Here is a 288,358-nt window from a genome sequence, read left to right on the forward strand (position 1 = left end):
CAGGTGGAGTCTTTACCAGCTGAGCCACCAGGGAGGGCATGAAAATCAGTTTGATGTTGGACAAGTCAGTCCTAAGGTTTTCATGGGACACTCAGCTGCGTCTGTCTCACTGATGGTTGGAAATGATGGTTGGACACTTGAATGAGGTAGAAAAGGAGAGTTCCATGAGCACACCAGTCATTTGTTAATAGAGAATCAGTGACATGTTCACAGTGGGAAACTGATGATGGGGGTGAAGCCAGGATTCTCAGATGGTGAAAGGAGTAGAATCAGAGGCAAATCTATTGGATCCCAGATGTTGAAGGGGTGGAAAGAGACAGGAAAGGGTGTCAGTGGCCAGAAAAGTCAGAGAAAACCTGTATTTCCCTCTACTGAGTCAACAGACTGTGTTTTAAAAATCTCAGATGAAGTTTCCTAGGGAGGAGAGAGAAAGAACTGGCAAATAGGTCAAAGAAGCGAAACAGGGAAAAGACTAAAATAAACAGCAGTCTTGGGAGTAAGGAAATGACTTGAAGCAATTTCTGTAATGCATTAGACATGGAAGCCAGACTGCAGCTAAGTAGAGTTAAAAAAGTTAATGTTTTAAATAGACATTTTATGAAAGAGGAGTTTTAGGTCCACAGCAAAATTGACTAAGAGGTACGGAGATTTCCCGTATGCTCTACGTAGGTCTCTGCTTGTGTGCTGGGTCAGGTGGGGAGGACGTGTTGGTGTGCAAGAGGACAGAGGGATCCGGCCCCCGTCCACAGGCTCCCCCCCAGGCCCCGCTTCTCCCTCATCCCCGCGCCACCCAGATCCAGCCTCACAGTCCTGCACAGACCTCACTCGGTGCAGGAATGTGCTGGTCACGGCCACACACAGCCATGCCCACAGGCTGCTGACCAGGGGGCGGCCCCCCTGCAAGCTCTGTGCTGGGAGGAGCTGGTTAAGGCCACAGACTCTGGAACCAAATGGCCTTGGATTGAATCCCAGCTTTGACTTTTCACTTGTGTGTCATTGCTGAAAGAGAAGGTAGAACAACAGTACCTACCTCTTATAGAGATTAAATTCGTCACAACACAGAAAATACTTAGATAGTGCCTGCCCAATGGCAAGTGCTAACAGTGCTTATTAAGTGGGTGGGAAAGTTGAGTGAGTCTGACCCTGGGCTGACGTTTTTGTCTCAGAGTGAGGTGGATTGTCCATTTAGTGAGTTTTCTCAGACCCTCTGTGGGAACCTGGCCTCCAGATTCTCCCCTAATATTATAGGGGCAGGAGGAGGCTGGCTGATAGCTCAAAGGAACCCTGAGAAGCCTTGGGTGGGTCTGCAACAACCCGATAATTCAAGTTATTACACACTGTTTTAATGGATACATTAAAATGCAAAGGTAGGAAGTCAAGAAACACCTAGAGTAACAGGCAAATTTGGCCTTGGAGTACAGAATGAAGCAGGGCAAAGGCTAATAGAGTTTTGCCACTGGTCATAGCAAACACCCTCTTCCAACAACACAAGAGAAGACTCTACACATGGACATCACCAGATGGTCAACACGGAAATCAGATTGATTATATTCTTTGCAGCCAAAGATGGAGAAGCTCTATATAGTCAGCAAAAACAAGACCGGGAGCTGACTGTGGCTCAGATCATGAACTCCTTATTGCCAAATTCAGACTTAAATTGAAGAAAGTAGGGAAAACCACTAGACCATTCAGATATGACCTAAATCAAATCCCTTATGATTATACAGTGGAAGTGAGAAATAGATTTAAGGGACTAGATCTGATAGAGTGCCTGATGAACTATGGACGGAGGTTCATGACATTGTACGGGAGACAGGTATCAAGACCATCCCCATGGAAAAGAAATGCAAAAAAGCAAAATGGCTGTCTGAGGAGGACTTACAGATAGCTGTGTGTTGGGGTCCTTTAATGGACTGGGACCTGGTGTTCTGGAGGTGACTATAAGAAAGTGAAAGAAAGAAGCTGATACTCTCTGGTTTATGCAGAAAACCAATAAAGTCCTTGGCACAGGACTTGCATCTCTCACGAAGGCACCAGGCACCTTCTTGAGGAGGTGAAGGCACAGGGCGCCTTCCTGAGAGGGTCTTAGAAGCCTGGACAGGAGAGTGAGCAAGACGGGTCTCTGCGCTCCAGAGTGCCAGCCGAGGAGAGAGAGAAAGACATGGGGACCCAAGCTCTGATGGAGCAAAGGTGCTTACATGATTTTTCTGTGAGTATATATAGAATGTAGCACAAGACGTTTCTCTCAGCAGTGGTAAAGATCAGAAAACCAAACGCACAGCAGCCGTCACCAAGGGAATGAGGGACGACGCTGTCACAAGGCCAGGGGACAGTCCGTACCTCAGGGGAGGGGCGAGACTGAGTGGTTCTGTGTAAAGAGAGTGTCCACTGAAGGGGACCCAAGCCCGTCTCACACAACGACCTCAGTTCCTGGGAGCAGCCTGCTGGTCCACTTTAAAAGAAACAGAGGACTTGTGAGAAATGGCACCCTGGAATCCTCCCGTTAAACATTCCCCAACAGCTGTGAAAAGAGGGAAGTGAAAAGCAACGGAGAAAAGGAAAGATATAAGCATCTGAATGCAGAGTTCTAAAGAATAGCAAGGAGAGATAAGAAAGCCTCCCTCAGTGATCAGTACAAAGAAATAGAGGAAAACAATAGAATGGGAAAGACTAGAGATCTCTTCAAGAAAATGAGATATACCAAGGGAACATTTCGTGCAAAGATGGGCTCAATAAAGGACAGAAGTAGTATGGACCTAACAGAAGCAGAAGACGTTAAGAGGAGGTGGCAAGAATACACAGAAGAACTGTACAAAAAAGATCTTCACGACCCAGATAATCACAATGGCGTGATCACTCCACCTGGAGCCAGACATCTTGGAATGTGAAGTCAAGTGGGCCTTAGAGAGCATCACTACGAACAAAGCTAGTGTGGAGGTGATGGAATTCCAGTTGAGCTATTTCAAATCCTGAAAGATGATGCTGTGAAAGTGCTGCACTCAATATGCCAGAAAATTTGGAAAACTCGGCAGTGGCCACAGGACTGGAAAAGGTCAGTCTTCATTCCAATCCCAAAGAAAGGCAATGCCAAAGAATGCTCAAACTACCGCACAATTGCACTCATCTCACACGCTAGTAAAGTCATGCTCAAAATTCTCCAAGCCAGGCTTCAGCAATATGTGAACTGTGAACTTCCAGATGTTCAAGCTGGTATTAAAAAAAGCAAAGGAACCAGAGATCAAATTGCCAACATCCTCTGAATCATTGAAAAAGCAAGAGGGTTCCAGAAAAACATCTATTTCTGCTTTACTGACTATGCCAAAGCCTTTGACTGTGTGGATCACAATAAACTGTGGAACATTCTGAAAGAGATGGGAATACCAGACCACCTGACCTGCCTCTTGAGAAGTCTGTATGCAGGTCAGGAAGAACTGACATGGAACAACAGACTGGTTCCAAATAGGAAAAGGAATACGTCAAGGCTGTATATTGTCACCCTGCTTATATGCAGAGTACATCATGAGGAACGCTGGACTGGAAGAAGCACAAGCTGGAATCAAGATTGCTGGGAGAAATATCAATAACCTCAGATATGCAGATGACACCACCCTTATGGCAGAAAGTGAAGAGGAACTAGAGCCTCTTGATGAAAGTGAAAGAGGAGAGTGAAAAAGTTGGCTTGAAGCTCAACATTCAGAAAACATCCGGTCCCATCACTTCATGGCAAATAGATGGGGCAACAGTGGAAACAGTGGCTGATGTGGATCTAGGCAAAGGGAGACACAGAGGCTCTTAAACTTAGGGTAGGTTTCTGTGTTCCAGCCCAGGACACTGGGATGCTCTGTAGTAAAGTCTGAGCCTCAAGCTCTGTTCTAACCAAGTTGTTTCTGGTCTCCGTTCCCCACTGTCCCTCATGCAAGGGGGAGGAGGGATGGGTGTGTCAAGGTAGGATGCAGGTATCTATGGTCTCTGACCATAATATCATCTAATAGTGCCCCAGGGCCATCATCCTTAGCTCTGTTTTAAAAGGCTGTGTCCATTTTCCCACTAGGGAAAATTCTGTAAGAGGTAGATTACAACTTTATATTTTTTCTTAGTGGTGCGGAGAGGTCCTTCAAGTTAGGAGCAAGATGGCTGGGCATAATGGGGAGTGATGCTGGCATCCAGAAAATACTGATCTCATTCTCAGAGTCAAATATTTTGGGCTTTAGAGTGTGAACCAGCATTTCTTTCCTTTCAGGAAATCACTTGCACATCCATTCTGAAAACCTGGTAAACAGTGAAGGATTCGGTGTTTTATGAGTGTCTAGTTTTCATTTCAGGACATCCAATTTGCACTGGATGCCGTTCCTTGCTAAAGGGTTCCTTCCAGTGGAAACCAGACAGGAAATGTTCCCAGAGCCTGGCCGCTTGGGTGTGGAGACAGCAAGTCCAGGGGACAGTCTGATGTTTTTGAAAGACCCACATTCACCACGCCTGCTTCCTTCTGTGATTTATTTCGGCGCAAAGCAACCAGGCCATCCTCCAAAATATATACCAGATAGCTGGAATTGTTGTTGAAAAACCCAGTACTTGCCTTGAGTATCCCTCATTGGAAATAAAGGAGCAAATAGTCTCTGGCTTGGGTCTATTCACAGTAGTTTAGAAGGAGTAAACAAAACAATTTTTTCTAATGCCCCAAATTAAAAGAGGATTATTCAAAGAGGGATTAGTCTATTGGACTGTTAAAGCATCATTAAAATTCTACTGTAAAAGAATATTGATCAACATGGAAAATTCCTATATTTCTGAAAGGGAAAAGGCAGTTATAAAACAGAACTTACAGGCACTGTAATTTGGGTGATTTGTTATTTAACAACACGTGTATGTCTTGTTGTTAGGGGAAGCACACTGATTGAAACCACCCACCCTGGCCAGACACCATAGTAACCATTTGCATGAGTTGTTTTATGACAGGAGATCCTGATAAGGAATATGGAACTAATAAGCCACCACCAACCGGAAGAGTTCGGGAAAGGTCGAAAGGACACCGCGTTTCTGTCCACTTCCCAGAATCCCTCTTGCTAGCATCCATCTTGGCTCAGCGATGCGTGCGCCACCAGGAAAGACTCTGAATTAAAATGATTGGCCAAAGACCACCCGGAAACTAATCCCATCACCATAAAATCCAAGACTGCGAGCCACGCGGCAGAGCTATTCTGCTGGGTTCCCTCACCCTCCTGCTCTCCTCCCGCGTGCCCTTCCAAGTGAAGTCTCTTGATTTGCCGGCACGCGTCTCCTCAGACAGTTCTTTTCCAAGTGTTAGACAAGAGCCCAGTTTCGGGCCCTGGAAGGGTCCCCTTTCCTGCAACATTGTTAGATTGCACATCTCCTGGTTTGTACTCAAGGATGTAGGTTCTGGAATAAGTGATCCACGAAGTTCATTCTCACGCCTCCTCACTCTCTCTTGTTTCTATCTTTCTTTCTTTCTTTTTTTTTTTTCTATTTCTGATCAATAGAAATCACTGTAAGAAGTAAGATTATTTTCCAGTTTTCCCCTGACTTTTATTTGTAAATCTGTCCCAGAGATGTTCAATTGACTTGTTGGGCATAACCGCTTAATGAACCAAGATGTTGGATATTTAGCAAGTGGAATGTTCCGCTATGAATGATAAATCCCATGACAGGGGAATTGTGCTTCTCCTTTCTTTTATTTAACTGACAGGGCTTGATTAAATATTAATTGACTCTCCTGGAAACAGGGCCAGAGTTTAGTGCTGTAATTGAGGCTCATCTTCATGACTTAGGATTCATGCTTCTCTGCTTCCTCCGGGATGATAATCCCATTGCCCCAAGGCTTGTCACGTCAGGGAGGACAGAGCAGCGGGAGGAAGGTGACAGGCGTCACACTGGCTGGCTGGGGCCACTGATTGGTTTTGACTGGAATGCGGCGCCGGTGTGCATACCTCCTTCAGACTTGTCCATTTGTTAAGTATCAGTCGAATCCTTGCAGGAGGGGTTCTAGGTACAAGGATACAAGAGGAAATACACAGACGAAACCTCTGCCCATGGAGAACTTAAATTCCAATGTTTCCTGATGCTGGCTATTTTGAGAATTATTTTGTGTTTTCTCAGTTAAATGCTCACAATTACTAAAGAAAAATTTTAAATATGCTAGTTAGCAGCTGGCTAAATAGGATTAGTCTTCTAATCTTGGCCTCCTTCATCCTCTTGTCCTAACAGTGGTCCAGGGGCAGCTTAATATAACAGAAAGCAATGGGATTTGGAATCGGTGGGAACCTGGATTGGGGGTCCCGCCTTATCACCGATGAGCTATGTGACCCTGGAGGATTAACCTGTTGAATCCAGTTCCCTCATCTGCAAGATGGAGATTATGCTTGCACTGTGTTGTGTGATGATCAAAGGCAATAACGGATTTGAAGGGAGTTTATAAATGGTAAAGTACCACATAAACAATGGTCATCATCACACGGAAAATTGGACAAGAGCCTAGTGATCTAAAAGTGTTTTCAACTCAGTGTGTGTATGTGTGTACATAAGAAATAAATATCTGTGAAGCTTAAAAAAATATATTCACAATGAGGGAGCCCATCCTAGGCTTTTAGAATCTGAAACTCCATGATTGAGCCTCTCCCTGGACAGGTGAAGGCTTCCCTGGTGGCTCAGATGGTAAAGAATCCCCTTGCAATGCAGGAGACCTGGGTTCCATCCCTGGGTTGGGAAGATTCCTTGAAGAAGGAAATGGCTACCCACTCCAGTTTGCTGGCCTGGAGAATTTCATGGACAGAGGAGTCTTCAGGCAACAGTCCATGGGGTCACAAAGAGTCGGACACGACTGAGTGACTTCCACTTTCACCGGACATGTGTAGTGTCAAAAGGCCCCGTAGGTGTTTCTGATGTATATATACCCCGTTTCATGTGGAGTAAGGAATGTTTCAGATGAGGTATAAGAGGAGTTGACATGGGTTCTTGTGTAAGTCACTCCCCTGCTCTGGGACCTCGGTTCCGTCACTGGGAATGACCTAAGAAAAGGATTGCTAAGGTTCCTTCCAGCTCTACAAGACAGCCCAGCAAAGCCTTAGAATCACTGTAGGAACCTGACCATGATGCTGGAACAGTGGATCAGAGCCAAGTGGAGGGTGAGACAGAGTGTTCGCATGTCTCTGACGGACCACTAGGTGGCAGGAGCATCAAGGGCAAGTCCAAGCCCGTGCCCACTGTTCTGGGGAGGGGCCGGGCAGGAGTGGGGCTGGGGCGGGGCTTGGGGGCTGCCTGGGAGGTTTACTTGACCAGCCTTGAATGTCCTTCCACACTAAAGCTTGTTATGGGGTAGTGGGTGGGGAGAAAAGGAGGAGGCCTCTTTCACAAAAGGTCTTGCACTTAGACTTTTCACCTTATCTTCAAATGCACATATTTCCACTGTCATGGAAATTCATAGATAGGATTGGGGGAAATTCATAGATGCAACTACAGATCTGGAGAAGGGTCTTGAGAGTCCCTTGGACAGCATGGAGATCAAACCAGTCAATCCTAAAGGAAATCAACCCTGAATATTCATTAGGAGGACTGATGCTGAAGCTGAAACTCCCATACTCTGGCCACCTGATGTGAAGAACTGACTCACTGGAAAAGACCCTGATGCTGGGAAAAGTTCAGGGCAGGAGGAGAAGGGGGTGACAGAGGATGAGATGGTTGGATGGCATCACCGACTCAATGGACATGAGTTTGAGCAAACTCTGGGAGATGGTGAAGGACAGGGAAGCCTGGCATGCTGCAGTCCATGGGGTTGCAAACAGGAGTGGCAAACTTTTCTTTCTCTCTTCCTACACTCTCCCCAAACCACTGCACTTGAGAGATCCCGCGCCCCTGACCTGCAGAGCCAGGTGTGAACTGGGCTTCCTGGGGGTAAGATGACACTGGACGTTCCAGCCTCAGGGCTTGCTTCCATTGCAGGAGGAGCACTATTTGGTAACACTGAATTTCAGCCCCTTCAGGGTACTTGGGCTATTTGGGGAGCCATTTGAAGGCTTCTGTCTCCATCTTGGGTCTGCAGGTGCTAGGAAGGGGCTGTCGGGGTGGCTGACAGATGGTCTCTATTTCCATCTGAGTGTTCTGGTGTGGAGGAAACAAAACTTCTGTTGATGAGTCACTGCTGAAGCCAGCCGTAGCCAGCATTTAAGTAGGAACAGCTGGCTGTAGAAAATATTGTCACCACCTAGAAGTGAGATCTGGTTCAAAACTGTTGTGAGCAAAGTGGATTTCTCTCAGGCAACACCAGGGTGTCCAGTTACATGCACTGGCCCGTCTTCTCATTCAAGCGCTTGCAGGAAAGTCAGACCGCCCCAGTGTCCAGCCCTCAAGGTCTCCAGCAGCCAGGCAGATCAAAGCTTCTACAAACCTTGTTTGTGGACAGCAGGCTTCCCTGAAGTTTGGTGTGCATAGCACTGGGGTGCATACATTAAAGAATGTCGGATGACACAGTGAGACGACCGTTCCCCTTGCCAGCTCCCTTCAGTCTTGATGATGGTGTCCAGCAGACAGTCTAAATCTCATGTCAGTCTGGCTTATAATTCTTCTAAGACTTGCTAATCTCTTTTTTATTAACCAGGCACTGGCCTCAAGTTCAGAGACTTAAATGGACTATAGTTTTTTTCTTTCTTTCTTTCTTTTTTGACAGCAAGGCATGTGGAATCTTAGTTCCCTGACCAGGGATCAAACCTGTGTTTGATCCCTGCAGTGGAAGTGCAGAGTCTTCAACACTGAACTGCCAGGGAAGTCCCATATGGACAACAGTTTTTAACGAGACTCTACTCTAGTATATATTATTATATTAATCTTGTATTATTATTTGGGTCAGTTTTTATTTTTGTATAATTTCCAACTTAGAGAAAAGTTGCAAAAATAGTGTGAGGAACTCCTTTCTACCTGTGACCCAGTTTCACGTACTAGTTACATTTTGTCCCACTGTCTTTGTAATTTTCTTTTCTCAGGATATTGTTTTGAAATTTTAGAGACATCATTCCCTTTTACACCCAAGTCTTTAAGTGCGTGTTTCCTAAGAGCCAGGACACTCTCTAACATAGACACAATACAACTGTCAAAACCAGGCAGTGTGCTAATGATGCGATGTTATTATCTAACCTGCAGTTCACAGTTGGTTTCATCGACTGTCCCAATAGTGTCCCTTTATGGCTCTCGCACTGCCACCCAGTCCAGAGTCCAGTACAGGGTCACCCACCAGCCTTAGCTGTTCTATTTGTTATCTCCTTAGTCTCTCAGTTTGGAATAGTTCTTTAACCTTTCTTTGACTCTCTGGACCGTTACTGAAGAATGCAGGACACTTCTTTCTTTTCTTAGAACATTCTTCAGTTTGGGGTTGTCTGCTATCTCCTGAGTAAATTCAGTCTGCATATTTTGGCAGGAATATCATAGAAGTGATCCTGTGTCCTTCTCAGTCCATCCTACTAGGAAGCATCTGTTGTCAATTGTTCCCTTTGGATGAGAATGCCTTTGATCACTTGGTTAAGGTTATTGCCTGCCAGGTTTCTCAATGACAAGGTTATCACTTTTTCCCTCATTTGGGGGCAAAATATTTTGAGACCAGGTAAATAAACTGTTTCTCATCAAATTTTCACCAAGTAGCTAATTTTCTAACTCTATCATTTGCATTCATTTATTGGCATTTTATTGTAGTCAGCACATTGTTTATTGATGGACTCACAGATTTTAATTTTATTCATGGCTTAAATTGAATTACTATCATTTATTTTGAGGTTCAAATTATTTGATGTTTGGGCAGTGCGAGTTCGTAATCTGGCTTCATGTATTAATGCTTATGATTGCTCTCTCTTTTCTATTCTTGGCAAGCAGTATTGATTTTCCATTTATGGTAGGAAGGGAATTTTAAAATACACATGTTAAATCATCAAAAGGTTGGTATGTAAATAGCTGAAATTTGGGAGATACTGCTCTTATATTAGGAGGTATGTTGGCTCTATTTTTTTTTTAATTTTGTACTTCAAATATTTGGTAATTGTGTCCCAGTTAAGAGCTTGGAACATTTCCCAAGTGCCTACATTTGGACATATACACTTTGTCCCTTATTGTTTATCCCCAAGTTCATCTTATCATTTTTCTTTTACAGAGGGGGCAACAGAGGCCTAGAGATGATTGCCTGTTCGAGGTCATGCAACTCTAAGAGTCAGGATCCTAACTCAGGGCGTCTGTCTTCAGAGTCCCTGCCTTTGGCCATCAAGATACAAGTAGGGTGGAGTCAGTTCTTGACAGGCAAAGCCTAGAGTGTCCCTTTACTTTCACTCCATGGAGACTGTCTTATCCCCAGGACAGATGCCACCTTTCTCAGTTCCATACCATGCAGTCCCCTGCATCCCTTCCTTCTGGGCCACTAGCCTTTCTTGGTCATTGCTGTCCCTCTCTCACTCCGCGAGCTCTTTGCCTGGCAGTGGCCAGGCTGTATTTACCTCTGAATCCTTCAGAACACATAGTACAGGGCCATGCACTTAGGCAAAGCTTAGTAAATATTTGTAGAATTTAATTGAGTCACCTTAGTAATTTTTACCTTTGCAGAGTTAGTTTGATAGATAGAGATAGAGATCCTGAGTAAGAATGGGCATTCTGATGTACTCCTTTAAAAAAAATTTTTTTTATTGTGGTAAAAGTCACATAAAACATACTATTTTAATCATATTTAATTGTACAGTTCAGTGGTACTAAGTGCATTCACGTGTGTGTGTGTGTGCATTCTAAGTCGCTTCAGTTGTGTCCGACTCTTTGCAACCCCATGGACTGTAGCCTGTCAGGCTCCTCTGTTCGTGGGATTCTCTAGGCAAGAATACTGGAGGGGGTTGCCATGCCCTCCTCCAGGGGATCTTCCGGACCCAGGGGTCAAACCTGGGTCTCCTCTATCTCCCGGCGGCACTCGTGGTAAAGCACACTCACACTGTTGTACAAAGCTGTTAATGACTAAAAACTCAGTGTTGACTAGATGGTGCACTGACTTCCGGCCTTGCTAGCTGACTAATCTCAAAGAATCTTTGGAAATTTTCTGACTTCTGCCCCTAAAACAATGGACAAACCAGCTCTTAACATCCGTAGTCAACCTGATCCTGAGCCTTGGCTCAGAAAATAGTGTTTGTGCTTGTTTTTGTGAAGGATGAAGAGATCAGCTTGACTGCCATTGTGGGATGGTCTTTCCCCTGCTTCACAACACAGCCCTTTAACCCCTCAGGGTGGTTGGGCACCATCCTTCCGACTGTGGATAGAATGCCCCAGAGTCAGGGAAATAGCACTAATCCCTTCTTACTCCCTGAGCAGGTTTTTGAAAAGCTAAGGAGGGTTGGCCCCCAAAGGCTCTCTAATTGTCACTAGCTGTGCTTTGAAATAATTGTCTCCAACTTGTTAAGTGATACTGTGCATTTTCAATGACTTGAGCCTTAGAGAGAGCTTAGCTTAATTTCTGGTCCAAATTCTGGAAAGTCAGTTGCTATGTGTAGTTTGGGGCCCTTTGTTTCACTTCTCTGGCTTCATATATGCATGCGTGTGTATTTATTTATCTGTTTATTTTGTGATGCCATGCAGCTTATGGGATCTCACTTCTCTGACGAGGGATTGAATCTCAACTGGACCACCAGGGTATTTCCTGGCTTCATTTTCTCGTCAGTAAGGTGGGGATAGTGTCACTAACTTAGGGTTGTTATGAGTTTTTGCCCAAGTTATTAAGTGCAAAATGCTATTTTATTTGCATTCCCCCAAAGTAGCCCTTTGCTCCAAAGAATAGCAAGGAGAGATAAGAAAGCCTTCCTATGTGAACAACGCAGAGAGGAAAACAATAGAATGGGAAAGACTAGAGATCTTGTCAAGAAAATTAGAGATACCCAGGGAACAGTTTATGCAAAGATGGGCACAATAAAGGACAGAAATTGTATGGACCTATCAGAAGCAGAAGATATTAAGAAGATATGGCAAGAATACACAGAAGAATTATACAAAAAAGATCTTAATGACTCAGATAACCATGATGGTTATCTAGATGATCACTCACCTAGAGCCAGATATCCTGGAGTGTGAAGTCAAATGGGCTTTATGAATCATCACTACAAACAAAGCTAGTGGAGGTGATAGAATTCCATTGAGCTATTTCTAATCCTAAAAGATGATGTTATGAAAGTGCTACACTCAATATGCCCGCAAATATGAAAAACCCAGCAGTGGCCACAGGACTGGAAAAGATCAGTTTTCATTCAAATTCCAAAGAAGGGCAATGCCAAAGAATGCTCAAACTTCCACACAATTGCATTCATCTCACACGCTAGCAAAGTAGTGCTCAAAATTCTCCAAGCCAGGCTTCAGCAGTACGTGAACTGAGAGCTTCCAGATGTTCAAGCTGGATTGAGAAAAGGCAGAGGAACCAGAGATCAAATTGCCAACATCCACTGGATCACAGAAAAAGCAAGAGAATTCCAGAAAAATGTCTATTTTTGCTTCATTGACTATGTTAAAGCCTTTGGCTGTGTGGATCACAACAAACTGTGGGACAATCTTAAAGAGATGGGAATATCAGACCACCTGACCTGCCTCCCGAGAAACCTGTATGCAGGTCAAGAACAGTTAGAACAATACATGGAACAATGAGCTGGCTCCAAATTGGGAAAGAAGTACTTAAGGCTATATATTGTCACCCTGCTTATTTAATGTATATGCAGAGAACATAATGCAGAATGCCAGACTGGATGAAGTACAAGCTGGAATCAAGATTTCAGGGAGAAATATCAATAACCTCAGATATGCAGATAACATTACCTGTATAACTTGTATATACAGATGACATCACCCTCGCAGAATGCGAAGAAGAACTAAAAAGCCTCTTGATGAAAGTGAAAGAGGAGAGTGAAAAAGTTGGCTTAAAGCTCAACATTCAAAAAATGAAGATCATGGCATCTGGTCCTATCACTTCATGGCAAATAGATAGGGAAACAGTGGTAACAGTGACAGACTTTATTTTCTTGGACTCCAAAATCACTGCAGATGGCAATTGCAGTCAGGAAATTAAAATACACTTGCTTCTTGGAAGAAAAGCTATGACAAACCTAGACAGCATATTAAAAAGCAGAGATATTGCTTTGCTGACAAAGGTCCTATGTATCATCAAAGCTATGGTTTTTCCAGTAGTCATATATGGATCTGAGAGTTGGACCACAAAGAAGGCTGAATGCCGAATTAATGCTTTTGATCTGTGGTGTTGGAGAAGACTCTTCAGGGTTCCTTGGACTGCAAGGAGATCCAACCAGTCAATCCTAAAGGAAATCAGTACTGAATATACATTAGAAGGACTGATGCTGAAGCTGAAGTTCCAATACTTTGGCCACCTGATGTGAAGAGCTGACTCATTGGAAAAGACGCTGATGCTGGGAAAGACTGAAGGCAGGAGGAAAAGAGGACGACAGAGGATGAGTTGGTTGGATGGCATCACTGACTTGATGGACATGAGTTTGAGCAAGCTCTGGGAGATGGTGAAGGGCAGGAAAGCCCGGCGTGCTTCCGTTCATGGGGTCACAGAGAGTTGGACACGACTGAGCGACTGAACAAGAAAAGTAGCTCCCCAGGTGAGGACTCAGGTGCAGCTTATTTGGTGATCTCAAGAAGCAGGAGTGGGGAGTGTAGGGAGAAGGAGATAAGGAAGGAAGAAAAGCCAGTGCACTTGCTCATGAGTAAGTCACAGTTGTGAGCAACTTGGGGTTGGCCCCCACAAAGGGACCCTTCAGACACCGTGTGGAACATGGAAAGGGAATCTGAGCACTGATCTACTGGCTACCATTCTCCGTGGCTGAGGCTGCCCCTGGGGGTGTGACCCGCCTTCCCCCAGTCCCCACCACAGTAATTCCGGCTTACCTTGGTGCACTTGTGCCCTGTGGCACTGGAGTGGAAAGAAAGCATAAAGAAGAAAGACCAAGGCAGGTGCTTGAGTGATCCGCTTGCTAGGAACTGTCCACAGGCATAGTGGACTCTGGTGTCAAGTGAACCAAGAATACAGTGGGGAGGTGTCAGTGGTGGTTCCCACAGGGGCTTGAAACAAAGCCCAGAAAATAAAACAGTAAAACACCAACACAGACAAACAAAACACCAGTGTCTGGTATACAATAAATGTTCAATAGACTAGAGCTACAGTAGACCCAGTTTTAACTGCCCAGCCTCCTATCCCATGAGGATCTAACTCTCTGTGACTTGAGGTGGTTCTGGTAGGACTGTCAGTCGGGTTGTCTGCACCTACCATGCCCAGGTACAGGGGTGGTCACATGACCCAGACTGAGCAATCAGAATAGCCATCCCTCTGCTTCAATGATTGGTTGATGGATGGGCATGTGACCCAAGCTGACTATTCAGAACCTTCCTGAGAGTACTTTGGTTCACACCAGAGCTAATGGAGAGGAAGTTGTCCTTAGGAGGGGGCGGTGCGGGGAGTGTGGAGGAGAATGTGCAGCGGGGGAAGGACCACCTCCCCAGGAGGCTGTTAGGTTGGAACTGCTAATCCCCATCTTCCCTAGTTTCTGGGAAGAAACCTTTCTATTATATGGAGTCCTGGACACTAGACAGAACTTTACTCTGTGGCTGAGTGAACATGAGCAAGCTACCTCTCTGGAATTTTAATGTCCTTGATCTGTAAGCAGGAACAATATCTATTTTTTGAGGTAATGTTTTGATTCAGTGAGAGCATGTGTGAAATGCCTGGCAAAGAGCAAATCCTCGGCAAATGTTTGTTTCACTTTCATGCTTTGCCTTGATTTGACTTCACCCTATGAAAATCTCCAAACTCTAAGGTGGAATAGTATTTTTAAATGATTCCAAGCTTTATGCCCATGAGCATTTGTAAGTATGCCACCTGGGTCATTGTCCTATGTTGGTTTTGAATCCCAGCTCCAGTAGTGATTTACATTTGGGGGAGCACCTCTGGACAAGTGGCCCCCCATCTTAAGGAAGAGCTTACATCACCAGCCCCTCTTTGTTTCACTCCTGAAAGGAAGAGATGTTTCCCCCCTCCCCACGTTCATGTCAGTTTAGTGCTGCTGAAATTCATGACCGAATGTGTTACGAATGGACTCTGGTGGGGCGGGACTTGCCAAAGAATCATGATTCTGATATGACCCCTGCAATCTGATCTGCCTCCCAAAGCTAGAAGAAGCTCTCTGCATGCATGCTCAGTCGTGTCCGACTCTTTGTGACCCCGTGGACTGTAGCCCACCAGGCTCCTCTGTCCATGGAATGCTCCAGGCAAGAATACTGGAGTGGGTTGCCATTCCTTCAGGGGATCTTCCCGACCCAGGGATTGAACCCGTGTCCCTTGTATCTCCTGCATTGGCAGGTAGATTCTTTACCACTTGAACCACCTGGACCATACAAATAATGGTGTTCATCTGGGGAAATTTCTCATAGCCTCTTACTTGAGAACATTCTCCATTAATCCCTGGGTTAATCCCTTTGCTTTTAGTACAAAATCCAGAAACTTTGAAAGGATATTAAAGTATTTCTATAATTCAGCCATATTAATCATTTGTCTTTTCTCCTGATGCATGCAGTAGCTAAATGGACCATTCCATGAACTTGGCCTGCACTTTCCCACTAATGTGCCTAAAGATAGTTCCTTCTCCTGGACCACTCTCTTCCCCTGTTCCTGATGAACATGGTTCACCAAATATAGCACTGTTGACTGCTCAGACTACACCACCTCTCTGTACCAAGGCAGGCTCTACAAATAGATTGCTGTTTGCACTAATGAGAAGACTTATTTGTTGTTACATCATTCAACTGTAAACTCCTGAAGGGCTGGAAGAGACTATGTACTTCTTATTTTTCCTGCTAAAATACTAAAAATACTGTGCTGAGAACATGTTTGTTGAATGAACAAAGAAAAAAAAACCCTTATTTTGAAAGCATCTGCCATCTGATTTCCAGATTGGAACATGTGGGTCATGGTTTCAATCTGGTTATAAAAACACTTTACATTTCATCTTCATAACAATTCTAGGACATAGACCATATGATCACCTTCATTTCAGTAGGGGAAAGTTCAAATGCCAAGCATTTTACCCAAATTTGATTCTTGATTTGCAAGATTCCAAGGCGTATGCGCTCAGTCACTGCACATGTGGGAGCATATGTATGTGGTGTGTTTGTGTTCTTGCTCCTAACTGAGTCACTCCTTTGTTTGGGTGTTTGGGAGCCAATTTGAATAACTCAAATTTCCTGGCATATTTGATTGGCTCATAATAAGAGCATTGCTCATTCTGCTCAAGACAGAGAAAGTAAAACATTTACGCCTTAGAGAATTCGAGCTGCTGTAGCAAAATATCATAGACTGGGTAGCCTCTAAACAACAAAACTGCATTTTTCTGGGTGCCAGCATGGTCAAGTTTTTGAGAGAGAGTGCTCTTCTGGGTTGAGGACTACCAGTAAATGAGGGAGCGGGGGAAACAAATTTTCTCATGACTGTTTTATCTATCTGTGTTAGTTTTCAGTCGTGTCCGCTTCTTTGCAACCCCATGGACTGGAGCCTGCTAGGCTCCTCTGTCCACGGAATTCTCCAGAAAAGAATACTGGAGTGAGTAGCTATTTTCTTCTCCAGAGGATCTTCCCAACCCAGGGACTGAATCCTTTTCTCCTGCATTGCCGGCAGATTCTTTACTGTCTGAGCCACCAGGGAAGCCCCTCATGACCCTTATTAGGGCACTAATCCCATTCATGAGGTCCACCCTCAGTTCAGTTCAGTTCAGTTCAGTTGCTCAGTCGTGTCCGACTCTCCGCGACCCCATGAATCACAGCACGCCAGGCCTCCCTGTCCATCACCAACTCCCGGAGTTCACTCAAACTCATGTCCACAGAGTCGGTGATGCCATCCAGCCATCTCATTCTCGGTCGTCCCCTTCTCCTCCCGCCCCCAACCTTTCCCAGCATCAGAGTCTTTTCCAGTGAGTCAACTCATCGCACGAGGTGGCCAAAGTATTGTAGTTTCAGCTTTAGCATCAGTCCTTCCAATGAACACCCAGGATTGATCTCCTTCAGAATGGACTGGTTGGATCTCCTTGCGGTACAAGGGACTCTCCAGAGTCTTCTCCAGCACCACAGTTCAAAAGCATCAATTCTTCGGCAATCAGCTTTCTTCACAGTCCAACTCTCACATCCATACATGACCACGGGAAAAGCCATAGCCTTGACTAGATGGACCTTTGTTGGCAAAGTAATGTCTCTGCTTTTTAATATGCTATCTAGGTTGGTCATAACTTTCCTTCCAAGGAGTAAGCGTCTTTTAATTTCACAGCATCTGCAGTGATTTTGGAGCCCCAAAAAATAAAGTCTGACACTGTTTCCACTGTTTTTCCATCTATTTCCCATGAAGTGATGGGACCAGATGCCATGATCTTTGTTTTCTGAATGTTGAGCTTCAAGCCAACCTTTTCACTCTCCTCTTTCACTTTCATCAAGAGGCTTTTGAGTTCCTCTTCACTTTCTGCCATAAGGGTAGTGTCATCTGCATATCTGAGGTTATTGATATTTCTCCCAGCAATCTTGATTCCAGCTTGTGCTTCTTCCAGCCCAGCGTTCCTCATGATGTACTCTGCATATAAGTTAAATAAGCAAGGTGACAATATACAGCCTTGATGTACTCCTTTTCCTATTTGGAACCAGTCTGTTGTTCCACGTCCAGTTCTGACTGCCTCACCTAATCCTGATTACCTCCCCAAAGCCCACCTCCTAATACTATCATATGGGGAAAGGGATGGATTGCAAACTATGAATTTTGGAGGGACACACTGAGTCTGGAACAACTTCTTTGTTTTCCCACAAGCAAATCTGGAAGTGAAATAGTGAGATCTATGTATTACATGTTGTTTAAGAAAAGGAAGCTACTGAGTATTTCCTAATCACCCCATTTCCCCAGCCCTTGTCATGCTCACTAGGTATGCTTACTCCTTGGATGGAAAGTTGTGACCAACCTGCTGCTGCTGCTAAGTCACTTCAGTCATGTCCGACTCTGTGTGACCCCATAGACGGCAGCCCACCAGGCTTCCCCGTCCCTGGGATTCTCCAGGCAAGAGTACTGGAGTGGCTTGCCATTGCCTTCTCTGGTGACCAACCTAGACAGCATATTAAAAAGCAGGGATATTACTTTGCCAACAAAGGTCCATCTAGTCAAGCTATGGTTTTTCCAGTGGTCATGTATGGATGTGAGAGTTGGACTGTGGAGAAAGCTGATCGCCGAAGAATTGATGCTTTTGAACTGTGGTGTTGGAGAAGACTCTGGAGAGTCCCTTGTACTGCAAGGAAATCCAACCAGTCCATTCTAAAGGAGATCAATCCTGGGTGGTCATTGGAAGGACTGATGCTGAAGCTGAAACTACAATACTTTGGCCACCTCATGCGACGAGTTGACTCACTGGAAAAGAGTCTGATGCTGGGAAAGATTGAAGGCAGGAGGAGAAGGGGAAGACAGAGGATGAGATGTTTGGATGGCATCACTGACTCTATGGACATGAGTTTGAGTGAACTCCGGGAGTTGGTGATGGACAGGGAGGCCTGGTGTGCTGTGATTCATGGGGTCACAAAGAGTCAGACACGACTGAGCGACTGAACTGAACTGAACTGAAGGTACCAAGCTCTATGCCATGTGCTTTTATACTCATGAACAACACTAAGTCAGCTTAAAAGACTGCACTCAGGACTTCCCTGGTGGTCCAGTGGTTAAGACTTTACATTGTAAATGCAGAGGGCATGGGTCTGATCCCAGATCAAGGAACTAAGATCCCATGTTCCTTGGTACTGTCAAAAAAAGAGAGAAAGAGAGAGACTGCACTCAGCCATCACCTCCTCCATGTGCACTTTCCTCAACATCGTCTTCCTTCAGAGTCGGACCCTCTACTTTGCACCACCCTCTGCCCCCTAACATTATGTATCTTGGTGTAACATTTCTTTTTTAATTATTTACTTGGTTGCACTGGGTCCTAGCTGTGGCACGTGGGATCTTCAGTTGCTGCCGGGGGGTCTAGTACCCTGACCAAGGGTTGAATGCAGGTCCTCTGCATTGGGAGGATGGAGTCTTAGGCACCGGGCCACCAGGGAAATCCCTTGGTGTCCACTTCTGCCCTTCCTCTAGACCTGTTGTCCAAGATGGAAGAGCATCAGGGAATCAACACACTTGTTAGGAGTTGCTCTCATCCAGTGATACTTGGAAGTTAATGGAGAAATACATCCTCTTCCCCAGGTGAGTTAGCTGTAGGTCTCCTCCAGTAGTCACTTGCTCACAGCCGCACCTGGAGTGGCTTCTCCTCTTCCAGTCTTATATCCTGTCTCCCCCATCTGTGCTTCTTGGGGTCACCTCCCAGTACTGCTGAATTTCAAATCCTTGCTTCAGTGTCTGATTCTGGAGGACCCAAACCAGGGCAAGGAAATCAAGGGGCCTGCTCTCTACCTCTGGATCGCCTTTAGGCTTATCTCCTCCCCCTCCTCCCACTGAGCCCCACACTTACCCTTTGTAATCGCCTCCCACACCCCCAGGCTTTCATGTCACCCCACTGCACACCCTTGTTCCCTCCCCTGGAAATCCAGGATCATTCATTTGGCATTCAAAGACCTCTGTGCCCTGTTTGGACTTCGCCTCATGCCTTTCTCCAGCCCCACACAGGGGAGCGTGTATTTCAGCTGCAGGGTTCTGTTCCCCATCCTGCCAAAATGCCCTTCAGTGATCCCACCTCCTTGCTTTTACACAGATGTTTTCCTCTGCCCCAGATGGCATGTGAAAGTTTTGCCTCCATCTCTGATCTACCTTTGTCCACGTGGCTGAGAAGAGTTTTGTTCCCAGCTACAGGTCCTGCTCCCCACTCTCAGATTTGCATTGAAGACACGGGTTCTCATGTATGTTGCAGCTTTTTGCTGAACTGTGTTTGCATGGGACAGCACACCAGCACTGGCTCTGTGCGGTCACGAGCCTTACACGGAGGACAGGAGCATTAAGTGAGAGCAGAATGAGGAAGTCCTGTGCACACTGATCCTGTAAGACTTCCACGCACGATGTGACTAACTTTTCTGCCTTGTTAACTCAAGTTTATGTATGTGGCATTTTATTAACATGCGACCTAGCTCTAATATTTTGGGCTTCCTACCGAGAAGGAAGAAGCCTCCCTAATCATGAATTCCTCCTTCACAAAACCTTTTCCCTTGGAGATTCACTTCTGTGCATCTCTTTGATAACCTTGAGGATATTGATTTGATCATGAAAATGAAAATGGTTGAGATGTGTGAGGTTTAAAATAGCACTTCACTGTACACTTTGGCTGGACCAAAAAAAAGTGCTTCTTGATGTGCATATTATTTGCTGCAAAACAAAACAAACTGCCAAATGTATCCTTGAAATCAGAGGAAAGGGAATCCCTGAAGATTTTCTAGTGAGAAGGGATGGTAACTTGAAGTGCATTGTATGTTACCCCTTATTTAAGCCAAGAAGCATATGGGGCAGGTAAGGGCAAGGATTCTACTGTGGCTTTAGATCCTGGCTCCACCACTTCCTAGCTGTGTGATCTTAGTGCAAAACCTGTCAGTTTTTTCACCTGTGAAATGGGCATAACGATGGACCCCACTTCTGAAGGTTGCTGGGAGGGTAAGAGAGTGCATTTATATATACACATGTATACAAGTTGTGTGTGTGAGCGCGTGCATGTGCACGTGTGTATGTATATATATTCAGCTCGAGGAAAGCTAAATGTCTTTTTTCAAAGCTTGTGCTGTCGCTCAGGTGCTCAGTCGTGTCTGACTTTTTGCAACTCTGTGGACTGGATTCTCCAGGAAAGAATACTGGAATGGGTTGCCATTCCCTTCTCCAGGGGATCTTTCTGACCCAGGGGTCGAACCCCAGTCTCCTGCATTGCAGGTAGATTCTATACCATCTGAGCCACTAGAGAAGCCCCTTTAAAGGCTTGTCTCATCTCAACTCCTATTTTTTCTATGTAGCCTTTAGTTCTCTCATCAGAGGATTCTTCTTGGACATGTTTTTTTAATATTTTCTTTTTTAGCCACCCGTGCCTTGTGTTTTAATAGCGGGACTGTTTTTGCAACAACTACGTATGTAGAATAACTGATGCCAGGGAAGGTTATGCTATGCTGAATACTTTTATTTATATTTTTTAATGTAAACATACTTTGCTTTGTAGGCACAATATAACAAAAGCTCTAAAGCCACAAATACATTAGACAATGTTTCAGTTCCCTCCAATCAAGCTTAAATTACGGAGAAGCCTTCACAGTTCCTTTAAGGCAACCTGAGACATTCTGTACACTTCTTTCAGGAAAGCAACCACGTGACGGCAAAGATGCTTCACACAAGAGCGTTAAATGGTTAATTTGGGTACTTTAATCCACCCCCCACCCGGCCGGTCTCCACGGCATTAGTTGATCTTATTGGTCAAACACTAGTCTTCTCTTCTGATTCTGTATTTCAAGGAGACAAAAGGGTTTTCTTTAACTCTCCAGCACAATTTGTGATTAAAGTTGAAAAAACAGACTTGGGGAAGAAGGTCTTTTCATGCTAATCCGCTGGACATAACAAAGGGCATTTGGCTTCTGAATGAACAGTTCTGTCTCCCCAGCCAGAGAAGAGACCTGGGATGCTCACGGCCCCTGCTCCCCCAACCCAAGAAAATGCTATTTCTGTCTAGCTCACCAGGAATGTCGCTGGGGTAGCGGCTCTTCTTAAGACCTCATGGAACACTTGGCTGTGGGAGAAACATGACCAGTAGCACAGCATTTAGCAATAGTGTTGGGAGAGGGGGAAATACAACCCCTATGTTATCTTTCTAAAGTGGCCAAGACCTGGAATACTGGCATGTCCTGGGGTAGGAAGAGAAGTTGATGTTGGCGTCTTCTTTTGAGATACGCATGTCCCTTTGCTCATCAGATGGCATCACCCTTTCTCATCTTCATAGCTTACGTGTACATACAATGAGGAGACACTTCTTTCAGATAAATATTTGGCATAAATAAATCATCATCACAAGCTTAAGATAGGGGGGAAAAAGCACATGTTCAGGGAGGTGACATTTGTTACAAAGGGACTTAGGGAATAAAACAGGTAATTTGCTGAGATGTGTTCATTGTCATCACTTGGGGAAAGAGGGGGTTCTACCCTAAGGCTCAGTGGCGGAGAGATTGGGCAATGTGGGAGCCCTCTGGTGTCTTGCAGAATGCAAGTGAGTTGGGTGCTAACCATGTGGGCTCCTGTGTCTCCAGCTTGGTTTGCTAGTGATGGAATCGACCCCTTAGGACAACAGGGCTGGGAGAAGGTGATGAGGAACCCTCCCCCCATCTCCGTGGATTCACTGAATCTCTTTCTCTTCCTCCAGAGGAAATGTTCGCCTCAAGCCATGTCAAGTGGGGTGGGGCTAGGGGTGGGCTCCTTAGGAATTTAGGAGCTGGAAAGTTCATCAAGGGTGTCCGATCAAGTAGTTTGATCCCTGATTTCTAAAAAGCAGGGTCTTGCAAAGAGTCTGCACCATGATTTTTTATTTCAGAGGAGAGGAACGCACATTTGGCATCAGATAATAAACATCAACCTTTAGTATCACTAGAGTTTGTTACATGTACGAACATGCTTTGGCAAGAAAAAAGATACTCATTGATTTTTCCCCCAAAATAGGGCTCAAAAAGGGGGTCTTCCCTGGGGGAGGAGGGGATCTACGGTAAAGGTGGTTATTCAGTACCTGGAAATGAAAATAGCAAGAAGGGTAATGCCACGGCAAGTGTGCAAACAGAGGCAGGTCTCAGGAATGACTTTGAAATAGTCCTACACCTGGTGCATTTTCTTAAAATGAAATCTGTACAGAGGGAGAGGATTCTGCTCTCGTGATGTGGTTTCAGAGGAGGAGTTCCTGTGGCTGGTCCTCACACTCTGCTGTTGGCCCATCTTCTGTCCTGAAAAATGCACATATCTTCCCCTGCGTTTGTGGTTAAGAACCGGTGAAGGGATGGAGCGTCAGAGGGTGGGAGGAGGGTCTTCCAACCTTTTGACCATTCAACACCTGAATGAAGGTGACGAGGTTGCCTCTTCAGTGGGAGGAAGGAGAGTACGACTTGGGGAGACCCTACAGTTAATGGGCTCGTGAAAACATCTCCCGGCCTACCCTCTCTCTGCCGGCCACACCGGCAAGCGCTCCTGTCAGAAGCATGGGCGGCTGGCAGCAAAAAGGATCACTGGCCCGAAGAATTCTCAGATCTGGACCGTGCTCTGTGATGACACCTTTCAACCCAAACTCTTCTTTGCCCACATCTGGCCTCCTAAGCGACGGACCTGTGGGCTGGTATCGATTTGCAAGGCTGTTCTAGAACTGTCGAGAAGGACCCAAAGATGGGTGGTTTTGAAACAGAGAAGAGGGCAGAGTGTAAAATACACAATGACAATGGGGGAGGGACGTAATACCGTGTGACATGGGCTTGGCACTTAATTCCAAAAACAACAGTGATCAACAGCTTTTTTTTTTTTAGCTCATCTGACAGAGGACAAACACAACACGCAGTGGACTACAGCATCTGTTCACAGGGCGCAGGAGAGTCTTCCCGGCTGGAGCCTCCCCTCCCAAGCAGCCCCGCGTGCTCGCGCCGGGCGGCGGGTTACTGGATGAAGGGCGTCCGCTCCTTGTTCTCGCTGTCTCCCTCGTGGTCCTCCTCCTCTTCTCCCGCCTCGCTGGTCTCGGTGCTGTCGTTGGCCATCTGCAATCCAACAGACACAGGGACCGGCCCGTGACGCGCCGCACCACCCCGTCCCTCCTGGTCGAACCCGGAGCTGGACTTCCTCTCTCGGCCACCGACAAACGCAGGGCCTTCTTCCTGGAGCTCCACCGCCCACCCTTCTGCTTGCTCAATGCCTGCTTCTCCTTTAGCACGCAGCCCGCCCCCTCAAGGAAGCCTTCCAGACTTCTCTAATGGGGACAGTCGCCCTATTGTGAGCGCTCCTCTGTGGCCCGGATCCATGGCTACAGTGTCCCGTTTATACACATGGCTGTGGACAGCTGACACCCTGCCCCACTGTGGGAACTGTGGCTACAGTGTCCCGTTTATACACACGGCTGTGGACAGCTGACACCCTGCCCCACTGTGGGAACTGTGGCTACAGTGTCCCGTTTATACACACGGCTGTGGACAGCTGACACCCTGCCCCACTGTGGGAACTGTGGCTACAGTGTCCCGTTTATACACACGGCTGTGGACAGCTGACACCCTGCCCCACTGTGGGAACTGTGGCTACAGTGTCCCGTTTATATACACGGCTGTGGACAGCTGACACCCTGCCCCACTGTGGGAACTGTGGCTACAGTGTCCCGTTTATATACACGGCTGTGGACAGCTGACACCCTGCCCCACTGTGGGAACTGTGGCTACAGTGTCCCGTTTATACACACGGCTGTGGACAGCTGACACCCTGCCCCACTGTGGGAACTGCAGGCAACAGTGTCCCGTTTATACACACGGCTGTGGACAGCTGACACCCTGCCCCACTGTGGGAACTGCAGGCGACAGGGCAGATGACCCACTCTCCTGCCTTCTTCGGTTTCATCTTCTGCAGCTAGCACACCGCCTGACACACGTAGGAAGGCAATGCATGTTTCAGAACAGCGAACACATAATGGTGAGAGTTCTTCCTTATTAGAACATATCCCATATTCACCACCATGCCAGGGACCTCATGTCCATCACCCCCCCCTTTTTCTCTTTTCAACAGCCACGAAGTAATAGCCATAGCAATAACTATTGCTGTCAGCTGTTTTGCAGCGGGTGCAAAGGGAGACTCAGAGGTGACGTGTAAGCGGGAAGTCGTGAGGCAGCGGAGGTCAGCAGGCTGCAGAGAAGGTCGCCAGCCCTCTCTGGGGCTGGGCAGACGCCAGGCCCGGGGCGGGGGCGCCGTCTGACACCGCGGGGAGTGCAGGCAGCAGCCGTGTCTCGGCTCTGACCCACGCGCGTCGTCAGGTGAGCCCCGCTGCGCTCGTCGGTCCCCATCAGGAGAAGGCCCCGCAGAACAGAGGCTCCCGGGGCTTGTCGGCACGTCTGCTTCTGGACCTTCGGCCAGCCTGCTGCCCCCACGCCTTGTAGCCCAGACGGTTTCGAGTGGCGGGTGTGCGCCCCGCAGCGGGTTCAGGGGGGCAGACTCGGGGCCCTTGACGCCGCCTGAGCTCTGACGGTGGCCGTTCCGCCAGGAGAACGTGCCCCTGGGAGCCCCTCGCTGCTGCCCCCCGACACACGTGCTGCAGGGCAGTGACACGGCCCCACAGAGCCCGGACGCTGTGCTGTTTGCTCTCCCTAGAAGTACCCTCACTGCTGGCTGCCTCTCCTTCAGGTCTCCTCTCCATCCAGGAGGGACGGGCCCCTCCTGCCAGGAGATGCTCCCTGTGCCGCAGGTCTGAGCTGGCCCATCTGCCAGCCGCTCAGGTCCCAGGGGTGAAAGCCCTCCTGAGCTCCAGCAACGAGGACAGCAACACCTGCCACTGCAGGGCCTGGGCTTTCACTTGGAAAGGTGGCTTTGCAGCTTCTGCCCTATTGAGAATCCACCTGTGGTCAAGCAGGCCTTCCTACCAGCCCCACCACCCAGAAGGACCTCAGGTGTAATGGTTGGGCAGGAAGCCAGGAACAACTCCGGTGCTTAAGAGCAAAAAGTGGTCTAGCTGGGCTCTAGACCCCCTCCTCTTGTGGGGCTGAAATAGACTCAGTCATGGGTTTAAAAAACAGAAAGACCTGCGATTCTAGCCTAACCTTGACCACTTATCTGCCTCCAAACACTTGCTGGCCCAGTCCTGGGACTTAGAAAGCATTTTAAAAAATATCCAGATTGTTATCAGTCAGTTCCACGTTGTAAAATATCCTCTCACTGAACTGTCCTTCACTGTGTGAAATGGCCATCATACCCAAACCACATTCTGGTTAGAAAAGCCAAGGAAACATTTTTTAAAGTGCACACGTTGGACTGAAACATGCCAGGATTTTAGTTCTTCCTCTCTTATCAACCACTGATGCAGCTCCAAAGCTAAACCTGAGAGAAAACAAACCACAAAACTTCCCGAGTGTTTTCTTGGTTAAATCCTTCCTAGAACTTAGTTTGTATGAGATGAAGTTTTACACATGTCATTGTAACTGAATTATGAGGGCGTATTCAGCTCCAGTTTACAGACGGTGGAGCTAAAGCCAGAGTGACAGCGACTGCCCAGGTCACGCAGGGTTTCAGAGCTGGGCTCAGGATCCATGCAGTCTGGGGCAGTCTGCGTGTTGACCACCACACTGCAGAGCTCCTCAAGGGACCCTTGCAAGAGGGTCTGGGATGTGCGTGTGACATGCTTCACTCCTGAGGGACAGGGTGTGTGTGGGGGTTCTCGGAAGTAAGGGTGTGGTCCTGGTAAGAGAAAAGCCTTGGGGCCAGCAGGAGGCAGCTCGGAGGCAGGTGGCATCACTCTGCTGGGGATCTGAATGTGAGTCTGTGAACCTTTACCAGGAATCCCTCCCACTTGGAGCCAAGCGTGAGCTCGGGTAACAGGCACGGGCTGCGGTTTACGTCCTCTCCCGTCTGCCCCGATGGCTCTGGAAATCTTCTCGCCGAAGCCTTTCCCTTTCCTTACTGGCCTTCATCCCATCTGTGGCTAATCCCTCACTCGATTACCTGCGGTCTCCCCCGCCGGCCCCAGCAGAGAGCAGAGAGCTCTCCTCCACCGCGCGTGTGCCTGCCTCTGAAACCCCCTCTTTGGCTCACCAGTGGAGTCGGGGTCTTCTCTACGTCCAGAATCAACTTGCCGATGTTCCCTCACTCGATTACCTGCGGTCTCCCCCACCGGCCCCAGCAGAGAGCAGAGAGCTCTCCTCCACCGCGCGTGTGCCTGCCTCTGAAACCCCCTCTTTGGCTCACCAGTGGAGTTGGGGTCTTCTCTACGTCCAGAATCAACTTGCCGATGTTCCCTCGGTCGTGGATTCGCTGCATGGCCTCCTTCACCTGGGAGACAGGGAGACAAAGCGTTGGGGAGGTGAGACGTCACCCAGGTGACAGGTTCAGTTCAGTTCAGTCGCTCAGTCGCGTCCGACTCTTTGCCACCCCATGGACTGCAGCACGCCAGGCCTCCCTGTCCATCACCAGCTCCCGGGGTTTACTCAGACTCATGCCCATGGAGTCGGTGATGCCATCCAGGTGACAAGAGGACCCGAATAAGCCAAACCACTCGCTGTCCACCAGGGGGAGCTGCAGGCCAGGTTTAGCAGCTAAACCGGCGCTGGTTCCCAACAGCGCGCACTTAAATTCTGGTTGTCACTCACACTCTGTTCTTATGCAAGCAGCTTGGTTTCCTGGGTCTAAAAAATGAGAGTGATAGCTCCAGAAATGAAAAGAGGAACGTTTCTTAAAAAAAAAAAAAAAGAACTGGGGGAGGAAAGGCCTGTGGAGTTCCAAGCGTTACATACTGCAGAAAGTGTCAGGGCCCATTAACCAGAGCAAATTTTGACCAATAAAATTATAAAATTATTTTTCTAGGGTCATTTGTGCCCGGCTTACTCAAATGTTACATAATCTGATTCGTAGTTTGGCTAAAATGGCCCATGACCCATGTTGAACTACATTCAGGAACATTTCCCCACCCGAGTGGAGGCTTTTCCAGAACTAGCATTTTCCCCAGTGACGGGGCTTCCTGTTTCTCCTCAAGTGGCGGGGGCTTGTCAGACAAGCACACAAACGCCTCCTGGGGCCCCCTTGCAAAGGCAGGTGTGCGATGGAGTGTGATGGAGGTTTCCAGCATTTCATTGTTGCTGTATGGAAAATGGACACTAGGGGGTGCTGTGGGGATTAAATAAAAGAAGGAAATGGTAACAACGCCAAGCTTGGCATGGATAAATCCTCCACATCTCTTAGTAAAATCTAAATGGGAATGCAACATCTCTTGATTTTTTTTTTTTAAAAGAAACAACTGATCTAGTTAAAGTATTTTTCCTGAAGTTTCAGTTTTAAGCATCTTTGTTCATGCATTCATTCAATCCACAAATATTCACTAATTGTTGCTTATAGACTAGGTGCCATATCTTTAAAAAAAATTTTTTTTTAAAGTAAACTAGGGTGTCTGCGTTTGAGGAACTCAATCTGGGGTTTATGGAGCAGTGTTTGCTTATAGAAAAACCAAAGCCAGTTTCCCATTTGAATGAAAACTTGACAGAGCCTTTAAAAGGTGCATATTCTAATTGCTTTTCTGGGACTTTTGTCCTAAAGACACAATTCAAATTATGGGGGGAAAATTACCACACAAAAGATACTCAATTGCTTTCAATAGCAAAACATTGGAGCAACTTATATGTCACAGAATAAGGTCAAGTAAATCGAAGTTCTGACATATATCTACTGATTGGAAATGTTTTGTGGCTGTTAAAGTGCTAATTATAAAGGCTGTGCAGTAGGATTAAATGCCTTTATAATATAGTTAAATGAGAAAATCGAGGTGCATATCTTTACATCTCCATAAAAACATGGGCATCCTACAATAACTAGAAACAGATTTAAATATATGATAAAAACACTATGTAGGGGAAATAGGTGCCTCTCAATTCTAATGTCCAAACATTGTTATCTGGTAATCTGTTGTCAAACCAGTGTTCGTTATAAATTCAGTATATATTTAAATGCGTTCTTTGGATAAGGCAGTGTTGGTTTTGTAGACTGATAGCATCATGTGATTGTTGAGTTCCCTGCCCCTGATACATAATCCAGGAGGTTTCTCCTATTTCTGTGATGAACATTGCTTTCCAAGTGCTTTCGTATTTCGGTGCTGACAACTACTGTTTACTAAGAATCTTTAAATATTGTGGCAGGCAGCTTCTAAAACTGCTCCAACCCCCTCCTGGGACTCACCTCCATGTGTATTCCGCACCCCCTCCCCCAACCATTAAATGTGAGCTAGACCCAGCAACCTGCTTCTAACAAACTGAATATAGCAAAAGTGATGGGAATGTCCCTTCCTGATTAGGTTATAAAAGACTGACTTCTGTCTTGCAGTCTGTCTCTTTCTCTGACTCTTCTTGCTTTCTTGTTCTGATGATGCAAATTGCCATGTTGTGAGCTGCCCTATGGAGAGGTACCCCCTCACCGTGGTAAGGAACGGAGGGAGAACTCTAGCCAACAGCCAATGAGAGGCTGATCCACTCCATTCAAAAGCCCTCAGGCTTTGGATCCTGCCGACAGCCAATGAGAGGGCTTGGAAGCAGATCCTCCCTCAGTCAAGCCTTGAAATGAGGCCACAGCCTTGGATGACAATTTGACTACAGCCAGAGGACCCAGCTAAGCCCTGCCCAGAGTCCTCACCCACAGGAAAGGAGATCATGAAGTTATTTTAAGTCAGTAAGTTTCAGGGATAATTTGTCATGCAGCCACAGATAATTAATACATTGTTACCTCGAATGTATAATTCTTCCCTTGCAAGATACATATTATTGCATTCTACAGATCAGTACCTTGGTGCTCAAAGACATAAGCAATTTGTCCAAAGGTTACAGCCACAGATAATTAATACATTGTTACCTTGAATGTATAATTCTTCCCTTGCAAGATACATATTATCCCATTCTACAGATCAGTACCTTGGTGCTCAAAGACATAAGCAATTTGTCCAAAGGTTACATGGCTATGGATGACAGAATCATGTTTCCGACTCAGATTTGTTAGACTTCAAAAACCAATGCTTTTCCCCAGTTCTGCCCAGAACATGCTGCTTCCTTTGATGCTCACATAATGGTTTCCCAGAATTCAGTTGTTTATTACCCAGGCAAGTTATTAAACACCTGGAAACTCCTTGGAGATTAGGAACAGTTTTTAAACTGCTTCTCCAATAAGGTAGCGCCCAGGGAAACAGAAAAGCTGATTGTGGTGCTGCTAGGAAAAGAGCTCCCTGCCGGGCTGGCTCTAATCTGCATATTTTTTGTACATTTCTTTCTGAAATGAACTGACTCCTTGAAGTTCCATACATGGGGGATGGAGAAAGGATTAGGAATCTGATCCCCAGTCACGCTGTTTGAGTTTACAGTCCTTCTGGGCTGCTCCTGGGGGTGGGAAGAATCTTTTATGACAGCTCTCAGAGGGAAAGAAACTCGATACTGTTTTTTGATCAATTCTTTATGAAGCACAGCGTGAGGCATTTTACACATGTTGCTTCATTTTATCTGCACCTCAAGCCTCTTAGGTGACCATAGGCAGGCATCAGAGTTTCAACAGAGGAGAAACCCGAAGATGAAAAATCGAAGGGGTCTGTGGCAAGTCATCATCTGACTGGTGTGGGAACCAAGTGGGAATTCAGAGCGCAGCTTGCCCTCTCTAGGACTCTGGGAAAACCAGAGCAGATGGGTCTCTGCTGTGTGCACCCCAAAGCTTCCCTCCAATGACATCATCAAAAGATAAAATCTGCAAAGAGAGATTTTGCTCCCAAGTTGCCAGTTTATGAACTGAAGCACCTGCATGGGTGACAGTGCCCAGAAGATGAAAGTGACAGCATTCAGAAAGCTGCTGATCTCCCTTGTGGCTGCCAGGGAGATTTTTCTAAAGCGCTCCTCTGCTTAGGCCCTCTCCCCACTGCATTCAGGAGGAAAGTCCAGCTGATGTGGTATAGCCTGTCACAGTGACCACTAGCTGCATGTGACACTGAGCACTTGAACCATGGCCGGCCCCAGCTGTGAAGTGCTGGGGGTGTGAAATACACAGCACCCTTCAATGATTTAATCATAATGAAAAGGAGTACAAACTACCTGCTTCATGCCAGGAGATGACTGTGCATGTTCAATGCATGGAGCAGGGCACCGAAAGCCAGTGCTCTGGGACAACCCAGAAGGATGGGGTGGGGAGGGAGGTGGGGGGGTTCAGGATGGGGGGACACAAGTGTGCCCATGGCTGATTCGTGTCAATGTATGACAAAAACCCACCACAATATTGTAAAGTAATTGTCCTCCAATTAAAATAAATTAATTAAAAAATATAGAAACAATAGCATTTTAAATATCCTGGGTAAAGGAAAACATATGATTAAAATGAATTTCACCTATTTCTACATTTCTGCCTGTGAAAGTGAAAATGTTAGTTGCTCAGTCGTGTCTAACTCTTTGTGATCCTATGGACTGGCTCCTCTGTCTGTGGGATTCTCCAGGTAAGAATAGTGGAGTGGATTGCCATGTCCTCCAGGGGATCTTCCTGACCCAGGGATCGAGCCCACATCTCTTATGTCTCCTGTTTTTTTTGGCAGGAGGTTTTTTGGGTTTTGTTGGGTTCTTTACCACTAGCCCCAATTAGACCCAATAAGAAGTGTAAAAAGAAGCTGAGATTCATTTTAATAATATATTTTCTTTAACCAGATTATTATCTATTATCTTGCTGCTGCTGCTGATAAGTCACTTCAGTCATGTCCGACTCTGTGTGACCCCATAGATGGAAGCCCACCAGGCTCCCCCATCCTTGGGATTCTCCAGGCAAGAACACTGGAGTGGGTTGCCATTTCCTTCTCCAATGTGTGAAAGTGAAAAGTGAAAGTGAAGTCGCTCAGTCGTGTCCGACCCTTAGCGACCCCACGGACTGCAGCCTACCAGGCTCCTCCATCCATGGGATTTTCTAGGCAAGAGTACTGGAGTGGCTTGCCATTGCCTCCTCCGATTTATTATCTTATATACCTTGTATCTATAATCTTATTATCTTATCTATTATCTGTCTGAAATATTATCATTTCAATGTGTGCGCAATATAATAAAAGCTATGGATGAAATATTAGGTGTTTGGAATCCTAGGTGTATTTTACTCTTAGAGCATGTCTCAGTTCAGACCAGCTACACTTCAGTTGCTCACGTCTGCCGTACTGGAGAGTGCAGCCTTAATGGCAGGACAATGGCAGCAGCCTCAGGGATCCCATGCAAAGGAGCGTCTGGAACATGACAGCTTCCAGAACGTATGAATGACTGAACAAGGGAGTCGATCTGTAGGGAGAGTAAGACAGCACATGGCTGAGCCGGCCCAGAGGTTTCTGTCTGGTCCACGCCACGTCCCAGAGCCCCCGGCCCAGGCGGCCTGCTTGGTGCTGCCAGGGTGGCCCAGTGCAGTCTGCTCCTCGTCAGGGCATGGCCCCGCACCCAGTCTGAGACACCCCCCCCAGCTGCGGGAGAGATGGACTGACTGCAGCCGGGATCCCAGCTGTGGGGCTGGCCAGAGCTGGTCTCAGCAGCTGGATTCTCCAGCCCAAGTGGCTGGTGGCAAAGGCAGGGGTGATATCCCCACTTCCCAGGCTCTGCTTTGACTCAGCAACATCATTCCAGCAAGTTGCTTCACCTCTCTGCTCCCCATCTTCTTGATATGTTAAATGATAAGTGTTATTCTGTCCACCTGTTCATTTGGTCTGTCACTCAACCAACAGTGTCAAAGTCCTTTTCCAGGAGCTGTGTGCAGAATAGTGGTCAAAACAGACACACCCTCTCTGTCCAGAAGGAATCACAGTTTCACTTACTAAACAGGCTAATCATCATAAGAAGTTTCATGATCTAAAAACTGTTTATTTCACCCCAATGGGTGACAACCCATCAGAGTTGATTGTGTACCCTTAGTTTGTGTTTCAACCAAGTCCTGTAGCATTCAAGTTGGTGTTCACACATGACCCCTGGGGAAAATGTGATTGGCTCAGACTATGTTCACAGAGGAACACTAGCTGTGGTCATTCTTATTTCCTCCTGCAACGGATCTAGAAGTGGTTTTCTGGAAGTTGCGGAAAATGATGATGAGCAAACCTACAAGATCCCAGCCATTATGAAGCTCATGGTCTTACAGAGACACAGACTTAATGAAAATGACTCAAATAAATGTAGGCTTTCCACTGGGTAATTCTAAGATGGTGTTAATAGAACATGGATAGGGGAACTGACCTGGTTGGGAAGATCATGGAAAACTCCTGTGAAGAAGTGACAGTTGAGCTGGGTTGTAAAGGATGAGTAGAACATGCCTAGGAAGAGAAGGGAGAGGGGACCTTCACAAGAAGACGTGGCCAAGCATGAAAGGAGAGACCGCAAAGAGGTTAGCGGACGTGGGGACAGAGAACAAAAGTGAACATGGGCACGACGCTGGGCAAGTTGGCTGGGGATGTTGGCGCTACATTCCAGAGTCGGCCAGGGTGCAGCTGTCCAGTGCAGATCGTACAACTCTACACCCTCCAGGCATTTTCAGAGTGGTCAGTTCCTTCATGCTTGAGCAATGAGGGTTAATGATGCTCCATCTTTGTTTGGGGTTTCATTTAATGTTTCACAATATTTCATTTCCTTTTCAATGTTGTGAAAGGCACAAATTCATTAGGGTACAAATGATACCACTTAATAACCAAAGCGTTTGGCTTGTGCTGTGAATAGTAATAAGCCTAGCCATCTAAAAGAGGAAAAAAATGAAGATGGATTATTCCATGGATCACTGTGTCTATTAGATGATAAATTAAAAGCTTTGAAAAAGAAGAAATGAGTAATACTCTAATTAAGAAGCACATCGACTCAATTCGTATTTTGAAGATGACTCATATTAATGACATTCATCTTTGGGGGTAATGGATGATTCCTTAAAATCCAAAGTGAGTGTGGAAAAGCAACACATTCTTTGCAGGCAGACTTGAAATCTGGGGTTTATCTTCTGTTGAGAAGCTGTGAGAATCTAAAGTGAGTGAGCCCTGAGATTTTGACCTACATGGAAGAGTGACTGAAAAAGTAAAATGTTCAGAATCATGGACTGACCCACTGGGAAGGTGGAGAAAAAATTCAAACACAATTCATGTTTGGATTAGATGCAAATGGGTCTGCTCAGTGATGCAAGGCATGGGTTAGGGTGGGGCATTTAAGGGGGTGCTCACTCCCAGGGTCATTTGAGTGGTGGTTTGCCACCCAAGAGTGAGTGCTTCCTTAGATTTTGCACCCTAGTCACCTACCTCGCCCCACTGTAGTTCTGGCACTGCATGGAAGCCAGATATTGCTAAAAGAAGGACACAGTAAGTTGTCATTTTAAAAGAAGTGTCTGCTTGGCCACAAAATAGTGTGGGTAGTCCAAGAAGATTTTTAAAGGGCCACTGGTAGGAGCAGCGGCTTAGAAGAGGGACAGGATATTTGGAGAGCGAGGAAGAGGGAAGGCAAAGCAGCAAGCCAGTGGAGTCAGATGAGGCGACTGGTCCTTTTCCCTCGGGAGCCTAGGTGATGCTGACGGATGATCAAGTGTGCGCTGTGGTCACGAGAAGTTCAAATGAAGTAACCGTTGAGTTAGAAGCCAGAACTGTTCTGCAGAAATCTACAACCCATAATCAAGACGCACTGTATATTCCAGTCCAGTTGTATTTTGAACTAAAGCAAAAGATGAAAAAAAAAAATCTAGAGAATTGCCTCCAACATTTCTTTGAATTTCTTTAACAATGCTCCCCAGTGTCAAATTTGGATGGTGGAGTAGAATTAAACTGGACACTTCAAGGATGCTTATTCCAACATACAAGTGAAGTCTGGGGGGAGGATTAAAAGAAATGTGTGAAATGATTACTGTTCCCTGCAGAAAAAATATCTGCAGTACGATCTGTAAGAGAGATGTTTGAAGTGTGACGGGCACAGAACAGGAAGCAATTGGGGTTAGGAGAAGGATGAAAATCAGGGGAGAACTCTTGGCAGGAATGAGCTTACAGACTCAGACTTGAAGGTCAAGTAGAAGTTTATCACCCAGCCAAGGAGAAGGACATAGAAACATTAAGAGTTTAAGGAAATATCGCCCTGCTCCAAGAATGAGTCATTGACAGCCACCAGAACTCTGAGGGCGATGCTAGTGATGACGCTTTGAAAATCCTCCTGAATTAAGATTCTCAAGTCTGCTGCAAATGGGTTGCATCATCGCTTGAGCTCCTGCCACTCCTGAAATCCCACACGACAGTGGTAGAACTTACAGAATATCGTGTCAACTGATTCTTGCTTCAAATCCTTTAGCAAAATCCTCCAGCCAGGGAAAGAAACTCTTATTCCTGCTTGGAGGACTCTAGTTCCTCACTAATAATGTCATCTGCTTGCCTCCAGATAATACTAGTTTTATTCATTTCCTGATGGATAATGTCACCTGAACGTTTTCCGTTCCACGACACCTGAAGGATTTCCCCGGGAACAGTGAAATGTGGACGTTATGGAAAAAGGTTAGAACTACAAGGAGGCTAAAGACCCTGCAAAATCTTGAAAGTTCTCGTCTTTCCAAAGGGGCAATGGCCAGAGCTGCTGGCATTTAGGAAACTGCAGTTTAGAAGGCAGGGGTGACCTTTTCTTAGACTTCCAGAGAAAGGGCTTGTTTGCAGGCTGTTTGGGGAGCATTTTTGTACCTAAGGGAATTGAGATAACATTGACTGTGTCATCTAGACGTGGCTGTCATTTAGATAAGGGTTAGGATGTCCAGGGTGCAGAATGAGAGGTGGCCAACAGAGGCAGATATGCCTGCGACAACTTGTCTGGTTACTGTAGGATTCAAGGAGTAGAAATAAAAGAGTAATTGTGTTTGTATAAGAGGCATTTGCGAGCAAAGCACTCCAGTAGAAAGCTGATCCTCCACTACTTTGAAGGGGACCTTGTGGATCCTCCACAAGGAGGATAAGACAGGAAGGAAAAGAAGGTTTTAGGCTCTGGACTGCAGTAATATAACCTGCCCTCAGGTTACATTAGGAGAAGGTAAGAGTCTCAGGGAAAGAGCCAAATCTGAAACTCAGGTACCTGTAAATGACAAGGCAGTGGCGGTGCATCCCTCTGGGGCTGTGGGGGACGATGCTCGCTCTCATCAGAGCAGCCGACACGTGACAAATGCTCAGCAGGTGCTTCACCAAGCAAAGTGCTTTCCACACCTGATCTCTGCGAGGTGAGCGGGAGCTTGTCAGACTGTCAATCAAGGGTACATACAAATAGCCTCTCTTTTTTTTCTGGAGCCCCTGTTGCTTGCAGAGGAGAGCTGAGATCACACTGAGGTTTGGCAAGGTGACGTGGCTTGTCCCAAGTCAAGCTGTGGGATGTGAAGATGTCAGCTTCAAGCTGAGCCCTGTCGACCCCCAGGGCTTGGCGCACTGCTGCCAGGTGTGTGGAGCCGGGGAGGAGGCGGGAGGTGGAGCGGAGGGGTGGTGGGCACTGGGCGCTGCCTTGGGGAGCCCTGCAGGATGTGCCGTTTCTTCTGCACTTCCACGCGCACCCTGTTGCTCCTGGCTTGTAACACTTAATTCCACTCTCTCCTGAAGAGTTTCTCAGCCTGGGAAGCACTGACTGTTGGAGAGTTCTTGGTCGCAGGGGCTGTCCTGTGCATCACAGGACATTTAGCAGGTCCCTGAGCTCTGCTCACTAGAGGCCAGTAGCACCGCCAGTGCGACAAAGGAAATGTCCCCAGGCATTTGCCAAATGTCCCCTGGAGGGAAAGAAGCAGCTCTAGCTGGGACGGTGTGAGCTCTCAGTCTGCTCTCCACACCTCCCTTTCAAGGGCAGACGCCTGCCTCCCCACACTACACACAGCACACCTTGGCCAGGGACTCGCCCCGAGAGACGGGTTTCCGCTCCATCCTCAGGATGAGGAAGAGAATGCGGTACACGGCGGGTACTGAGTGGTCTCTGACCGCAAACCACTCGTTGGTTAGGTCAGGTTTTTGTAAAATGTGGACGGAAGACAGCCCGCATCAGTGGGGTCACCACTGATGAACCTCTTTGCAGGGCAGGAAGGAGAGGCAGACATAGAGGACAGACTTGTGGACACACTGGGGGCAGGAGTGGGTGCAAACTGAGAGAGCAGCATGGAAACACACACTTCACCATGTGCAGAAAAGATGACTCAGGGGGCTCAAACCCCATGCTCTGTGACAGCCTAGAGGGGTGGGATGGGGTGGGAGGTATGAGGGAGGTTCCAGAGGGAGGAGGGGACATGCGTATACCCATGGCTGGTTTATGTTGATGTACGGCAGAAACCAACACGATATTGTAAAGCAATTATCCTCCAATTAAAAACATTTTTAGAACAGTGTTGTGTTGGCTTCAGCTTAGACCTGTTTGTTGAGAATGCAGAAGCATGCCACTCCGGGCGATCCTGGGGCTCTGATGTTTTAGACTCTTGACCTAAAGGGTGCTTCATGTAACAAATATCCACTGCCAACACCATAAGTGAGGCTGTGGGCTTGACTGACTCACAGCAAGAAACAAGAAAGATCAGTCCCTCCCCAGGAGTGGTAAGATCTTTCAGCGAGGGGTGGGGTCTGGTGTACCATGTTTTAATATCTGGATAGGACCTATTTGGCTTAGGCACTTGGCTTAAATATTACTGCATGTAGGAAAGTAGCAGAGAGTCACAGTTACAGCCCTTCTCATTCTAGAGCAACTGAGAATGAATTATCTCAGCTTTGATTCTGCACACCTGTGTGGACATCGAACAACTTTCTTTCTGCTCACTGCATGAAGAAAGCTTCAGGAAAGCTAAAGGCCTGAAATCAAGGTGTCAGAAGGATGGCTTCCTAGCAAAGTCTCCAAGGAAGAATCTTTCTCCAGCTTCTCTCCCAGCTTCTGGGGGTTGCTGACAATGCTTGCTGTCCTTGGCTTGCAGCCACAGCATTCCGATCTCTGCCTCCGTCATCACGTGCCCTTCTTTTCTGTGTTTCTGTGTCTCTCCTGTTCTTATAAGGACAGCTCATATTAGATTAAGGGCTTATCCTATTTCAGGATGACTCATCGGAACTCAACCCTCTGCAGCTCAGCTGTGTTGAAATACATCTGCAGCGAGTGTAGTTCCAGAGTCACGTTCTAAGGTTCAGGGAAGGACATGAATTGAAGGACACACCTTTCCAAACTGAGACAGGTAGTAACACCTTTAAGCTTTACTTTTAAAGCTTTTTAAAAAATTATAAAATAAAACACATACACAGACAGCCACACATGTATAGTTTGTAAGCACACAGGTAAAGAAACAGAACGTTGCTGGACGTCCCCAAAGCCTCTCCGTGTGTTCTGTCACAGTCTCAACTCCTTCCCCTTCTCCAGATATTACCACTGCATCCAAACTTTTAGAGCGATCTCTTCCTCGTATTTCTTTTGTTTTTCACCTAACTGTACATCTCTTGATGAAAGTGAGAGAGGAGAGTGAAAAGGTTGGCTTGAAGCTCAACATTCAGAAAACAAATATCATGGCATCTGGTCCCATCACTTCATGGGAAATAGATGGGGAAACAGTGGAAACAGTGTCAAACTTTATTTTTGGGGGCTCCAAAATCACTGCAGATGCTGATTGCAGCCATGAAATTAAAAGATGCTTACTCCTTGGAAGGAAACTTATGACCAACCTAGACAGCTTATTAAAAAGCAGAGACATGACTTTGCCAACCAAGGTCTATCTAATCAAGGCTATGGTTTTTCCCATGGCCATGTATGGATGTGAGAGTTGGACTGTGAAGAAAGCTGATCGCCGAAGAAATGATGCTTTTGAACTGTGGTGCTGGAGAAGACTCTTGAGAGTCCCTTGGACTGCAAGGAGATCCAGTCCATTCTAAAGGAGATCAGTCCTGGGTGTTCACTGGAAGGACTGATGCTAAAGCTGAAACTCCAATACTTTGGCCACCTCATGTGACGAGTTGACTCACTGGAAAAGACTCTGATGCTGGGAGGGACTGGGGGCGGGAGGAGAAGGGGATGACAGAGAATGAGATGGCTGGATGGCATCACTGACTCGACGGACATGAGTTTGAGTGAACTCCGGGGGTTGGTGATGGACAGGGAGGCCTGGTGTGCTGTGATTCATGGGGTCGCAAAGAGTCACACACGACTGAGAGACTGAACTGAACTGAACTGAACTGTACATCCCTAGGCACCAGCGATTGGTCTTGTGCCATTTGAAAAAACATATACCTTCAGGTCCTTTTAAATCTAAAGGCTCTCCTATTTCATTATTGCTGCTGTCGTTCCTTGCAAGTTGAAAAGTCTGGGTGGCTTGGTGGTGGCTTCCTTCCCACTGTCTGCATTCTGTGAATTGCAGACAACCAGTCCTGTCCAGCAGGGCCCCCTGTGCTCTGTATTTCCTTCAGGTTGGTAGGAGGTTTGATCAGACTGAGACCATAGGCACTGTTGTGTCCTCTGGGAGACACACGTGGCTGGTTGGCCCTCTCTTCCTGATGTTCAGTGCCCAGACCCGTTAATTTAGTGGGGGCTGTGAAATTCTGATTCCAAGATTCTGTGTTCATTTATTACCTGCCTTCATTTTATAAGGAGCCACGCCCCTTCATCTATTAGTTGACTATGAGTGGTGGACAGCTCCCTCCCCTCCCCCTCGCCCTGGGAGGATAGATGCTTGATTCTTTCCTTGGGTTTACTGGGAGCAGCAGCCTTTTCAAAGAAGCAAAATTAACAAACTTGAGAATAGCTTTATGCGTAAAACATTCACTAACTGAATATTAATAAATTCTTATTTGATATTTAAAAGGAAAAAATTGGAAGCAAAACATGACTATCGATGTCTATCAGGATGGTTATTGCAGGATAACCCTGAAAGATCACCTCATCGCATTTCTTTCTGACATGCTAAGGAGAAAGAGTAATTATATCTTCAATGTGGTCATACCTTCACAGAATACATATTAATATAAAGAATAAATGAGAGCTTATTACAACAGACTGGTTCCAAATAGGAAAAGGTGTACGTCAAGGTTGTATATTGTCACCTTGCTTATTTAACTTATATGCAGAGTACATCATGAGGAACGCTGGGCTGGAAGAAGCACAAGCTGGAATCAAGATTGCTGGGAGAAATATCAATAACCTCAGATATGCAGATGACACTACCCTTATGGCAGAAAGAGGAACTCAAAAGCCTCTTGATGAAAGTGAAAGAGGAGAGTGAAAAGGTTGGCTTGAAGCTCAACATTCAGAAAACAAAGATCATGGCATCTGGTCCCATCACTTCATGGGAAATAGATGGAAAAACAGTGGAAACAGTGTCAGACTTTATCTTTTGGGGCTCCAAAATCACTGCAGATGCTGATTGCAGCCATGAAATTAAAAGACGCTTGTTCCTTGGGAGGAAAGTTATGACCAACCTTGATAGTATATTAAAAAGCAGAGACATTACTTTGCCAACCAAGGTCCGTCTAGTCAAGGCAATGGTTTTTCCCGTGGTCAGGTAAGGATGTGAGAGTTGGACTGTGAAGAAGGCTGATCGCCGAAGAATCGATACTTTTGAACTGCGGTGTTGGAGAAGACTCTTGAGAGTCCCTTGTACTGCAAGGAGATCCAACCAGTCCATTCTAAAGGAGATCAATCCTGGGTGTTCATTGGAAGGACTGATGCTAAAGCTGAAACTGCAAAACTTTGGCCACCTCATGCGACGAGTTGACTCACTGGAAAAGACTCTGATGCTGGGAAAGGTTGGGAGCAGGAGGAGAAGGGGACGACCGAGAATGAGATGGCTGGATGGCATCACCGACTCTGTGGACATGAGTTTGAGTGAACTCCGGGAGTTGGTGATGGATAGGGAGGCCCGGTGTGCTGTGATTCATGGGGTCGCGGAGAGTCGGACACGACTGAGCAACTGAACTGAACTGAACTATATCAACCAACTACCCTGGGTATATCTGTAGTAGGATTATGGCTAGTTTTTATTTTCTCCATTATACTTTTCCTGTTTTACATATATATATATATTTTTCCAGTTACAATGGAGTTTATGCTGAGATAGGAAGAACGCAGATACAGTGTAAAAGCTACAGATCTAGCTGAAGGTAGGTTAGAGATTTGCTGTAACCACCAGAGAAGTGCCAAGAAAGAGGCCACGGGGTCGGGGTGTGGGGTGAGAAGGGGTCAGAGTAACTGGGGAAGGCTTCGTGGCTGGAGGAAGACACCGGAAGACACGTCCTACTTGGACGGGCAAGAAAGGACCCCAGAGGCGGCGGCGTGATCGGAGGCCGGGAAGCAGGAATGAAGACGGTGTGAGGCAGCGCCCCGGCCTAGAGACGCCTCGAGCTGCAGGGCCTGGGACGCGGCAGCGGCGGCCCAGAGCCTGGCTGCTTTTCTCCCGCGCGGGCCGCGCTTGCTGACGCCGGCCAAGCTGCCGTGGCACTTGCAGGCTTTCCCACGCACCTTCCGCCCATCAGCAGGCAGCAGAGCAGCAAGCCTCTGAGGGCACAGGGGCCAGGCGGGCCCGCGGAGGGCCTCGCTCAGACCTGCCCCAGCTTTGACCCAGGGCTTTCAGAGTGTGTCAGGCCTCCAGTCTGAATCCCCATCTGCTATTTCCAGGCGGCATGAAGTTCGACAGATGGAAAGAATGTGGGAAGATCCTCCCATGTAACTCAAAGCTACTTCGGCACCAGAGGAGCCCCACGGGAGAAGCCCTTCAAGTGGAAAGAGCGTGGCAAAGCTTTCGAGTCCAGCTACGGCTGTATCGGCCTTCCCTGGTGGCTCAGACGGTAAAGAACTGCCTTCGATGCAGGAGACCCCGGGTCAGTCCCCAGGTTGGGAAGATCCCCTGGAGGAGGAAATGGAAACCCACTCCAGTATTCTTGCTTGGGAAATTCCATGGGCAGGGGAGCCTGGTGGGCTACAGTCCATGGGGTCACCAAGAGTCGACAAGACTGAGCTACTTCACTTTCACTTTTACGACTGTATCATACACAAGAAAAATTCCCAGGGTTTCTCCCAGGCGTGGATGCGCCGCTGGACGATAAAAAAGTGACCTACTCCCGAAACCTTTCCAGCACTCCTCCCATTTATTTTCTCCCCTGTGCGATCCTCTCCACATTCCTACAGGCACAGGGCTTCTCCCCGCTGCGGATCCTCTCCACACTCCTTGCTCGCACAGGGCTTCTCCCCGCTGCGGATCCTCTCCACACTCCTACAGGCACAGGGCTTCTCCCCGCTGCGGATCCTCTCCACACTCCTTGCACGCACAGGGCTTCTCCCCGCTGCGGATCCTCTCCACACTCCTTGCACGCACAGGGCTTCTACCCCCTGCGGATCCTCTCCACACTCCTACAGGCACAGGGCTTCTCCCCCCTACGGATCCTCTCCACACTCCTACAGGCACAGGGCTTCTCCCCTCTGCGGATCCTCTCCACACTCCTACAGGCACAGGGCTTCTCCCCTCTGCGGATCCTCTCCACACTCCTTGCACGCACAGGGCTTCTCCCCGCTGCGGATCCTTTCCACACTCCTTGCACGCACAGGGCTTCTCCATGCTACGGATCCTCTCCACACTCCTTGCACGCACAGGGCTTCTCCCTGCTGCAGATCCTCTCCACACTCCTTGCACGCACAGGGCTTCTCCCCGCTGTGGATCCTCTCCACACTCCTACAGGCACAGGGCTTCTCCCCGCTGTGGATCCTCTCCACACTCCTTGCACGCACAGGGCTGGGCTTCTCCTCCCTGCGGATCCTCTCCACACTCCTACAGGCACAGGGCTTCTCCCCGCTGTGGATCCTCTCCACACTCCTTGCACGCACAGGGCTTCTCCCCCCTGCAGATCCTCTCCACACTCCTTGCACGCAGAGGGCTGGGCTTCTCCCTGCGGATCCTCTCCACACTCCTACAGGCACAGGGCTTCTCCCCCCTGCGGATCCTCTCCACACTCCTTGCACGCACAGGGCTTCTCCCCCCTGCGGATCCTCTCCACACTCCTTGCACGCACAGGGCTTCTCCCCCCTGCGGATCCTCTCCACACCCCTACAGGCACAGGGCTTCTCCCCCCTGCGGATCCTCTCCACACCCCTACAGGCACAGGGCTTCTCCCCCCTGCGGATCCTCTCCACACTCCTTGCACGCACAGGGCTTCTCCCCGCTGTGGATCCTCTCCACACTCCTACAGGCACAGGGCTTCTCCCCCCTGCGGATCCTCTCCACACTCCTTGCACGCACAGGGCTTCTCCCCCCTGCGGATCCTCTCCACACCCCTACAGGCACAGGGCTTCTCCCCCCTGCGGATCCTCTCCACACTCCTACAGGCACAGGGCTTCTCCCCCCTGCAGATCCTCTCCACACTCCTTGCACGCAGAGGGCTGGGCTTCTCCTCCCTGCGGATCCTCTCCACACTCCTACAGGCACAGGGCTTCTCCCCGCTGCGGATCCTCTCCACACTCCTTGCACGCACAGGGCTTCTCCCCCCTGCAGATCCTCTCCACACTCCTTGCACGCAGAGGGCTGGGCTTCTCCCTGCGGATCCTCTCCACACTCCTACAGGCACAGGGCTTCTCCCCCCTGCGGATCCTCTCCACACCCCTACAGGCACAGGGCTTCTCCCCCCTGCGGATCCTCTCCACACCCCTACAGGCACAGGGCTTCTCCCCCCTGCGGATCCTCTCCACACCCCTACAGGCACAGGGCTTCTCCCCGCTGCGGATCCTCTGATGCTGGGTCAGGGTGGTGTTGGAACGCAGACCTTCGCCACACCATCTCCTCTGTCTTGATGCGGGACTTGCCACCTAGACAGATGCCTCTCAAAACCTCTTCTTCCCAGGGATTGGGGTCCCCTGGAGCTTCCCCTCTCTCCATCTGGGAGACCAGATCAGGTCTGGGGGATGGAGACACCAGGGAAGCCACATTTGTGTAATTCTCCAGCGTCACCTCCCTGCACAGGGCCCTCTGTGCAGAGTCCAGACTGGCCCACTGGTTCCGAGTGAATCACTCAGCCATGTCCTCAGAGCTCACTGGCTCCTGAGGCCAAGTGGTTTGGAGCATGGCTGATATCCATGGCTCTGGGCACTCTTCCCGGTTTGACAAAGCAGGAACCTTAAACGCCTCTTCCCCTCTGAACCCTAAGAAGCAGGTCTCTCAAAGATCATGCAGATCCGAGTGCTGGGGCCCAGAGCACACCTCGGTCTGTCTTTTTATCTTTATTTTTTCAACCACGCATTAAAGTATAATTGCCATATAAAAGGGAGAAGGTAATGGGACCCCACTCCAGTCCTCTTGCCTGGAAAATCCCATGGATGGAGGAACCTGGTAGGCTGCAGTCCATGGGGTCGCGAAAAGTCGGACACGACTGAGTGATTTCACTTTCACTTTTCCTTTTATGCATTGGAGAAGGAAATGGCAACCCACTCCAGTGTTCTTGCCTGGAGAATCCCAGGGACGGTGGAGCCTGGTGGGCTGCCGTCTATGGGGTCTCACAGAGTCGGACACGACTGAAGTGACTTAGCAGCAGCAGCAGCCATATAAAAAGCTATATATAGTTAACGTTACAACTCAATGCACTTAAGGTTAAGTGTATACCTGTGAAACCATCGCTGCCATCATGGCCATAAACACATCCATCACTCCGCAAAGTTTCTTCTCACCCTTTTTATCACAGTTATTATTTGGGGGTTAGAACAATTAGGAGATGCTGAGGATGAGGGTTCAATCCCTGAGTTGAGACGATCCCTTGGAGAAGGAAATGGTAACCCAGTCCAGTATTCTTGCCTGGGAAATTCCATGGACAGAGGAGCCTGGTGGACTTCAGTCCATGGGGTCACAGGGAGTCAGACATGACTGGGCAACTGAGCACACAGACACAAGAACAATTAATACAGGCTCTAGCCTCGTAGCAGATGTTAGGTCCACTGTACAGTATTGTTACTATGGGCTCTACGCCACATAGCAGATCTCCAAAACTTACTTATCCTGCATAAAACTTTGTTCCCTTTGGCCACCACCTGTCCTCCCCTCCCCCCAAACCCCTGGCACACACCCTTCTACTCTCTGCTTCTGTGATTTTGCCAGTTTAGATTCCACATACAAGTGAGATCATATTTTTTTGTGTCTTTTTAAAAAGGTCCATGGTGAGCATGTATTCATGGAGAATAAGTTTTAAAAGTGGTGGTGGGTAAAGCACCAACTCCACTATGATTATCAGGACAGTGAAGGGAAGTTGCAGAGCAGGGGGAAGGGGGAAGGAAGTTCACGGGGTCCTGGAGCCTTTCGCAGAGATGTATGCTGCTGCTGCTGCTGCTAAGTCACTTCAGTCATGTCTGACTCTGCGTGACCCCATAGACGGAAGCCCACCAGGCTCCTCCGTCCCTGGGATTCTCCAGGCAAGAACACTGGAGTGGGTTGCCATTTCCTTCTTCAATGTGTGAAAGTGAAAAGTGAAAGTGAAGTCGCTCAGTCGTGTCCGACCCTTAGCGACCCCACGGACTGCAGCCTACTAGGCTCCTCCATCCATAGGATTTTCTAGGCAAGAGTACTGGAGTGGCTTGCCATTGCCTTCTCCGCGCAGAGATGTATAAGTGGCTTCAAAGTAAAACGAACCACCAGCTGTATAAGGGAGGCCACGTGCTGCCGTAATCATCAGCCTCACGTGTCACGTGCCTTTCCCAGGATGTCCATCAATCAGTGCAGCAAAGACAAAGGCTCTCAGAGGAAACTTCATCATCTCACCCCCTCTCCCCTCCCCTAGCTGACTCTCTCCAGTCCACCGATACCTACACTCGCCCTTAGTTGCAGCAAGCACCCCCCGGAGGTCTTTGCTCTCATCTCCCTGTGTGTTCTCTCCACCTCCGTCTGTCTAGTTCGAGGCCCCATCACCTCCCTCCACCAGCCTCCTATTTGATCTCTGAGGCTCCAGTGTCTCCACGTTCCAATCTGTTCTCCTTCAACTGCCGGAGCTACGATTAGTGGCCGATACCTTTGTGTATCTCTTGTGTCCCAAATGCTTGGGACTGGGCCGTAGATTCCGTAAGGATGATGGTAGTGATGGTGATTTTGATGGCCACCACCAACCACTTAGCACATAAACTGGGCAAATGCCAAGCATCAAGTGTCTTTTTGCAGAATAGTCCATTTGCTCCTCGTTATAATCCTATGATGGATGTGCCATGATTATTCTCACATTACATACACAGAGCAGGAGGATCAGGGAGGTTACTTAATCTGCCCAAGGTCACAGAGAGTGTAGGCGGAAGGGGAAGGGTTTTCACCCAGACAGATGATTAAATATCGTTAGATGAAATGACGTCATGTCTGGGATTTGCCTTAAAATACTCCAGAAAAGCCATGGGGGAGGGGAGGCAGCAAAGGAAACAAACTGGCCAGGTGTTCATCACTGTGGAGGCTGCCTCCATGGGTACGCGGCAGGTGGGGGCAGAGGTGGGTCAGGATTTGCTACTTGTTTGAAATTTTCCAAGAAAGGTTCTAAAATATGAACTTTGAGTTCCGTTGCCCAAACAACAACTCTATCAACAGATTCGGCACCCAAATGCTCAACTGTGTGTGTTGGATGCTGATGTTATGAGTGAGGTGTTTGGGCTGGAGAAGGTGGAGGTCTTCACCCATTTCCCCAGATAGAATAACGTTATTCTTTGCAGCAAATAACCCAGCTTTGTGAGGGTAATAGATTCCAGTATCGGATACCTACCCCGCGCCAGGCAGCACTCAGAGAGATGGACACACAGGCAGCCCCTTCCCCAGACAACACCCCCGGCCCCCAGCCCCCCGGCTGCCACGGTGGGGGCTCCACCCACACACTCCACCCAGGAGAACTTGGGGAGAGCTACATTCTGGGCCTGAATGAAGAGCCCACGGGGGTGGGAAATGACACCACTTAGAGAAAAACGGCATTTTCCTGGGGTTTGCAAGGGTGGGAGGCATTTTCCTGGGAGAGAAAATGCATGCACAGTCCTGAAAGGGGAAGATGGCTCGTGCGGGGACCCAAGAGGCGGTGACGGGGCCGCTGTGCTTAGCTGTGTTGGCGGGGCTGTCTCCGGTCGGGGCTGGGGGGCTCGGACCTGACTGGAGGTGAGTCTTGAGAAGACAGCCTGGGAGGGATGCCCGCAGGCAGGGCAGGGGATGAGGAGAGAGGGGGAGACCCGTGGGACCTGGGAGTCAGGGCGCCTGTGAGGTGGAACTTGGAAGTCATCTAATTCCCCAAAGGGAAGAAGAGCCTCTAAAAAGACTTATGCTTGGAAAGGTTCTCCATCAAAGCAGAGAGAAGACCTGAGGTCATCTGATTTATCTTTGTCCATTTTAATCAGTGTTGGAAACAGATGACTCTGCTAAGGCCTTGAACCTTCTTTCTGTTGGAGTCTGCGTGCCCCTAAAGTCGAATTTTTAATTATATCTGCCGCTTTGCCGAGGCGTGGAGGGGCATCTGGGGCTAACCTGTTCTTTCCTGCATTGTCCTGGCTTGTCTGTCAGCTGAGTTTTTCCTCTAAGCACCAAGGAGTATCTATCAGCCTGAGGTTGCATTGCTATGGCAACGAGACAGAAAACAGGCTCAATACACTGGGGGAAACAAGTCAAGGGCTGCGGGCGGTTTTGTCTTCCAGACACTTTCCTTGCCCGCTCAGCGGCCCACTGTCTCAGCTGACAGGGCTGTGCCTTGGGCCCGGGAGACCAGGCTACTCTGAATTCACAGGTGGTCACAGGAACTGAAACCCAGGGGACAGCTTTAGGACAACAGTCAGACCCTTGGGAATCATGGGATGAGGGTGGATCTGGGAAGGTCCCACAGCTAAGAGTTGGGTAGAGGTTGGGAAGGTGGGTGGCAGTTCACCCACATTTATACAAAACTGAAGTCATATCCACACCAAGCAGCGTAGGAAATGCTTGCAGAGTCTTTACACAGTCTTTAAACCACCTTGTAAAGCATTTAAAATTCTCTGACCTAACAATTCCACTTTTGAGAATATATCTTAAGGAAGTAATCCTACATTTGGAATAATAAGAGAAAAAACTTTATATCCAAAATACTTATTGCAGCTATAACAATAAAAATAAAAGTAACCTGGATGTCCAGGAGTGGGGAGGGCAGTTGAATAAACCCTGACATAAACATTTGTTGGAATAATATGTGACCATGAGTTTGAGGAAACTCAGGGAGATAGTGAAGGACAGGGAAGCCTGGCATGCTGTAGCCATGGGGTCGCAAAGAGCCAGACATGATTTAGCAACTGAACAGCAATAAAGGTTAAAAATGCTGAAAGAGTCTATTAGAGGGGGAAAAAAGCAGTCTGTAAAAATTTTTACAGTGTGATTATCATTTCTAAAAAATGTCAGCCCCCTGAACAGAAGAAAATCAAAACAAACCCCCAAATGCACAAAAGAAAAATACTGGAAGGAAAAAAATAAGGTTATTTTGGATGATGGGAATTAGACAGTTTTGTCAGCTTTTCTTTTCTTTTCTTTGAAGGGGTATATTTTTAAACATCTCCATTGAGTATGACATTTTTCCTATTGGGAGAAAACAGTTCTTCAATGGTTTTAGTGCTTTTCTTTTTTTAACTTATTTTTTACTGACGTATAGTTGATTTACCACGGCGTGTTCGTTTTTAGTGTACAGCAGTCTGATTCAGTTATATATATATATAGACAGAGAGAGTTTATTACAGGGTATCAAATAGAGCCCCTGCGCCATCTGTGGGCCCCTGTGCTTATCTATTTTATATATTACAGCATATGTCTGTTGGCCCCAAGCTCCTAGTTTATTCCCCCTTTCCTCGCCCCTGGCAGCCTCAGGTCTGTTCTGCGTCTGTCAGTCTGCTTCTGTTTTGTAGATAAGTGCATGCATGTCAGACTGTAGATTCCACAGGAGGCCTGGCGTGCTGTGATTCATGGGGTCGCGGAGAGTCAGACACGACTGAGCGACTGAACTGAACTGAACTGATGTGGTATTTGCCGCTCTCTTTCTGGCTCACCTCATTTCGCAGGAACAGCTCTAGGTCCTTCCCTGTAGCTGCAGACGGCACTGTGTCACTGTTTTCATGGCTGAGCAGCAGTCCAGTGAGCATACGTGCCGTGCCTTCTTTATTCATTCCCTCTCAGTGAACACTGGGGTTGTTTCCATGGCGTGGCTACGGTAAATGGTGCTGCTGTGAACTTTGGGGCGCACGCATTTCTTCCACTTACAGTTTTGTCTAGATATACTCCCGGGGGAGGGGATTGCTGGAGTTTTTTAGTTTTTTAAGGAACATCCACACTGCTCTTCATAGCTGCCACTGCTGCTGCTGCTAAGTCGCGTCAGTCGTGTCCGACTCTGTGCGACCCCATAGATGCAGCCCACCAGGCTCCCCCGTCCCTGGGATTCTCCAGGCAAGCACACTGGAGTGGGTCGCCATTTCCTCCTCCATAGCAGCCGTAGCAATTTACATTCCAACCAACAGAGTCGGAGCGTTCACTTTCCTCCACACCCTCTGCAGTATTTGTTACTTTTGCAGGCTTTTTAGTAACGGCCATTCTGACTGATGTGTGGACACTGTCGTTTTGATTCGCACTTCTCTAATAATTAGTGAATTAGAGCATCTTTTCATGTGCCCACTGGCCATCTGTATGTGGAAGAAAATAACTTTTTAAAAAAGTTCTACCGTCTGGAATTGGTCATGCTTCCAAGTGAATGAGTCAATAGTCCCACTGTGGACAGATCCCAGAAGCCACTTATTACACTATTTTTTAGATGCTTCTATTGTCAGTGCAATCCTAGGCGTTGCTGCAAAACCAAATGATGCAGTATTTTGGCCCCCATGGACTTGACGGAGTAGCTCTATCTACTTCCTGATGTTCTGTAATCGAGCACTCCGAACAGACCCTGATCCAACCCAGATCACCTGTACGAACCAGGGCAGACAGGCCTGTGTACAATGTGGAGTCTATGTAGTCAGGCTCGTCAGTTTTCATTGCTTGGGATTCCTCACAGGTTTTAAGGAAATCATTGCACGGAGGAAGAGAGCTTGGGAGAGGGCTCAGTTCATGACTGCGTGTATGCAGGTAGGACTGTGAGCAAACCGCCCCGCGGAGGACCCGTCAGCCTGGGTTGCATTCCCGTCCTGCTGCTCATCAGGGTACAGTCTTGGCACAAAGAAGAAGCAGGCATACGTGCCTCTCAGCCACCCACGGCTGTTTAAAACACTGAAACAGATCTAGAATAATGTGGATGAAAATAGCTACTTCAACTCTGATTATTGCAGGCAATATAATAGTAATAGATAGTCATGATTATAATGGTTATGTCTATTGAGTGCTTACAACATGCCAGCAGTAACACGCTAACTGGCTTGCAGGCATCATCTCCCTTAATGTCCACATCGACTCTGTATGTGGCGGGTCATTATTTCTACTTTACAGAGGACAAAACTGAGAACCCTAGAACTTATATGCTCAAGGTGACACAGCTAAAAAAAAAAAGTAGAAGACCTAGGCTATAAAGATGGGAACTGCTGCTGCTACTGCTGCTAAGTCACTTCAGTCGTGTCCGACTCTGTGTGACCCCATCGACAGAAGCCCAACCAGGCTCCCCCGTCCCTGGGATTCTCCAGGCAAGAACACTGGAGTGGGATGCCATTTCCTTCTCCAATGTGTCAAAGTGGAAAGTGAAAAGTGAAAGTGAAGTCACTCAGTCGAGGACTTCAAATCCGTTCTGTGATGACCATTTAGTCATTCAGCTTCTAACAAGTCTGGAAATGATGCAGCACTGACATTTTAAGGGATGAGAAAACCAAAGCTAAGAGAGGTTGAGTAACTTTCCCAGCTTCGCACAGCTAGAAGGCAGCACAGGAGGGATTCGAACCGAGCTGGCGTCTCTACAGTCCGCTTCCTTCCCCACGGTCACTGCACTGTGGCCCTGTCCCCTAACGTGACACATAATGTCAGGCAAATATTTCATTTCTAACACTTAGCATCAGACGTGGTACAGAGCAGATGCTTACAAAGGTCTGTGGAAAGGATGAATAATGGACATGTGAGTGTCGAGACACTGAAAACAAGACAAGGCGCCTCTACCCATCTCAGAGCAAACAATCAACTGGCAGTCCCACATCTTGGAATCACTGTTGAAGCAGTGGGCACATCGAAGTGTCCATCCACACCCATGACTGCAGACTCATGTCACCCCCTGAGTGAAACTGGGTGCTGCTCCATGAGGTTGCCTTGCTGGGAGGTGTCTCTGAATGTCAGATGGGAAGCAGTCACCAGGTAGGAGAAAGTGAGGTGGGAGATACAGTGGAAAGATGAAGGACGCCCCCTTGAGACCCCAAGTAGAGGGTCCCCGACCCTCCCGAGGGAGCCTGAGATTTATTTCCAACGCCCGGAGGCTGTGCTGGGCATTGCTTTTCAGGATGGAAGCTGAAGGGGTTTCTCTAAGATTACAGTAGAATAAATTCAGCCTCCTGAGTGGCCCAGCTCTCTAACTCCTTACAGGGGAGTTTTCAACCTTGACATTAGTGACATTCCGGGCTGGATGACTCTCTGTTGCATGTGGGGTCATCCTGCCTATTGAGGGATGTTTAGCACCGTTCCTGCCCTCTGCTCATTAGACACCAGCAGTGTCCTCCCAGGCATGAGGACCCAGAGTGCCTCCAGACCTTTCCAGTAGTACCTGGAGGACAGAATCTCTCCCAGATGGGAACTGCTGCCTTGCAAGTAGGCGTTAGAAACTAGAAGCTGGAGGGGAGCCTTTCAGTCATCCTGGGCCCCACCTTTAACTTGATCCTTCTAAGCCAGGAGGTCACTAAGTGGAGAAGAGGAGGGAGAAGGCTGTGGATGCAAGGCTTCTCTTCCCCCAAAGAGTTATCTCTCCTTCAAAGACTTCAAACTCCCAGATGGCTCAGTGGTAAAGAATCCACCTGCCAACGTAGGTGACGCAGGAGACAAGGGTTCAATTTCTGGGTTGGGAGGATCCCCTGGAAAAGGAAATGGAAACCAGCTCCAATATTCTTGCCTGGAGAATCCCGTGGACAGAGGAGCCTGGCGGCCTACAGTCCATGGGGTCGCAGAGTCGGACACTATTGAAGTGACTAAACACACACAGATTTCACAGGTCACCGCTGTCATTGCCACTCTGACCTCTAGACGGCGCTGGTGTCCTTCGCTGTCTGCTGTAAGCCTGGCGCTGTTCAGTTCAGTTCAGTCAATTCAGTAGCTCAGTCGTGTCACTGCAGCACTCCAGGCTTCCCTGTCCTCCATTATCTTCTGGAACTTACTCAAACTCATGTCAATGGAGTCGGTGATGCCATCCAACCACCTCATCATCTGTCACCCCCTTCTCCTTTGGCTTTCAATCTTTCCCAGCATCAGGTGGCCAAAGTACTGGAGTTTCAGCTTCAACATCGGTCCTTCCAAAAAATATTCATGGTTGATTTCCTTTAGGATGGACTGGTTTGATCTCCTTGCAGTCCAAGGGACTCTCAAGAGTCTTCTCCAACACCACAGTTCAAAAGCGTCAATTCTTCAGCTCTCAGCCTTCTTTATAGTTCAACTCTCACATCCATACATGACTACTGGAAAAACCATAGATTTGACTAGACGGACTTTCATCGGCAAAGTAATGTCTCTGCTTTTTAATATGCTGTCTAGGTTGGTCAGTGCTTCGCCGGTGGCTGAGCGGTAAGGAATCCGCCTGTAATGCAGGAGACTCACATTCGATCCCTATCAGGAAGATCCCCTGGAGGAGGGCATGGCAACCCACTGCAGTACTCTTGCCTGGAGAATCCCATGGACTGAAGAGCCTAGAGGGCTACAGTCCATGGGGTTGCAAAGAGTTGGACACATCTGAAGCGACTGAGCACACACATATGCATACACTAGGTTTGTCATAGCTTTCCTTCCAAGGAGCAAGTATCTTTTAATTTCACGGCTGCAATCCGAGTGCTGACTGACACCTGGGTTTAAATCCCAGCTCCATCACTCACCAGCTTTATAACCTTGGGGGTGTTCTGTAATCTCTCTGCCCCAAAGCTGCTTATCTGCAGAACAGTGATAATTGTTACCAGCAACTATAGCCTTGGGGGCCAGCATGAGCTGGCATGAGAAAGTATCTTGCCTGGAAAGCATCTTTGCGACCCCAGGGACTGTAGCCCACCAGGCTCCTCTGTCAGGGGGATTCTCCAGGCCAGAATACTGGAGTGGGTTACCATGCCCTCCTCCAGGGGATCTTCCCAACCCAGGGATTGATCCCAGGTCTCCCACATTGCAGGTGGATTCTTTACCGTCTGAGCCACCAGGGAAGCCCTTCTTGCCTGGTGCCTTCGACATAATCCCATAGCAACTGTAAGCAGTGGCCACATCCAGCGTGTGCTGGAGCCACTCCTCCTAGTCCAGGGAAGTAAATGCACACATTCCTCACCCAATCCCAGTTCAGTGAAGTTGTGTCTGATGCTTGAAATCAGCCATGGTGGGAATATTTACACCAGAGAAACAGGCAAACAGTGACAATCAGCGTGTGATAGCACATACAGCTTGAGCCCCAATCTGTGTGATTTAGGCAAAGGGGGGCAGGTGCTCCTGCAGACAGAGAGGAACTTCTGAGGCACCCAAGCTGCCTCTGGCCCGTTCTGCCCCAGAGGGCCCAGCAAGCAGACCCCACGAAAGGCCAGGTCTCATCATCAAGGTCAACAGCCAATGACTTTTGCTTCATCCAGGTACCTCCTCCTAAGCACAGGGAGCATATTTAATAACACATTGAAAAGAAAACTCTGTGCTACTTCCATAAATGGGTGGGGGTAAAGATCGGTACTGTTTGCCATTAAAAGCCAAACAGGTGGCGCAGATTCTTTACTGTCTGAGCCACCAGTGAATCCCTAAAGAGGTTTAAACAAGCTCAAAATAGCATGGAAAGTGTCAAGGAAGCCAGCTGCCAATGCAGGAGACACAAGAGATGCAGGTTCCATCCCTGGGTTGGGAAGAGCCCCTGGAGAAGACAATGGCCACCCACTCCAGTATTCCATGCCTGGAGAACTCCATGGACGGAGGAGCCTGGTTGGTGGGTTACAGTCCATGGGGTCACCAAACACTCGGACACAACTGAGTGACTGAGCACACGTGCACACACTCATGAAAGTCAAACATAATGAGTAAGACAAAGGAACACATTTTTATCACATTCTCGCTTGGTGCCGTTGCCTCCCTGAAGGTGAGAACCCGAGGTCTGTTCTCTCTTGGTTCAAAAAGGAGAGGACACGTGTTCTAGAGTTGTGGAAGCACAACGGGCTCTCTGCTGACAGTTCTCCTGGTGTAATCAGAGGATCGAGAGAGGAAATGCAAAGGTCATATTCTCATTACATGATTCAGTGTGAAGCTGCTGCTGCTAAGTCGCGTCAGTCGTGTCCGACTCTGTGCAACCCACCAGGCTCCACCATCCCTGGAATTCTCCAGGCAAGAACACTGGAGTGGGTTGTCTTTGCCTTCTCCACAATGTTAGGCTGCTGTTGCTGCTGCTAAGTCACTTCAGTCATGTCCGACTCTGTGTGACCCCATAGATGGAAGCCCACCAGGCTCCTCCATCCCTGGGATTCTCCAGGCAAGAACATTGGAGTGGGTTGCCATTTCCTTCTCCAATGTGTGAAAGTGAAAAGTGAAAGTGAAGTCGCTCAGTCATGTCCAACCCATAGCGACCCCACGGACTGCAGCCTACCAGGCTCCTCCATCCATGGGATTTTCTAGGCAAGAGTATTGGAGTGGCTTGCCATTGCCTTCTCCGACAATGTGAGGCTAGTCTACATCAAAGCCCTACTCCACATCATGACAAGTGAAAGGAGAGCTTTCTTGGGGAAACACTGTGTTAGATGATGCTAGAAGATTTGAAGACAGAAAAAAATGATCATTTTGAAAAAATAAAGCATCATTGAGCTGAATGCAAAATTCGTATTAACTTTAAAGTTAACGTCAGTGGCTTGTTGAAGCCGGCTTGTACTGGCTTATGGCGCTCAATGGTTAAATTTTCAGGGATTTAGATAATCGGTTGACAGCACATCTGTTGCTTGGAATTGGCCAGGGGGGAGCTTTTACACGACGGAAATTGACAAAGGCTACAAATCAGAGCTTCCCACAATCCAAAGATCTGATTATGAAAACATTCACAAGTGTGCTACTAGCTAATGCTTTCCATGCTATTTTGAACTTGTTTAAACCTCTTTAAGGCTTCCCAGTGGCTCAGACAGTAAAGAATCTGCCTGCAATGCAGAAGACCATCTGCAGGAGACATGGGTTCAATCCCTGGGTTTTGAAGATCCCCCTGGAGGAGGGCATGGCAACCCACTAACCCACTCCAGCATTCTTGCCTGGAGAATCCCATGGACAGAGAAGCCTAGTGGGCCACAGTCCATAGGGTCTCAAAGAGGCGGACACAACTGAGTGACTAACACATAGGCACACACACACACCTCTTTAGGCTATGGCCTTAGACAGCCAGGAACATCCATTCCTTCTCTCACCTCAGAGAGTTTGTGTGCAGAGTAACAAACATCCTTAAAGTCTGATGAGCTCATTTCCATTACAGCGTCTTAAAGAAGAGTGATAGAAACCACTGCTGAGAAATTGCCGTAATTGATTATCGTATATAAAGTACACTGACAATCCTTCTTTCCAACCCACACTCTTTAATGAGCTATCTTAGTGCTGGTTCTGCTAAATGCTTGGAATTTATAATGCCCTGGAAACTCAGCAATTTCTAAGGGTGCAATCAATGACTGACTATTAGGGGAAAAGCACCAACAACAAACATGCAAGACACAAGACGATAAATTGAGTGCAGAAAGCTTTCGCCTCTGGTAACCCCTCATGTCACTACTATATGTTTTATTACAAGCCTTTCTGCGTATGTTTTGGCCCAGAACCTCAACTCCTCTGGTCTTTACTTGTGTGTATGTGTGTGTGTGTGTGTGTGTGTGTGTGTGTGTGTGTGTGTGTGTTCTCAGCCATGTCTGACTCTTTGCAACCATGTGGACTGAAGCCCACCAGCTTCCTCTTACCATGGGATTTCCCAGGCAAGGATACTGGAGTGGGTTGCCATTTCCTACTCCAGAGGATCTTCCTGACCTGGGTATCTCCTGAGTCCTTGAGATCTAGAGATCTCTTGAGTCTCTTGAGTCCTCATTGGCAGGCGGGTTCTTTACCACCGTGCCACCTGGGAAGCCCTGATCTTTATTTACCCAGAAAGCAAAAGGGAGACACACCCTGGTCACTTGATGTTGGGGGAAATGGCTGGGCTCTGGAATTTAGCTTCTATGTGACTCTATCTCCTTTGTAGTATTACTGCGATGGTAAATGTACAGCAGCGCTTTTGTTATGGATCTCACAGGTGGGGAGTGGGCGCCCTGCTGATTTCTGGTGGAACTGCTCCCAACACAGCTGATTTGAATCTACTGGGCACCATCACGGGGGCAGAGCTGGAAGCCCTCAGGAGCTGGCGCACACAGGCTTCAGCACTCACCGCCGCTGAGAGCAGCTCTGAGAAATCTCCGGTCCTTCCAAGGTTTCGGAGACCCGGTAGGTAGGTGCTCTTTCCTTCAGAGAGCTGTAGACGGTGTCAACCTCGGAAATAAACCAGCCAGTTGTTTCACCAGCAAAATGTGTTTATTCAGGAATAGCAGGGAACTGCAATGGGACGGGACAGGTGGGCTACAGTGAAATTTGCAGGCGAGCTGGGAGAGACAAAGAGAAGGTCGGCTTTTCTCTGGCTTTAGGAGGAAACTGGGGAGTGTTTTGAAGGAAATGTTCACTGGAGAAGAAGAGTTGGAGGCTGTGGCAGTTTCTCACTGGCTCCAAGTGGTTATTAGAGCGTTGCTGCTGGGGGCAGGGAGGGAACTTCCTTTTTCTTACAAGCAGGGGATAAGATTCCATGGGTGAGAAATGTCCTTCCTTGTCAAAAGAATTCCAATCTTCCTTTTCCCTGCCGGTGGGGCTGGCTGAGTGGCACTCGTGTGGGAAAAACCCCTTCAGGGCTTTCTGACTCCATTTAAATTGAGTTTTCCTTCATTTTCACAAAGGGTAGTTCGCCATTTATAAGCTTGGAAAGGTGATGGCAACCAGCATGGACGGGTTACTCCACTGTCCGGGGTTTATTGTTCATTATGTTTCTCTCCACTCACTCACTCACCTCCCTCCTCCCCCACACTCAGTAGAATGTAAGCGCTGAAGATTTTTTTTTTTGGGGGGGGGTCCATTTTGTTTACACGTAGCCAAAGTGCCTAAAACAGCCTGACAAATCAATGGAATTTCAATAAATATCTGTCAAATTAATATCCAGTAGGCAAAGACATAAGACAGAGCTTAGAGCAGCTTCCCAACTTGCAGTGGGCTTTAGGGTCACTGGGAAGCATAATAAAATGGAAGACCCCAGGCCTATCTCTAGTCTCTGCTGACTCACTGGGGTTGGAGGCGGGGCTCGGAAATTGGCCCAAGGAGTGCACACCTTGAAAAACCCTGCCTGTCCAAGGGAGCGACTGTGGCCATTGCTTATAGGAGAAGGGCTTCTGCCCGTCATTTCAGAGTCATCCTTCCCAGGCGGTGGCTCCAAGCCGGGTGGACCCACCAGTAGGTGCCTGGGCAGAGGGGAAGGAGCCAAACTGTGTGGTCTCTCTGGGTGGGTTCAGACCCACTTCAGTATCGGGGTTTTCCAGTGCATGGCTTCAGCATCCAGTAGGCTTGGTGATGAAATCAGCACCCACCCCACCTGCTGAGAGCAATGCTGATGTTTGGAATTGCATGTTTTCCCAGTCCCTAGACTTTCAGTGGCTTAGCATCATCCTTCATGAGACTGCAGTTCTGTCTCACATCTCCAGGCACATTTTCTCAGGTGATTGTCGACTCTGTACCATGGGCTTAACCGCCTCTTTTGAATTTTCACCTGGTAGGGGCGTCAGCTTGTCTCCTCAATTTGTGTGAATCCAGAGACCCAACTCGCCTGGTCTGAGAGGCTTTCTCCTGGTGTCAGAACCTGGCTCCTTCCCTTTGCTGTTGGCTTTTACCTGAAGCTGTGGGGGAAGGTGTGATGTGGCATAAAGAGCTGCTTGTGTGGTGATTTGGGAAGGTTCAGGCTCCTCTCACTGGACTTTGTAATCCCGGGCATATCAAGAAGCCACTCTGAGCCTCTGTCTCTTCAGCTTGAACATGGGCAGTATATTGCTTCAGAGGTACAGAGGGAATTTGGCTATAGAAGAACAAGTGTTCTTTAGCCTTAAGGCTCAGGATATTACAATAACCAGGAGGATCCCGAGTTTGGAAGCACCTACTGTACCGTGAGGTCTTCCCCCATCAGTCTAGGGAATTTGTAAGATAAGTCATTGGTGCTACGATCTCTCTCCTGCCTTATCTTGCCTCCCACCTTCTTCCCACCTGCTTCTCCCCAGACCCCAGACATATGCCACTGACCTTTGGAGGAGGAAGTTGCGAGGTGTCAACAAGAAGAGAGGGAGGCAGGATGCTCTGGAGAATGAAATGATTATTCATTAAGTGACTAGTATGCTTTAGTCAGTGCAGAGCACTCTAGATAAACCATCACACCACAAGTCTCACAGCCCTGCAAACAGATGTGATCACTTCACTCTGATGGATGGAAATGCTGACGCTCAGAGGGAGTGGACATCTCATCCAGGGTCCCACAGGTAGTTTATGCCAGAGAGGGGCTTCAAATTCTGGTCAGCTTAACCTTCTGACCAAGTATTGATTTTACTGAGCAATTCTGTCTCTGGCAATAATGGCTGGAGACACAAGCCAGGAAGTCTAAACCTCTTTCTCATGCTTTCCACTTTTCCTTTTTTTTTAAAAAAAAAAAAAAACTTTTAAATAATCTTATTGATTTATTTCTTTTGGTTGTGCTGGGTTTTTGTTGCTCCTGCTTGGGCTTTTCTCTAGTTGCGACGAGCGGGGGCTTCTCATTGCAGGGGCTTCTTGAGGGCACTCAGACTTCCGCAGCTATGGCTCCCAAGCTGTGGAGTGCGGGCTCAGTAGCTGTGGCTCATGGGTTTAGTTGCTCCAGGGCATGTGGGATCCTCCCAGACCAGGCATCGAACCCATGTCTTCTGCATTGGAGGGGGAACTCTTTACCACCGAGCCACCAGGGAAGCGCTTTTCTTTGTTATAAGTGATTTTATTTACTGATTTTCATTTCATTTGTTAATTTTTAAATTGAAGTGTAGTTGGTTTACAATGTTGAGTAAGTTTCAGGTGGGCAGCACAGTGGTGTATACACACACACATATTGTGTTTTTCAGATTCTTTTCCCTTACAGGTTATTATTGAGTATAGTTCTCTTGTGCTACACAGTAGGTCCTTGCTGTTTAGTTTACATACTGTAGAGCATATATGTTAACCTCAAACTTCTAATTTACCCCTCCCCCAGCCCTCTTTGGTAACCATAAGTGTGTTTCCTATGTCTGTGGGTCTATTTCTATTTTGTAAATAAGTTCATTTGTATTATTTCCCACTTCCCTTTCTGATCTTCCTTCTCCCCCCACCCCTTCTCATTCTCTCTCTCTCTGAGATTTGGGGTAAGGTGAAGGTTTTCTCTTAAACATTACTGAATGGTCAGTGAGGAAGGATGGGGACAAGGTTTCTTCTGATTGGGAAGAGTTAAAAAATTCCTGATGCCCTGAAGAGATGGCTTTCCCCTGATTTCCCAAAGAGCTGTAATTCTGTAGAATATCAGTTCTGTTACCTGCACTGCCAATTTATTTCATTATCTGTAATAAGCAGTAATGACATTTCTTAATTGCATTCCATAAAAATCTCAATTATCACTTTAGAATTACATCAGATTAGATGAAGCGACATCTCCCGCAACCAGAAAGAAATTTCACTCTTCAAATGAAACTTTGATTATTTTTTTCAGAGATGCCCTATGCTCTAGAATCAGTTGGCTGGTTTCAATTGAAAGGAAGAACCAAGTGAAATAAACTACTTTTGGTGAGGCAAAAGTAAGAGAGAAAATGAAACTTGCCTGAAGAAATGTTCTCTGGGACCATTAGGAAACAGAGCATCTTGATGCATTTTTCTCTCACTCAGAAATGAGGATTAGATCAGAGTCCCTTTTGCTGGTAGTGAGAGAGGCAGGTCCATTAAGCTTCCATGAAATTGCTCCCCAGCTGGTGTTTCTCCACGAGACCTGGCCCTGCTTCCTTACACTTCCATCGCCTTATGCAGGACTTGCCATAATTTGCACCTCCTGGTTGACTTTGAAGCTCTAAGACAGCACCCAGCTGAGTGCTGTTCATCTTACAATTGAACCATAAACCACCCGGTCTCTCTCTGTCCTCTGTGCTGTTATTCCTAGTTTTTCATGGAGGTTATTGTTCAGTGTTTTTCAAAAGACTGTTCCACATACCATCTTGGTTACTTTTGTTGCTATAACCAATTACCACAAATTTAGTGGCCGAAATCAATACAGACTTATTATTTTACGGTTCTGGAAGTCCATAATGGCTTTCACTGGGGTAAAATCACGGTGTCAGCAGGGCTGTGTTCCTTCCGGATGATCTAGGACAATCTGTTTCTTTGGATTCCACCTGCATCCCTTGGCTTATGGCCCCTTCCTCTATCTTCAAAGCCAGCAACATTTTCAAAGCTCTCTGACCCTTATGCTCCGTCTTCCAAGTACCCTTGTGATTACAACAGACCACCCTGGACAATCCAGGAAAATCTCCCCGTCTCAAGATTTACCTGAGTCACCTCTGTAAAGTCCCTCCTGTCACATAACATACTCACAAGTTCCAGGGGTTAGGATGTGGACGTACTTGGGGGCCATTATTCTACCTACGGGGCTTCCCTGGTGGCTCAGTGGTAAAGACGCTGCCTGTGATACAGGAGACACAGAAGAGGTGGGTTCAGTCCCTGAGCTACAGTTTCCCCACTAAAAGAGGAGCCGAGATGTATTGCAGGTGTGTTATCAGTTCAGATGAGACAGTCATGAAACCACAGGATGTGATACCTGAAGTGAGCTATCAGGTGAATCTCCACTTCTTCTTCTGCCTACTGAAATCAGCAAGAATTTAGGGGCTTGAGGTAGGGACATTTGTGCTATCCACATCTGGTTTCCCTCTCCTTCCTGGATGCCCAGGAAAACTACATTTCCCAGCCTCCTTGCAGTGAGGGGGACCACATGACCAGGTTTAGCCAATGAGATCTGCATGGACTCACATCTGGTTTCCCTCTCCTTCCAGGACACCCAGGAAAAATTACATTTCCCAGCCTCCTTGCAGTGAGGGGGACCACATGACCAGGTTTAGCCAATGAGGTTTGCATGGACCCACATCTGTTTTCCCTCTCCTTCCTGGATGCCCAGGAAAACTACATTTCCCAGCCTCCTTGCAGTGAGGGGACCACATGACCAGGTTTAGCCAATGAGGTTTGCACGGGAGGAGTGCCTCAAGTCCTTGGACTCTCACTGCCTCATCAACCACGAGGAGACTTAGCAGGCGCCCATCCTAACATTCTTTTTCCTGCGTGCCAGCTCAGCATTCCTGGTAAAGAAAGGCCCCCTTTGTCTTTCCCCTTTGGATTTCTGTGAATTCACGGAGGCAAATGAGAATGCAGGTTTGTGGGCAGAGCAAAGAGACGAGCCTGGGGGTTCACAGGCCATGAGCCATGGCGTCTCAGCCGTTGCTTCACTGGTAGGAGACCCTGTCCTTCTCCCTGACACTCTGTTTCTACCGTGGGTCCCAAATGACGAAGAACCGTCCTGTTCTTCCCCTCGAGTCGGAATCATTGCATCACTAGGATCTGACAGTCTGGTGGCAGAGACCGAGCTATCTGTTTGTAAAGAAATTAGTTTTCCACGCTGTGTTCCAGGGAACACGTGTGCCTCAGGAAATTGCATTAAGTGAGCTCCAAAGAAAAAGGCTTCCACAGTCAAATAAGGACAGTGGAGTACATTCTCTGATCAAGGAGTCCTGTGGGAAAGAAATCTGCTGAACTTTGTTTCACCTAGCATTTCTTAAACTTTGTTTCAAACTCACAGGATACATTCCCTGATTTCTCCTCCCTACCTTGCAACAAAAGAATAAAAATCCCAAAATTGCCTTGCACTCTATGTCCAGGTATGGATGAATAATGAGAACCCAAGGCAAAATAATATATTGGTAACTCCATTAGTGGTGAAACAGGTGGCCTAAAAACATGACAGTTATGATACATTCCGCATCCCATCCCCCCCAACACATTCAATCAGAAATTTTCTTATCAAAAATAGCAAGTTAAAATCAACATAGCAGCTTAAGTGTAGAAGTTGGGTTTGCTCCCTATATTTTAAATTTAAACATACGACTACTAAGCCTGCCAGGTGCCAGCATTCACATAGCTATGTGATTTCCATGCCCCTCAGGGCTCTGTAAGGTGTAACTACATAGCTAGACTTTGCAATTTCCAACTAGGATTCCACTATACAAATAGTGGAATGTATAGCTTTTTTGCATGTATAATTTTTATCCCTCTGTGAAGTCACTTTCTAAAAAGTATAGTTAAAACTGTGATTTTGCACAAAATTTATGGCATTGCATAGCAGTTCAGTTGCTCAGATGTGTCTGACTCTTTGCATCCCCATGGACACGAGACCAGGCCTCCCTGTCCATCACCAACTCCCAGAGCTTGTTCAAACTCATGTCCATCGATTCGGTGATGCCATCCAACCATCTCATCCTTTGTCATCCCCTTCCCCTCCTTCCCTCACTCTTTCCCAGCATCAGGGTCTTTTCCAATGAGTTGGCTCTTCCCATGAGGTGGCCAAAGTATTGGAACTTTAGCTTCATTATTAGTCCTTCCAAAGAATATTCAGGACTGATCTCCTTTATGATGGACTGGTTGGATCTCCTTGCAGTCCAAGGGACTCTCAAGAGTCTTCTCTAACACCACAGTTCAAAAGCATTAATTCTTCGGTGCTCAGCTTTCTTTATGGTCCAACTCTCACATCCACACATGACCACTGGAAAAACCACAGCTTTGACTTTGGCGTCTCTGGCGGAGGCGTGGGTCGGCGGTGGTCTGCTGCAGGGCTGGGGGCACTGAGTGCAGCAGTGCGGGCACAGGACCCTCTGCAGGAGGTCACCACGAGCCTCACTACCTCCGCCATAGTTTGGTCTCAGGTCAGACCACAGAGGGAACACAGTCCCGCCCATCAACAGAAAACTGGGTTGAAGATTTATCGAGCATGGCCCCACCCATCAGAACAAGACACAATTTTCCATTCAGTCAGTCTCTCCCATCAGGAAGCTTCCATAAGCCCCTTAACCTTCTCCATCAGAGGGTAGACAGAATGAAAATCACAACCACAGAAAACTAATCAAACTGATCACATGGACCACAGCCTTGTCTAACTCAATGAAACCATGAGCCCTGCTGTGTAGGGCCACCCAAGAAGCATGGGTCATGGTGGAGAGTTCTCACAAAACATGGTTCACCGGAGAAGGGGCAAACCGCTTCGGTATTGTTGCCTTGAGAACCTCATGAACATTTTAAAATGGCATTTCATAGGTCTCATATAACTAACTGGTGAATTTTGCACAACAGCAAATATAGTATTTGACCCCAGAACCCTTTTCTTTCCCTCCGCTGAGTTACTTTTTAACATTACCCAGGCCGTACTCTTCCATGGAACGCACCTCAGAAAATCTGATGTAAAAGTTAATTCTATTGTCAATTGTTTCACAGACAGAAAATGTGTGACTTTGGCAAAATTACTTCCTATCTCTGGGCCTCAGTTAGCTTCTCTATAAAAAAGGTAGCTATAGAAAGAGTTAAAGCCCAGAATTTTCCAACATCCTGTCATCAGAGTACAACAATGTCATTTTATATGCAGCTAAGGCCAAATTCAGACTTGAAGAAAGTAGGGAAAACCACTAGACCATTCAGATATGACATAAATCAAATACCTTATGATTATACAGTGCAAGTGAGGAATAGATTTAAGGGACTAGATCTGATAGATAGAGTGCCTGATGAACTATTGATGGAGGTTCGTGACATTGTACAGGAGACAAGGACCAAGACCATCCCCAGGGAAAAGAAATGCAAAAAAGCAAAATGGCTGTCTGAGGAGGCCTTACAAATAGCTGTGAAAAGAAGAGAAGCGAAAAGCAAAGGAGAAAAGGAAAGATATAAGCATCTGAATGCAGAGTCCAAAGAATCACAAGGAGAGATAAGAAAGCCTTCCTCAGTGATCAATGCAAAGAAATAGAGGAAAACAACAGAATAGGAAAAACAAGAGATCTCTTCAAGAAAAGTAGAGATTCCAAGGGAACATTTCATGCAAAGATGGGCTCAATAAAGGACAGAAATGGTATGGACCTAACAGAAGCAGAAGATATTAAGAAGAGGTGGCAAGAATACACAGAAGAACTGTACAAAAAAGATCTTCATGACCAAGGTAGTCACGATAACATGATCACTGACCTAGAGCCAGACATCTTGGAATGTGAAGTCAAGTGGGCCTTAGAGAGCATCACTACGAACAAAGCTAGTGGAGGTGATGGAATTCCAGTTGAGCTATTTCAAATCTTGAAAGATGATGCTGTGAAAGTGCTGTACTCAATATGCCAGCAAATTTGGAAAACTCAGCAGTGGCCACAGGACTGGAAAAGGTCAGTCTTCATTCCAATCCCAAAGAAAGGCAATGCCAAAGAATGCTTAAACTACTGCACAATTGCACTCATCTCACACGCTAGTAAAGTCATGCTCAAAATTCTCCAAGCCAGGCTTCAGCAATATGTGAACCGTGAACTCCCAGATGTTCAAGCAGGTTTTAGAAAAGGCAGAGGCACCAGAGATCAAATTGCCAACATCCACTGGATCATGGAGAAAGCAAGAGAGTTTCAGAAGAGCATCTATTTCTGCTTCATTGACTATGCCAAAGCCTTTGACTGTGTGGATGACAATAAACTGTGGAACATTCTGAAAGAGATGGGAATCCCAGACCACCTGACCTGCCTCTTGAGAAACCTGTATGCAGGTCAGGAAGCAAGAGTCAGAACTGTACATGGGACAACAGACTGGTTCCAAATAGGAAAAGGTGTACGTCAAGGTTGTATATTGTCACCTTGCTTATTTAACTTCTATGCAGAGTACATCATGAGGAATGCTGGGCTGGAAGAAGCACAAGCTGGAATCAAGATTGCTGGGAGAAATATCAATAACCTCAGATATGCAGATGACACCACCCTTATGGCAGAAAGTGAAGGGGAACTCAAAAGCCTCTTGATGAAAGTGAAAGAGGAGAGTGAAAAGGTTGGCTTGAAGCTCAACATTCAGAAAACAAAGATCATGGCATCTGGTCCCATCACTTCATGGGAAATAGATGGGGAAACAGTGGAAACAGTGTCAGATTTTATTTTGGGGGGCTCCAAAATCACTGCAGATGCTGATTGCAGCCAGGAAATTAAAAGACGCTTATTCCTTGGAAGGAAAGTTATGACCAACCTAGATATCATATTAAAAAGCAGAAACATTACTTTGCCAACCAAAGTCCGTCTAGTCAAGGCTATGGTTTTTCCCGTGGTCATGTATGGATGTGAGAGTTGGACTGTGAAGAAAGCTGATCACCGAAGAATTGATGCTTTTGAACTGTGGTGCTGGAGAAGACTCTTGAGAGTCCAACCAGTCCATTCTAAAGGAGATCAATCCTGGGTGTTCATTGGAAGGACTGATGCTAAAGCTGAAACTGCAATACTTTGGCCACCTCATGCGACGAGTTGACTCACTGGAAAAGAGTCTGATGCTAGGAGGGTTTGTGGGTGGGAGGAGACGGGGACGGCAGAGAATGAGATGGCTGAATGGCATCACCGACTCTGTGGACATGAGTTTGGATGAACTCCGGGAATTGGTGATGGACAGGGAGGCCTGGCGTGCTGTGATTCATGGGGTCACAAAGAGTCGGACACGACTGAGTGACTGAACTGAACTGAACTGAAGCTGCTGAATGTAGGCTTCCCTTGTGGCGCAGTGGTAGAGAACCCACCTACCAATGCAGGAGACGTGGGTTCGATCCCTGGGTCGAGAAGATCCCCTAGAGAAGGAAATGGCAACCCACTCCAGTATTCTTGCCTGGGAACTTCCAGGGACAGAGGAACCTGGTGGGTAGAGTCGGACACAACTTAGCGGCTGAACAACAACTGGACATGATTCATCAAGGTGTCATCCCCGAACCTGTCTCAAAGGCCATGGCAGAGAGTCATTCAAAGGACAAGGTCAGACTCAAGTCCTGCTGGTCCTCCGCGCTGTGACAAGAGACGGGCCAGTGGAGGGGCAGGAGGAGGTGGCCCTTGTGCAGGGAAGCGCTGACCCCAACATCCCTAAGAACACCAGTGCTGGTAATGGTGGGGAATACCTAGTGGCTGCCACTGAACAGGAAGCAGAAAGAATACAGGCTGGGGGTCGAATGTGGTGGCTCATCCCAAGAATGATGAGTATGGGCATGGCGGTGGCTGAGTGATTCACCCCAGGAAGTATGAGGAATACGGGCTGGGGTACTGGTGATCCATGCCAGCATGATCAGAAATTGGGCTTGTGGGTGGAGGTGTTGGTGGCTCCTGCCAAGAAGGATAAGGGGTGTGGGTTGGAGGAGGCGCTGGGTTGGTGGTGCATTCCGGAAAGGGTAAAGAGCATTGGCTCTGGATGTGGGTTGGAGGTTCATTTGGAAATATGGGGCTTTTTTTCTGGAAGGACATGTAGGAAGCAGAGTGCATTGTGCTGGGTGGGGCAGTGGCTTGAAGGGCAGGTTTTGGATTCATTCTGCTGGCTTCAAGTCCCAAACCTATCACTTACCAGCTGAGTCTTCTCGGATAATTTGCATAACCTCTAAGTATTTCCTCAACTATACTGTGGCAGTAATTACAGCCCCCTACCCTTCATCATCTTATGAGGACGAAAGCTCTTGGGAGGGATGAGGGTGGCCTTGGCGTCATTCTGTTAGGGGTCTCCATCCCACCTTAATCTGCCACCCTCCCCACTCTGCAGACGTCAGTGGTTTGAGATAATGCTGACTACTTGGGAAAATGGGCTCTTTTCTTCCATTTGAAATTTACTTTTATATTTTAAATATTCTCTGGAACACATCCATGATCTGCTAGAGCTGAGAATTGCTGCCAAGGCTTTATTTATGAAATATTAAACACCGAAAGAAATTCAGCATGCCTTGAAGCTCCTTAGGGAATAATACAAATAGATGGCTTTAAAAACACATGCACGGAGTGATCATACAACTCCGTTTCTATCAAAGCAGAAAAAAATGTTGCTGATCCTTCCCTCACTAATGAACCCCATCTGGAAGACAGTGCCCCACTGCTGAGGTGGCCCTGAGTCTAGCAAATGATTATTGACGGAGAGTGAGGAGGATTTCTGGAAACAGAAGGATGTAATATTCCATCCATCCAGAGAAATCAGAGCTCAAATAAGGAGCAGAGTATGTCAGTACCATGCAGCTTAAAAGTAACAAGGGTATCCTGGTACAACAACCAGGAACGTTGCAGACACTCATTTAAAAAGAAAAACAAACTTACATTTCTGACTCCACTATTAATCAACTCCTCCTAATCAAGATAAGATGTTTTGTGCAACTGGTTTTATAACTGATTTTGGTGAGTAATATCAAACGAGTCATTCAAGGAGCACTTGCTTTCACATCTTATTTCCTTGACCGCAACTGTTTTTTTTTTTTTTCACATGTCACTGTGGTGGAGAGACTGAGGGACAGATGATTTAAGGGGAAAAGGTTGGATGTAAAACCCAACATTTTCCAGGTTTCTGAGATGTCAGCGACGGAACATTTGTACGTGACTTTTGTCTCACACATTACGTGGTGTTATAAAGGCTCAACACTTGATGGATGAGCTTTCAGAAGCTGAGGGACAACCTCCCTCCATTTCTGAGTCCTGCCCCATTCATGTTGTAATGATTGTTGCTGTTCGGTCACAAAATTGTGTCTGACTCTTTGTGACCCCATGGACTGCAGCACACCAGCCTCCTCTGTCCTTCACTATCTCCCAGAGTTTGCTCAACTTCATGTCCATTGAGTTAGGGATACCATCCAACCATCTCATCCTCTGTCACCCCCTTCTCCTTTCGCCCTCAATTTTTCCCAGCATCAGGGTCTTTTCCAATGAGTTCAAATAATAGTAAGAGAGAAATACTAGCAGTAGCAAGAGTGGAATGAGTGAACAATGAATGTTTTCATAAATGCTCGACACTGTGCTAGGTGATTATGTAGCTTTTCTCACTGAAAATTATCTGACGCTCATTTGTCAGAAAGGAAGCTGGTGATTAGAGAAATGATGATTTCCCTGGCATCTTAAAGGTAACAAATGGTCCACAGTCAGGTCTCACTGTCCTCACAGTTCAGTTCAGTTCAGTCGCTCAGTCGTGTCCAACTCTTTGCGACCCCGTGGACTGTAGCCTACCAGGCTTCTCCGTCCATGGGATTCTCCAGGCAAGAATACTCGAGTGGGTTACCATTTCCTTCTCCAGGGGATCTTCCCGACCCAGGGATCGAACCCGGGTCTCCCACATTGGAGGCAGACGCTTTAACCTCTGAGCCACCAGGGAAGCCCTTCACAGAGGGAGACCAACTCTGGGGTCTTTGATTGGACTCAACATTAAAATGGCTTTGCCAATAAGTCCTGCTGTGACAATGTTCTGCTTGAGCCAAACAGACACCAAAGATATGAAATTTTGCTCTATTATTCTGACAGTGCAAAGAGGAGGCATCTCATTGTAAAGGGAAGGATTGAACTGGAGGTCAAAGGACTTGATTTTCACGAACAAAAAGGATCAGAACCAGGGGTCAGAAATGCCAAGAATTTGAAAAGAATTTTGAAAACTTGATGGCTATGGCAATTTTATTTTCTAAACTGCAGATCAGGACAGCTAGCCTGATGCCAATTAGTGGGCAACCAGAGGGAGACAGCACAGATTTGTGGCTGAGAGTGCAGCCTCTGGAGATGGACTCACTGGTTTTGATCCTGGTTCTACCTCTTACTAGCTGTTCAGCCTCCATCATATTACTGATACTTGCTAAACCTCAGTTTCTCTATCTGTAAAACGGGCACAATAGCAAAACTTACTATATGCAAAGCCCACTAAACCATGTAATGGGTACTAAGTTCTGCTCTCAATAAATAAATAAGACATTCCTAACTAAGCAGACATGGTCTCCCTGGTGGCTCAGTGGTAAAGAACCCACCAGCCAATGCAGGAGACTCGAGTTCAATCCCTGAGTTGGGAAGATCCCCTGGAGAAGGAAATGGCAACCCACTCCAGTATTCTTGCCCGGGAACTTCCATGAACAGAGGAGCCTGGCAGGCTACAGTCCATGGAGTTGCAAAAGCCTCAGACATGACTTAGTAACTGAACACTAGTGAACTAGGCAGACAGCTGAAATATGGAAATGTGTAGAGGGCTTTAAAGCTCCAGAGGAAGTGGTTGGTTGGTCTCCAGGGGCAGCCAGGTTGGAGTGACCCACGGAGACAGAGTCCCTTTCCAGGTTACATGGAGAGGGAGAGGTACCCCTGCACAAGAGACTTCAGGAAGAACGAGACGGGGTCGAGTCTCTGGGCCAAAAGCAAAGGCTCAGTCAGAGCTGTAGGTTGGGAAATTGCTCAGTCAGAAAAGCCACTGGGCGTGGGAGGAGGAGGGGCTGCGGAGAGCTGTGGAGCCAACTTTATTTTTATTCTGAGATACATAAGAAAAAATCTGGCTGCATTTCCATGCGCTTAATCAACCACCGCATCTCTGAGTGTTCTATTTTTTTTCCATTATTTTTAATGATGAATCATTGGCAGGAAAGGATCAAATGAACACGTACCATTGATCATCAAAGGACCAAATAAAGCATCTAGTCAATTTCATGGTCAAGGACTTTCAAAGCAAGAGGTGGGGGAGGGAATTAAAGAAAGATGATGCTTCCGGCGTTTTATGTTGTTTTAAAGATTTCTCAAAGGGCACCCGTCTTGTGATCTAGCAATGACTCCCTAAGTCCATGATCTATTTTATTCTTTCAATTTCCTTTAGTCTCCCCTCTAGATTTTACATTATTTGCAATGCTGGGGAAAAAGCAAAATTGATTTCAGGAAGGGAAACTGTGACAAATGGTATGGGTTAGTCTCATCTCCTGCTGAGTTCATTTTATTAAACGAAGCAGAAAAGACACCAGAGCCTGGGAAGCTGAAATGGTCCCTTTTTCTTAGATTAGTTCTGGGCAGAGACAAGCAGCATTTACTGAATGAATAATTCTTCATCTATAGACCCCTTTCATCCCCTCAACAAGCCTTTACCTTAAGGGGGGTCTGAGCCTGATTTTCTAAAGAGTTCAAGCAACTTGATCGAGTTCAAATAGTAACTATTTGGTTAAGTTGAGATCAGATTCAAATCAACATAAGAGACAGAGAATGCTGTAACCAGGGCTAGAACCTGGACGAGGCAAGATGTAAGGAGGCTCTCAGAGGCTCAAGGCTGTACCTGAACCCGGTGTGCTCCACAGCGCCAGCCCAGTCCGTCCATCCACGCTGCTCACCCATCCACCCAGCTGTCAGCACTGATTGATGGTGGGGGGCGGGGGAGGGCAAATGAGCCTGCTGGGAGCGGGACACTGCTGGGGGCGGGACACCGCTGGGGGCGGGACACCGCTGGGAGCTTCATGCACACGAAGGACCGCCCATCCTCTTACACGCCTTACCTGCAATGTACACAAGCTTGTGAAAAAGTGCAAATGTTAGTCGCTCAGTTGTATTTGACTCTGTGCAACCCCGTGGACTGTAGCCCACCAGGCTCTTCCGTCCATGGGACTCTCCTGGCAAGAATCCTGGAGTGGGTAGCCATTCCCTTCTCCAGGGGAATCTTCCTGAATCAGGGGTTGAACCCCGGTCTCCTGCATTGCAGGCGGATTCTTGACTGTCTGAACCACCTGGGAAGCATGCTTAGATAGAAACAATTGTATGCACCAGAATGGCTCTTCCAGCAAGAGGGCCATATATTTGTAAAGAAATCCTTTAATTAAAAGAAACAGGACAGAGAATGAGCTGGCCTTCTCCTTGGTCCAGAGCTTAGGTATTTGCTAAGATCAAGTCCAAAGGGAAAAAAAGAAATTACTCTGCCAGCCAGAGGGAAATGAATGTCATATTCTGGGAGGCAGGTTGACAGGAGATAGAAGAGGGATAGGGTGGTAGCTCAAAGATTGGGGGTTCTTGCCCCTTGATGGGACCCCTATCCCCATCGTCAAATGCTCCTGAATTGCCAGCAAATTTACTAAGCTTCAAAATGTGTGTGTGTGTGCGCAGTGGGGGCGGGGTGGCAGGTGTATTACGGGACTCGGTGAAGGTGTTGCATTGGTGCCTGTGTGATCCCAGGTGAAACGGAGACCCTGCCCAAAGACACAGGGAAGACCACCAGATCCTAAGCCCCAGGAAACAGCACATATGGAAGGAAGAGTTTCAGGCTGCATCAATATGGCTCTTTAAGGGGAAGTGGGGACCCTCGACAGACATCTGAATTATGTAGAAATGGAGACAGGGAGCTTCAGAGAGGCTGAGTCAAGTGCTCAATACCCCAGAGCAAGTCGGAGGTGGGTTGCAGCCTCCGGTGTGTCTGTTTCACAGCTGCAGAGACGGGCATCGTCACCCATGCTGGGCAAAGGGCAAGCGGGGCCGGGGCCCAAACCTGGAGGGGGACGGCAGGGCTGGTGGCGAGGGGCCAGGCTGACACACAAGCCCAGTGTGGGCCAGTGTGTGCCTGGGAAGTTCACAGCAGCTGCCCTGGCCGGCTTTCTCCACGGTCACTTTTTTTTCAGTGAAGACCGTGTGTTTTCAGAAGCTGCACCCCCAACTTGGGTAGAATCTTTGGGCCAAAATGAGGCCTTGGTAGGTGTCCTGGCCCGTCTGCTTTGTTTTACACGTCGAGAAATCAAGGCCCAGAGCAGGAAGCCCCGTGCCCAGGTGGGAGGCTGGCTTCTGAAAAATGCCAAAGGGATTCTACAGAACAGACCAGAAAAAGCCCGGCAAGTGAGGAAGTCTGCTTAACCTGATAAAATTAACCCCCCAGGGACAGGAATTTGAAGACCTGATTCCAGGCCCCTGGAGTCGCTCCTTTGGGTGGGTGCTCCTTTGGGTGGGTGCTCTTGGCTGCCCAGAAAGTCCCCAACTGTTGCTGTATCCTGCTGCCTGTGAACTGCCCCCTGGCCATTGCGCTGCCTCCTGGAAGCTGAAGACCTCGGGGTCTTCAGGCCCCGCTGTGTCAGAGGGCATGGTGAGCTCAGGGAACTTTCCAAAGCCCACCTCTGTGACAGGACAGTGCTGCCTTTGAGAGGCCACCAGGGCTGGTGCGGGGTTCTCAGGATGGAGCGCGTGTAGAGACTGCCCAAGATTCTGAATTGAACAGATCTAGGCGGGGCCCCCCAGATCTGCATTAGAAAGCTTCCAGAAATGCCCCCTTGGGTGGTTCACAGACCACACGTGGAAGGGCCCTGGGGCAGGGCAAGCGGGAGGCTGGCAGCTTCGGGCTGCCTGGCTGTGGGGAAGGGGCTGGTCCCCCTGGCTCAGTGCAGCATCTCCCGCAGCTGATGCTGTGTCTTCCTCCTCTGCTCCCTCCTCTCCCCTCCTCCTCCTGATCCTCCCCTTCTCCACCTTTATGATCCAACTGGAAGGCCAAAATTCATTAACAGAATTTCTACTACAAAAAATAAAAGGCTGCTGATTGCGCTTAAGCTTCCTCTCACACACAATTGTTTCAGGAAGTCGAATGAAACTTCAGGAAAAGTGCCCAATAGGGCCTGGCACACAGTGGGGAGGCACTTGGAAACACATAGAACCTTCTCCCTCTTGGCCCCTATTTTAGAGCTGAATCCTTTCCTGCTTCTCCCACGTATGACCCTTCCCTGCCAGCAAAGGCCACGTCTTTCCATGGCGTTCCAGCGGTGATGAGCCGCCAGCAACCACCTGTCTTTTCATTCTAAGGAATGAATCGCCTCTCCTTTTGAGGCTGAGGCGGAAGAACGTTCACTTGCAGCCATCAGTAGGCAGTGCATTTCTAACAATGGTCCAGGCTCTCTTTGTTCAGTTGAAACCTGTCTTAGCTCAGCTGCCTTGAAGGAACTGGCCTTGGTAATTACTGTAATTCTGTGGCTCTGAGCAGCTCAGCTTGAAGACGATGCCTTTTAATTCCCAGACATTTTAAGAGCCACATATATTTCATACACACACACACACACACACACACACGAGTTATTCTTTTTAGCAAATGCAATGTTCCAATGCTTGAATTTTCCAGGTAGTCACGACTTGTCTCAATAGATGCTAATCTGAAAAAAGTTTCTTTAAAGTGTCCACAATTCCCTAATTGTTATTTATTTCATTAGGATTTGGGGGAGACTGAAAAATGCATATGCCCAAAAGTCTCAAAATGATCACATTAGGACAAAGGAGCGATAATAGAGAAATAAAATTAAGTCAGGGTAGCATGGGCAGGTAAAACACACAGAACAGGCCCTGCGCAGGCTCACAGGGCAGCCACATCCAGGTCTCGCCAGTACTGTGAGAGGGGGACACAACGATCACAGGACTCGGGGTCCCCCGATGACCGGCGCCAACCAGCCTCAAGAGAAACACAGTTCCGTCTCCCGCTTGATGATTTTCTCCCATATGTCCTCAAAAGTGGGAATCTCTAGAATGGACAAGTCCTTAACACCCCTAGGAGATACACAATGGAATTTCTTCTTATTGCTATACCTCTGGCTACAAGATAGGAAAAGTGTCAGCACAGCTGAGTAAGAGCAGTTCCAGGAGGACTCGGAGCAGGAGGGTTTCGATTTATGACAGTGTTCTTGGGCTCTGCCGTGCTCACCAGGAAAGAGTAGAAAGACTGCCACCACTCGCTTCCCTCCCAAGTCCCATGACACATGGCACCACCTCTAAGAAGGGGCCTTTTTTCCTTCTAAGGTAAGTTTTGGCCTCAGAATCCTTCCTAGCAGATTTTCAGGTAGCTACTGGCAACCTACTGACACTGGTATATGAGATAAAATTTATTTGCTACTACTGGTCTAGAAGGATGGATATTTGTGTTAACTTATGATGGATTCACTCTGTGTGTGTGTATATACACATTATATATATGTATATCCATATATACACATATTATATACGTATAATACATAAACAGGCTTTCCAGGTGGCTCAGTGGGAAAGAATCTGCCTACCAAGCAGGAGATTCAGGTTTGATCCCTGGGCTGGGAAGATCCCCTGAAGAAGGAAATGGCAACCCACTCCAGCATTCTTGCCTGGAAAATCCCATGGACAGAGAAGCCTGGTTGGCTATATATAGTCCATGGGGTTGCAAAAGAGTTGAACACAACTTAGTGACTAAAGAACAACAACAATACATACCCAGACATATTATATATACACACATATAGTTAGGTACTCAGTCTTCTGAGAATGGAATTTGGATACAGTATTTGGATACATTTGGATACAGCATGCAGTCTTCTGAAAAGATACAACACAAGGTCATCATTGTGATTGGCAGGTAATGTCTTCAATTCTAATAAGTTAGTGGGGATTTTCCAAGCACTAATTAGGTGCATGGAATTAGTGTCAATCACTCAATCGTGTCCAACTCTTTGCAACTCCATGGAGCCCACCAGGCTCCTCTATCCATGGGAGTCTTCAGGCAAGAATACTGGAGTGAGTAGCCATGCCCTTCTCCAGGGGATCTTCCTGACCCAGGGATCGAACCCAGGTCTCCTGCATTGGAGGCAGATTTTTTACCATCTGAGCCACCAGGGAAGCCCTATGGAGTTACTTTGCTCTTACTATAAACAGCAGCTGTGTTTGGGGGAGGGCTTTGGGCAGCTTTTTGGAGGTCTACTCTGCTCTTCCTTTCCCCGTTGCTGGGCTACTGGCTATCGTTCTGGACTTGACTCCATCCCTTTCCTCTACCTTTTGAAACTTCGGGTACCACAGCAGACCAAGATGTGCAGCAGTTAGAACTGTGTGGAAAGTACAAGCCCCCAGGAGCTGAGCCAGGTCTCGCCTGACTAGGCGGATGCTTTTGGCCCCTCTCTGTGGTCCCAACAGCAGTCACTCTGCCATTCCATCTGGACTTCCGGCTGCATTATTCAGATACAGTTTGCTTTTTAGATAAATGACATATATTGAGCCTGTCTTAACAGTGCCAGGTATTTCTTCTTTCTGAACTCCTGCTCTGTACACCCAAGAGCCAAGGAGATCCAGCTAGTAAGGGACAGTGCTTCTCCCTTTCCCTGTCACAGTGGCCTTTCCTGCACAGAGATTCACTTTAGCGCATGCTACCTAAGAGCCATCACTTGAAGAAATGGGATCTCAGAAGGCAGCTCAGACTCCTCCAGGGACCCCCACATAGCCCCACAGCCTGTTTCCCAAATGCCAGCCCTGCGAAGCAGGGAACGGGGTGTTCTGGGGGCCACATATTTGCATCTCAAATTCATTTTAAACCCTTTGCCTGGCAACACTGTTTCTGTTCCCATCCCAGCTCCAGACTCTTATTTCTGTTAATTAGAGAGTGTTTTGTTTCCACTTATTAGCCCAGCATCCTTTCCAATCAAAACAGCATTCTGGTCCGGGTCCAACACCCATCACTGAGGGGCCTCGTTGGGTTTACCAATCAGAAAGCACAAGCAGCTTTGTGTTTCTCTCTGGGTACCCAGGTTGTCAGCAATGCATCTGGACAGACACAGGCACGCACACACACATGCTCATCTAGAGCTCTGAGAGGACTCTTCATTGGTGGCTGGTTGGTTTCAATGCTCCTTCCCTTCCCCATTGGCACAGCCTCTACTGTGAAAGAAGATACAGATGCCTGAGCATCGCTTATGTAGCCAAGGCTCTCTTAAATAAATAAGAAGCTGGAGAGAGAGAGAGAGAGAAACAAACATATTCCAAACATTTACTCGGACCCTGTCCTGGCCAAATATTCTGTTATGCATTCTGAACCCAGAGGTGATTAAAGGAAGGTTCCCCCTCCAAGGAGCTCAAAATTGAAGGCAAAGTAGGAACTATGTCGACTGTGTAAGAGGTAAGACAAAGTAAATCAGGGGTCCCGGAAACATGGTGGAAGAATGGTTGACTCTTGTTGGGGAGTAAACAAGGAATGCTTCCTGGAGGAGGTGATGTTTTGTTTGAGTCTGAAAGAATTCCTGGTAGAACAAGATTTTATTTCTCTCCTTGTGCCCTTCCTCCCTACCCCTCCTCATCCATGGTGTTTATTTGTGTATCTGTGTGTGTGTGTGTGTGTGGTGTGAGGGGCTAGCCTCTGGGTAAGAGACTAGCAAGAAACAGGCAGCTTAGTAGAATAGTAACATATTGAAGTTGTATTCTATGGTAGGCATCAATGTCAGTAAGAGGAAATGTGGATGCCATCTTGCAGTGCACGCAAGGCAACATGCCTCTCTGGTTACTCAGCAGCATGAAGACTGGAGTGATACACAGCAGTGCTGCTCCAGGATGGAGCCAGGGCCCTGCGGGCTGTCAGGGGAGGAGAATGACCCAGCAGATGGTGGGGTGGACAGAAGCCGAGGAAGTCCTGGAGCTCATACCTACTAGACCATCTCAGTTCAGTCGCTCAGTCATGTTGTCCGACTCTTTGCGATCCCATGGAATGCAGCACGCCAGGCCTCCCTGTCCATCACTAACTCCTGGAGCTTGCTCAAACTCATGTCCATCAAGTCAGTGATGCCATCCAACCATCTCATCCTCTGTTGTCCCCTTCTCCTCCCACTTTCAGTCTTTCCCACATCAGGATCTTTTCCAATGAGTCAGTTCTTCTCATCAGGTGGCCAAAGTATTGGAATTTCAGCTTCAGCATCAGTCCTTCCAATGAACATCCAGGACTGATCTCCTTTAGAATGGACTGGTTGGATCTCCTTGCAGTCCAAGGGACTCTCAAGTGTTGTCTCCAGCACCACAGTTCAAAAGCATCAATTCTTCAGCGATCAGCTTTCTTCACAGTCCAACTCTCACATCCATACATGACTACTGGGAAAACCATAGAGTTGACTAGACCATTTACGGACTGCAAACTCAAGGCGCCTTGAGTGGGAGGCACGCTCATGGTCAGCTTGGGGGTGGGAGGGGGAGGGTAGCAGCACAGATACACTTCCTTCCCATTTTAAGCCTGTATTTTCAGGGATGGAGCTGGATGTTGAGGAATAATTGGAAGAAGAGGCTTCCTATCCTCCCCACAGCTCTGGTTGCCCAAATGCACCATGGGTAGCACCTAGACTCCCAGCGTGCATCTGGCCCTGACGTTCTCAGGTTGGCCAGGGGAGACCGGGGGTCCAGAACACAGGCAGGGAGAGAGACGGCCAGTGAAAGCATCTAACTAAGGGAAAATGACGGGGGGATGATAGCAGTGGCTGTAGGAGTGAAGAGAAAGTACTGGATTCAAGAGAAACGTAGAGGGAGGAATGGACCAAACAGTGTTTGCATGGGTGTGTGCGGTGGTAGAGGCATTTCTCCCAAGGCCGCTTGCGTGGACGGTAGTACCATTAAGTGGGATATAATGGGAAAAACATTTCCAAGCTTCTTGGACCCACTGTATCCCCTTTTCCTGAATTCTGAGACGACACAGAATAAACAGCTTGCTGGGCCAGCTGCTGTGGGGTCAGGGAGAGAACCTTCCAGCTTCCTCAGCCAATTAGCAAATTCCTCAATGCTTCCACTTTGCATTCCCATAACTTCCCTGTTCACACGCTTATTGGACCCTGAAATTCTTCAGAGTGTGTCTTTGGATAGAAAACATTTGGGCTTCCTTCTCTGCCCTTTATTTCCCTGCCTCGCTGGAGGACAAATAACTGATCATTTCCTAGGATGATGGCAGGGGGCTGCCTAGGTTCTAGAGGGTCAAATCTCCATTCCCAAGGCTCCCTTAAGTATGAAGATGGGGAGATTGGACATTCAGAATCCTTGCAACCCACAAGTCTCCCGCTGAAAGGCAGAGCAAATCATATGCCTTCCTCATCACTCCTTAGTGTACTTCTATAATAATAATGTCTCATGTGTGCTCAGTCGTGTCTGCGCAGCTCCATGGACTGTAGCCAACCAGGCTCTTCTGTCCATGGGATTTCCCAGGCAAGGATACTGGAGTGGGTTGCTGTTTCCTCCTCCACAGGATCTTCCTGACCAGGGATCAAACCCTCATCCCTTGCATCTCCAACACTGGCAGTCAGATTCTTCTTAACCATTGTGCTACCTGGGAAGCCCATTCCAAGAAATTCACTAGAACCAAAAGCAAGGCAGCAGAGTAGAAAGACGTTCAGATTAGACAGAAAGGACCTGAATCCCCCTGCACACCATCTCAGCCTTTTAGAGCCTCAGTTCTGTCCTATCCAGTCTTGTAAACTGCCTATTAATAGAAACTACAAGCAAAACATAAAATGCAGTTAAGTCTCTGAGCTGCACTGAAAAGTGCCTTATTCATTGCAATGATTTGAAGTTGAACAGGGGGGTCTTTGGGACTGCTTTGGGATGAATTTCATTATCTCTGTTAAATCTGGAGTGGGGTTCAGCCGAGTACCTTTAGCAGTTTTTATTACCCAGTATTAAAGATGGTACGGTTAAAGGAAGTACTTTAATAAAAGGTAATATCACTGAAATTACAAAGCACAGATATGTCTTTCCCTGTAATAGCTGTATCTTAGCGCTCAAGATAGATCACCCCTCCCTTTTTCATCTTATTCAATTCTCCTCCCCTTCTGATTCCACCTCCCATCTTAACACTTCTTAGCAGATGAGCCTAGATTTCCTTTATTTTCCTCTCATCCTCTTTCCAAATTGGCCCTCAATTAATGAAGTGAATCTTCCAAGATGACTCTGAGAATCAGGTTATTTTTCAGAGGCTCTGTTAGGCCAAGGAGACAATCACTCCTGAGTATCTCTTATCTAAATCCTTCAACTGCTGGTGGGTGAATAATAAACTGTGATTCACTGGAGTAATACACAGAGACTTTTTAAAAAAATTTTAATCAAAGCAGCATCTGTTAGAGCCGCTGCTCACCTGGCTATAACAGTGAGAATGACTAATGTCACCAGAGTGCCATCATCATGAATCAGAGGTCACTCTCTGCACAGGAGGCCCACAACACGGTGGAGGGAAGGCTGGGGTTGATTTGAACATATGCCTGCCTTAAAAGAAAAAAAAAAAAACCAACAAAATTCAATATGTCCTAAGAAGGATCCTTGTAGGCATAGGTTTAAAAAAAGGAAAACCTCTGCTATAGAGTCTTTTGCAAACCTCATTCTTTCTTCTTTGAAATTTTGACAAGTGGTAACAGTATCAAAACACCAGTTTATAAAACTCCCTCACATGTATTGCTTTCACTTATTTAAATCACCTTATTCATGGACATTTGGGGCCCAAACAGCACAAATATTATTTAGAGGAAACTCTTGCAGTATTTTTTTAATCATTTTAAAAAATCTGATTGGAGGATAATTGCTTTACAATGTTGTGTGGGTTTCTACCATACAGAAGCATGAATCAGCCGTCAGTATACATGTGTGTGTGCCAGGGCGCTTCAGTTGTGTCCAACTCTTTGCGAGTCTGTGGAGCATAGCCCGCCAGGCTCCTCTGTCCAGGGGATTCTCCAGGCAAGAATACTGGAGTGGGTTGCAATGCCCTCCTCTAGGGGGTCTTCTAGACCCAGGGACTGAAGCCGTATCCCTTATGTCTCCTGCACTGCAGGCAAGTTCTTTACCACTAGTGCAGCCTGCGAAGCCTCCTATATTTACATACATATGCTTACTAGAAACATTACTGACATAAAATATGTATAGTCTCCAATTTTAAGTGATCATAAAATATGTAACGTACTCTTTATGAAATCTATATAATGAATTGAACCTCATAGAATGCTCTCATTGATTTTTGCCCACCCATGGTGGCCCATCTGTAACCAACCTGTGGCCACAATTCAATCATGATTTGACGAATTGATTTTTGCCCTACCCTAATCCAATTACTCACTACCCGATAGATTTGTTGTTGTTGATCCTGATATGTGATTGATCTCTGATCTGCTGCTGAAATATTTCTTACCCTCCTATAAATTTGTACTCAATCCCCTGTAACCTCTTTCCTAGTCAGCAGTAGACATGACACATTTTAAAAGTTTAAACTGCATTATTCACATTTTCTCCACTCCTTTCCCAAGTTTGGACATTCGACAAAATGATAAATGATAAATCAAGCCCTGATTTCTGTGGTGTCAATACTCCCAACCAGGCTGTTTTACAAGCTTTCCCAAGTGATGTCACTGCAGGCAATTAGGAAGCAGTGCACACAGTAGGTCACTGTGCAGTACTTTCCCCGTACAGATAAAACAAACGTTAAGGAACCCCAAGAGCATACATAGTTAAACGTAGTGAAATAATTAAGAAGTGATGAGTTTTAAGTATTTGTGACCTTTGTCTGCAATAGAATTTTTTATTATAAGTTTATATACTTCAGTATTTCATAAAACAGTTGTGTTGATTGACCGGCTCACAAAGTTCCTGAACGTCTGACAATAGGCTCTTGTGAGCAGGTAGGAGCCAGCCCTGGTGCACCATGGCATTGGTGTTGTAATTCCGAGTGCTTAGCATGGTCTGGGCAGCAGTCAGAGTTCTCAGCGCTTGCTGTGTGAGTGGCTTTTTAGCGCTCAAAAGGGCCGGTGACCAAAGAGCTTGAGCAAATAAGGCCACCATCAGACATTTTCTCACTGAACTGCTCCAGGCACCAAGCCGCAGGAGGGGAAGAGATGGTCCCTGGGCTGAGAGTGGAGACACGAGTCAAGTCATGGCAGCTGTCCATCGCCTCTTGGTTCCTTCCTTATTGTATATAACCAAGGATCTTGGCTGATGAGCAGTCGGATTCCCCTGTTTTCTCCTCAACAGAGACATGGGCCAACCAGAGCTATTCTGTGTCTGAGACTGAGGTTATGTTTCTCATGGTCAGTTAACAAACTGGCATTCTGGTTTGGACACTGGTCTTACTGGATGGCACAGGCTGAGTTAGACGCTGGCTGGCCATTGCAAACTAGCTCGGGGGTCCTATCCTGTTGGATGATAGTAAATGTGCACATATAACTGTTACCAGCAAGGCTTCAGAGTCAGACTGCTTGTGTTCAGATGCCAGTGGCTAGCCGTGTGCCCCCAGGAAAGTTATTCAGTTTCTCTAAGACTCTGCCTCATCATCTATAACATGGGGTAGTCACTGCACGTTATAATCTTGTAAAGATTCAACATGAAATTGCACATTAAAGCTCTGATAGTATGAGCTCAAATGATGTAAAATGATAATAATAACAGTACTATAGTAGTATCCTAACAATTTTGGAAAATGGTAGTTCACCTGCTATTAATGAGGTTTCTTTAATACAGGACTCCAAAAAGTCTTTAAGATCTCAGAATGCCTACTGTCATACTAAGAAGCAATATTGCATGCTCCCTTTCCAAAACCACTAATATTGGCATTTCTGAAACACTCCCTGAGATGCCCATTTTTAACATTTGTTGAAATTTCCCTTCAGGAGAAAAGAGGGGCTGCTGTCCCCCAGCTTTTCATTTTCCCTCCCTCGAGGCAGAATTCTTATTGATCCCTATACCCCAGATGCAGAGAGTCAAGTAGAGTTATAGGGACCCTCATTTTTCCTATTGAAAGAATTCACATGTATGCAAAGAGTATTCCACCTCAGACTGACTTTCACCTTGTTGGCCCTTCTTGGCTTCCAAAAGACATCAGAAGAGGAATCTTTAAGACTGCCCTCTCTAGCAGTTGGGTTGTTGACAGAGTCTTGATGTGGTTTCCATTCGTTTCCTTCCAGAAGCCTGAGACGTTCCTGTGGGACTGCACTCACGATGAAGGAGGGGAGGCGAGCTGGAGGCTGGGCTGACAGGCAGAGGCAGCATGCACACGTGCAGAGTCAGAGTCCTGGGGCTGGGTTCACACCCCCCTCCTCCATCAAGCAGATGGGCAGTCTTACACCAGAGGCTGACTCTTTCTAAGCCTTCATCTCCTGAACTGCCAGAGCTGGACTGGTTGTGAGTGGGCTGCACAAGACAGTACAGGCAGAGTGCTCAGCACGCAGTAGCTTATAAGTCTCCATGAGTCTTATTGCAGAGAAGTGGGGAAAAAAGTGCAGAAAGAGATGTCCCTGGTGGTCTGCTGGTTAAGAATTCACCTGCCAGTGCAGGGGTCATGGGTTCAGTCCGCGGTCAGGGAAGATTCTACCTGCTGCAAGACAACTAAGCCCGTGCTCCACAACTACTGAGCTCACAGGCCTAGAGCCTGGCTCTGCAACGAAGAGTGGCCCCCGCTTGCCACAACTAGAAAAGCCTGTGTGTACCAACCAAGACCCAGTGCAGCCAACAATAAATAAATGAATACTTTTTAAAAAGAAGTGCAGAAGGAGGGAAGGTTTGGAGGAAACAGGCAATTTCATAAAGAACTGTCATCACCTAATTTTAAAAAAAGCCTCTCTAAAAAGAGGTGATTTGTCTTACCTTTCATGTCTTATTGTGTGACCTTGGGCAAGTTACTGACCTCCTCTGTGTCTCATTTTCTATCCGGTTGAATGTCGATAAATAATACCATCTACTTCCTGTGGTTACTGGTAGGATGAAATGAGGTACAGGACACACAAGGGGTTAGGATGGTGCGCAGTTTGTAGCAGATGCTCACAGTGTGTTCTCCACCATCACCATCACTATTATTATCATCAGCACCCTTGGCTCGGCTCCTCTTGTTTGCCCTTTCTTCTCCCTCAGCTCTACTTTCCTTTTCATCGGTTAAGCCATTAACAGAGCATCACTGTCAGAAGATGAAAACCCATCCTCCTGCAGGTTCCTCAAGTGTTCTTGACTTTTTCCAAGCTCTGACAGCTCCTGTTATCTGGGCTTTCGCTTGGCAATTAATCACAGAGAGCCTTCTGATGGCTTCTCTGTCGTCTGAGCTGTCATCCCAGTCTTTCACGGCAACTCTATGCTTTTAGTGCCATTCTCTCTACACAAGCACTGAGCAATGATTCCAGGCCCTCACTCTAATCATCAATGGTGAGAAACAGCTTTCCACAGACCTCAACTGCCCAGCTCAGGAGCAAAGAGCACGTACTGTCCTCAGCACTCTTCCTTGAGGGAGAAGAGAGGAGAGGAGTGGAACAGACAGGTTCCAAATCAAGAAAGGAGTACGTCAAGGCTGTATATTGTCACCCTGCTTATTTAACTTCTATGCAGAGTATATTATGAGGAACGCTGGGCTGGATGAAGCACAAGCTGGAATCAAGATTGCCAGGAGAAATATCAATAACCTTAGATATACAGATGACATCACCCTTATGGCAGAAAACAAAGAAGGACTAATGAGCCTCTTGATGAAAGACGAGAGTGAAAAAGTTTACTTAAAACTCAACGTTCGGAAAACTAAGATCATGGCATCTGGTCCCATCACTTCATGGCAAAAAGATGGGGAAACAATGGAAACAGTGAGAGACTTTATTTTTGGGGGGCTCCCAAATCACTGCAGATGGTGACTGCAGCCATGAAATTAAAAGACCCTTGCTCCTTGGAAGAAAAGCTATGACCAACCTAGACAAGCATATTAAAAAGCAGAGACATTACTTCGCCAACAAAGGTCCATCTAGTCAAGGCTATGGTTTTTCCAGTGGTCATCTATGGATGTGAGAGTTGTACTATAAAGAAAGCTGAGCTCCAAAGAATTGATGGTTTTGAACTTTGGTGTTGGAAAAGAGTCTTGACAGTCCCTTGGACAGCAAGGAAATCAAACCAGTCAACCCTAAACGAAATCAGTCCTGAATATTCATTGGAAGGACTTATGCTGAAGCTGAAACTCCAGTATTTTGGCCACCTGACGCAACAAACTGACTCATTGGAAAAGACCCTGATGCTGGGAAAGATTGAAGGCAGGAAGAGAAGGGGACGACAGAGGATGAGATGGTTGGATGGCATCACTGACTCAATGGACATAAGTTTGAGTAAGCTCTGGGAGTTGGTGATGGAGAGGGAAGCCTGTCGTGCTGCAGTCCATGGGGTTGCAAAGAGTCAGACACGACTGAGCAACTGAACTGAACTGAACTGAGCAAAGATTAAAGAAGTTTCAGGCCCTGTGCCAGTAAATCCAATGCCGGGAACATCAATTCAACACAGTGTCTGCCCCTGTCTTTAGGGAGCTTAGGGTTTGGTGTGGAAACTAGAGGATAAGAAGACAGAGTATCTGGAAGCACAGGGTGTGTACAGGAGCTGGAGGTGGGAGTCTGCGTAAGGAGAGCTTAACAGAGGCCTGAAGAAGAAGACAGAAATGGACCTGAGGCCTGGCACTGCTAAGGGAGGGAACTTCTGCCTGGATATTGATTTTTAAAATATTTATTTCATTTCCAATATTTGTTAGTTTCAGGTATAAAGCACAGTGATTCAGTTATACCAAATATATGTATGAAATACACATGAAGTGAAAGTCACTCAGTCGTGTCTTACTCTTTGCGACCCCTCAGACTGTACAGTCCATGGAATTCTCCAGGCCAGAATACTGGAGTGGGTAGTTGTTCCCTTCTTCTAGGGATCTTCCCAACCCAGGGATGGAACCCAGGTCTCCCACATCGCAGGTGGATTCTTTACCTCGCTCCAGTATTCTTGCCTGGGAAATCCCATGGGCAGAGGAGCCTGGTGGGCTACAGTCCATGGGGTTGCAATGGAGTCATGCACGACTTAACAACTGAACAACAGCAATACATATCTTCTTTTTAAAATTCTTTTCCCTTGGAGAGTATGACAAAATATTGAGTATACTTCCCTGCTCTATCCAGTAGGTCCTTGTTGGTCGAATGTTGATTTTTTTATGCAGTCTCCTAGTAAACATTCTGGAATGTTCTGAGATGATTTCCCCAGTTGCACTGCATGAGGTGGGCAAGCTGGCACGGAGCCAGGGTTTCTCCACACAGGAGACCAGCAGAAGTGAGCTCTCTGCCTGACGGTGCTTGAGGGTCCCCACCCTCCAAGCGCTTTCCTATCATTGGCCAACCTGGGGATCTTGGTACCAGGAGATGTGTCTCGGGGGAGTCAGCTCTGACAGCTGACAGTGTGCATCTCTCCCCAGCTGTGCACTCATGATGGTAACTCGATCCTGGTCCTGATGGAGAGCATTTGCAACAGGGAAACTGGCAAATTCTCCCCATCAGGGAGTTCTTTTCCAAGGCTAGCTGTTAAATGGCTCCACTGCACCAATCTCAGCACCTTGCACTCATGTGCTGCCTCTTGCAAGACCTTGCTTTCCAGGTCTCCAGATCTTATTCTGCTAAAGAAACTTTCTATCTGTTGGATTGGACCCCACTTGAAGTCTTCTGGGTCCCCTTCATTCTCCAGCTACTGCTGCTGGGACCCGGTCCATGCGATGCTGACCAGCTTCACGCAGGTGCAGCTGATGGTGCTCTGGGCCCTGCCCGTACCTGGCCTTCACCTGCAGCGTCCCCGACATGCGAGCAGGGGAACCCATCCTCATACACGCACAGTCCCGGGGGCTTGGTGCCTGTGGGGCCACCTGACAGATGGGGAGTGACAGTCAATGAACACCCTGTGGTTTCCCAGGGAGACAGTACTGAGATGCATTTTCTAAGTCTCCCCAAGAACTGGGCCTTCTTCCTGCGTCTTCTCATGCCATCCACCCTCCGCAGCCAGTCTGACTAAGGCAGGTAAGGGGATGAGGGCTCGGAGAGTCAGGGACTTGTCTAAGATCGCCGTCCTCAGTGGCGGAGGAGGTGGGATTTGAACCCACTTCCCGGGGACAGTGTGTCTCTCCACGCCTGCACATTGCCTCTGCCTGTCCAGTCAGTCTTGCCAGTTCAGCCTCCCTTTCTTCCCCCTGAGAGTGGCTCCTCGGGGAACAGCCCAGGCTCTTGGACTTACGCAGTTGGAAACCACTAGAGCAATAGCTGCCCTGATAAGTCTTTCCTTCACGTCCTGAATGCTCTCCATCACTTTCACTTTTCCTCCCTGCCATCGTTTCTCACATAAATTCTTGCATCCAAGCCTGCACCCCAGGCTCTGCATTGAAGGGATCTCAGCCTCAGACATCGTCTGAGTCTGTTGATGCCTGTCCGTCACTCACAGGACTCTCCCCTTGTGACAGCAGTGACAGGCAGGAAGTGGCCTGGTGATGGAGAACCAGGCCAAGGTGACTGACCTCCTCTTTGAAGGAAGTCTTACCTGCTTCCCCCCAAGACTTGGTCACGCTTTGTTCCCATGGGAACCACACTGCACTGGAATGGAGCGACTTACACATCAGACCTCTGTCCCTAGAGACTCTGGAAGATGAAACATTTTCCATTAGTGTCTTCATCGTGCAACGTCCCTTGGCACAGAGTAGGTATCAATAAACTTTTGGGCGACTTCCCTAGTGGTCCAGTGGCTAAAACTCTGCGCTCCCAATGCAGGGGGCTTGGGTTCAGTCCCCGTGGGGGAACTGGATCCCACAAGCTGCAACTGAGAATTTGGGTGACACAGCAGAAGACACTGCCTGCTGCAGTGAAGGGAAAGGTCTCGCGGGCCGCAGCTAAGACCTCATTCTGCCAAATAAATAATGTTTAAAAATAAGTAAATAAACTTTTTGAAGAATGAATGCAGAGAGCATCCCCCCACCAAAAAAAGAAATGTCTACTATTGAGCACAACTAGGGAAAGTCACTCATTTGACACTCATTGTTGGGAGAAGGTGGGGAAGGGCATTCCTGATGTGAGCCAAGGCCATCCAAACATCACAGAGAGATGGTGAGCAGAGACTCAAACTACAGGCAAGGAAAGGTACAAAATTAAACCCGCAGCAAACGAGAAAATGCTCAGCAGCACCTCCTAGAGCCCATAAAACGCTTGGAATGTCAGCGCGAGAAGCAGCCATCAACTAGTTTGTATGAGTATTTTTACACTCGTGGCTGCCTTGAGGCTTCCCTGCTGTGCGGGCTCGTCGTGGGTGCGGAGAGTGGGGCTGCCCTCCTGCTGTGGTGCGTGCCCTTCTCCGTGCAGAGGCTTCTCTCGTGGTTCCTGGGCTCCGGGGCGCAGGCTCAGAAGCTGTGGCACGGGACTTAGTTTCTCTGTGGCAGGCGGGATCTTCCCGGACCAGGGGCTGAACCTGTGCCCCCTTCACGGGCAGGAGGACTCTTTACCGCTGAGCCACCAGGGGAGACCTATCACTCTTTTTTTAAAGGCATGTTTCTCAACACTGCAGGTGTGTGATAAGTTTATAGACACTTTGGGGGAAGTACAAGCATAGGTGATGAAAGTTACAGCGAGGGAGTCCTATTTGCAGCGCTTTGAGGATGATCCCATCACACCACAAACCTAAATTGCAGCTAATGATATAAACAGAGAATAATGATGTGGGGAAGCCTGCCAGCCTAGGAACGAGAAGAAAGAGAGTCAACTGGTGGGTAAATAATAAAGCGGTGGAGGATACTGAAAAATGGCAGCCACGTGGAAGCCAGGGGCAGGAAAACAACTTAAAAATGGATCCAAACAGGAAAACCATCACAGCAGGGGTAGCAGAAGCTACTCCATACTTGCTCTTAGAAGTATCCTCCAAGGAGGAGCTGAGGAAATCTCCTTGTCACATTTTTAAACACAAAAAATAAACATCTTGACCAAAAAAAAAAAAAAAAAAGAGACAGCGTAATTTCAAGGTATCTCCTTTTAGCTCTTACTTCTTCTGTCTTAATTCTGCCTTACGCTTTTCTTTTTCTTCTTTAAAGATAATGAAGATCTACCAACATATTGAATACACCTTTTTCTTTTTTTAATACATTGGAAAATTACTTCAAGATTGAGAGCAACTTTGGAAGGACTGATGCTGAGGCTGAAACTCCAAAACTTTGGCCACCTGATGCAAAGAGTTGACTCATTGGAAAAGACCCTGATGTTGGGAGGGATTGGGGGCAGGAGGAGAAGGGGACGACAGAGGATGAGAAGGCTTGATGGCATCACCGACTCGATGCACATGAGTTTGGGTGAACTCCAGGAGTTGGTGATGGACAGGGAGGCCTGGTGTGCTGTGATTCATTGGATCGCAAAAAGTTGGACACGACTGAGCGACTGAACTGAACTGAACTGAAACCTTCAGCTGTCTAACAAGTTGCCAACAAGAGGTGGATAAATAAAGCCTGCAACCCTGACGGGGAGGGTGTGGTTTATAAGGGTCTCACCACCATGAGACCAATCAAGCAGAGTTGAATTCCTGCCGTTTGCCACCAGTATTTCTCATGAATGTTCTCACCACCATGAGACCACTCAAGCAGAGTTGAATTCCTGCCGTTTGCCACCAGTATTTCTCATGAATGTTCTCACCAGTGAGCTTTCAACACAATATTGTAATTGTCTATTTACATGCCTACCACCAGCTGGTGTGTGCTCCTTGAGGGTACCTTGCTTTTCTGTCTCTTCAGGGCCTAACTCTGGGCTTTGGTAAATAATAAGTGCTCAACAAATGCAAGCTGGTTTCAAAAACTATCATGTGCAACTATATGGAAATTGAAAAAAAACACCTTAAAGGAAAAACAAGTCAAGGAAGGAATCCAAAGGCACCTAAACAGTATTGAAGGCACAGTTCTTTACCCCATTTTTCTATTAGAAAGAAAAGAAGGATTAAACTAAGTCTCTAGGGAAATCAGGGAGTGTTATGAACTGAATGCTTGTGTCCCTGCAAAATTCCTATGTTGACGCCCTAACCCTTCAATGGCCCAAAGCAAAGACCTCCTCCATTTCATTGTGGTTTCACGTCCCTCTTTAGACAAGCACCATAATATCCTCCTAACGTGCTCACCCAGGCTCAGGAGGGGATCTGGACTGCTTACAACGTCAGGGTGGAGGGGAAGAAGATGCATAGGAACAAAACTGAGAATGGAGTACAGTAGGACAACAGCAGTAGTTTTGTTTGCTGTTGTTTAGTTGCCCAGTTGTATCCAACTCTTTTGTGACCCCATGGACTGTAGCCTCCCAGGCTCTTCTGTCCATGGGATTTCCCAGATAAGAAAACTGGAGTGGTTTGAAATTTCCTTCTCCAGGGGATCTTCCCAACCCAGATATCAAACCTGCATCTCCTGCGTTGGCGGGTGGATTCTTTACCGCTGAGCCACCAGGGAAGCCTTAGGGTAGCACAATTATGGGTGATCTTTTTTCTTTTTCTTCTGTTTCCTAAATGGGTGTTGTGGTCATATGATATTTATATAATTTAATCTTTTAATTGCAAGAAAAAATTATGCTGGGGAAATAGGCAAAACACACATAATCACAGCACACACACAAATACACAAACATACACCTTACACACAAAGACACATATTCACAAACATATACACATACAAACACACACACATCACACACACACGTATAAACAAACATACTCACGAACACACAAAGACACATGAACTCCAAAATAAGAAACCTTGCTTGGATTCCTGGTTCTGCTACTTTGTACCATTTATCTTCCTCAGTCCCTCTTTATAAAACTCTGTATAATGGTCACAACTCCTGACCTGCCTATCTCTGTGGGATAACTGTGGGCTCAGTGCCCACAAGGCAAGTCAAATGCTGTGTCGATAGAAGGGGTATGGTGGATGCAGCCTCTGTGAATTGTCACCTTTACTTCCCACCACACCCTTGGACACAGTGACTTAGATGATAAAGAGGATCATTTGGAACATGTCCACTTGCCAATAATAAAAGTGCAGTGATCAGCCCAACTAGCTCATAACTCACGGCCACTGGGGCAAGGCAGAGAGGGAGCTGGTGAGACCCAAGTACTGGCCTGGGAGTCACGGGAATTTGTGCTGACACTCAAGTCTCATGTCTCGGAGGAGGGTCAGCACCCCTCACTTAAGCCTTCTCACCTGAGACGTGGGCAGAGCAACACCCACCCCAGAAGGCTGAGGCGAGCATCACGTGACTGAAGCCGGTTCACCACGGCCCCATCCTCACCCAAGAGCTGTTTGACAACGCGTGTGAGTGTGCCGGGGGTGACGTAAATGGCACGTTTAGGAAGAGACAGGGACAGGGAGAAATGAATGGAAAGTTAGATGAAGCGCCCACCCTGAGGCCTCTGCACATAGCACCTGGCTTACTGCTGCCACGTGGCTCCCCCAGACTTTACACTGGCAGGAAGTGTGAGGGTCATGGGCCCCATTTTACAGAAGAAGAAAACCAAGGCTTGTGGTTCAGAGTCAACTGTCTGCGCTCACAGAAATTTGGGATGGGTGCACAAGGGCTTTGAAAACCAGTCTCACCCCTGACTCAGGAAGCACCCAATCGGGGAGTCAGGCCTACAGAACAGAGGGCTGGGATAGTGACCCCACTCCAGGAGGGGCTGAGCCTTGCCTATGAGATCAGACGAAGGAGAGAGCCAACTCGAGAGTTGAGGTTCGGCTCCACCGCTTCTTTGCTGTGTGACCTTGTCTGGGCAACTTAGCCCTCTCTCCAAGCCTCGGTCTCCCCATCTGTAAAATGGGCGACATAATGTCTTCTTCCAGGACAGTTGGGAGTCTAGATGAGTGAAGTGCTCAGTGTAGACAGCCACCTGTGGCCACCGCTGCTACTCTGTCACTTGTCCAGGACTCGCAGCTGCACGTTTAGAGTCTATTCAATGACTAACCAGAGCACGGCACTTTCCTGGCAGAGCCTCCCCCAACAAGCTGACAGTTTAGAAACTGGAGACGAGACGGGCAGAGGCTCCGAGGATCCAAACAGCAGTGTGTTTATCGTTCGTGCCGCTCTGAGCTTCTGTGCCACGAAGCGGCGCCCATGGGAATGAAGGGAAAGCATAAGGCCAGGGCCCCGGTTAGCCTGTCTGCATCATGCAGTGGCAAATGGAGGGGGAAATCAGCCCTGGGGTACACCTGCTGAGGGACAGAAAGATGGGACACCCCCCACATCCCAACCCTTGGATATGGTGACAGAGGCTGACTTTTACTCAGGGCCGGGCACTGCTCCCCTGCATTGCCCCGACAATGACCCCACAGAGGAGGCACTGTTATCACCCCATTTCACAGATGGAGAAACCGAGGCTTCAGGAAGTGAAATACCTTTCTCAAGAACTCACAGTTATCACTGGAGAACCTGAATGATTCAGGAACCTGCCCCTTTAAGCCTAATATGAAATTTTGCGTCTTCAACCCTTCATAGTTCACAAAATATTTCTCTGTTTGATCTTATCTGACTCACCATTTGTTATGGGTTGAATTGTGTTCCATCCGCTCCCACCCCCTGCAAGTTTGCATGCATGCTAAGTCGCTTCGGTCGTGTCTGACTCTTGGCAACCCCGTGTACTTGTAGCCCACCAGTCTCCTCTGTCCATGGGGTTCTGCAGGCAAGAACACTGGAGTGAAGACCTCCTCCATTGGATCTCCCTGGCCCAGGGATCAAACCCGCATCTTTTACATCTCCTGCAATTAGCACATGGGCTCTTTATCACTAACGCTAACTGGGAAGCCCTCAAAGTCCTAACCTTACCCTGCTGCTGCTGCTAAGTCACTTCAGTCGTGTCCGACTCTGTGTGACCCCATAGATGGAAGCCCACCAGGCTCCGCCGTCCCTGGGATTCTCCAGGCAAGAACACTGGAGTGGGTTGCCATTTCCTTCTCCAATGTGTGAAAGTGAAAAGTGAAAGTGAAGTCGCTCAGTCGTGTCGGACTAGTAGTGACCCCACGGACTGCAGCCCACCAGGCTCCTCTGTCCATGCGATTTTCTAGGCAAGAGTACTGGAGTGGGTTGCCATTGCCTTCTCCGGTATATGGAATATACAATGGAATATTGTATAGATACACAATTGAATACTACTTATTATAAAACAATGAAATTTTGCCATTTGCAACAACATGGATGGACTGGGACTGTGTCATACTTAGTGACATAAGTCAGAGAAAGACACATGCTGTATAATATAACTTGTATGTGGAACCTAAAAAGTTAAACGATCTAATCAATATAACAAAAGGTGCAAAGAGACTCATGGATACAGAGAACAAACCAGCAGTTACAGTTGGAGAGGGAAGGGAAAGGGGCAACACAGGGAGAGGATTAGGGGTACAAACTACTGTGTAGAAAATAATTATGCTACAAGGAGACATTGCACAGTAGAAAGAAGACAGCCAATATCTTCTAATACTATAAATGGAATATAACCTTCAAAAATTGTGAATCATTACGGTTTACACATAAAACATATGATGTTGTAAACAAACTATACCTCAATAAAAATAAATTGGACCACCACTGTGGAAAACAGGAAAGAGATGCCTCAAAAAATTAAAAATAAAACTACCATATGATCCAGCAATTCCACTCCTGGGTATTTGCTGCTGCTGCTGCTGCTGCTAAGTCGCTTCCGTCAGACTTTGTTTTTTTGGGCTCCAAAATCACTGCAGATGCTGATTGCAGCCATGAAATTAAAAGACGCTTGCTCCTTGGAAGGAAAGTTATGACCAACCTTGATAGTATATTAAAAAGCAGAGACATTACTTTGCCAACCAAGGTCCGTCTAGTCAAGGCAATGGTTTTTCCCGTGGTCATGTATGGATGTGAGAGTTGGACTGTGAAGAAAGCTGATCGCCGAAGAATCGGTGCTTTTGAACTGTGGTGTTGGAGAAGACTCTTGAGAGTCCCTTATACTGCAAGGAGATCCAACCAGTCCATTCTAAGGGAGATCAATCCTGGATGTTCATTGGAGGGACTGATGCTAAAGCTGAAACTGCAATACTTTGGCCACCTCATGCGACGAGTTGACTCACTGGAAAAGACTCTGATGCTGGGAAAGGTTGGGGGCGGGAGGAGAAGGGGACGACAGAGAATGAGATGGCTGGATGGCATCACCGACTCTGTGGACATGAGTTTGAGTGTACTCCGGGAGTTGGTGATGGACAGGGAGGCCTGGCGTGCTGTGATTCATGGGGTCGCGGAGAGTCGGACACGACTGAGCGACTGAACTGAACTGAACTGAACTGAATATTCCATTGTCCCTGTACACCATATCTTCTTTATCCATTCATCTATTTGGGGGCATTAAGTTTCACTCCATACCTGGGCTATTAAAAATGATGCTGCAACAAAAAGAGAGGTGCAGAAAAGTTTCTAATCAGTGTTTTCATTTTCTTCAGATAAATGGCAACCCACTCCAGTGTTCTTGCCTGGAGAATCCCAGGGATGGGGGAGCCTGGTGGGCTATCATCTATGGGGTCGCACAGAGTCAGATACAACCTTACCCTAGGACCTCACAATGTGACCTTGTTTGAAAACAGGGTTGCTGAAAATGAAATTAGTAGGGTTCACCCTGGAGCAGGGTGGGCCTGCATCCAATATGACTGATGTCCTTAGAAGAATGGGAAATGTAGACAGAAAACCCTGTGTGAAAAGGAAGGCAGAGAGGGACGATGATGCTTCCACAAGCCAAGAAATACCAAAGACGGCTAGCATACCACCAGACATGGGGTGAGAGGCCCGGAACAGCCTCCCTAACAACACTCAGAGGAAACTAATTCTGTTGACACATGGATTTCCGACTTTTGGCCCCCAGACCTAGGAGACAGTAAATGTCTGTTGTTATTCGGTTAGGGATACTTTGTTATGCCAGCTCTAAGAAACAAATATATAACTCTTCTGAGAAATAGGGTCAGTTGTTCCTATTTTATTTTATTAAAATTTTTTTTTATTTAAAAAATTTTGGATATACCACGCAGCGTGTAGGATCTTAGTTCCTTGGCCAGGGATTAAGCCTGTACTCCATGCAGTGGAAACAGGGCGTCTTAACCAGTGGACCACCAGGTAAGCCCCCAGTTGCCCCTGTTTTATAGGTGAGGAAAAGGAGACTCAGAGAAAAGAAGTGTTACAGGCCAAACAGCCAAGAAGTGGAGAGGGTCAAGAAACCCAGTGTGTTTGTTTACTGTCCCAAAGCTTATCACATTTGATTGGTGCTGCTCTCGCATATTATAATATGAAATTTAAAGGCACTTGCTCCTTGGAAAAAAATCTATGACCAACCTAGACAAACCCTAGTGTTAAAAAGCAGAGACATTACTTTGCCAGCAAAGGTCTGTATACTATGGTTTTTCCAGTAGTCATGTATGGATGAATGTTGAACTATAAAGAAAGTTGAGTTTGGAAGAATTGATGCTTTTGGACTATGGTTTGGAGAAGACTCTTGAGAGTCCCTTGGACTGCAAGGAGATCAAATCAATCAATCCTAAAGGAAATCAGTCCTGAATATTCTTTGGAAGGACTGATGCTGAAGCTGAAGCTCTAATACTTTGGGCAACTGATGCAAAGAACTGACTCATAAGAAAAGACCCTGATGCTGAGAAAGATTGAGGGCAGGATGAGAAGGGGACGACAGAGGATGAGATGGTTGGATGGCATCACTGACTCAATGGACATGAGTTTGAGGAAGCTCTGGGAGTTGGTGAAGGACAGGGAAGCCTGGTGTGCTGCAGTCAGTCCATGGGATCGCAAAGAGTAGGACATGACTGAGCGGCTGAACAACATATTGGCAGAGTGCTTTACAGTTTGCAAGGATTCAACATATATCCGTCGATGGCACAAGAACCACAAAATCCTTTGCAATTATGGGGAACGTGGTAGCAGCCCCATTTCCAGTGGAGGAAAAGGATGCTTAGGGAGGAGGATGGATTTCAGAAGGTGAAACTGAAATCAACATCCACAGTGTGTTCACCTGCTGTGGTATGACCTTTATTCCTTCATTCCTTGATTTAGATGTCTGTTCTCCTGCTCACATGATCCTGGTCTGAAGAACAGTTATTTATCCCTCTTCTCTGGTCTAGCAAATAGGCCAGAATCTGTAATGAACACATCGGGACAGATACCTTGAAAAATGTTTGAAAACAGTCCTTTTGGAAAATATTTGAAAACAGTCCTTTGATGCCATCTTGCAAGTAAGACATGTACCCTGATTCCCCCACCTCCTAGGAAGGCAAGCAGAAGCAAACAGCCATGTTCCTGTCCAGCCTCTGGAAGCAGCAGAATCTCGTCCAGGTCTTGGAATAACACAGCAAAGAACAGCCTACACTGACTCCATCCCCGGCTCGCGAGGAAATCCAGTTCTGTGACTCGTTTTCAGCTAGACAACAAGCGTGAAGGTGGGAGCAATCATTTCCTTCACAACAGACGTGTATTCAGAGCTGAGCTCCCAGACCTCTTAACAGGGAGCCCCGGACTGCAAATGAAGCTAATCCTGCAACACACTGGGGACTCTGGCGGAGATAAATTTGTGTGGCTGGGGCCTGAGCGGCAGGGGCTGCACCACTGGTGGATGCCAACCTGCCCTGAGGCCCCTGGCACCTTCTGCACAGAGCATCCTTGCTTGATCCCTTGTCTGAGCGTCCCTGACTGCAAAGACCACGACCCCATGGGGAACATACTTGCAACAGCGCTGTAATAACAGCTTGCCAGCTCTGACTGGCCATCCAGCTTTGGGTGCAGCACCTTTTGGTTCCACCAAACTGACGGAAGGTACCGTTATCTTCACAGGAGACTGTCTGTGAGCATGTCAGTGAGGGCGGCTAACCCCTGGGACCTGAAAGGACGGGTTCCTAAGTGCGGGCTGGGGTCAGGGCAAGGTTCGGGGATGTTGGGGGTGTTTTTGCAGAGGAGTCAACAGTGCCCCTGAGTCTTGACTGGTGAGCAGGAATTTTGCAGAAGGACAAAGAATATGGGAGGGCATGGCAGGTTGAGATAAGAGGAGGGATGAAAGCAAGGAGGCAACAGAGACTTGGGTCTCTGAAGAAGCACCATGGTCCCGGGGGCTGGAGTGATGGGGCAGCTGAGCGGTTGGTGGGGATTTGTCCCTACCCCGCCTCCTCCCGAGGCCGGCCTTTCTGGCCTCCCCATCTCTGCATTCCGCCCAGTGCATGCTTTTCAAGATTTGGATTCTCCCAGCTCCATCTCTCTCTAGCTTCCAGACCCTTCTCCGGGCAGAGGTGCGCACCTGGTCACACTCCCATCCAGCTCCACCCCTTGAGGGCTCACCTCCCACTCATGTAATTATCTAACTGCTCCTCTCAGCTTTCAGAGCCTGGCCCCTGTTAAGGATCTGTTGAACGAATGGCATGCTGATTTCCAATTGTTGTTATGGCACATCACCACAAACTCACAGCTTCACACAACGCAAATGTACTCTTCTAAGGTTCTGCAGGTCAGAAGCTTGAAATCGGCCAAATGCATAGAAACCAAGGCGTCTGCAGGACTGGGTCCTTCTGGAGGCCTGGGCTTCCCTGTCCTTTCCGGTTTCTAGGAACCACCTGCCCTCCCTGGCTTGTGTTCCCACATCACATGGCCTTTCCCCGCTCTGCTTCCTTGCTCAAGTCTCCTCCGACTCCCCTGAGGAGGACTCTCGGGATGGGAACAGTCTCTCCCAAACAGTCCAGGGAAGGCTCCTCATTGCAAAACCCTTAATTTCATCACATGAGCAGGGTCCCGTTGGTACATAAGGGAGAATACTCAAAGACTTCGGGGACTAGGATGTGGACATCTTGAAGGGGCTGTTATTCACCTTGCCACGGATGAGGATGCTAACTCAGGGGGCTTGATCTGCTGGACAACTAGAGTGGTGTGAAAGCAGGTGTATGGCAGCGCTGGGGCGCATGGTGGTGCTGGCACATGTGACGTGCAGAAAACCTGTCAGGTAGGACTTCTGTGGTGGCTCAGATGGCAGAGCGTCTGCCTACAATGCGGGGGACCCAGGTTCAAGCCCTGGGTTGGGAAGATCTCCTGGAGAAGGAAATGGCAACCTACTCCAGTATTCTTGCTGGAAAATCCCATGGACAGAGGTAGGCTCCTCCATCCATGGTGTTGCAAAGAGTTGGACACGACTGAGCGACTTCACTTTCACTTTCAAACCTGTGAGCAGGGCATGCCAGGAGAATGGGTGTGGAAATTGGAAAGTTGTGCATGGGTGACTGAACTGTTAAACTGAACAGTCTAGGGTTTCACTTGAAAGAAAGGGGGATGTGCTTCAAAAAAAAAAAAGTGTAAAGTACATAAAGCAAACATACTGGTTACTTCTGTGGCCTTGGTTTCCTTACCTAAAAACTGGGAGGATGGGCTAGGCTGAATGTCTGGTTCCATCAGGCCACGCAGCTAGGATGTTTGTAAGGACCGAGGCCAGGGATCTGACTCCCCAAACTGTACCTCTTTCCCTTCTCTTGCCCTCTTACCCAGTCCTTAAATAGCCCTGCTCTCCCCCCTGCTGTGTGTGTCTGTACTGAGATACATTTTACACGCCACACGATTCATTCAGAGGGTGCAGAGCAATGGTTTTCGGTATCTTCACAGGGCTGTACAACTGTCATCAACTTTAGAACATGCTTATCTCTCTAAACAGAAATGCCCCCGAGCCCATGGCAGCCCATGACCTACTTTCTAAGCAGCCCTTCTGTGGGTCCTGCTCCTCCTGGCTATCTGCCAGTCCTTTATTCTGCTCAGTGCCAAATGGGAGGCGTACGCTGGCTGTCAGCCTGTCCTACCCACGCATTCACTTCCTGACCCTCTGCCTTCAGACTTCTGCCCACATCATTCTATTGAAAGGCTTTCTGAAAGGTCAACAATGACCCCTGGGCCAGATTCAAAGGCTTTTCCTCGGTACCTCCCAGCTGGTCAGCAGTCTGGACACTAAGGACCTGCCGACGGTCATGGTGGTCCCTTTACTGGCCCCCACGCCCTCCCCTGCCTGGGATGCCTCATCTTTTACAGGCAGTGTGAAGGGTGGGGAAGGGGTTCTGGCCTTACCCTCTTCCTTCTTCGGTAGAAGCTAATGCCTGTGATCTGAATGCCAGCTTCACCACACACCAGCCATGTGAGCCTGGGCAGCTTACGTCATCTAAGCCCCCTTTCCTAATTATTGGTGTCTCAGGAAGAGTAACAGTACCCACCCCTTGGGGTTCTCGTGAGGATTAAATGGGTTAATTCATGGAAAGTGCTTGCTTGGAGAACTGCTAGGGACATTTGTAGTTGTTTAGTCGCTCAGTCGTGTCCAACTCTTTGTGACCGACCCCCTGGACTGTAGCCTGCCGGGCTTCTGACTGTCCATGGGATTTCCCAGGCCACTGGGCACATACAAACATGATATGATAAGTGTTTGTTAATGTTATTTTGCTACTTCTTTTATTCAATGAGTTTATTCATAGTCATTTTTTTCCAATAACTTCTATGCATTGGACTTCCCTGGGGTTCAGATTTCCATTAAATTCAATTATAAGCAAGGACTCTGGGCATGGATAGCTCCCCACAAAGCCTCACTTCTGCAACCTATAAGATGAGGATCATAGTAGCTGGGTCTTAGGCTTGTTGCATGCTCAGTCTCTTGCTTAGTTGTGTCCAACTCTTTTGCAACCCCACGGACTGTAGCCCACCAGGTTCCTCTGTCATAGGGTTTTCCAGGCAAGAATAGTGGAGTGAGTTGCCATTTCTTTCTCCAGGGGATAATCCCTATCCAGGGATCAAGGGACATGTCTCCTGCACTGGTAGGATGATTCTTTACCACTGTGCCACCTGGGAAGCTTAGGGATTTTGGAGAATTTAAGTAAGTTAATCCATGCAAAACCCCATGGAGTATACAGTCCATGGAATTCTCCAGGCCAGAATACTGGCATTAGCCTATCCCTTCTCCAGGGGATCTTCCCATCCCAGGGATTGAACTCAAGTCTCCTGAATTGCAGGCGGATTCTTTACCAGCTGAGCCACCAGGGAAGCCCCAGAACAATGCCTGGAATGTAGTAAACCCTCTAGAAATGTCAGTAGTAGTGGTTGTTGTAATTATCCAGCCTTTATCTCTCAAGTTCAGGTGCGTTTGACTTGCCCATGGACATCACTTGCTGTTCTACCATCACTTTAAACCAAACCCACATCTGAGCTCATTTTTTCACAGCAGCTTCCATCACTACTAACTCGAATCACACTGCTAGCAAGCTCAGTCCTGGTTTCCCATATCGACTGATCATTGGTCATCTTGCTTCCCCTTTGTCCTTTGTATCGGCTTTCCATCCTTCCCAATGACTCAGATTCGCTCATTCTCTCCCATCCCACAGCTTCCACTTTTGTCTGGGGCTTGTCCACCCAAGTGTAAAAACTTGCAGTTACCTCCTGCCTACCCCCAGTCCGTCCTCCAAACCAATGTGTACATGACATACATACATTAACTGCTTTAAGATGATGCTTCTAAGCACTCTCCCTACACCCGACTGGGCCTCTGAAGGAGCTCCTAAATCTTTTTACTTATTTATTTTTGGCTGCGTGCGGTCTGTGTTGCTGCATGAGGGCTTTCTCTAGTTGCAGCGAGTGGGGGCCACTCTGTGTGGAGCGGGGGCTTCTCATTGTGGTGGCTTCTCCTGTTTCGGAGCACAGGCTCTAGGGCCCTCAGGCTTCAGTAGTTTCGGCACACCGACTCAGCAGTTGTGGTGCATGGGCTCAGTTGCCTTACACACGTGGGACTTCCAAGACCAGGGATCGAACCCATGTCCCCTGCATTGACAGGCGGATTCTTAACTACTGGACAACCAGGGAAGTCCCAGGAGCTTGTAAATCTTTAAAAGAGGTCTCCACCAGCCAACTGCCCTGGGACTTTCCGTGGTTTCTTCTTCAGTCTTTGCCTCTCGGTTTTGGCTTGGGTATCTGTTTCAGATAATTGGCTTCATCCTTTCTTACCTTCCCAGTCTGGTGTTGGAGTTGAAGTCTGGGAGTTCTTTAAAAGTGACAACCACACCCTCACCCATCCTTGTCTCTTGAGCCATTCCACCCTCCCTATCACTGGTTCAACAGTAATCTCCCTTTTATCATGTCAACCTCTTGCTCTGTGTCAGATACGGGTCCCTAATCAAACTCAGCATCACATTATTTTTCCTTCACTTATTCTTTTAGGCAGACCTCTATCTTTGTAGGTTTCATGATGTCATAGAATGAAAGACACATGTATAATTAAGCCACAGCTAATAACATGAAGGGGAAAGTGCAGGGGACCCATAATGAGAGATTGGAGCACTTAAATCAAATAAATGACTGCATTTGGGCAGTGAACTTCACTATAGCCAAGGCAAAGAGAAATATACAAGGAAGGGCATAATTAACATAATTTACTAAAAGTAATCATACCAGATTGCTGGGGAAACAAATTCCCTTCCTACCTTGAAACAGGAGGATGACATCATCTCATAGACCAGCTCCAGGAGAATTTCTGCAGTGATGGGAATGTCCTTCCATCTCTGCATGGTCCAATATCGTAGCCACTGGCCACATGCAATTACTGACCACTTGAAATGTGGCCAAGGAACTGAATTTTTCATTTGACTTAATTAAATTAAATTTGGATAGCTACCTGTGGCTAATGGTACCGTAATTAGAGTGTAATCACAGACTTATATGTAAATAATGTTATAAAATATCTTTAATGGAATATTATAAAATTGTCAAGACCTTCCTGCAACCCTGTATCTGTTTGGTAGGGCTGCCATGACAACATATTGCAGACTTGGAGATGGTATCAAATAACAGAAATGTATTTTCTCAAATCCTGGAGGCTGGAAGTCCAAGATCAAGGTGTCGGTGGGGTTGGATTCATTCTAGGCCTCTTTCCTGGGCTTGCAGATGGCCATCTTTTCATGAGATCATGTTCTCACGTAGTCTTTATGCAAACATCCCCAATGTCTCTCTTCAGCCTAATCTCTCTTCTTGTAAGGATACCAGTTGGATTGTATTCAGTTCAGTTCAGTCGCTCAGTCGTGTCCGACTCTCTGCGACCCCATGAATCACAGCACTCCAGGCCTCCCTGTCTATCACCAACTCCTGGAGTTCACTTAGGGTTACTCAAAGGCCTCATTTTAATTATCTCTTTAAAAGGCCTGTCTCTAAATACAGTCATATTCTGTGGTACTGGGATTTGGGGCTTTAACATGTGAATTTCAGGGAGTACACAATTCAGCTCATAACAGTTTCCTTTGTGTGCTATTAAATACCAGACAGGTAAAGGCATTTGTGATCAGAAGCCATAGCTGTACACTCCAGGTGTGTATCTTTCTCATGCCACACTTGGGGCCAAGATGTGCTTCCAGGAATTGAGACATGAAATGATGTCATATTCCTTAGGCCACAGTCTCTAAATAACAATCTTCTCACCCAGAATGTCAACTCATTCTCCTTTAAAGTCATGTCCGACTCTTTGTGACTCCCTGGACTATAGCCTACCAGGCTCCTCCATCCATGGGATTTTCCAGGCAAGAATACTGGAGTGAGTTGCCATTTCTTTCTCCAGGAGATCTTCCCAACCCAGAGACTGAACCTGGATTTCTCGCATTGTAGGCAGACACTTTACCATCTGAGCCTGGCAGCAAAGGCAAGGCAAGTTCAAACCCAAGATTTGAACTCCATTGAGCAGATCAGTCTTATTTCCCCTCATCCTTTGTTCTCGTTCCTCTGCTTTGTTCAGACTTCTCTACCCCAGGTTCCCCATACTCATTCCCACTTCTCTGATTTTGTTCACACTGTCCCTCCTGCTGGCAATACTTTGTTTTTATTAACCCCAACATCATCCTAAGAATCTATATTCTGCTAATCTTAGCCAAGACCTAACTCATTCTTAAAACCATCTCAGAACATTCATTCTTCCTTAACACCATTCTCTTCTGTTTTCAAATCCAGTCACACTTGAAACTGACATCCCCAAATTGAAAATGCAGCTCTTCTGTTTGATAGGTCTTAGGGATTGTCTCAGGAATGAAATCACAAATGTAAGGGTCAGAGAACAAGTGACCTATCCCTTCTGTAGATGTGACATCTTAATACAGTATGAGCACACAGTAGGTGCCCAATAATGTCTCTGCTGCTTGATTGACAGATGCATTTTTTTCTCCCTTTCCCATCTCTGATCTGTTTTTCCAGTTTTATGTACAGCTGCACTTTTAGTATCTGGAGCCAAACCTGAGGCTGTAGCATATCACCCAAGCTGTGTATAACATTTACAATAAAGTTGAAGATGGATGGCTAAAAAGGAACCCTAATCATCTCTGATATTATTAAATCCTCTAGTTTGAGTTCTCAGAGAGCCCAAGAAAATTTTCTTTTAATCTCCATGGGCTTTCTGTTCCATAGATGAAGTTATAGAGCTGGCCTGAGAAGTAATTTTGTGAACTCATTTACCAAAGGGGATCGGGGAGACTCACTGTAGTCATCCTTCAGAGGTTTGCAAGTAATAAGCATGCTCTGTTCTCTTCAAGCCCAGAAGAGCTGTGTGGGCTTGATAAATAGCCAAGCTTGGCCCAAGTGCAGCTTCTAAAATGCTGTCTGTAAATACTGCTGAAGAGAACCATCAAAAAGTTGGTGGGTGTTGCTGATGAGTGACTGTGGGTGCTTTTGTTAGCAAACAGGGCAGCAGCCATCTCTCTCCACTCCGTGAATGACTAGCCTGCTACAGGGACTATAATTTCTTTGTTTTCCTGGTGACTGCCTTAACCAATATGACGTCTTTGATTTTTTTTTAATCAAATCGAATTAATTAGTCATTTTTGGCTATGCTGGTTCTTCACTGTTGCACGGGCTTTTCTCTAATTGTGGTACTCCGGCTTCTCACTGCAGGGGCTTCTCTTGTTGTGGAGCACAGACTCTAGGGCACACGGGCTTCAGTGGTTACAGCTCCTGGACTCTAGAGCACAGGCTCAATAGTTGTGGTGCAAGGGCTTATTTGCTCCGAGGCGTATGGGATCTTTGAGCAGGGTTTGAACCTGAATCTCCTGCATTGACAGGTGAATTCTTTACCACTGAGCCACCAGGGAAGCCTCAATACAGCTTCTTATAGAGTGGTGGTTCTCAAATAGGTAAGGTTTTGCCTTCTCCCCATCCTTCCTGGGGAACATTTGGCAATGGCTGGAAATAGTTTTTATTGTCAGAGTTGGCAGTGGGGGCGGGGTACTATTGGTTTAGTGGGAGCAAGTTCAGTTCAGTTCAGTCGCTCAGTCGTGTCTGACTCTTTGCGACCCTATGAATCACAGCACGCCAGGCCTCCCTGTCCATCACCAACTCCCGGAGTTCACTCAAACTCATGTCCATCGAGCTGGTGATGCCATCTTATTCTCTGTCGTCCCTGTCTCCTCCCGCCCCCAATCACTCCCAGCATCAGAGCAAAACCACCCCCAAAGGGGTGAAAATTGGTTCTTAGAGGACTTTTTAAAAAGTCTTATACTTTGAATATGTGTAAAGCACAAATATACAAACAGGACATAGACAGATGATAGGTGGGTGGGTAGGTAGATGGTATATCTATGGGACTAAAGTTTCACAGAGGAGGTTGATTAAGAAAAAAGTATTTTAAAAAAACTCCATATGGGACAATAATTTTAAAAGGTTGAAAAGACTGCTTTGTAGAAACTTCTCCCCCCCTACTCCATTTACTTGCCAACATATACCCTAATTTATTCCTTCCAGAACTTACTGCAGTTGGAGAATAGCCTACTTACTTTTGTTCACTTGAGTTTTTCTTTTTTTTTGGGGGGGGGTTATTTTTTAAATTATAAAGGTATGATAACACATTTACAGGAGACTTGGAAAATATGGAGCAAGGTTACATATAGTTCCACTATTTACAATTATTTTTTAAGTAGATAAATTAATATTTTTAGTTGGTGTTTCAATATCAAACTCTCAAAAATTAATAGAAAAATAGAAGGATATAGTAGACCTGAAAAGCACTATGGATCAATTCAACATAACTCAGATTTATACAGTTTTCACACAACAGTAGGATATAAATTCTATTCAAGTTCCCATAGGCTATACACTAGGAAACATTGGAACATATCCAGGGACATAAAACAAGGTGCAAACATGTCATGTCTAAAGGTATCACTTGAGTTTTTCTGCCCCATCCCTCTGAAAGTGAGCTTGAAACTGAGGGACCTTGGCCATCTGCTTGCCACTGTGACCCCCAACAATGCATAGTGTTGGGCATGTAGTTGTTATTCAGTTCACATTTGGTGATTCAAGTGCATTGTAACCAAGGAATGATTTCCAATACCAGACCAAGGACCCATTGGATCAATCAGACCCCTTTTCAATTTTAAGCCTCACTTCAATGCTACCGGATTTGTTGGATCCCTTTTGGAAACTCAGTTGAAGTCCCCTTCTTTGCTCCACGGTCAAGTTAATCTCTTATACCTGGTCTCAACTAGCCCAAGTTTACTCTTCTCCCCGACCTCTGAGACCAGTCATTCTGCAGTCTAGCCCTTTTTTCTTCCAATGAGAGACCACAGTGAATACCATACAGATGTCTGACCCATTAAATTAAAACATTTTCAAGAAAAATATAGCCATAGGCTAAGGACTGATGCTGAAGCTGAAGCTCCAATACTTTGGCCACCTCATGCGAAGAGTTGACTCACTGGAAAAGACTCTGATGCTGGGAGGGATTGGGGGCAGGAGGAGAAGGGGATGACAGAGAATGAGATGGCTGGATGGCATCATCGACTCGATGGACATGAGTTTGAGTGAACTCCAGGAGTTGGTGATGGACAGGGAGGCCTGGCGTGCTGCGATTCATGGGGTCGCAAAGAGTTGGACACGACTGAGCCACTGAACTGAACTGAACCATCTTGGAAGCTTCACAGCAGAGGAAATGTATGATCATGATTTGACTTGGCAGTCAATGGAATTACAGTGAGCATGGGCAGCAGAAAAAGACTGGAGGGAAGTAAACCAAAACATCAACAGTGTCACCCTTCTCTGGAATGTGGATTTTCAGTTTATTGTTTGCTATGGTTTTGGCTAATTTAGGAGTTTCTTATAATAAGCACGCATTTCTTTTACCATAAAAGAGAAGGGGTTTTGGTGGCTGGGTTTTTTAAGCACCATTTATGATATTGCCATGTCAAGGAGGCATATAGAGGCTTGATCCACGGATCCAGGACTGGTTCTATTTGATTACATGGTGATTTCCGCAAAAATATTTTGGGTGGGAGAGATTTCTGTGCTCAGGAAAGCCACTGGATTTTGGCAACCTAGTCCACTAGGCAAACAGCACCAAGTTTCATGCCAGGATGACGGCTACTATTTGTCCCACAGAATATTTTATATTTGTTAGATTTTTCATAAGTGTCCATGATTCCCCCAAAATATAAGACCTTCATTCATGCTATATGCAAAAAACAGCCACACAAACAAAAGAACACAAGCCCACACCTTTTACAGTATTTTCCAAGGGCTTCTTGGCTGCCTGAAGCCAAGCTCATGACATCCGGACCAAGGACGATTTCTTAATGAAATGTCTCTTGAAGCCTAGACCACATTTCTTCATGTCTTCCTCACGGGTAGCTCCCATGACTGGCTTCCTAAATATCCAAAACCACTCCTGTCCTGAAGAATTTTCTAGATACTCCCTCCTCCTAGCCCATCTCTCCTGAACCATTGCAGCCAGTTCACACTTCAGTATTTGAGGAGTTCTTGTTTTGTGTGATCAAGGAATGCTTTCAAATACTAGAACTTCGGCAGATCAGTTAATAAAAAGACTCAAACACTAGATCCCTCAATTCATGAATAATTACAGTGCCCAGGGTGAAGCTAACAATGTCTGGAAGGGGATCCAGTCACCCGCGCTTGGCACACAAATTATCTCAGCTCTGAGTCATCGTCTGCTCTGACCTCGGTCTCATAACCGGCAAGTGAGGATGTAATTGATGCTGTAACAATGTACATGCTCTCTTGGAGTCAAGGCGAATCATACATACCCATCAAATTTGGTGACATACTGGGAAAGGTTCATGGCACAAGAGGCATACTGACACACGTGGTTTAAGAACCACTATGAAACTTAAAGTATATCTTACATTCATAGCACTCCATGCTCTAGAACAATGATGTTTAGGATCCTCATTTAAAACAAACAAACAAACCTTGGGGGTAAGAATCCCTTAATAAAAGATTGGATCTGGCTACCCAAATCTGCCAGAATTAAAAGGAAGAGACTATCTTCTGGGGGAAACATCATCCTTACCTCCTCCAGGGCCCATAGAGAGTCTACCACGGGCTTGATCTTCTTCTGGTTGTAGAGTGCAATGAGCTTGTCCACCACTCCCCGAATGAGGCCAGCACGGCCCTGTTTGAAGAGCAGGTTTAGAAGGGAAAACCCAGCGATGACTTTGTTCTCTTCGTATAGCTTGATGGGGTTCACCTTCTCGACTTGCCACCACTGGAAAGAGAGAAGGTGTGGGTGACAAGGAGTCAGTGTTGGGCAGGCTGGGGGGATTCCAGTTGGCCAGAGGTACCTCTGGCTGGTGTATTTCTGTAAGCGCCTCCTAGGCTGGGCGCTGCCATGCGTGCTCAGCGATGCTTCTAAGATGCTCAGGATCTAGGTTGGGGACAGCCCCTTACGAAGACGGCTCCTAGGCCACATGTGACCAGAATGCTGAGTCACACAGTTGGAATCGTGATCTGGAGCTGGATTCTGCCTGACACTCTGCTCCCAGTTACTCTCCAGGCTTCATTTTTCTCAGTGACGGACCATGGCAGGATACTGCCTCTGAGATTTCCTGGGAGAATTCAGCCTAAAGCACTTGGCTTAGTGGATGGTGGTGGTGGTGGTGATGGGCTGGTGAAGGGAGCAGGGTGGCAGAGAAGTCCAAGCGAGGTGCGGGTGCGGTGGGGTGCCTGCGGAAGCAGCTTTCCTTGCGGGGGACAGCAGCAAGGCTGGGGCGGTGGGGGGTGAGCTGTCAGAAAACACCAGATAAAGAAGAGAAGTGTAACACAGGAAGAAGGAACAGCGTGATGGAGTGATGAAGCCAGAGTGTTGGGACTAAATTGGTGGTTCTCAGCTAAGGGCAGTTTTACCCTCCCCGCTCCCAAAGGACATTTGGTAAATGTTTGGGGATTTTTTTTTGGTTGTGATAACTCAAGGCAGGGAATGAACTGGCATCTACTGGGAAGAAGCCAGTGTGTGCATGATCACTCGGGTCTAACTCTTTACTATCCCTTGGACTATAGCCCGCCAGCCTCCTCTGTCCATGGAATTTTCTAGGCAAGAATGCTGCAGTAGATTACTGGAGTATTTCCTACTCCAGGGATCTTCCCAACCCAGGGGTAAAACCCATCTCTTGCATCTCCTGCATTGGCAGGTGGATTCTTTACCACTGCACCATCTGGGAACTGGGAAAAAGCCAGGGATGTTGCTAAAAACTTTGCAATACACAGGGCAGGTCCTTGAGACAAAATTATCCATCCCCAAACGTTACTAGCACTAAGGGCCTAAGTGGGAAGCCCACATCTGACAAGCACAGCTGCCTTATTTCCCGTCTCTTGTCTTCCTCTTTAGGCATGAAAAATAAGTGAGTGAAAATGAAAGTTACTCAGTCGTGTCTGACTCTTTGCAAACCCATGTACTATACAGTCCATGGAATTCTCCAGGCCAGAATACTGGACTGGGTAGCCTATCCCTTCTCCAGCGGATCTTCCTGACCCAGGGATCTAACCAGGGTCTCCTGCATTGCATGTGGATTCTTTACCAGCTGAGCTATCAGGGAAGCCATAAGTAGGAAAAATAAGTAGATAACCCATTAACAAACCACAGAAATATTTATCCAATTGCTTTTCTCTGTCTTGATTATGTCCCCTTTGGTTCTTGCTAGACTTTAGAAATTTGAAGTTCTAGTTTCCAGAGGACTCTAAGAGATTAAAATCGTTACTAGTTTAATACAGAAAGCAAAGAGCCATGTGATGGACACTTAGGAACATTTATAATTTAACATTTATTTTATGATTTGTTTCCTTTACATCCTGCCTCCTTCCAGGATTGAGGAAGCTCAAAAAAGTAAAATACCTTGGCTTTTTTAAAAAGTGGGGACATGAGATGGTTGGGAAATAAGTCTAAGAAAGATAGGTTGTCAACAGGGGTAAGGTTCACGCCCAACATTTTCACCAAAATACAGTCCCCAGGGGCCCCAGGGCCCGCTCTAGAAGAGACATGTATCTGGCCTGGGCTGCTTGCCACAAAAGCAGAGGCAGAGAAACAACTAATAACTTGATTCATTGTATATACATAGTGCTTCCAGCAGTGTTTGTGAAATGAAAGCTCACTGAATCTATAGTTGCCGCCCAGCCGTGGTTCAGTGAGTTCCAGAGTCCAATGCCTGGTTTTGAATCCCAGTTCTGTCGCTTACTAGCTGTGCAACTGTAAGCAAATCGCTTACCCTGTCTGTGTTCAGTTTCCCTTCCGGACCTCGCGGGATCGTCATGGGGAATACGTGTGTTAACACATACAAACGACTTAGCTCAGCATCTGGCACGCAGCATGTGGTCTCTGAGTATGAAATCTTTTTATCATCACAAGTTGGAGAGATAGTTTGGATTGAGTCAGTAAGAGTTTTGGATCTGGAGTCAGACTGCTCTGGAAATGTTGACTTCAGTTGTTATTATCGTTACCCTTATGATCTAAAAACAAATGGCATGTGAACACAAACTCTGTAAGAGTTTTAAGTGGGAACATCATTAGGATAGCTGCGTGAGAAAGTCCTATATGATTCCAACTATGCCTTCGACTTCTAAGCTTTTCTCTAATGTACAGAAGAAAATGCCTTTCTAGAACCTTCCAGAACAAAGCCATCATTCCACTGCCTCAGCATGCCCTACCTTCAATTTGCTTCTAACTGACCAACTAATATTGAACCCGGCCTCTGAAAGGGAATGAACTTTGTTCTTGACCTCCAACTATAAAGCCTTCTGGTACTCAGAAGCCTTGCTCTGGGCAGGAGAGTCTTACCCTCCATCCTGGCTGCTTTTACAAGCGTCTTCATCGGACCTGGGCACACTGCAATTATTTCATTAACGCTGTGTGTTGTGATTGCGCATGTAGGGGAGAAAGGGAAAACACTTCTTACAATTGTATGTAATTTCAGAGCAATTTGGTTCCCCACAGCAGGCCGTCAGCATCACATTAATTACAGCCACAGCAATGAAACAGCTGCCAGGGACACAAAGCCTGTCTTCAGGGGACATGATCCAGACAGCATTCTTCATTAGCCTCCATTCTTGCTCCCCTGTTTATCCCATGGCTGCGTAATCCTTGACCTGAACTTTGAAGTTCAAATGCAAGCGGAGGCCCTTTCATTCCACTCTCAGGGCAGGAAGTATTGATCATTCCAGAATCAGGGGGCGTTAGGGGGTAAAGCCTTTGGCAATCAGAGCTGGCACTTTGAGGGCATCTGGACTCCTCCACAGTGTCGCGCTGACAGTAAATTCTGAGCCCCTTGCCCCGGCTTTGTCTGACCGCCCTGTTCACAGTGCCTCTCCCCATCCTGCTCTTTTTGTTGCCACACCCTGTCTTCATCTCGTTTAGAGATGTTCTGACAAGCGTCTTCTAATGCGTGTTACTGATTTCAGCTTGTCTCCCTCCCTCCCAAGGACGCTGAGTGCACCAGCCTCATTTGCTGCAGTACCCAGTGCTTGGCACAGCGCCGCAAACAGTAGGTGCTCAGAAGATGCTCACAGAGTGAGTGAGTCCATCAGCACCTCACTGGCTGCTGGGGAGGGGAGGGGAGAGGATGAAGGCAAGCTCTGATGAGACACAGCGGCTCCTTGTTGTGGGTGTGGGGGTAAAAATGTAGGTTCAAGTCCAAATTAGTTTAATTCTAGCAACCGTAGCTCTAGGTGGGAATGCAGACCTGAGTAGGTTTGTGATGCAGTGAATGGACCAGGAACGCAGCTTCTCGGTTGCAGACACAGTAACCACTGTATTCAGAACATGAGCATCTAAGCTAGTGGTTCACACACATGCCCCTATCAAAATACTGCCCCAGTAGCTTGTGAAAATTTGAGGTCCCATTGTATCTCCAAGCCAGTAGAATAAGGATACGGAGAAATGTCAGGCAGCCTTGGAGACCCGGTTAGAAAGTAGCCAAACTGAAAGGCTGGTCTCTGCGTGGACCAAACAAACTTCACTAATGCTAGGTTTATTCTTGACCAATGATTAAGAACACCAACAATCTTTGTTGAAATAAAAAAACAAAGTTTTCTGGAGTTTCTCTGACTCTCTCACCTCTCTGTTTCATTTGAAAAAAAGTGCCCCAAGCCACAGTCCTGACCATGTGTAATAAGCAGGGTGGGAACACAGGCTGTCTTGCAAACGAATGATGCAGATGAAAGACAAACAAGAGTTAGCCTATCAGGTCCACGTCCTTGGAAGAGCTCACAGCATGCCAAGCACCACACCACCCTCATACGTTAGCTGCACACGGATACTTACTGATTTTGCAAAGCTGAAGAAGCTCTTGGTCTCTCCAGTCACCATGTTGGATGAACCTGCAAAAGGAAGACTCTTAAGTCAAGCTCATGAAAATCAATCTCTTGGTTCACACGGAAGAATGGCAGTTGTTTGGCCCTGAACTGTCAAGAGCTTGAAAAGAAATTTAATTCAGCCTTGGAAAAGTGAGGGAAATGGAGGGGATGGGTGGTGTGTCAAGCCGACAATTCTAACTAAGTATCACTGGATCAAAGAGGAAGTAACATTTCTCAAGGCAACCATTTCATCACTTGGGAAAATTGGTCATGTGGCAAAAATGTGATTTAAGCCAACATTCTAAAAAGGGATGGGCTGGCAAAATGTCCTGTTGGTTCCGTCCTTGGAGACTGAGAAATGAACTCATTTGTGAGCTTCCTTTATGGTTTTAATTTGATTCCTCGGTGAGTGAGAGGCTTGGGGAGGTGGCACTGACTGGGCATTTAAGTGGTGGGAGAGGCAGGGCTGGGCTAGAATTTAGGTGATGGAAGTACAGGGTACAGAGCCACAGGTGAGGGTAAAGGCAGGTTCAGAAGTCAAGGAAATGGCGTGACTCAAACGTTACCTCCAAAGAGGTCTGGGCAGAAAGGAGAAAACCATTTGAGACCAAAGTTGTAGGTAACTGATCTTTGCTAGTGAGAACAAGTGATACTCAGAGGGAAGACAGGAAGCTGAGTTAGGGAAGCTTCCCTAAGATGCTTGTGCAGAAAGAAAAGACCCCCTCCTGAGTTCTGGGTTGGGTGGAGGGTGAGAGATATACAATATTGGTGCCTTTTCAACAAACCCTTTGCTTTGTCCCCACAGATTTGGGACTAAGATCTTCTCAGAGAACCAGTAAATGAAAAAAAAAAAAAACAATGTCTATCTTAAACTCACTTCTCTGGCATTGGTGAACTTGCTTCTCCTTTTATGGCATGGCTTTTATGGGATACAAACATCACAGCACTAGGCTTTGATGACTTGCTGCTGCTGCTGCTAAGTCACTTCAGTCGTGTCCGACTCTGTGTGACCCCATAGACGGAAGCCACCAAGTAATTGATATAATGAATTAAATACTTGTGATACGATCGAGTTATATTACACCAGAATGACATCGTGAAACTATGGCAAAAAAACAGAACTGGTACATGAGCAAGGTTGGATAAAACGTTCATCTGCATTTGACTCACATGTCAGTCATAGCCAATATCCATATACTGTACATTGACATTCATAGCTTTTCTTATCAAAATAAGAATCTTAATAATTTAAAAATTATGCATCTGCCTCCAAAAACTTTCAACTATTAATACATGGCCACTACTGATAATGCCAGAATACTCCAGCAATGAAAGCTTCTTCCTTCTCTTTCTGTCACAATGATCTGATGATGACAAAATGATGCTTGACCGCTTATACCTCTCACAGATCTCTTTTATAAACTTCTCAGCAAATAGTACAGAATTGAGTATTTTTTTCCTGAGTTATACAGAGCTAAGGCTCAATTTTCTACTCTATTCCCATGGAACAGAGTGCCAAAAATCTCACAGACTGGAGAACCCCAAGATCATATGCTTTGGAATGTGACATCTGGCTTCAGATATGTTTTTTTTTTTCCTTTGTGGAGACTAATGTTTAAATTGCTTTCTATGCCTATAACAAAGAGAAGGGGAAGGAGCAGAAAGAGGAGGTGGTGGTGGAGGAGGAAGACAAGGAGGCGAGGAAGAAGAAGAGGCAGAAAGGAGAAAGAGGAGGCTCTGGGGTCTCATTCTGCCGGAGGAAACCTCTCCCAAATGTCCTTCATACATCCCCCCAGACCCAAGAGCAAATAAGTGAGTGTAGAGGCAGACGTGGACTGCATCCCTTCAGAGCTTCTGTCTTGATTGGGGCACACAGGAGTAGTTTAGAGGAATGAAATTCTGTACTTTGCAACTTCGTCTTCAGTAAGGAAGATCTTCCCATTTATCCCCACCCCCACCACCACCTGCATCCTATCCACGCCTCTCCATCCTCCTGTGGGTCCTTTATTGCTTCATGTTTGCAACTTCTTGAAGCTATTAGTATTTCCCTCCTGTGCCACCTACTGTGGTCAGGTTCCATCTCATCACTGCCTTGGCTTGGCCTTGCTTTATTCCTTCTAGAATGAGACATGCTCATAGGATAATAGTGCAGTAGGCACTTTTATAATCGAAAACAATGAATGGCCATAGCAATATTATAGAAAACATGAAAAAGTTGAGACCACCCCCATCTTATTCTGCCAACATATCAGCACATCTCATCTTTCAGAGCCTTTGCAAGCACACATGCAGTGCTCCCTCCCACCGCTTCTGTTGAGCACTCACCATATAAAATGTAGGTCCCCAGTGGTTTGAGAAGGCTGAGGCCTTTTCCGGTGTTGTCCCCACAGAGGCAATCCAAAACAATGTCCACTCCTTCAGCAGAGATTCTAAATGGCGAGACGACAAAGTAAAATACTGCAACCTGTCAGGAAACAAACTGTCAGTCCCTCTCCCCTCTCATGTCATACTGTTGACTCTCAGGAACACAGAGAGTTCTGAGAGCATCAAAACATACAGCAGAAGCTTTGGAGGCAGAGGTATCTTCCTGAGTCCGTCCTGAAGAATTTCACAAAGCTGGAGGATGCTAAGAACCCAGCTGGTGGTGCCAGCGTGGAAGGTCACAGTCTGTCTAGCCACCTCACTCCACGTCTCTGAGCCTCAGCCTTCTTCTTTGGAAGTGGACCTAGCATGTCTTTTTGTGCTAGGAATGAAGTGAGATGACAAATGTGATGCTTGGCCCATTGCCGACCACAAAATAGTCACTCTGTGCTGAAACTCCAATACTTTGGCCACCTCATGCGACGAGCTGACTCACTGGAAAAGACTCTGATGCTGGGAAAGGTTGGGGGCGGGAGGAGAAGGGGACGACAGAGAATGAGATGGCTGGATGGCATCACCGACTCTGTGGACATGAGTTTGAGTGTACTCCGGGAGTTGGTGATGGACAGGGAGGCCTGGCGTGCTGTGATTCATGGGGTCGCGGAGAGTCGGACACGACTGAGCACTAAACTGAACTGAACTGAAGTCAATCAACAACTCATATTTGTGGAGCTTGGGTCGCATGCCCGGCTCTGTCCAAGGTGCTGAAGACAGAGTGGTACCACCAGCAAGCTCCCTGTCTTCATGGGGTTTCCAGTCTAGCAGGGTTTGCCTTTTTCCTTCTCCACCTCCCTCCTCAGTGAATCTATAAAGGCACACTAATTTAACTTGCAAACTTTTGTTTGTCCAATCTCCAGGTTCAACCTATAAATACATTCTCAGAGGAAGAGGGTTAAATAGAGGGGATCTTCCTACAGTGATGGAGGGTCCGGCATAGAGGGAATCCACATCCGTCCTCTATTAGGAAGATTCCTTCATCCATTTTTTTATTTAACATTTAGTAATTCACTTACTCATGCACTTAATAAACATGTACTGGGCTTCCTGGGTTAAAAGAGATATGCAGGAGGGGCTGTAGGACTGGAACTCTCTGCGGATGTGCAGGGAAAATATTCCTGCCCACAGAGTTACCAGTTGTGGCTGGACCCTGCTCTGGTCAGACAAGAAAGGCATTTCCTCAGATTTGTGAGTTTGCAGGGGTTATCTTGTCTTAGCACATCACTCAATTTTTCTACCCCCATCCCATTCTTTAGCAAAGTTCAGGCACTACCACCGGCTGATGTCACCAGCTGTGTCCACAGTGTCAGTGTCACCAACTAGGAAATTACACACACACCTCCAGAGCTCAGATGCGAAGGTGACCTTCTCATGCCCCTAAGAGCCGAGTCTTAACAAGAGTGTGTCCTTTAAAAGCCCTCAGACCTTATCCAAAACCCAGCCCATTACAGAGGCCCTTCCAAAATGATCAGCTTTGCTTTCTACCCAACAGAGGGCTTATCTCATGGGCGTGTCCATTCAAGTTCCATCTGTAAATTAGCAACTGATGCTTTTGAACTGTGGTGTTGGAGAAGACCCTTGAGAGTCCCTTGGACTGCAAGGAGATCCAACCAGTCCATCCTAAAGGAGCTCAGTCCTGGGTATTCATTGGAAGGACTGATGCTGAAGCTGAAACTCCAATACTTCAGCCACCTGATGCGAAGAGCCGACTCATTGGAAAAGACCCTGATGCTGGGAAAGATTGAAGGTTGGAGAAGGAGATAGAGGATAGATGGTTGGAGGGTATCACCGACTCGATGGACATGAGCTTGAGTAAACTCCAGGAGTTGGTGATGGACAGGGAGGCCTGGTGTGCTGCAGTCCATAGGGTCACAAAGATTCGGACACGACTGAGCGACTGAACTGAATTGAGAAAATTAGGCCAGTGGATCTCAAACTGGGGGCTCTTTAAGACACAGATTGTGATTTCCCCCCCCCCCCACCCCCAGCTCTGGGATTCACTTGGTCTGAGGTGGGGCCCAAGGATTTGCATTTCTAAGAAGTTCCCAGCTGCTGCTGCTGCTGCTGATTTTAGTTCTACACTATGAAAGCCCCTGGTTTACTGTTTAATTTGTAATTAATTTGTTCATTGAATATTGAGCACTGGTACTGCCCTAGGCATGGGGGATGTCGTGGTGAGCCCAAACAGATATGATTTCTCCCCCTTTTTTGGAGCTTACTTTAGGCAGATATGAATCAATCAGTATATGAATAAAAATTAAATTGAAATGGAATGGGGTCCAGTGCCACAAAGGTGCCATGAGACCATCTGCACTGAGGGTCTGCCCGGTCACGGCTGCCAGAGAAGACGTCCCTGGGGAAGTGAGGAGTGGCAGGTGGAGCGGATATGTGGGTGAAGGGAGGTGGTGACAGGGTCCCAGGCAGAGGGAACAGCATGTAGACAGGGCACTCAGGGACGGTGCTCTGGGATGACCCTGAGGGATGGGATGGGGGGGAGAAGGGAGGGTGGCTCAGGATGGGGACACATGTGCACTCATGGCTGATTCATGTGAATGTATGGCGAAAACCACTAAAAGCAAAGTAATTAACCTCCAATTAAATAAATTCATTTTTAAAAATCTTAAAAAAAATTAACTCTCCATAATGATCAACATTGATTGCTTCATGTGAAAAAAATGCTCAATATTGCTAATTATTCCGTTCCATCGCTGAGTCGTGTCCGACTCTTTGCGACCCCGTGGACTGTAGCCTACCATGCTTCTCCGTCCATGGGATTCTCCAGGCAAGAATACTGGAGTGGGTTACCGTTTCCTTCTCCAGGGGATCTTCCTGACCCAGGGATCGAACCCGGGTCTCCCGCATTGGAGGCAGATGCTTTAACCTCTGAGCCACCAACTACAATGAGGTATCACCTCAGAGCAGTCAGGATGGTCATCATCAAAAAGTCTACAAACAATAAACTCCGCAGAGGGTGTGGAAAAAAGGGAGCCCTCCTACACTTTTGGTGGCATTGTAAATTAGTGCAGACACTGTGGAAAAACAATATGGAGGTTTCTTTAAAAACTAAAAATAGAACTACCATATGATCCAGCAATCCCACTCCTGAGCATGTATCTGGAAAAAACACAATTCAAAAAGATACATGCATCCCAATGTTCATTGCAGGACTATTTACAATAGCCAAGACATGGAAGCAACCTAAATGTCCACTGACAGAGGACAGATGAAGGGGAGTAGTATACACAAACAGACACACAATGCAATACTGCTCCGTCATGAAAAAGAATGAAATAATACCATTTGCAGCAACGTGGATGGACCTAGAAACTATCATACCAACTGAAGTGAGTCAGAAAGAGAAAGACAAATATCATATGATATCACTTACATGTGGAATTTTACAAAATGGTACAAATAAATTTACTTACTGAACAGAAACAGACTCACAGACTTATAAAACAAACTATGGCTATCAGAGGGGAAAGGTTGGGGGAGGAATAAATGAGGAGATTGGGGTTAAAAAAAATAACAAATTATAGTAAGGGTGTTTCATTTCATCAAACTTTTATTTCCATTTACATATTTTAAAAATATGTGAATGAGGGTGTGTGAGTTTATTAAACATGCAAAAGTATATGTGCATGAAACAAATGTGTATGTAAATAAGTACCAAGTCTGAACCACTATAAGATGAATTTTTCATGGTGTGTAATAATAGAAAAAAGTGGTTACAAACTTTCCTTGGTAAATGTTCTTTTCTTCTGGCTTGTACACTAATTGAAATAAAGCTGTTTAGAATGTTAAAAAATAAAAAAGCGGAGGGAGCCTGCTGCACAGCGGGGCTGAGAGGCAGCTCACAGAGCTGCTGAGGCCAGGCTGAGCCGCCCTGCTGGGGAGCTGTGCACTTTCCTTTCTCACATCCACTGGTCAGTTTTGCTCCCCTCCGTGGAAGAGAGCGCCTGCCCTGCCTCTCCTAGCCAGCTCTCCTGCACCAAGTCCTCCCCATGAACTTCACTTCCCTAAGACCCTTCCCTTGGCCTGCAGGATGCCGCCCAGGTGCAGGAGCGGCCTCCCCGACACAAGGCTGTTCACACCTTCCGGGGAATCCCCACTGGCCCTGCCTGTCCTCTGCTCCCCACTTCCTGTCTGGGGCTCCTCACATCCAGGTTCTGCTCATGGGCCCACAACTTCCCCTCTGCCCATCCCAGTTCCTTGCACTGGCTGCTTGGCCTCGGCCTGTGGCTCTAGCCTCTGGACTGTGGTTCTGCAGAAATGCAGGGCATGCCCACAGAAACACGTGACCATATGCTCTGCCCACTTCCCCATCCTCACCTCCGACTCACCACCCTAGACATCCTGACTTTCTAGTTATTCCTAAAGCCCCACATTCAAGAGCACCTACTGTGTGCCAGGCACAGCACTAAGTCTCATCTCATGAGGGCTCGTGTCAATCCTGAGACTCAGGGCCACTGTTATACCCATTTGATGAATGAAGAAACTGAGGCTCAGTGGAGTCAGTGGACTGTGTAGGGAATAGGAGGGCCTTGGTTTGAACCGGATGCCAAGTCAAAGCCCCAGAGGTGGAGTAGGTTTTGTAGGGTGGGTTGTGGCCAGCCCGGGGGAGACTACCACTGCCACTTGTAGTTCCCAGTGTAGTTCCCAGAGAGTTGGGCAATGCACAGAGGTTGAAATAAGCCACAAATTCGCTGCACACTGCTGTCATCACATCCTTTTGAAGGTCAGTGGTGCAGTGGGGTGAAGGGAAGGGAGGAGATGGATTCTGTAGATGAGAAGCTGGGTACAGGCTGGTGTCTTTCCTGGGGGCCCTGAGGGTGAGAACACGCCACTGAGCCAATTTGGTTGTAGAAGTCAAACCTGTGAGCAGACATTGCTCCTTTAAGGGCCAGTAATGTTCCTTCAGGTGAGAACTGCAAAATGGAAAAGCACTCCATCCCCTTGTTTAGTCATTAGAAGCCCAGTCAGTGGATCAGACTGAACACTGGGTCTAGTTAAAATGCTCAGGCCCTGCAAGTAGGGACTTCCCTGGTGGCTCAAATGGTAAAGAATTTGCCTGCAATGCAGGAGACCTGGGTTCGACTCCTGGGTCAGGAAGATCCCCTGGAGAAGGGCATGGCAACCCACTCCAGCATTCTTGCCTGGAGAATGCCATGGACAGAGGAGCCTGGCGGCCTGCAGTCCACGGGGTCGCAAAGCGTCGGATATGACTGAACGACTATCACTGAACAGCTTTCTTTCCCCAAGGAGGCCTAGGTCAGGTCCTCCCTTGCTCATCCTTCCATTGACAAGCACCTTAGCAGCATCTTTTAATGGGACAATCATGAGTATCACAGCCCATCAGAGGCAGAGAGACCATCCTCATTTCTTAGGTGTTCCCAGGGCCCCAGTTTCTGGGAATGTCCATCTTGTCTGCATAATTACATAAACACAGAAAGGGCAGAGAGTTAAAGGCAGCAGTTCCTACTCTGCTTTCTCCTGCTGTCATAAATCTCTGCAGACTTAAGAAGCAAACAGAAATAGCCCCAGCTCGGAGATTCTCTGTGCCAAATTCAGCAGCAAGATATTTTGGGATTGCTGATCCGAGATTTTCCTGTCTGTCTGTCCTTGGTCCCCAGCCCCTTGCTCCTTTCCTGAAAGTGGCGCCTCTTTGCTTCTCGCCCACTCGGATCAGAGGGGGATTTCTCCTGAGTGGTGGCCTTTGCCATTGAGTCATTACTGGGTAAGCGGCCCTTCGACTTTGTCAATCAAGAGATCAGTTCCCCTTTATCATCGTAACTTCCATTTCTAGCTGGGTCCTTGGCTCTCCTGCACGTCTTCTCATTCAGAATCCCCTTTTCTCTGAGAACTCATCCATGCCACGGCTTTAACCATCACCTCTGAACTCATGACACAGGGATGAGGCGATTTCAGTGCGCCTGGCACACAGTAGGCTGCTTAGTAAAAGTTCACTACCGATGCCTCCCACCTGCACTTAGCAAAACCACCTCTAGGAAGGAATCCTTTCTCTATTGTTTGCTCTCTCCTGCTGGCTAGGCTTTTGTTCATTTCCACTTGGCCTCAGTTTCTTCATTTGTAAGATGTGGAATTTTCATCTTGCTGGACACACATCAAATGGTCTCACTAAGATGCTCGAAAGAGCGAGAGGACTGAGGCACACCTGGCGTGGGACTCACTCCCCGCCTCGCTCTATGGACTAAGATACTTCCCAGTCTTCGAGCTCCCACGTGGGGGCTGTCCACCTCTGTGCTCCCTCTGGTCTTTTTTCTCTCCTCTTTATTTTTAAAGCCCTTACAGTCAGATGCACACAATTCAAAGCTTTGAACTCTTCCACTCTGCTTCACCTCCTGAAACAAAAAGCGTACTCATCTCTCTCCTCCTGAAAAGAGAAGGGGGAGTGGCATAAAGGCTAGGTCTGTATTATAAATATTTTTTTCCCCTATTCCCTTTAAAATGTCTGGTTCTAGGCTGCAGACATGTTCAAAAGAAGCAGACTGACAGACTGGTTGATAAAAGAATTTCCGTCCCAAGAAATTTTATGCTATTATTTTTTCTAGTTGATTACGCACAACATTGTGTAACAAACAATATCTACAGATCAGAAAAGAAGGAAAAGTCACTCTGCATTCCACTCCTGTTGCATCTTAGTGGGTGGATTTTTTTTTCCCTTTCATTTTATGTCCTTACACGCCAAGGATTTATACAAAGCTGTGATCACAGTGTAGCTGGAATTTGGCACACTGCTTTTTTCACTCAATATGCTACTACGGATACTTTTTTCATTTTCTGACAGAGCCTTCATAACTCGCTTTTTTTTTTTAGGGGCTGCATAATCCTCAGGTGTGTGGGTGTAGTATAATCTACCGAGCCATTTCCCTTCTGTTGTTGATGGGGGCTGGTTCTGAATTTTCACTATTACAGACGATGCTGTAATTCACCCTGTCAGTCCATCCTGGGTGCCTACAGCGAGGCAGAAGCAGTGCTTGGCTCTGCAACAGGCAATATGGACCTGTGGCCTTTATCTTCTTCAGGATTATTTCCTGTGGGTAGGATTCATGGGACAGAGAGTATAAATATACCTGTGACTTCTCAAGTCATTTTTAGGCTAATTCTAGGATCTCTACTTAAAAAGTCAAGGAAGTGTTGGAGGTCATGTTTGCAGGATGGTGGTCGGAGGAGATGCTCTCAGATGCTGTTATCTTCCGCTTTTCTGGCACAGCAGAAATCGTCAATTCTGGTCTAACGGGAGCAGGTCAGGTGCAGTGAGGGGATGAGGGGATGGTGCACCTCCTGGGTGTGGGGACCACAGAGGCTCCCTGGCATGGACTGTCACCTCTTCAGAAGAGCTGCCACCCCTCCTTCTCTTCTGCTGCTGCTGCTGCTGCTAAGTCACTTCAGTCGTGTCCGACTCTATGCGACCCCATAGACGGCAGCCCACCAGGCTCCGCTGTCCCTGGGATTCTCCAGGCAAGAACACTGGAGTGGGTTGCCATTTCCTTCTCCAATTCATGAAAGGGAAAAGTGAAAGTGAAGTCGCTCAGACGTGTCCACCTCTTAGCGACCCCATGGACTACAGCCCACCAGGCTCCTCCATCCATGGGATTTTCCAGGCAGAAGTACTGGAGTGGGGTGCCATTGCCTTCTCCTCTCTTCTTCTTCTTCTGCTGCTGCTGCTAAGTCACTTCAGTCGTGTCTCTTCTGCTACCACCTCCCAAATCCTCTGACCACATCCTCCAGCTGCACTGGTCTCCGTGCGGATTCTGGAACTGACCAAGTCTTTCCTGACCCTGGGCCTTAGCACATGCCATTCCCCTTGGTCAGAAATGCCCTTCCTTTGGCCTGATTCTCATCCCTCAGTTCTCAGTCCAAATCTCACTCTTTGATGGATGACACATCTGATTTCCCCATGTCCCTGTGCCTATTTCCCTAGCACCTTGCATTTCCCCACCAGAGTGCATACCAAAAGAGTAAAGCAATGAAGCTTTCAATATCTTTCATCCTGTCTTCCCCACTGAGACTCTAAGCTCCTTGAAGACAGTGATTCTCTAGGTGGTTTCTGCTGGACCTGCTGCCCTAGCAGAGTACCTGGCCCACCACAGATACTTGGTATGTACTAAGTTAAGTTGGTCAGGGCAGGAACAGAGGTAAGGATGTTTGCAAAAATATTACTTCAGAGGATGAGAGAAAAAAGGGTGGAAGGGATCAGATCACAGCTGGAAAGATGCAAGTTAAAGAAAGGAAGGAACTTCCCTGGTGGCTACTCAGTAAAGAATCCACCTGCCAAAGCAGGAGACTCAGGTTCAATTCCTGGTCTGAGAAGATCCTAGGTGCCACGGAGCAACTAAACCTATGCGCCACAGCCAGTCTGCCTGAGTGCTTCAACTCCTGAAGCCTGTGCGCCCTAAGCCTATGCTCCGGAAGCCCGTGTGCCCGAAGCCTGTGCGCCCGAAGCCTGGGCTCCACGGCAAGAGAAGCCGCCACAACGGGACGCCCGAGAACTGCAAGCAGAGAGTCACTCCCTCTCTCTGCGACTAGACAAAGCCTGCGAGTAGCAGCATCGAAGACCCAGCGAGCCCCCCAAAAAAGGAATAAAGAACCACCTGAGGTGTATAAGAGAGGCAAAGATATATTCTGAAAGTCTTTCAGACTACTATACATAAAATAAATAAGCAACAAGGATTTACTGTACAGCACAGGGAACTCTATTCAATATCCTGTAACAACCTATACTGGGAAATACAATCATCTATACTTAAATTTTTTACAAAATGCCTGCGATCTCTGGACATCTGAGAAATGGATGGTGAAGTTCTAATATCTAGCTTTTAAGCTCTCTTTTCACACCTCATGGGAAATACTGGGGCAACCTTAAATAGCATGTAGATCTCCCCATTCAAAATCTAAAAATAAATCAGGGAATTCAGACCATCAGAAGGCTTTCCTTTCCAAGAAACTTCCCAAGTTTCACCTAATCTGGTCCAAATCTATCACTTCCAGCACCCAGATCGCCTGTCTGGCAGCCCTTCAGGTTTTCATCTTAATCCCATTCATTCTTCCTGCAGCACCACTGACTTTTCCAAACCCGCGTCCCATTTGTCACCACTGTGGTCCTTCGGTGGCTCTCAGTCACACCCAGGTTGGAGTCCACATTCCCTGGGGCTGTTATGTGAACGAATGAGAAAGAAACTTCTCTGTGTTAAGGTAGTGTTGTAGCAGCTCTCACAATTCAGCTTGGTGAGTTACTTAACTTCTCAGTTCCTTGGGTTTATCGTCTCCAAAATGGGGATAATAATAAGCTTGTTGAGAGGATTAGATGAGCGCATCACATGTGAAACAGCCCAGAGCCAGTAATATGCATGTTCATCATTATGGCACTATGACACCGAGAAAGAGAGACCCGCTCAGTTGCTAAGTTGTGTCTGACTCTGCAATGCCATGGACTGTAGCCCACCAGGCTCCCCTGTCCGTGGGATTTCCCAGGCAAGAATACTGGAGTAGGTTGCTGTTCCCTTCTCCAGAGGACCTTCCCAACCTAGTGATCGAACCAGAGTCTCCTGTGTTGGCAGGCAGATTCTTTACCACTGAGCTGATGACTATTATTCAGTTCAGTTCAGTTCAGTCGCTCAGTCGTGTCCGACTCTCCACGACCCCATGAATCACAGCACGCCAGGCCTCCCTGTCCATCACCAACTCCCAGAGTTCACTCAAACTCATGTCCACAGAGTCGGTGATGCCATCCAGCCATCTCATTCTCTGTCGTCCCCTTCTCCTCCCTCCCCCAACCTTTCCCAGCATCAGAGTCTTTTCCAGTGAGTCAACTCGTCGCATGAGGTGGCCAAAGTATTGCAGCCCTCCTCTAAATGTATGCTGCTGTTCTTGAAGAAGGGGCTTCCTTGATCGCTCAGTTGGTAAAGAATCCACCTGCAATGCAGGAGACCCCGGTCTGATTCCTGGGTTAGGAAGATCCCCTGGAGAAGGGATAGGCTACCCAACTCCAATATTCTTGGGGTTCCCTGGTGGCTCAGCTGGTAAAGAATCCTCCTGCAGTGTGGAAGACCTGGGCCTATACAGTCCATGGGGTCGCAAAGAGTCAGACATGACTGAGAGAAATTCTTTAAGAGAGAAGTGCAAGGACAATCCTGGTGCTCTTTAGAACAAACATCTTACCTCTTCACTTCCTGCACATAGTCTGCATTTCTGTCAAAGAGGTGGGTCACGGAGTCCTTGATAGCTTCATGCTTGAAAGTAGACGCTGTTCCAAAGACAGTCACACTGGGGACAGTGGAGCACAGCTGAGCCACAGCTTGGCCCTAGAAGTGAAATATAACAGACAAATCACACAGGAGAGCTACCACTTGCTCTTGCTGCACAAAATGCAGGACCATTTTTTGGCTGGATTGGTCTTCATTGCAGGGGGCTGAACTGTGCATTGTGAGATGTTTAGCAGGATCCCTGGCCTCCACCTACTCAGTACCAGCAGCAAGCCCCCCGCTGTGACAACCAAAAATATCTCCAGTCAACATCGCTCATTCTTAGAGAGATGCAAATCAAAACTACAGTGAGATATCACCTCACACCGGTCAGAATGGCCATCATCAAGAAATCCACAAACAATAAATTCTGGAGAGGGTGTGGAGAAAAGGGAACCCTCTTGCACTGTTGGTGGGAATGTAAATTGATACAGCCACTATGGAGACTTAAAAAAACAAGGACTAAAACTACCATAGGACCCCGCAATCCCTACTACTGGGTATATACCCTGAGGAAACCAAACTGAAAAAGACACGGATACCCGTGTTCATTGCAGCACTATTTACAATAGCTAGGACATGGGAGCACCCTAGATGTCTACAACATATGAACGGATGAAGAAGCTGTGGTGCATGTATACAGTGAAACATTACTCAGCCATAAGAAGGAGCACGTTTGAGTCAGTTCTAATGCGGCGGATGAACCTAGACCTATTATACAATGTGAAGTCAGTCAGAAAGAGGAAAACAAGTACCGCACATTAACGCACATATACGGAATCTAGAAAGCCGGCACTGATGAACCGATTTGCAGGGCAGCAATGAAGATGCAGACACAGAGAAGAGACCTGTGGACGCCGGGTAGGGAGGGAGGAGAGGGCGGGACACACGGAAACATGTGCACTGCCACGTGTGAAATAGATAGCCCATGGGGATTGGCTGTGCGGCTCAGGGAGCTCACACTGGGGCTCTGCAGCAACCTAGAAGGCTAGGATGGGGTGGGAGGTGGGCGGAGGTTCAGAGGGAGGGGACAGACGTGCATCTATGGCTGATTCATGTCGGTGTACAACAGAAACCAATATTGTAGAGCAATTACCTTTCAGTCGAAGAATAAATGAATTAAAGAAGTATCTCCAGACATTTCAAAACGTCCCCTGGGAAACACAATCTCCCCTGGTTGAGAATCACTGGTATAGAGGAAGGAGCGCCAGCAAAACCCTGGCACCAAGACACAACAATGACACTTTAACCATCTGGACTCCAGCTTCTCCATCTATGAATCAGCACTAACATCACCTGCACCCCACGGATCTTGGAGGATGTCCTAGTTTGGAGTCCCCAAAAGCAGATCCTGAGGCAAGGATTTTGAGAGCAAGTCCTTTATCTGGGATAGGATCACAGGAAATACCAGGGTATTAAGACAGAAATAGAAGGCACTCAATAAACAAATCCACCCTGAATATTCATTGGAAGGACTGTCGCTGAAGCTCTAATACTTTGGCCACTTGATGCACAGAGTTGACTCACTAGAAAAGACCCTGATGCTGGGAAATATTGAGGGAAGGAGGAGAAGGGGGTGACAGAGGATGAGATGGTTGGATGGCATCACTGATTGAATGGACATGACTTTGAGTAAACTCCGGAAGACAGTGAAGGACAGGGGAGCCTGGTGTGCTGCAGTTCATGGGGTCACAAAGAGTCCAACATGACTTAGTGACTGAACAACAAACAACCACCACCTTTATCTGGAATAGGATTGCAGGAAACACCAGGATATCAGGACAGAAATAGAAGGCAGTCAATAAAGGGTGTGTTTATCAAGTCAACATCCACCATGGTAACTGGAACTGGGTCCCTCCGTGAGCAAATGTAGATTACACCTAGAATTATCCCAACCAAGTGGTGAGGAAGCTGAAGTATTTATCCACCAAATTTCCATCTGATATGGGTTCAGAGTTGCTTCTGCAGCAGTAACCCTTAGGCATGTCTGGCTTGTCCTTAGAGACCAAACGTGCTTCCACAGCCAGTTAGGAGCCCTACGTGAGCAAGCTGCAGTACACCGAGTGCAGAGAAGGTGTGGTGTGGCTGACAGCATCTGCTCCGGGGGTGTGGGACGAGGCAACATGTGGCACAGGTCAGCGCCCGGCACAAAACGTGGTACTCAGCGTCAATCATCCGTACCCCATAGTGGCTTATTACACCCAGAACTGAGATGTCCAGCCATATGAAGAAAATGCCAGTACATGAGGTTTAAACACCAAATGGTTCAAGAGAAATCACAAAAGTAGTTAGGAATGGGTAATCTTCCCATGTCCTTTTTCAGTATGGTTGGAAGTTTGAGTCAGTGGTCAAAATACTGTGATCGCATGCATTCACAGACCTTCCAGTAAAACCCAATTTGCTAATTAAGATGTATCCTAAAACCAAATACTATCTTTTTCCAGTGTTCCATTAACCATCTTCATGAGGCAGAAATTATTAAGGAGGGAAATTATTCCACCAAAGGCATCTGTGATATGAATTACTGCCTCTCACTTTATTTACATGTTCATGTTGGTGGACTCAATCAGGCTGGCAGGTCAATTTGTAGAAATACGATTCTTCCCAACATTTGCAATGAAAGGCAACATTGAGAGCATCAGAAAATGTCAGATTTGTAAGCTCATCCAGTTACCCCCTCCTCCTCATTGTTTTATAGAGCAGGGACAGGGGACTCCGAAAGGTTAAGGTGACCCAGTTCTTCTGAGGCAGACCTGAGATGCAAAGCAAGGTCTCTTGACTTCCAGCTACTGCCATTTTCTATTATGCCATGCTGTCTACTTATTTTGACATTTCAAGCTAAGTGGACTTTTAAGTTGCTGTCTAAAATAGACACATTACTGACATGCTCACTTGGAGGTCAACATTTCAGAACATGGTCATGAACCTGAGACTCTAGACAGGCTGTAGTTCTCTGCTCTAAGAATAGCTTTGGTATTTTGGTTAATTTCTTTTTTAAAAAAATATTATTTATTTATTTTTGGCTGCGTTGGGTCTTTGTTGGTGCGTTCAGGCTTTCTCTAGTTGTGGCAAGCGGGGGCTACTCTCCAGCTGCAGTGTGAGGGCTTCTCATTGAGGCAGCCTCTCTGGGTGCAGAGCCCAGGCTCCCGGCGTGCAGAATTCAGTAGTTGCACATGTAGGCTCAGGAGTTTCGGCACGTGGGCTCTAGAGTGCTGACTCAGTAGTTGTGGCACACAGGCTCAGTAGCCTTGAGGCCACTTAGTTTCCCCATAGTTGCCCCAACAAGGGACTGAAGCCATGTCCCCTGCATTGGCAGGCAGATTCTCTTTACGTGGCAGGTGGATTCTTAGTTACAAGGAAGTCTGGTTCATTACTTTATCTCCTGATTCCAGAGAACAAAAAAGGGATTATCCTCCCCGTGCGTGCGTCCTGAGTTGCTTCAGTCGCGTCTGACTCTGTGTGACCCTGTGGGCTGTAGCCCAACCAGAGTGTGAATGTCAGCAACCAATGTGACGATCCTTGAAAATTCAACAGGTACTGTTAGTACTGTTGGGCTGGGAGCTTAGAGCTGGTGTTCATAGCTGTGTAGTCCCTCCTGACTTCTGTCCTTAAGCAAGTGAGTGAGAGTGCCTGACTCTTTGTGGCTCCATGGACTGTAGCTTGCCAGGCTCCTCTGTCCACGGAATTCTCCAGGCCAGAATACTGGGGTGCGTAGCCATTCCCTTCTCCAGGGGATCTTCCCAACCCAGGGATCGAACCCAGGTCTCCCGCATTGCAGGCGGATTCTTTACCATCTGAGCCACCAGGGAAGCCTTAAACAAACCTGACATTTATCCACTCAACTCCTTTTCAGATTCCTACTATATGCTACTCATCACACTGTGTAATAGATGCTGGAGCGGCAGACTCCTGATACGCCTCATCTCTAGTTCCACGACCCCCACAGTTGCGTAGTGAACTACATCTTACCAGCCATCTTCACCCGGCTCTCCGGAAACCACACGTCAGACTCAAGCAATCCAAAACATAACTCATGGCTCTCTCCAAATGTGTTACTCCTTGTATGAGCTTGTGAGTGCTGCTGTCACAAAATGCCACAGGCTGGGCGGCTTAACCAACAGGACTTTGCTGTTTCACCGTTCTGAGGCTGGAGGTCTAAACTCAGAGTGTCAGCAGGGCTGGCTCCTTCTAATGACCGTGAGGGAGGGAGCAGACCCAGGCCTCCCTCCCCGGCTTGCAGATGGTGGTCTTCTCCCTGGGTCTCCTCACACTGGTCTTCCCTCCCTGTGCCAATCTGTGTCCACAAACCCCCTTCTTGTAAGGACAGCAGTCTTGTGGGTTTAAGGCTTACCCTCACGACCTCATTGTAACTCGATGACCTCTGTGAAGATCCTGCCTCCAAACAAGGGCACATTTTGAGATGCTGGGGTTTAGGATTTTAATTTATGAACTGGACGAGGACAGGGGGACGTGATTCAACCCCAAACACTCCTCCCACTGCACTTCCTGCCTCAGTGGATGGAGCTGCACCATTCACGCGTTGCTAAAGACAGAAATCTAGGAGTCGTGCTGAACTCCTCTTCCAACTGGCACAGGTGCTGCTTCCACTCACCATCTCTTGTGACCGCCACTTCCTCTCCTGGACTATGCCAACACCCTTCTCACCAGCCTGGCTCTTTCCACGTGGACTTTGCGCCGTGAAGGGTGATTTTCCTCAAACACACCACTGAACATTTCCTCATGTGATGCAAGGCTTCCCAACGCCTGTCCCGCCTTCCGGATGAAATGCACACCCTTTACTTGACCGCACAAGGCCAGCCCCCCGGGATCTGACCCAGTCACCTCGCTAAGAGACGGCCTCTGCCTTGCCAATATCCACTCCCTAGGTACACACACTTGAGCCATCACTGACAGTGGCCCTGACCCTCATCCCAAGGCGTTCTCAGAATAAGCCTTCAAACTTCTTTTACTGAGGAAGGAGCTGAAGTTCATGGAGGTCAGGGGCCTGGGCCAAGGCCACCAGGATATGATGCGGCAGAGCTTGATGTGCTGTGCTCACCAGCTGGGCGACCCTGAGTAACTGTCCGCTCCTCTGCATTTTATAGCATATGCATCATATGGCATACATATAAATTCCAAGATTGGAATTTATGACATAATGCACCCACAGGCTCAGCATAGGGAACACTCAGTAGGCATTGGCACTCATTACCACTAGGACTCCTATTGCCATTTTTCTCCGTATTATTATGGTTATATGGGCAGTGGGAGCAGATCCACAGTCTACTACTCCGCAGCCCCACATGCTGTTTGCAACAGTGCCAGTTTCCCCAAGTGCTTCCCCTCTCCTGTCACGACCTGGCTGCCCACTCCCTTCTGCAGCTCACAGTACTTGCTCTGAGGCCGCCCGTCTTCCAGCGTCCCAGGCAGAACCTCTCCCCTCTGCCAGGGCCACCACTGAACTCCTCCAGCACAGCAGCCACCACCGCCTTCTGTGGCCGCTCGCTGACCCGGCCGTGTGCCTCAAGGGGCAAGAGACGGTGCCTCGTGGGCTCCACACCCCAGTGCCCAGGGCAGAGCCTGGCACGGAGCAGGTGTTTGGTAAAATGTGTTGAATCGATGCACGAGAAATAACAGGGGTTTGACGTAATGGGGAAGCCCCTTGTCACTTTGCAGATTTCTTTGTTTTTCAGCTTTGCAGAGTAGGAATAAAGCATAGATTTAACATTCAGCATTACTAGTCTCTGGCCCAAGCAGAAACTTACCATTTACATTTTAAAGAGAAAGATACATGTGGTAATAAAATGAAGTGACAGAAGTAACTGGGTTACTTCCATATTTACATTATTATGTAATATATGTGAGAACTAAATGTAATATATAATACATAAATATATTACATAATATAATTACAGTCAGCCCTCATGCATACTGATTCTGCATCTGTGGAGGTAATAATCGGTGATTGGAAAATAGTCTGGAAAAATAAATTCCAGAACTTTCCAGAAAATAAAACTTGAATTTACCACATGCTGGCAACTATTTACATAGAATTTATCTTGTATTAGGGCTTATAAGTAATCTTGAGATGATTTAAAGTACATGGAGGATGTACATAGGTTATATGCAAACACTATCCCATTTTATATAAAAGACTTGAGCATCCTTGGATTTGGGTTTCTGTTGGGGGAGGGGTGTGGTCCTGTGGATACCAAGGGACAACTGTGTATATATAATTATGTTGTACAATCTATAACTAGTATATTTATATGTGCATGGGCTTCCCAGATGCCACTAGTGGTGAAGAACCTGCCTAACAATGCAGGAGACAGGAGAGTTCAAATTCGATCCCTGGGTTGGGAAGATCTCCTGGAGGAGGGCATGGCAACCCGCTCCAGTATTCTTGCCTGGAGAATCCCATGGACAGAGGAGCCTTGTGGGCCACAGTCCCTGGGGTTGCAAAGAATCAGACACAACTGAGCACACATGCGTGCATATATATAATATAAATGCACATACAGCTAGCACAACATACAAGTATATATGTAATATCATAGTGTCTATTATTACATAAACAGTGACGGGTAGTAAACACGGGTTCAGTGCACCTCTGTTTGCAGCACTCCCACCCCCTCTTTTAACTCTTAATGAATTCACTCAGGCAATGAGAGGCCCTTGCAAGATCCTCAGTGATTTTCTAAAATAAATAATGCTCAGCATTCTGTATTTAGGCAGAAAAGTGCTCTCTCTCACATTTATAGAAAATATGTACCCTCCCTTCTCCACCTCCCAAGGTGAATGCAAGATCAGCATCTAATTTATCCTCGGTTTCTCCCATGTGCCTGGCAAACAGCATGGACTCAATAAACATTTGCGGAAGACGGAGTGAATTTTCAATAAAAAGGATTTTGCAATTTACCTGCAGACCCAGAACATAAAATGAACAAGACAATCTAGTCTCCCAGCAACAGCAGTAAATGGAGATTTGCATGTACTTGTTTCTAATTGATTCCCCTTCCCTTGTAGGATGTAAGAGTTCGCAGCAAGCCTCTGCCTCCCTTCTCTGCAGCTAACAGTGCAGCAGTAACAGCGCGTGGTTCCTGCCTCCCACCTTGTGCCAGGTACCGGGCTAAAGAGCTGCCTTAAATCCTTAAATCACTTGTAGGACACTTTGTTTCTTTTTTATACCTGAAAATGAGGATTCAGAGAGGAAAAGAAACCTGTCCAGGGTTATGGTGCTTGTACGTGATAAGACTGGGGTCAGACTCAGCTGTCCCTGACTCCATGGCCACTCTATTAGTCTTTTTGTCCATCACGCTAAGAACTCAAGTTGCTGACATGGAAATCTTAGAGAAAGCCATGGGTCCTTGACATCAGCCTGGAAGGCTTCATTGATCCACTCTGGATAGCTCTGTCTCAGGTTAAGATGGGTGAACAGATTTCAGCCAGCTCAGTCCTAATCCCAGGGCTGTTGAGGTCTCCTCAAGCAGAGCACAGACAGTGGGAAATCCAGGGTCAGTACTTATGAGAAAATTGTTTGGGGTGGGGGAGGTCCTGCAATTCGACTCTTATCAACAGACTGGCAGTTCAAAGCAAGATCTTATTCCAGAAAATTTGGGCACAGTAGATGAACAATTTGAGGAATAGGTTGTTGTTTTTGTTGCTAAGTTGTGTCCAACTTTTTGCAACCCCATGGACTGTAGCCCTCCAGGCTCCTCTGTCCATGGGATTCTCCATGCGAGAATACTGGAGTGGGTTGACATTTCCTTCTCCGGGGGATCTTCCCAACCCATGGTTCAAACCTCCATCTCCTGCTTGGCAGCCAGGTTCTTTACCACTGTGCCACCTGGGAAGGTCAGAGGAGCAGGTACACCTGTATAACAGGCTTAGAATATGCCTGAGACATATTCAGCATGTTAAATGACAATTTTTAACACAGCTGTCCTGGAATTAGGACTGAGCCTGGTTGAAATTCTGGTTACCCACTCAACTGGGATTTAGAATAGATGCTCTCCCTTATACGTGGAATCTAAAAAGACATGATACAAATGAACTTATTTACAAAACAGAAGCAGACTCACAGACTCAGAGAGGAACATATAGTTGCTGGGGAGGAGGGGGAATGAAGGAAGAGATAGTTGGGGAGTTTGGGATGGACGTGTACAGACTGCTATATTTAAAATGGATCACCAACAAGGACCTACTGTATACCACAGGGGACTCTGCTCAATGTTATGTGGCAGCCTGGATGGGAGGGGGTTTAGGGGGAAAATGGAAACATACGGCTGAGTCCCTATGCTGTCCACCTGAAACGATCACAACGCTGTTAATTGGTCAAACTCCAGAACAAAATTAAAAGTTCAATTTAAACAAATCTAAAAAAAAATTAAGACTTTTGGACACAGTAGGGGAAGGAGAGGGTGGGATGATTTGAGAGAAAAGCATTGAAACATATGCATTACCATGTGTGAAACAGATCGCCAGTGGGAGTCTGATGTACGACACAGGGAGCCCAAAGCTGATGCTCTGTGACAACCGAGAGGGGTGGGATGGAGAGGGAGGTGGGGGGTTCAAGAGGGAGGGGACATATGTCTACTTAGGGCCGATTCATGCTGATGTACGGCAAAATCCATGACAATATTGCAAAGTAATCATCCTCTAATTAAAAAAAGAAGAAAAGAAAAAAATCTTTGATTATGGAATAGACGCTCCTATCAGGGCACTGAGATTCAGGATGCAGCATCGAATTCTCAAGTCAGTAGGAGACAATGGAAAGATGGCTTCAAAGGGCCTCTCTGATACAGAGGTTCTCTACCTCCTCATCATACACCACAACTCTAGCTTTGGACAGACTGAGCATATGGGGAAAATGCCAAGTCTTTCCTAAGCGCCACACCCTCTCACCACAGGACCTTGGCTCATGCAGGTTCCACTGCCTGTAGCCCTCTCCCCTGTCTCTTCTCTTGGCTGATTCCCAGGCATCCTTTGAACCTCAGCCTCTTTGCCACTTCTTTGTCGCTCATTCCATCATTAGAGGGCTATTTCATGACTGCCTCTAATAGGTTAGACCCTAACCCTAACCCTATGGGAGTTCCACACATGAAGGTGAACAAGTTATAAATGGTCCCTATCACTTTGGAGCTTGCATTCCTCTAGAGGCAACAGATATTAATAAAATAAAGATACTATTAAAAGTACAGTCTACACTTAAACCAATGGAGTGAGAATGCCAATTCCAACCACTGAAGCACTGGGATAAGACCACGTTGGCACACTGCACTCTTGTAAATGTGTGGCAAATGAGGGGCACACGCTCCAGTGCATGTGGAGGGAAAGACTGGACAAGATGGGAACTTGAACTTGATCCCTGTGGTCTCTCCAGTGCCATGATTTCTAGGTCACACAGACTGGTTCTTAGCTGGTCTATAAAAAATCTATTTGAAAAGCCTCCCAACGAGAATGAGACTTTACACAGTATCCTACATTTAGTGAAAAATGGAAGTTTCTACTGCTAACTTGACATTCCCGAGATCACTTCTAAAAGAGAATTAGGGTTATGTCTTCCATGAGTTGTTTTTTATTTTAAACAGCTCCTGGAGACCACCAATCATTCTTGTGGTCAAAGAATGGAAAAGAATGAGCTTGCGGGTATATACAGGAGACGCCTGGAGGAAACAGTGAGGGTAGATTGTTCTGTTCCCAAGAACAGTCAGTTTACTTTTTCATCTTCATCAAGGCAGAAAGGCATTTGGACCAGGAGAGATAAACGAATGTTATCACAAAATTTAGTACATTGGAGACCTGAACCCTCCTTATGCTTTTCATATGACAATACTGACTCCCACACTGGGATTCAGACACAGGTTTAGAAACTCTTCTTTTTCCCCAGATCGGTGCTGTCATTTGCCTGCTCAACAATCCACTTGACTCAATTGTTGTAAGAAGAGCAAATTCACACCCCACTGTGTGGGCTGATCCACATGACCCGCCATCAAAGGCAGCAAAGAACATTCTATGCTTTCCCCTAGTACATTTTCAGAATCAGCTCCTCTTTATGTTGTTCATTGCTGCAAAACTCATGACACTCCCTGTAACATGTGTGTGCTGAGCATCTCAACAGCGAGAAGTTCCAGGGGACAGTGGCTGAGGGAGAAGAGAGAGAAGGAGGAAAACAGTGAAGATCAGTGGAGACAGGCCGTTTTCAATTGCTCGAGGTCTCATGGCACTGGAGTGACAACAGAGGATGAGGGGCTGGACGGCATCACCGACTCGATGGACATGAGTTTGATCCAGTTCCGGGAGTTGGTGATGGACAGGGAGGCCTGGCGTGCTGCAGTCCGTGGGGTCACCAAGAGTCGGACATGACTGAGTGACTGAACTGAACTGAAGGTCTAAATATGGACTTTTTTTTTTTAATCCAAAAAAGCAGTAGACACATTTCTCTGGGAAGACCTGGGGCATGATACCTTTGATTGATGATTGATTTTATCTATTTTATCTCATTGCTTTTCCTTGTGAGGTGCTAGTGGCACATCACTTCATCTGGAGACTTGTTAGAAATGCAGGTTCTCAGGACCCCACCCAAGACCTGCAGAATCAGAATCCCCAGGGGGTGAAGCCTGGCACTCGGAGGTGTAACAAGCCTCCCAGGAGATCCTGATGCCACTCATCCTTCATGGTGCCATTCCACTTGGAGTGATTCAGAGGCTAAGGCCCCTGGGATGCTCTGAATACCTTAATCAGTTCAGTTCAGTTCAGTCGCTCAGTCGTGTCCAACTCTTTGCGACCCCATGTATCACAGCACGCCAGGCCTCCCTGTCCATCACCAACTCCCGGAGTTCATTCAAACTCATGTCCATCCAGTCGGTGATGCCATCCAGCCATCTCATTCTCTGTCGTCCCCTTCTCCCGCCCCCAATCCTTCCCAGCATCAGAGTCTTTTCCAGTGAGTCAACTCATTGCATGAGGTGGCCAAAGTATTGGAGTTTCAGCTTCAGCATCAGTCCTTCCAATGAACACCCAGGATTGATCTCCTTTAGAATGGACTGGTTGGATCTCCTTGTAGTCCAAGGGACTCTCAAGAGTCTTCTCCAGCACCACAGTTCAAAAGCATCAATTCTTCGGTGATCAGCTTTCTCCACAGTCCAACTCTCACATCCATACATGACCACTGGAAAAACCATAGCCTTGACTAGAAGGACCTTGGTTGGCAAAGTAATGTCTCTGCTTTTTGATATACTATCTAGGTTGGTCATAACTTTCCTTCCAAGGAGTAAGCGTCTTTTAATTTCATGGCTGCAATCAGCAACCGCAGTGATTTTGGAGCCCAAAAAAATAAAGTCTGACACTTATTACCTTAATACCTTAATAGCGCATGTTTTATTTCAAGCCAGGATGGTGCCTAGTTATTTGTCTGTATTTTATAAGTTCCAGAGGGTAATTCTAATGTGCAGAGTCTGCTGAGATCTAGTGCTCTATAAAGTTTCCTTCTTCTAATTTGGTCAGTTACAGCCTTGACTATGCACCTCCCCGATGGCTCAGGGTATAAAGAATCCACCTGCAATGCAGGAGATACAGGTTCAATTCCTGGGTTGGGAAGATCCCCCAGAGGAGGAAATGGCAACCCACTCCAGCATCCTTGCCTGGAGAATCCTGTGGACAGAGGAGCCTAGTGGGCTACAGTCCATGGGGACACAAAGAGTCAGACACGACTGATGACTGAGCACAGCACAGCCTTGATTACAATCCACTTCCTCCCTTCGGAGTCGAGGTTGACATTGGAGCCTGTGGGTTTAGCGTGTGAGATCCTGTAGGTGAGGATATGACTAACAGTCTTCTATGAGTCAGAGAGGCAAGAAGAGAAAACAGTCGCCCCTCTATCAGCAGGGTCTGAGGCTCTGCAGGCCCGGAAATGTTCAGCTTCTCTGCTCCTGGGGCCTCGATGAGCCTGCTGAACACCCAGGTCAATTTCACTGATTGGAAGTAAGGGAGATTTCCTGGCCACCCACAGCTCTGCCCATCCATTGACGGCAAGGTGAATATTTACACTTTTCCTCTGCTCAGACTGCACAGAGCTCACGGAACAGGCTCTCAGGTGAGAAGCAGTGGGGCAAGGTGGTGAAGAGTCTAGATTTTTTTATCCAGTGTCATCTGTGCAGAGCTTCCTGTGTACCGGGCAGGGTTCTCTGTGCTCCGCAAACACCAGCTCATTCCATCCGTACCCCGTCCTCCATGAGGAGGGTACCACTTCATCCTCAGCTTCCAGAAGAAAGAACTGAGGCGCAGAGAAGTGATGTAACTACCCAAAGGCACACGGCAACAACAGACGCCAGATCTGAACCCACGTCGCCTGGCTCCAGTGTCCACAGTCTTAACCTCTGCCCTGTGCTGCAGGACAGTAGTGGGTCTGGGGGCTACGAGGAGAGAAGGAAGGGGAAGCATCTCGCACTGGCTGGGTGCTCTTTGCCAAGCACTGTGCCAGGACCTTCCACACACATCTCATTTCACCCTCCTAGCAAAATACTCCCGGCATGAAGACAGACTCAGAAGGATCAAGGTTATCCTGCTAGTTGCTGGAAACCGAGGATCAGAGAGGTGAATACTAGAGGCAGGAAGTGACGGGATCTAAACCCAAGCTTCCTGTCACTAAAGCCCAAGTTCTTCATTCTGACACCAAAACAATTGCATAGAAACGAGACCCATCCGTGGCTGCAGAGCAAGCTAGAGCTCTTGGACCCGACTCACTTCTGTCCTGGAGCCACTGTGTAAGCTGGTTGACCCCTAGATTCTTCTTCTCTAATTCAGGAATGATAACATTTACTCAATGAGGTCAACTGTGGGTCAAAGGAGGCAACATGTGTGACGTAATTCACCACAGAAGACTCAGAGCTGGTGCTCAATAACCAGGCTTCCAAAGCCGCCTCTTCCAGGAAGCCATCCTGGAGATTCCTAGTGGAGTTAATATCTCCTTATTGCTCAGTTGTGATCGCTCTTTGCGACCCCATGGACTGCAGCACGCCAAGCTTCACTGTCCTTCACTATCTCCCGGAGCTTGCTCAAATTCATGTCCATTGAGTCAGTGATGCCATCCAACCATCTCATCCCCTGTCGGCCCCTTCTCCTCCTGCCTTCACTCTTTCCCAGCATCTGGGTCTTTTCCAATGAGTCAGCTCTTCGCATCAGATGGCCAGAGTACTGGAGCTTCAGCTTTAGCATCAGTCCCTCCAATGAATTTTCAGGGTTGATTTCCTTTAGGATGGACTGGTTCATCTTCTTGCTGTACAAGGGGCTCACAAGAGTCTTCTCCAGCACCACAGTTTGAAAGCATCAAATATCTCTTGCTTTGCCCTAAAACTCATACAGGTCACCCTTCAACCATCTTCCACTCTGTGCTGTGATCCTCCCTCCCTCCTCCTCCCTCCTCTTCCTGTCTCTTTCTTTTGAAAAATCTCTTTCTCTTGTATCTCCCACTAGCCTATCAGCTCCTGTGGGGAGGACCATGTCTTATTTACCTTTATCCACAGCAGTGAGCAAAAACAAGACCAGGAGCTGACTGTGGCTCAAATCACGAACTCCCTATTGCCAAATTCAGACTTAAATTGAAGAAAGTAAGGAAAACCACTAGACCATTCAGATATGACCTAAATCAAATCCCTTATGATTATACAGTGGAAGTGAGAAATAGATTTAAGGGACTAGATCTGATAGATAGAGTGCCTGATGAACTCTGGACGGAGGTTCATGACATTGTACAGGAGACAGGGACCAAGACCATCCCCAGGGAAAAGAAATGCAAAAGAGCGAAATGGCTGTCTGAGGAAGCCTTACAAATAGCTGTGAAAAGAAGAGAAGCGAAAAGCAAAGGAGAAAAGGAAAGATATAAGCATCTGAATGCAGAGTTCCAAAGAATAGCAAGGTGAGATAAGAAAGCCTTCCTCAGTGATAAATGCAAAGAAATAGAGGAAAACAACAGAATAGGAAAAACAAGAGATCTCTTCAAGAAAAGTAGAGATTCCAAGGGAACATTTCATGCAAAGATGGGCTCGATAAAGGACAGAAATGGTATGGACCTAACAGAAGCAGAAGATATTAAGAAGAGATGGCAAGAATATATAGAAGCACTGTACAAAAATTATCTTCACGACCAAGATAGTCACAATAATGTGATCACTGACCTAGAGCTAGACATCTTGGAATGTGAAGTCAAGTGGGCCTTAGAAAGCATCACTACGAACAAAGCTAGTGAAGGTGATGGAATTCCAGTTGAGCTATTTCAAATCCTAAAAGATGATGCTGTGAAAGTGCTGCACTCAATATGCCAGCAAATTTGGAAAACTCAGTAGTAGCCACAGGAGTGGAAAAGGTCAGTTTTCATTCCAATCCCAAAGAAAAGCAATGCCAAAGAATGCTTAAACTACTGCACAATTGCAATCATCTCACACGCTAGTAAAGTCATGCTCAAAATTCTCCAAGCCAGGCTTCAGCAATATGTGAACCATGAACTCCCAGATGTTCAAGCAGGTTTTAGAAAAGGCAGAGGCACCAGAGATCAAATTGCCAACATCTGCTGGATCATGGAGAAAGCAAGAGAGTTTCAGAAGAGCATCTATTTCTGCTTCATTGACTATGCCAAAGCCTTTGACTGTGTGGATCACAATAAACTGTGGAAAATTCTGAAAGAGATGGGAATCCCAGACCACCTGACCTGCCTCTTGAGAAACCTGCATGCAGGTCAGGAAGCAAGAGTCAGAACAGTACATGGAACAACAGACTGGTTTCAAATAGGAAAAGAAGTACGTCAAGGCTGTATATTGTCACCTTGCTTATTTAACTTATATACAGAGTACATCATGAGGAATGCTGGGCTGGAAGAAGCACAAGCTGGAATCAAGATTGCTGGGAGAAATATCAATAACCTCAGATATGCAGATGACACTACCCTTATGGCAGAAAGTGAAGAGGAACTCAAAAGCCTCTTGATGAAAGTGAAAGAGGAGAGTGAAAATGTTGGCTTGAAGCTCAACATTCAGAAAACAAAGATCATGGCATCTGGTCCCATCACTTCATGGGAAATAGATGGAAAAACAGTGGAAACAGTGTCAGACTTTATTTTTTTGGGCTCCAAAATCACTGCAGATGCTGATTGCAGCCATGAAATTAAAAGACGCTTACTCCTTGAAAGGAAAGTTATGACCAACCTTGATAGTATATTGAAAAGCAGAGACATTACTTTGCCAACAAAGGTCCGTCTAGTCAAGGCTATGGTTTTTCCAGTGGTCATGTATGGATGTGAGAGTTGGACTGTGAAGAAAGCTGATCGCCGAAGAATTGATGCTTTTGAACTGTGGTGCTGGAGAAGACTCTTGAGAGTCCCTTGGACTGCAAGGAGATCCAACCAGTCCATTCTAAGGGAGATCGATCCTGGGTGTTCATTGGAAGGACTGATGCTAAAGCTGAAACTGCAATACTTTGGCCACCTCATGCAACGAGTTGACTCACTGGAAAAGACTGATGCTGGGAAAGGTTGGGGGCTGGAGGAGAAGGAGACGACAGAGAATGAGATGGCTGGATGGCATCACCGACTCTGTGGACATGAGTTTGAGTGAACTCCGGGAGTTGGTGATGGACAGGGAGGCCTGGCGTGCTGTGATTCATGGGGTTGGGGAGAGTCAGACATGACTGAGCGACTGAACTGAACTGAACTGACAGCAGTCAGTCGATTTGCACAGGTCTCAGTAGCTTCATGTTGAATGGATAAAGTAGCAGAAGAGATGGAAGTTTGGTGGCAAAGAGCAAAGTGGTCTCAGAGGACCCACGATGTCAGAGGGCAACTGAGGGCTGGGACTGCACACGTGTGCCCTTTCCAGAAGAGGAGGCTTGGAAGGATGGTCCTAGCTGCTGCCCAGTAGGCTTCCTTGCTTTCTCCCTTGCTTAGATGCTGATCTGCCCCGCATGCCTCGGGCAGTTCTGACTTTACATCAATGATGGGAAATGGGCTGGAAAGGTATGTGCTCGCTCTGTGGATGGGCTGTGTGACTGTGGAAAGATATTTAATTTCTTGGCACCTCCATGGTCTCCTCTATAAAACAGAGAAAGGACTAGTAACTCCAAATGTTGGTCTGAGATTCACACACAGACAGATGAGTACTCAGGCAGAGAGTAGAAGCTCAGTACATGTTTAGTGCCCTTGGACAATCCTTAGGTGCATGCTGTGTTATCTCCCGCCTCAGGTGAAGCCCCATGTGGACTGCAAGGCAGGAAGCTGAGTTGGAAGGGTTTAGTGTAGGGCCACCACTCTGCCCTTCTGTACCTCCAGACAGGCACAGCTGTGAGCTTGGCAACCAAAGTGTGGGCATCTGTGTTGTAAATGTTTAAAGTTTTCTGTATATCATGTGATGTTTTGACATGTTAAGAATCTCACTGGCTTGGGGGAGGCAGGCCCCTCCTGGGCTCTGCAATTCAATAACAAAGGGCTCCCCTGGGAGGCAAGGGCACTCTTTGATATGCAAACTAACCAATCCAGAGACCCTCTCTTCCTCAGTATGTGTGGCTGGTTCATAAACCCCGAGGCAACTCTCTTCTGCCTTATCCATCCCGCAGCCAGATAGGAGGCCTGTAATTGTTGTTGTTCAGTACCTAGGTTGTGTCCCACTATTTGGGACTCCATGGACTGCAGCACGCCAGGCTTCCCTGTCCTTCACTATCTCCCAGAGTTTCCTCAAACTCATGTCCACTGAGTTGATGATGCCATTCAACCATCTCATCCTCTGTTGCCCCCTTCTCCTGCCCTCAGTCTTTCCCAGCATCAGGGTCTTTTCCATTGAGTCCACTCTGCATCAGGTGGCCAAAGTACTGGGAGTTTCAGCTTCAGCATCAGTCCTTCAGAAGAATATTGAGGGTTGATTAGTGACTGGCCCTATAGCCCAATCCCCACCAAAATGATTCAAAATTGCCAGTCCTTGACTGTCCACCCATCTCAGCCTGGCCTTTCCCACAGAAACCCCAGTAAAAGTCATAGCCAGTATCTGCCCCGCTCCTGCCTTCTGCCTCCTGAGCACCCTGGTGTCTTTCCTAGGTGTCCTTCCTTTTCCTTGTGCATGTGGTGTGCTCCTGTCTCTAGGACAAGAGAGGATAATAACCTTCGTTTTCCTGAGCCTTCCTCTGTCTCCACCTGGGGTTGCATCGGCCTGACCATCTCATAAAAGAATATAAAACAGCGTCCCTCACTGTTGCCCCAGGGGTTGAGTGTCTTTGTGCAGTGTACAGCCTGCCCAACTGCACATGGTAACTCTGCTAACCAGCCCTCCTGGGGATCCTTATCTTTCACTGGGACTATTTTCCCATAGACACCCTGGTACCCAGAGGACAATCCAGAGCCCATACTGCCTGAGAACTGGACTCTGGGAACCACGTGGCTGGAATCCTAGCCAGGGAGCCAGTCCAGGCTGCCAGATGGCAAAGTCCCCTTCACAGGGCTCTAAATCGTGGTGGGTCAGAGCCACTTCCAGGCTGGCTGCCTTCCACGCGGTGCATCTGGATACATTTCCTGGATGATTACTGTTGCACAGTGGGATGCTGGATTCATGGTTCCCAGCCAAATTATAGTTTGTACTCACATTTCAGAGCTGTGGTTCTGATAAATGTGTCTATTTCAAACCAAAACTTGTTAGGTAGGGTGAGCATATAATGAATGCATCATCCAAAATGGGATATTCTGAGAGCAGGGGATGAGTGGGATGCTGTTACTAACTTTGCTCACTCAACAGGCAGAAAGTGGAAGTGCCCTAGGTAAACAGGGTGACCACACCTATTACTGGGCTTCCCTAGTGGCTCAGATGGTAAAGCATCCGCCTGCAATGCAGGAGACTGGGGTTCTATCCCTGGGTCAGGAAGATTCCATTCTAGTATTCTTGCCTGGAAAACGCCATGGACAGAGGAGCCTTCTGGGCCACAGTCCATGGGGTCACAAGAGTTGGATATAACTTAGCGACTAAAACACACACACACACACCTATTGTTGTGTGAGTGCCCTAATATCAAGTCAAGGACCGGAAGGAACAGGGTGGCCGGGAGCAAAGGGCAAAGGTGTAGGCATCCGTTAAGACTTGGACTTTGACCCTTGATCAGCCACTTACCACCCGGGGGCTGTGGCCCAGTGATTCTCAATTGATAGCTTGATCTCTAGAGTTGGGATGATAATACCTACCTCTATGTGCTAAGTAGGGAGTCCCAGGTGGTACCAATGGTAAAGAACCCAAGTGCCAATGCAGAAGATGTCGGAGACAAGGGTTCGACCCCTGGGTCGGGAAGATCCCCTGAGGAGGGCATGGCAACCCACTCCAGTATTCTTGCCTGGAGAATCCCATGGACAGAGGAGCCTGGTGGGCTACAGTCCATGGGGTCCCAAAGAGTCGAACACATGCCTGTGCTAAATAGACAAACTGAGAGAAGCGCTGCCCGAGTTCAAGTACAAAGTGGGGCTTTGGCAGTGGAAGTTCACCTCCCTGCCCGACTGCACTGTCTGCACCCTGAGCCCGGGGGTTTGTGAAACCAGCAAGTGATGGTGCCTAGGCGGCAGGAAGAGCCCCTGCTCAGGATGACGGTTCTTACAGCTCAGTGCTCTGGCTCAGTGCCTTTTTCTGAGTGTCCCTGTTTGTTGAAGGCACCTCATTAGTCAGGCCTCTGGGCAGGACCAAGAGCCGGACCTTGGTTTCAGCTCCCATCAGATACGAGGACAAGTTCACAGGAAAGCCCCTGCCCCGGGCATGAAATACTCAGACCCTCAAACCCCTGCTCCCCGCCAGCTCTCCTGAATCAGACGTCTGGGCTCTTCCTGCGACTGTGAATCCATCGACTGAGGTTCCGAACCCAGTGTGGGTGTAGAGCCCGTGACACCTGGAAGGTGGCATCGCATGCTTCTGGGTGAGAGTGTGTTTCAGGTTCCGTCCCATAGGGAAGAGAAGCACCATCTCCAGAGAGGAACTCCCACTTTGGTGTTTAGTCCTGTCTGATCCACCTTTTCTTCCTCTCCATCCCCTCACGACCTGTTCTCTTTAAAGAGCAGCTCGCTTCCCAAAGCTTCGTCCTGCTGTTTCGTACAAACAGCAGACTTTCAAAGTTCACTGACTTTCTTTGTAAATGCAATAAATGTATAGCTATTTAACTCTTAATATCGTTTATCAAGCCATCTCCCTTGGGTAAACACTAACACCACCAGTTTCTACATCATGTCTTGAATCACCTAGCCCCCGGCACAGCAACAGGCACGCAGAAGGCGTTCTATAAACGTGGGAAGAATGAATGAATGAAAATCTCTGCATTTTTTCCTTATCTGACACATCTTGAGATCAAATTGCCAGCATCTTCTGGATCATCGAAAAAGCAAGAGAGTTCCAGAAAAACATCTGCTGCTGCTGCTGCTGCTGCTAAGTCACTTCAGTCGTGTCCGACTCCATGTGACCCCACAGATGGAAGCCCACCAGGCTCCCCCATCCCTGGGATTCTCCAGGCAAGAACACTGGAATGGGTTGCTATCTACTTCTGCTTTATTGACTATGCCAAAGCCTTTGACTGTGTGGATCGCAACAAACTGTGGACCATTCTTAAAGAGATGGCCACCAGACCACCTGACCTGCCTCCTGAGAAATCTGTAAGCAGGTCAAGAAGCAACAGTTAGAACTGGACATGGAATAACCGACTGTTTCCAAATCAGGAAAGGACTATGTCAAGGCTATATATTGTCACCCTGCTTATTTAACTTACATGCACAGTACATTATGTGAAATGCCGGGCTGGATGAAGCACAAGCTGGAATCAAGATTGCCAGGAGAAATATCAATAACCTCAGATATGCAGATGACACCACCCTTATGGCAGAAAGTGAAGAACTAAAGGGCCTCTTGATGAAAGTGAAAGAGGAGAGTGAAAAAAACTGGCTTAAAACTCAACATTCAGAAAACTAAGATCATGGCATCCGGTCCCATCACTTCATGGCAAATAGATGGGGAAACAATGGAAACAGTGGCAGACTTTATTTTCTTGGGCTCCAAAATCACTGCAGATGATGACTGCAGCCATAAAATTAAAAGACGCTTGCTCCTTGGAAGAAAAGCTATGATCAACCTAGACAGCATATTAAAAAGCAGAGACATTACTTTGCCAACCAAGGTCTGCCTAGTCAAGGATATGGTTTTTCCAGTAGTCTAGTATGGATGTGAGAGCTGGACTATAAAGAAAGCTGAGCGCTGAAGAATTGATGCTTTTGAACTGTGGTGTTGGAGAAGACTCTTGAGAGTCCCTTGGATTGCAAGGAGATCCAACCAGTCCATCCTAAAGGAGATCAGACCAGAGTGTTCATTGGAAAGACTGATGCTGAAGCTGAAACTCCAATACTTTGGCCACCTGATGTGAAGAACTGACTCATTGGAAAAGACCCTGATGCTGGGAAATATTGAAGGCAGGAGGAGAAGGGGACGACAGAGGATGAGATGATTGGGTGGCATCACCGACTTGATGGACATGAGTTTGGGTAAACTCCGGGAGTTGGTGATGGACAGGGAGGCCTGGCGTGCTGCAGTTCATGGGGTCACAAAGAGTCAGACACGACTGAGTGACTGAACTGAACTGAACTGACCCATCTTGGTAAGGGAATACCTTGTTTCTTTCATGGTATCCTTTTCACTGTCGCATATATTTTGCTTGTTTATTTATTGTTCTATTCAGTGAAAATGCATGTGCCGTAGACATAAATCAATGTTGTGCACAGAAATCAAGCTGGTTTGTACACATTTCCTCTGTGCCACATGCTGCGCTGGGTTCTAGGAATCCTTAGTGGGAGGTTCTAACCTTTGGGGTACCCCTGACCACACTCACCAGCCATCCGGAAACGGACAAGTTCTGTGAGTACTCAGAACCCTGACCTCTCACGCATGCATGGTAACAGTGCCCTCCTTAAGGTGGGTGTGAGGAAAGAAGCATGTGACCCCACGGAGGGCTGGGCATCCTGCCTAGCACCACGTAACATGATAGTTAAGGATTTCAACATCTGTTTCTCCAGCAAGATCTATGACCAGGCAGAGATGCAGCGCTCAGGGGCTGCAGGTTTGCCTGTGAGAAGCCTGGGGACCGAGGGGGCAGGGGACAGCTTGGTTTCTGTCTCCCTCCCTCCTGCCCCACACCTACTGCTCTCAGCCACTAAATATTTATAGGCTGCAGTCAATGAAAGCGCTTACAAAGGTACACAGCTCTCACAGGTCCAGTTTCCTAAGGGCTTCCTCATTCTCTGAAAGCCCTGGATAAGGCTGAAGCTATTATTTCCTCAAGCACAGCACCAGCTGATCACATTAGTACATTCTCCTGGTAGGTGAGAGAACGCAATGGCACGTTTGGCAGGATATATGCTGATCTCTACTAAGCTCTTTAAAAAAAAGTATTATTTGAAAGCAGCACATGTTTGTGATCCTCATAAAGAATGAAACTGGGAAAATACAGAAAACAATAAAAATGTCAGCCATGATGCCAGATCTCAGAGATAAATACGCTACATAATTTGACTCTTTTTGTTCCAGTACTTGTCTGACATGTATAGACTAGTATCCGGTTGTATACAGAACTGAAATCACACTGAATATACCACTGTGTACCCTGGTTATTTTTTTCTAAGCTTACATAATGAGCACATTCGTGGGTCATGAAGCATTCTTTAACATCATTATGTTGAATGGTTGGGGAATATTCTATTGTGTGATACACTATAATCCTTGTAACCAATCCATATCTTAGAGGAAATTATAATGCCATATTTCAGTGAACATCTTGGAACATAGATCTTTGATGGTAAGTTTCAGATGGCAGGGTCTGTATCTGTTTTATCTGCCACTGCATATTTCGTGTCCAGCCCAACGTTGGATAGACTGTAGATAGTCAATGTTTGAATACAGACTTGCCACTCGTTTGACTAACTCCTTGATTATTTCCTTAGTAGACATTGCCAGTAGATAGGGTTCGATCCTATAGTTGATATGGCAACCCTACCAGTATAAACTATGAGGTCCACCAGCTTAGTATAGCTCTAAAGAGGAGATGTGGGAGACAAAGCAGGAATTCCAAACTCAGGAGTCTGATAAAGCAGAGCAAGTCGATGGACTGATAAAGTAGAGCAAGCCAATGGCCGTCTCTGCTTTGAAGAATATATTTTGGGACTGAGAAATCCAACGTGGTTCCTGACTTAATAGCTGACAAGCTAGTTTAAGTAATGAAAGTGTGGTTCACATTTTGACAACATGCTGCTGCTACTGCTGCTAAGTCACTTCAGTCGTGTCCGACTCTGTGTGACCCCATAGACGGAAGCCCACCAGGCTCCCCCTTCCCTGGGATTCTCCAGGCAAGAACACTGGAGTGGGTTGCCATTTCCTTCTCCAATGTGTGAAAGTGAAAAGTGAAAGTAAAGTCGCTCAGTCGTGTCTGACCCCTAGCGACCCCACGGACTGCAGCCTACCAGGCTCCTCCATCCATGGGATTTTCTAGGCAAGAGTACTGGAGTGGCTTGCCATTGCCTTCTCCACATTTGACAACATAGTCATTTGTTAATTCCACATACTTAATAAACATGTCCTTCTCTGTGTAATTAGGAATCTCATTATCATTGCACAGATGCTGTCTGCCTGGAACAGGTGAAGTTCATCAATTTAATTAGGTCAAACAATTAAAAATGGCCAAGCACCCACTCACTCCAGCTGGACCCTGCACTACATGCTAGAAGCAGAGAGGTGCCTAAGACTCACTGTGAACCTCAAGATCTAGATGAGAAGACTGGAGAACAATTGCAGTGCTTGACATGTGGAGGTGGGTGATGGGTGGACGGATGAATAGATGGATGGATGAGGTCTGATGAAGGCATTATCCGTAATACAATTGTGAAACATTCTTTAACATCATTATTTTGAATGGTTGGGAATATTCAAACTGTTGAGGCTGTAGAAATGGAAAAGCAGGGAAGGCTTCCATGGGGAAGTGATTTTAAAATGATGAACAGGAATTTGTCAGAGAAATAGGGGAGCTGACGAAGGCTGTCGGGAGTGAAAATGCATGGTTGCGAGGGGAAGATGAACAGACAAGCATGGCTGAAGATGAAGAAGTTGGCGGCAGATGATGGAGAGAGGTGCTTGAGTTCATCTTTGGCTGATCATGACTTGTTCAAAGGTTTTGGGTTTCCCCCTAAGGACACCCTAAAATGAAGATATATGTGCACATGGTTTCTTTGGCAACTGATCCCAGGAAGTAAGATAAAGCAGTATGGCAGTGAGGCAGAAGAGAGGAAAATCTATGAACCTATAAAATGGCTTACCCCAGTGACTAGCTGGAGTGAACTTCTAGTGGGGATCGTCTAAATCATATAGGACACACCTGGTAATTCTTCCAGTTCAGGTATTTATCTGCGAACTCCCGTCATGCACTTGAGGACACTCCTGGGGGCATTAACTCCTAGACACTTCCACCTTGCATCAAGCCAGGGCCAAGTTGCAAACCAGAAAACGACCTCAGGCAGAGAACTGCAGGAATCTCATGGCATGAGCTGGGGCTATGCACTGACCTCAGAGGGGTTGGCTGGGCAAGTGGGATATCTGTGAATGGGTAACAAGCTAGATCTCGGCAAGACAACGCTGTGATTCAGTTCAGTTCAGTTCACTCACTCAGTCGTGTCTGATTCTTTACGACCCCATGGACTGCAGCACTCCAGCCCCCCTGTCCATCAACCAACTCCCAGAGCTTACTCACACTCATGTCCATCAAGTCAGTGATGCAATCCAACCATCTCATCCTCTGTCGTCCCCTTCTCCTCCCACCTTCAATCTTTCCCAGCATCAGGGTCTTTTCCAGTGAGTCAATTAGGTGGCCAAAGTATTGGTTTCCGCTTCAGCATCAGTCCTTCCAATGAATATTCAGGACTGATTTCCTTTAAGACGGACTGGTTGGATCTCCTTAAGGTCCAAGAGACTCTCAAGAGTCTTCTCCAGCACCACAGTTCAAAAGCATCAATTCTTCGGTGCTCAGCTTTCTTTATAGTCGAAGTCTCACATCCATACATGACCACTGGAAAAACCATAGCTCTGACTAGACAGACCTTTGTTGGCAAAGTGATATCTCTGCTTTTTAATATCTCGTCTAGGTTGGTCATAACTTTTCTTCCAAGGAATAAGTGTCTTTTAATTTCATGGATGCAATCAGCATCCGCAGTGATTTTGGAGCCCCCCAAAAAAAGTCTGCCACTGTTTCCACTGTTTACCCATCTATTTGCCATGAAGTGATGGGACCGGATGCCATGATCTTAGTTTTCTGAATGTTGAGTTTTAAGCCAACTTTTCCACTCTCCTCTTTCACTTTCATCAAGAGGCTCTTTAGTTCTTCTTCACTTTCTGCCATAAGGGTAGTATCATCTGCATCTGAGGCTCTTGATATTTCTCCCAACAATCACGATTAGACAAGAATAATCTTCTTCCAGCGATTTAATACCATCAGTAATTCCTGCCTTGGGTGTTCACTGTTTCCTAAAGCCTGCAATGGACTTCTTTCTTGCTTTCTATGTAATTGCAACCTGTCTCTGCTTAAATGTCACCCAGTCAGTGAGGTCATCTTTGATGATTCAATCTGCAGTGCGTCTTCCTCTGTGATTATTCTACAATAGCATCCAGACCCTTTCCAGGTGTCTATCATGTAATATACGTGCATGATGCATATATGCATATGTATGCTTGTGTGTATACAAGGTACGTCCACATGTGCATATATTTGTCTGCTCTTGGCTGTGAGCCTGTCCCCACTATTCGCCATTGCACTCTAGACACCTGACACGCTGCTGGGCGCATAGTAAGGGCCTGGTGAAGGCCTGCTGGGTAAAGGAATAGGGTTAACAACCTGCCTCCTGCACCTTCTGGCAGAGGAAGTCTTCTTCTCCATTGTCCTGGGGCTGGGGGCTGGGGAAGAGCCCTGGGCGGTGGAGGGTTTCGGGGGCGCGGGGGGATAGTTGAGTGGGAAGACTAGCCTCTGCTTGGCCCTGGGAAGGGAAGTCCAGGTCTTGGCACTGCACGGAGCCACTTTCTCGTCGTGGGGATGGGCTCTAGAGAACAGGGCTCCGTTCAATTGCATCTCTTGGGGCTTAAAATATTTGCCCTCCTTAATGCATTCCTGCCTGGATGCATCCCTTAATCGCCTCAAATCCAGGATTTCAGCCTCACTGGTGTAATTAGCTCCTCGGAAGGTTTGGGAGTTTTTTGTGTGAGAGCTTGGGGGCCCCTGGGAAGGAAGGATTGCCAGATCAAATCTGAATTTTGCTAAATCTGGCAACCCTACGGGGACTGACCTTCTGCTGGGGCCCCGGAGAGTGGGGAGGAAAGTGCCTGCCCCTCCAAGCTGGCTTGGTGCGTACCACGCCCCCTCCCCCCTCCCCTCCACAGATTTCACTCCTGCCCTCACTGCCCACCTGGCTTCTCAGAGGCCAGTGTGACCCCATACACTGTCAAAAGAGACAGCTTGTAGCAAGGTCCCTTCAGTGTGCCAAAAATAGGCAGGTAGGCAGAAATCCTGAGCAGATGGGTAGACCTTACCTGCTGTCTCCTTCCTCATTTCCGGACCTGCCTTAGAGGTTTAAACACAGGCTTTGAGAAAGACCCTTCTGAGTGTGAATCCTGTTTCCATCTTTGCCAACCACATGGCTTTGGCTAAGGAACTTCACTCCCACAAGCCTCAGTATCCTGAACCTCAAAACGGGTTTATGATAACGGTAAATACCACATAGGGTGGTTGTCAGCACACATAAAATAATGAGCGCAAGGTACTTGGCAGCATGTGTTGTAAAAAATTAAGCAATTACATTGCTTAAAAAAATTACATTCTTGTGCTTAAATTTATGTATGAAAATGAAGTTGCTCAGTCGCGTCTGACTCTTTGCTTGCCAGGCTCCTCTGTCCATGGGATTTTCCAGGCAAGGATACCATTAAAATTCACAAAATTTGAAAAACTGAAATTTTATAATTAAATTTAAAAACTGCTACTAGGTCTTATCTTGGATCTCCTTTATTCACCAGTTTGTCTATTCAAAGAGTTATGAATAACACTCGAATAGCAGTGCTGAGAGTACGCAGTGGGGGAGGGTCTTGTGAAGCCAGCATGCCAGGCAGTTCAGGGCCCCTGTGATGGAGCCTGTCTCCCTCCCTCACTCGTCACTGCCCACCCACTACCTGCAGCTCCATGCTTTCCCTGACCTTCTGTGCCACATTTCCTGGCAGCCTGGAAAACGCACCTTTGTCTGTAAGAATTGTGCTGACATAGCATCCCTCCCGCATAGAGAATTAACCCTTCTTTCTCCCAAGTGCTTCCATTAGTGCAGACTCCACATTCTAGTTCACGTATGCAGCTGCTTATCCATCTCCTCCAGAGAGCCAGGAGTCCTCACAAGGCAGGAACTGCCTTATGCATCTTTGTCTCTGCAGGGGCCCCTCCCGGACCAAGCACAGACTGGGCACCTGGATATATCGCTCTATTTCAATGGACCCTCAGGTTGATTCAGCCCCAGGAAAGAGTTCTCCTTCCTTGGAAAAGTGTCACTAGCCTGATTCTGAAAGCCCTTGATAGCATCCCCTGATGGACAGTCTTGGGTATCACTTTTTATTGCTGTTGTTGTTATTTAGTTGCTAAGTTGTGCCCGACTCTTTGTGACCACATAGACTGCAGCATTCTCCACTATCTCCTGGAGTTTGCTCAAGTTCACGTCCACTGAGTCCGTGATGCCATCCAACCGTCTCATCCTCTGTCATCCCCTTCTCCTCCTGCTCTCAATCTTTCCCAGCATCAGGGTCTTTTCCAATAAGTCAGCTCTTCACATCAGGTGGCCAAAGTATTGGAGCTTCAGCTTCAGCATCAGTCCTTCCAATGGATATTCAGGACTGATTTCCTTTAGGATGGACTGGTTTGACCTCCTTGCAGTCCAAGAGACTCAAAGTACCACTCCCGCTTTCCACAAAAGCCAAGTCCAGACCTGACCTTGCATTAGCTGGACTCTTACTTTGACACAACATCCCAGCCCCAGGCTGATCCCAGCACTGTCACCTCCCAAGGAAGAAGCCTCCAGGCTCCTCCCATCACCAAGGTCTCCTGCCTCTGTCTTCTTGTCAGAACAATGAAGCCCCAGCTCTGAAAGGCAGGGTGTTCGGGAGACAGGCTGACAGCCCAATGGAAATTTCTGTCAGCTCGCTGACATGCCTGGCATCCCCATGCCCCTGACTCAGCCTGACCATGGCTCGACGTTTATAACAGAGAACAGGGGGCCTTTAGGTGGCACTCCACTGCCCACAGGACCACCACTGTTGGTGGGGGTGATGGTCCATGGTCAGCAAGGAGGGAATAAAAGGGCCACCACCAACTGATGTCAGAGCTACACGTGAGCAATTACAGATGCTTGGGGAAACATGTCATCATCATGCAAGAGGGCTTTGAGTTGATGGTTAACTTTAAAAAAAAATATTTTTAATTGAAGGATAATTGCTTTACAGTATTGTGTTGGTTTATGCCATACATCAACATGAATCCACGTAGCTCACTCCCGATTTGAAGTGAAGTTATCGTAACCCCGATTTAGCCTGAGAATAAGAAGGCAGGAAAAAAAAGGTACAAAAGCAAGCACACTTATGTAATTTGAATATCTGTCTCCTTAAATCCATGCTGGACGGTCTAACATCATTTCCAATAGTACAATTAAAAATAGCTAAGTGGGCGTCATGTGCTGTGTTGACTACTTGTATAAATATTGAATGAGTTTTCTCATTTTACAAATGGGAAAAAATGAGACTTGTAAAAGTTAAGAGATGATACATAATCAGCAAGTAGCAGGGCTGGGGTTTGAACCCACATCCAGGTGCCAAGGCCAGAGCCCTAACCTCATGAGTAGACATATTCTTTCCTTAGTGCTGAGTATTTGGTCAGAACTTCTATTTGGTCTGTACTTCTTCTGCCAGCTCACAAAAATGAATGCCTGCTCCAGGCAGAGGAACAGGACACGAATGCCAGACAGATTTTATGGATACAAAGTAAGCATGAAACCGAGGAGGATAAAAAGCATCCTTAGCATCCAAATATTCCTTATGGGCTATTTTTCTTGTCATTTTACACTAAAGTGTGTTCCTGATGCTCTCAAACCACAAACTTCCTCCTCTATTAAGAAGTCAGTCCTTCCACCAGGTGGGCACTCAGCCCAACAACATGGGGTTGAGTAAAGCTCAGAAGTGGAAGAGTTCACAGCTTTGAGATTTTGAAAATAACCATTAATTCCAGTGTGACACAGATGGGTACCATTCCACGAGGACTTCCCTCCTCCACACACCACAGCTGGGTTCTACATCTGCTTTTATGAGCAAACATGGCAATGTTACAGGATAATTATGCCATTACGTCTTCTCTCTGACCTAGGGCGTGACTTGGATAGAATCCCAGTCACCATTTACCATGCTCTCACTTGGCATTGGCATTGATTCCATTCTCTTGTTACCTGCAGAACGATCTGAGGAGGGTTGTGCTATGATGTGAATTTTACACACGGGAAAATTGACACTTAGATTAAGCACCTTGGTTAAGATCATCCAGTAAGTTGTTGAAGTCGGGATGCAAATACAGGTTGGTTGAGTTTAAACCTCTGTGCCCCAGTGAACCTAAACTGGTGTACACTAATACAGAAGACTGGAATGAATACTAATTTGTTCTTTAATGCATGGCATTTCATGTGCGTTACCCACTACAACACACTACCACCCGAACGATAGTGATATCTAACTCCTAGAGAATTCTTCTGAGTGTCAGGCTCTATTAGAAGTTTTCTGTATCACTGATTCTCAAACTTGACCTTGCATTGGAGTCCCCTGGTGGGCTTGTTAAAACTCAGGTTGTTGGCTTCCATCCCAGAGTTTCAGACTCTGTAGTTGGTCTGGGGTGAGGCCCAAGGACTTGCATTTCTAACAACTTCCAGGTGATGCCGATGGTCCAGGAACCATGCTGTGGAAAACCACAGCTCTATATGAAGTTACTCACTGACTACTCACATCTCCACTTTCATCCTCATTGTGAAGATGAAGAAACCAAGGTCCTGAGGGTTAAGTAGCTTGCCCAAATAAAGAGAAATACACCTTTAACCTGAGCTTCTCTTCTTTAAGCCAAGCCCCGAATAGCTTTATTTGTGTCTTCTTGATACTGAAAGCAAACCCCATCATAAGAAATGAAAGCCCAGGGCCCAGTTTACCCATCTCGGGGCCATATTGCGAAGTTATTCTGATGTTTTGTCTGGTGTATATCCTGGGTTTAGTAATATCAAGTGGAGCTCAAATGGTTTAGGAAAAAGAAAGTATGCACCAGCTCCGTTGTGCACACACTTATTCTACCCATCAGCACTTATGAGCTTCTTCTGGGCACTCAGCAGCGCTCTAGGCAACAGGAAGGATTCTCAGAAAGGAGAGAAGATAAGCTTCCAGAACTAAGCATAGGGCGGGGAAGCAAGGTCTAAAGGACGATCACCGTTGGGAACTCAACCAAGGAACCAGGCAGGCAAGCAGGGGTATGATGATATGATGACAATAACTCATAAAGGTCATCACAATAAATGCCGAGAGCCGGGTTCTCTGAAAAAGGACTCTGAGTGCAGACCCGCGTGCAGAGCGCTTCTTGGGAAGTACTCTTGGGAATGGCATCTGCAAAGGAGGGAGGGAAGCAGAACTGGGCAGAGAGAGAAGCTGAGCAATGGTGCACCTGCAAAGGATGATCATGCCAGTCCCATGACTGTTTCAAAGATGGATGAGTCCTTCAGAGCTGTCTCCATGGATGCAAGGGGGCCGGGTTTCTGGAGCCCTGTGTCCAACAGTGATTAGACAGGGGCTGCCCCAGCAAGGGGCAGAAACCTTGAGCAAGGCAGCTCCCTCCCGCCGACAGCTATTATTGGGGAGGGGACACAGCCATGAGTCATCAGTAGCCAAAGACTCGGCAGCTGGGGAAAATGCGTCCCTCGGTTCTGAAGGGTATTCTGGATGGCACCGCACAGCATCCCCTACAGTTTCATGAGGTGACATTTGCGAACTTACTAGGTTTGGGCACTATTTACATGTTTTATATATATTAATTTATTCACGCCTCCCGATACTGTGAGATAGGTATAATAGCTACTATACACAAGGAAACCAACAAACAGCTATGTGGTAAGTCATGGAAATCAGGACTGAAACCAGGAAGTCTGTTCCAAAGACTGAATGTTAAACAACTGCTAACTGTTATTCTCTTATGAACTTAAAGAAGGGATCATGGTGGGGGCGGATGAATTGAGAGGGGAGTTGGTGCCGCTCAGAGTGACAGGTAAGGAAGTTTTCATCTAGGAGGTAAAGACTGGCTACATCACAAGAGAGCATGGCATCACCAATGAAGGTGGACAGGGCCTTAGAAACCACCAGGTCTATCTCAGTTTACAGGAGAAACGTCTGGTCTACCTTATTTTACAGAAGCAATATTGCATCACCTAATTTTACAGGAAAACCCAAGGCACAAGATCGGAAAAGGCTTTCCTAGGGCTACACTGTGATGCTATCAGACCAAAGGATAGAGTCCTCAATGCTTGACTCTCCGGCATTCAGGCATCCAGAGCTCTAACTGCTCTGAAGAGAAGCTGAAGGTCACTCTGGCCATCCCGCAATCACCCAGCTTCCACCCTGACCCACTCGAATCTATTCACCCTTCAGCAGTACAGAATCTTATAAAACTGTCAACCACGAGTTAAATTTCTGCTCAAAACCCTCCCGTGAGCCCGCATGGCTTTGAGGATAAGGATATCGCCATGCTGCCATGTGGTCATTCGCCCGCCAGTCACTCACCGTCCCTTCTTTCTCTCGTCTCCTCTCTCGCCACGCTCTGGTCAGTTTCCGGGACATACGCAGATTCCACATTGTCAGTTATTCTTGTAACCTCCTAACCTCCTCCCTTCACTCTTCACACCTCCCCAGCTCCTCGTCATCCTTAAACAGCAGTGCTAAGTTTGGTTTCCAAGTACAGTCGTCTCTGATCCCCTAGACCGGGTGCTTCGACCTCGGATTCTACAGTCACAGCACCATCTGCTCCCCGCTTGGTGCCTATCACCACCGCCATCGACGATCGATGTGTCCCTGGCAAAGACGTACTTTATCCATGAGACTGCAGGCTTCAGGACGGAGGCGCCGGGTTTACGTTGCTCACTCTATAACACCCAGAGACGGACACAGTTACCTACCCTCAGGGCTTGTACTAGATAGACGAAGAAAGAAGGAGAGAGAGGGCAGGAGGGAGGAAAAGAGAAAGAGAGGGGAGGGAAGGACAGAAAGAAGGAGAAAGGAAGGGGAGAGAGGAAAAGACGACGGGAGGAAGGAGGGAAAGAAATGGAGAGGGAAGAAGAGAGGCAGAAGCGTACAGAGAAAGGAAAAGCAAGGGACACAGCAGAGAGAAACAGGGCCCGGGAAGGAGAGATGGGAGAGGCGGGAGCTGGCGGTGGGCGGGCAGGGGGTGATGGGCAGCTGTGGGCCGCGGGGCGGGAAGAACGGGGCAGGGGCGAGAAGGCCTCGGGCTGGCGCGCAAAGGTGAGGCTGAGAGTTCATCTCTTTATCCACTCATACAGTGAGGAGCCCGAGCGCAGTTTGAACAGGGGCTGCGTGGGGGATTCTCCGGAGTTTCTCATGGAGTGAGCCGCAGGATGGACACCGTCAGAGGGACCAGTGGCCGGCCGGGGATGGGGAGAGGGCAGGGACCACGGCTGACAGGCTGGCGGGTGCCCATGAGAACAGCCAAGGCTGCTTCTTGCTGTACATCACACACTTTCCCAGCTGAATGGATTTCTTTTTTCATCTTAATATGGGCAATAACATTCTGAAAAGCAAGTGTGGCCTTTCAAGTGTGTTGCTGGGGAAGTGGATGGGTCCCTGGGGTTATATAAACTTAGCAAGACTAGTCTGTGTGTTTGGAGTTCTCGGCGTGTGTCCAAGGGCTGGAACTACGGGGGTACATATTTCTTCAAGTCTAATTATGTCTTATGTGTTTGAGGAAAGTGATGCTTGAAAAGGGGCTTGTGTGACAGCCCCACTAGTTGATGAGATCATTGGGCAGACACCTGTCAGGGAGGATGAACAAAGGATGCTGAGATTGGCTTTACCTGCCCCTTTCTCCAGGTTCTGACAACCAGCCGCCCGCTGACTGTCCCATTTGTTGCTCTCTTGCTTCTGGCTGTTTAAGTGCCACAGGGGCACTGAGTAATATTTTCTAACCAGAGAATGATAATAATAACATGATGATAATAGTAATAATAGCAGCTGACCCTGGAGTTTCCTGTATGCCGGTTAGCTGGCAAAGCCCACTCCATAAACCTCTTTTAAAAAGCTCTACAAAAACTAGATGGATAGTATACCCATTTTTCACAGATGAAGAAATAAGATCCAAGGAAGGTAAAGCACTTATTCAAGATCTCTCACCTGGAAAACAGAGAAGCTAGGGTGAAAACCAGCTCAGACTTTGGAACCTGAGCGCTTAAGTTCTTCACTGTCTCTATAACTGACGTAAACGCTGCCTTTTCTGTTTTCATTCCTTCTGCCCCTTCCTTCCTTCATTCCCTCTACAAAACCTCAGCAAGTAACCCCAGTGTACTGGGCTCTGTGTTCAGGATATGGTGTTGAGGAGTTCCCACCATACCTGCCTTCAGGGACTTGGCAGCCTAGAGCTCATTTCCAGCTGGGAAATTAACATGCGGGGCAGTTCCAGCGCCAAGTCTGCCTGCCTCTCGAAAGGCTGGTTGTATCAACAGATGGTCCCCTCCTCCTCCTGGAGATAGCTCAACTCTCCTGAGTAACCCCAGACTGTCCTCAGCGCCTAGGGGAGGAAGTTCACAGACAAAACCCACAGAAAGGAATCCATTCCACTTCATTCTAAGCAGAAACAGGGCTTCTCTGCATGTGGCCTCCCAGTACTTACAAAACACGAGCTCTTTATTCAAAGAGACCCAAGTACACAGGCAAGCCCTCCTCTCGACGGCTGGGTGACCTGAAAGAGGTAACTCAGCCTCTCTGTATCCCAGTGTCCTCTGCTATAACAGTGTCTACCTCACAGGCACTGTGTGGAAATTACTGAACTCTATTTCAGCTCTTATTCCCTCATGATCTGATATATATGTTCAACGAATATTGAATGAACGAAGCCTCTGTCTCAGAGGCCACATTTAACCTTTATAATGTTTATAATAAAGATAGCTTCTTTGGCTCACTCATGAATTACTGTAAAGGAGTTAAAAGCAACTAAAAATAAAGATCAAGTGAGGCTTATCCAGACATAGACCTAGCTTGAAAGAAATGTTTTTGGATACATTTTTCTTAATCTAAGGTGTATTGCTGACTTGTGAAGAGTCAGGCAGTGGCAGCCAGCATCAGAGGTTTCCAGAAGCAGGGAGGTGGGGCCTGGGGCCACGACTCGTCTGCAGCATCTTTGACATTTAGGAGGGTGAGGGCCTGTTTCTCGGGGTCAGCGGTTACAGAACGAGGGTCTTACGTATCCCAGGGGCTCCCCAGGCCACCGCCCTTTCTGCTGATGGCTGAGATACAGTTAATCCTTGTCTATTCTATGGATATTCAAGGATATGACAGAGGCACTTTATCCTCTTAAAATTTTCAGAGATTCCCTTTCCAAGTGTTGCAGGCCCCTGGGGACTCAGAGGTATTGCTATGGTGTAGACCCTCTTTTCCAGGGCATAGGGTAGGGGGCAGACAGAAGTCAGGGGCGGTGAAGACAGTTCTGAGGCCGCCTCTGTGGGGCAATATCAATAGTGATGGATGGGGGAGTTGCTGGCCCCGGAATTTCGAGTTCAAATTTGATCCTTTCATCTAATGAACGGTTGTGGGCTTGGAAACAACTCTGAAACCCTGGATCTGGGAAATTACAATAGCTCATTTTTATTGGGTTTTTATCATGTGCAAGTATACTGCTTCAAGTTCACAGGTACTGCCTGAGGCTGGCCATAATGTCACCCCACTTTACAAATGAGAAAGTCGACTCTCCAAGGGGTTGGAAGATGGAGCCGGGACTAAGCTCAGGGAGTCCAGCTCTCGAACTCATGCTCTGGAGTCTTCACTGTTATGTACTCTCTCACAGGGATGGTTGTTAAGAGGGCTACATGGATTCTGTTTACAATGACTCTGGTACACAGCTGGTGTGGGACACAACTGGGTGTCTTTGTCTCCTTCTGGCTCTTGAGATCTCACGCATGCGCCCTCTAGTTGGGGTGCTGAAGAGTACAGACTGAGCATAGCTGGACCGTGGGAGGATGGAGGGGGATATGGGTGAAAGAGCCACAAGGCCTTGAAGAGGGGGCCTCATTCAACTAATAATGCACACCAGAGGCAGAGAGGAAACTCGGAACAATATTCAGAATGTGGGATGGCATGAGCTAGACCGCCAAAGATGGCTAACTAGGCTGAAATTTACAAGATCCCTAGGAGTGATTTTCTTTCTGAGATTAAATCAATGATGGGACTCTCTTTAGCTCAGCAAATAAGTTTTCTAGGACACAAAAAATGGCTTGCAACAGCGTTTTGGTTCACAAGTGTTTACTGCATTTATGATGTAGCAGTAAGAAATCAGTGGTAAAGAATACACCTACTGATGCAGGAGACACAGGTTTGATCCCTGAATTAGGAAGATCCCCTGGAGATGGAGATGGCAACCCACTCCAGTATTGTTGCCTAGGAAATCCCATGGACAGAAACCTGGCGGGCTACAGTCCATGAGGTCGCAAAGAACTGGACACGACCGAGTGACTCACAAAGATTTGATTGGGGCTTCCCAGGCGGCACTTGTGGTAAAGAATCCAAAGCAGGAGATGCAAGAGACAGTGATTCAGTCTCTGAGTCAGAAAGATCCCCTGGAGTAGGACGTGGGCGCTCCAGTGTTCTCGTCTGAAAAATTCCATGGACAGAGGAGCCTGGTAGGCTAGAGTCTGTGGGGCTGCAAAGAGTTGGGCACGATGAGGGACTGGGCACACACAAAGATTTGATTACGTGAATTATCTTCTCAGACCCTCTGACCCTGCTACTGTCAGAGGGAATCAACAGCATCTTCAGAGACGTGACTGAGCAGTGGAGACTCTTGGGCAATTTCAGTGAGAAAGTGACTGGCTCTGGACTGAATTATTTCTTTATACGATATTAAAGTTTCCTTCCAAATCACTTTTAGGTTGGCATTTCTCACTTCCTGTCTGCAAATTCCACTTCACAGCCTCTGATAAAGTCAGACAGAAGTCTTGGTACCACAAGGACTGCACACTTTATATGAACTCAGTTTAGGAAACTTTATCCTAATTAGGTTGAACCTGCTTTGTCATCTGATTATCATCAAGTTAGGAGTCATACAGCCAGGCCACAGCCTTTTTGGCTCTTAGAGATGTCTATAGCCGGCACTAAAGTAGAAGATGAGCAAGTACGTGTTGAATGAATGAATACGTGAAGGAATGAATGATTGAGTTGTTGAGTGGAAACAGAAGCGTGTTCGGATCAGCCAGAGGAGGGTGTGAATCCTAGTTTTGCGACTTATTACTGGCTTTTCACCATGAAAAGGGAAGCAACCCAGAGAAAGTGGTTCTATGAATTCATTTCCTATTGTTGCTACAAAAAATTACCATCAAGTTCCGTGGCTAAAAACAAATAAAACCAATTTATTCTGCCAGAGTTTTATATTGTAATAGGATATATAAAAAAGCAGTCTGTATTACATTATATACAGAGGTGTTATATTGCAGTTCTGGAGATCAGAAATCCAAAATGGGTTGCCCGAGGCTAAAAGGTTTTAGCAGGGTTGTGTTCCTTCTGGAAGCTCCAGCAGAGTCCCTTTCTCTGTCTCTTTCAACATGGAAGGGCTGCCCACACCCCTTTGGTCTCTTCCTCCATCCTTGAGGCCGGCAGTGTAACATCTCTGAATCTCCTTCTGACTCTCTTTACCAGACCCACCTGGATAATCCAGAAGGGTCTCTCCAGCTCAAGGTCTTTTCCTTAATCCCATCTGCACAATCCCTTTTGCTTATAAGGGATTAGGATGTGGATGTCTGGTGGGGGTGGTGGCGTCAGGGATGGAGAGAGAATCACCCTGCCTACCACAGCTGTGCTGTGCACCAAGTCGCTCTGGTCACGTCCGACTCTTTGTGACCCTATGGACCATAGCCCACCAGGCTCCTCTGTCCATGGGATTCTCCAGGGAAGAATACTGGAGTGGGTTGCCATTTCCTCTTCTAGGGGATCTTCCCACCCAGGGGTTGAATCCATGTCTCGTGTCTCCTGCTGCCCACAGCAGCTGGGCCAAATTTATCCAACAGTAATGGGAAACACCCTGCACCTCTCCAGAGCATCACAGATAATGCATGAAAAGTACTCCCCAGGGAGTCCCCCCATCATGAGAGCAGTGGCTGGTTGTCTTCTCGGGAGGAATCTAGGTCTGCTCCAGGGGCAGCTTGCTGGTCTTCCCACCGTGGGGAGGTGACATGGTCTGGGCTCCCTTCAGAACCTGTTGGTTTTTTCTAAGACTGTCAAGTCCACCCCATCTCGCCTGAGTGTTCACATATGTGGATATGCACTTGGCAAAAAGACTTTCCACTCACAGTGACCTTCAGCCCCATGCTGCAGGCGTATTTGTGCGTGCTAAGTCATTTCAGTTGTGTTTGACTCTTTGTGATCCATGGACCGTAGCCCACCAAGCTCCTCTGTCCATGGGATTCTCCAGGCAAGAACACTGGAGTGAGTTGCCATGCCCTCCTCTAGGGCGTCTTCCCAACCTAGGGATCAAACCTGTGTCTCTTGTCTTCTGCATGGGCAGGCAGGTTCTTTATCACTATTGCCACCTGGGAAGCTCCCATGCCACATACCACCCATCAAATCTTGATTGGGAAAAATGCTATTTAGAGATCCATGCACCTGAGAGCTGGGCAGTCCAACCCCACCCTTCAAGTGTCCACATCCTTTTGGCCCCAGGCTATTCACTTTCACTAAACTTTGCTTTACTTTAGTGCTATTAGACTACATAACAAGCAAATCATAAGAAACAGCATCACAGAAGAAGTTGCATTTATTGTAACTGTTTTGTGAGTTGGTGTTCATTACATGTCAGCGTACATTTCTTATGAGAAACGATAGATAATTATCCCTGGTCTTAAAATCCAGAACTGGGCCTTCCCTGGTGGCTCAGTGGTTAAGACTCTGGGCTTTCACTGCAGGGGCATGGGTTTGATACCTGGTGGAGGAACTGAGATCTCACAACCTGCATGGCCTGGCCAAAAACAAAGTAACTGACAAACAACACCCCCGTATTGGTTATGGTTTCCCTAGTGACTGGTTTATTTCCATCAAATGAACACTAGTGCACATGGCTGATCATTTTTCTCCCTTTGCACAACCCACTATTAGGAAGCCAAGAACCTTCAGCAAAGCTGCTGCTGCTGCTAAGTCACTTCAGTCGTATCCGACTCTGTGTGACCCCACAGACGGAAGCTACAAGACATCAAAGCCTGCATTATATGCACCAATTAGTTACCTACCCTCATTGTCCCTTTCCCCAGTTCCTTCCTGTTTCACACTTTAGTTCTTACTGTCCTTTAGTTTAGTTCAGAGTTTAGTCCTTTAGTGTCTGTGAGCCCAGAATAAGGCATGATAAGAACTTCTATTATTTCCTAAGACATTCTTTTTCTCTTTGGTGAGACCCAGGTCTCACACATTTCTGATATACATCTGATATACATTCTGATATACATTTCATATATACGTCTCTGATACATTTCTCTTGGTTCCAAGAACAAACTCAAATGAAAAAAAAAAAAATCAAAACATAAAACCAAACAATTTCAGTGCCAACGTTTCAACACAGACTCTCAGCAGAGCTGAATGCAGCTCCACTGTAAAGCCTGGCTGATGAAAGGAAAACAGGCCTCTCACACTTCACACGCTGAGCACACCGAGCTCATAAATGCTAGCATTCTAAATGGCTTGCTTGCTGTTAATAGATTCACTGGCACTGAAATCCATTTCTTTTCTGGGGGATATTTAACTTTTATTGTATCTTTACTCATGGTCAAAGGACATTGGCAAATTTGCTAAAGTGATTAAAGATACTCTTCTTAAAGGCATTCCTGAAGTTCTGCCTTCATATCTTTGTACGTGAGCTTGTCTTCTTGGAAAGGAAAACCAGAAATGAGTTTTACAGAATATAAGATTTTGGTAGTTGTAGAAAGCCAAGATTAAAAAAATAAAAATCAACCTTAGTAGAACCACCAATGAAAAAATCTTTAAGATATACCTGGTCCCATCACTTCCTGGGAAATAGATGGGGAAACAGTGTCAGACTTTATTTTGGGCTCCAAAATCACTGCAGATGGTGACTGCAGCCATGAAATTAAAAGATGCTTACTCCTTGGAAGGAAAATTATGACCAACCTAGACAGTATATTCAAAAGCAGAGACATTACTTTGCCAACCAAGGTCCGTCTAGTCAAGGCTATGGTTTTTCCCGTGGTCATGTATGGATGTGAGAGTTGGACTGTGAAGAAAGCTGAGCACTGAAGAATTGATGCTTTTGAACTGTGGTGCTGGAGAAGACTCTTGAGAGTCCCTTGGGCTGCAAGGAGATCCAACAAGTCCATCCTAAAGGAGATCAATCCTGGGTGTTCATTTGAAGAACTGATGCTAAAGTTGAAACTCCAATACTTTGGCCACCTCACGCGATGAGTTGACTCATTGGAAAAGACTCTGATGCTGGGAGGGATTGGGGGCAGGAGGAGAAGGGGATGACAGAGGATGAGATGGCTGGATGGCATCACCGACTCGATGCATATGAGTTTGGGTGAACTCCGGGAGTTGGTGATAGACAGGGAGGCCTGGCGTCCTGCGATTCATGGGGTCGCAAAGAGTCAGACATGGCTGAGCGACTGAACTGAACTGAACCTAAGAGTTCATCTCTGAGTTCATAAAACGACAGAATCCTCAACACCAAGAATCTCTCACACCCTACTGGATAGTGTATCTGGACCTTCTCTTTTTAATCTCTATCCCCATAGAGCCCAAGACGTAGTATGTACTCAGTACACGGTCACTGAATTAACGAGTAACATCTCTCACTCTCTGTCCATGGATTTCCCAGTCAAGACATGACTTAGTGACTGAGCACAAGTACCTCTCATTCTCAAAGGTTAGAGTTCTCTCTCCTCCAATCCCAAGACACCCAGGGGAACACAGTACTTGCCACGGGGCAGGTGGGCAGTATGTATGATGTGACTGGTACTGAGATCCATCCAAACCATGAGAGAAATCTCTGCCATACCTGAGCTCCAGGGCCACAATTTTAATTTCCTTTATTTCCTCCCTTGTCAAAACACAACTTACAGATGACATTCCTACAAGCAACCACTCTCATGGGTAGACTTAGGTTAAAATGTCATTCCCACTATGCTAGTACAATCTCTGTCTACCTCCCTGCCACTCAAGAAAATATATCAGAACACACATGAACAAGGACGCCATTACTCTGGGAAGTAGCACGAATTCGTGGCAACTTATTGAAAAGAGTAAATCATCCGCCATTTTGGTGTTTCAGATAACATTAATTGTACATGACCTATGGAGCATCTCACAGTGATTGCCATGAAAGTTCACTGGAATGCTAAGAACGAGAGTGAATGCTTCTCTACAGAATCCACCACTGAGACACATCTTTGCAAACTCCAGAGAAAACATCTCTGAGGCTCACATTAACCCCAACACATTCGTCTATGTGAACTCTGCCATGCACATGAGATGCAGGAGAACCACAGTGATCATCTCTACGAAAGGACACAGCTCACATAGAAACATCATCAACTGCGTGTCACTCCACTCTCTCCACCCTGACCTCGGGGAGGGGGACGCACAGCAGCCCACTCACCACGCCGCCGCCAGCCGAGTGTATGAGCACAGACATCCCTTCTCGGAGGTTGGCAACTTCGAAGAGCATCATGTAGGCAGTGACGAAGTTCATGGGGAAGGCAGCAGCCTCAGAGAAGCTCATGTCCTCGGGGATCTTGTAGACAAATTCCACAGGTGTGCACACCACCTCTGCCCAGGCGTTGTAATTGACAAATGCCATGACACGGTCCCCGATCTGGCAAGAGGGAAGCACAGGGTTAGTGGAGGTTTCTTAGTCTTTTTTTGAGAGATTTTTCAAATACGCTTAATGATCTAGTGAAAACTATAGAGTCCTTCCCAGGAAAAAAGAAGAAATCTCAAACCCTCAAATATGCACACCTTCACCTCACCTGCCTTTCAAGGCATTTGTGGATGCTCTGGAACCAATCTCTGCAAGTTTTCCAGGGGCCATGGAAGCCAGGGTCTCTATCCCTCTTCTGGAGCATAAATATATTACGTGCACCACATTGCACGCCTTGAAATGTTAGTGTCAGAAGGTCACATTACCGATCCGACCTCTATCTAATCTCCCTGTTTTGGGACGTGGAGGGTCAAAGGGGCAGGGCTGGGAGTCAGTCTGCTCTCTTTGGTTCCCTTGCAACCCATATTGATTCCCTGCCAGGGTAGTTCACTGTAGCATTTGCATCAAAGGTTAGCACCAGATTACCGATGGCATTAGACGTGAAACGTGGTGCATCAGAAAAGTCATGTAAATCTGAGTGCAGGGAACTGAATAAAAGCAACCAGGCTCAGAGAGAAATAGGAGAATGCCAGCGGGTGTGAGGAGTGACCACCAACCTTTATTGAACACGTATTATATGGCAGATGTTATCCTAAGGCCGTCACGTGTTTTACATCCTGATCAGATGAGGCAGGGCTGAATACTGTGGTTTTTTTTAATCAGTGGTTTACATAGCCCCACCAGGCAGAAAAGAAAAGAGTGGTCTTCTCTTTAAGGTGGTTATAATAGTGTGCTAAGTTTTTTTTTTCCCCATACCATATCATTAGTCAAGGGAAATACAAAGTAAACCATCATGAATAGCTTACAGGAGTTGCCAAGTGCTAGTTCAATGGAACCATTCTGCTATCTGATGTTAGGCTTGTACTGTGACTCTTCAGTGCAACCTTCAAATTGTTACAGTCATAGTGGTTTCTCAGTGAATTAATGGCTTTCATATATCTGTGTTTTATTTTATTTTTTAGTAATTGATTCTACTGTTTTCTTCTAGTTTAGCCTTTCTCTTTTACCTCTGTTCGACAAACAACAACCAAAGCCTCCTGGGAGACTGGTTTTTTTATAGTTCCATATTATAGATGAATGATGAGAGGTTTTTGCAGATACTTAAACTGAAGCAAAGAGGTCACATCACTGATCTGACCCAAAAGTCATGCAGCCAGAGAGCGGCTGGACCTGGATGTGAACATAGCGAGGCTGCCTCCAGATACAAATAGTTAATTCATTACACCTAAGTACTGGATGTGAGGGTTGGACTGTGAAGAAAACTGATCGCCGAAGAATTGATGTTTTGAACTGTGGTGTTGGAGAAAACTCTTGAGAGTCCCTTGGACTGCAAGGAGATCCAACCAGTCCATTCTAAAGGAGATCAGTACTGGGTGTTCATTGGAAGGACTGATGCTAAAGCTGAAACTCCAATACTTTGGCCACCTCATGCGACAAGTTGACTCACTGGAAAAGACTCTGATGCTGGGAGGGATTGGGGGTAGGAGGAGAAGGGGACGACAGAGAATGAGATGGTTGGATGGCATCACCGACTCGATGGACATGAGTTTGAGTGAACTCCGGGAGTTGGTGATGGACAGAGACTGTGATTCATGGGGTCGCAGAGAGTCGGACAGGACTGAGCGACTGAACTGAACTGAACTGAAATGCTACAAAGAAGACACAGAGTTACATAAAGGTATGCAACAGGGGAAACCTACCAAGGCTGGGAATATTAGTCTAAGGTCTTTAAGTTTCAGTTTCCTTGGCTCTTCAGTTTAGTTCAGTCGCTCAGTCGTGTCCGACTCTTACATGGGTTTGATATTAGGAACGGGTCCTTATGAGATTAAATAACATAATAGGCAAGCAACCTACGTGCATGGTGCATGTAAACTGAGCAAAGAACAATCAGTGCTAACTCTTAAAAAGACTGGTTCCTGATCTCCCATGGAATTCACAGTTTAATGATCAAAAGCTAAATATCGACCCACTGAGTTTCATGAAGCAGAGGAAGAGCTGTCTAATGAGGAAACTGATGGGTAGGAGAGGCTGTCTCATGGGCAGTGAGTGTCAATCCTTGGAAGCATTGAGAATCAAAGGACAACGTCAGGAATATCGTGGCAGATGTGAGGGCTTGGACCAGAGGACCACTCAGTTCTAATACTGGCATCCTCCTTTTACAGTCATGCAAACCAAAAGCTCTGTCATAACACCACAGAGTAGCTGATGACCTGCAGTGTAAACAGAGTGTGGGAAAAGAGTATGCCAACCGCCCCGACAGTGACGGTCACACCACCCCAGACCAGCCCGACAGTGACGGTCACACCACCCCAGACCGCCCCGGTCACGCCACCCAGACCACCCGACAGTGACGGTCACACCACCCCAGACCGCCCGACAGTGACGGTTACACCACCCCAGACCAGCCCCGACAGTGATGGTCACACCACCCCAGACCGCCCCGGTCACGCCACCCAGACCACCCGACAGTGACGGTCACACCACCCCAGACCACCCGACAGTAATGGTCACGCCATCCCAGCACGGTTGTCTGCTCCAGGCCTCTCATTTCATTATCAAAATGTCAAAAAGGGGGTCAGCCATCAGATAAACCCTAATCTCAGAGTCCAGAGGTGGGAAACTTTTTAAAAAATATCTAATTCACCTCATTATTTGATTCTGTTAGGGAAAAGAAATTAGTTTTTGGCAACGAAGCCCAAATGATTCCTTTTCTGCAGTGCTTCCAGCAATAATTTTTCAAGGCTTCCTAGTAATCGATCAAGCCAAGAGAGCTAGCTGTTCTGTGTGTTGCTGTGTGGAATTCTATCTCCAACGTGATTGAAAATCTTAAGTCAGACTTACGGAGGGCATGTTAGTGTTGGTTTTTCTCCCCAATCAGGCCCTGACTGGAAACCTGTAGGTGGCTTCTTTTATTTGTTTGTGCAGCTGAAGGCACTGGAGGAGGGGTGGAGGAGATGATGGATCAATCTGACAATAAGCAAGCCAGGGCTAACTCGCAAAAGAAAGACCATACATAAGGGAAAATACATATAATCAAGCACAGTGATTCCTCCCTATAAACCAAGGTCAGCCCATCCCTAAAATGATGGGTTGTTTATCCGGTGCTCAGCATTGATGGAGCACATGGTATGACCTTTTCCTCTGGGACCACATGGAGGAATGAAGAGCAGACTGTATTTCTTATACGCAGCCCTTTCAGGGAGAGGGGTGCCCCCTCTGGCTATACTGCCTACCTGGGGACAGAAAATGTAAAGTCAGAGCGAAGAAAAGAAAAAGCACAATTACTTCTCTCTGAACGTTTTTCTGCCATGTTATCTGGAAACCACTGACAAAAAGACAGATGAGCCGGTTGAGGTGTCCATTCATTCATCAAGATGAATTTGGAGCATTTTGATATTTTCAAAGTATACTGAGGCTCTGAGGCTCTGGGACCAAGCGGCAGGCTCAGAAACGCTTCCAAGGGGATTTCGGCAGCGCCTCATACAGGGTTTTTCTTCCTGTACTAACCACCCAATGCAGCATTTGCAGCTGGGGAGGAAGGGTAAAGACTGGGGGACTCCAGGAAGAGTCAGATTCTCTACTGGTTTGAATCCAGGTTCACCTTGCTCTCACTCTGACCTCATGGGAAATTAGCAAACCCTTCTGAACTTCATCTCTGAGGGGTAATAATCTCTACCTTGCAGGGCTGTGATGGGGCTGAAGAACAGGAACTTGGCCATGCTTCCCGTTATGGTGGATTCTCAAGTGTGAGGCCTCTTAGTCTCTCCACGGGGATGCACTGAAGTTGAGTGAGAGCTCCTATGCCTGATTTCCAATGGTTTTTCTTGCTCTCAACTACCACAATTTTGTGTAGTTGATTTGCCCATAGGTTTTCAGTTTTTATAGACCAGATCCTATTTGATTTGCATGGTAATGGTAAAAAGGATCTTTTCAGTGATTAAAAATTCGTTATTGGGAGTTATGTACATGGACAAAAACAGAATTATATAATAACCCTTTGTAGACTTGTCTTACTCCCCAGGCCACCAACCCATAGCCACTTCTGTCTCATTGTCAGATACCTCTACCCTTTGTCTTTAAATTTTTCATCCAAAAATGCCCTTTCTCAATGTCTGAAAAAATGACTTATAAGTGATCACTTAAATGCATCGGTTAAATAGATATTTAAAGGCACCAAATTATAAAACATAGAGGCTATTTCTCATCAACCTATGCATTTTGTAATTAACTTCTGAGTCTCATGTGATGGCAAAATGGGAGCCATGGGTAGAGAGACGAGGAGTGCACGCTTCGTCAATCCGCGGCCAAATTCATAATTGTATTCATTTTAATCTTTTTAAAAATATATTTTTATTTTCAAAAATCTTTTTAATAACTATAAAGTGAATAAAGGGGATGCTAAGGTTTCCCCTGGCCACTTCACCAGACTGTTGCCAGGAGTTGGAACAAGATGGTCCCTGAGAAAGGCATGAGACATTCGGAAAGTCCTATCACTTATAAACAGAAATAGATAGCTGATGAGAAGTTGCTGATAGCACAGGGAGCTCCAGGCTGTGCTCTGTGAAAACCTAGAGGGGTGGGGTGGGGTGGGCCGGTGGGAGGTTCAAGAGTTAGGGGACGTGTGTATACCTGTGGCTGATTCACTCGTTGTATGGCAGAAATAACATAAGGCAATCATCCTTCAATTGAAATAAATTTCAAAAAGCAAATAACAAGAAGGCACGTTATAAATGATTTCAAACGCACTCTGCATAATATTTTGTTTAATCTTGTATTATTTCAATAGATTCCAGATAAATATCACCCTTTCAGTCAAAAGCCAAAACATTACCTCAAATCCTTTAACGCTGTCCCCTAGGGCTTCCACAATCCCAGAACACTCAAATCCTGGCACCAGGGGGGTCTTGGGAGGGTTGTCGATGTTCCCCTGGCGCACCATCAAGTCAATGAAGTTTAGGCCACTGTAAAGAGCACACACGAAAAGAGGGAAATTCACAATGAGCAGAAAGCAAGCCCTGGCGCCACTCTCCCTTCCTTCCCGTCCTCTCCCTCCCCTTCCTCCCCCAGTCCCTCTCTTCTCTCTTTTGTAACTTTCTGGAAAAATGTGTCTAATAGTAATGTTACTTAGCTAGATGTCACCAAGAAAGCAAAACAATGATCTCTCTAGACGACTTTTGCTTTCTTAGCCCTTCAAATGCGTCTGCAGCGTTCATGCTCTAATTCAAGAGACAGCCTCGTCCCCACTCACAGCCTCCTTACTCTTACTCTAAAGATGTATTGACCAGCCTGGTCATTAGCCATTCTAGCACTTGCTGCTGCTGCTGCTAAGTTGTGTCCGACTCTGTGTGACCCCATAGACAGAAGCCCACCAGGTTCCCCCGTCCCTGGGATTCTCCAGGCAAGAACACTGGAGTGGGTTGCCATTTCCTTCTCCAATGTGTGAAAGTGAAAAGTGAAAGTGAAGTTGCTCAGTCATGTCCAACCCATAGCGACCCCACGGACTGCAGCCTACCAGGCTCCTCCGTCCATGGGATTTTCTAGGCAAGAGTACTAGAGTGGCTTGCCATTGCCTTCTCCGATTCTAGCACTTAATTGAGGGTAAAAAAAATACTAGGAAGAGCTTATAAGAAGAAACACAGAAAGCAGCCAGACATAATGGCCACCCACCAATCTATGGAAAAGGAAGAGAAAAAAAAGATCTAACTTAAAAGGTCTCAAAAAGACTGTCACAAGTAGCTCAGCTGGTAAAGAACCTGCCTGCAATGCAGGAGACCCTGGTTCCATTCCTGGGTCAGGAAGATCTTCTGGAGAAGGGATAGGCTACCCACTCCAGTATTATTGGGCTTCTGTTGTGGCTCAGCTGGTAAAGAATCCACCTGCAATGCATGAGACCTGGGTTCTATCCCTGGATTGGGAAGATCCCCTGGAGAAGGGAACAGCTACCCACTCCAGTACTCTGGCCTGGAGAACTCCAGGGTCGCAAAGAGTCAGACATGATCGGGCGACTTTCACTTTCAACCATCTCACAGACTTACACCATAAAGGCTAGCCATAAGGTGACTGAGCCATCAAGAGACCAGGCTGGGTGCACCTGCAGGATGGTGACTCAAAAGAGAGAGGTCAAAGGGACAGGCCAGTGGGTGTGGGAAGACTGGAAGGTTCATTTCAAAAACCTGAGTTGTCTCTGGCTGAGAGAAATCGTTTGGTATTTTCTATAGACATATTTTGAAATAAGAAAGTTATCATTAAGCTATATCAAAGTCATTGCCTTGGAAAACCACATACTTGATTCTAGTGATGCTACCAATGTTCCAAACTATTGTGTTGTGTTTTTTTTTAAGAGCTACAATTGAGAATTGCATTTAACACCCGTGAAGGAATGAAGTGAGAAAGCAGGTATGTGGAATACATGAACGTATATTTTTCTCGCACCACATGGGGCTCTAACATACTTCCTGTTTTCACAAGCTGCCATCTAAGGAAGACACAGGTTGGAGAAACCAAACTCCTTGGTCTGGCCCAAGGCCGATTAGCCTCTGTCCACAGCTTCTCTCCCAAGCAGAAGACTTGAACTCTCTTAAACACAGCTTGTCTGCTTCTTCCTTGGCCTCTTTGGAGCCAAGGACACATGGACGTCTACCTACCACCTCTAGTCTCTACTTGTCAGTCTCGTCCATAAGCAATGGATAAGGGCAAGGAGGGTGACTTCCTTGAAAGGTGGATTAGAGTCACCCCTTTCTTAAGGTTTTTCTAGCCACAAATGAGGCAAGATTCACACATTCCCCCCACCGAAGTATCTCTGACGTGTGCCCTTTCTGAAGACAGTTGCATGCCTCACACTTCTTGGCTCCCAGAACACCGGGCATGCCTCATACCCACAGCAACGTAGTAGGTACTCAAGCAACATATGCTGAATGAAGGAATATTCATGAATATCCAAAAACATGTGCTGCCAGGTTGAGTACTAACTCCTTTTAGAAAACAGCCAAGGGATGCTCAGAGTCACAGACACCCTTCTGAAATGTGTGTGTAGACTTCCAAAGATACTGTTTTGATGTTTTAATAGTTCTTAGGGCCACTTATTAACCAAAATGTTCTCCAGTAATGTGACTGAATAAAGTCTCAATTCCACGACTTCTCCCTGGGTAACCTTGGGTCAGTTGCTCAACCTTTCTAAGCCTCAGTTTCCTCATCTGTGAAATGGGATTATGAGGGCACCCATATCACAGAGTTGTTGGGAAACTGATGAGAGTTAAGCATTGTGCCAAGTAAAAAGTACGGATTCAATAATAATAATATCTGTGTCAGATATATGTCTATTAAGAAGGCTGAAGTGTGAGATTCCCATTAAATGAGAGTGAAAAATCATTTCAGAGCTGAAATGGGAAAACTCGAACTATCTGTAAGCTTCACTTCTGTGAAATAGCCCATTTTCCAACACAATCAAATAAATAAAGCATCACTGTATAACAATAAAAGGAATTTCTACGTCCCAAATCAAACACTCCATCTCATTTCACACGTATTTCACCTCACCGTGTTATATCCTCCATGTGAAAACTCATTTCCCAAGACCCTGATGGAGAAATGGCAGAAGAGATGACTTGACAGTTCTGTAAATGTGCCGGCCCCTTGGATAAGGCTTCAGCCTAGATGCCTGTTGCACTGCTCCATAGGGCAGCCTTCAATTTCCATCCAACATGAAGCGGGTGCAGTGATTATAAATGAGGAGGCAGCTGCTTGATGCCAGAGAGAAGGGCTAAGACTTATAGAGCTTTATATAAGGGCTCAGCCTCTATAATGGAGAAGGCAATGGCAACCCACTCCAGTACTCTTGCCTGGAAATTCCCACGGAGGAGCCTGGTGGGCTGTTGTCTATGGGGTCACACAGAGTCGGACACAACTGAAGTGACTTAGCAGCAGCAGCAGCCTCTGTAAGGGCTAAGACCTTAGAGAGCCAGGAGCATCCCGTTTTCTCATTGAGGCATGCAGTCAGGATCGTGGAGGAAGCCAACCACCCTCAGGATGGAAACATGTGTGTCCCACGTGAGGGGGATGGGTCAGTGTTGTTTATCTCAGCACAGAGAGGAGGTGAAGAGGTGGTAATGAAGTACCTTTATGGTTACATCAGACCCGTTTCATGGTGCCTGCCCATATACCTCCTCCTCATATGGACCCAGCCAGCATTTACTGAGGGCTTCATTTGGGGCAGAAACTGGGATAAACATTTTCCTTTTGTTATTTAAGACTCAACAACACTCCTGCAAAGTATGAACTATCATACCCACTTTTCAGATGAGGAAACTTAGGCTCAACAAGTTACTTGCATAAAGTCTCATCTTTGGAAACTGTCAAAGTCAGGATCCGAATCCAAGACAAGTCCAGAACCCAGGACCTCACAGATGACACCCTATTCCCTCTTCACAGGGACTTCTTCCACTGCCCTTGATGAAGGGGGCACATCCGGGGCCATGTTTATAACTTCCTGTCTCTTTGCCAGCTGACTGTACCAGCGATCAGACCCAGTGTTGGAGGAGTGGCCATTCCTGATTTAAGCAGGAGCCCGTTCAGCATAAAGTAAATGAGCTGGCCCAAGAACTGGGTCTCAGAAACTATGAATTGGGAAACACGCATCAGGAGAACAACTGGTCCCAGAGAGGATGTCAAAATATAGGACTAAGCTGGGTTCCCGAGCCAAGCCAGCACTTCCACCAGGGAGCTATACACACCTCACTGCTGAATTACCAAGGGTGGAAGAGCCCACTCTCTACCTGTGGAGCCACCTAGCCCCACGTGCCTCCTGCCATCAGATATCTAAGGGGTCCTGGGATACTTCACACGTGTGTTTATAACAGAGCTCTTCGTTGGGTTACGTGTGTGGTTTCTGCCTCATGAACCCAAAATACAAATGAAAACAAATACCATAATATCCATAAATCACCCACTGGACAACCATTAATGACCTCAATTTTCTTTTTTTTTTCAAGCAAAACCAGTAACATCATTTAGAGATAGTAAGTTCCTTGCCCAAGACCACACGGACAGTGAATGGTGAAGATGGACTTAAACTTGAGTCTGTCAAACACGTTTTTCTTCCAGCCCCCTCAGGAAAAAACAGGGGCATATCAAGCCATGCATCATCATTATAAATAGTTTCCAATTTTCTCTAAGATTTGATTTTCACCTGGAAATTCAGAGTGGGGGGCAATGACTATGCCTGATGATTCAGGCCCACACCAGGGGTAACTGTCAGATGTCTTTCTTGGTGACTTTTTATGTGGCTATCTTAAACATCTGAGAGCACTGCAAAAAGAAATAGTGCTGCAAGGTGCTTGATGCAAAAATGTAACCCTGTGTTTCTCCAAGACTGGTGTAGTTATAAAAGTAAGGCTTTATTTCCATCCCACATTAAATTATTAGTCAAATAAGAGGCTTAAAGCGTTATTACTGAGATTTTACAGTGTTTCAGACATCCAGCAAAGTGATTTAGATTTTTATATATGTATATATACATATATATGATGTATATATATATATATACACACACACTTTTTCAGATTCTTTCCCATTATAGATTATTTAAAGATAAAGACAGTAGTGTATATCCGCTAATCCCGAATTCCTGAATTTATCCCTCCACCTCCCACTCCCCTTTGGTAACCATATGTTTGTTTTCTTTGTGAGTCTATTTTTGTTTTTTAAATAAGCTCAAGCGTATCATTTTTAGATTGCACATATAAATGATATATTTGTCTTTCTCCGTCGTGCTTACATCACTTAGTTTGATAATCTGTGAGTTCATCCACGTTGTTGCAAATGGCATCATTTCATTCTTTCTTATGGCTGAGTGATCTTCCATCATATGCATGTATGTGTCAGGTGTGTGTGTGTGCTCAGGCGCTTCAGTGCTGTCTGACTCTTTGTGACCCCAGGGACTGTAGCCCGCCAGGCTCCTCTGTCCCTGGGATTCTCCAGGCAAGAATACTGGAGTGAGTTGCCATGTCCTCCACCAGGGGACCTTCCCAACCCAGGGATGGAACCCGTGTCTCTTATGTCTCCTGCACTGGCGAGCGGGTTCTTTACCACTAGCGCCACCTGGGAAGCCCGTGTATGTACCACATCTTTATCCATTCGTCTGTCGATGGACATTTAGGTTGTTCCCACATCTTGACTACTGTAAACAGCACTGCAATGAATACAGGGGTGCATATCTTCTCAAATTATAGTTCTCTGCCCAGGAGTGGCATTGCAGGATCAAATGGCAATCCTATTTTTAGATTTTTAAGGAACCTCCCTCATGTTCTCCACAGTGGCTGCGCCAATTTACATTCCCACCACCAGTGTAGGAGGGCTCCCTTTTCTCGATACCCTCTTCAGCGTTTATTATCTGCAGGTTTTCCAGTGATGCCATTCTGATACCTCACTGTGGGCTTGAGTTACATTTCGTTACTAATTAGCAATGTTAGGCATCTTTTCATGTGCCTGTTGCTCATTTGTATGTCTTCTCTGGAGAAATGTCTATTTAGGTCTTCTGCCCACTTTCTGATTGGATTACTTGGTTTTTTGATGTTGGATTGTATGAGCTGTTTGTATAATTTGGAAATCTGTCACTTGTCAGTCGCATCATTTGCAAATATTTTTTCCAAGCCTGTAGGTTGTCTTTTCATTTCGTTTATGGTTTCCTTTGCCGTGCAAAAGCTTCTGAGTTATTTCTTAAAGGACACCGGTAAGTGGATGACTGAAAAATCACCCAAGCTATAGTTTATTAACTTTCCAGTTTGAGAGAAAATTGGCCCAAAGAGGGATTTAGCAAAGAAGAGCAAGTAGACGTGGAGAAAGTCCCCTTTTATTTCCAGGTGAAGGTAAGGTGGAGGTTGCTCATGGGAAAGGGTTTTGGATCTCCTGCCGTCTTGCTCTTCCCAGAGGTCATCAGTATCCTCAGCACTGACCACAGGAACCCAAACACACAGATCACTAGACAAAGGGCAGTGTGACGAAAATCGTGAAAATCTTCCAGAATCCTACTTCTCTACTAATGTAGCTCAATAGAGCCCAATCTTATATTTTGATCTCGCACTCAATAGGAATTCCTAATCTTGCCCCATCTTTGGTTGAATTGAGAGATACATGGCCACAGAAACCACCTTCAGAAACCCCCTGTTTTACTTTCTGAGGGATACTGTTGAACATATAATTTGTTACAATATACGTTCTCTTCTTTATGAAGACTGGGAATTTTCCCTCAAATTTCAACACGGAGGTTTAGCTTATATGGGTCTCACAGGCCCAGTACAGTGTAGAAACTGATCATATTTGTTTCTTTGCGTTGGCTACTAGGAAGCTCCGGGCCAAATTTGTAGCATGCCTTCCTGAAAGCAGAGCTTTCTGGAATTCATTCTCTATGTCATTCTAACAATCACCATCATCTTAACTTTCTGAACGCTTTGGGATTTCCATTTTTAAAAATGTTAGGCTCTATTATCTTGGACCTCAAACTTGACTGTACACCAGAATTCTGAGGAGTTCTTATTAAAACACAGATGGCCGGGTCCCCACTCCTGCACTGTTGACTAAGCTGGTCTAGGGGGAGGGTCAAGAATCTGCATTTCTAACAAGCTTTCAGCTGCTGCTGCTGCTCTGGGAAGCACACTTAGAGAACCGCTGCTGTATCATTTCTTTTACAGCTATCTCAAGTTGTCTTTGGGATGAGACAAGGTAAAAATTAATAGATGATGATTAAGTAGATAAGAAAATGAAAAGCTCTCTCATAGTCCTCTAAGGCAGCTGAATTTTTTGATCCTAGTCCAAAGTATTATATTACTCTTGTTAAATGTGGTCTTATTAGATTAGGTTCATCATTCTGATTTGTCTGGCTCTTTCCTGGATCCTAATTCTTTCATCCAAAAAATTGGCTCTTCCTTTTGGATATGTAGCCGCTGAGAATGCAGTTATCAAGCCATTGACTTTTCTGTCCAAATTGCTGATAAAAATTTTGGATTGGCTATCACATTCCTGGTTACTAAGGGTATTTGTGAAGACTACAACAAGATGTCATGGAGGAAATTCAAGATATAGAACCAGGTGATGTGTTTCAAGTTTCTTCAAATCATAAACTCCATGATTCTCTGAAACGTCTCCAAGATACTGGTGTGGCCAAAAAGTTCTTCCAGGTTTTTCCAGAGTGAACTTCTTGGCCAACCCAATACTTTGAATTCACATTTAACAAGATCTGTGTAGGTTAGTGAGCCCCACTCTTTGTGAGCAAAGGCAGTCAGCCCCCCTCCCCCTACAGCAGAAGTTGCTGACCACGTGGGTGCAGTTTGAGCAAGTATCAGGTACAGTAATTTTCTGGATGCATATCATGACCATCATAGCTCCCCTCTCCCGCACTATATATATATATATCCCCCAACCCGGCCCACAAATCCCCAAATGTGCACACTCTGGTCCTAGCTCTGAGAGTGTGTTTTACCCAGGCACACATTCTCGTGTGTGATCAGCACTGAGAAAAATTGCTCTAAGTAGCCTCAAATCAGCTGTTCCCACAAAGAAGACTTTTTAAGAAAAGATGGGTCCTTTCTATGATGGGTTCTCATGTAGGGCTTTGTGATGGTTGGAGGGGCCCCCAAGAAACTAGTAGATCTCTAGAAACTCCCATTCTAATTCCTCCGATGATAGGGATGGGGAGAAAAGGAATTATTTGCGGCTAAGTCATTGTAGTAGATAATATTTATGGGGTGCGTACTATGTATCAGGCATGGTGTTAAATGTCTGTTAAGTGTGATGCTTACTTTTTACAGCAACCATAACAAGGCTGAGAGATACACTTTGCCCACATTTTATAGAGAACAAAACAGAGGCACATCAAGGTTTATAAAGCCAAGAGGTGAAGGCAAGTGATGTCACCAGAGGCTACTGCCGTTTGCTTTCCTTTTGAGAGACCATCACTGTTTTTCCAGTTACAGAGAGGGGACTTCTCAATTCACATGTCACACTGGGCACTTACTCTACCCTGAGCAGGCACTTAGTACTGGGTGTCTACAGTTCATGGGGGCTCAGCTTCTCATGGGGGGACAGAGTCGTGACAGCTGGTCACAGCACAGTGGGGTGAGTGGTTCAACGGAAGTGTGGCTAGAGAGCTCCTGGCCACCAGGAGATGGACTCCAGACGAGATAACTGTGGAGTCAAAATCAGGGCCCTCAACAAGGTTTTCTCAAGCAACTCTTAGCTTCGGTGACACCCTCCATGAAAGCGACGGCTTCCCGATAGCTCAGTCAGTAAAGAATCTGCCTGCAATGCAGGAGACCCCGGTTCGATTCCTGGGTCGGGAAGATCCGCTGGAGAAGGGATAGGCTAGCCACTCCAGTATTCTGGCCTGGAGAATTCCACGGTCTGTATAGAGTTGGATGCAGGATCACAAAGAGTCAGATACGACTGAGCAACTTCCACAAGAAAGTGAAAGTCACTCAGTCGTGTCTGGTTCTTTGTGACACCACGGACTGTATAGTCCATGGGATTCTCCAGGCCAGAATACTGGAGAGTGTAGCCTTTCTCTTCTCCAGGGGATCTTCCTGACCCAGGAATCGAACCGGGGTCTCCTGCATTGCAGGCGGATTCTTTACCAGCTGAACTATTAGGGAAGTTCTATAGTCAAAGCTAAACTTAAACCCTTAGCTATTGCTTTCTGGCTTCTCAAGGGGGCTGCTTCATCTCCCTGAACCTTAGTTTTCTCATCTCAAAAGTGCGTTGGTATCAGCCTCACGCTGTCGGTGTTGGTGTGGCTCGCATATGATGGGACACGGTGGAGCAGGGCGCCTCACATAGCATAAGCGCTCTGCGAGTGCGAGCTGCTGTCCTTGTCATCAGCACCGCAAACACCACCACCATCAGCAGCATACAGAGAAGGCGTCATCAGTCAGGCTCCCTGGGGAGCAGATTCTGAGACTCAGCTTTGCATGCAGGAGGGTTGACAGGAGGTACCCCGGGGAACAACACCTCCTTGGGGCTGAGGGAAGCCGCACCGAGTGGATGGAGAGGTTGAAACACTGACGTGGTAGGAAAAAAGGACACAATTTATCCGCAGAAAGTTCTAGAGCTAGGATGGGACCTCAAGTCATGATGAATCCAGGCAGGGGACTGGACCTTTTAACCTCGTGTCAACTGCTCATTGGATGAGAGCTGTCCCCGGGAGGAGCTCTGCTCTCAGGCAAGGGTACTTCCTCAGCAGGAGGAGTTGCACTCAGCTGCGAGCCCCCAGCAGCCAGCACTCGCTGTAGCTGGGAAAGGAGCTCTTCAGTCCTAAAAGGGGGTCCTGGGTGGTGTACCCCAGCATCCACCATAAGAGGGGTGTTGTGGTCTCTTTTGCAGGGTTTTATTCCTCTGCTGGCCCAGAGCAGCAGGCACTGATGGTGAGAATTTACAGAGGTGTCCTTTGCATGGTGGTTTCTGAGAAGGAAAGGTCTAGGGTTCTTATGACCAATGCTGGGAAGGAAGAAGAGGATGATATCTTTAAACTGGGATCTGAAGGATGAGAGGCAAAGAGGCAAGGGAAAAGGAGGACTTGAAGAGATCAAAGCGTCAAGGACACGACAAACTAAGAAAAGAAGGGAAAGGGAAAGGCGGACGAACTATCAAAGCACACGCAGGAGCTGATCTTAAACGTTCTCACTATAGAATAGAAACAGTGACTTTCTGATAGCATGGAGGTGGCTCTTGGGATAGTGGTAATCATTTTGCAATTTACAGCTGTATCAAATCAACACTTTAAAGTTATACAATGTTATACATCAGTCGTATCTCAGTGATGCTGGGGGAAAGGAAAAAAAGTCTTTTACAGGGTTTAATAGATAATTTTCATCTATGAAAAATATACATGCAGGGTTACTAAACTGCTTGGGGGAAATCCATGAAAAATAGTGGCTTGGGGCTTTCTCTGTGTCTACGGGAAGGCAGGGATCACAGGATACTGGTTGAGGCCCAGACACCCAAGGAAACACAGTCAGATGCCAGGCGGGGAGCCTGGAATTCCCTCTGCTTGGTGAACTCACTGCCCAGAAGCCATCGCAGCCTGGCCCGGAGGCTCCCAACGTGCGGCTTTGCGCTGAGCCACAGCAGCCCTGAAGCTGTGCCCTTTCTTTTTCTTTTTTTTAACATTTTTAATTTTTATTTATTTGGTGGTTACCTCAAACTGCTTTGCCCTTCATTCAGCTCTCTTCTGGCTGCTGTGATGTTCATCAAAGCACTGAATTCTGAACCCAAGGTGGTAGGGCCAAAGAAACACAGGTTTGAGTCATTCCCTCATTTCCCCAGAATTGAAAATTTTGGTTTTGTTTCTTAATCACAGCTGATAGCAAAAAAATATCTAGGACCATAATCACTGATCTCAGAAACTCTTGCTCCCAATTCTTCTTCTCCCCCCCTCTCTATTTTTTTGGCTTTGTTTAAGCAAAAAGGCTATCTGAGGAGGCCTTACAAATAGCTGTGAAAAGAAGAGAAGTGAAAAGCAAAAGAGAAAAGAAAAGATATACCCATTTGAATGTAAAGTTCCAAAGAATAGCAAGGAGAGATAAGAAAGCCTTCCTCAGCAATCAATGCAAAGAAATAGAGGAAAACAATAGAATGGGAAAGACTGGAGATCTCTTCAAGAAAATTAGAGATACCAAGGGAACATTTCATGCAAAGATGGACTCAATAAAGGACAGAAATGGTATGGACCTAATAGAAGCAGAAGATATTAAGAAAAGGTGGCAAGAATACACAGAAGAACTGTACAAAAAAACATCTTCATGACCCAGATAATCACGATGGTGTGATCAGTCACCTAGAGCCAGACATCCTAGAGTGTGAAGTCAAGTGGGCCTTAGAAAGCATCACTACGAACAAAGCTAGTGGAGGTGATGGAATTCCAGTTGAACTATTTCAAATCCTGAAAGATAATGCTGTGAAAGTGCTGCACTCAATATGTCAGCAAATTTGGCAAACTCAGCAGTGGCCACAGGACTGGAAAAGGTCAGTTTTTATTCCAATCCCAAAGAAAGGCAATGCCAAAATTGTTTAAACTACCGCACAATTGCACTCATCTCATAACGCTAGTAAAGTAATGCTCAAAATTCTCCAGGCTTCAGCAATACGTGAACCGTGAACTTCCAGATGTTCAAGCTGGTTTTAGAAAAGGCATAGGAACCAGAGATCAAATAGCCAAATCTGCTGGATCATGGAGAAAGCAAGAGAGTTCCAGAAAAACATCTATTTCTGCTCTACTGACTATGCCAAAGCCTTTGACTGTATGGATCACAATAAACTGTGGAAAATTCTGAAAGAGATGGGAATCCCAGACCACCTGACCTGCCTCTTGAGAAACCTGTATGCAGGTCAGGAAGCAACAGTTAGAACTGGACATGGAACAACAGACTGGTTCCAAATAGGAAAAGGAGTACGTAAAGGCTGTATATTGTCACCCTGGCTATTTAACTTAAATGCAGAGTACATCATGAGAAATGCTGGGTTGGAAGAAGCACAAGCTGGAATCAAGATTGCCAGGAGAAATATCAATAACCTTAGATATGCCACCCTTATGGCAGAAAGTGAAGAAGAACTAAAGAGCCTCTTGATGAAAGTGAAAGAGGAGAGTGAAAAAGTTGGCTTAAAGCTCAACATTCAGAAAACAAAGATCATGGCATCTGGTCCCATCACTTCATGTGAAATAGATGGGGAAACAGTGGAAACAGTCTCTGACTTTATTTTTCTGGGCTCCAAAATCACTGCAGATGGTGATTGCAGCCATGAAATTAAAAGACACTTACTCCTTGGAAGGAAAGTTATGACCAACCTAGGCAGCATAGTAAAAAGCAGAGACATTACTTTGCTAACAAAGGTCCGTCTAGTCAAGGCTATGGTTTTTCCAGTAGTCATGTATGGATGTGAGAGTTGGACCATAAAGAAAGCTGATTGCCAAAGAATTGATGCTTTTGAATTGTGGTGTTGGAGAAGACTCTTGAGAGTCCCTTGGACTACAAGGAGATCCAACCAGTCCATCCTAAAGGAGATCAGTCCTGGGTGTTCATTTGAAGGGCTGATGTTGAAGCTGAAACTCCAATCAATACTTTGGCCACCTCGTGTGAAGAGCTGACTCATTGGAAAAGACCCTGATGCTGGGAGGGATTGGGGGTAGGAGCAGAAGGGGACGACAGAGGATGAGATGGTTGTATGGCATCACTGACTCAATGGACATGAGTTTGAGTGAACTCTGGGAGTTGGTGATGGACAGGGAGGCCTGGCATGCTGTGATTCATGGGGTCGCAAAAAGTTGGACACAACTGAGCGACTGAACTGAATTGAAGCACCCATTTTATGATCTCAAGACTATGAAAACAGATTGATACAAATCTGCTATGGAAGGAAAAACTCCTGTCTAAAGCAAGGAGAACTTTCACTCACATCTCAAATGGCACCTTTTACTGGAGAACAGACAGAATTGTCCTGGGTGGACCTCAGGAGAGAGAAACCACCTGAGCTCCATCTGGGGTTGGAAAGAGTGTGTTAGGACAGATGCAGATAACAATCTAGTGGTTATCAGTGGGGAGAGGAAGGGGAAGGGCAAGAAAGGGGTAGAGATTGAAGAGGTAAAAACTACCATGTGTAAACAAATGGGCTTCCCAGGTGGTGCTAGTGGTAAAGAACCCATCTTCCAATGAAGGAGACATAAGAGACATGAGTTCAATCCCTGGATTAGGAAGGTTCTCTGGAGGACGGCATGGCAACCCACTCCAATATTCTTGCCTGGAGAATCCCTACGGACAGAGGTGCCTGTCAGGATATGGTCCACACGGTCGCAAAGAGTTGGAAATGACTGAAGTAACTTAGCACACACAGCACGTAAAATAAATGAGCTACAAGTACATATTGTACAACACATGGAATACAGCCAATAGTTTACAGTAACTATAAACAGAGTGTTCTTTTAAAAGCTGTGAACCACTACGCTATATACCTGAAACTTACATAATACTGTACATCAACTGTACCTAAATAAAAAAGGAATGCAGAAATAAAAAATTATAGAAAAGAGGGAGTAACTTCCTAACAAATAGTTTTGCTTCTGCTAAGATCTTCATCAGTTAGCATGCAGACTACTCTTCAAATCCTTCAACCAAGAATAAACAACTAAAATATAACATTTGAATTGACTAAATAATTTCAAGTGATATGTAAGCAAAAGAGACAGAAGGGAAATTTTCAACTAAAAAAAAATTCAATTCCACCATATTTTCTAAACAGACTGTCATCTCTGATGCTAAAACATAGCATGGGATAGTGTTAAGAATCCAAATTCTAAAATGAACTTCCTGGTTTAAAAATGAACCTCCTCTACTTAAAAACAGCAATGCAGCAAAACCCACAGAACCAGAAAACTTTTCAGTTATGACTCCACCGTTTTCCTTCTGTCCACATAGAAAATAAATATAAAGAAGATTTTTTTAAGTGTTTACGGACGCTCAGGCTGCCTTCTTCCCATCCCTGGCCGTGGCTCCTGACAGCGGTCTCCTCCATGGCTGGGTCCACGTATTCCTGCCTATCTTGTTTAACCATTATTTTTAGATGTGAGACCCAAAGTTCTTGGACACATCTGACGTGTTTTGTGATGGACAACTTATTAAGTGAACGGTGCTGTTTTTGTCCAGCCCAGATGCCTGTATTTCTAACACAGGGATGGATGGTGTGGGTGACACAGCTTGAGCTATAGTTATACGGGTCTGTTATTCTTCAGAGACAGGAAACGTGTCCCCATCACAGGTCCACATTAGTATTCAAAACACATGTCGGTTTAATATTTCAAACACAGAACAAAATGGCCAAGGAGATACACTGAGAATCTAAATGTCAACAGCCATTCTCAACAGAAACAGAAAAGCATGGCATGAATGTGTCCACGAAATATTCTCCCTGATGCCAAGATGGACTCCTTGATTTCTGGATCTGGAGGAATTTATTTACTATCAGCCTGTCCTGGGAACACAGCAGGTGTTTATTCCCAAGGAGATTCCCAAAAAGGTTAACATTTCTGAGGTCTGGGTGAGATGTTGATGGAGTCACTGACTTCAAACAGGTGCCAGGCTGTGACTGGTTGTGCAGAGCATTCAAACGAATTTGATTTAAATTCAACAGACCTTTCACGATCTGGGGCTTGGCTCAGGACTAATGTGAGAACAGTGACAATGACACCTCTGCTTCCCAAGAGTTCGGAGATCAACAAAATAAGTGACTTCACAGTATGACACTTCCCCAGCAGGCCGTGGGACACAGGTCACAGCTAGCACAGGGCGGGCAGTCGTAATTCACCACGCAGCAGTCACTCAGGCGTGGCTGCGCCCTCTGCTCCCATTCTCCCGAGCTCTCCAGCATCATCCCACCTCTCCTTCCCACCTCTCCACGGAAGGGAGACGGTGTCACCAGGCAGTGCAAAGTGCTTCCTGCCTGACCTCTCACTGGAGCCCCAGAGGGGAGGAGGGCTCCCCCAGAGAAACACTCCATTTTTGCCACGACACGACGGTTATCTCCTGTCGTTGATGCTGATAAAAGCTTTGCTCCATAAAACAGTTACGTCAGAAGGAAGACAAGGAGGATGCAGACTAGAGCAACCCAGCCCCACAGGACATTCTACAAGGAAGAAACACTCCGTGTGTGTTCTGTTCAATGTGGCAGCCACTGGCCATGTGTGATTGCCGAATGCTTGGAATGTGGATATGTGGATGAGGAGCTGGATTTTTAACTTTAATTAATCAGCATTTAAGTTTAATTAACCTTTATTAGAGACATGCAAATCGAAAGCACCATGAGGTGCCACCTCGTGCCTGTCAGAATGGCCACCATTAAAGAGTGACAAGCACTGGAGAGGGCGCCGAGAAAGGGAAACCTCTTATGTGTTGCTGGGAACGTAAACTGGTGCAGCCACTATGGAAAACGGTCTGGAAGTTCCTTACAAACCTAAAAACAGAACTACCATATGATCCAGCAATCCTACTCCTGGGCACGTAAATGGAAAAGATGAAAACTCTAACTTAAGACGATGCATGTACCATAGTGTTCATTGCGATTCAGAATAGCAAAGCTATGGAAGCAGTGTAAATGTCCGCCGGCAGGTGAATGGACAGAGAAGATGCAGTACACATACACAACGGACTGTCACTCAGCCATAGAAAAGGATGGAATAATGGCATTTGCAGCAACACGATGGGCTCAGAGATTCTCATACCAAGTGCAGTGAGTCAGAAAAAGACCAATACATATGAGATCACTTATATGGGGACTCTAAAATATGACACAAATAAACTTATTAACGAGACAGAAGTAGATTCACAGACAGAAAGCAAACTTGTGGGTACCAAGGGGAAGGGGGCGAGGGAGGGACAGGTCGGGAGTTTGGAATTAGCTGATGCAAACTACTGTTTACGAAATAGATAAATGACACGATCCTACTCTAGAGCAAAGGGAACTGTATTCAATATCCTGTAATAAACCAAAACGGAAGGATTTCTCTGGTAGTTCAGTAGCTAAGAATCTGCCTGCCAATGCAGGGAACGTGGGTTCAATCTCTGGCCTGGGAAGACTCCATGTGCTCCAGGGCAGCTAAGCCTGTGTGCCATAACTCCTGAGCCTGTGCTCTGGAGCCCGGGAACTGCAGCTACTGAGCCCACGTGTGACAACTACCAAAGCCCGTGTACCTAGAGCCCGTGGTGTGCAGCAAGAGAAGCCTCCGCAGTGAGAAGCCTGAGCTCCACAAGCAGAGAGGGGCCCCCCTCGCTGCAACTAGAGGAAGTCTGTACATAGCAGCGAAGACCCAGTGCAGCCAAAAATAAAACAAAATCTAAAACCATAATGGAAAAAATATGAAAAGAACATATATATATGCAAAACTGAATTGTGTTGCTGTGTATCAGAAACTAATAACATTGTAAATCAACTAAACTTCAGTTAAAAATTTAATTAGCTTAAGAAGGATACAGTAGCAACATCACTACTCCGCTGTCTTCCCGGTGGACTATGCACAATTCAAAGGGGGAGTTTCCCTTAAAATCCATCTTTTGATGTTCACTGCTTAGCCCAGGGCACATTCTAGCCTTGCCAACAAGGATTCCTCCACTGAAGGTGTTAAAGTAGGAAAATACCGAGGCGTGATTCAAGCTCTTTCCTTCCTCCTGCTAAAGGGAGTTACTGGTTGGCAGCCTTGTCAGTAGTCAGGGGAAAACTGAGAAGATCAAAGACCTGCTTGACTGATGTGCTTTGGGAAGAGCAAATATTTATCCTGGAAGATAAGAGATGTGAAAGGTGAGCAGAGACAGGCAAAAGACAAGAGGGAGCGAGGGCGGGCTGAGAGCCTGGGCGAGTGTAAGGAGCGCGGGGAGGGAGTCTGGAGGGAGAGGAGGCTGGGGGGCGTCTAAACGGGAAGAGAAATCCTCGAGATGTTTCCTCTGCAGCACGAATAGTTCCAGCTTTGGCATTTTCTAAAGGACTCAATAGAATTTGACAGCGTTTCTCAATTATACTGAAAAATTGGGTTTCTATTCAAGAGTGAATCATCCCAGCTAAATCTGGGCTACAAAAGGGAAAACAGAATAGGAACAGGAATGAAAAATATTAAAAGAGCCAAAGGAAGAGTGTCCTGTAAGCGCCATAGGCTGAGGGCAGAGACGGTGACTCCAAGCAGGTGAGAGGGTGCAAATTTGCCTCTGCTATTTATTTCCTGGGAAGGAGCAGTCCCAGGGCATGGACCGTCTCCTCTGTGATCAGAAAGAGCGGTTCTCCAGGATCTGAAAGCAGATAAACCTGAACAGAATGTTTTGGGAAGGGGGCACGTTTTAGCTATGTTACACATCCCGGGCTCTGGCTGCAGAAACACTGAGTCACAGCTTATTACAAGGTCCCCAGTCAGAACAATGTTAGTCAGTTTAGCTGGAGGATAAAGAGAATCCAATTATGAAATCATGGAGACCAGTCATAGGAACAGTGGATTTAATAGCTCCCCATTAGCTGATTGAACTAGGGATAGCATAGATAAATGAAAAGCAATTCTTTCTGAACTTGGGGATTTTTTTTAAGTCTGTTACTTGATGGATAGTCTGTTTTAAGAAGGAGATGTGTCTGCATCGGGAGGGTGGGGAGAGGGCTTTGCAGTTTGCAAGCTTCATCAGAGCTTACTATAGAATTTAGACTGTTTGAGCCACTGGGGTTGTCCCACTATGTATCTATTGGCATGAAGAGCAGATAAGCCTGGCAAAGAAGAGAAACACTCATGCTAAGGGAAATGCGAGTTGGAGAATAGGAGCCTAGATGAAGAAGCCTATGGCAATGCAAGTGGGAAGCTTGACTCTTGGCTTTGGTACAACTCAGATTGCCCTTCAACTTCAAGGGCTCGTAACAAGTGGGTATAAAGTGAGTGAAGAAAACCCTGGCTCAAATCCCAGCTCTTTGTCTCATGAGTTTTGTCACCTTTAGCAAGTTCTTTATTTCCCTGATCCTTTCCATTCATCAGAAAATGTTTGGTATCATGCTAAGTGCACGTGTGTGCTAAGTCTCTTCAGTTGTGTTAGACTATTTGCGACCCCATGGACTTTAGCCCACCAGGCTCCTCCGTCCACGGTATTCTCCAGGCAAGAATACTGGAGTGGGTTGCCATGCTCTCCTCCAGGGGAGCTTCCTGACCCGGGGATTGAACCGGCATCTCTTGTGTCTCCTGCATTGGCAGGAGGGTTCTTCACCACTAGCACCACCTGGGAAATTTCTATAAAACCCTTAACATGGTGCTGTGAGAAATCACTCAGCAAAGGTCATTATGATAATAACGATGATAATTCACGACAAGAGTGCCATTATTATTAGCTCCAAACAGCAGAAACATTGATAAGGAGGGTGGCACATGCTGCTTTAGAACCTGTATTGGGTAGAAAGGGGGCCGCATTCTTAGCAGGAGGCCAGGCTCCACCCGGGATGGAGAAGAAACGGGAAACACACTGGGTGGCTTCAGTGTACCAGGAGGAGCAGAACAGAGCAACGGGAGATGGTTACAATCAAAGGGAACCAGAACTGTGTTCTGGGAGTCCAGGCCACAGCAACTAAGATACCCTGGCAACTGTGTGGGAGGCACTGAAGTTGGGGGTCCTGATCCCTACTAAGGAAGGTCAGAACAGAGTCGAGGGCATACCACTTGTTCTAAAAGGTTATTTCCCCCCAATAGTTTGAAGCATGTATTCATTTATTTTCCAGTGGTACTGAGCTATATTTGACACACTGTATTCATTTAAGGTGTACAGCATAATGATTTGATGTGTGCGTATCTTACACAAGGATTGTCACAACACTATTTACTTTAGTGAAACGTTTGAACAGCCAGGCTGGTGGAGCCTGGGTCCCCAGATGTGCAAGCATCGCAGGAACACCTGAGTTAGTGCTCTTGGAGTAACCAGCGCCAGAAGCAGCACACTGGGCTCTCTCCAAGAGTCCCGGCCTGCAGCCCCCAGTGGAGCCAGATGACAGTAAGGAGGAAACCACAAAGCATCTTGAGAAGTTAGAGACCCACATCTCCCAGCCTCGGGAGAGTGGTTATTAGAGGGCTCAAAAAGCAATCTTCCGGTTTCAAGAGAACAGACTGTGTCAAGGAGAAGTAAAACTCCCCCAAAACATAGCTCCTTTGGTATTCCTTCAAATCCCCATTCAAAACCTGCATGCTGGAGGGAGGTGGACTCAGAGAAAGCTAAGATGACAGAGGAGAGCGCAAAGGAACACGGGCTCGGACAGGCCACTGTGTGTATTAGGAAAGTCAAATTTACAAGTGACACAGCCACTTCTGCCGAAATGTACACCCAACACTCTGGGTAATATATTCACTCACTCCCCCAAACACTGATTGCGTGCCTACTGTTACAGAAGCACCAGGCATGGTGTTCATCAGTTAGAGGAGAATAGAGAATGCTTCTGGAATGTCCAAGATGACCAGAGATTTAAAAGACAATGGGCCTCAAAGCTGAAAACATTATATAGGTTATTTAATATGATTCAATGACTCGGTGCTGAGGGACATCAAGTCTGAAGAGAGGGCATGGAGCTGCCTTCCCCAGTCCCCCCTCTGATTCTCCACTTTTTCTGGACAAAGAAGCATCTCCCATCTGCCATGATGGCTACCATTTTGATCAGTCCAGTGTGGTTCTTACCTACCTGCGTCATCTGATAACTGCCCTCCATCCCATTTAGAGTACCTACCCCACATTCACCGCGCGCGCGCACACACACACACACACACACACACATGCCTGCACACACACACACGCGCGCGCACGCACGCACACACACACACACACATGCCTGCACACACACACACGCACGCGCGCACGCACACACACACACACACACACATGCACGCGCACGCTTCATGAGTGTCTGGCCGGGCTGTTGATCACAGTGCTCCGTTCTTTTAGGTCAGAACAGGAGGGCGTGAGACACCAGTGTGACCAAACATTACGCCTTACTCCCTTGGGCCAGACAGAGAGACACAGAGGCTGGTATGTGATTTATAAGGGGCCAATTAGATCCCTTCCCTGACGTATGAAAAGTGGGAGAAGAAAGTTCTCTTTGCATCGGGGCTTGCTACACTCTCGGGAGGCAGCTGGGGCGAAAGGCCACCATCTTTCCAGGTCTCGGTCAGGCAGCTGACTGCAGTAACCCACGAGGAGAGAGAAGACGAGAGAGGAAAGGGGAAGGAAAGGGGACCGCCTAGGAGTCCAGGGACTAGTTCACCAAGGTGGTCGGCATGGCTGAAAGGAAGGACAGAGAGGTCGGGGCAGAAGCAACTGGTCCTCCTGAAAGTCCCCAAGCTTGGCCCAGCCCCTGGAGCGCAGTCGGAGCACCGTACATTTTGGTCCCACTCACACTCTTGTTCCCTCGGGAATGCATCTGGATGTTGGTGTTTATGTCATGCCATGGTGGCACAGCCTGTCCAGGCTACTATGTTTTTTTTAATCTGACGGCGTTTGGTCTCATTTGGGGAGGGGGATCTCCTAGTTATGGCATGTGGATTTCAAGTTACTTTGCGATCTAGTTCTCTGACCAGGGATCAAACCCAAGTCGCCTGCATTGGAAACTCAGAGTCTTGGCCACCTGGACCTCCAGGGAAGTCCCCCAGCTACTTTTGATTTCAGGGTCTTATACCCTTTAGGGGAGACATGTGGAGTCTGAATAGGGACTCCATTCAGAAAACTTTATGACTTAAGAAGGGACTTTCTAATGTCCTATTGTTTTTCATCTCCTTCCCACCATTAATATATATTAAATATATACTATGCAAAAAGGACTTCATTCATTCAACAGATATGAAATGTGCCAACATCATTGCTAAATACTTTAGACACGATCTAAAATTACCCCCATAAGGACTATAATTATACCCATATTACAACTTAGCAAACTGAGGTTTCAAAAGAGGAAGTTATTTTCCCAAGGGTGATAGAGGTTGCTAAAAAACGATCCAATTCAAGGACTTGACCACATCTGTTTCACTTCAAACATTAACCCTTTTATAACCCCAAAGCATCCTGCCTGCCATCCAGTTTGGATGTTTAGTCAGTGCCAGCCCCCCAAAATGAATCATTATCAGTCTTTTCACAGAAGAGAATTATCCTACAAGGGACTCTGTAGGAGGGGAGAAGTCAGGATTAAGAGGACTCAGTGCTTTAATTTGTAGAGAAAGCAGTGGCTCACATGTTTCTGCCCCCTGGACAGTGTTGGGGAAGGGGCTAAGGCTGAGGGGTCAAAGAGCTGGAGAACCGAATTCCCCCCGCAGGCTCTCATCTAGAAAAATATCACGTTCAAAGATGAAACAGCTCCTTTCACTGGAGAATCTATTTTGTCTCTTGGGCCTTCAAACATTAAACATTAAATTTACTCATTTTAATACAGTGGCCGCAACTGATGTTCTGTGTGAGATCACATACAGAGGAATCAAACTAACTTGAGATTACGTGCCTGCTGCCCTTTCCGAGGAAGAGCCTCTTCTTGTTTCTAATTAAACTTTTTCTTCTACGACAAATGCCAAGATGCCAAGAAAGACCTGTATGAAGAATAAGAAGTGGCAGGAACTTGGGGTCACGAGGGCGTTCTTCCCCATGCCGGGGTGAGCTTGTTATTGGTATGAATGTCAGTGATCTGCCCAAAGGTCATGGGATTTCAGTTCCACTGGATGGGTGCAAACCAGACTCCAGAGGTTGGGCCGTTTTGCACACCCAGCTATCAGAGAAATCTGTGCTGTCACCCATGGCTGGGTGTGCACAGAGTTGGTGTCAGGGTAGCATACATTCATCCTAGTCCATTTCCGACCCTGGGCATAAGACTTGAAAGCCAGCACCCTACTCCAGCTGTGCATGTTGTTGGATGGGAGATGATCAGCACAGGGCACCGGAGGATGGGGGTCAAGTCCAGTGACAGAGGAAGGAGAATAACTGACTCACTAAGTGCAAGGAGCAGTGAGGACAGTCAGAGACCCTCAGCCAGTCTTCCCGGCAACACCACAGAGCGGGTGCTGCTCTTGCCAAGGGGAGGCTGTGGGCGAGGCGCCAGCGCTGTCTGCTCCCCGTCACCTGGCCACAGCGAGGCAGGGTTAGTCTGAACTCAGATCTGCTGTAGGTTCTCACTCTTCCCATTGCATCTGAGTCCCTGTTTCCTTACCTAGAAAGTAAGGACGGCAGCCTCAGGGGTGAGGCTCAGATGGGAAATGACAAGGATGATAGGCTTTGTTGCTGCAAAGATGCCCCCGGTGAGGGGAGGGTGAGCTTGAGTCCTCACTCCCGTTGCCCACCGCGAGCTGCTCGCCTTTGGCTTCTGTCTAATGAAGATCAGGCTGCTGTTTATGGGAACCTGCTCTATGTCAGACGTCTGATAAGATGGTCTACATCTCCTCTTTCTATGAAATAGAAGAAACTCCGATCCTGGGCTTCCTTTCTTCCTCAAAGTGCTGGGGAGACAGGAAGTCCATTCCGTTATCGGATCAGAGCAGACATTGTCACCATCACCAGCCCTCCCCGGGGAGGACACAGTTAACAGAAAAATGCAAACTCGGACAAGAAAGACCCCTGAAGCAGCGCCTCCACCTTCTCATCCCCAAACGGGGCTCAGTGTGACTCTGGAGAGTCATCCTTTCCCGTCAAATCTTGATGACCCATCCAACACAGAGCACTTTATTCCAGTCTCTGTGCCAGAGTGGCTCCCAGCTCGGGTACTGGGACCCTCCAAACAATTTCTCGGTTTTACAAACATCTGCATCACTTAACCTCATATGGTCCATTTATTTATTTCAATAAACAGAGAAGAGCATTGTTGTTCAGCCGCTCAGTCATGTCCGACTCTTTATGACCCCATTGACTGCAGCACGCCAGGTTTCCCTGTCCTCCACTATCTCCCGGAGCTTACTCAGACTCATTCCATTCAGTGGGTGACGCCATCCAACCATCTCAACCTCTGTCGTCCCCTCCCTCTCCTGCCTTCAATCTTTCCCAGCATCAGGGTCTTTTGCAATGAGCTGGCTCTTTACAACTTAACCTCATACACTCCACTTGTTTATTCGAATAGACACAGGGAAGAGCATATTGGCCATATTTCACTGGATTGACCTTGCAGGCTGTGTTGTTTGGCATACCCTGCACTCAAGTTGCTGGTGGAGCCATAGCCCAGTGGAGGAAATGAGGCCGAGGAAGGAACTTAAATGTCTTGAGTGGTGATCATGTTTAATCAGCACAGGTATTCTGGGTCAACCATAGTAATATGATTCTAAGTGGATCCCAAAAGCATTCCAGACCCCAGAAATGGCGAGAAAGTGGATGTGGCTCAGAACCGCGATGGCCGCTTTGGGAGGCAAGATGACAGAATGCAACTTGAAACATATATATATATATTTTTTTTTTTTAATTATTTTTGGCCCACTGGGTCTTTGTGGCTGCACAAGGGCTTTCTCCAGCTGTGGCTCCCGGGCTTCTCATTGCAGTGACTTCTCCTGTTGCAGAGCACAGGCTCTAGTAGGTTCACCCCTGGGGTGCCTGGGCCTAGTTGCTCCGCCGCATGTAGGGTCTTCCCAGAGCAGAGACTCACTGGTGTTCCCTGCATCGCAACATGGAGTCTCAACCGCTGGGCCACCAGGGAAGCCCCTCACGCGGTTCTGAGTGTGACCAGCTTTGCGTCGAGTCAGCCCCGTGCGCCATGGCTGTCTCTGTATTTCCAACGCCGGTCTTGGCGTCTGGCTGCCTCCCTGAGCCTCTTGGTCTTTCATTGCCTCTGTCTGTTCTCTCTCTACTCTGTGCCCCTCAGATCATAGAGTCCAGAACAAGGCAGACTTGGATTTTTATGCGGCTTGTCCACCTAAAAATTTGCAATCTTAACATATCTCGGAATGCCAGTTCCCCCATCTTTAAAATGGAGACTGTTTAACACTGATATTGCTGATGCTGTTGAGTGGCCATTAGGATAAAACGAAGCAAAGTATACAGCAGGCAACTCAGTGGCTGCCTCATCACCAGTGGCCAACGGATGGGTTCCCAGCCCATCTCCAGTGCACCTGACCTTCATGATGTATCAGGATCCCACCAATCTCCTGGCTTTCCTCTAGCGTGGCCCGCCCTCGGCCCATTTTCAGATCAGCCAATGGAGCCATGACTGGCTGCAACTATTTTTCATCCAGTTGGTCTCCTTCCAGCAGTTTCACGTGGCCTCTTGCTGTAAATCAGTCTGGGAAAATAAATGTCCCCAGTCCATTAGTGCTTTTCCACCACAAGCCAATCTGGGCCGCAAAACAGACAGGCTTGTTAGTGGCCACTTAAGTAGGTTCCTGCAGCCCAGTCTGGGGACCCTCAGCCTCAAATCCTCCCAGCTCCTGTCCAAGAGAAGTGCCACTGTGGCAAGACCCCTGGCAGCAGAGGCGTAGACAGGACCCTGAGCAATTGCCGGGGACTGGGGGACGAGAGACCACAAACCCTGGTCTGTCTAGAACAGTCCCAGTTTGTCCCCGCTGTCCCAGAGTAGTTATTAACAGTGTCCCTTTCATTCTCCAAAGAGTGCTGGTATGATAACCCATAAGGGGAACCTGTGGAAGCCAAGAAAGCAGTTTGAACAATGCCGCCTAGCATGTGCTGGCCTCTTGCTCTGTGTCAGGCATCGCCACAAAGGACCCGATGCACTGCGTCGCATTGAAGCCCCCTCACAACACTCCCCAGTTTGTTATTGTTCGGTTGTTACGTCGAGTCTGACTCTTTGCAACCCCATGGACTGCGGCACACCGGCTCCTCTGTCCTTCGCTACCTCCCAAGTGTGCTCAAACTCATGCTCATCGAGTCAGGGACGCTATCTAACCGTCTCATCCTTTGCCGTCCTCCTCTCTTTTTGCCTTCAGTCTTTCCCAGCATCGGGGTTTTTGCCAATGAGTCGGCTCTTCGCATCAGGTGGCCGAAGTACTGAGCTTCAGTACCAGTCCTTCCAATGAAGTCCTTCAGGATTGATCTCCTTGAGGAATGATTGGCTTGGCTCTGAAGGGCGGTGCTATTATTATTTCCGTTCTATAGACCAGGAAGCCCACATTTAGAGCGGTAAGCAGCGGGGTCAAGGTCAGCCAGTGTAGAGGACAATGTTCGCGCCTCACCCAGATCTCTGTCACCAGGCAGCGCACCTGCCCCTCAGCTGCTGGGAGAGTTGGCTTTCGGAGCTCAGAGCGGCCCTGTTCCTCCTTCCATGAGTTACAGAGGCTCCATACCCCCATTCAGGAAGCAGCCCAGAGCCCATCACCGACCGATGACAGGGTGGGGGCCCAGAAGTCTCTGCCAACTGCTACAAGGTCAGATTGACTCTGTGGTACAACTCGCGCTCTAGAACTCCTGGAGGAATCCAGCTGAGACCCAACGCCTGCTTCACTCCTTCCCCTGCCCCGTCCTGCTCCCCTTCTCCTGAAAGGACACCCCCCCCCACCATCAACCTCTTCAAACAGCATTCCTGTCTCAGGCGGTGCCTCCAGGGGACCAGTCCTAGGATAGTCGGTTAGCAGGGGGCTGAGCTAGGCTCACATCTAAGAAGGTCTCTCTCTTCATCACTAAGTAGATGTGATGCAACATTGCCTGTATTATGACACACGTGATTAAAATGATGGCCTCCAACTCATCAAGTTGCCAGCAGACATATCACACAGGCATCAGTGTGGCAACAATCTCAACAACTACTGTTTGTTGTTGCTGCTCAATTGCTGAGTCGTGTCGGTCTCTTCGTGACCCCATGGACTGCAGCACGCCAGGATTCCCTGCCCTTCACTATCTCCCGGAGCACGCCCAAACTCACGTCCATTGAGTCAGTGATGCTATCTAACCATCTTATCCTCTGTCGCTCCCTTTCTCCCCTTGCCCTCAATACTTCCCAGCATCAGGATCTTTACCGATGAGTTGGCTCAATGCATCAAGTGGCCAAAGGATTGGCGCTTCAGATTCAGCATCAGTCCTTCCAATGAATATTCAGTGTTGATTTCCTTTAGGATTGACTGATTTGATCTCCTCGGTGTCCAAGGGACTCTCAAGAGTCTTCTCCAACACCACAGTTCTTGCTGCTAACCTTGAGCCCATCTCTTTCTTGCATCTGAACCTCTGAACACTATAGTGTTCATCTTATTAACTCCATTTTGCAGTCGAGGCAGGAAAAGCTCAGAGAAGTTAAGAGAGATGCTCACCAAGGTTACACAGATCTATCTTTCTCCAAAGGACACACGCTTTTTCCACTTGGCCGCTCAAATCACTTGCTGTGCAAATTGTTCACTGAATGGCTGATGAAATGGGTCCCCTATAAATGATGATGTTCTGGTAACAATTCAGATGGAAGACTGGGCTACTCTTCCCACCCTGTGCAGCCCGCAGTGGTTCTTTCTGAGCTGTGTTTAACCATCAAGCCTTCACTTTAGGGAGGAAGCCAGATTACTCTGGGGACAGCCAGAGAATGTTTCCTTAAGCCAGACATAAACAGATTAAAAGTGCTTCCCAGGTGGCAATAAAGAACCTGCCTGCCAATGCAGGAGACATAAGAGGTGCAGGTTCCATCCCTGGGTCAGGAAGGCCCTCTGGAGAAGGGTGTGGCAACCCATTCTAGTATTCTTGCCTGGAGAATCCTATGGACAGAGAAGTCTGGCGGGGTACAGTCCATGGGGTTGCAAAGAGTCAGACACAACTGAAGTGACTGAGCACTGGTGCAAACAGATCAAAGCCACATTCCCTGAAGAAAGGGAAGAAAACAAGGTTATGTGTCAAAGGTTTCAAGACGTAAACTTCATCTCTCCTGGCTTTTCAACAGAGGGAGACAAAATAAGAGGAAAAGAGCAGAGATTTAAGGAGAAATAAACTAGGATTCAAATCCTAGCTTCATACCTGTGTGATGTTTTTACCAAATTACTCAACATCTCCAAGCCTCAGTTTGCTTTACCATAATACCCACTGTGTTAGACCACAGATGAGAGAGGGAAATGAGATAAAATATGTATCTCCCCCTGCCTTCTCTCTTCCATTTCCACAAAATTTATATGGTAATCAACTTGGACACTCATTCCAGGTCTGAATGATACTAGTTCAGATGGATTATGCTTTATTTTCCAGCAAAAAGCATATCTTATTTGATGATAAAAGGTTTCCATTAAAAATAGAGAACCGAGAGAGAATGGGTAAGAGGTGAACCTTCATCCAAGAGGCCATCAGCTGATTCATAAAACTACAGAATGAGTCATCCTGGCTCCCAAGGCTAATCTTACAATCAATGGGCATCTCCGGCCAGCCAATCCTAGCCCAGTGGAGAAAGGAGGGCCCAGCGGGCAATCCTCACAAACCTATTCCAATCCCTCCCTGCAAAACCGATTAACTCTGCTTCCAGCTTGGGTGAAATGAAAATCAACCTGGGCCCTTTGCAGTGCTGTTTTCCCTCCCCCGCATCCAGCATCATCTCCCACCCCTCATGGCTTGTTGGCTTTCTGAACAACTGGGGCGGGGGAATCTGCGGTGATTCTACTCAGTGTGTGTGTGTGTGTCTCTCTGTGTGTGTCTGTGTGCGTGTGTGTGTGTGCGGCTCCAACGAAAAACAGGCTTCTGTGTCTGGCTTTGAAAATCAATCTCCCAGCCTTCATCCTGACATTTATTATTTCCAAACCCTTCAGGTCCTCTTGGCATTTATGCAGTAAGCAAAAGGCTGGAGAACCCAGGTCTATTTGTCCTGCAGATGACGATCTTTTAACAAAAAAGTAGCTTCAACATTTTTACTCTCTGTATATACACCCTGACAAAGAGTCCTAGAACCCAGTCCTCAATTTGAATGGAGGGTCATAAATCACACACACACACACGTAATATTTTTGGTTGGTGGTTGAGGAAGGAGAATGAATCAATATACAGGTTTAATTTTACTAGGTAGACATACTTCCATCAGCAAGTGAAGAAAAAGAATGACTCAACAATCTCCCTCCAGGCACCTTTCCCCCCATCCTTCCATCCAGCAGTAACTGAGTCATTCAGCAATAGCATATTCAAGATACACTGGGTGCCAAGCTCTGTGCTGGGCAGTGGGAATTTATCAGTGAGCATGTATCAGAGGCACGCTCTGCCCTCTGGATCAGCCAGCTTGGTTCAGCAAGAGTTAACAAAAGAGAACTGTATAGGATCCCCCCGTTGGCCAAAGCTGCCTCTGCCACCCTGAATTCCCCTGGGAGAGGCCCCTGTGTCTAGAGTCAAACGTGCCCAGCCCCATATGTGAGAAGTGAGCCAGAGACCCGTGCCTGCCTCTCTCCAGCCACCTTCCAGTCTGAAGAATGAAACCCGCACCTGCTCTCAAAGTGGCAAAGTGGAGGGGAAGCTCCTCTGCACTCTTCCTGCCTCTAGACTTTTCCCAGATGCTGAGTTTGGGGGTCTAACCAGTGAGCTGGCTGCTGCTTTTAGGGAGCTGGGTTTGTTGGGGGCTTTAAAGAATTGTGATGGGAAGGGATGGGCCCATCTCAGGGTGTTAACAGCAAGTTCCCCAGGAAAGCTTTCCACGCTGCAGCATACAACTCACAGCGCTGGTCCAGTGAGCCCTCCGGGGTGAGCCCTGTCCCTGGAACTCCAGGGACGTGACCATACAGGGATAACACTCCAGGAGGAATCCCAGCCCGGTGAGGGTCTGACGTTCCCCAGGGAGGGGTGGGGACAGGAAGGGTACTAAGGAGGAGTTTGAAGATGCAGCTGTTTTGTTTGCTTGCGCTTTTCCCCTTCAGAGAAACACAGAAGACACTGGTGGGCAAGAGGGGGATTAAGTAGCAGTGCTGGCCTTACCTCTCACTAGGCTTAAATGCTGGGTACCTAAAATGCTCCCTTCCCAGTTCCTTTCCCAGTGTGAGACCACAAGGAGGGAGTGTACAGCGGTGAGGAAGAAGGACGCATTTCCCCAGCCCTGCTCTCCCACCCCAGCCCCAAAGGGACAACTGCCTAGAGGTTGAAAATGATGCTGTATCAAATCCTGGCCATGCCGCTTAGCAGCAGCCGGCTGATCTTGGGCAAACCACTCTTTGAGCCCTGGCTGCCACGCCTGTGACAGGGGACAACGATGATGCTCTGGGTCCCAGGAACTGTTAAATAAGATTGCACACATAAAACTCTTTAAGAACCGACGCAGTGAGCCGACTGTTACGATTTTCTAACCATGTTACCATCAAACCTTCCTCTCCTGGCCTCTGAGCTGTCCTACTCCACGGAGAGCTCCCGTGGCGCGATCTTCCAGACCCTGAGCACTGGGCGCCACCGGCCACCCTTCCCCTCCCCGGAGCTCACCGTCTCCTCTGGTCACCCCCAGATCTGGCTTGGGGAGAGCGAGGGCTTGCCTGCCAGCCTCCTCCCCAGCATCGGCGGGCCAAGGGGCGGCGGGGGAGGCTCGGAGAGCCGGTGAGGGCGCGCGGGGGGCCGCCCAGGGAGGGTCTTCCCCTCGGGCAGCGTGCCCGCCAAGGCTCTGCCAGCCGCTCCCCCGGAGCTCTGAGCGCGCAGAGAGAGACAGAGAGAGAAAGAAAGCGAGAAAGGCGCGGATACTGGACCAGGCTTTGACGCGGATCTTGAGCTCGCCGTCCTGCGGCTCGGGCATGGCCTTCCTGGTGACCCGCAGCTTGTTGAGCCCCCCGAAGCCGGCCAGCACCACGGCGCGCATCTCCTGGGCGTCCCCGAGGCGGTGAGAGCCGCCGCCGCCGCCGCCCTCGGCCGGCTCCTTGCCTGCCTCTTTTTCGATCATCTGCTCCGTCTCCTCCGCCTTCTCCACGCCTTCCTTGGCCATGGCGCGCGGGGGCGCGGGGCGCACGGGCTGCGGCGGCTGCGGCGCTGGGGGGCTCGGAGACCCTCGCTCGCGGGTTCCTCCTGTTGAATGCGGGATGCTCGGCGGCGCAATGGCTGCAGCCTCTGCGAGCCGCGCCGCGGTCCACGGCCTCCGCCGTAATCCTCCCAAGAGATGCGCGCCCCGCCTCGCTGCCCTCCCCTCAGTCCTGCCCGAGCAAAGCCTCAGCTCCCGCTTCTCAGCCAGTTTCATACCAAGCTCTTGATCGTAGAACCCAGAGCGCAGATCTGCCAAAAAACCTCGTGAATGAAACACACAGAGAGAGGACGCCTTGTCCTCCGCCGTGGACGCAATACTTCATTATATACGGCGCGGGCTGGGCGCCTTGAAATGGACAGAGATGAACGTCTGGGGCTGGAGAACGCCTCCCCGCCCCAAGGTGGCCTCCTCTCCCACCGACGTGCCGGGGGACTGACGGAAAACGGGCTGTTTCCCAAGCCACCTGTCCGGGTTATAAGGACCCAGAGGTTCGGGAAACTGGAAACTGGAAATCCCACTGGCTGCCCTGAGGAGTCCAGATCCAGGTCTTTGCACTTGGGACCTCCAGCGATGCTCCTTAACCGGGATCGCGAGGAGCATCTCATGACTGCTAACTCTCATCACCCGGCCCGTTTGGGGCCGTTGAAGAGGCTCCAAAATAGAGTTCAGTACCAGAAAGGGGTTCTGTTCTTGATCTGACTCAACAGAAGATCAGATCACTGTACATACACACACACACACACACCTGCAACGCAGAAGTGAACACACACACAGACAGAACAGTACCTGGCTTCTTGTCTTCTGTTAGCGAGCCCTTTTGAAAAGAACTCATAGAAGCACTTATATTTCTTTTTTAAGGAAAAAAGATGGGGTATTCCCTTGCAGCAGTTTAAAGAAAGATGCAGTTGAGGAGTGATAGGTGTATATTCTAGTTATGAGCCAAAAAACCTGGGTCTTTGAAGAAGACCTCAGGGAGCAGGGGGCTTGAGCCAGACCTTGAAGGTGAACCAGATTCCTCAGATAGGTGATCTCAAGCACCTTCAAACACATAGCAAGGTGGCAGGTGAAAGGACTATTGGGAAGACACTGGTTTGTTCTGTGTGAGCTGATCATTGGCTGTGTTTGACAGTCACTGGAGACTAGGCTTGAAAGTTTGGTTGGAACCAGCTTTTGAGCATTTTTACATATTGTGTTATAAAAGTTAAGACATAATCATGGAGGCAGTGGGCACCACTGGAGTCTTACAAAAAGGGGGGTGCATGGCATCACCAGGTTGCATTTCGGGATAACAAGTTTGGAGGTGAAGGGGCGATGGTTTGGACGATAGAGTTACTGGAAGCATGGAGATCTGTTAGAGACTAGAGTGCAGACAAAAATCAATCAGTTGACCAGTCAGTCAGTAAACAAGAGCCTCAGCAGAGGCAGTGACTGTAGGGTGGAGAGAGGGGATTCGGAGGAGGCTCAGCAGACAAGACTTGGCTCGTGGAGTGAACATTTGGTTGTAAACCAAACTGCCCAGATCATTAAGTCTGAACCTTTTAAGTCTGTTGACATTAGGCTGGATTCTATCCTGAAGCAAGATTTGGACTGCCAGTGCTTTATTTGGGAGGTGTTCCCAGGAAGCTCCCGTCAGGAAGTCAGGAAGTGAGTAGGGAAGCAATCGAAGCCAACACAAGGAGCGTGACCACAGGGACATGGGGGGCCCAGGCCCAGAGACAAGTGTGGGACACGCTCAGCGCCGTCTCATCCAAGGAGTAAGGACATGGGTGCTTTAAACTAAGCTTTCTGCTGATCCGCTAAGGGCTGTCCTGGAAGTGTTAACTCCCCGGTGCTTTCAGCCTGTCTGTGCTGAGATGCTCCAGGCGGGATGGTCTCCATAGGAAACCATTATCGTAGACAGGGAATGGTGTCAGGGGCTATGGGACTGGCAACAATAACATCTTCAAGGTGTGGTCTTGATTTGCAGGTATCTACTCTTCTAGACCCTTTACGTATCTTTTGTAATTTAATTATCAGACTAAACTTTATTAGGTAAGCATCATTGTTCCCACTTTACAGAAGAGAAAAGTGAGTCTTAACATGGTGAATTATCCTACTCAAAGGAACACAGTGACTGTGGTGGGATACATAACCAGCTCCAAATGGATGCTCTTAGCTTCTCAGCATGCGTGCTTATTTGGATGGACCAAATGAGTTCTTCCCCTGATGGATAATACTCCATGGCATTTTATGACGGGGGAGCCTGGTAGGCTTCCGTCTATGAGGTCACACAGAGTCGGACACGATTGAAGTGACTTAGCAGCAGCAGCCCCTTTGTTGGCCTCCTAATATTTCTGTCCCATTAGGACCCCTTGCCTTGATTCTGACGGCTTTCCTTTAAGAACAGAAAGTTAATCTACTTCGCACTCAGCCCACAGCATGTTTAAGAGAAGTGTTTGCCTTATAGTATGTTAAAAGGAATATAATTACTCCCTCCAAGGGAATCTTATGGCTGTTTATAAACACCAGATTATAATTGGTTTGCAGCTGATTGTCACAACTGAGAGGAAACACAGCACAGTCTGCTGCTGTTGGAGGAATACCTTCTTCTGAGTCCTGTGCTTAACCTGGATGGTTAAATATTCTCAAATCTTCTCCTCTGGTGGAAAGTGGCAAAAGCCATGCGGCAAGCCATCTGTCCAAATAAACGCAATAAATCTGTTTCCAATTTATAAAATTGATTCCCTGGGCTTTGGCTTTAGAACTTCAATTGCGAAATACCTTACTTTGTAGCGCAATGTCACCACAGCGGCCACTGCTGGTTAAATACAGTATTACAACCCAGCTCTATTAACTTGTATATGAGGTAGGAACAGGTGTGTGTACCATGGGAGCCGTGTGCTGCTGCTGCTACGTCACTTCAGTCGCGTAGCGGGCCTAAATAGGAACCCCTCACAACATAAGCCATCTTAGGGCAGTGCCAGACAAAAGTGAGATCTTTGGGCAATAATAGACGGGAAAAAAGTCTTAGTACGATTTCCAAATGGTTTTCTAAGTAGCTTGAAAAGGCTCAGTAACTTTCCAGAGAGATCCGTTACCTGGGGTGAATAGTCAATGTCTTCAACTGTATCCTTTAATAAGATTTCTTCTATTATATTTTCCTCAATACAATTAGAGTCGTTTATTATAATATATTGTTTAATCTAAAAAATAATCCTGTGCCATAGGTACAGTGTGTATATGTGTGTGTGCCCAGTTGCTCAGTCATATCTGACTCTTTGTGGCCCCATAGGCTGTAGCCTGCCAGACTCCTCTGTCCATGGAATTTTCCAGGCAAGAATACTGGAGTGGGTTCCAGTATTCCCTACTTCAGGGGATCTTCTCGACCCACAGACATAGGTACTATTACCCTCATTTTACCCAGGAAAAAATGTAATACAAACTGAGTAACTTTCCCAAAGTCACCTACTTAGTCTGGCAGAGCTGGGATTTGAAATGGCAGGCATTTGACTCTAAAGTGTGGATGCTTAACCACCATGCATAATATTTATGGTTTTATAAGCTGTTACGGGTTTCAAAAATGCCATAGAATAGATTGAGGAAGGAGACAAATTTAGAAGGTCAGTAATGAAGAACAGTTAATGGTTGATGGCCATTGAAAGATCTTAGTAATATCCAAGAGCTCATATTAAAGGATGTATGCTATAATTTCTTATAGTTTGTACTGATGTAATTTAAAAGTCAATGAAGCATGATTGCCATAAGTACAGCATTATCTTCAGAGAAGTACTGAATAAGTGTGCAGCCCATCCTTAAAGAGGTGGAACAAACTTTCTATTCATATCTCATAGAACTAGTCATAGAGGGTTAACGCTAGACATGTCAGAGGGAAAAAGTGAACTGATATTCTCCATCACTTTTTGAGTGCTTACCTTGTACTATTACTAAGTACTGGAGATAGAATGGGGAATAAGGCAAACATATTCTCAATACTGGGATTCCCAGGTGGCGCTAGTGGTAAAGAATGCGCCTGCAGTGCAGGAGACTCAGGAGAGCCAGGTTTGATCCCTGGGTTGAGAAGATCCCCTGGAGGAGGAAATGGCAACCCACTCCAGTATTCTTGCCTGGAGAATTCCGTGGACAGAGAAGCCTGGCGGGCTCCAGTCCATATGGTCGTAAAGTCAGACACAACTGAAGCTACTTAGCAAGCACGCATTCTCAGCACCAATGGAGCTAGTAGAGGAGACAGATAGTCTGAGTGAACTCCGGGAGCTGGTGATGGATGGGGAGGCCTGGCGTGCTGCGGTTCATGGGGTCGCAGAGAGTCGGACACGACTGAGTGACTGAACTGACTGAACTGAACTGAATATTGGTCTAGGTTGAGTTCCCCAGAAGCAAACCTTTTATAATTTCAATATTTGAATGTGGATGGCTTATTTGAGTGATGATTCTGGAAAGTAGGTGTCTGTGGACTTGATAGAGGGGATGGAAAGAAGTCGGTACAGGGGACATCATCTAGCAGGTTACCTCTGTCAGTGGCTCAGGTTAAATCATGCTGGAGAACTCTACATGACACTATAGAACACACCTCAAAGGTATCACAATTGAGAGGCAAGGTAAATGGACCATCAACTTCTGTCAGTCCTTGGCCAAGGGCTGTTTCTCCGGGGTGCTTACCGTCTATCCTTTTCTGGTCTGCCCGGTACATTAACTGTTTTGGAACTGGCAGCTAACCAAGCTGTTCTGAAAGAGTTGCAGGTGTTTCGGTTTAAGCCCATTGGATCACTGTGCATGGCAGCAGTGAGTTCTAAGAGGGTATATGTGGAACAAAGCAATCTCTCCTATTGATATGACTCCCCTCAAAAGATCACACAGATAATTAATCATTTACTAGTATGAAGTGAAGTCGCTCAGTCATGTCAGACTCTTTGCGACTCCATGAACTATAGCCTACCACACACCCCTGTCCATGGAATATTCTAAGCAAAAGTACTGGAGTGGGTTGCTATTTCCTTCTCCAGAGGATCTTCCCGACCCAGGGATCGAACCCAGGTTTCCCGCATTGTAGGCAGATGCTTTACCATCTGAGCCATCAAGGATGTCATATTTATTAGTATAAGCTCTGTAAAGAAGAAATAGAATGCTCTCTCTGGAAGGTCAGGGAAAGCTGTAATATTCAGCTATGAATAACAAAAGCCTCAAGATAAAAAGTAGCTTAAAGAAGACAGAACACACATAAGGATGGTATGGAGTCACCCCAAAGTCATCAAGGATCGATGTTCCTTCCAGTTCTGTATTCACCTAGATGAGGGACTGACCCTCATTCTCATGGCTCAAAATACACCCCTCACATCCATGTTCCAGGTAAGGGGAGCAAGACATGTGGGAGGAGGGAGAAAGACCCACATGCTTCTTTTTAAAGAAATGAGACAGCCAAAATACATCTGAAAGTAAAAGTCGCTCAGTGTCCAACTTGCACAGTGATCCAAGTCGCTCAGTGTCCAACTCTTTGCAACCCCATGGGCTCCTCTGTCCATGCAATTCTCCAGGCCAGAAAACTGGAGTGGGTAGCCATTCCCTTCTCCAAGGGATCTTCTCAACCCAGGGATTGAACCCGGGTCTCCAACATTGGAGGCAGATTCTTTACCGTCTGAGCCACCAAGGAAGCCCAGAGTACTATAGTGGGTAGCCTATCCCTTCTCTGGGGGGTTTTCCCGACCTAGGAATTGAACCAGGGTCTCCTGCATTGCAGGCGGATTCTTTACCAGCTGAGCTGCCAGAGAAACCTTACCTCTTATTAACCAGAGCCTAGTCACGTGGCCATATCCTGCCGCAAAGGAAACCAGGAGATGCAGGCTTTTTTCTTAATTAAGTGACAACACTGGAGGTAAAAGTCAAAGTTCTATAAATGAAAGGGAACAGGAGGGATTCTTTTGGGAGGTATAGCTGGGGTATATAGAGATGCCACTGAGAGGCCTTCAAGTAATGAATGATAAGGAGAATAAAGGTTAATCCTCATAACTTCTGAAAGGGCAACATTATCCAAGGATCTCAATTCTGTGACTCAATCTTGCTCTCCCAACAACTCCTTTTAGAGAGGTTTTCACCCTCTTGGATGTTTCTCTTCAAAGGGACTTGTGTGTAATTTTATAATGAAAGTTAATAGAACACTCAATTCTCTTCCCATAACCGAAAGGTGCTGCTCCTGCGAGCATTTTAGCTCCTTATGAGCCCAATCACGTATGAATACAATTAGAAGTGTTTCACCTGCTCTTACTCATTTACCCATCAGTTCAGTTCAGTTCAGTTCAGTCGCTCAGTCGTGTCCGACTCTCCGCGACCCCATGAATCACAGCACGCCAGGCCTTCCTGTCCATCACCAACTCCCAGAGTTCACTCAAACTCATGTCCACAGAGTCGGTGATGCCATCCAGCCATCTCATTCTCTGTCATCCCCTTCTCCTCCCGCCCCCAACCTTTCCCAGCATCAGAGTCTTTTCCAGTGAGTCAACTCGTCGTATGAGGTGGCCAAAGTATTGCAGTTTCAGCTTTAGCATCAGTCCCTCCATTTACACATAAGTTGCTGCTATCCACGGAGACATGATCTTATGGATTGTTTGGTTTTATTTGGTAAACACAGTCAGCTAAGTGAGGAGAACAATGCACTGCACGGGACTGAGTATACCGCCCATCGTAAGTAAGGAATCCCCATCAAGTAGCTTATGTTTCTGGAGCCTTGTTCACCCTAAAATGTTTATGAGTGATTTCCTTTACCCCACCCCCTGAATTTTATCGAGGGCTTTCCCCCTAGTGTGAGGCTGTATGATTTCTTGTATGTGTCATCACCAAAATGATGCTGTCTGCTTCTTTCAAGTGCTGCAGGGAACTGTGTTTTCCCTGAAGTACTTTGCTATAGATCATTGTGAATAATGGTAATGGGATGGGGATGTAAAATTTAGGTTCAGAAGTAAACAAAGCATTTACTCCTCAGATGGAGTCCAAGAGAAATGCAGAAGAGGGAGTATTCCCTCCCCTGCTCCAGCCTCACCGTCTCTCTGCTTACAAGCTGAAAGCATCATACTACAAATCAGGTATGAAATCACCCTCCAGCTAACTCAATCTCTATTTCTCTAATGTCTCTGGTTTGGGCTCAGAGCCGATTTTCCTGAGAGTTTGTTTCCATTGTTGTTGGATTGGCCCATATCCAGCTGGTTGGAGCTTTCTCAGGGCAATGACTGTGTGGAACTACAGGATCTCCATGTAAACTGAAAATACTCAATGTGAGAAGGGCACAATTTGCCTTTTCTCTTCTGAGATTAGAAGGATCAAACCCCAAGAAATAGGGAATGCTCTCTAGGAGCAAGCATCCTACCCTGTTCCTTTAGTATGCTTCTCCACAAAATTTAGTAGGGTGCCTTACACAAAGTAAGTGGGCAGGAAATCATATCCATTCACCAGCCAGCCAGCCTTCCATCGACCATCCATCATTCATATATACACCCATCCATCTGTCCATCAATTACCCATCATCCATCAATCACCCATCCATTTGTCCATCCATCCACCCATCATCTATCCAGCTCCTATATTCTTACTATACAATAAGCAAAGTGGAAGGAACACATACCTTGATCCAGGACTTGTTCATATCCCAGTTTTCTGTTCACCAACTAATTGACTTCTAGGCTCCACGAGGTTAAGAGAATTGCCCATATTGGATGAGAGTCAGAAGACCTAATTTTCAGGCATGATGTGAAGAACTGCATGCCACTCTATGTCAAATTCTTCCAAGCATTATTTTAAGCACTTGATGAATGGATAGTAATTTCCTCTCTGCTTCCTTCAAGGGTGAAGCCTGGTACTTATCCTGAGAGGGAAGCAGACACACAAACAACATGGTACAATGTCCCTGGGAGGCATGACAGTGTAGACAGAAAGTGCTTGGGCTGTGCGATGGGACAGGCTGTATCCCAGTCCTGGCTTGAACTCTTCCCAGCTGGGTAACCATGGGCTAACTCCTTTTCTGTTGCTTTATTGTCTGTTCTGTAAGGTATGGATATTAATCACACCTATTTTACATATTTTGGGAGAAACTCTAAAGAAGTAATCCAAATAAATGTCTGTGCTTAGAAAAATTACTCTTTGTATGTCATTGCTTTGTAGCTGCCTTTGTCATTTGCTGTTACTCACTCACTAAGTCTGTCGGACTCTTCGAGATCCCATGGACTGGGCTCGTCTGCCTTTGTCACAGCACTTAGTATTTCAAAGACTGTGTTTAATTCATAGAGTACAAAGTTCCAATACAGGCTTTGTCAAAGTATATTCTATAGAACAGTAGTTTCTTGGGATACTGGTTGGTGCCAGGGTAAAAGAGAGTTCTGTGACCAAATTGTCTTGAGTCACTCTAGGTCAAGTGCAGTTCAGCAGCTTTCTTCAATGCAGGGTCTTTTAGGGTCTCTTTAAACGGAGATACAGAATGCAGCTTCACCCCGAATTTCTTGACTTCCAGCCTTTTTACCTTGAAGACTAGAATTCTGCCAGATGTCTTTTGGGAAAAGATGCTCTAGACAAATCAGTGGATAACTATTTTTGAATGTCTGTTCAGGGATAGCAGAAAATAGCAGGATCTGCCCTCAATGAGCTGAGAGCCGTACTTTAGGGAAAAGACTTAAAACAATCAGCTGGGGTCCAGAAAGATTACAAAACCAATACAGTGGGCCTGACCAGGGAAACAGGAGCGAGCGGTGGGGACTGTGGCAAAGAGGAATACAGGTGGTCATTCTAAAGGCCATCAGCTCAACTTCTGTCTCGTATTGCCTTGTGAGGGGGTGTGCTCCATGTTGGCAGGTCTTCTAAATGTTCAAAAGAAGCCAGAAGTCTGCTTATGTGAAATTGCCCCAATTTTTAAAATCCTGACAAATATTACATGGGATGAACAAAGCATACCTGTGAACCAAACTTAGCCCATGCAGCCCCAATTTGTAATTTTTGCTCTAAGCTCTGAGTTCTTAGCCAGGGGTGATTTTGGCCCCCTTGGGAACAACTTGACAATGTCTAGAGACGTTGTTGGTTGTCATGAACTGTGCTACAGACCTCTAAGGGGCAGAGGATAAGTATGCTGCTAAACATCCTGCAAGGCACAGAACTGCCCCCACATAAAGAATTATTCAGCCCCACCCATGGTCAGTCATGCGAAAGCTGATAAAGTTTGCTCTAAATCATGAATCCTTAGACCCCGCGAGTGAGGCAGCCCATGGTTTTGACTTGCTGCCTGTGTGACTTTGGAAACGTCCTTGTTCCTGTTGGTAAAAGAAGATACTTGGACTAATTGATGCTCAAGGGACTTTCCAGCCCAGGGGACTGAGGTTGCATCAGTCATCAATGTTGGCAGTGGCCTGGCACACAGGCTCTCTCTGCAGAGACGACATTGATCAGAAATGATATCTCCCGAAATGACACACACTCGGGGACTGTTCCCAGCCTGGGATACTGTTTGTCCTTTGGATGAGTTCAGAAGCCCGTTTCCTGCAGGTCTCACTCCAGACACTTGAGTAAATTGGAAGCTGATTTTAGAAGGCTGCTAAATCATCCTGGTCAATTTCGTTGTAGAGACCGCTCATATTTTATTGAAGGAAAAAAAAATCAAAGGACACACTTTAATTTAATATACCACTGCCTTTCCAAATAAAGATAGTCCAGTGGATATTGATTTGGGGTTTTGGCATTGTGTGAGCCTGCTTATCCAGTTGGTTATCAAGAGCAAAGTTTTTTGGTTCTTTGTTTTTATCTTGAGGGTTTAATTCAATCAAGCCCGCAGTGGAATTGAGGCAGGCTGCAGGATGAGGTTCTGGGCACGGGGGTTGGATGCTTTGACCAGGATAGGCAGTGATGGGTGGGGGATGGGACAGAGTCAATGAAGGTAATGAAGGCTGGAGTCTCCAACAATACACTCAGCACATTAATGCTAAAGTCCGCTCTGACCCTATCTCCAGACTGAGTCAGCCACTGCGCAGTCTGCCTGGTGTGACATCATCCCTCCTTCCCACAAGGCATTGCAGGGTTTCTCAAAGAGATAAATTACTAGGGATAAAGGGCTTTCTGCGTCCCTGGAGAGGTAGAAGCTGGGGTATTGTTTAGGGCCTCCTGGACCTGACCCTGTTTCCCATGATCCTGAGAGAAGAAGTTGTGACCTTTGATGGTGCTGAGCTTCAGAAACCAGGGGGAACAAGTGTTTGCAACATTTTCTTTAACAGCAGTGCATGGAGATTGTTAAAGTAGGTTTTTCTGGAAGGATGATATGAGCTTGAGGGTACAAGAGCAGTGGCCAAGCCAACCCCCCTCTTGCTGTGATGGATAGTGTCATCTGCAGCCCTGCCCCTGTTAGGGGTTCTGGGGGACAGAGGAACTGCACCAAACGTGCTCCCTCTGCCCCTTCTCTGGGAATCAATCACTCTTCCAATAACTTCCTGTCTCCTTAGCCTATTTCCTATAGGAAATTGATCTAACTGTATGGCAGGCATTAGAGTGAATGCACGGAACCCTGGCCCATCCCTAACACACTTGACGTGCAGGTCAGGGTACAATGCTGACCGCTATGTAGGTGTCGTGGTTATGCTTTCCCCTAACACAGACTCTTGACACTAGGATTTGATCCAAGCAGTTTATTTGGGAGAAGAACCCAGAAAACACTGGTAATGGAGTTGGGAGGGTTAGGGATTGAGAACAAACAGAAAAATGTGTGCATTTTCAATCAAGTGATACCTGGGACTCATCCCCAAGAGGGAATTACAGAAAGCAGTGTAGAACATGCTTTTGAGTTGTTCCAAATGAGCACTGAGGAAGCTGGGGCATCTATCCACCAAGAATTTGTTGCGAGCCACTTTCAGAAGCATTGACTTTTCGGAACGGCTGGCCTGCCCTGCTTTCAGACCAGGCAGGCTCCGAAAGAAAAAGCCCTTGGGCAGAGAGCAGCAGGTGTTCACTGTCAGCAGCTTTAGGAGTGCAGAGCTAAGTGTTGAGGGCAAAGGGTGGGCAGGGCTGGCAGCTACTGTAGCATATTGATTTAAATTATTATTATCATCCTACTACTTATATGAATGCAAGCCAACTGTAATATCCTTATGCCTACAGCTCTTATAAACAACTCCATAAAAGCCAAATATGCTTACATATTATATCTTTAAGCAGTAAAAAGCAATATAAATCAAAATGACGACAGTAACTCCACGTGATGGGTGGTGGTGTTTGGTCAACTAAAGTCAAGCTTTGCAATACAAATGTGATCCTGACTTCCAAAGCAGCAGGTTGTTTTGAATCCAGAATTTCAGTTCAGTACAGTTCAGTTGCTCAGTCGTGTCCGACTCTTTGCGACCCCATGGACTGCTGCACACCAGGTTTCCCTATCCATCACCAACTCCCAGAGGTTGCTCAGACTCATGTCCATCGAGTCGGTGATGCCATCCAACTGCCTCGTCCTCTGTCGTCCCCTTCTCCTCCTGCCATCAGCCTTTCCCAGCATCAGGGTCTTTTCCGATAAGTCAGTTCTTCACATCAGGTGGCCAAAGTATTTGAGCTTCAGCTTCAGCATCAGTCCTTCCAATGAATATTCATGACTGATTTCCTTTAGGATTGACTGGTTGGATCTCCTTGCTGTCCAAGGGACTCTAAACTCCAGTTACATCTTGCAATAACTATAGTCTCCCTCCAACTTTTCTAAATTCTAGTTGCTACAAAAAGTCAGCCCTGCAGCGATGAGGTCATCTGGCCTCCACAGGACATGAGTGCATTATTTTATGTTGTCTTTTTATCAGTCAAGTATAAAACTTGAAACTGATTTAACATAGAAAGGAAAGGGATTATTTGGAGGGTATTGGGAAGCTCACAGGGTGTCTGGGGAGGCTGTAGAACCATGAAGGATGGTAAGCAGCCAAAACCCCAGCTGACAACAGACCACAGAATCTGTCTGGTGAGGGCACTGCTCTGGCCATTTCTGATAAATGTGGGACCCCTTTGCTTGTGTAAACATTACCACCAACAGATGTTGGGTACCACTGCCACTCCATCTTGCTGTTGCCACTAAAATCTTGACCTTGCTGCCATTGCTGCAGCCAGCCATCATCTGAATCAAATCTCTGCTGCCTTGCTTCAAAGCCCACGTTGGGTGTGAGTCTGATTGGTGGCTTGGACTGTGAGCACGCACCCTCACTGGGAAGGCACCTGGCAAAGCAAACATACTGCATCATCAGGTTTTAGAGTGGGACTCAATGTTTGCCTACTTCCAGGTTCAAGGTGCCCCAGACATAGGAAGAAAGTTCAGATACTAGGTAGCCAAAAAAGTGTGACTAGTGTCCACCTGGGCTTCCCAGCTGGCTCAGTGATAAGGAATCCGCCTGCCAATGCAGGAGACACAGGAGATGCCATTTCGATCCCTAGGTTGGGACGATCTCTTGGAACAGGAAATGGCAACCTACTCCAGTATTCTTGCTGGAAAAATGCCGTGGACAGAGGATCCTGGTGGGCTGCAGTCCATGGGGTTGCATAGAGGCAGACACGACTGAGCCCCTGAGCAGTGTCCACTACAATTTTCCTTTTCCTTTTCTAAATTGTTGTTAAGTCGCCCAGTCGTGTCCGACTCTTTGCAACCCCATGGACAGCAGCACACCAGGCCTCTGTGTCCCTCACCATCTCCCGAAGTCTGCCCAAGTTCATGTTCATTGCATCGGTGATGCCATCCAACCATCTCATCCTCTGATGCCCTCTTCTCCTTCTGCCCTCAACCTTTCCCAGCATCAGGGACTTTTCCAATGAGTCGTGTGTTTGCATCAGACGATCAAAATACTGGAGTTTCAGCTTCAGCATCAGTCCTTCCAACGAGAACTCAGTTTTAAGATAGACTGACTTGACAGCAAGGAGATCAAACCTGTCAGTCTTAAAATTAGCATGTCACAATTAGAGAGGCTGAAGAAAAGCTTGGTGAGATTGTCACAGTCCACTGAAAGTATTCCAAAAGATTATCAAAGTGGTCAAACTTTTAAAAACTGTTTTAACGTTCCCAAATAGAGAAATGCAAAGTGCTTAGTACATAAGGGCAATATAGTCTCAAGTCTGCACCTGTCACTATATATCATCCTAGAAGGAAAGGGTTATGTCTTATTTTTTTCTTTGTGGATAAGGATAGACATTGGCTATATTCACTCAAAACTTAGATATAGTTACATGTATGGAATCTACTATTACTGCTAAAAGTTTAGGAAGTTTATTATCTTAGTGATTTAAAAAAATGTTTTTTGAATTAGGCGTGAAACTTCTAATCCAATTCTGAGAATATAAAGAAATATTCTGTTGTAAAGAAAAACAAAACAACCCAGGAAATTAACATGTGATACAGCATTACTAAATTGCATATTTTGTTTACATTTCACAAAATTTTATGCTAGTGTCCATTATTTGTTTTCATATGTTACTCAAGACTCCACATTGTATTTAATTGGGTTAAGCAGCTTCAAATTCTGGTATGCATCAAATTTCCTGCATGCAACAATTTCTGGTAAATTCTCCTTTCATTTTTATTCTATTACAAATATTTTCTAATTTTCCTTGTTATGCCTCCTTAGATACACTCATCATTTAAAAGTGGACATTCAATTTCCAAATACATGGGAGTTTTTAAAAGTATCTTTCTTCTCCGCAATCACACACACACACACACACAAGAATGGGCATTGACTAAAAGAGGGAAAGGAGGTGGCAAGGGAAAGGGTAAGGAAACAGCTTGCATTAGGTTTAAGCTCTTAAACATGAGTAGATTGGGGCACTGAGTTAGTAGGCACCATTTGGCTCTTTCTCTTTTGAGAAGTGAAGTTTCTAGGACAGAACAGAAGAGAATCCCACTTAATGTGGGAAGAGGGACTAAGAAAAGGTATTTTGAAGCTCAGCTATGGTTTGAAGAAAGATCCACGAGTGTAAAACCAAAGTACTTATAAGAATCCCAAAAATTCTAGAGAAAAACGTGCTGAAGGGAACACTCAAGGGTAACTTGGCTCTCCACAGTCTTTGCCCTGGAAATGAAACTCAAAGGAACTCTCCTCATCAAGACCCCTTGAGAAGCAAGTAGCTTTGGATGACTTCGGTTTCTGCAGGGTAGCGGGGATGAAGTTTTGTTATTTTTGAAAAAACATCCTAGGGTCCCAGGTAAATTTACTTTACCAACTTTCTCTAATTATGTAAAAATAAAATTATTCCCATGACAAGAGTACTGGAAACAGATGGGCTGCATAATCTATCCAAGATTTTTCCATCTGTGTTTTTAGGCATCTGGGCATTCACTTGGGATTTCACGGAAAGGCATATGCTCAGAAATGAAAGTCATTTTCAGATAAACACAGCTCACATGAGAAGCCCATCCCTACTCATGGAAAAGGCCCAAGACAGACAAGCTGGACAGGGCAGTGATTTATTTAAGATTATTCCAATTGGTAAGTCAGAAGCATTTAATTTTAAATACAAATTTAAATGCTGACATCCTTTCTTTGGCCAGTAAAGTTGAAAAGTGTGTTTGTGTGTGTGTGTGTGTCTTTGATGCTACACAAGCCAGTATGCCATGGGAATAAGAGGACCCTCTGGATGTGATAAGGACCATGGCTAACCCACACACCAAGTGCAGACAGCACCGACAGGCCCCGGGTTAGGGTGGGGCAAGCGGGGCCAAGCTTTGCAAAAGCAGGGATGGATCTGGTCTTTACCAAGATATCGACATTTCAGTTATTGTGGAATTTTTGTGTTCATTGTGATGTCTAGACATAATGCATTAGAATATTCTTTCCCTTGGTTACTTTGTCATTGGCTGAAATTTTGTATCTGAGGTGGGTGCCTCCCTCACTTGACCCTAGTGGTGGTTTACGTACAGCAAGTTTTCCCAAGGTTTATGTAGGTCACACACAATGTCATTTTAGGTGGTCCATTGCCATGACATTAAATAACACTAGCCTTTCATGAGAAAGGGATTTTCTTTTTTCCTTTTCTCATTTTTCCCCAAACCTTTTGACCAAGTTAAGCGGAAAGTGAAAGGTCAGGTGCCAGCAAGTATTTGATACTTTTCTAACATTTGCTAATCTTTTAACAGTAAGTGATTAGACTTTGCGCTCAAATAACTGGAAGTGTGCCAATATCCTCTATTTGCCCTGCGTGTCCACTCTCCTTTTCTTTCTACCAAAGCTCTGTGCCCTGGGAGGCTGATCTTCATGGAAACCTTTGGAAGACATAACAGGCTTACTTGATTGTTAGTTTCTAATAATGGGAAATGCCAGCAGGTGATGGGAAGCTGGGAGGAGGAGAGACATTCCAGACCCTTATGCCCCAGCCCCTCCGCTGCCCCATCTGCCACGCACAGAAGCCACAGCTCCCTCCAGGCAGCCTTCCTTCTGCAGACCTCGCTCTCCCTGTGTGTTTCAGCAACCTCCTCCTCTTTCCCTCCTAACGGGAGGGTTACCAGAAAAATACAGGATGTCCAGGTAATTTGAATTTCAGAGAGCAACAAACAATTTCAGTGCAAGCAGATACCAAATATTACCTTAGGCGGAGTTATATTAAAAATTATTTGCTATTTTCTGAAAATTGCTGTTGTTCAGTTGCTAAGTTGTGTCAACTCTTTGTGACCCCATGGACTGCAGCACGCCAGGCTTCCTTGTCCTTCACTATCTTCCAGAGCTTGCTCAAATTCATGTCCATTGAGTCGGTGATGCCATCCAACCATCTCATCCTCTGTCGTCCCCTTCTCCTCCTGCCCTCAGTCTTTCCCAACATCAGGATCTTTTCCAGCGAGTCGGCTCTTTGCATCAGGTGGCCAAAGTATTGGAGTTTCAGCTTCAGCAGTAGTCCTTTCAATGAGTATTCAAGGTTGATCTCCTTCAGAATGGACTGGGTTGGATCTCCTTGCAGTCCAAGGGACTCTCAAGAGTCTTCTCCAGCACCATAATTTGAAAGCATCAATTCTTTGGCGCTCAGCTTTCTTTATAGTCCAACTCTCACATCCATACATGACTACTGGAAAAACCGTAGCTTTGACCATACGGACCTTTGTCATCAAATTATTTGTTGTTTTAACTGGACATTCTATACTTCTATTGGCTAAATATACTAAACCGACCCCAGAGGGCCCTTGCTCTCAACTCTTGCAGCCCCTTGTTAGTTTCCCATAACCCTACCCACGTCTTTGTTGGTAGTTTCTCCAGTAAAGTCTCCTCAGTGTCCCCATTCGGGGTGTTCTCTGTTTTCTGATGAGCCCTGGACTCAGCCTAGTAAACACTGCTCTCTGGCTGGAATTTTATACCACTGTTTTGGCTCTCACTTTGACTTTAGCTTCTCTCGGCGGCAAGTGATATTGGTATTCCTTTCATGGCAGTGAAATATATTTTCCCTTTAAGATAAGTGTATTTCAGTTTGCAAATGGGACACAGCAAGGACAAAACAACACGGAACTGGTACACAAGCTGCCTGGCTTTAGAGAAAACACTCAGGGCTGAAAAGCCTGGCGTCTGGACTCAGACTAACTTTAGTTGGAATTCCAGAAACATGGGGTTGTTGAGAAGAAGAGATGAGACCAGTAATGCCAAGGCCTGGGCTGGGTGTGGGGGCTCCTGTTCACAGCAGTGCCGTATTTACATACAAGGAAGGTACACACCGTCATCCTCCCAGAGATGTCAAGCGACTCACCCATGGGCACAGAGCAAGTGGGGGGGCATCTGAGAGCAGAGGGCAGGCACCTGGCCCCCTGCCCAGTGTTTTTCCAAAGGACCAAGGGCCCGACTGTGCTGTGTGCGGAGGAAACGCCGCGTCAGCTCTGACCCTGCTCATCACTCTGCAGTCTGTCTGGTGAAAGCAGTCTGACTTCATGACTCTGGGTTTTTGGATTGCTGGAGTGAAGGCCTTTAAGTCTGGCCAAGTTGCTATTTCAGAGGGAGATGATGAAGACCCATTTTTTTCCCCTTGGGTTTAGAGAAGGAAAGCATGATCTCATTCACTAGTGAATGAATGAATGGATGGGTGGATGAATTCAGAGAAACGAGAGGGGAGTGTCAACCTGCCAGACTGTTTGCAGTACCCTGTCCTCCCATCTCCTGAACATTCCCAACCAGCTTTAGTTGAAACCCTGTGGCATCTTCTCCCCTCCTGGAACCTACCTCAGGAGGCTAGATCTGGCCTGATCTTGGTTTGCCTGGGCTTCCCTGGTGGCTCAGATGGTAAAGAATCCGCCTGCAATGTGAGAGACCTGGATTCGATCCCTGGGTTGGGGAGATCCCCTGCAGGAGGACATGGCAACCCACTCCAGTGTTCTGCCTGGAGAATCCCATGGACAGAGGAGCCTGGCGGGCCACAGCCCATGGTGTCACAGAGTCAGACACAACTGAGCGACTAAGCGCAGCGCAGCACAAATACTAGCCAGGAGCCTGCTAGGTGCAAAGCGCGTCATCAGGCAGAGAGACTGAGCCCCCAGGAATGGACAGGAAATAATGAGGGTTTCCCTTTTCCCCAGCCCTGGACAGGGAGAGCAGCTGTAAGCCACTCCTCGTACCTGGCAGCGCTAGGGACTCCCCCACCTCCTCTCCTCCCACCCTCATCATCTTCAGAGCCCTGAGATGCTGAAAAGCCTCTGATGGTGTTGGCCTCATCACGCATGTACTGTGAAAGCCTCCACCCGCACGGTTGGCAGGGCTAGTGCTGCCTTCACATCCAGCTGTGGAGGCTGAGACTTAGTTGCTGTCTTGCCCACATGTGCCACATGTTATGTGCTGTGACTTATTCAAATCAGGATTAAAACCCAGACCCCTGTGCCCCAGATGGACACACATCAGAAAGTCTGCCAGCAGGGCGGGGTGAGAGTGGCGTGTCCAGGATGCACCAGGCATGACCGTGTCCCGCACTGTCCCCTCACCGCCAGCCTTGTCCCCTGAGATGTCCTTCCCCTGCAGTGTCGGCTCCAGGGCTGCCTGAAGCCGGCGGGGAGTGGTGGTAAAGGGATTTGCTCATGAAGCCGCAAAGAGGCAGAGTGAGATTTGTAGCCACATTTTGTTTCTTACACAATTATATTTCTTAAGGAATGTGGGGTGTTAAATCTGCGCACCTGTGTTTCTGTTGCACTGAGTTAAAGTGCCTGAAGAGCGCTGCGGGGGCAAAAGAGAGAGAAAGCGGGAGAATGAGAGAGAGAGGACGGCAGGAAGAGCACAGCAGGGAGGCAGCCCTGCAGGCCGGCCAGGAGCAGGGCGGGGCGGTTGCGTGGAGCCGACTCTGCAGGGGAAGGACATCTCAGGGGACAAGCCTGGCGGTGAGGGGACAGTGCGGGACACGGTCATGCCTGGTGCGTCCTGGACACGCCACTCTCACCCGGCCCTGCTGGCAGACTTTCTGGTGTGTGTCCATCTGGGGCACAAGAATCTTCAGGATTCTGCAGAGATCTCCCTTCTGAGACTGGACTGTGATATTCCAATTCACAGCCACCTGCCACACGCGTCTTCTGCCCCTCTGTCCTCCAGTTTGCAAGACACAGAGCTCACTGGGTGAGCTAAGAGCAGGTAGACAGCGCATGAATAGAGGGACAAACAACTCCCAGCCAGGAAACACTCAGTATCTAATATTCATTCAATCTTTCCTTGTGAGCGGTGATGGGAATGGATGTCCAGGGCCCAGCACAGACATACCCTGTGGCCCTGGAAGGGACAAGCCCCTCCTTTCTGGGCATGGGTCAGCCAGGTGACCAGACAGCTCTATTTCCTTTGTTGGAAAGAAACAAGATTTTTTTTTTTTTTTTTTTTGGGCAAAATCTGTTGTATCAGACCCCCTTTTTGAAGCTAGGAAACATGCTGACTTTCCTATTTGCCTTCTTTGATGAAAGCACAAAGCTAAAAGCTTCGCATTTTTCCATCTTCTTTGCAGCATGGGCCTTTCAAATATGGGAAATAAGAAGTAATATTTGCACAGTTTACAAAGGGACTTAGCATTTTTGATCCTTCATGTAACTAATCGGAGGGACAGATGTTCACTGGTGTCAATCGAGTCATTGATCCCCAGGTACAGCTGAGTGATCTGAGGCTGGAGTTGGTTAGAAGGAGTCGGGGATGAAGGTTGAGCAAATGCAAAACTTCCTGTGTTTGAGTCAGCACATGTCCCATTATATCCTGTTGTTTCTGGTGCTCTCTCTCCCTCACTTAAATTGTTGTTAAGTCACTAAATCATGTCTGACTCTTTGCTCTTCAGAGTCTCCCGGAGCTTGCTCAAACTCATGCCCATTGAGTTGGTGATGCCATCCAACCATCTCATCTGCTGTCACCCCCTTCTCCTCTTGCCCTCAGTCTTTCCCAGCATCAGGGTCTTTTCCAGTGAGTTGGCTTTTCGCATCAGGTGGCCAAAGTATTAAATTAGAAAGCACCTAACCCTTCCACTTTGTGCAATGGTGACCATGTCATTGGGGCTTAAAAGGTATTGGCCAGTGATGTTGGCTAGCGACTTCTCTGGTGGTCCAGTCATTAGGACTTTGCCTTCTACTGCAGGGGGTATGGGTTTGATCCTGGTTGGGGAGCTTGAGGCCAAAAAACCAAAACATAAAACAGAAGCAATATTATAACAAATTAAATTAAGACTTAAAAAGTGATCCACATCAAAAAGATCTTTAGAAAAACAAAAATGATGTTGGCTATATAATTTCTTAATTGCTGTGGCTGTCATCATCACTTCTTTGCTGCACTCAGGCATCCGTCCCAGTGGCAGAGGCTCTGTGACTTGGGATGTGGGACGGCATGATGGAAGGATGTGGAGTTTGCAGCTTACTGGGGTTCATGTTGCCTTGGGCGTGTTGCTTAAGTCACTTCACTCTTGATCGTTTTGCTAGAACGATGGGACAACCAGACTCTCCTTTTAGTCTTAAACTGCAGATTGCTAAAGCAATTTAGGGCATGCTGACCAACATTTTAAAAATGAAATAAAGTAGAGTAGAACGGAACAGAAAACGGTTTGGCGCCCTACATTCAGTGTGTGGTGTGATGGGACGGCCCCCCGCATACATGCATACCATGCACTGCAACATAAAATGAATTTCTTACTGTGGGTGAAATTATGTAGTCTCAAAAACTCCGTTGTAAAGATTAGACATAGTTAAGATAAGGCAAGCCTACCCACGTAGTGAGTGGTCAAATGATCGTTGTGACCAGCTGCCTCTCTGTCCCCTCTGTGTCCAGGGAAGCCAGGAAAATCCATGGGCTGTCCATCTACATTGAACCAATAGTCTGTTGATCTCAGAGTACCAGCGGACAGCTCAAGTGACTGAGGCCATGCTCCTTAATGCTGCTGTCAGAATTGCCTGGAGATGCCCCTTTGAAAGGCAGATGGCTAAGATCTGCATGAACCTTCTGAATCTCAGATGCACCAGGCTTGTCTTGAAGGAGTCAAGCCTTCCAGTCATGCTGTGCCCAGAGCTCTCTTTGCCATTTCATACTTGTCGTCCCCTCCCTCGGAGAAGGCAATGGCAACCCACTCCAGTACTCTTGCCTGGAAATTCCCATGGATGGAGGAGCCTGGTGGGCTGCAGTCCATGGGGTCGCTGAGGGTCGGACACGACTGAGCGACTTCACTTTCACTTTTCACTTTCATGCATTGGAGAAGGAAATGGCAGCCCACTCCAGTGTTCTTGCCTGGAGAATCCCTGGGACGGCGGAACCTGGTGGGCTGCCGTCTATGGGGTCGCACAGAGTCAGACATGACTGAAGCGACTTAGCAGCAGCAGCAGCAGCAGTCCCCTCCCTGGTTAAAAAGGATTGAAACAGCAGCTGGTGTGTCGATGATCACTGAACAGCTGTGTCCCAGCTCAGACCAGAGTGGCATCTGATTGGAATAAAACACCTTGTTTTTCTGGGTTCCTTTTTCTCCAGCAGTTCAAGCGTGAAGCTGCACGAGAGGGATGATGAGCAGAAATATACTGAAACACCTGCAATGAACTGAGAAGTTAATTTTGCTGAGCTTTTGCAAAGTAGCCTCGACACTGTTGCCAGAATGGCATTTCTTCAATGATGCTCTGATCTCAGTCCCGATTTTTAACCCTTTAACAACTGCCTGCACTCTACAGGATGGACACCCATTTTCTTGGTGAGACACTCAAAACCCTTCCTGATGCAATCCTCATCAACTGGTTTCAGACTTAGACTCTAGTTCCCCTAACACTGACAGCTCCTTGAATAGGTTTTGTTGTTTTATGTCTCCAAGCCTGTTCAGATGCTGTTCCCTCTGCTTAGAATCTCTCAATCACTGGCTAAATCGGAAATTCTATTCAGTTTTCTTACTGTAGACTCATTTACCTCTTTGGTGAAAATTTCAAGGTTAATTGCCTGTTCCACTGAAAACACATGAACCTGAGGGATATGTCCATAAATACTCAGTTATAATAAATTATAGTCTGCTTCTTTGCCCCCATCTACTAATGGGGGCATTTACTAATTATGATATTCACTAAAGGAATAAAAATGTTAACCAACTTTTATTATTAAAGACCTATTAAGTGCCAAATTAGAGACTCAGGTATAGTGGCCTGCATTCTGGGCCTCCCAAATGTCCATACCCTAACTCCCGCAACCTGTGAATATCACCTTATATAGCAAAAGGAACTTTGCATATGTAAGTATGTGACCGATCTTCAGATTATAATCCAGAGAATCCTGGACTGGCTGGCTGGGTCTCAAATGTAAACAAAGGTTCTCATAAAGAGGCAGCAGAGAGAGACACAAGTCCACATGGAGCTGAAGCAAGGTGCTGCTGATAGTCCTGGAGGTGGAGGAGGACGCCACCGGCCGAGGAATGCAGCTCTAGAAGCTGGGAAAGGTGACAGAACAGAGCCTCCCTTGTTGGCCTTGGCCATGCCAGTGCTCTGGTTTCAGCCCTGGAGAAACTACTTTCTGACTTCTCACTTGCAGAAGCTCTAGAGACTAAATCGGTGCTGCTTTAAGCCACTGAATTTGTGATAACTTGTTCCAGCAGCAATAAGAGTCTCATCCATCATCTACCATGTATTATGGGACAGAAATTACAGATGGTAATTACAGGGGACGAGTACAACAGAGCAGTGCTGCTCAAACCTTAGTATGTACGAGAATCACTGGGAATGGCTACAATGCAGACTCTCATTCACTGAGTCTGGGGATGGGTCTGAAATTCCACATTTCTCACAAGCTCCAGAGGAGCATGGTGCTTATCCAGGGACCACATTTTGAGTTACAGTGGACTGGAGAGCAGTGGGGTGAACACAAACCAGACCGATCAGAATGAAGAGGCTTAGATAGCCAGCTGTGGGCACAGAGTTCTGGAGATAGGAATCTGTTGGGCAAGAGTCTGTGCTCAGACGGCCCCGAATGGGGATGAGACCTACCATCATCACTTAGTGCCCTCTCGGTGGAGAGTTTTGAGACCGCTCCCTTTCGGTGCGTCTGCTACTTCCAACGGCCTTGCAGAGCAGAGGCGGCAATGCTCCTCTGACAGATGAGCGCGTGAAGGATCATCGGGTTAAAGGACTTTGGCCACGCCCACCGGGGATGAGGGGTCATGGGTCCAGAAGTCTCTAATGAGTAGCGTTTTCCCTGCTTTTCTCCCCCACTTTTTATCAACAGTGGATAATATACAGATGCGATGGAGAGCCTCAGATCCCCCGAGGAAATATGCTCGTGTTACAGGGACGGATATTGGATTTGCCAAGATCCAGGCTGAGATGGAACTGGAGCTTTTGCTAAGGCATTCTCTTAGGTAAAGAGGCTGTCCAAATGCTGAGTGGACAGAGTCCTGCACAAAGCATGGGGTAAGGGGTGAAAAAATACAAGGCATCCTCTTTCATTTGGTGGGTGGAGGAGAAATCGAAAGAGAAATTTGGTGGCTGACCAGCCCACACCCAGCTCTTAAAGAGGGCTGTCCCCACAGGTCAGATCAGAGAAGCCAAGGGCATTCAGCAAACTCAAGAAACAGGAACAGGGTTGAAACATGAAGAGAAATTGCAGATCCAGAACCAGAATGGAACAGAAATGGTATCAGGAGCCAAGCTGGGGTCACAGAGGGAAACCATGTCCTTCACTCCTCATCAGACCTGTGGCTGGCTTGGGTGGGTCTCCTCACCTTTACACAGGAAAACAGTTATACCAATGCTGTAGGTGCATTCTCAAGCCATCACGAAAATGACTGATTCCTTCAAACAGTCAAGATGGCTGTGGTTGGTCTTGATGTGCTGTTGATTTTATAGTCCCAGATGGAAGAGAATAACCTATGAGTTTCCCACAAGTCCTGAATAAGCAAGCTTTTCTTGCCATTGTTTTTGTATTGTTCTATGGCACAAAACATATGGAAGTTCTTGAATTTTTCCCAAATTACTCAAGATTATCAGAGGCTCAGAGCAGAAAGGAGAGAGTACATGAGAACAAAGAAGTTTTAATTTTGTGGTGACACTGTTTACTCCTGGCTGGTATTTATGTAATGCACGATACAAAAGGGCCTTCCTAATTCCTCCTGGACCCACCTTCCTAGTCTACTGTCTAGGCCTTGTGTCTTAATCCAAAAGCTACTTTTTCTTGCCTGGGCAACAGATTTTATAGATTCTGGAGGGCACTAGTGGAGGATAATTGTATTGTTGGCATTAGGGAGACAGTACTGTGGATGGCAACCCATACCAGTATTTCTTGCCTGGAGAATCCCATGGACAGAGGAGCTGGCGGGCTACAGTCCATAGCGTCGCAAAGAGTCAGACACGACTGAAGCGACTTGGCACACATGCATACACATTGTGGATTTCTATAAAAATACGTTTTACAAATAGAAGTGGATTGAGCTCCAGCTTTGCTTGAAGAACTGGTTGATCTTCTCTGGGTTTGTTGTAAATCTGTAAAGTGGGACAGGAAATAACATCAACCTACCTCCTAGTCTTTGTGAGGGTTTTATAGGAAAATGCTAGAAGAGCATTTAGACCAGGTTCAGTAGACTTTTTTCTATAGAGGGTCAGAGAGTAAACATTTGGGGGCTTTGTAGATCACAGGTGTCTGTGGCAATACTCACTCTACCAATGGAGAGCCAAAGTGGCCACAGGCCATTATTTATATAAATAAATGGGCATGGCTTGTGTTGTAATAAACCTTTATTGACAAAAATAAGCCTTGGGCCATGGTTTGTCATTCTCTGCTTTAGAACGATACCAGTATGCCTTCAAAAGTGGTAAGAGCAATTAGGATTCTTTGCTATCTCTGTCAGGAGCATCATTATTTGGACCTAATCCTTACTCTTTCAGCTACCAGTTCTCCAAAACTGGGGCTGGTCTCATTCATCTTTACCCTCTTTGGAGTAGTTGTTTTAATAGAAGTGCTAGGAGGGAGAGGGGGCGTGCTTTCCTTTGGGCTTTAAATCTGACAACAGAACCCTAATCTCCAACTGCTTTGTGTACTGTATGTATATTAGTCAGTCTTGACTGACTCTTTGCAAATTCATGGACTGTAGCCCACCAGGCTTCTCTGTCCATGGAATTCTCCGGGCAAGAATACTGGAGTGGGTTGCCATTTCCTTCTCTAGGGGATTTTCCTGACCCAGGGATCGAACCCAGGTCTCCTGCATTGCAGGCAGTAGTTTTACCGTCTGAGCTACTAGGGAAGCTAGTTTTGTGTACTGCTTTTTAAAAAAAATGTTGGCCCCTTCATGATTTCAGTTTTAGTGATTACATCTTAGAGAAACTGAGAATAAATTGAGAAATAAATAACAGACAGCATAATTCATTTCTCGTAATAGCACAGCCAAGAGTCAATGGAGAGCTGGAGAAGGGAAACTTGATACAGAACAATTGACTGCAAAGTGTGAGCAGATCAAGATAATCTAATTGTTTACTTTTGATTGTCCCTGAGGGCCGAGTACTTACAGCCAAGAGAATTTATCTGAAGAGTTTAGTCCTAGAAACACAACTTTTTTGGGCCTACTAGCAGAGCACAAGCATTAATTTCACAGTGTTGCATGCCCTCTGAACATCGATGGCCTTATGTTCCAAAGAAAAAGTTCATCAGGGAGCTTATCTGCTGATATGTTATTAGCTGGAAGTCAGAATTAATGAATTTTGTCAGATTGCCTCGAGTAGAGATAGAAAAGGATAGAATTTTTTGGCAGTCAATTTCCACTCTGTCATCCGCTTAGCATTTTTTTCTTAATGTTACTCCTAGGGATCTTCTGAACTTTAACACTGCCTGGAATTCTCAGGGCACACAATTGAACAGTAGCGTATTTCCCCCTACTTCCATAATATCCTTTAAAATATCTGAAAATTTGCTGCCCAAACAAGAAAAACAATACTGGGATCTGTGACAGGAACCTCAAAAGAAGTAATTGGGGCAAGGCAAAGATGTTGGTCATTAATGCATTTGATGTTAGGGTTCCTTTGGTTATAAGACATGGGGCCCCAATTCAGACTAGCTTAAGCAAAAAATATATGGACAGATGTAACTGGGACACTCAGTAATGGCTGATGGCCAAGGGCGATAGGAACTCATGCTGGGCAGATCACAAGTCCAGCTACTGCAGAGCCCGATCATGATAAACACGATTTCTCTCCCCTTGGTCTTTCATGAGAAATTTGATGGAGAACTGGGAATCACCTCTGCCACGGAGATCCTCATTTAAATATCCATGGGTTCTTAGAAAAGCATTGAACATCACCAAATATCCTGACTCCTGGGGTACAACATGGATAACTGGTCCAGTGTTGCATACAGGATTGTTGCTGTGTTCAGTCGCTAAGTAATGTCTGACTCCTTGCAACCTCATGGATTGCAACACACCAGGCTTCCCTGTCTTTCACTACATCCCAGAGTTTGCTCAAACTCATATCCATTGAGTTGGTGATGCCATCCAACCACCTCATCCTCTGTTGCCCTTTTCTCCTTCTGCCTTCAGTCTTTCCCAGCATCAAGTTCTTTTCAAATGAGTCATTTCTTTGCATCAGGTGACCAAAGTATTGGAGCTTCAGCTTCAGTATCAGTCCTTCCAATGAATATTCAGGGTTGATTTCCTTCAGGATTGACTGGTTTGATCTCCTTGCTGTCCAAGAGACTCTCAAGAGTCTTCTCCAGCACCACAATTTGAAAGCATCAGTTCTTTGGCACTCAGCTTCTTTATGGTCCAACTCTCACATTTGTACATGACTACGTAAAACCATACCTTTGACTATACGGACCTTTGTCAGCAAAGTGATGTCTCTGCTTTTTAATATGCTATCTAGGTTTGTCATAACTTTCTTTCCAAGGAGCAAGTATCTTTTAATTTCATGGCTGTAGTCACTGTCTGTAGTGATTTTGGAGCCCAAGAAAATAAACTTTGTCACTGCTTCCACTTTTTCCCCATCTATTTGCAATGCAGTGATGGGACTGATACCATGGACTTAGTCTTTTTGAATGTTGAGTTTGAAACAATATAGGATTGTAAGGACATCTAAACAAGCAGCAGCATGAAAGCACTATAAAGACACGTAAGACTCACATGCTGTTTGAGTCCTCTTAGACTCAGCTCCTTCCAGGAGGAGTGCATGGAAGAGAAAGCACGGGAAAACAGTTGCCTGATCATTGTGGGCAGAGGATTCAAGGTTTTCAAAATCTATGATCCCATGATAGGACTTGCTTAGTTTTATATTAAGAATCTGTGGAATGAGAAGCAAGTGTCTTCTGCCGTGAAGTTTCAGACTTTTTTAGTTACTATGCATGTATTTTTTTCTCAAATAATTACACACATCTGGTCCTAATTTTAAATCCATATCTTCGGTTCAGGAAGCTTGTGATTGTCACGTGGCCTTGAAATTTTGCATGATTACAAACTTTATTTCCCTAATCTTGGTGGACAAGTTTAGGGTTTTTTTTTTTTTTAATTGGAGTGGAATTGCTTTACAATGTTGTGTTCATTTCTGTTGCATAGTGAAGTGACTCAACTATATGTATACATATATCTCCTCCCTCTTGGATCTCCCTTTCATTCCCCACCCCACCCATCTAGGTCATCACAGAGCTGAGCTTCCTGTGCTTTATAGCAGGTTCCTACTCAGTTCAGTTCAGTTCAGTCACTCAGTTGTGTCTGACTCTTTGCGACTCCATGGACTGCAGCATGCCAGTCCTCCCTGTCCATCACCAACTCCCAGAGTTTACTAAAACTTTTCCTGTCCATTGAGTCGGTGATGCCATCCAACCAGCTCATCCTCTGGTTCCTACTAGCTACCTATATACAATAGAATATTACTCAGCCATAAAGAGGAATAGAATTGGGTCACTTGTAGAGATGTGAATGGACCTAGAGAGTGAAGAAAGTTAGAAAGAGCAAAACAAATATTGTATAATAGTGTCTATATGTGGAATCTAGAAAACCAGTACAGATGAGCTTATTTCCAGGGCAGGAATAGGGATGAAGATGTAGGGAACAGACAAAGGGAACGGTTTTGTAACAGGGATACAGCAGCATTGTTTAAGACAAGTAAGTGGCAGGAGCCTCAGAGCCCTTCTATGGAGGCACGCCCCCGGGCACTGCTGAAGTGGCAGAAGGACATCGCCGTTCATTTTATGTGATGATTTCCCTTTTCAAAAATTCCAAAAAAGCCTCTGGTTCTTTGTTCAATCTCAGTCTGTTATTCTAGACTCTCTCTCCCACAGCTTGATTTTCTCCTAGGCGCCCTGAGGCTCTCCTGGCAACTTGGTCTATTCCATCAAGCTCCGACATGCGTGTGCACAGCTGTATCCCACTGCTGGCACATTTCAACTTGCTTTCCCAGGACAAGGTTCAGACCCCTTGTGAGTCAGTGGATAAGAACAGATGCCCAAGAGAGGGAGCAGTCATGCCCCACATACAGAAAAACTTCTTCAACTTCTCTGAGTGTTTTGTCATTGTTTAGTTGGTAAGTCTTCTGTGACCCCCATGGACGGCAGCCTGCCAGGCTCCTTTGTCCATGAGATTTTCCAAGCAAGAATTCTGGAGTGGGTTGCATTCCCTTCTTCAAGTGATCTTCCTGACCCAGGGGTTGAACCCATGTTTCCTGCTTGACAGGCAGAGTCTTTACCCCTGAGCCACCAGGGAAGCCTCTGAGTGTTTTATACATGACCAATTTGTAATGCAGGCGTGTACTGATAGTATACCACTGGGGTGCAGAGGGATGATGGTGTAGGATGTGTGAGAGACTGAGCAGGAGAGAGAACGAAAGGGAAGTGGTCTCAGAGCCGTCACCATTCTGTTGGTGTTGCCCCGTTAGCTGAGCCGATGCCTGCAAGAATCACCAAGGATGACTGCTATCTGAGCACCCCAGCTGAATTCACCGGCAGAAACTCTTGGTTTCAGAACTTGAATTTTTACTTCTTTTTTTTTCCACTTAGGGATTGGTTTTTTTTTAATTAAAAAACTCTCTCCTCCACACAAACATTGCAAGTCCTTATATTTTACAGCCTTTCAAAGTTTTTCTGTTAAAGGATAGTCATAAGCCCAACCACCCTTTCTGAGAAAACCATTTTAAACACTTGGACGAATATCCTCCTAAACAGAGAGGTATGGGTAAAATTATTTGACAAAAATGGAGTCATATATTTTTCTGTAATTTATCATAGTTTATTTAATAGTTCACAAGTTGCGGTGTGTCCAGATGGCCCTCATTTTTCCCCCAATACAAATGCAGAGCTGGGCTACTTAGCTAGAGTAAAGTAGATATTTTTTAAAAAGAAAAGAACATTAGCAATTATAAAAGATCATTAAGGACACATAAATGATTACAAAATTGTCCTACAGTGAAACAAATTATCAGTGTTGAATAGTACCAAAAATAAAAACTGAAGTGCTTGGGCAAATTTTTTACCTAATCACTGATCTGATTTCATTACTGTGCTGACCTACTTCTTTGTGGCAACATGACTTGACCATTAGTTTTCAACAAAATTAATTTGCTCATCTATGCAAGATACATTTATTGAGTTCCTGGCAGGAAGTAAAATATAATAAAAAAGGTCCCCACACTGCCAGAGCTTATAAATAAATATATATACAAAAATATCAGATACAGAAATGGTGTGCAGAAAATTAAAACACGAGTGTGTCCCAGGGAGGGGTTCAGGGTGAGACTCTCCCAGGAGAGGAAGAGTATACTGAGAATTGATGATAAACTTGTGCCAGTCATGCAGAGAGCCTGGGGAAGACCACTCCAGGGACAAGGACCGCCGATGCAAAAACCCTGTGGTGGGAGCGAGCTTGGCATGTTTCAGGAAGACAAGGAAGGTCAGATACATTTTAGTTCACCAAGGAAGCTGGAGAGGTGGACCAGGATGAGAAGTGTCAGCGGTAGGGAGGGTCCAGGTTGAGCCAGTTTTGTTAACCAGGAAAGAAGTTTGCAATTTATTATAGGCAACATTGGAAGGTACTAGAAGGTCTTAAGCCAAGAAGTGACAAAGATGTTACTCATGTTTTCAAATGATCACTCTAGATGCTGCATGAAGAATGGAGCACAGGGGGCAAAAACAGACTAATTAGGAGACTGTTGTAGGTCCTAGTGGGCGGTCATGATGGCTGTACCACTTGCCACGGAGGAGGTGGGAGAACTGGATGAACCTGGGATGTGAATTGGACACAGAATGAACAAGACTTGCTGATGGAATGCAAATGAGGGATGCAGGGGATAAAAAGAGCCAATGAAACTATGGAGAATAGTTACTGTGTCTGCTAAGCATTTTCTGTATAATCAAAGCTATGGTTTTTCCAGTAGTCGTGTATGGATGTGAGAGCTGAACCATAAAGAAGGCTGAGCACTGAAGAATTGATGATTTTGAATTGTAGTGCTGGAGAAGACTTTTGAGAGTCCAAGGGACTGCAAGGAGATCAAACCAGTCCACCCTAAAGGAATCAACCCTAAATACTCACTGGAAGGACTGATGCTAAAACTGAAGCTCCAATACTTTGGCCACCTGATGTGAAGAGCCGACCCATTGGAAAAGACGCTGATGCTGGGAAAGACTGAGTGAAGGAGGCAAAGGGGGCGACAGAGGATGAGATGGTTGGACGGCATCACTGACTCAATGGACACAAGTTTGGGCAAACTCAGGGAGATGGTGAAGGACAGAGGGGCCAGGTGTGCTGCAGTGTATGGGGTCACAGAATCGGACATGACTTAGTGACTGAACAATAACAAGCGTTTTCCTGAAAAATAGCATGTTTGGACATCTATTATAATATGATGCACAGGGTGATTTTTTTTTCTCATAATAAAGGATGCATTCCATTTGTTAAGTCCCTACCATGTGCTGGCCCCTCTTCCTTACTGTGTGTGTAGAGGGAATGCAAAGATAGCCATTGAATTAAATCCTCTTCCTTTCACCTCACTTAATAAATTACAAAATAACCCCTATTTTCCATATGGCCTCTGCCCCTCTGAGGATTGCATTGCCAAGGAAACAGATTGCTAAGCAGAGGCACTGTAGCTAAATCCTATTAAACATGCAATAATTCAAACAAACTGCATAAAGCCAACGAGCACTTGGGTTTGGAATATTGGCTTCCAAATGTCCCCCTGCTAATGTTTGACCATATACGTAATAAGGTACAATGTTTAGATGCCTAATTCTACCCAGAGCTCTAGACTTGTACATTCCTGCCCCAAATCCCTGCTCTGAATGTCAGAATGTTTTAATTAATCTCCCCAAATGGTATTTTCACATAATGAACTCTCTGCATGCTGCTAACTTCAAACAGTAGACAAAAAGCGATTCTTTTCCTCAGTCACATTTTTCCTTTGTAAAGCATTCAGCAAAACTGCTTAATTACCTGTATGGGTTCAAATAGAGTTGGAGAGAGTCCAGAGTTCAAGATTTCAGAAGTAGACATTGTTTAGAGACCAGCTGGTACAAATATGCTTTACACCTAAGAGAAGTGAGGTTCAGAAACACTGACTTATGTGTCCAAGGCCACACAGAATATGAACGGGCAGTGACAGGGCCAGTGCCCACTTCCCCTGGCTGGCGACCCAGGGGGATCTCTGTTTCAAGGCTGTTCTCACCACCTCTCACCTCCTTTAATATAAATTCCTCATATCCAACTCTCGCCTACAGCCTTTGCAATCCAGCCTGGCTCGCCCGTCTTTAATTCCCGCCTTCCCTCTGCCCAAGCCTCAAACGCAGCTTCTCACTCCAAGTCCTTCTGATCTTACCCACTGCCATCACCATTTCTTAGGCTCATCTATCTCCTTACACAATCAAAGCATTTACACATCAAATGGGTTTGGCACAAATGGATTTTTTAAATCCACAGTGCCCATGAACCTTGGTTATAAAGGCTGTCCTCACTTCACTCTGTCACTTCATTGAAAAAATAAAGAAAGATCCAGTAGAGTGAAAAAAAGGTGTTACTGGAGTTAATGAACCATGTATAGATAAATTCTTTATTTGGGAAAATTCACTGCTCGGCCTATTGAATATGCGAGATGAGTCCCAGTGGGCATGAGATACAAGGAATCAAATAGGTAGATTCAGCCTTCCTGCAAAAGAAATAAGTATTTTGCTGGTGGTGTAAGCAAACAGAGAAGACCAAGGCTAGGGCAAAAGTATTGAGAAATACAACATCAACCTGGAACCTGGTTTGACATAAATGGACAGGACCATTTAAGAACAAGAAAACATAATATTCAAATATAAGTTCCGCAATTTACATTTACCTGGCTGATACCCCTCTATCTCCAACTAAAGTCACTCAGAGATTTATGGCAACACTGGGGAAAACAAGGCGTGGTTGTCATCCGGGATGTGGGTTGACACTCCAGTGAAGGAGATGTGGAAGAACGTCAAGGCCCAGGACGCAGAAATAAGGTTTACAGAAGCTGGAGACTGAACCAGAGACGACTGGAGAAATGAGAGCCTGTAAGGGTTTGAACAAATCATGGGAGACCACTGGGCTTTGCACTTGAATTACCGTGGGGACTCCAGTCAAGTTTACCTAGATCTGAAGGAGATGAGACCTACCTATATCCAAGCATTGGGAATAGAAGGAAGAAGAGGATCGAATTCTTATCTTCTGGTAGCTCTTAGGAAAGTACATCAGGACAGCTAGGTATGGAAATGAATACAAGGCAAAAACTGGTTAAAGATAGGAGCTATTCACTCATGTTGACTTTTGGTAGGGCACTTAACAGACTTTATCCAGTAAACAGGAGATGACTCGCAATGATATTAGGCTACCTTACATTAACTTTTATCAGGTTGACTGTTGGGAAGAGACTGATTTTTTTCTTTGGCCTACTGAATTGGCTATTTGATTAGAAATAGCTGCCTTTATATTTATACAGTTTTATTCTTTGATTGAATACACACTTATGGAGCATCTCCATTTTTTTTGGTGGCCAAGAATTGCAGGAAGTGCTTGGAGTACAATGATGGACCACAATTGAGACATGATCCATCATTATGGAGCTCAGAGTCTAGAAGAGGAGAGAAACATCAATCATAGAATCAGACCAAGCATTATAACATTGTAACTGTGATAGGAATTATAGGAGAGGTATATGGTACCAAAAGAACACAGAACCAGTGGAAGGGGACAGAGAGGAGCTTCCCTAAGAAGCTGAGATCTGAACAAACAGTTGCTGCTGCTGCAGCTGCCAAGTCACTTCAGTCGTGTCCGACTCTGTGTGACCCCATAGATGGAAGCCCACCAGGCTCCCCCGTCCCTGGGATTCTCCAGACAAGAACACTGGAGTGGGTTGCCATTTCCTTCTCCAAACAGTAGGAGTTAACAATAGGCAAAAGCAAATGGGAAATCATTCCAGATAGAAGGGTCAGCATGTGCAAGAGTCCTGTGGTGTCCATGAGCTGAAGCAAGGCCAGTGTGGTAGCAGCAGGTGAGCAGGTGAGTAGGTAGGTGCCACATGAAACAGACAGCTGGAGAGGCAGACAGGAACCAGAACATAGGTCTTACAAGCTCCATTCCTCTTTCTCATAAAAACAATGAAAAGCCATCAGGATGTCTCAAGGAAAATATGATCATATTTAGAGGTTGAATAAACAATGGGCTATAAAGGAAAATGGTGCAGAGTGATGGTAATTACCACATGGATATTTTGCACAAGTCTGTGATGGCTTAAACTAAGCTAATGTCAGTAGACATAGGAAGAACCAGATTTGACAAATATTCTGAAGGTAAATTCAATAGAGTTCAGTGGAAGTTTGGATATAGGAGGATCTTACTTTGGGTTTACTTAGAAATAAACTCTGAGACAAAGACTCAACTTAATGGAATATACATGGCACACTGGTATGGGGGTGGGGAAGAGAGACAGGGAAGGAAGGCAACCACTAAAAAGTTAGGTACTAAGCCAGTTACTGTGGGCTTCCCTAGTGGCTCAGTAGGTAAAGAATCTGCCTGCGGTGCAGAAGATGCAGGAGATGGGGGTTCGATCCCTGGGTTGGGAAGATAACTTGGAGGAGGGCATGGCAACCCACTCCAGTATTCTTGCCTGGAAAATCTCATGGACAGAAGAGCCTGGCGGGCTGCAGTCCATGGGGTCACAAGAGTCGGACACGACTTAACAACTGAGCAGTACACAAGCCAGTTATTGTAGTCAGTGACTGGAGTAGGGCTTGGTTCATTCTGAGATCCAGGGAAGAATCATGCTTTGGAATTATCTGGCTCAAGAGGTGAAGAAACTGGCCTTTTTTTTTTTTTTTTTAATAGCTCTTCTAGGTCTTTTTTTTTTTTTAATTATTTATTTATTAGCTGCACGAGTCTTCCTTGCTGCACGTGGCCTTTTCTCTAGTTGTGCCGACCCGGCCCTACTCTCTAGTTGCGGTGTGAGGGCTTCTCATTGCAGTGGCTTCTATTGTTGCAGAGCACGGCCTCTAGAGCTCAGGTTTCGTAGCAGTGGCTATTAGGCTTAGTTGTTCCATGGCACAGGATCTTCCCAGACCAGAGATCGAACCCATGTCCCCTTCATAGGCAGGCAAATTCTTAACCACTGGACCACCAGGGAAGTCCAAAGCTGGACTACTGATACACCAAATTCTACCAGTCATTGGTTGAAGGCTGGTATGAGGGTCCTTATTTTCTGGAACTTCCTGGCCACCTGCTGTGGATTTAGAAAAAGTCTTCAGGAACAGAGGTGTAAGAATTGGCTGTTACAAGTGGTCTGGAGCTCACGACAACGGTAGGACCCAAGGGACATATGGGTGGGACCGAGAGTGTGTCTGTTGGAGGGGGTAAGAGCGAGAGTCAAAGGCAACTTAGGGACTTCCCTGGTAGTCCAGTGGCTGGGACTCTGTGCTCACAATGCAAGGGGCCCAGGTTCAATCCCTGGTCAGGGAACTAGAGCCCACATGCTGCAACTAAGACCCCAAACAGCCAAAAAAAAAAAAATAAGAGGCAACTCAGATTGCTGGGTTGAGCTGCTGAGATATGGAACATGGGAAATGTTGCATGCCAGGCACTGCCAGGCCCTGGGAAGGCCAACAAGCTACAGCCCCTGCCTTCATGTTGTCTCCAGTCTAGCAACTGAGCTAGTTCATGAGAACACAAAAGGGTGCTCTCCAGGGAACAGGCACACAGATTCTGCCTGGTCCTAATCTCAAGGGAATTACTAAGGGGACAAATCTGATTAACTGAGTTTGGGCTGGGTTCCAATCCAGAGCAGTCAACAGGGGACTGTTTCCACCTTACTCCTGAGACAGAGTGGAGAGCTAGCCCTAAACTAGAAGGTGGTTGTGGAAGCTGCAGGTTTTAGCTTTCTAAGGCTGGTATAATGAATGACCATGAACTTGGTGGCTTTAAACAACAGAAATACCTTCTGTAACAGCTCTGGAAGCCAGAAGTTCAAAATCAAGGTACAGTCAGAGCCACGCTCCCGCTGAAGGTTCTAGGAAAGGAGACCCTGTCTGGTTTCTCCAGCTTCTTCTGGCTGCCAGTGTTCCTTGGCGTGTGGTAACATCACTCCATCTCGGGCTCCATCTTCAACTTCCCTCTCCTTTCATTTATAAGGACACGAGTCACTGCACTTAAGAGTCCATCTAAGTTCAGGATGGTCTCCTTTCAAGATCCTTAACTTAATTACATCTGCCAAGACTCTATTTCCAGTTAAAGTCACCTTCCCAGATACCGGTGTGTAGGACTTGGATGTCTTCTTGGGTCTTCCCAAGTGGCTCAGTGGTAAAAGAACATGCTTGACAGTGCAGGAGATGTGGGTTTGATCCCTGGGTCATAAAGATCCCCTGGAGTAGGAAATGGCAGCCCACACCAGTATTCTTGCCTGGAAAATCCCATGGACAGAGGAGCCTGGTGAGCTATAGTCCATGGGGCCGAAAAAAATCAGACATGACTTAGCAATTGAACATAAATGCATTCAATTCAGTACAGAGGGTTAAAATCAGTATATGTTCACAAGTTAGCAGTTCTAGCAAATCTTCAGTTTATCACCCAGTCTGATGTTAAGCCATATGGATTTATAGTCAGAAAAAAAATGTAGGTGATTTCCCATAATACATTTATGAGCTCTATGGGATGTAGCAGATTTAAAAGAAAAACCCAGGCTGGTGGAGGGAGATGAAATGAGCCCAGAACAGAATCTGTTCATAAGCTAAAAAAGAAATGCAAATGAATTAAGAAGGTAGAACAAAACAACCAGAAGAGAAACTTCAAGTTTCCTGTGCAAAATAGGTCAAAAAGAGAAAAAGTGGAAACAGGGGTACCATTGACAATCATGATGAAATAAGGGATAAAAGCCCAAAGATATAAAATGAAAAATGAGGAAAACTACAGTCAAGGAAATATCAAACCAAGGCTACATCTATACAATTAAAATTTATGGACTTGAGTATGAGACCTTTAAAAGGATCTTTAAGTTGCTTCAGGAAATATTTCTTCTTCCAGTTGTTCCTAGTGGAATCTCTGACATGAAAACTACTGCCTACATCAAAGACATGTCCATCACGTACTGGTCATCTCTAACAAACACATGAAAAGATGCTCAACATCACTCATAATCAGAGAAATGCAAATCAAAACCATAATGAGGTACCATCTCATGCCAGTAAGAATGGCTGCTATCAAAAAGTCTACAAGCAATAAATGCTGGAAAGGGTGTGGAGAAAAGGGAACCCTCTTACACTGTTGGTGGGAATGCAAACTAGTACAGACACTATGGAGAACAGTGTGGAGATCCCTTAAAAAACTGGAAACAGAACTGCCATACGACCCAGCTGGGCATATACACCAAGGAAACCAGAATTGAAAGAGACACATGTACTCCAATGTTTATCGCAGCACTGTTCACAATAGTTAGACATGGAAACAAGCTAGATGGCCATCTGCAGACGAATGGATTAGAAAGCTGTGGTACATACACACAATGGAATATTACTCAGCTATTAAAAAGAACGCATTTGAATCAGCTCTAATGAGGTGGATGAAATTGGAGCCTATTACACAGAGTGAAGTGAGTCAGAAAGAAAAACACCAATATAGTATATCAATGCATATATATGGAATTTAGAAAGATGGTAATGATGACCCTGTATGCAAAACAGCAAAAGACACAGATGTAAAGAACAGACTTTTGGACTCTGTGGGAGAATGCGAGGGTGGGATGATTTGAAAGAATAGCATTGAAACATGTATATTACCATATGAGAAATAGATCACCAGTCCAAGTTAGACGCATGAAACAGGGCACTCAAAGTTGGTGCACTGGGACAACCCTGAGGGATGGGAGGGGGAGGGGGGGTTCAGGATGGGGGACACATGTACACCCATGGCTGATTCATGTCAATGTGTGGCAAAAGCCACCAATATTGTAACTAGTCTCCAATTAAAATAAATTAATTAATTTAAAAAATTCAGAAACTATTAAAAAAAGAGTTCTGGCCATCTAACCTTTACACTCTAACTTCTTGGGTTTACTCCTCAGCATGCATGTGGGCCAAAATAGTTCCTGAACACCTATCATCTTCTGTCATGGTTCAAATTCTTTGGAAAATGTAATGCACTTAGCTCAGCTACTTAAGTTGTTGTTGGTCAGTTGCTAAGTCCTGTCCAACTCTTTGTGACCCCAAGGACTGCAGCACACCAGGCTCCTCTGTCCTCCACTATCTCCTGGAGTTTGCTCAAACTCATGTCCATTGAGTCAGTGACGCCATCCAACCATCTCATCCTCTGTCGTTCCCTTCTCCTGCCCTCAATCTTTCTCAGCATCAGGAGGGTCTTTTCCAATTAGTTGGCTCTTTGCATCAGGTGGCCAAAGTATTGGAGCTTCAGCTTCAGCATCGGTCCTTCCAGTGAATATTCAGGGTTGATTTCCTTCAGAATTGACTGGTTTGATCTCCTTGATATGCAAGGGACTCTCAAGAGTCTTCTCCAGTACCACAATTTAAAAGCATCAATTATTTGGTGCTCAGCTTTCTTTTTGGTCCAACTCTTACATCTTTACATGACTTTGTTGGCAAAGTGATGTCTCTGCTTTTTAATTCCTATCTAGGTCATCTGTTTAAATAGACCACACGAGTCACAGATTTCATGCATTCTCAGTCATAGCCAATTCTTTGCTACCCCATGGACTGTAGTCTGCCAGGTTTCTCTGTCCATGGGATTTCCCAGGCAAGAATACTGCAGTGAGTTGCCATTTTCCTCTACAAAGTCATGGATTCTTGGCTGTCAAATTAGATGCTACCTTTGGGTTTACATGGATCCCTGGTCCATTCACCAGAGGCCAGGGGAAGCCAGACTGAGGGGTTGCATGGTCTGTGAATCTGTTATATATATGTGCTCAGTGGCTCAGTCGTGTCCAACTCTTTATGGCCCCATGGACTGTAGCCCTCCAGGCTCCTCTGTCCATGGAATTTTCCAGGCAATAATACTAGAGTGGTTGCCATTTCCTTCTCCAGAGGATCCTCCTGATCTAGGGATAGAATCCACATCTCCTGTGTTTCCTGTATTGGCAGACAATTCTTTACCATTGTGTGCCACCCGGGAAGCCTATATATATATATGAGAGAGAGGTGTATGCAGAGGGGTGTGATGAAGCAGTGTCTGTGCTACATAATAGGGCTGGTTGGAGGAGTGGGCATAGAGGATTTGAGTCTGAAGTCTGAGGGGTGTGCAACCACGGAACGGCAGACAGAGCTGTCCAAGTGGTGAAGGGGGCCATCAACATTTCTGAACGGAGGACTTCCATGGCGGTCCAGTGGTTAAGACTCCTTACTCCCACTGCAGGGGGCATGGGTCCGACCCCAGGTCCCTGGTTGGGGAAGTTCCACATGCTGCACGGTGCACCAAAAACAAAGATTTCTGAATGGAGCCTATACACAGACCCCAGGACGGACGCTAGGGGCTGATCACTCCAGCAATTGTATCAAAACTCCCTGCTAGTCTCAGATAGGAAACTGGCTGGAAACAAGAAAAAGGCTTGAATTATGTTTAATCCTCTCATCTGAAGGGTGGAGGAATGTTGCGCCATCTCAGTTCTTTACCCAGAAAGCTGGCACCGTGCAAGGAGCTGTCATATGAGCAAGGACACACCACTCTCATTTATTAATTGGTACGCTCCACTTTAATTCAAATCATCATAGCTAATCACTCATTTCACTGTGTGCTGCAGCAGCTGAATAAACTGGAGGACATGACACAGGGGAGAATAAACTGCTCTCCCCCAATTCTTTCAGCTTTGCTTTCCCTTTCCCATGTAGCAATTCAAGGGAAAGGTTAACTTAAACCTTCTATTCTTGCCTCTGTCCCAAGGAAGTGAGCCTTATGTTGAGTAAGTGAGTATAGTAGAATATGAGCTGTGAGATCCATATATATGTATTTGGATGTTGGCTCTGTGACCATGGGCAAATATTTAACTTCTCTGATTCTCAAATTTTCATGTCTAAAAATGGGAATAATAATAATACTCACTGCAGAGATTCAGTGGAGGGTTAAATGAAATAATCAAAATGAAGGACCAGGTTTATAATTGTTGTTCAGTCACTCGGTGGTACCCGACTCTTTGTGACCCCATGGACTGCAGCACGCCAGGCTTCCCTGTCTTTCACTATCTCGCAGAGTTTGCTCAAACTCAAGGTTTATAACAGGCGCTCAATAAACAATAGTCCCCCCCCGCCCATCACCACCATCAGCTCATTCACCTGGGCAGCATCTCTTTATCCCCCAGCTCAGCCCAGCCACCACCTCCTCAGGGAGGGCGTCTCTGAGCCCCTCCTCCCTCGGTGTGTTCACTCCCATCACGAGACTGTAGTTGAGTCTGCCACTTACTCGGCTGCCCAACTGCTGTACAGAGTTAAGCAACTGTTTTTTAGGATTGAAATGAAAATAGTATTTTTCTAGTACTTAGGATATTTTCAAATGGCTACCAAGTTAGGAGGACATAAATACTTGTTAAATCGTTCACATATAGTAACACAACAAACCAAATTATTAGGTGTTTTCCTTTGGCCTACATATACTGTGAAAAAAATGACTGAGATGCCAAGGGTACTCACTGTGAACCAAGAAAATTCATGAACTTCTGGTGTAGGAAAAATGATGATATTCAGAACTAGAAAAATAGCAATGCTTATTATTGCTGTTATAATGTCCTAGTTATAATAATACCATAATTACCAGCTAACAGTAACACTGTTACTATTTCCTAGGCATTATTCTAAGCATTTGGGTGTGCTTTAAGTAAGAAGTTCACATGTACTAACTCTTTGAATCCCATCAACAGCCCCAAACTAAAAAGTTTCACTCTCCCACATTAGAGAGGAGGAAACTAAGACCTGCAGAGGATGAGTACCTTGCTAAAGGTCACTGAATGGATGGATGCCTGAGCGGAATTCAAATCTAGGCACCCTGACCCCCCACTCAGACTTAACCACCTGCTCACCAAGGCCACAGGGATGCAAAGAAGACAAGAGTCGAGATGCCTGGATGGCAGAATGCACAGGTGTTAGGGACTGGAGACAGTAAGTGTTTGGGGATGTCCGTTCAGCCCACTTTCTTCAGGAAGGCTCCCACCCAGACCCACCTGACTCAGGGGACTGTAGGAGACACGTGCAACTGTGGCCCCAACTCTGAGCCTTGCCCGTGAACATGTCCACAGGTTCCTGGAAACCTGCCAGGTGATCTGAAAGAGGCCACGTGGGGTCTCCTCTGAAGAATTAGGGGCAGAAGCACTGAGTTTCTGTTGCTTTTCCCTGTCTGTATCAATAAACTCAAGAAGATGGTTATCATCATAAGAATGACAGGATGCAAAAGTCAAGATTCACCTCCTCTTGCTTTTGAGGTAGAGGTTTGTCCCCCTGACGATTTTTTAATTGGGGGATAACTGCTTTACAATGTTGTGTTATTTCTGCCGTACACAAAGTGAATCAGCTCTATGGACATATATATCCCCTCCCCATTGGGCTTTCCCCCCACCACTACCCCGTTGCACCCCTCTAGGTCATCACAGAGCACCAAACTGAACTCCCTGAGCTGCACAGCGGCATCCCACCAGCTATCCATTTTACACATCAGCTCAGCTCTGTTCAGTCACTCAGTTGTGTCCGACCCTGCAACCCCATGGATTGTAGCATGCCAGGCCTCCCTGTCCATCACCAACTCCCAGGGCATACTCAAACTCATGTCCATTGAGTCGGTGATGCCATCCAACCATGTCGTCCTCTATCGCCCCCTTGTCCTCCTGTCTTCTGTCTTTCCCAGCATCAGGGTCCTTTCCAAAGAGTCAGCTCTTTGCACGAGGTGGCCCAAGTATTGCAGTTTCAGTTTCACACATTGTAGTGTATATATGTGGAGAAGGCAATGGCAAGCCACTCCAGTATTCTTGCCTAGAAAATCCCATGGATGGAGGAGCCTGATAGGCTGCAGTCCGTGGGATCACTATGAGTTGGACATGACTGAGCGACTTCACTTTCACACATTGGAGAAGGAAATGGCAACCCACTCCAGTGTTCTTGCCTGGAGAGTCCCAGGGACAGGGGAGCCTGGTGGGCTGCTGTCTATGGGGTCGCACAGAGTTGGACACGACTGAAGTGACTTAGCAGCAGCAGCAGCAGTGTATGTATGTGAATCCTCCCCAGCCCACCCTCCCCGTCCACCACCCATGTCCATTCTCTAAGTCTGTGTCTCTAATCCTGGCCTGGAAATAGATTCATCTGTACCATTTTTCTAGATTCCACATATATGTGTTGCTGCTGCTGCTGCTAAGTCACTTCAGTCGTGTCCAACTCTGCGTGACCCCATAGACGGAAGCCCACCAAGTTCCCCCGTCCCTGGGATTCTCCAGGCAAGAACACTGGAGTGGGTTGCCATTTCCTTCTCCAATGTGTGAAAGTGAAAAGTGAAAGTGAAGTCGCTCAGCCACGTCAGACTCGTAGCGACCCCATGGACTGCAACCCACCAGGCTCCCCCGTCAATGGGATTTTCTAGGCAAGAGTACTGGAGTGGCTTGCCATTGCCTTCTCCGATATATGTGTTAAGATACAGTATTTGTTTTTCTGACATGCTTCACTCTGTATGACAGACTCTAGGTCCATCCACATCACTCCTTGAGGTTGATTTGTTCAGCAGTTCTGCAGAGTTTGTGAGATCAGTACTCTGCCAATAGTTTCTTTGAGTCAAACTTCCTGAATGTCTGGCCGTTGTAACAGGATATTTAACTAGAACCCTGAACACAAATGTAATGAAATAAACCACTAAAAAGGGGGTGGGCAATAGTAGTTTAGTCACTCGGTCATGTTCAGGTCTTTTTGACCTTGTGGACTGTAGCCTGCCAGGCTCCTCTGTCCCTGGGATTATCCCAGCAGGAATACTGGAGTGGGTTGCCATTTCCTCCTCCAGGCGATCTTGACCCAGGGATGAACCCGCCTGTCTCCTGCCTTGCATGTAGATTCTTTCCTGACTGAGCCAGTTGGGTGGCCATGCATGTCACTCAGAGTGAGGAGTTAGGTTGGGTCGTCTCCTCTTAGAAACTAGACAGGTCTGTGGTGTTTGCGTAAACAGTTCAGAAAGTTCTGCACTACTAGAGGTCAACTGTTTACCCGGCAATTATGCTGCTGTCAGACTGTAAATACACATTTGCAAATTCCTCTATAACTGTTCAGAACCCATGTAGGCCTGTTCTGCAGGGCTGGTTATAGAATGCTAACAGGTTAACTCATCCAACATCTGCTTTCGAGGCTGGAGCCAGATTTGCACCGTTTCAACATTTACAGGCATAAAGCTGCAGATTGAATGTTTTTCTCCACCAGTTCTCAGAAAATCAGAATTCAGCAGCCATAGACAGTGGCATGGCTTACTAATGGATTCAGCGTATGGGCACATTTTCAGCTACAACACAGGACCCTATCTGTCTCCAATCTGGTCCAGGATGGCTAATACCATAATTAAGGAAAAAATCTCTGCTAACTCTAAAGTTTGACATATGATGATGCCCCTGTAGGAAGTAACAGATTTCAAGGCATGCAATTCAAAATACATGTCTGACTTCTGATTTGAGGGTTGTCCTTGAAATGAGTGTTTTTTTGCTATCATATTAAGGCAGATAATCTGCCCTGATTGTCGGCCTCTCATATTCTTTCAGTTATTTTGGATCATGACTGTCAAACCTCAGCAACACCCAGTCGTCTTGTGCATGTCCCAGGACCCATATGTTAAATGTCACATCATCTTGAATTCTAATTACTGGCAACACCTCAAGTTTGGGTGAATATCCATCCAACCATTTTCAAGTGTTATGCTGTATTATTCAGGCTATAGCTCTGCTTTAACAAAATGACCCCAATTACAGTAGCAGAAATGACAGTTTTCTTTTTCTCCCATGTAACAGTCCCAAAGGAATAGCCCAGGATGGCAGGTTGCTTTGCTCCACAGTCTTTCAGGGATCCAAGCTCTTATATCTTTTAGCTCCGGTTTTCCTGCAGGAATTGTCTTCATCTGTAAAGTCAAGGCTGGGTTGCAGATAAATCATGGAAAAGGCAATTGAGGGAGTTTGGTTTATCTCTTAAATTGAAATTGGAGATGACCAGCAAGAACAATTTCACATCCCATGGCCTAAACTCAATTTCAGAGCTACATTTAACTGCACTGGAACTTAGTTAATGCTGGTTCCGCCTGGGGAGCTTCAACTCTATAGCTGAGGAGAAGGAGGATGTGTTCTGATGGCTGGTCAGGAGTTTCTGTCACATCTAACAACAGAGGGAGAGAGAGAGGCTACCTCGTACAAATAAGATCAATGCCACATGGTCATACATTCAATAAATATTTTTAAAATATTGATTTTATTTATTTGACTGTGCTGGGTCTTGGCTGCAGCATCCAGCATTGAGTTCTCCACCCAGGGATTGAACTTGGGCCCCATGCTTTGGGAGCTCAGAGTCTTAGCCACTGGACCACTTTTCTAAGAAAAGTATTGTTACACATACTGGGGGTGAAACTATGCAATAGTATAAACACATTTTTCTACTTTTGAAAGACTTTTTTCAGACAGGAGAGGGCAACTGGGAAAAAGGCAAGGTTTTTTACCTTCAAGTTGCAATAAAAATATTCACACCTGTCAAATTCCAACAGCTGGTCGAATCATTGTTCCGTGGCTAAGCCCACAAGAACGCTGCTCAGAGAGTCATTTGGGTGTCGGTCTCATAAATCATAACTTGCTCAGAGCATGTTTCTGAGGCTCCAGAAAGGTCTCTTCAGAGGGTGGAATCAAATGGCTGGGGTTAAAGTCAGCGTCAAAGGAGGGTTTTCCCCCCAAAATCACTAAGGCAATAAACACGGCACACGTTGCTGTCAGTCCCCGGATGTGGTACGTGGCGCCATCCTCAGGGTCCGTGTACTCAAAACAGTGAACAATAAGACGACGACCGCCCTGTGTCAGGTAACTCTGATGGTAAACACAGGCATGCAGGAAGTACTCCAGAGGCACCAGGAACACGTTCTTAACTTCATCCGGGTTGGGTCTGGCCTCAAAGTTGGAGTCTATAAATCCTACAACCGGCGTTACCCACATATCCTTCTGAAAGCAGACACAGAAGACACTGAGACGTGAGGGTTACATGTTTCAAAAAATAAAAGTATGTCTAAACGCATGCTGCTTCTGCTTAAACTGAGCTAACAGGCTGAAGCAATCCGTTACATAAAACTTCCTCTATGTCCTTTATGTCCCTTACATGGAGGTGTGGGCTTCCCTGGCTCAGTAGTAAAGAATCCACCTGCCAATGCAGATTGGAGACAGGGGACGTGGGTTCGATCCCTGGGTCGAGAAGGTCCCCTGGAGAAGGAAATGGCAACGTACTCCAGTATTCCTGCCTGGAGAATCTCACGGACAGAGGAGCCTAGGAGGCTAGTTGGCAGGGAGATTTCTATTATAACCACCACTGTTCTGAAATGAATGCAGGGTGCTGTTACATGAAAGATTCTACCTGCAGTCTTGCGGGGGAGCCCTGGGGTGTAGTGCGGGAGCTGATGGGGGCAGCATGACCTTGAATGAGAAAGGGAGACGAATCAGGGAATTCCTGAGAGAAAGTGAGTGGGGAAATCCAAGGAGACACTGTGGGGCTAGGCTCCTATAGGAGGACCAATGAGCCTCTGGGAGGTCTTGAGGGAGCGCAGCTAATGCATGTTGAAGAGCAGCGATGACTCAGATGGTTAACCGAATTAAGGATGCAAGTCAACATCTGGACCAGGAGTGGAGGAGTCCAGAGGTCCGTAAGGTGGGACATATGGGGTTGGGAGCCGCCCCGAGGCCCGGACCCAGCAGCAGCCCTCACTGTGCTCGGCCTGCCGGACAGCCTCTTCTGTCACAAGGTGCCCCAAGCAGTCACTGAGATGAAGGCTCAGATGCCAGGGATTTCTTAAGGAAGAGCTCAAGGACAAAGGGGTGAGGGTGGGAGCCGGGAAGACAGATAGGTAGGGGGAAAGCCAGGCAGGGATGCTGAGGGCAGCTCCGGGATATAAAGTGTACCTCGGTCTGTCCCAGGAGATGATGAGGGGGCTGGGCTTTCATGCCCGGCCTCTGCCTGGCCAGGAGTAAACCAAGGCAGTGCTGCCTTATGGGGGAAAGGGGGCGGCTCCAGGAGCCTGAGGGCATGAGTACTGGGAGAGGACCACAGGGTGTGTGTCAGAAACACAGCCTAAGAGGACTACTACTGCATATATACAGAATCGAGGAAAACGGCACTGATGAACCTATCCGCAGGAAGGGAATGGAGCCGCAGATATAGAGAACAGACTTGTGGACAGAGCGGGAAGGAGAGGGTGGGACGACTGCAGAAAGCAGCAGCGCCGAATGCACACTCCCATGTGTCAGACAGCTGGCGAGGAGCTGCCGTGTAACACGCGGAGGCCACCTGGCACTCTGCGGCGACCTAGATGGGTGGCACGATGGGAGAGGGCTCCAGAGGGAAGTGATACATGTATAAATACGGCTGATTTGTGTTGTTGTAAAGCAAAATGGCTGTCTGAGGAGGCCTTACAAATAGCTGTGAAAAGAAGAGAAGTGAAAAGCAAAGGAGAAAAGGAAAGGTATAAGCATCTGAATGCAGAGTTCCAAAGAATAGCAAGGAGAGATAAGAAAGCCTTCCTCAGTGATCAATGCAAAGAAATAGAGGAAAACAACAGAATAGGAAAAATAAGAGATCTCTTCAAGAAAATTAGAGATTCCAAGGGAACATTTCATGCAAAGATGGGCTCAATAAAGGACAGAAATGGTATGGACCTAACAGAAGCAGAAGATATTAAAAAGAGGTGGCAAGAATACACAGAAGAACTGTACAAAAAAGATCTTCACGACCAAGATAGTCACGATAACGTGATCACTGACCTAGAGCCAGACATCTTGGAATGTGAAGTCAAGTGGGCCTTAGAAAGCATCACTACGAACAACGTTAGTGGAGGTGATGGAATTCCAGTTGAGCTATTTCAAATCTTGAAAGATGATGCTGTGAAAGTGTTGCACTCAATATGCCAGCAAATTTGGAAAACTCAGCAGTGGCCACAGGACTGGAAAAGGTCAGTCTTCATTCCAATCCCAAAGAAAGGCAATGCCAAAGAATGCTCAAACTACCGCACAATTGCACTCATCTCACACGCTAGCAAAGTCATGCTCAAAATTCTCCAAGCCAGGCTTCAGCAATATGTGAACCGTGAACTCCCAGATGTTCAAGCAGGTTTTAGAAAAGGCAGAGGCACCAGAGATCAAATTGCTAACATCTGCTGGATCATGGAGAAAGCAACAGAGTTCCAGAAAAACATCTATTTCTGCTTCATTGACTATGCCAAAGCCTTTGACTGTGTGGATCACAATAAACTGTGGAAAATTCTGAAAGAGATGGGAATCCCAGACCACCTGACCTGCCTCTTGAGAAACCTGTATGCAGGTCAGGAAGCAATAGTCAGAACTGGACATGGAATAACAGACTGGTTCCAAATAGGAAAAGGAGTACGTCAAGGCTGTATATTTTCACCTTGCTTATTTAACTTATATGCAGAGTACATCATGAGGAACGCTGGGCTGGAAGAAGCACAAGCTGGAATCAAGATTGCTGGGAGAAATATCAATAACCTCAGATATGCAGATGACACTACCCTTATGGCAGAAAGTGAAGAAGAACTCAAAAGCCTCTTGATGAAAGTGAAGGAGGAGAGTGAAGAGGTTGGCTTGAAGCTCAACATTCAGAAAACAAAGATCATGGCATCTGGTCCCATCACTTCATGGGAAATAGATGGGGAAACAGTGGAAACTGTGTCAGACTTTATTTTTTTGGGCTCCAAAATCACTGCAGATGCTGATTGCAGCCATGAAATTAAAAGACGCTTACTCCATGGAAGGAAAGTTATGACCAACCTTGATAGTATATTAAAAAGCAGAGACATTACTTTGCCAACAAAGGTCCGTCTAGTCAAGGCTATGGTTTTTCCCGTGGTCATGTATGGATGTGAGAGTTGGACTGTGAAAAAAGCTGATCACCGAAGAACTGATGCTTTTAAACTGTGATGTTGGAGAAGACTCTTGAGAATCCCTGGGACTGCAAGGAGATCCAACCAGTCCATTCTAAGGGAGATCAATCCTGGGTGTTCATTGGAAGGACTGATGCTAAAGCTGAAACTGCAACACTTTGGCCATCTCATGTGACGTGTTGACTCACTGGAAAAGACTCTGATGCTGGGAAGGGTTGGCGGTGGGAGGAGAAGGGGACGATAGAGAATGAGATGGCTGGATGGCATCACCGACTCTGTGGACATGAGTTTGAGTGAATTCCGGGAGTTGGTGATGGACAGGGAGGCCTGGCGTGCTGTGATTCATGGGGTCGCGGAGAGTCGGACTGAACTGATGGATTGTATGGTGGAAACCCACACTACACTGTAAAGCAAATTTCCTCCAATTAAATAAATTTTTTTAAAAAAGAAGGAAAGCAGCTGGACAGAGCCTGGAGTGTTGCTCAGCGTGCATCCTTGGCTGCTCTCTCCACTCAAGGCCCATGTGGGCCCCTTGTCTAGAATCCATCAGCCTTCCTCAGGTTCTTCATAACAACATGCTCCTGAAGAAGCTTTACCAATGGCAACTGGATCAGAAAATAACTTGCCCATGGCCACACCCAGTTCCCACTTGGCAGAAGCCAGGATTCTACCCCATGCTGACCACATGCTGGAGTCCAGCGCTGAAGTCCTATCAATATGCTAATCAGTGAATCTCCGAGCTGGCACACCAGCAAGTGGCTGGGAGACCACAGGGCAGTGTCTCCAGCTGCGGCTCAGGCCCTCCAGAGGTCTCAGGGCCACGCCTGTTAGGCAGGTGCCTGGGCAGGAACTTTGCATAGCCAGTGCCAGCCCTTGAACTGGCATGTCAGAGTCTAAGGAAATTAGTGCGGGAAAGAAAAAGAATCAAAGCCTCAAAGGGAGATCTTGATTTAAGACTGAACATTCTAGATGGGAAGTCAGGCACGCTCAACAAGGTTCAAGCTTAGCAAAGAGAGACTGTGGAAACTTGTGGATGAAGCAGCAGCTCTGCACGTCCTATGTCTAAAAACACAGGTGTCTAAACTGGCAGGAAAAAAAGGCGGTATGTGGCAGACATCCCAGGACCCATAAAAGCCTGGATTTTGCCCATTTGCCGAGTTGAAATCCCACAGAGACTGGCTTCTTCTCTGGACATAGGATGAGCCAGGCTTTAGGGCTCCTGGAAGAAGCTGCAGACTATTAGAAACAGCCTCAGAAGTCAGGACACACCACTGAAACGTTACAGGAATCGGGCCTTCAGGAAGCGAAGAAAAGGATGGAGACTGGCAGTTATGGGCTACGCACAGAGAAAAAGGAGAACTGTCCCTCGAGGCCTTTGCAGAGAGAAGCTCATACACGTATGATACAGTGACATGTATGAAGGTCGGTTGGGGGCTGGAAGGCCTGGGAGGGTTAACACCGGGCATGGGGAAAAGCCAGTGACATGCCAAAACATCTCCAAGCATTGCCCTGTGTGTGTTCCCCAAGAGAGAAAATTACCTCCAGTCAAGAATTAGAATTCTGACTGAATTAGATTAGGCTTCTAGGCATTAAATAAATGGCATTTTTGAACCATATTTAAAAGATCTGCAAAGTCCAAAAAACAAAACGACCCTCACAGGCACTTGTAAATACAGTACTTCCTTCTTGAAAGCCTTTGTTCATTCTAATTTCTTGGTGGTGTGACTGGCATTATAGCAGGAGCAGATCATTTAACACACACACACACCTGGGAGGACTGTTGTATGCAATCCCCTGACGGGTGAACTCAGTAGCCCTGGGCACCTTGGAAATGGACTTACTCTCATTTGGGGAACTTATAACCATTATGTGTTTTGTCAAGGAAGTTCTAAAATAAATCTCTAAGATGTCCCTGGAGATTTGCAGCTATCCCCTGAAAAGGGCTCCCGTTAGAAAACACAGAAGAAAGTAACTGACACATGTCTTGTCTTAATCCCATGTTACTTTTCTCTCTGTCTCATTTCCTTCTCACTGAGGGCACATTTATGGAATGGCCTTTAGCTTCTTCCAAGCTAAATCTCCTGGGAGTGGTGACCTCTCTATTCTTAAAATGGACCCAATTAAGACAGATGTCAGCATCACTGATCTTCACAAAGGGCAATCTGGCTTTCTAATTTTTATGCATCAGTGGAATTCTTCCTTTGACATAAAAAATTCACAAGAAAGCCCAATACTATTTTTTAAAAAAATTATACCTATTCTGAAAGATGATGAGTGAAGTTCACCTCTGGGATATTATTCTTCCCCCAAACCCTTCAGTTCAGTTCAGTTCAGTCGCTCAGTCATGTCCGACTCTCCGCGACCCCATGAATCACAGCACGCCAGGCCTCCCTGTCCATCACCAACTCCCGGAGTTCACTGAACTCATGTCCATAGAGTCGGTGATGCCATCCAGCCATCTCATTCTCTGTCGTCCCCTTCTCCTCCCGCCCCCAGCGGCCTGAGGCCTGAGCCGCAGCTGGAGACACTGCCCTGTGGTCTCCCAGCCACTTGCTGGTGTGCCAGCTCGGAGATTCAGTGACTAGCATTTTCAACCTTTCCCAGCATCAGAGTCTTTTCCACTGAGTCAACTCATCGCATGAGGTGGCCAAAGTATTGCAGTTTCAGCTTTAGCATCAGTCCTTCCAATGAACACCCAGGATTGATCTCCCTTAGAATGGACTGGTTGGATCTCCTTGCAGTACAAGGGACTCTCAAGAGACCTTAGCTTAACCAGGAGAATAATATCAGATAAAACAAATTGAGGAGCGTGCAAGAACACACCTGACCTGTGGCCCTCACAAGTGTCAAGGCCATGAAAACAAGGGCAGTCTAAGAAACTGGCACAGACCAGACAGTGAGGAGACACGGCAGCGAAGCACAGCATAGTGTCCTACGTGAGATCCTGGACAGAAGGGAGGGCATCAGTAGAAAAATTGGTAAAAGACAAGTAAAGCATGGAGTTCAGTGATGGTAAAGTGCTGACACTGATTTCTTGGTTGTCACCAATGTACCACGGTGATGTCCGATGTCAGTAACAGCGGGACCTGAGCATGGCTACGTGAGAACTCTGTGAAATCAGTAACCATTCTAAAATTACAAGTATGTATGAAAAATTTCAGACCAGTCAAATAATTCTGTTATGCAACTTTAAATTTACCTTATTTACTCCTTCTGCCCTCCTCCAGGGGATCTTCCTGACGTGGGTTTGACCCTTGGGTTGCGAAGATCCCTTGGAGGAAGGCATGGCAACCCACTCCAGTATTCTTGCCTGGAGAATCCCACAGACAGAGGAGCCTGGCGGGCTACAGTCCACGAGGTCCCCAAGAATCGGACACAGCTGAAGTGCCTCAGCTCGGCCCGTCACTCCTGCTACAGTCAGTCAGTATAACAGTGAGAGTGTTGTCATCAGCTCATATGAAAGAAGGTCCAGCTCTATCAGTCCCAGGACCCCTTTCGTATGTTTGTTTGTTTCGTATATACTATCAAATCCTGCTTCAAACAGAAATGCAGTGACAAGTAGTGACTGTTTCTAAACAGCTTCCCTAGATCTCAGGATATTGCTCAATCTATGTGATATGGAGAAGCCTGGTTCCATGCTGTGTGCAAAAATGAGCACCTTCAGTGGCCTCTGAGGGGCTAAAATTTGGTATGTGGCATGCTCAAGTGTGTGTTATTTTTTTCAAGAGAATTCTCAAAAATAAACCCATCTGGAGAAAAATGAATGTGAACTGAATGTCCGTGAAAGAACACTGAGGAATCGACAGGGTTCCACAGCACCCAGTCTGAAAACCGCTGATGGCGTTCAGCCCTTTCATTTCTGGATGGGGAAGGAGCAGCCCAGACAGGAAGTGGGGCTTGCCCAAGGCCTCTTAGCCCAGTGGGGGCAAAGTCCACACATGAGCCAGTCTCTTGACTCTGTACCACATGCTTGAGGGTCGTGGGATCCTGAAGATAGTCTTTCTACTGCAAGCTCACCCGAGTCTAAGCAAGCCAGCTCCACCCCCAGCCTTACATCAAACGGCAGTGGCATCAGGCAGCAGACCACCTCCACTTGATGAGGACGCAGCCCCACTTCCTCCTGGGCTTCACGGAGAGCCGTGGCCACGTCGTCAGCGTCTGTAGGTTCGCACTTACCTCCAGGAAAGCAGACCTCTCCGGGTGACCTTCTCAGCTGGATATGGAAGGAACAGAGCCGCCGTGTGGGAGTCCAAGTTTGGTACCACCCACTCATTCAACAAGTATGTGCTGAATTTCTGTCTTGTGCCAGAGACCATTCCCATATTTGTGACAACAAGTAGGGAATAAGAACAAAAAGAAAAGTTTTTCTTTTTTTTAACTTGAGTCCTTTAAAAAAATTGAACTAGGAGAACTATCCTCACTTCTGATTTTTCTCTCCTTGCCCTCCAAAGATACCACACACACACACACAGATTTACACTGATGGGGAAAAAAGGCAGAAAAAAAGGATAATGAAAAGGGCAATGGTTTGAATGGATAACCTTTATCGACTGCTTACTGGTCTGGGCACAATGCTTCAGAAGGATTTCTTGTCAATGAGTCTGAACAGTGCTATAAGCAACTATTTTTAAAAATATTTTTAAAAATTGAAATGAAATGTTATTTCTTAAAAAACTTAAAAAATATATTTTAAAAATTGAAGTATAGTTGATTTATGATGTCGTGTTAGTTTCTGGTATACAGCAAAGTGATTCAGATACATACACACATACACTCAACCTGGGGTGGGATTAATCTAAAACAGTGGCTCTTGGTGGGGGCGGTTTTATGCCCCCATCCCTGCCCAGAGAGTAGGCGATATCTGGAGACATATGTGGTTGTCACAAAGTGTGTGTGTTGTCTGTGTGTGTGTGATACTGGCTTCCAGTGGATAGAGGCCAGGGATGTTGTTAAACATCCTATAACGTACGGGGTAACTCTCACAACAAAGAATTATCCAGCCCAAATGGCAATGACTGGATAAGAAACCCTAGCATAAAAGTATTTTAAATTACTTGCTAGCTCAATTGCTTATTTTACTTTCCAAAACTTCTCCATAAGGAGCCACATTATTCTGTGGCTTCATGTACCCCTTGAACATCACAACTCTGAAAGTCCAACTGAGAATCTGGAACCTCAAACTATGTGCCAGTGACCACATTTCAGGGGTTTTCAAACATCCTGAGACCTTAAAGTCAGGAACCTTTTCATCATTTACCTTCTCTGACCGGAGGGTGAACAACAGGTAAAGTTTCCCATCTTTAGCCAACAATGGCAGAAGGATCGAACATTTGTTAGATGAACAGTGAGAATATTCCGTTGCAAAGTCATGCTTTTTTAAGCGGGCCTTAGCGTCATCTATCAAACTGTTTCTAAAATGGAAACAAACCACACAGTTTAGTAACCAGAGTTATGATAAAAAGCTCCTAAACTGGATGATGTTTCTGCTTTGTTCTGTGTTCTGGTATTTATCATTTCTAGTCTCAGTGTACTTTTTAATAATATGACAGCAATGCTGCTGTTGCTAAGTCACTTCAGTCGTGTCCGACTCTACCCAAATCATGTGACTTTTGGTAAGATAAAATGAGGCAAAAATTACTAAGAACCCAGTTTAGTACCTGAGTTCACTTTAAAATCTAAATTAATTTTGAACGATGGTAAAAATATTCTTTCAATGGTGCAACAGTTCAGTGCTGAAACCCACAGTAATACTCAGGAAGACAGATTTGCAGAGCAAGTTCATTGTTACAAAGGTTACACGGTCCTAAGGGCTTTCTCTTAACCTGGCCCTTATGTCATATTATCAAACCTGTGTCTTCAAATACCTTATAACACTGGCTCCCAAACTTATGCAGCAACAGAGTCACCCAGAGGGCGTGTTACAACATAGACTGCTGGCACCACTTGTGACTTAGTAAAATCCAAGTATTTAGACTTGAAATTTAGTTCTCTGAATCCATAACTATGGGTTAAGGCAGTTTTGCGTAAGGGGCAAAAGCAGGTGTTTAAGTGAGCCAGACTGGTTTCAAAGTGTTAGGACTGACCTCTCTAAGCCCCCCTTTTCTGATGTGTGACATGTTGAGGATGTTTGTAAGGATTAAATGATAAAGTTCTGTGGCTGCCATTTAAATGTCTCGTCCTTAGATGCATAGCTGCTTGCCAGAGATGTCTGCTATTTCTTGCCTCTTTCTAGGAGGTAGGATGCTCAATAATGTAGTTAGGAAACTGCAGTGGGTGTTGAAAATGCCCAAATGGCCTGAAAAGAGTCACAGGAATGCTGGTATTCCAGAGCACATCCTAGTGCACACAGGCCAGTGTCCAGAAAAGGAAACTGGAAATTCCGACCAGGAATGTGAGGGACTGCTTAAAAGTGTGGTGCCCAGAACTGACCACAGGGACCAGCAGAAGCAACAGTCTGCAAAACCGTCCACTTAAGGAGCTGGTGCTTGGAGTAATCGCCAGGTAAACACGGACAGTAGCAGCCATCCCCATTATGGGCATGGGCTCTTCTCACCTTTCCATGCTTTTCTCATTAAGGTGAAAACACGATCACGTTCCAGGCTCAGAGAGTTTGCAAAACTGAGGCTGGAAGCAGACCGTGGACTTTAAATCGGGAGTTGCCTGGGGCGGGCTTGCTGTTCGACGGCTGAAGCTCGGCGAGCAGAAGAGGGAAGCCCTTGGGGGCTGTGCGCCCCGCAAATGTGCAAACCCGGCTCTGTCTTGAGCGGGGGAAGGCGCGAAGGCCCGGGTACCCTGCGAGCCGCCAAAAGAGGTCAGCGTCCGGAGCGTAGTGCTCCGGAAGGCGGGCAGGCGGGACCCGCAACAAGTAGCCAGAAGGCTCCGGCCACCCATGGCCTGCAACCTGTCCGGCCACGCAGTGATCAACAGCTCGGGGTGCCAGGGGTCGGGGAGGCCTTACCTGACTGGTTCCAGGGGAGGGCCGGGTCGCGACATTGTCCCGGGGAGAGCTCGCTTCCTGCCCGTAACGCCTCCCAGGGAAGTCTGCCAGACGAGCATGCGCAGAGCAGCTCCGGGCCTGGGGCGGGGAGGGAGGCGGGGCCTGGCTTAGGACGCAGGGCGGGACCGAGAGCCGCAGGCGGAAGATAGGGGCGGGGCGGGGCTCGCGGGGCGGGGCGAGGCGTGGGGGCAGGGTTAGTGGGGCTTAAGGCCCCGCCTTCCTGGTCGCTCGGAGCTTAAGGCCCCGCCTTCCTGGTCGCTCGGAGCTTTTTCCTGCTTTCCCTCAAAGACAAGAGCTAAAGGAAGAATTCTGAAATTGACAATTGTTGGAAAGGGGGAAAGGGGGAGAATGCAGTGCTGGTGACTTGAGAGAATTCTAACATTCGTACTCACCGTTGCTAGGAGGTGAAGTTGGTTAAGTTTTTCTGAACAGCAGTCCACACATGTTTACCCAACACCTACTTACCTAGATGAAGCCCTTAGTCCCTGGGGAGCATGTGAGGGAGAAGTAAATCAGAGAAGGCTTCCCAGAGAGACTGGTATCCGAGCTGACCCGGAAAGCTGCTGTGCTTGAAGTGTGGCCCTTGGAGAAGCCGCGACCTTCCACATCAGCAGCATCTGTGTGCTGTTAAAAATGGATAGACTCTTGGGTCCCACCCAGGAGATGCTGGATCAGAAACTGGGGGTACAGCACAGTGAGCTGTATTGTAAGGGAGTTCTATTGCTCTCAGAGGGAGAAAGGCAGGGGGAGAGTTCCAGGAAAAAGGACGAATTTGTGCAAAGATCCCAGAAATAGCTGAAGAAGACCAGTGAGAGGGAGCCTGGTTTGAGCTGACATTCAAGAGGTTACTTCAGAGACTGAAGGCTAAGACTGACTTCTCCATCCTGCACAGGAGGTGCGATGCCCAGGGCCCCCCATAATTTCAGGACTCCATGAAAAATGTTTGAATTTTCATTTCTTTCTTTCTTTTGTTGTCACCTTGAATGGCCTATGAAGTGAAAGCACCAAGTCCTAACTACTGAATTGCCAGGGAATTCCTTAACTTTAATTTCTTTCAAAAGAAGAAAATGAATATAATAAGAAGCAGTATATAATAATGAATTCTGCTTGGGTTATACTCGTCTTTAACCAATGCAGTCCTAAAATAATATTCATTTTATTATTTAGTGGAGAAAGGTCCACAAAGCCAAAATTACCTAGGGCCCATGAGAATTACAATGTCGCCCTGGGTCGTGGGAGCGTTGGGCCAGTTTCCAAGACCTCCAAGACCACTGAGCTCAGCTGTTCAGCTCGCCAGTTGCCAAGGCTGGGAAAGCCCAAACCAAACGCTTGATGGCATCCTAAGAATAATGATAATAGTTGTTCTCTTAAATGTTAGTGTACTTAGTCCTCTGAGCAACCCCATGAAGTAAGGTTGTTTCCACAGAGGTGTTGCCATCCTCATTCTCCAGATCAGGAAATTTTAAAATGTCTTTCTTGCTTTGGGAACTTCCCTAGTGATCCAGTGGTTAAGACTGGATGCTTCCTATGCAGGGGGCGTGGGTTCCATTCCTGGTCAGGGAACTAAACCCATATGCTGTGGGCATGGCAAAAACAAAAACAATATCTTGCTTAAAGTCACACAGCTAGGGTTTAAGGTCAGATCATTCTGACCTCTGAGTTCATTTATTTTGATTCAATCTCTCACAAGCAACTGGCCTGTGAATTATGTGGATCTGATTAGCAGTGAGACGGAAATGAATCGACATATCCATTGCAGAGATGCTTTGTGCCAGGCACGTCTAAAGTGCAGCCCCCTGACCCCCAAGACCTCTTAGTCTGTTGGGGGTGATAATGAATGCATAGTGTGCTCTCATTTCAGTTCAGTTCAGTCACTCAGTCGTGTCTGTCTCTTTGAGACCCCATGAATCACAGCACGCCAGGCTGCTCTGTCCATCACCAGCTCCTGGAGTTCACTCAAACTCAAGACCATTGAGTCGGTGATGCCATCCAGCCATCTCATTCTCTGTTGTCCCCTTCTCCTCCTGCCCCTAATCCCTCCCAGCATCAGAGTCTTTTCCAGTGAGTCAACTCGTCGCATGAGGTGGCCAAAGTATTGGAGTTTCAGCTTTAGCTGTGTATAAAAAGAGACTGAAGATGGAGTTGGGGGCTGGAGATTATTGTTCAAGCATTCTACTTTCTCTTCTTTCACCTGTCCTTTGGTTGAATCCTCTTTTTGAAGATGAACAAGCTGTGGCTCAGAGTGGGTCAGTGCCTTGCTCATAGTCACGCAGCAGGGAGCTGGCACTTGAGTAGGTTTTGAGGGCTAGGTGGGATTTTGAGAGGCCAAAGTGGGAAGAGTGGCATTCCAGGCAGAGGGAACAGCAGAAACCAAAGCTTGAGTGAAGAGTTTCAGAGAGTCAAGGAGTGCAGCGTGGCTAGAACAAAAGGGCACCTTGCAGAGTGGAGCCCTACGAAAGAGAGGAGAAGGCTTTGGAAACCACAGCAAGATGGAGGTTGAACTTCTTTCTGAAGGAAGAGGAATGAACAGGTCTGGGTTTTCAGGAAGATCTCTGTGGAATCAGGGTGGGAGATGGATTAGAAGTGAGGAGAAATTGGGGGGCAATTGGAGGTGGGAGCTCTTCTAAAAATCCAGACTGAAAGAACCAGAAAGGAGATCCAACCAGTCCATTCTAAAGGAGATCAATCCTGGGTGTTCATTGGAAGGACTGTTGCTAAAGCTGAAACTCCAATACTTTGGCCACCTCATGCGACGAGTTGACTCACTGGAAAAGACTCTGATGCTGGGAGGGATTGGGGGCAGGAGGAGAAGGGGAGGACAGAGAATGAGATGGCTGGATGGCATCACCGACTCGATGGACATGAGTTTAAGTGAACTCCGGGAGTTGGTGATGGACAGGGAGGCCTGGTGTGCTGTGATTCATGGGGTCGGAAAGAGTTGGACACGACTGAGCGACTAAACTGAACTGAACTGAAAGAACCAGAAAAAAAAAATCCTTTAAACCTTCTGAAAAATACCTATCCATTCTCTGACATCAGAAAGGAGGGGATCTGGATTGCCTTCGTGTAAAAAGCAGCATCCTGAGATGCTTTGCTATGTACCAAGGCTAAATGCAGGGCATCTGCTTTCAATCAGAAATACTGCTGGAAAACCACTTAGCTTTTATGGCTTTTGTAATGCTGGAAGCCATAGCACAGGGAGCATCACAAGGTAAAATGCATTGCTCTCTCTCTCTCTCTCTCTATATATATATATATATATATATATAGTTCAGTCACTCAGTTCAGTATATATGCCAGAAAAATGCTCTAATCTAGGAGGGTGGGGGCAGAGTACTCTGGAGAGTGAGAAGCAGTGGGGAAGGGATTAATTCTGCCTGGGAATAGGCAGTGGACTCCAGGTAGAATGTGGAGGGAAGATAAGATAGTAGGAAACAGTAAACACTTTGTGTTATTTTCCCAGGAAAATACATGGACCATGAACTTCCAGATGTTCCAGCTGGTTTTAGAAAAGGCAGAGGAACCAGAGATCAAATTGCCAGCATCCGCTGGATCATGGAGAAAGCAAAAGAGTTCCAGAAAAACATCTATTTCTGCTTTATTGACTATGCCAAAGCCTTTGATTGTGTGGATCACAACAAACTGTGGAAGATTCTGAAAGAGATGGGAATACCAGACCACCTGACCTGCCTCTTGAGAAACCTGTATGAAGGTCAAGAAGCAACAGTCAGAACTGGACATGGAACAACGGACTGGTTCCAAATGGAAAAGGAGTACGTCAAGGCTGTATGTTGTCACCCTGCTTTTTTAACTTATATGCAGAGTACATCATGTGGAACCTTGGGCTGGAGGAAGCACAAGCTGGAATCAAGATTGCCGGGAGAAATATCAATAACCTCAGATATGCAGATGACACCACCCTTATGGCAGAAAGTGAAGAGGAACTAAAAAGCCTCTTGATGAAAGTGAAAGAGGAGAGTGAAAAAGTTGGCTTGAAGCTCAACATTCAGAAAACAAAGATCATGGCATCTGGTCCCATCACTTCATGGGAAATAGATGGGGAAACAGTGGAAACTGTGTCAGACTTTATTTTGGGGGGCTCTAAAATCACTGCAGATGCTGATTGCAGCCAGGAAATTAAAAGACGCTTACTCCTTGGAAAGAAAGTTATGACCAACCTAGATAGCATATTAAAAATCAGAGACATTACTTTGCCAACCAAGGTCCGTCTAGTCAAGACTATGGTTTTTCCCATGGTCATGTATGGATGTGAGAATTGGACTGTGAAGAAAGCTGATCGCCGAAGAATTGATGCTTTTGAACTGTGGTGTTGGAGAAGACTCTTGAGAATCCCTTGGACTGCAAGGAGATCCAACCAGTCCATTCTAAAGAAGATCAATCCTGGGTGTTCCCTGGAAGGACTGATGCTAAAGCTGAAACTTCAATACTTTGGCCACCTCATGCGACGAGTTGACTCACTGGAAAAGACTCTGATGCTGGGAGGGATTGGGGGCAGGAGGAGAAGGGGATGACAGAGAATGCGATGGCTGGATGGCATCACCGACTCGATGGACATGAGTTTAAGTGAACTCCGGGAGTTGGTGATGGACAGGGAGGCCTGGCGTGCTGTGATTCACGGGGTCGCAGAGAGTCGGATACGACTGAGCGACTGAACTGAACTGATAGTGGGAATTCCTAAAATGATCTTTCACGGCCTTGAGAAATTTCACAGAAATATCACCTGGATAAACAGCATCATATATTAAGAAACTGTGTTTTTCTTAAGAACAATCTCCTTGCTACGAACCTGAAGGCCAGCCCCAGACGGGAGTATGACTGGGATCATGAAAGCGTGGACCTTGGAACACCAGTTTGGTGTCACACATGAACACTGCCGACACACTTGCTGATTGTTCCCGAGACTAGCCCAGAAGGGACCAGTCTCGGGTAAAACAAGATCTGGCCTATGTCGGTGTAGTGTCCTGAGAAAGATAAGATCAAAGACAGTCTTGCAGTCTGCAATTAGGTATAAAACCTGGACTCCCGAGTGGACGCTGCACCTCAGTCCAGTAGAGGCTGCATGCCCTGACCCACTGCACCAGATTTCATGTTGTGTCTTCATTCTCATCACTCGCTCCCCGACCATTAAGGCAACACTCAAGAAATGTGAGTTTCCTCTGCTCCTTCCTCAGTTTTTGGAGGGTCTCTAAACTGCTGGGAAGGGTCAGAGGGGTGCTTTCAGGTTCATTCTTACTTATCTGTCAGGAAATGATGGTTACGATTGCTGGGCTGGGCCCTCCAGACACGTCTCCATCACCTCCCTCCACCCCCACCCCTCTCCCTGGCAAATCAGAGAGAGTTAAGGAGGCACAGACTTCTCCCTTCTAACAGAGGAAGATGTGTTCATTTATGGGTCTTCGTGCTGAGAATGGGCTTGCTCTAGTTGGGGTTCGAGGCCTTCTTATTGTGCTGGCTTCTCTTGCTGTGGAACATGGGCTCTAGACACATGGGCTTTAGCAGTTGCAGCCTGTGGGCTTAGTTGCCCTGCAGCACGTGAAATCTTCCCGAACCAGGGATCAAACCCATGTCCCCTGCTTTGGCAGGCAGATTCTTAACCACTGGACCACCAGGGAAATCCTCGTAGAGGAAGTGGACAGCGTTCTTTGAAGATTAGGTTGAAATAGAAATTCCTTTTTGAACGGGTCAGGGGTCCTCAGACTCAAAAATTGCCCGGGGGCAAGGATGCTGCGTGGACATCTAAGTGCCCTGAATCCCATCCCATACGTACTTGTCTCAGGGTGAAAATTCATCTAGGAACATGCGTTTCTGAGCAAGCTTCTAGGTGATTCTGATGTAGCAGTGAAAGCACTAGTTTAAGTGCTCCCCTGGGAGTGCTCCCAAATGCTTGATGCTGAAAGGGTAAAGTCACCACCTTCTAACACTGGGTGATGTAGCAGCCCTAGAGGGAAGGCAGATGAGGGCCACCCAGTGCCAGGAGCCATCATTCCTGGTAGCAATGGGATGATTTTCCTTTAAGGGCTTGGGAGCTGGCAACTCAGGCAAGTCCATCTCAGCAGAGACTCCAGGGCAGTTGAACAAATTGTTCTGTACAAAATTGGTTGGGGTGGATGGTTCCCTACTTAATGTGGTTCTTGCATTTTGGTAAAAGATCCATTAAAGAAAAAAAAATGTAAGACTCTTTGTGACCCCATGGACTGTAGCCCACCAGGCTCCTCTGTCCATGGAATCCTTCAGGCAAAAATACTGGAATGGGTTGCCATTTCCTTCTCCAGGGGATCTTCCCGACCCGAGTATTGAACCCAGGTCTCCTGCACTGCAGGCAAATTCTTTGCCATCTGAGCCACCAAGGAAACCCCATTAAAGGGAAAGAGTTTGTGAATTTGGTTCAGCATGTTTTCAAGGTTGAGTGCCCATTCTTGGGCTCGGCATCAAGTTGAATGTTGGAGATACAGGAACACCTGACAGTTGGTCCTTATTGTTGAGGATTTTGATGTCAAATATGGCAGCAAGTAATTTTGGTCTGCACAGAAATCTTCTGGGGGTAATTAAATATGTAGATTCTTGGGCTACTGCCTCATTTGCAAGGCAAATACATCTGCATTTGTGACCAGACCCTTGGGTGACTCTGATACAAGTCTAAACTTTGAAAGAGGGAAAAATGGAACTTGAATATGGAAAAAATAAAAGAGTAAAAATCAGTCAGGCCCAGGAAGTCTGGATAGACACTGGAGCCAAGAAGTCAGTGACCTGAGACAGTCCTTGATTTTTCTGGCAGCAGGTGTGGACTGGGAACAAAAGATTAAATAGGGATTATTGGAAAAAATGCTTCTAGAACGGCCCCAGACTACAAAAGTGTAAATTGCTGGGAATTTATTTCCCAGTACTGCCAATGTGATTTTTCAAAGTGATTCATGATGCTTTTTCATTCATGTTTAATTTTCATTGTGTAATAACAATAAAACAGATATATGCTTGCATATTAAGATGCCTTAAATCTCTGAGTTTCTTTGATCCAGGCCTGCCAAAAACTGACAATAACTGATGAGCGCCCATCTTTCACAGATTTCTCCACTCTTGCCAGGTCTTATTTCTGTGCACCTTTAGAAATGAGATAAAGATTAGTTATATTTGATTCCTTAACTGTCACGTAATCTTTGTGTAATGGAACAATCAAGTAGGTTTAATTACCAGTAACAACTGTGCTGGGAAATTTGTAATCTAAATGAAGGCTCAGCCTAGGATGCACGGAATGGCATGACTGCGCAACATGATGAGAAGCAGTCTGGTCTCAATTAGCTTGTGAATTAGTTAGCAAATTGGCTTAAGGTTTTCCAGTGCATGTGGGAAGCTCAGCCTCAGTGGAAGAAACAGATTCTACCCTACAGGGAATTGTGTAGGATTCCTCTGTGTCTTCACCTTGGCCTTGAGTCTGCCCACCAGGAACTCAGCATTCAACCCTGACTGAACCCCTTTGTTTGTACAAGTTGGTGAGAGGAGATGGAAACTTACATCCCTCCCCAGTCCAGACTCCACCACTTACCTAGCATGGTGCCTTCTCCAACCCACTCTTTCTGCCTCAGCAGAAAGCATGCTATCTGTGCTCTGCTCTCGTGGACTACACTGTGGCCTGCAGCCTCTCTTGGTGTATCTCGGATAATGAACACTGCAAGGTGGACAAACTCTTTGAAGGATGCCATCCGTCTACTGCTAGCTTCTGGTTCCATGTTGATCCTTTGGCCGGGTTGTCTTTTTTTAAAAAAAATATTTTTTAAAATTAGTTAATCACGTTGATCCTTTGGCCGGGTTGTCTTTTTTTAAAAAAAAAATTTTTTTTAATTAATTAATGTATTTTTGGCTGGGTCGGGTCTTTGCTGCTGCCCTGGCTCCTTCTCCAATTGTGGGGCTACTCCCTAGTTGTAGCGTGCGGGGTTCTCCTTGCAGGGGCCTCTCCTGCTGTGAAGCATGGGCTCTGCCGTAGGAAGGCTCCAGCAGCTGCAGCACGTGGCTCAGTAGTTGCTGCATCCAGGCTCCGGAGCACAGGCTCAACAGCTGTGGTGCACAGGCTGAGTGGCGCTGTGGCCAGTGAGGTCCTCCAGGATCAGGGTCGAACTGTGTCTCCTGCAGTGACAAGAGGCCTCTGTACCACTGAGCCACCCAGGAAGCCCCGGGCTGCCTCAGAAAGACCACACAACAGTCTTGTCAGGGCTGGAGGGCACTGGCCACGGCTTAAGGTCTTCAGGGGAAGCCAGAGAAGAACATGAGCTGTCACGGAGTAACTTCAAGGGTCTGATGGTGGAGGATCCTACTTCTAGCAGCCACTGTCCAGCAGGACTTTCTACAATGATGGAAATGCTCTCTGTTGGCACTTTCTAATGCAATGACGGCTAACCATATGTGGGTATTGAACACTTGAAATGTGGCTAATGTGACAGAACTAAATTTTAAAATTTTGTTTTTAAAATATTTATTTATTTGGTTGTGCTGGGTCTTGCGGCATGAAGGATCTCCTATTTTCCTTGCTGCGTGCACGATCTTTAGTTGCGGCGTGTGGAATCCAATTCCCTGACCGGGGATCAAACCCAGGCCCCCTGCTTGGGAACGTGGAGTCTTAGCCACTGGACTATCAGGGAAGCCCCTAAATTTTATTTACTTTTAGATAATTTAAAGGGTCATATGTGGCTTGTGGCTACCATATTGGTACAGTCAGAAGGCTGTAGTTTCTAAATTGCCTCTGTCTTGCCATCTTCTTAGAAACATCAGCTCAGGTCCTCTACACAGGGTACCATATCTTCCTGGTTAATAACGCTTTGAGAAAAATTCCTGGAGTTTTTTTTTTCCCCCTAGGGTATTTTGGGGAGATGGAGCTGAATGCCAGCATCACTATTTCTTTTCTTTCACAAAGAACGTAAGCTCACATTCCCCTCCATGGGCACCCATTCCTCTCCCACCACCTATCACATTAGTGAGGGCATTTAAACCGGCTTTTAGTTTTACTGGCGACAGTAAGCTGTTAGCAACAAAGTGCCTATTTATTCCTACTCCGTGGCGTGAGTTGTGTTGATTTATACGTTGTTAACGACAACTAGACATCATACCACTCGTTAAAGAATTAATATTGTGGGTGGGGGGAAGAAAGTATTTCCCGAAGGATGTTCCAAGCAACCTCAGACGGATGACGTGCGCTCTACGAAGGCACGGTGGCCACATTCATTTTGGGAAGTCTGTGTTTGGTCCTACTCTTGTAGGTATGCAATCTATTTTATTTATTTATTTGCAATCTATTTTAAAATGTCTCATCTTTAATTGTGTAATAGCCCGTTCTTTTAGCGACAAAAGCAAGTGTACTTGGGAACAGCCAGAGGAATTACCATTTCGGCTATATAAAAATGGCAGATTGTAGGCAAATCCAGAGAACAAAGGAGGGGAATTTGCTTTTATAGGGAAATGGGGTGGGTGACGTTGGAAAAGGGCTGTAAAAACCACAGAGTCCATTGGAGGAGTTTGGGAGCCCAGTGTATGGAGGTTTCTCATTGGAGGAGTTTGGGAGCAGTGTATGGAGGTTTCTCATTAGTGGAGTTGCCCCAGTCTCTGATTGGCTGGGCTGTCAGGCCAAGAGACGTCTTCCTTTTCCTGCTGGACCGCAGAACAGGCGACAGCTCCCTGTGGGAGGTGCAGGTACTGTCTCGTCCTGTGTGGAATCATTGCCTATGCGTGGCAGGGACATGGGACCTCCACCTTCGGGCCTGTCTTGACTCCAGTTTTACCGGAAGTTTCATTAATTCCACACATGGTGAAGTTTTCAAAATATTCAGCTGTGAAGAAATCTACTTCACTTTGTTCAGCCCAAATTTTCTCTGATGTACTTGGCCATAGACTTCTTTTTGCCCCCGTGATACCCACTAACATTGATTTGAACTGGTGTCCCGTGTTTTGTTGGTGAGTGGTCTTACATTAGAGTGATGGGTAAGGATGTAGGGGAAGGATGAATATTGCCCCTGAGGATAAAGACCAACTTCACGGAGAAGCCTGCTGCTGCTCCCTTTCCTTTAACCTACTTTTTATTCAGGGCATTCATCACTGGATGATGTAATACATATTTCAGTTCAGTCGCTCAGTCGTGTCCGACTCTTTGCAACCCCATGAATCGCAACACGCCAGGCCTCCCTGTCCATCACCAACTCCCGGAGTTCACTCAAACTCATGTCCATCAAGTCGGTGATGCCATCCAGCCATCTCATTCTCTGTCGTCCCCGTCTCCTCCCGCCCCCAATCCCTCCCAGCATCAGAGTCTTTTCCAGTGAGTCAACTCGTCACATGAGGTGGCCAAAGTATTGGAGTTTCAGTTTTAGCATCAGTCCTTCCAATGAACACCTAGGATTGATCTCCTTTAGAATGGACTGGTTGGATCTCCTTGCAGTCCAAGGGACTCTCAAGAGTCTTCTCCAACACCACAGTTCAAAAGCATCAATTCTTCAGCGCTCAGCTTTCTTCACAGTCCAACTCTCACATCCATACATGACCACGGGAAAAACCATAGCCTTGACTAGACGGACCTTTGTTGGCAAAGTAATGTCTCTGCTTTTAAATATGCTATCTAGGCTGGTCATAACTTTCCTTCCAAGGAGTAAGCGTCTTTTAATTTCCTGGCTGCAATCAGCATCTGTAGTGATTTTGGAGCCCAAAAATATAAAGTCTGACACTTTCCCCATCTATTTCCCATGAAGTGATGGGACCAGATGCCATGATCTTCGTTTTCTGAATGTTGAGCTTCAAGCCATTTAGGTTTCCTTAATTCTCGGGTTCCCCCCCGCCCCACCCCAACGAAATCTAAGCTCCAGGAGAGAGGGAACAGTGTATTAATCCTCACTGCTGTGGCTGCAGCATCTAGATCATCAATGCATGACTTTTGACTGAATTTGGAAAAGAAAACATTTCAACTGGGCTTTAAAGGGGAGGAAAGATTTTGAGGGGCTAGATGTTCATTCTGGAAGGAAGGAGAAGCACAGAAGAGTAAAAGAAATTAACAAGTTGTCAAGAAGCTGGCTTTGTTTGAAGCCGGAGTGCCATCTCCCAGGGGCAGGAGATAACACTGCAAGGATTCACTGAGGCCAGTACATAAATTGAGAGAGGGGTGGCGGTGGTAGTGGTGGTGGTGGCTGGCTCGCTTTATAGGAGCATTTTCTAGGAGGGGCAAGATATTGGAGGTACCTATCTCCAGAGAGTGCTAGATTCTTTACTGGGGAAGAGGCACTGTTGAGGGAGTGAGCCACTCTATTTTCTGGCATTCTGACCAGTTTACTTGCCTACAAATAAATCCATTGATATATGCATGGTGGTAGGCATGCATGATATATACCTGGTATCTGCTTTTATACATTTTTATAAAATTATGTATTTAAAGTGAACTTGCACCAATGTGTCTTCATGGAAGCCAAATTCATAGCTTGAAACACCGCACGACCAGCGGCTCTCAAAGGTTGCCATCCTTATAAACTCGTCTCAGACGTTGAGATGAGTCATCCTTCTGGGAAAAGGGCATCAGCTGTCAGGCTGTGTTTCCTCTTTGCTTTCTCATTTAGAATACAGATATGCTTTAGAGACAGGGACAAAAAGCAGAATACGTTTATTTTCATGCTGTTTGTCTTTTTTCATAATTAAAAGCAATGGTTCATTCCTCAAGTAGATGCTGGGCCACTAACTAGGCTAATTTGTACAGCCTCATGGGAAATGAGATGTTCATGGTTTTGACAATGTGAGTCTTCTTCTGACCTTGTGTAGGGATTAAAATGTACATCCTGTTCGCTTCAGGTAAGAACGTACTGCCCACAGCATCTTCCTCAACCTTGACAGCCTGGGCTAGTTTTCCCTCCCTGACCCTCAGCCAAAGTCACCTGAGTTTTATGCTCCTTAGTGCCCCGCCCCTTTCCCCCACCTCTCCCCACCCCCCCCACCCCCAGCCAACTGAAGGATGAGGCCAGTAGCAACACATGGGCATCAACAGCAACCACTTATGTTTGAAGGCCTGTGTGAGGTGTTGTAGGAAAGTGCATTCATTGCTTTACATGGATGGGCTTGATTAATTCTAATGTAGAGACACTGATGTAGAGACGCTTTTGTTTTTCTTTTTTTTGCTATGAGTGTTCTGAGACAGAGAACAGATAAGCAACTGAGCATCTCAGCGCAGGTAGAGATGGGCTAGGATTTGAATATAAACCATTTCATTCTGATGGCCATATCCACCCTATGGCATTTTGCTCCTTATTGAACACAGTTTTTAGACTTTTTAGGTCTATTTTTGTGTCCATTTGATTGCCACTTAATACATACATGTGCTTGGTCATTCAATCGTGTCCGACTCTTGCAACCCCATGCACTGTAGCCTGCCAGGCTCCTCTGTCCATGGGATTCTCTAGGCAAGAACACTGGAGTGGGTTGCCATGTCCTCCTCCATAACATACATGTATGTGTGCATATATATGAGTGTATGCATTCCCTTAGATATCCTTTATTAGTGATGTATACTATGCCTATTAAAAAGTGGTCTAAGATGATTTGCTTGATATTAAAACTAAGGACAGTTGGAGAACACAAATCTTACAAATGGGATGGGGAGGAGATTGTACCAGAAGTCGAGGGCAAGGTGGCAAGATGTTCATGGCATGCGGATCCTATTTCCCCGATCAGGGATCCAACCCAGGCCCCTTGTGTTGGGGTCGTGGAGTCTTAACCCCCGGACCAGCAAAGTCCCGTATCCTGATTTCTGATACAGACGTCTAAGCGCAGTGTCTGTGTGCCGAGGTCTGAGCTTATGAACCAGTGTTTCATTCAGTTTTGTGCCTTGATATCCTTTGGCTCCAGGCCCTTTAGACTTCAGCTGCTCAGTAAGTGCTGCCCGAACGAATGAACTTGCAGGTGTCTGTGCGCTCATGCTACGCTTCCGGCGAAGGAGGGGTGTACGCACACGGGTCCTGGGGTGGAAGGAGCCCGGAGCATTGGAGGACCCAAAGGAAGACCAGGGTGCTGCCGGCATGGAGGGGAACGGGCAGAGAGCTGATACGCTAAGAGAGATGAGCCGGAACGGATCTTACAGGGCTTTTCCTACCCCATTAAGAAACTGGGAATTCAAGCCTCCATTTCAAATGAAGCATTTTGACTGCGCTAACAGTCCTCTGAAGATTCTCTCCTGAAACTGCCTCCGAGCTGCCATAATTTTGAAAACTGTGTTTATGTGGCAGCTGCTGCCATGAGCTTTGTGTTTTGTGATTACTCGTCTCACTAACAGCTGTCGGTTCGTTCTCGAACTCTGTTTACCTAATTTGGTTAGGCTGCTATGCAGACGAATGGGCTTTGATATGATAAATGGTCCATGAAAGCGAGAGGAGAAGGCATACAACACTCATTTCCATTCTACCCAAGAATAAAGAAAAAGGTTACCAGCTGTGAAAAACCACCAGATTAGAAGCAGATTTCTGATTGTCAGCCTGCTGGGAGATAATCTTGTCAGCATGACCTGCAGAAGTGGTAATAATTTGCAATTATGTACCAGTCATTCTCTTAGGACACACAAACACATTCTAAATATTTCCCTAATCTCAACGAGGCAGAGATGATGGGATATTATCATTTTGCAATTAAAAAGTCATCTTAAAAATAACCACTTTAATAATCTTTCTCAGGCTGCGCATTTGGAAAACTTCTCAAAGCAGTGGTTTGGGTAGTGAAATGAGTATGTGATCTTGTTCCCTGGACACCTAAAACCTTGGTGCTTGCATGTGTGCTTCTGTGCTGGTCTGTCTGTTAAATTCTGGAGCAGAGCCTTTTTAGTGCTGATTTATGAGGTGTGTTGGATGGAGCAAAGCACTGTAACCCACACATTCTTCATACTTCAACCAGCCATACTTTACTGAGTCCTAAAGATCAAGAGAAATCATGGTGGCCAACTCCTTGTTAACGTCATTCCAAGAACTTTGCACAACCTTACTCACGTGCTGCTGAGCAAAATGTTTCCTTTTTCCTTGTTATTCTTTCAAAAACCCTTCTAGAATAGAGACCACGAGGTTTTTCAGTTACTAATGACAGCCAGACCTCTGTGCCAGGGATTATGGCAAGGGCTCCTGTGAGGAGCCCCAGAAATGTAGATTCTAATCTTGGTTTTCAAAACCACTCACAGTACATGCCTTTAAGACAATCACTTAACTCCCTGAAATTTTTTTCCCTTTATCTAAAATGTGTGTCTTCTAAGAGTGTTGAGAATACCAAACAAGGTAACATGAGTAAAAGCAGTTTGAAAATCACAAAGGGATACACATTTCCGGGGAAGGACTTTTACCATGTTATTTGTACAGAGGCATAAATTCAGGCATTCTGAACTGTTTTCTATGCTGACCCAGAAATAAGCGCTGCCCTGTTATCCATGTCTGTTTCCCCTCAAACTGGAGGGCCACGTCCATGGTCTACATACTCCCTTCCCTTCTGTTGTTCACCCGTCGTGATTGCTATTGATCATCATCTCAGAATCTGTGCAAAGCTGAGTCTATCTTGGTACAACACTCTTGACAGCCAATTACGGTTACACCAGTTCCATTACAGTGGTCATCTGAAAGGAAATGAAACTTTCCAAGGACCTCTAGTACTTCTTGGTAGCTCTTCCAGTGCCCCTGAAACTTACAAAGGGGGAGACTAGAATGATTGTGTAGTTCACTTCAGTTCAGTTCAGTTGCTCAGTCATGTCCAACTCTTTGCAACCCCATGAATCACAGCATGCCAGGCCTCCTTGTCCATCACCAAATCCCACAGTTTACCCAAACTCATGTCCATTGAGTCAGTGATGCCATCCAGCCATCTCATCCTCTGTCGTCCTCTTCTCCTCCTGCCCCCAATCCCTCCCAGCATCAGGGTCTTTTCCAATGAGTCAACTCTTCGCATGCGGTGGCCAAAGTATTGGAGTTTCAGCTTCAGCATCAGTCCTTCCAATGAACACTCAGGACTTATCTCCTTTAGGATGGCTTGGTTGGATCTCCTTGTAGTCCAAGAGACTCTCAAGAGTCTTCTCCAGCACCACAGTTCAAAAGCATCAATTCTTCTTTGATTAGCTTTCTTCACAGTCCAACTCTCACATCCATACACTATCTAGGTTGGTCATAGCTTTCCCTCCAAGGAGTAAGTGTCTTTTAATTTCATGGCTGCAATCAGCATCCACAGTTATTTTGGAGCCCTAAAAAATAAAGTCTGACACTGTTTCCACTGTTTCCCCATCTATTTCCCATGAAGTGATGGGACCAGATGCCATGATCTTACTTTTCTGAATGTTGAGCTTCAAGTCAACTTTTTCACTTTCCTCTTTCACTTTCATCAAGAGGCTTTTTAGTTCCTCTTCACTTTCTGCCATAACGGTGGTGTCATCTGCATATCTGAGGTTATTGATATTTCTTCCAGCAATCTTGATTCTAGCTTGTGCTTCCTCCAGCCCAGCATTTCTCATGATGTACTCTGCATAGAAGTTAAATAAGCAGGGTGACAATATACAGCCTTGATGTACTTCTTTTCCTATTTGGAACCAGTCTGTTGTTCCATGTCCTGTTCTAACTATTGCTTCCTGACCTGCATACAGGTTTCTCAAGAGGCAGGTCAGGTGGTCTGGTATTCCCATCTCTTTCAGAATTTTCCACAGTTTATTGTGATCCACACAGTCAAAGGCTTTGGCATAGTCAATAAAGCAGAAATAGATGTTTTCCTGGAACTCTCTTGCTTTTTTGATGATCCAGTTGATGTTGGCAATTTGATCTCTAGTTACCACCTAGCAAAACATTGTTTTGCTGAAATTTGGTGTCTGGGGAGTGTCCCTGGTGGAAGGCGCGGGAGAGTGTTCACCCAATATTGTGTCTGTCTCAGCCCTGCAGCCAGGACCTGTGGGATAGTGCTGACCAATAGCCTTCGAACAGAAGTGACCTGCGCCAAAGCATAGAAGGTCTTCCTGGTAGCTCTTCCCTGGGTCTTACTGCTGGGAAGGCCATGAGTCCCACAGGGCTCAGCTACCAAATGGTAAAGTCTTCAGGATCTCTGGATGCTGGGGGACAGTTTGCTTTGGTTGCAAACTTTGTAAACAAGGTATGACCAACTGAGCAGCTTAAATAACAGAATCATGTGGACAAAGGGTTCTGGAAGCTACAAGTACAAGATCGAGGTGTTCCCAGAGTTGGTTCCTTCCAAAAGCTGTAAGGAAGAATCTGGCCCATGCCTGGCGGTTGGCTGGCCATCTTTGGCATTCCTTGGCGTGTAGAGACATCACTTTATCTCCGCTTTCATCTTCACGTGGCTTTCCCCCGATGCCATCTCTGTTGCCAAATTCCCCTTTCAATAAGATCCCCAGTCATATTGGGTTAAAGGCCCACGCTACTCTAGGAAACTTAATCTTAACTAACTGCATGATGACCTTATTTCCAGATAAGGTCATATTCTGAGCTTAGGACATCAATACAGACATTAGGGAGGATACAGTGCAAGCATGAGGTAGTGTTGATCCACACTGACACATTATATAAGTTAAACATACCCTTTTGTTTTAAGCAACTGACATTTGAAAGTTATTGTATCAGCATTGTCTCACTTGTTCCACTTGATGACAGAAGTTTAATTATATGCACACAATAAGGAATCAACTTGCCCATGGGGGTGGAAGTGGGGTGTGAAGTTTAGAGCATCCTTTCTCTGAGATGCGAGTGCCTTTGAAGTGTGGTGTTGGAGAAGACTCTTGAGAGTCCCTTATACTGCAAGGAGATCCAACCAGTCCATTCTAAAGGAGATCAATCCTGGATGTTCATTGGAGGGACTGATGCTAAAGCTGAAACTGCAATACTTTGGCCACCTCACGCGACGAGTTGACTCACTGGAAAAGACTCTGATGCTGGGAAAGGTTGGGGGCGGGAGGAGAAGGGGACGACCGAGAATGAGATGGCTGGATGGCATCACCGACTCTGTGGACATGAGTTTGAGTGAACTCCGGGAGTTGGTGATGGACAGGGAGGCCTGGCGTGCTGTGATTCATGGGGTCGCGGAGAGTCGGACACGACTGAGCGACTGAACTGAACTGAACTGAACTGTGGGTTGGTGGTGACTCTCACCTCTGCTCAGTGTCACAGAACCGGAGTTACCTGACTGGCTACCTGAACCAGGTCATGCCTCAGACCATGCCTTTAGACCATGCCAAAACCTGGTCCATCATGCTTCGCTTTTAACTTTCTGAGAAGCATCATAAAACAAAGATAGGAAGAAAAGAAAAATACTCTTTTCTTGGGACCAATGGGTGGATAATTCATTTATTAGCACTATGGAGGCAGAGAAGTGTCTCCAGAGATCTTCCAGTTCAGATGACTCAGCTACAGATGAAGAAATTGGCATCTTGACAGGTGAAGGGGCCACTTGTCCAAGGCTTCAGGGTTTATAAGAGGAAGAGCTGGAGAAGGGGTCTTTGAGCAACTGAGTGAGCAAATATGTTTTTAGGCTTTGACCACTACTGTGTTAAAATGCTTCAGTACAGTTCAGTTCAGTCGCTCAGTCGTGACCGACTCTTTGCGAACCCATGAATCACAGCACGCCAGGCCTCCCTGCCCATCACTAACTCCCAGAGTTCACTCAAACTCATGTCCATCGAATCAGTGATGCCATCCAGCCATCTCATTCTCTGTCGTCCCCGTCTTCTCCCACCCCCAATCCCTCCTAGCATCAGAGTCTTTTCCAGTGAGTCAGCTCTTCCTATGAGCTGGCCAAAGTATTGGAGTTTCAGCTTTAGCATCAGTCCTTCCAAAAACCACCCAGCATTGATCTCCTTTAGAATGGACTGATTGGATCTCCTTGCAGTACAAAGGATTCTCAAGAGTCTTCTCCAGCACCACAATTCAAAAGCATCAGTTCTTCAGCGATCAGCTTTCTTCACAGTCCTACTCTCGCATCCATACGCGACCACTGGAAAGACCATGGCCTTGACTAGACGGACCTTTGTTGGCAAAATAATGTCTCTGCTTTTTAATATGCTATCTAGGTTGGTCATAACTTTCACTCCAAGGAATAAGTGTCTTTTAATTTCATGGCTGCAATCAGCATCTGCAGTGATTTTGGAGCCCAAAAAAACAAAGTCTGACACTGTTTCCACTGTTTCCCCATCTATTTCCCATGAAGTGATGGGACCAGATGCCATGATCTTCGTTTTCTGAATGTTGAGCTTCAAGCCAACCTTGTCACTCTCCTCTTTCACTTTCATCAAGAGGCTTTTTAGTTCCTCTTCACTTTCTGGCATAAGGGTGGTGTCATCTGCATATCTGAGGTTATTGATATTTCTCCCGGCAATCTTGATTCCAGCTTGTGCTTCCTCCAGCCAAGCATTCCTCATGATGTACACTGCATATAAGTTAAATAAGCAGGGTGACAATATACAACCTTGACGTACTCCTTTTCCTATTTGGAACCAGTCTGTTGTTCCATGTCCAGTTCTAACTGTGGCTTCCTGGCCTGCATACAGGTTTCTCAAGAGGCAGGTCAGGTGGTCTGGTATTCCCATCTCTTTCAGAATTTTCCACAGTTTCTTGTGATCCACACAGTCAAAGGCTTGACATAGTCAATGAAGCAGAAGTAGATGTTTTTCTGGAACTCTCTTGCTTTCTCCATGATCCAGCGGATGTTGGCAATTTGATCTCTGGTGCCTCTGCCTTTTCTAAAACCTGCTTGAACATCTGGAAGTTCACGGTTCACATATTGCTGAAGCCTGGCTTGAAGAATTTTGAGCATGACTTTACTAGCGTGTGAGATGAGTGCAATTGTGTGGTAGTTTGAGCATTCTTTGGCATTGCCTTTCTTTGGGATTGGAATGAAGACTGACCTTTTCCAGTCCTGTGGCCACTGCTGAGTTTTCCAAATTTGCTGGCCTATTGAGTGCAGCACTTTCACAGCATCATCTTTCAGGATTTGAAATAGCTCACCTGGAATTCCATCACCTCCACTAGCTTTGTTCGTAGTGATGCTTTCTAGGGCCCACTTGACTTCACATTCCAAGATGTCTGGCTCTAGGTGAATGATCACGCCATCGTGATTATCTTGTTTGTGAAGATCAGTTTTGTACAGTTCTTCTGTGTATTCTTGCCACCTCTTCTTAATATCTTCTGCTTCTGTTAGGTCCACACCATTTCTGTCCTTTATCGAGCCCATCTTTGCATGAAAAGTTCCCTTGGTATCTCTACTTTCCTTGACGAGATCTCTTGTTTTTCCTATTCTGTTGTTTTCCTCTATTTCTTTGCATTGATCGCTGAGGAAGGCTTTCTTATCTCTCCTTGCTATTCTTTGGAACTCTGCATTCAGATGCTTATACCTTTCCTTTTCTCCTTTGCTTTTCACTTCTCTTCTTTTCACAGCTATTTGTAAGGCCTCCTCAGACAGCCATTTTGCTTTTTTGCATTTCTTTTCCCTGGGGACGGTCTTGGTCCCTGTCTCCTGTACAATGTCACGAACCTCCGTCCAGAGTTCATCAGGCACTCTATCTATCAGATCTAGTCCCTTAAATCTATTTCTCACTTCCACTGTATAATCCTAAGGGATTTGATTTAGGTCATATCTGAATGGTCTAGTGGTTTTCCCTACTTTCTTCAATTGAAGTCTGAATTTGGCAATAAGGAGTTCATGATCTGAGCCACAGTCAGCTCCCGGTCTTGTTTTTGCTAACTGTATAGAGTTTCTCCATCTTTGGCTGCAAAGAATATAATCAACCTGATTTTGGTGTTGACCATCTGGTGTGTAGAGTCTTCTCTTGTGTTGTCAGAAGAGGGTGTTTGCTATGACAAGTGCGAATGCTTAGATACCTCCAAAGTTCACATGTTGAAATCTGTTACCCAATGTGTTGGTGTCAGGAGGTTTAGAAGTATGCTAAGCTATATACAGTTGTATCTGTTCAGTTCAGTCGCTCAGTTCCGTCTGACTCTTTGCGACCCCATGAATCACAACATGGCATTGCATATCCTGCTTAAAAAAAAAAAAATCACTGAACTTTATATATTGTGAACTTTTTCCAGATCTTTTTTTTTTTCAAAATACAATTTTAATAGTTGAATACAACTTGCATTTTGATGTATTGAAATTTGAGTAGGTTCTTGTTTTATCAGTGGAGGTTGAGAATATGATGTCATTAAAGTTATTCTTTCTTAAAGGATGATGATGTTGGGGATGACACTGATGCTAATTATAACTTCTAGAAAAAGTGCCTTTTCATCTCTGCAAAAGAGTAGGATTCTTTCTCTTCCATTCAGTAGAGTAAATAGCTGCTGACTTTTCCTGTATTTAATATGGAATATGAGGTGCAGCTTGCACTCTCATGTATTTTCCTTTTGAATCAAGTGCCCCGTCGTTACATGATCAGTGGAAGCAGCATAAAGTGGGATTTTTGAGCGTGGAATACAGGGGTTTGAACCCCAGCTCCATTCTATGTATGCTAGGTGACTTGGGGCTACTTTCTTACCCTCTCTGGTCCTTACTTTCCTCATCTGTAAAATGTGAATAATCCAGTGATTTTCTTATAGGGTTGTTATGTGGATTAAATGTAATGACAGTCATAAAATTTTAGTGAGATCTAAGCAGGGCAAAGGCTAATAGAGTTTTGCCAAGAGAACACACTGGTCATAGCAAACACCCTCTTCCGACAACACAGGAGAAGACTCTACACACCAGATGGTCAACACCAAAATCAGGTTGATTATATTCTTTGCAGCCAAAGATGGAGAAGCTCTATACAGTTAGCAAAAACAAGACCGGGAGCTGACTGTGGCTCAGATCATGAACTCCTTATTGCCAAATTCAGACTTAAAGTGAAGAAAGTAGGGAAAACCACTGGACCATTCAGATATGACCTAAATCAAATCCCTTATGATTATACAGTGGAAGTGAGGAATAGATTTAAGGAACTAGATCTGATAGATAGAGTGCCTGATGAACTCTGGACGGAGGTTCGTGACATTGTACAGGAGACAGGGACCAAGACCGTCCCCAGGGAAAAGAAATGCAAAAAAGCAAAATGGCTGTCTGAGGAGGCCTTACAAATAGCTGTGAAAAGAAGAGAAGTGAAAAGCAAAGGAGAAAAGGAAAGGTATAAGCATCTGAATGCAGAGTTCCAAAGAATAGCAAGGAGAGATAAGAAAGCCTTCCTCAGCGATCAATGCAAAGAAATAGAGGAAAACAACAGAATAGGAAAAACAAGAGATCTCTTCAAGAAACTTAGAGATATCAAGGGAACATTTCATGCAAAGATGGGCTCGATAAAGGACAGAAATGGTAAGGCCCTAACAGAAGCAGAAGATATTAAGAAGAGGTGGCAAGAATACACAGAAGAACTGTACAAAACTGATCTTCACAAACAAGATAATCACGATGGCGTGATCATTCACCTAGAGCCAGACATCTTGGAATGTGAAGTCAAGTGGGCCCTAGAAAGCATCACTACGAACAAAGCTAGTGGAGGTGATGGAATTCCAGGTGAGCTATTTCAAATCCTGAAAGATGATGCTGTGAAAGTGCTGCACTCAATAGGCCAGCAAATTTGGAAAACTCAGCAGTGGCCACAGGACTGGAAAAGGTCAGTCTTCATTCCAATCCCAAAGAAAGGCAATGCCAAAGAATGCTCAAACTACCACACAATTGCACTCATCTCACACGCTAGTAAAGTCATGCTCAAAATTCTTCAAGCCAGGCTTCAGCAATATGTGAACCGTGAACTTCCAGATGTTCAAGCAGGTTTTAGAAAAGGCAGAGGCACCAGAGATCAAATTGCCAACATCCGCTGGATCATGGAGAAAGCAAGAGAGTTCCAGAAAAACATCTACTTCTGCTTCATTGACTATGTCAAGCCTTTGACTGTGTGGATCACAAGAAACTGGAAAATTCTGAAAGAGATGGGAATACCAGACCACCTGACCTGCCTCTTGAGAAACCTGTATGCAGGCCAGGAAGCCACAGTTAGAACTGGACATGGAACAACAGACTGGTTCCAAATAGGAAAAGGAGTACGTCAAGGTTGTATATTGTCACCCTGCTTATTTAACTTATATGCAGTGTACATCATGAGGAATGCTTGGCTGGAGGAAGCACAAGCTGGAATCAAGATTGCCGGGAGAAATATCAATAACCTCAGATATGCAGATGACACCACCCTTATGCCAGAAAGTGAAGAGGAACTAAAAAGCCTCTTGATGAAAGTGAAAGAGGAGAGTGACAAGGTTGGCTTGAAGCTCAACATTCAGAAAACGAAGATCATGGCATCTGGTCCCATCACTTCATGGGAAATAGATGGGGAAACAGTGGAAACAGTGTCAGACTTTTTTTTTGGGCTCCAAAATCACTGCGGATGCTGATTGCAGCCCTGATATAAAAGACGCTTACTTCTTGGAAGGAAAGTTATGACCAACCTGGATAGTATATAAAAAGCAGAGACATTACTTTGCCAACAAAGGTCCATCTAGTCAAGGCTATGGTTTTTCCAGTGGTCATGTATGGATGTGAGAGTAGGACTGTGAAGAAAGCTGATCGCTGAAGAATTGATGCTTTTGAACTGTGGTGCTGGAGAAGACTCTCGAGAGTCCCTTGGACTGCAAGGAGATCCAACCAGTCCATTCTAAAGGTTTTCTATCCTGGTTGTTCATTGGATAGACTGATGCTAAAGCTGAAACTCCAATACTTTGGCCACCTCATGCGACGAGTTGACTCACTGGAAAAGAGTCTGATGCTGGGAAGGATTGGGGGCGGGAGGAGAAGGGGACGACAGAGAATGAGATGGCTGGATGGCATCACCGACTCTGTGGACATGAGTTTGAGTGAACTCTGGGAGTTAGTGATGGACAGGGAGGCCTGGCGTGCTGTGATTCATGGGGTTGCAAAAAGTCAGTCACGACTGAGCGACTGAACTGAACTGAACTGAAACAAATAGTAAGACTTTAATCAGTGATGGATATTCTCCTTCTCCTCCGTCTTATCATCATCTCCACAATTTATTTGTATGTTTTCTCTCCTGAGCATGAAAACCTCTCAAAAAAACAAAAGATCTCCTATGACTTATATCTTGTTTAATCTTCACTGGGCAATGTGTCCCATACTTAGATGCATTTGATTAATACATGTTTATTGATTGTTTCATAAGTTTTTTGCCATCTCTATAAATAGACAGTAAATATTTTTACTCTGAAGGCTATGTCCCAGTCATTGCTACAAGAAACAGAGCCACTCTTTACACGGTATGGTACAGTCACACTCGAATATTTTACTAATTTATTTTTCAAACATAGCAACTAATGTACATTTTCACATTGTCACGTGCATCCATCTGCCTGAACTGAATGCTGTCCAGTTGCCCCCCACCCTGATCCAAGTCAGGAAGCCCAAAATCTGACATCTCTTGTCCTCTTGTGTGCTCACCATTTGGCTGACTCTTCTGTTTTTAGCACAGAGCAGTTTCAAAATACTTTACCTGCCTGATTGCTGTTGTTGATGTTGACTGGTGAATCTCCAATTGGAGCAGCAGTGTTTTTTGGTCTTTGCAATTTCAGTAATATCCGAATGAGAAGGAAATTTAATTTTGTAGGGAAACTCTGTACTGAAATATATGAATATACAAATCATCCATTTCAGGTATGTCTGGTAAAGTTAGCCTGAGAGGACTTTCTCATCAATTCTTCCTTTCTCTTGTTGAAATCAAGGAAAATGGGTGCTCCTGCATCTCTAAGAAAGCATGCAACCATCCAGCTGTCAGTGATGAGACTGGTAGAGTCTGGTGCTGAGGCCTGGCCATGCCCTTGTTGCTGAACCCAAGTTAGTGTCCCCAAGGGACAACAGTTAAGTTAGTTAAGTTAAGTTAGTTGCTCAGTTGTGTCTGACTGCGACCTCATGAATTGTAGCCCAACAGGCTCCTCTGTTCATGGAATTCTCCAAGCAAGAACGCTGGAATTTGTAACCATTCCCTTCTCCAGGGGATCTTCCCGACCCAGGGATCAAACCCAGATATCCTGCATTGCAGGCAGATTCTTTACTGTCTGAGCTACCAAGGAAGCCCCAGTGGACAATGAGGCCACACAAATTGAAATGTTGAATTCTAGAGCAGAGAAAGGTTTATTTATTTCAGGGCCATGCAAGTAGAACAGGGTGGCGCCTGCTCAAAAGACCAGATGTGTCCAGGGAAGAAGCTCTGATAGAAGCAACATTTGGGGAGAGGGCTGCAAGTGTGTGACCCTCCTCTGATTGGTTGATGGAAAGATAACAGGATGGCCTTCCAGGAATCTCCACCGTCAGCCTTCTGGTTCCAGCCATTCTAGGCTTGTGCTCCGCCTGCAGTTACCATCCTCTCCCTGGGTGGGGGTCTTGGTTCCTATAGAAGAACTCAGAGATCTGTAAGACTTCTAAGCACAGCCCTCCCCCCACCAGCATGACCAGGCCCCACAGCTGCCCTCTTTTTTCTTTCTGTATTCCCTCACTCCCCTAATTAGTAGCTGTTTGGATCTGCCCTTTGGAATTCAGGGAAGGTCTAGGAGGCTGAAGCAAGCAATGGGACACTCAGAAAGGTCTTCATTCTTGGGCGGGCTCTCCAGGGTCCTCCTCGGTTTCACCCTTCCCGTTTCTTAGCCTTCTCCTGACTTCCACCTTTTTACTTGTTCCCTTCTTTCTATTTCTTTCCTTCTATCAAAAATAGAGGCATTCTCCATGGTCCAATTCAAGATTGACACTTGTTGACAGAAAAAAAGAGGTAGCTGCCTCAGGGCTCATGACAACTCCTGATTGCAGTTATTACTAATTATCTTAACCATGAAATTAACATCTCTATTTTCTAATTAGCCTGACTAATTAAGTTGTGATTTCCATGATTTAGCCAGGATTTCTGTCCTGTCTGATGTAGTAATCCCCTGTTTTTTTTTTTTCATAGCTCTGTACCGGTCTGAAATTTTGTTATAGATTTTTACATTTATTTGTTGTCTGTCTAATCCACGTATCAGCTATGGGAGAACGGTTTATACTGAATTTACTGCTGTATCTCCAGCACCTGAATAGCACGTGGTATGTAGTTGGTACTCAATAAACCCTTGTTGAATGAACAAGTGAATATATTGGGTTGGCCAAAAAGTTCATTTGGATTCTTCAGTAAGATGTTGTGGAAAACCCAAATGAACTTTTTGGCCAACCCATTATTTGCAAGAATTGATTAGTGTACAGTAGGGGACGACCGAGGGTGAGATGGTTGGATGGCATCACCGACTCAATGAACATGCATCTGAGCAAGCTCCAGGAGTTGGTGATGGACAGGGAAGCCTGGTGTACCACAGTCCACGGGATCGCAGAGAGTCGGACGCGACTGAGTGACTTTCACTTTAAATAATTGCAACAACTGACTAGCATACAAGATAAAAAAGGCACTCAGCCCCTTGAGTCTCTCTTGCTTAAGAAAACTGTGGCAGTGGCAATAAAAACAAACCCAGAGGTGCTATATCTTCCTCATCCTTTACTTCTCACAGCAAGGCAAGTCATATGTTCAAAATACAACTTGTCCCTGACCATCTCCATCTCCATAGCTGCTGCCCAGATCTGATCCACTGTCATTTCCCCACGTGGGGGAATGGCCTAGTATCCCTGCATTCTTTCATTTCAACCTGTTCCTCTGTGTAGCAGCAAAAGGGGTCTTCTTAAATTTGAATTGCATCTTGGCAGTCTACTTAAAATCCTGCAAACCCAGAACTCTCAGCAGATAATCCAAACTGGTATCAAGGACTTCGAGGCACAACATGACTGGCCCTTCCTTTGTTGGTCAATGTCACCTCATGCCTCTCTCTTTAAAGCCATCAACACTGAATCTCTGTGTGCCTCTCTTTTTTAGTCATATATTCCTCTGACACTCTTCTTCGGCTGCCCTCTTCCACTTTTAAGAACCTTGAGATTACACTGGGCACACTTGTATAATCCAGGCTAATCTCACTATTTTATTTATTTTTTTTTGAGCTAAATACTTTTTGTAAGGAAAATTATAGTGCAGTGTTAATTTCAGACATACAGCAAAGTGATTCAATAATACACACACACATACATATATTTCTGTTCTTTTTAATATTCTTTTCCCTTACAGGTCATTACAACATATTAAATATAGTTTCCTCTGCTATACAGTAGGTTTTTGTTTCTTTTCTATTTTATGTATACTAATGTGTGTATGTTGATCCCAATAATCTCACTATTTTAAAGTCAGCATATTAGTACTTTTAATTCTATCTGTCACCTTAATTCCCCTTGCCAAGTAATTTAACACATTCATAGGTTCTGGGGATTAGGAGATGAATGGCTTGGGGGACCATTATTCTGCCTTAAATAAATAAATGGCCAACTGGCTTAGAAATTCTTTGTGGGTAAATGACTGCATTTAAATTTCTCTTGTTGCTTCGAATGCCTACCCAAGCCAGGCCAACATTTGGGCTCAGTAATTATTGTGATGGGAACTTTCTGACTTGCAGAGAAATGCAGCAGGCTCAGACAGTCCTTTTAATTATCAGGCTTAGAAGAGGACCAAGAGATCGTCCAGGTACTAGGCGAAAAGTTTTCTCAAGATCTAATTAAATATCTAATATTCTTTGGAAGGTATGAGATTTATAGTTGGTGTCCCTGGAACTGGCACGGTCTCTCACGGAGTGACAAATGTGGGCATTATAAACATTTGTACCTAAGGTGATTCCAGCCGAGGTGATTAATTTCTGGGAGATTAATTCAGGGAAGCCAGAGGCCATGTTTTGCAATCAAGTAGACTTCTCTTGCCTCAGCCTGTATTGAAGTCCAGCCTTGGAGTGGAAAAAAAATATGGAGATAGATATTTCACGAGTCCCATATACACAGCAGCACCCTCAGCTCGGAGGTGAAGGAGTGAAATGAAGTGGTATGGTTTTTGGGAAAAGCTGCTGACGCCCAGCCTCCCATAACATCACATGCTTTTCTCAAGGACAGTACAGCAAAGACGTTCTGTGGTGGGATGGATTTTTCTTGGAGGAGACCTGGATTTGAGCTGTCATAGCTCAGGCTATTTTTAGTGGCGATGCTTTAAAAACTTAAGGAACCCGTTCCCCCTCGCCAGGCTCCAGCGCCAGGTTGCTATGCAACAGGCCCATCGTCCTGGTGGCTCTCCCACTCTTTTCTCCCAGATATTCAGTGGACTGGACCTTGGCAGAAACCGAACAAGAGGGTGGAGAACCGAACAAGAGCAGCAGCTTTTGGAATCGCTCAGACCAGAGTCCTGGCTTCACTGCTCCCAGTTGTGTGACCTTGGGCAGATATCTGTATCTCCCTGAGCCTCAGTTTCACCATGTGTAAAATGCAGATTCTGTTAGTATCTAACTCATAAGATTATTGCAAGGATCAAATGTGATTCTATATGTGAAACACTTAAAACAGGATGGTTCTGTTACAGAGTCTAAGCTCATACTGATCACCGTCAGTTCAGTTCAGTTCAGTCGCTCAGTCGTGTCCGACTCTCTGTGACCCCATGAATCACAGCACGCCAGGCCTCCCTGTCCATCACCAACTCCCGGAGTTCACTCAAACTTATGTCCATCGAGTCGGTGATGCCATCCAGCCATCTCATTCTCTGTCGTCCCCTTCTCCTCCCGCCCCCAATCCTTCCCAGCATCAGAGTCTTTTCCAGTGAGTCAACTCTTTGCATGAGGTGGCCAAAGTATTGGAGTTTCAGCTTCAGCATCAGTCCTTCCAATGAACACCCAGGACTGATCTCCTTTAGAATGGACTGGTTGGATCTCCTTGCAATCCAAGGGACTCTCAAGAGTCTTCTCCAGCACCAGAGTTCAAAAGCATCAATTCTTCGGTGATCAGCTTTCTTCACAGTCCAACTCTCACATCCATACATGACCACTGGAAAAACCATAGCCTTGACTAGACGGACCTTGGTTGGCAAAGTAATGTCTCTGCTTTTTAATATACTATCTAGGTTGGTCATAACTTTCCTTCCAAGGAGTAAGCGTCTTTTAATTTCATGGCTGCAATCAGCATCCGCAGTGATTTTGGAGCCCCCAAAAATAATATCTGACACTGTTTCCACTGTTTCCCCATCTATTTTCCATGAAGTGATGGGACCAGATGCCATGATCTTTGTTTTCTGAATGTTGAGTTTTAAGCCAACCTTTTCACTCTCCTCTTTCACTTTCATCAAGAGGCTTTTTAGTTCCTCTTCACTTTCTGGCATAAGGGTGGTGTCATCTGCATATCTGAGGTTATTGATATTTCTCCCAGCAATCACCATGCTACAGGCCAATAAAAAATAGAGAGATGAGATGTTAGGGCAAGGAATAGCAACTTTATTCAGAAAGCTAGCAGGCCGAGAAGATGGTAGACTAGTGTCCCAAAGAACCACCATCTCCATCTTAGGATTCAGGGTTCTTTTATTCTGAACGGGGAAGGGGTGTGGCTAGTTGCTGTAAACTTCTTAGTGCCAGAATCCTTTGTTCTTGCAGCTGTTCATGTGGTGAAGTCACCACATTTCTGTAAACCTCCAACAAGACAAATGATATTCTCTGTTTTGCAACTTTTTATCTCTATATGAATGAAAATTGTGATACCTTTAAAGGTCAAGCCTGGCAGTCAGAGCCTTGAGAATGGGCTGTTATGTATATTTCAGGTTTGTTCTTCTCTGTTAGTTTCATAAAATAGCAGTCTGTTGTAAGTTGCACAGAATGAGTTGATAAAGTCATGTGGGTAAAATTGAGGAAATCCTTTTGATTAAAACTTGAGTGCCCCTTCTGCCTCTTCTGTTTATTAGACTCTATCATAAGATGGTTTTCTATAAAACCAAAAATAAAACAACAACAGTGACCATATGATTAGTGCAAGTGTTTTTAATTAGAGACACTGTTTCATTGATTTTTACACAGAACCCTATGACTTCATGGCTTTGTTGCCTGGGCATCGTAGAGAAGCCTGAGTCATTCTGAAAGTAAGATCCTGCTGCCTCTCTATATGGGCTTCCCCTATTGCTCAAGTGGTAAGAATCCACCTGCAATGCAGGAGACACAGGAGACGTGTGTCCTATAGGAGGAAATAGCAACCCACTCCAATATTCTTGCCTGGAAAATCCCATAGAGGAGCCTGGTGGGCTGCTGTCCATGGGGTCGCAAAGAGTTGGACATGACTGAGTATGAAAACACCCCCACACACATCTCTATGTGTATTTTAGGGCCACTGGGACAGAGTAAGCCATGGACCACTAAATTCTCATTAAGGCTTTCAGCTCTTTAATTCTCATCTAGAAAATGAGAGAGAATGAGCCTTGCATGTCTGTGTTTAGTTGCTCAGTTGTGTCTGACTCTTTGCGACCTCATGGACTGTAGCCCACCAAGCTCCTCTGCCCATGGGGAGAATAATGGAGTAGATTGCCGTGCATGTCTGCCCACCAATAAAAGTAAGCTCCTTCATCTGTAAAGCTCTTCACAGTTTGTAGGGTACTTTCAGGCAGATGATAACACCAATTGCTCGCTATGTGCCTACAGAGTCCTGTTTGCTTTTTAAGCGTTATAATAGTTAAATAACACTAACCATGTGTGTGTATTAGGGGGCAGGGAAGAGGGACTGTTCTCAAATAAATGCAAGGGGTTGGGGTTATGGAAATGCCACTGCAAAAGATGATAGAAAAATCCCAGTGCTAGTACTGATTTTGCCAAGAACACTGTGGTCTTCAGGGCAACTGTTTGTTCTACCTGGTTTGGCCTGACCCCTGTCCCAGTCCCCATCCCATCCTGAGGACCCTATTTTTAAAATGACCTTATGCCCTGAGTTTTCTGGAGCAATCCTCATTTCAATATCCTGTCTTGGTTTCCAGCTGTGTAGCCAAATCTGCACCCCAACTTTTGGTTTTGAAAATATGGTCCTTGTGAGTCTGCCACAGCAAGAACACATAAATGGTTGGTTTCCTTAACTGATACTCTGTGTGTCTCAGTGGGGCTTCCCTGATAGCTCAGTTGGTAAAGAATCCACCTGCAATGCAGGAGACCCAGGTTCAATTCCTGAGTCGGGAAGATCCACTGGAGAAGGGATAGGCTACCCACTCCAGTATTCTTGGGCTTCCCTTGTGGCTCAGCTGGTGAAGAATCCGCCCACAATGTGGAAGACCTGGGTTCTATCCCTAGGTTGGAAAGATCCCCTGGAGAAAGGAAAGGCTACCCACTCCAGTATTCTGGCCTGGAGAATTCCATAGACTGTGTTGTCCATGGAGTCACAAAGAGTTGGACACAACTGAGTGACTTTCACTGTGTCTCAGTGGTTCTTAAGTTTTGCGAGTGGGGAGTCATGGAACTTTGGGAATTTGGTAAAAGCTATGGATCATCATCTTAGAAATGTGCACAAGGGCATAGATATAGAAAATTTTGCATTTTTCTTTAGAACATTTCAGACACCCTCTCAAGCCCATTCCAGTGCAGGACCGAATTGGATTCATGGACTCCAGATTAAGAATTCTTGCTGTAGATGGCGGATGCTGATACACAGCTAGAGAGATGAACCATCTTTCTATATATAACTTATCAATATGTTACCCTATGTTACCTTAGCAATTTTATTTCTGCCCCAGCTGCAAAGCATAGGTGATTTTTCACCCATGGAGGCAGAGTATAGGTGGATGGGCTTGTATGTGTTCTAAACATAAGCAGTGTTTCATTTGGTCTAGTCATACTTTCCCAATTAATATGGTCAGATCCTCTTCTCCACGGACATCAATTTGCTTGTATGTGAGTTACTCTTAAATAGAGAGAGAGAGAAAGATGAATAAATGGCTTTTCTAACAGCAGAACACATGTTTTCAAGTTTCTAAAACTAGGAAGAGACCTTGAGATCTTTTCATCTGAGATGTGAAAACTCTGTCTACATTATTCAATGAATGAAATAAGCCTGTTGCATCATTTCAGTAAGCTCACACCCTGTTTGCATATGACACACTTAGAAATAGCCTTGAGTTCGCAGAACATCTTCTTTTTTGCCACTTTTACTGAATCAAATGGCTTTCATAGTCTACCTGTCCTTGTACATATTTTTTTTCTATCCCTAGTTAGAAAACGGAATGGTTCTCCACTATAAGAGAACAGTGAAGTCATGTGAGTATAACTAACAAATAACTTCTACCTAAACCTCAAGGACCAGTATGGGGAGTATGGCAATGGTGCCAAACTGGTTGCTCGGGCCCCATCTTAACTGGGTAGAAGCTGCACAGCTGTAACAGCTGTGTCCACAAGGAATGCAGATGTATGTGACTGACCCTTCTGATAGTAGAAGTTGGAAACTGGAAATTTGCTTGGACATCTGTTGACTTTAAAATTCTTGACTGTGTTGTTTTCTGCATTTGTTTGTTTTTGTTTATTTTATACTGTGCAACCCAAAGAAAACACATCTGCAAACCAAATCCTGCCAGTTCGCTGCTAGTTTGTGATTTTTAATCTAGTCTAGTACCTCATTTCACAGGTCACAGTGGAAAGAAGAAAATGGCATCTTCTCAATGACCAGAAATGTTAAGGGGTTGAAATGAGGTTTCCTGACTTTCCATTTATTTCAATTCCTCTTCCATCGTGCTGTTCCATGAATTTCATTCTCTCTAGCCATTTTGACTTTGTTGAGGGTGTGAAAAAAATGTTGCCTGCTGTATCAGTAAACAAGGGACGTTGCAGCCATCAACCAGTCACATTACAGCCACCCTGACAGTGAGCCCTGAGGGAACTCAAGGTAGAAACAGGATGCCTGCCATCAAGGCATCAACCACTGCAGCCACCGCTGGCAGTGCACCCTGAGGACACTGAGGGTGGAAAAACGCAGGATACTGGCCCCCAATAGGTGCATTCAAATCAGTGAGTCCAGACTTTTGCATCTTCTCAAACACAGAGAAGCACGAAATTCATTAACTTGAGATATCTGACTTTCTGTAATTAACAGTAATCTTTTGAATTCTGACTACCAGGTTTTTGTTGCAAAATCTCCTACATAGCATGGCTCCCCCCTTACCTTTTTAGAGCAGTCCCTCAGAGTTATCTGAGAGGCTGTGTCTAGGGCTCAAGTCCTTAGTTTTTTCTCCCAAATAAAACACAATTCTCAACTTTTAGGTTGTCCTATATATGTTTTTTTCAGTTGACAAGGGCAAAGAGCATCCATAAATTTAAGCTATATGATTAGAACTCTGAATCCTGAAGACATTCTTCAACCAAAGGCCAAAGATTCGAGGGTCTCTTAGGTGATATTCAAGTACACAGTAGGCGCATTATTTCTGGCAACAAGAACAGGCACTAAGAATCCTTCACATACTTTCTTCTGTGCTCCACCACAGCATGCTCTCCCTGCAGATAATTTGCCTTAAAACATACTGCATTTGGAGACTCATTAAGCCATAAATCAATTACTCTCCAGAGCACCCAATATTGAATTTATTCAAATCAAATCGTTTTGGCGGTCTGAAACCAGAGGCTCTTGCAAGGCTGCAGGATTGTATTATAGCAGAAAACTTATAAAATAGCTCTTTAGCCTGATAAAAATCATTGAAAATGGGTAAGGGTTTGTCAGTATTTCCATTTAGGGCTTTAATGTGGTCTGGGGAATCAATAGAGCATGACCTTCTTTGATAACATTTGGAGCAACAAGGCATTGATTTTTCATATCCTGCATGATGACTGGCTAGACATTCAGTCCTGAAGGGAATAAACAAAAAGGATGAAACTTATAAAGAATATTCGTTTCAAATGTCAAAATGGGCAAGAATTCATGCAAGAATTAAAGGTAAAGGGAAAAAGGTCGTGAGCCACTGTTTTCAGGAGATGGTTATGACAGGACTACAGAAACAAGTGGAACAGTCTTCTCTGTTGAAACAGTTTAATTGTGAAGATGTCTGTTTCATGATCAGAAAAAACCGTGATTGTAAAATCTCTGGGCCCATGCCAGTCTTTTTCACCTGTGTCATCCAGTCATTCAACATAGGACCTGGTGCTTAGTAAGTGCTTGATATGTATTCAAAGCCTTTTATTTTTAATTTATTAAGTGCCTGCTCTCTTTCTTTGGTGGGGAGGGGTTTCTTCCAACTGCCAGAAAAAAATTTAGAGTTGAAAGTAACTCAAGTACCACTGATGCAGGCAAGCACTGATCAAAAACATAATGTACTCTTAAAAGTGTGAAGATCAAGAAAAAATATACATACATTTATTCCTGTGAATCCTAGGTTTTTGGCTCTGCTGTTCTACTGAAGCTTCTTTGGTGGACTCCTTAGCTTTCGTGGAGCTATTTTCATTCATAAACAACAGTCTAATTGTGCCTTGTGGGGAGATGGAGGCTGGGGTCTCCTACTCCACCATCTTGATCCAAACCACTCAACGTTGAATGTGCCATCTGTTTTCTGTCGAGACACTAACAGATAAACCATGATCACACTAGGAAATCTGCTCAGAGAAGGATGCTGTTAGAACTGGGGGAAATATCTATTTAATAACCTTAAAACATAGAAAAAAAAAAGAAATCAGGATAGAAGTTTTAAAGTGATGTCTCTGTGGACTCATCATGAATGGTGTGGAGTAGGGATTCAGAGTTCAGGGGATGGCTGCAATCGCCCAAGTGAGAAATCACAGGAGGGAAACTGGGACTAAGGGGGTTGTGCTGAGAGAGATGGAGAGACATGTGTGGGCTCAGAGATATTTAGCAGGTAGAATCTACTGTGTGCGTGTTGCAGAGAATTACAGGGGGAGAAGAAGAAGAAATTCCCAATGGGGTTTACTGGGTTTCTGGGTTGTCCATTTGATTGGACAGTGTTATTGTTTACTGAAACAGAGGACCATGGAGGAGGGTATATGGAAGGGCAAGGGCCATATGTTCAATTTTGGATACACTTAGTTTTTAGTATCTGACAAACCTAGACATCATATTAAAAAGCAGAGACATTACTTTACCGACAAAGGTCTCTATAGTCAAAGCTATGGTTTTTTCAGTAGTCATGTATGGATGTGAGAGTTGGACCATAAAGAAAGCTGAGCGCTGAAGAATTAATGATTCTGAACTGTGGTGTTGGAAAAGACTCTTGAGAGTCCCTTGGACTGCAAGGAGATCAAACTAGTTCATCCTAAAGGAAATCAGTCCTGAATATTCATTGGAAGGATTGATGCTGAAACTGAAGCTCCAATACTTTGGCCACGTGATGCGAAGAACTCATTCATTGGAAAAGACCCTGATGCTTCAAAATATTGAAGGCAAGAGGAGAAGGGACGACAGAGGATGAGATGGTTGGATGGCATCACCGACTCAATGGGCATGAGTTTGAGTAAAGTTGGGGAGCTGGTGATGGAGGCCTGGCATGCTGCAGTCCATGGGGTCTCAAAGAGTTGGAGAGAGACTGAATTGAACTGAACTGAATGGGGATGTCAAGTGGTATACCCCAATGCAGGAAAGTTATAAAAGTCAAGGAAGAGGTCAGGGCTAAGAATATCAATCCTGGTATACTCAGTCTGCAGATTGAACTCACACCTGTGCGCATGCGTCAGTTCTCCTATCAAAAGGTTACAAAGTGATACAAAGTGTTAGTCACTCAGTCCTGTCTGACTCTTTGCCACCCCATGGACTGGTGGCATGCCAGGCTCCTCTGTCCATGGGATTCTCCAGGCAAGAATACTTGAGTGGGTTGCCATTCCCTTCTCCAGGGGATCTTCCTGACCCAGGGATTGAACCCATGTCTGCTGCATTGCAGGTGAATTCTTTACCATCTGAGCCACCAGTGAAGCCACAAAGTGGTACCAAGCAGAGTTTCTTGTTCTCAGAACCACTGACAATCCTGTGCTGGGTAATTCTTTGCCGTGTGGCTGGCCTGTGCGCAGTGGGATGTTTAGGAGCATCCCTGACTTCTTGGCTTCTACACACTACATGCCAGTAGCACACTCTCTGCCAGTTGAGACAGCCAGTATGTCTCCAGTTGTTCTCACGTGTCCTGTGGGTGGGGGGCAAAATTGCCCCTGGTTGAGAACCACAGGTGTGGGGTAAGGGTGGTGAGCTGAAGTTGTGGTACCTGACTTACCTCTGTCTAGGATGAGCCCAGAGTTGGAGAAATGTGTGGAATAGAGGCAAGTGCAGGAGGTGGTACATTTGTAGCTTTAATGCAAGAGCTCGAGAAAATCATGTAGAGGAGAGTCTGGCTCATATTAAGTATTTGTTGTTATTTTTTTGGCGTTACTGAGAAATGGATAGGATCTTGAAAAACTCCACCGGGAGGAAGAGCCAATGGTGAAGACAGAGCTAATGAATGAGCGGCTGGAAGGTCGGTGGAGAGATGAGGTGGCAGATGTCACAGGAGTGAGGAGAGGATGGGGTGTCAGTGGAGGGGGCTCGGTGGGCTTCTCACCCCATCTGCGAAGTCTGAGCTCCTGCGTGCCCATCACCACCTTTTCCCCACCCTTGGGCCTGGGAGAAATCAACTCTGTGTATTGTATTGAGACAAAGTACTCTGGAATGTCTTTGTTAAATTGATTGGAGTTTAGGTTCTAGGAGTCTAGATCTCATGCTCTTAAATGTATTTATGACATTTTGGTAAAGAGTTTTTCTTGGTCTCAGGCTGATATTCATTTTCAAAAAAATTTTTTTTCTAATTTATTTATTTTTGGCTGTGCTGAGTCTTCACTGCTCACGGGCTTTTCTCTAGTTGTGCACGGGCTTCTCACTGCAGTGGCTCCTCTTGTTGCAGAGCATGAGCTCTGGGGCATGTGGGCTTCAGCAGTTGCAGTTCCTGGGCTTAAAGCACAGGCTTAGCAGTTGTGGTGCACAGACTTAGTTGCCCCAAGTCATGTAGGATCTTCCCAGATCAGAGATCCAACCCATGTCTCTTTCTTGGGCAGACTGGTTCTTTACCACTGAGCCACCACGAAATTTAATATTGTAAAAAACATATGTTTCAACTGAAATTATGAGCCTGACATTGATAGCCTATGGTGAACGATGTTGGATTTGTGATCTCCAAAGAAGATTTAGCTTTGGGACCAGGGACCAGCCTTGATCACTCAAGAGCTTTAGTGTAGCCGAGTTTTATTAAAGTGAAAAAGGGACAGAGAAAACTTCTGACACAGATATCAGAAGGGGGACAGAGTGCCCCCCTCACTGGTCTTAGCGAGGGAGCTATATACTTTTTCAGTTGGTTATTACAGTAAATCAAAAGGAAGTCTCAAGGTTGTAAAGGTCTTACCAGACCCACTCCTACAATATACATTTTAAGATAACAGGATTAGTCAGAAGGTTCTCAAGAAGGAGAAACATGTTCTCAAGCAGGATACGTTGTTGTTACATAATCCTTCAAAAAAAAAAAAAAAAAAAGTGAAGTCACTGGGTCATGTCTGATTCTTTGTAACCCACGGACTAGCCCACCAGCCTTCTCCATCTATGGGATTTTCCAGGCAAGAGTGCTGGAGTGAGTTGCCGTTTCCTTCTCCAGGGGATCTTCCTGACCCAGGGATCAAATCCAGGTCATCCACATTGCAGGCAGACACTTTACCTCTGAGCCACCAGCAAAGCCTAAATATATAATCCTTCAGTTCAGTTCAGTCATTCAGTCGTGTCCGACTCTTTGTGACCCCATGAATCACAGCACGCCAGGCCTGGATGCCATCCAGCCATCTCATTCTCCATCATCCCCTTCTCCTCCTGCCCCCAATCCCTCCCAGCATCAGAGTCTTTTCCAGTGAGTCAACTCTTCTCATGAGGTGGCCAAAGTATTGGAGTTTCAGCTGTAGCATAAGTCCTTCCAATGAACACCTAGGATTGATCTCCTCTAGAATGGACTGGTTGGATCTCCTTGCAGTCCAAGGGACTCTCAAGAGTCTTCTCCAACACCACAGTTCAAAAACATCAATTCTTCGGTGATCAGCTTTCTTCACAGTCCAACTCTCACATCCATACATGACCACGGGAAAAACCATTGCCTTGACTAGACGGACCTTGGTTGGCAAAGTAAAGTCTCTGCTTTTTAATCTGCTATCTAGGCTGGTCATAACTTTCCTTCCAAGGAGTAAGCGTCTTTTAATTTCATGGCTGCAATCAGCATCTGCAGTGAT

At 46.4% G+C, this 288,358-nt stretch overlaps 2 protein-coding genes and 1 non-coding gene across 5 annotated transcripts; 1 reads left to right on the forward strand and 2 right to left on the reverse strand.

Moving 5' to 3' along the window:
• Positions 1 to 23,494: 23,494 nt before the first annotated feature.
• On the reverse strand, positions 23,495 to 197,395 carry VAT1L (vesicle amine transport 1 like). 3 transcript variants are annotated; one of them, XM_055413081.2, is made up of 10 exons: positions 197,037 to 197,394; positions 167,772 to 167,901; positions 162,680 to 162,895; positions 122,616 to 122,758; positions 112,341 to 112,444; positions 109,984 to 110,039; positions 105,745 to 105,939; positions 58,121 to 58,174; positions 26,939 to 27,022; positions 23,495 to 23,763 (listed from the first exon to the last, which is right to left on the reverse strand). In XM_055413081.2, the coding sequence occupies exons 1-10, from the start codon at positions 197,267 to 197,269 to the stop codon at positions 23,665 to 23,667; spliced, it is 1,314 nt and encodes a 437-aa protein (XP_055269056.2). In that variant the 5' UTR covers positions 197,270 to 197,394; the 3' UTR covers positions 23,495 to 23,664. The 3 variants fall into 3 exon arrangements, with proteins under 3 accessions (XP_055269056.2, XP_055269057.2, XP_055269058.2); XM_055413082.2 differs by lacking the exon at positions 58,121 to 58,174; XM_055413083.2 differs by lacking the exons at positions 23,495 to 23,763; positions 26,939 to 27,022 and adding an exon at positions 57,171 to 57,723 and having other exon boundaries at positions 197,037 to 197,395.
• A 34,157-nt stretch (positions 197,396 to 231,552) lies between these two features.
• TRNAV-CAC (transfer RNA valine (anticodon CAC)) lies at positions 231,553 to 231,625 on the forward strand. Its single transcript has one exon. It is a non-coding gene; the product is annotated as a tRNA-Val (tRNA).
• An 8,923-nt stretch (positions 231,626 to 240,548) lies between these two features.
• On the reverse strand, positions 240,549 to 251,313 carry NUDT7 (nudix hydrolase 7). The gene is made up of 4 exons (XM_055413084.2): positions 251,202 to 251,313; positions 249,501 to 249,654; positions 248,298 to 248,456; positions 240,549 to 241,301 (listed from the first exon to the last, which is right to left on the reverse strand). The coding sequence occupies exons 1-4, from the start codon at positions 251,297 to 251,299 to the stop codon at positions 240,933 to 240,935; spliced, it is 780 nt and encodes a 259-aa protein (XP_055269059.2). The 5' UTR covers positions 251,300 to 251,313; the 3' UTR covers positions 240,549 to 240,932.
• Positions 251,314 to 288,358: the final 37,045 nt, after the last annotated feature.

Source organism: Moschus berezovskii, chromosome 22, assembly GCF_049115385.1.
Source record: "Moschus berezovskii isolate FMDL1 chromosome 22, NW_MosBer_1.0, whole genome shotgun sequence".
NCBI lineage: Eukaryota > Metazoa > Chordata > Mammalia > Artiodactyla > Moschidae > Moschus > Moschus berezovskii.

What these genes read in the sequence shown, in the direction of transcription:
- VAT1L (XM_055413081.2), bottom strand. Translation starts at nt 197,269, where the DNA reads ATGGCCAAGGAAGGCGTGGAGAAGGCGGAGGAGACGGAGCAGATGATC. An exon ending in AAGATCCGCGTCAAAGCCTG is followed by an intron (nt 167,902 to 197,036) that starts GTCCAGTATCCG and finishes TGCTCTTTACAG; the next exon opens with TGGCCTAAACTTCATTGACT. An exon ending in TCTTCAGCTTTGCAAAATCA is followed by an intron (nt 105,940 to 109,983) that starts GTAAGTATCCGT and finishes CTCTCTTTCCAG; the next exon opens with TGGTGGCAAGTCGAGAAGGT.
- NUDT7 (XM_055413084.2), bottom strand. Translation starts at nt 251,299, where the DNA reads ATGCTCGTCTGGCAGACTTCCCTGGGAGGCGTTACGGGCAGGAAGCGA. An exon ending in CCTCCCCTGGAACCAGTCAG is followed by an intron (nt 249,655 to 251,201) that starts GTAAGGCCTCCC and finishes TTTCCATTTTAG; the next exon opens with AAACAGTTTGATAGATGACG. An exon ending in TCACCCTCCGGTCAGAGAAG is followed by an intron (nt 248,457 to 249,500) that starts GTAAATGATGAA and finishes TTCCATATCCAG; the next exon opens with CTGAGAAGGTCACCCGGAGA.